At 43.0% G+C, this 288358-nt stretch overlaps 1 protein-coding gene across 1 annotated transcript; it reads right to left on the reverse strand.

Annotated features, from left to right (window-relative positions):
* Positions 1 to 14126: 14126 nt before the first annotated feature.
* Positions 14127 to 209369, reverse strand: NFX1 (nuclear transcription factor, X-box binding 1). Its single transcript, XM_050938134.1, has 24 exons — positions 209336 to 209369; positions 181475 to 182533; positions 174281 to 174442; positions 159798 to 159875; positions 158754 to 158859; positions 152487 to 152558; positions 145677 to 145816; positions 141582 to 141681; positions 141262 to 141479; positions 132004 to 132101; positions 101435 to 101465; positions 97436 to 97518; positions 94309 to 94417; positions 80385 to 80504; positions 79934 to 80013; positions 79227 to 79457; positions 72034 to 72107; positions 53589 to 53690; positions 48216 to 48257; positions 46882 to 46980; positions 41611 to 41677; positions 29646 to 29791; positions 19941 to 20042; positions 14127 to 17469 (listed from the first exon to the last, which is right to left on the reverse strand). The coding sequence occupies exons 1-24, from the start codon at positions 209358 to 209360 to the stop codon at positions 17394 to 17396; spliced, it is 3420 nt and encodes a 1139-aa protein (XP_050794091.1). The 5' UTR covers positions 209361 to 209369; the 3' UTR covers positions 14127 to 17393.
* Between the last annotated feature and the right edge of the window lie 78989 nt (positions 209370 to 288358).

Consider the following 288358-nt stretch of genomic DNA (forward strand, 5'->3'; position numbering starts at 1 on the left):
AGTACTCACAAAGGAGAGGCTAACGAGGATGGCCATGACCCTCTTACATCTCCCTTCAGCGAAGAGCGTCAGCGAGTCTCAGGGAGACGGCACCGCTCACTCTTGTTGCATCCAATGAGATGATCAAACTGTAAGTGGCTCACACAGAGAGGAAAAGGGGGATGGGAGATGGGTACACACACTCCTAGACCCAGGTAGCTTCCTTGCCGGATGATGCCAGGCTGAGTCAGCCACCGTGGGTCGGATCTTCTACAGATACTCTAGTTACTGGGCTTGCGTTAGAGCAGTTCTGGTCACTAGTCAAATGACTTCACAGAATACTCTGGGCGTCTTCCGGTAACTTTCATTCACACTGGTGTACACACACACCCCGACCCCAAGGACTCTATTTCTAAATACCATGGGGCATCTATACCTTATGGCTGGACTCAATACACATGAGGCAGTAACAACCCTCTTGAGGTGGTAAAAAACCTCTCAGCACCGGTGCGTACCTAATGCATTTCCCTTATGCATTAACCTTATTGGAGGTGGCCAAACTAACAGTTCCCTAACACCGCATACAAATACCTTATTGGGAGCGGTAAAACAGTTCCCCAGCACCGCTCTGCACCTGATCTTGCTGCACAGTCAATAAGTTCAGATGGTGAAAGCCCAACAGGGACAGACGGCCCCATTGACAGTCCTCCTCCGATACCCCAATAGAGATTTCAAAAGGTCTCATACCTCTCTTGTGGTGCCATGGGGTTCGAAGGGGCACGATCCATAGCAGCTGCCTATGTCTCAGTAGGTATTGCCATTCCGGACGAGCCCTCAAATTGTCGGAGAAAAACTTAGTTCTCACTTTTTCGGTTGGGTGCAGCAGAGTCAGATACTTTATTTTCTCTTTACAATTGTATAGAGGGAGGGAGTGCCCTAGGACACAGGGTTGCCCCAGTCCCAGGCAGGTCTCTCCACAGGTAAACAATTACAGCAAGCATTTACACTTTTTGTTACAGACAATAATAAGCAGCAGCTGCATTTTGTTTATACATAGGCCATCTTGATATTTTATTTTTCTCACTTCTATTTAGGCACCAATCTATATTCCTCATTATCGACACAAGGTCGCAACAACTTCTCACACAGTTCTTTCCCACTCACTTCACACAATCCTCGCTTCTACAAATCTCACGTTATTAGGGTTACAGCTAGCCTAACTCTTGCTAACAGAGACTGTCATGAATTAAGATCCCCTACAAATCCCTGTCAGTTCTTTCTCTACTTCCACATATATCTGCCCAATACTTGAGGGTTGTCTGTGATCTAAGGTCTGGAACCTGTCCTTGGGCAGGTATGCTCTTGTGACAGAATTCAAGGTGGTCGCGATGAAGTTCAGAGATTGTGTGTGGGTGAGAATGGCTTTTTCAGTGCTCATGCCAACTCGCAGTGAGAAGAGCAGGTGCAGCATCACAGAAGTTGATGCTTGGGCTTCCTGGCAGGACTTGATGACCAGGTGCCAGGGGCGGCTCTAGACATTTTGCCGCCCCAAGCACAGCGGCATGCGGGGGGTGCTTTGCCGGTCGCCGGCGTGTCTGCGGAAGGTCCACCGGAGCCGCGGGACCAGCGGACCCTCCGCAGGCATGCTGCCGAAGGCTGCGTTGTCTGCCGCCCTCCCGGTGACTGGCCCCCCGCGGCATACCGCCCCAAGCACGCGCTTGGCATACTGGGGCCTGGAGCCGTCCCTGCCAGATGCCAGTCGTTGAGGCAAGGGAAGACAATGAGACCGTGATGTCAAGAGCTGCTACTACCAAGAATACCTTGGTGAAGATTCTGAGGGTGGTCGGTATTCTAAAAGGGAGCACTCCGTGCAAAAAATGGTGAACCATCAATCTGAGGAAGTGTCTGTGAGCAGGCTGAATGTCTACACACAAGTAGGTCTACATGTAAATAGCATAAAAACATGTCCATTTTTAAAAGTAGGATTATAGATGCCAATATGACCATGTGAAATCTGAGTCTGAATGAAGTGGTTGAAATGACCAGTGGAGGTCGAGGATTGCTCTCCAACCACTCTTCTTTTTGGGTTACAGAAAGTAAGTTGAACACCACCCACTCCCTTAGCATTGAGGAGGAATGTGTTCTAGCGCTCTTCATTTCAATAGGGAGTTCTCCTCTTGGTTGAGAATACTCCTGTGAGTGTACCCTCTGAAAGGGGTTGGAGACAGGGTTTTTGGAGGAGGTAGGCATGCCCCAAGCAAGCCTCTCTTGCCATCTGTCTGCGCAGTTGTTTGGAGAGGGGTAAGTTAGGCTCTTATGATGGTAGCTGTAGGTTCTTGCAAGCTGGGGTAACTGTCTTTTTGGATAAGTGCTACGGAAGAATCTGGACCCATTCTCGCTCTGGGGGTCAACCTGGGATGAAATTAAAAAGGAAATGGGGACCCAGAGGGAAGGGGGCTGGCTGAGGAGCCCACTCTCCCCTCAGTAAACAGGTAGCGGAAGAAGGTCCCTTCTCTCACACTTTTGGCTTTCTGAAGTTTTAATGGCGGGTACTTGGTAGAAATTTGTTTGGATAAAGCATGACAGAAGTCTGCTGGATTCCATTGAAATTTTGGGACTAAAAGACCCATGGGCGATCATGGAGACAAATGTTTTAGCGCTTTCTAAAACAATCCCAATGTCAAAAGAGCACAGGGTTAGGCAGCTATGTTGCAGGGATTGTACTTGGTGGCTAAGTCATTACAGGCAAAATGCACCATCCTAAAGAACTAAATGCAGAAGTAAGTGATTTAAAGTGAGTGAAGAGTTACGAGTAGCTTTTGCAGAAATTAATACTATAGAGTCTGGAGGGAGTTTGGATTGAAGTAAACAGTTGGGAGTTGTGGAAATGTTAAAAGGTAACAGGTGTGAAGATGTTAAAGAGTAACAGTTATGGTGTTATAAGAAGGAAGTTTTGGTTTGATAACAAAACCCAGTTCTGTAAATGTAATTACATGTGCAATTTGGTACAGCTACACTGGGTAGAAGCTTAGTAGTTAAACAAATTATACAAGGAGAGCCAGTAGAATGACTACTTACGCCACTACATTTTTGTCCTCAAAAGCCTTTACAACTATTCTGAAGGAAAATTGCCCCTTTTCTCACAGGAATGATTTGTAAATGTGATTTAATCAAAATTACTAAAGGAATATAAAGGAATATAATTTCTATTGGAATTTAACTTGACTGTCTCCAATTATACAAGATGGGAATTATCTGGGTACAGTTGTGTAAAAATGAGGTGTTGGGCAAAAGAGAATTTTTGTGTGTGTGAATCTTTGTGTAATTATGTAAGGTTTTAAGGACCTAGAGCAACACTCATGGTGTGTAAAATCCTGTTTGTAGGTTTAACATAAATTGTTGTTGTTTTTTTTAAATAATTAAAAAAAATACCACTAAAACTCCATTTGAATCTGACAGATCCTTGTGCCACACACAGGCAACTAATGTGATGTGGCTTTGGATTTAGCATTTAACCCTCTGGATAGGTCCATGTTTTTATAAAGTTTAATATCTCTTTAAATAAGGACCAAAGAATGTGGCCCTGGCTGGTATAGCCAGAACCAAGAGAATGGGGTGAGATTCTGGATCCTCTTTTGTTAATAAATGGCAGCTAAAAACTGCAGGAGGGGAAGTTAAAAGAGAGTGCACCTCTGCAGCAAAGGCAGGGGTGAAATGTACAAAAGCAGCAATGCCAGAACCACTGAGCCTTAAAGTGCCTCAGAAAGCAGGACGATCAGCAAGTTATCTTTAGTGCCTATACACAAATGCAAGAAGCCTGGGAAACAAGCAAGGAACTGTGACGTGATTGGAACAACAGAGACTTGGGGTATGTCCAGACTACCCGCCAGATCAGGAGGTAGCGATTGCTCCCCGAACGCACTCCTGTCGACTCGAACTCGACCAGGGCGAGCGGCAGTAGCGCAGTTAATGGGGGAGCCGTGTCTGTTGATTCCGCGCTGTGAGGATGGGAGGCAAGTCGAAATAAGATACATCGACTTCAGCTATGCTATTCCTGTAGCTGAAGTTGCGTATCTTACATCGACACCTCTCCCTCCCCCACAGTGTAGACCAGGCCTTGGTGGGATAACTGTCATGGATGGATATAAACTGTTCAGGAAGGACAGATAGGGCAGAAAAGGTGGGGGAGTTCCACTGTATGTAAGAGAGAAGTATGACTGCTCAGAGCTCCGGTATGAAACTGCAGAAAAACCTGAGAGTCTCTGGATTAAGTTTAGACATGTGAGCAACAACAGTGATGTCATGGTTGGAGTCTGCTATAGACCACCTGACCAGAGGGATGAGGTGGACGAGGCTTTCTTCTAGCAACTAACAGAAGTTACTAGATCACAGGCCCTGGTTCTCATAGGAGACTTCAAATCACCCTGATATCTGCTGGGAAGTTTTTGGAAAGTGTAGGGGACAATTTCTTGGTGCAAGTGCTGGAGGAACCAACTGGGGCAGAGCTCTTTTTGACCTGCTGCTTACAAACCAGGAAGAATTAGTAGGAAATGCAAAAGTGGATGAGAACCTGGGAGGCAGTGACCATGAGATGGTTGAGTTCAGGATCCTGACACAAGGAAGAAAGGAGAGCAGCAGAATACGGATCCTGGACTTCAGAAAAAGTCTTTGACTCCCTCAGGGAAATGATGGGCAGGATCCCTTGGGAGAATAACATGAGGGGGAAAGGAGTAAAGGGGAGCTGGCTGTATTTTAAAGAATCCTTATTGAGGTTGCAGGAACAAACCATCCCGATGTGTAAAAAGAATAGTAAATATGGCAGGCGACTAGCTTGGCTTAACAGTGAAATCCTTGCTGATCTTAAACACAAATAAAGAAGCTTACAAGAAATGGAAGATTGGACAAATGACCAGGGAGGAGTACAAAAATATTGCTCAGGCATGCAGCAGTGAAATGAGGAAGGCCAAATCACACTTGGAGTTGCAGCTGGCAACGGATGTTAAGAGTAACAAGAAGGGTTACTTCAGGTATGTTAGCAACAAGAAGAAAGTCAATGAAAATGTGGGCCCCTTACTGAATGAGGGAGGCAATGGGTAGTGATCAATGGCTCCATGTCTAGTTGGCAGCCCCAAGGGTTGGTCCTGGGGCTGGTTTTGTTCAATATCTTCATTAATGATCTGGAGGATGGCATGGACTGCACCTTCAGCAAGTCTGCAGATGACACTAAACTGGGAAGAGTGGTAGATAGCCTGGAGGATAGGGATAGGATACAGAGGGACCTAGACAAATGAGAGGATTGAGCCAAAAGAAATCTGATGAGGTTCAAAAAGTGCAAAACCCTGCACTTAAGATGAAAGAATCCCATGCACTGCTACAGACTAGGAACCGAATGGCTAGGCAGTTCTGCAGAAAAGAACATAGGGGTTACAGTGGATGAGAAGCTGGATGAGTCGACAGTATGCCCTTGTTGCCAAGCAGGCTAACAGCATATTGGGCTGTATAAGTAGGGGCACTGCCAACAGATCGAGGGATGTGATCATTCCCCCCTATTTGGCACTGATGAGGCCTCATCTGCAGTACTGTGTCCAGTTTTGGGCCCCACACTACAAGAAGGATGTGGAAAAATTGAAAAGAGTCCAGCAGAGGGCAACAAAAATGATTAGGGGGCTGGAGCACATGATTTATGAGGAGAGGCTGAGAGTACTGGGATTGTTAAGTCTGCAGAAGAGAAGAACGAGGAGGGATTTGATAGCTGCTTTCAGCTACCTGAAAGAGGATGGACCTAGACTGTTCTCAGTGATACCAGATGACAGAACAAGGAGTAATGGTCTCAAGTTGCAGTGGGGGAGGTTTAGGTTGGATATTAGGAAAAACTTTTTCACTAGGAGAGTGGCAAAGCAGTGGAATGGGTTACCTAGGAAGGTGGTGGAATCTCCTTCCTTAGAGGTTTTTAAGGTCAGGCTTGACAATACCCTGGCTGGGATGATTTAGTTGGGGATTGGTCCTGCTGTGTGCAGGGGGTTGGATTAGATGACCTCCTGAGGTCCCTTCCAACCCTGATATTCTATGATTCTATAAATAATCAAACTGTCACAATGTTAAACCTTGGGATAAATGTGATTGAGTAATCCTGTAACAATGTATAATGTGTATGATTTTGGGAGAAATGTTTAAGAATGTTAAAAAGGATAACTGAAATAAAATCTCACGTTCAAAGGTCTCATAGTAATACTGTCTCTCAGCTACTACCTGTGAATAAACTTGGAGCTTGACACAGCAGAGAAACCATTACAAATCTTGTTTGTTGTACAAGAGGGGAAACTGAGGTACACCACCTCATGAATTTCATAAATGAACCATGGGATAATTCATTAGTCTGCCTACAGAACAAAACAAGGAAAGCATGAAGGTAATTGTTCTGTTTTTCCTGCAATCAGCAAAGAAATTAATAAAAGGAAGGGGTATTTTTCATCAATAATCTGTCTCCACCAGGGGTTGGGAAATGTTTTTTTTTGTTTTTCAGACACTATACAGGCAAGCTGGTGCCAGTGGAAGAACAACCTAGAACATCAGGGGTCTACTGTCATGATGAAGATTATGTTGTATTTTGTGTTGTTTGCTTTGTTCTTACTGTTTTTTTGGTGGATATTATATAAGGAAGGTTAACACATATACCAGCAAAGGTCAATACGTGGTATGACCTGCTTGGAGAGCATGATCTACCCAAGGGGGAGACATCAAGTGATGTACCACATTCCAGGGGAACACCATCTATTCCCAGCTACTAAATGGAGGGGCCTTACCTACTCCTTGACCAATTGGGGCCCAACCTGCTGCTATTGGAAATGGAGAATGAAGGATGGGAATGGGTTCGTTGCACGCAAATAAAAAGGCACAGAACGGGGATTAAGAGGAGGATGGATAAATTATGTTGCATGCATTTTACATGTGGACCCACAAAAGAAAAACAAGGACTTCCTGGCCTGGAATGGAACAATCGTTGCTGCTAATCACAGTTGTTGCTATTGTAAGCCCTACCCAGATCCTGCAATGTGAGATGGCAAAGGAAGGAAACACCTGGACTGTCGCACCCTCATGTTGTGGTAATAATGCAGATAAGGACTTTAAGGATCTACCCATAGAAAGGATCTGGAGCTGGAAATACCCCAATGGATGAACATGTGGAAGCCACTGTAGGAGAGAGTGCAACCAGTGCTTTTCAATGCGTCTTTCCAGGCCATTACATAGCTGGTACACTCCAAAGAATGGTGGGTGGGCCAGGTACACTCCAATTGCAGTACATACATAGAAGGGTTGAAGTAACATAAAATTGGTGGGTGAGTGGATACACATGGAATTATCACTGGAAAAGAGATTTGTGGGCAGCAGGAAACACAGGGTTGGGTATATGGAATCTGGGGAACAGTTCGGTAACCAAGCAACTGATAAGCCAAAATGTAAAACTTCAGCAGTAAATCAATGAGCTACTGGCACAGCAACTGTCTGTAATCGCAACAAGATGGTAGAGGGCAGCAGAGGTGAACCTGCAGCTAACTCAATGGACAGGAAACCTCATGACATGGGTGGAGGATGGCTTCAAAAGGCTAACTTGGGAGGGGAAGGTGTGTGTGGGAATACAAAATGCTCAACTAGGGGGCTAGCACCTGTGTAATAGTTACTCTGGTACCTTGGAAGGGGATGGCAACTATGGCCGTCCCATGAGTCCTATGGAAATAATGAGACAGGGAGGAGCTAGCTGGGAACCACTGGGGGATAGATGGGGAGGATGGAATAGTGTAAAATGGACAATAATTCAGTAAATTGTTTGTCCAGAGAAAATATTTTAAGGTGTCCCTCCCAATGGCCATGGGGGGGGGAGCAGAATTAATGGCCTGTTGCAAATGGGGGCCATTAGGAGTGTTTTACTGGGAATGCATACAATACTAGGAGGCAAAATGACACCAGCACATGACCAAGTTACACACATCTACACGTTGCCACTGGGACTTTGGTGCACAAATGGAACTGTGGAACTCATTGCTGTGAATAATCGAACCAGTGCAATATTACCTGATTCCATGCCAAGTGGTTAAGCTGGTTTGGACAATACACCATTTTTTTGTGTATATCCAGTGGACTTATGATATGGACAAGAGCATTTGAACACTGCAGAGGCAGCTCACTGCAACTGTCAACAACTGGACAAATTTAAAATATACACTCTAGAGTAGTGTTACAAGGTCTTAACTCTGTCAAAGGAGGAGCAGTAGTGTTTCTGGTGGTAGCCTGGATGTTGGACTATATTATAATGCTCAGGGCTCACAATATTACTGTGGATCATTATGCTTGTTGGCCTATTATTAAGTAAACGCTCTGCAGCATCAGAGCTGGGAATGAGACGCTGGGAAACAAGGCTCTGTGGCATCAGAGTTATGGTATACATGTTTGCTGGAAATTAACCCCAACAAACATTGCACTGCCTGCACTTTGGACTTCTGGTCTTCTGCTTTCTGTCTGTGTGACAAGAAAAAAGGGGAGAGGGTGAAAGGAAAGCCCTCTAACATTCTCCAGAAGGTATTTCTGGAGATGAAGTTCCTGGCCTTCTCTGGTATGGCTGGGGAATTATTGGCATCTGAGCCTTGCCATAATGTGGGCTTCCCCAAGACAGTGGAAGCAATGCTGGTGGTTGCTGCTGACTAAGAAGGATCATGGACAGGAAGTGCTGAGTTTGAAGCCCAGACTTCTGGGCATAGTCCAGTATCTGAGCGAGGAACAGGGGAGTGGTTTTCCCCCCCAGAAAGTAAATCTAAACACTAAAATCTAAACAAACACTACACTATAAACTACAAAGCCTGCAAACTGTTAACACTATTTACAGAGCTAAATCTAAAAAAATGGTTACTCAACTTTTGTAACTGTTGTTCTTTGAGATGTGTTGCTCATGTCCATTCCATTCTAGGTGTGTGCGTGCTCACGTGTACCATCCCTGGAGATTTTTACCTCAATGGTATCAGTAGGGTTTATCAGGTGCCACTGGCCCTACACCCTCTGGGTTTCTTCAACTCTGACAGGGATAGGAGGGCCGGTAATGGAATGGGTATGAGCAACACATCTGGAAGAACAACAGTTACAAAAGATGGGCATTTTTCTTCTTCGAGTGATTGCTCATGTTGATTCCATTCTAAGTGACTCACAAGCAACATCAGCGGAGGTGGGCTCAGAGTTCACAGTCTTGTGGCTTGCAGCACAGCTCTGCCAAAGCCAGCATTGTCCCAAGCTTGCTGGGTCATGCGTAACGCGATGCAAGCGTGTGGACGGATGACCAGGTAGTGGCCAGACAGAGCTCTTGGATTGACACCTGTTCCAGGAAGGCTGCCAATAATGCCTGTGCCCTCACTGAGTGCACCATCATGATTGCTGGTGGGGGCGCCTTTGCCAGCTCATAGCAGTAGCAGATGCAGGCCGTAATCCAGGCTGAGATTCTCTGGGCAGACACTGGATGACTTTTCATCCTGTCTGCTTCCACAAATGAACAACTCCTATTCGTTCTATCTACGTAGAATGCCAATGCCCTCCTGATGTCCAGGGTGTGAAGACTGAGTTCTTCGCCAGACGCATGGGGCTTCACACAGAAGACCGGTAAGTATATGTCCTGGCCAGTATGAAACTGAGAAATGACCTTGGGCAGAAATGCTGGATGTGGGCACAGGTGGACCTTCTCCTTGTAGAAGACCGTATAGGGTGGCTCTGAGGTGAGTGATCTTGGACACTCTGCCAGCTGACATTATGGCAACCAGGAACGAAACCTTCCAGGAGAGAAGCAGGAGGGAGCAGGAAGCCAGAGGCTCAACAGGAGGTCTCATGAGCCTTGACAGCATAAGATTCAGGTCCCAGGGGAACTGGGTCCTGCACGTGTGGACAGAGGCACTCTAGACTCTCCAAAAACCATACCATCATAGGAAGAGACCCCGGCCTTGGAACAGAGGAAGCAATGCCAAAATGGTGGCCAGGTGGACCTTGATTGAAGAGTGGGACAACCCTTGTAGTTTGAGGTGCAGCAGATAATCCAGTATGTCCTGCAGCTAGGTTTTCTGCTACCCAGCAAGACCTGTTGGACACAGGTCGAGCACGCCCGCTCATCTGCACTGAGCCATGCAATAGCCAAACTGTCAAGTGCAGCACTGCCATGTTTGGGTGCAACACAGTGCCGTGGCTCTGGGACAGCATATCCGGCCGAAGACACAGTGGAAGAGGGGCGGCTGCTGAAAGGCTCAGCAATGTGCTGAACCAGTGCTGACAGGGCCATGTGGGGGCTACTAGGATAAACATCACTCTATGCTGCTTGACCTTCATGAGGACCCTGTGAATTAATGGCACTGGCCCGACTACGGAATGAGGAAGGCATCTGATAGGGAACCTCTGTCCAGACTCCAAATCAAACAGAAGACATGACACTTTCTGTTCTGTCTGGACATGAACACGTCCACCTGGGGAGTTCCCCCATCGCCGGAGGATTATGCTGACCACCTCTGGATGGAGCGACTATTTGTGGCAAGACGAGAAGATACTGCTGAGGTGATCTGCCAAGATAAAAGTCCCAAAGGCTGAGCGCCTCTTGACAAAGGGCTGAGGACCTGGCATCGCCCTGCTTGTTGATGTAATACATTGAGGCGGTATTGTCTGTCAGGATCTGTACCACCTTGCCTTTCAGGTGGGGCAAGAAAGCCTGGTAAGCCAGGCAAACCACCCTGAGCTCCCTGATGTTGATATGGAGGGCGAGATCATCACGCAGTCAGACGTGGAGGGAGATGTGGCCAATTTCAGGCTATAGTCTTGATATATTATGTCCAGTACCCAGTGGTCCGAGGCGATCCGCGATCAGGCCGAACAGTAGGGGTGAAGGTGGTTGAGGAAAAGGAATGGTTGATCAAGGGAATTGGCTGGGGCATTGCTCTCGAGCGCACCATCAAAATGAGTGCTTCTGGTCTCCAGACTGTTTCACCAGGCCAAGCTGCACAGGTGAGCAGAAGGTAGAAGGGAGAAGATGACTAAACAGAGTGTCTTTGTCCCTTCTTCTTGCAGATCCCGGACGAGGCTGCTACAGCCTTGGCAGCAGAGGCATCTGGAACTACTTATGCGCTGACTGTGGCGTGTGCATGCCCAGCGAACGAAGGGTGGCTCTGGTGTCTTTCAGCCCATGCAGACTGTTCCCATCGAATGGGAGGTCTTGGATGACAGTCTGCATCTCCTGGGAGAGTTTGGTGGTTTGAAACCAGGAGTTGTGCCTCATTACCACCACAAACACTACTACTCTGGCTGCCAAGTCCGCCGCATCCCATGCCATCTGCAGGGAGCATCAGGCCGCCGTAGGGCCTTCCTGCACCAGAGTATCAAACTATAGGGCCATATCCTGCAGGAGGGACTCAATCTTTCGGCAGGAGTCTCATAAATTAAAGTTGTAATGGCCCAAGAATGCCTGATGGTTCGCCACCTGAAACTGCAAACTGGTGGTGGAATAAAGTATCCTCCCAAACAAATCCAATCATTTGGCCTCTTTATTTTTTGGGGTTGAGCTGGATTGTGTCTGCTTTTCTTTCTCACTGCCGCCAAGATCACTAGTGAGCTGGGGGAGGTGGGTATACAAATATTCAAAACTTTTGACTGGGACAAAGTATTTCTTTTCAGCCCATTTTGATGTGGGAGGAATAGAGGAAGGGGGTTGCTAGATGAATGTGGCAATTTTGAGGACCCCATCATGCACCGGTAGTGTGACACAGGCCAAGACAGAGGCTGAAAGGATGTTGAATAGGGTGTCCGTCGCTCAGCCATCTCCTCCACTTCCAGGCCCAAGTTCTCTGCCACCTGGTGAAGCACCGCCTGGTGGTCCTTAAAGTCATCTGCCAGACTGGCCCTGGAGGGGCCTATGACTGCCTCATCTGGGGATGAAGGGTAGGACTGTACCATAGGCAGGGGGCCCTGGTCCTACTCCTCCTCGGGGGAGGGCAGCTTAGGAGTGGCCACAACCTCCTCAGCCTTGGCCTCTGGGCGTGCTTCCCGCACTGAGCCTGGTGCCGGCAGCTGTTGTTCCGAGGTAGCAGCCAACGAGTGGAGCAATGGCTGCATAGCCATGACCAGAACTCCCCGTGTGTTCCAAAAAGGCCACTGCACGGACCACTGACCCGGCTGCCACTGTGTTGTTGCTGTTTTCTCAGTTGCCCAGTCATGCTGTCGGGTTCTAGACAAGGGTCTAAACTGTCCCTCAGTACTGGAAGAACCATCTTCTGGAGACCATGGAGGGGCTATGGATGCTTTGGTCTGCTTAGAGATTACAGATAACAGTGGAGACTAGTGTTGATGCTGGGGAGACTGGAGGCGGGACATAGAACACTCCCGCAGCATAGGTGACTTAGATTGGTGACGACATGTAACTGATGGAGAGGCGATCGGTACCAGTAGTAAGGGGATCTACGCCTCCCTCTTGATGATAGATGTTGAGATAACGAGGACCGTGATCATGGTGCTGATGATCTATGGCGAGCCCCAGATGATCTTGGTGGTGGCTCTGGTGACTGGCCCTGAGGAGGTGGAGAGCGCGTCATTGTCTAGGAGGATCAATGGCACTCAACTGATGCCTGAGAAGTATTATCGGCTGACGTGCCCTCTTGGGGGGCCTTTGCTGAAGCCTTCAGCCTCTGCTGCATTGGTGGCCTTTGCTCCCTTTATGCCAGGGGAGTACATGAAGGCATCAGTGCTGGCAGGGGAGTTGGTCCACTACTGCTCACAGGAGTCGGAGGAGGACCTTTCATGGGGCTAAGGTCCCCAACGGAAGAAGGGAAACTGCAGGGTTCTGGGCTATACTGATGCCCCGAGGCAGGTCTTTTGCCTGCTGCCACATGGGTCTTCCTTCCTGGCACTGGGGATCCTTGTTTCTTGGCCTTTTTTTTCAGTACCAGCAACAGGGAATGGCACTGAACACAGCTTGGTGCTGGGGGTGCACTTCACACCAATGCCGAGGTACTTGGCGAATCGTGCCGAGAGGGCTTGGAGGCCAGATGGACGGCAGACTATCAGAAGAGCCCAGTCAAATGTCCAGCTCTTTCAGCTTGCGCGGCTGAACGTTTTTGCAGATACTGCACTTGTCTTTTATGTGTGCCTCCCCCAAACACTTGAGACAGCTGCTTAGGCCTTTCACAGTCTGTGCAGGGCTTTAACCTTGGAGACTGAGGCATGCCCCTCAGGCAGAGTCCCCGCTGGGACTCTAATTACTAAACAAACACTAACTACTGAAGAATCAACTATATACAAAGCCTTAAGGCATGAAGTCCAAAGGAGAAAAAACCACTAGCCCTTGCTAAGCAAGGAAAGACGCTCTGACTAACTACCACAGACGGTAAGAAAGAACTGAGAGGGAGTAGGATCGACGGCACCTGATATACCAGCACTTGGGTGCAGCACTCAAGGGGGTACCACAGTCAGCCCTTCGGATGGCGCTAAGGCAAAAATCTCTGACGACTGTGCACATGGGTGTGCGCACACCTAGAATGGAATCAACATGAGCAAACACTCAAACAATTGTATTTTGTAGGATGAAGCTGAAGCTATGGACACTGGAGGTTCCAACCCAGACTATGCGGCGGTGAGAAGGAACTGGAGAGAGAGAGAGAGAGAGTTGGTTGGCCTTCTCATATCCCCTGGGTTGGAGGCATGAGATGAACCAGGGCGCATGTGAGGACCAATGTCTCTACATTCAAATCCTCCGACTCTGGGCACATGGTGTGCATGTGTAAACCCACAGTGGAATACAATAGGGGGTTATCCCTCAAAAAAGGATCATATATTGTGAGACTTGTGATAAAATCCTGAGTTAGCAAAAAATTATTCTTAAATTCCACATAGATAGCAGATAGTCCCCCCCCCCCCTTTCTCCTCCCCCTTTGGTATGGAGACACCCTCCCCCCCACAAAAAAATAAAGAAGATGTTTGTTTAAAAATGTTGAAATGCAGGAAAACTGTACCTGATATTTTAGAATTTGAGGTGAAGGATCCCCCCCGATATTCCATTCAAATATTTGCCTTCCTACAACATTTTAAGAACCTCTCAACACATGTACACCTACCTAAAAGCTCGCAAACAACTACAACACATAGCAATTTGAACTTAATTTTATTACAGCTTTATACAGCAAGTCACCTGTTACACCACTAAACTTGAAAGGAATCAAGTGAAATATAATCTTGTCACCAAATAACTTATGAAAAGAGTGTTCATGAAGTACATACTGTAAAATTGCCACAAAACAGTGGTCTCCATAGCTAACTTGTACAGCTAAGATTTTAGATTATGCACAGATTAATGTACATCAAGCACTGAATAATCAGAGCACTTCTTAACACATTAAACCACTGAACAGTTACACTGTCCCAATGCCAAAATTCAACCTGTATTTTATATACAATAGTTTAAAAGCACTTGGTAAAGTTATATGTTTTGTAACTAATTTGCCCTTCCTCAGTTTACTTCAAAGACAATCTTTTAATTGTAATATATTCAATACAGAACAATTTACAAAATACAGTATTGTTCTGAGACCTATGCAATGTAATTGACAGACCAAGGGTGGAATACTAGCTCCACTGAAGTCAATGCCACTGATTTCACTCTTTTTTCTTTTAGATAAATAGACTAAGAAGAAATACAAAATGGTATATCAGAAAAGCATTCCCATTAGGCACACATATGCAGTAAAATGATCCAAAGCAAACCAGAAGAGAAGGGAGAACACCACAATTAAACCTAGCTGAATTCATTTTTAAAGCTGGAAAATTATACTTTGGAAAAAACTTGTTTTGATATTGCTTTCCCAGGGAAGTGCATGAATGATCTTTTTAACGGAACTATTACAATAAGAAATTTTGAATAAACATTTCTGTGTCAAAGCTTTTAAAAAAGCTGACCTTCTTTGTATTAAAATAGGCATAGAGATATGTCAATATTCACAACAGAGCAAAACTGTTATTAGATATTTCATAAGGGGCATTTTGATTGATCAGCAGATATGAATTCAAAATATTTACTAGCCTTATTTTGCAAACTGAAAATTCTCTGGTTCTTCTGATCAAAAGCTGGAAGATTTATTCAGAACCTGAACATCTTCTAGATTGTTTCTCATCAGCCTCACATTTAAGTTGCAAAATCACAATTTGTTAAAAATACCAATTAAAGTGCATGAACTAGACATACTGCTATGAAAACCTCATACAAATTGCAAACAAATATGTAGGTGATGTTTTAGCTATTTTAAATGAAGTCCTGCGTTAAAATATATTAAATGTAGGGTCACAAACTATGGGCCCATCTTGCAAACCCTCATTCAGTCATGCAGTGACACTGAAATAAATGAGACTCTCTCTCACATGTTAGGTTTACTTAATTGTGTGTCTGCAAAATCACACTTCTAGAAAGGTGCTTAGCAACCTATTCACCCACTGAAGTCAACAGAAATTGAAAATGTTAAGCACCTTGCAAGAGCTCAACTTGCTTAAGGATTTTATGCACTGTCATGCCAAATCATAACAGCTAGTTTATTTAAGATTCATTCATAAAAAAAGTTCATTTCTGTTCACCAAATGAAAGGAAAAAGGTAAAAGAAAATTATTTTCATTGTATGTGAAACTCATTGTATGAAGACTCAAACACATGAAAAAGATCAACATTCCTTGACAGTGTTCTTTTAAGTGGAGAAAATGTATCTCAAACATTAAATTAGAAACATATTACATTGCGTTGTCATTTCCTAAATGAAAGTAAGTTTTATACACATGCATCAACAGAAAACCATAAAACCCATAACATCTTGACAATGTAGAATATTACAATTATCTTAAGTCAACATGTTATGATACATATCTACCCCAAAATGAACCTCTGTGGCTAATGACCCTCAAACATTCCATAAACTCTCTGGGACATCCAGAAAAAAGCTGCTCCTGAGCGCAAAGAGCAGCACAAAGGAATAACATCTAGGGCTGTGTGCAGTCAGGAGAGGCGAGACAGACAGCTTAGTGTAAAGAGTAAGGAGCTTATTAGCATAAGGAGCCAGACCCTCAACTTGGGTAAATTGTTGTAGCTCAAGTGAAGTCAATGGAGCTAAGACAATTTACACCAGCTAAAGATCTGGGTCTCTCCTTCCTCATGAGGACAACCATTAATGTGAAACAATTTGAAATCTAGGAGACTGGGTCGGCTACTCAATTGTGTAAAGTATAATATATTTAAAATGTCATGAGATCATTAAAGGGTTGTTTTAATTGAGTGGGATTTACCATACCAGACTTTCTTATGAAGTTTTCAAGAATTGCTGCAATCTCAACCCATATTCCAACATAAGCCAAGCACATACCTACTGCTCTAAGCTTGTACAGAGGAAAAGTTTAACTACTGAAGTCATCAGTTTGACAATCCTAGACATATAATTCAATCTCTACGGAACATCAAAGCCATACATGGAGTTCTTACAGTTCAAGCATTTGAATTAAATATTTTTTTTCATTTTTAATTTAATACTTCTATTTGGTTTAAATATACAAACTAAATAAGACACAAAGAAAACTAACCCATTATTCTTTTGCTTAATAAAAACCCACAAACAAACAAATGGCATTTTCCCTCCTCCACCTTAAGAACAAGAACTGGAAAGTACTCAAATCCTCAAATGCTAGTGAACATGAGATGTACTCCTCTTTAGCAGATGTCAGTGTGCCTAAGCACTGGGAATATGTAACATATTGTAGAGTTGAGCTAAATTTTTAGTTTTATTCCATGTGGGAATAACTCAGACACTTCACTCCCAAATTTGATATGTTTACAGTAGAAATGGAATGATTAAAATCACATGAAAATTCTTTGAAAATATATCCATTAGGATTATATTATAGCAACTTGTGATTTGTTAATTTTTAACAGTACAGCTGGATCCCTCAGTATAAATCTTTGGAATGTTTGCCACTAATATCACTACCCCAATAGAATTAGTTTAATTACCAGTTTTTTCAGCTACAAATTAATGGACAGGCAGTTTCACTTCATTAAAGATACTCTGATTCCAAACAGAGAAGAAAAATGTACCAGCCCGAGGTGAAAAATACCTGCACCTGCAACTTACGTAAAAATAGGCAGAGCAGCTGAAAATTTGCAGTCAAATTTAAAATATCAGTTTCATTTTTAGTTAATTTCTAGACAATGCTATGTTTCTCATGCAGTTTCTCATACACTTAACTCACACTAGTGCTTTTTTACTATTTGAAACTTTGAATATATCGAATAGTTAATCATTTAATTAGCCACAAAGCATCTTGCATGATAGATATGTATCTTCACCTCCATTTTTCTAAATAATAATTTAAGGTTAACCATTTCAGTCTTGGACATCAAAGTAGTCAATCACTGGCTCCACTTTTAATGTTTTCGGCAAGCCATTGTTTCCATTATTCCTGAAATTAAAACCATAAAATATTACAGAACACAATTCTCAGTTAAATGAAAGATGCAGTTACATAAGCAAGGATAGCACATTTTCCCAAACTACCAAACTGATATAAAAACACCATAACATCTGATGGCATACTATGCCACTGAATAGCAAGATCAATAAACACCAGGCACTAGAAAGCTGTTACAAAGTTTTACAAAAATCATATCTTAATTATTCACTCTAATGTACATTTCAGTGCCCACTGAACAAATAGCTACTTTTTATTAACTGGTTTTCATAAATATTATTAGCAATTCAGTCATTCAAATATTAAGGTAGAATACCACACGCAATTTATCTACAACACACTGATATTTAGGTAGTTTATTTTGCAAGTGAAAACTTTGTTACAGATGAGCCAATGTTCTGAATATTGTCCTTTTCAAAAATATATGCAAAAAAAGCAAAAGACTATCTCTGAAGTGAGGGATAGTTGCAGGTCAAGTTTCAGCTACATATTAAAACAAAGGATAAAAATGAATGAAACGATCGATCGTTAGTATATATAATTACTCATATATGCTATTTAACTGTCATCAGAAGACAGTCAAGGTGGGTGAGGAAATATCTTTTATTGGACCAAGTTCTGCTGGAGAGAGAGACAAGCTTTTGAGCTTGTCACCCACAGAAGATGGTCCAACAAAAGATATTTTCTCACCCACCTTGTCTTGCTAATATCCTGGGACCAATATCGCTACAACACCACTGCATACATCTGAAGACAGTGACATGAGGCCTTTCAAAAACGTCTGATTCCAAAAAATTTCAGTGTTTCAATATCAAATTAATGTTTTATTTACAAATCATTCTAATCCAGAGGCGAAGATTTTCAAACCTGGCCACCTAAAATTAAAAATAAGCGGGCTGGTTTTTCAAGAAGTGCTAATTTCCAATGAATTCCACTGAAGTAAATGGGAGATGCAGGAGCTAAGCATCAAGTTACATTTATATATGCTCCGAAGCATTGATTTAAGAGCCTTGTTTTAGGCATGCCTGCAGGTGGTTTAGGCTGGATTTTAATCTTGAATCTGTTAGTTTACACTCTGATAAACTGGATCTTCTCAAGGAATGAACAGCCTATTACTGTTATTCATTTGTATTCTGGTAGTCTCTGAAACCATCAACCAGAATTAGGCCCATATTCTGCTAGATACTGTCAAAGACATTTCCTGGATCAAAAGCCTGTGGTTTCCAATATCCTTTTAAGGGTCGGATCATCTTAAATCCAGATTCAGCAAAACATTTTGAGAGCCAAAACTGAACAAATAACTCCTGGTTGTGAAGTCCAGAATGTTAAAAGCCCGTGCACGCTCAAGGCCACCGTGCCTTACAAACACAGGACCTGATATGTTAGATAAGACCATACAGCCAAGGAGACTGGTATCTTGCCCCAGCAGCGGTCAGTACCCAAGGAATGTGAAGTCTCCATTTTTGTCCTCTTTGTACACTATAGAGGAAACAATACTTAGTGACCCCCCACAGACAACCATTATATGCCATGAACTAATTACCCATATCTTAGTTTGCAAAGAATAGTTAGAAATGGTTATAAAATTATTCAGTCTTTTAAAAGTCTAGCTACAGTATGCGTGTCTACCTCTTGCAATAATAAAATTACCCAGATTGACTATATAGCATAAGAGCAATATTTATTTTTGCCGGCACTAAATGTATTCCAATTTTATTTCAGTGAATGACCCCCTGTGCTCATTATGAGAAAGGCAGAGAGAAAGGTCTGTTCAGTTAAATGTTAATTCTGAATAACTCCTTTCCATGCTAAATAGTCTGCAATTTTGTGAACTGTAAATAGGTAAAGAGCTAAGATTTTTCACTGCTTTGATGCATTCCCCCCTCCCCCCAATTTACTCTATACGTTTCATTTGATGAGGTAACCAAATTTGGACAAGATTCATATAAATTGCATTTTTATATAAGAGATCTTCTATCCCTTTCTACTGCTCCCATAGGTTCTATTTGTCTATTTAAAAAAAAACTGCTGCAATGATGTGGGCAGACATGTTTAGTGAGTAAATCCCCTTGATTTCTAGCTTTTCTCCCCTCAGAGGCTCTTTGATGTTCAGAATGCACCAATGTATACAAAATCTTTCAAAAATTGTTTATTGCACCAAGGTAATAAATGATATGCCACATACTGTAAACACACACAACAAAAACATGAATGTAATGTTCACTACTGCTCTTGATTAAAAACCAGAGTGGCATAGGTAGTCTCTAATGAATGTCCTAGAATTATAACACATTTCATCATAAATTGTCACATTTAGCAATCTGTTTAAGAGATTAAAATAGCATGAATATGGCAATTCAAAACTGAGATGCCCTGACAAAGGTGTGAGGGCTCTGGCCCACACTGTCACTTTATTAAACATTAACTTAACAAAAACACTTAAATAACTAAATAGTTCTTACTTATCTGTTTGTCTGTAGTGAGGAATAGGTGGTGGAGGCCTTGTCTGCATTTCCCTCTCTAGGACAGATGTTAGGGTATTACTTGGACAAATGGATTTACCTCTAGAGGATGAGAATGGTAACAAATATTATTTGTGATGTTATTGTCTACACGTTTAAACAGAAAAATCATACACTATATTAAAAAAAATCAAGATAAAAAGGAAGTATTAAATGTGGTGTAAATGACAGTTTGAGACTTGAAGATCCAACGTGTTATCTCACAGCAAATCCAATATTGAGGTGTTAGAAGAACTTCTGACACATTGACTCAAAGGAGCCCAGCATTTCTTCTTTGCCTAAAACAATCTACTCTCCTCCCCATTTAAACTGAACAATGGAGACAGTAAATAGAGGAAATTGACTATTTTTCTTATTATAAATATGTTTTAACGTAAGAAGATATCCACTAGTCTGGAAGTTTTTGGGGTTGACTAGGGTAATAGAAGCACTTAGGCGGTTCCCTGCATAACTTTCTTGGTGCTTGAACTGCTCCCTTTGTGTGAGCCTGTAAAGTACATCAAAGTCCAAACTTACAACCCTGAAACTACGAAAATGTTATGACATTGCACTCCAGATGTTTTATGGAAACATGCTTATGAGTATGAATATGATGTAACTGGAAAATTCTTTAGGCAAAAGGTCTCTTGTAAGGTATCCTTACAAAGCTTATAATCTACTGAGTGTGTTCATCCTATTTGTATGCATGTATCATTCTTGTTTCTGAAGCTAGAAATATAAAGTACAACTCTGAGGTTCTACTGTCATTATACAAAGTGTGGGCCATTGATGGTGGTTTAGAATCTTGATGGCTCCCATTGACTAGGACAATTGGTTGTAAATGACTCTGTTTACTTGCAAGCCTTCCTATGTTTGAGAACACCAGCCCAGGAAGAATGGAGGCTGGGGTCTCACAGGACGTGAACATGTCACCTGATACTTGAATACATCTTAAACCTGGTGCTTTTCCATTTAGAACGGGGGGAGGAAGGGGGACCCATACAGACAAAAGATTCCCGCCTTGTGACAAAGCTATAAAAAGTGGGTGGAACAGAACAAAGGGGCTGCCAATCATGAGAAAACCTCTGCTTTCCACCTGAGATGTTTCATGGAACTAACAAGGACTGTACCGGAGAAAGGATTGGGCCCAGACTAGGAAGGAGTCTAGTCTGTGAAAGAAGCTTATTGGAACATCTCTGAGGGTGAGATTAATCAATTTCTCAACGTATTAGGTTTAGACTTGAGTGGTTTTACTTTATTTTGCTTGGTGACTTACTTTGTTCTGTGTTATTACTTGAAACCACTTAAATCCTACTTTTATTACTTAATAAAGTCACATTTGTTTATTAGTAAACCCAGAGCAAGTGATTAATACCTGGGGGAGCAAACAGCTGTGCATCTCTCTCTATCCATGTTATAGAGGGCAGATAATTTATGAGTTTATCCTGTATAAGCTTTATAAAAGAGTAAAACAGATTTATTTGGGGTTTGGATCCCATTGGGAACTGTGTGCTGGAGATAAACAAAAACTGCTCAGCAGGTCACCTAACTTCTGCAGCTTTGGGAGCATGGACCAGACCTGGGTCTGTGTTGCAGTAGGCTAGCATATCTGGCTCAACAAGGCAGGCTTCTGGAATCCCAAACTGGCAGGGAAAACGGGCTCAGATAATTCTAGCACGTCAGGTGACAGCTCCAAGTGGGTCTCTCTGACCGAACCCGTCACAGTAGCATAGTCAAGCAGGATCTGTGCACAGCTAACTGCTTTGAGACACTGGTAGTGATTTTAAATGAGTGTTGAGTGTGGTAGTTGTAGAACAAAGTGGTTATTCGTTTGTTATTTTCTGTTTATTTTGGGTGAGGGAAATAAGCACAAGAATGCAGGAAAATGACTTCCAGTGAGGCAGCTACAAAACTAGACTTCGTCAGACTGGAAGTGGAAGAGAAGGCAAAGGACCATGAGTTTCAAATGTGGCAGGAACAAATGAGGCTGAAAGAAGCAGCTGTGGCCAAGGAAATGAAGGAGGCAGAAGAAGCCAAAGGGCTGCACACGAGCAAGCCCTGGACTTAAAAGACAAAGAGCTTGAAGCTCAGAGGTTAGCAAGCAAGCTGTTCAGGAGGAGAAGGAAAGAGAGGCAGCTAGCCCTGGAGTTAAAAGACAAAGAAACTGAGGCCCAGATTGTGAACCAGAAGCATGAACTGGCTGTAACGGAGTGGAAGAGACAAAATCCTTCAGCAGCTGGCTCCACTTCCCCAAAAATCCACAAATGGGAACAGTTATGTCCACCATATGATGAATCCAGTGATATTGCCGAGTATTTCATCACCTTTGAAAGACTGTGCACTCTCCATGTGATTCCCGAGGATCAAAGAATGGTTGCAAAATTGATTGGGAGAGCTCTGGACATATTCAGTAAGATGCCTATTGCTGATGCTTCAAACTATGGTAAATTTATGGAACTGGTTTTGAAAGTTCCAGATTACAGCTGAAACCTATAGGGTTAAATTCAGGAGTCATAAGAGGGGCTCTGAATTAAGTAATGTGGCCTATGTAAATGAAATGAGAGATTTGTTAGACAAGTGGGTGAGGGGAAAACACATTACAAGCTTTGAAGAAATGTGCGATTTGGTTACTCACTGTGGCAAAGTACCTGTTTCTCCTCTGCTGGCTCAGTCTCCTTTTTTCTTGGAGACACAGGCTTGGGCAAAGTAAAGTCCTTCCCAGTTGCACAGGGTCTGGCTGATACTTTTCTCAGGCAGTCCCTTGCTCTGTTTTTCTCCCTTTCTGGGAAGAGTGCAAGTCTTCCTGGCTGGAAGAGTTCAGAGTCTTGCTGCACCTACTCGCTGGCAGCTTCTCTCACTCCCCCCCCGCTTCCCTGCCAGGGGGGTTTAAAAAGGTCTCCAGCAATTTGGGCCGGCTGAACCTAATTAGTTCCCTGGCAACCCCTGTTCCAGCTGAACCTTATTTCTCCATGGCTATCTCCCCTCAATGAATAGGGAGAGGCCTTTTAGCTCCTCTGGGACTAATTACTAGCCCTCCTTTGGTAGCTATTTGTCCTGGGTTTGCCACACTCATGAACAGTTCCTGAATATGTGCAGTGATGATGTAAAACAGTATTTGTGGGACAAAAAGGTGGATGCAGTGGGTGAATTAGTGGGTTCGCAGACTCTTATGAGCAATCAGAAGCTGCAATTAAACATAAACCACTGGCAGAGGAGTACGGGGTTGGTGGAAAGCAGAATCACCTTTTTACCTCTGGGAAAAAGGAGACTGGGCATTCACTTCCCCATTTCCCTGTTACTCATCCCAAGTCTCCTGTACAAACAGAGGAGCCCAGAAAGTGCTATCACTGGAAATCCACTGAGCATCTAAGGAATAAATGTCCTTGGCTGAGTGGGAACAGGCACCATGTAACACGAGGCTGCTGCATCTCAGAACACAGTGTATCCCAGGCTACTGTCTCTGACCACACAAGATTTGTAAAGGTTGTTTCTATACAATCAAGCAGGGAGCATATGCATGATATTAAGCTTAATGGCAAAGTGCTCCAAGGTTGGAGAGATACTGGTGCAGAAATTTCTGTAGTCAAGAAGAACCCTGATCCAGGAGAAGGATTTGTTACCAGGAAGAATGGCAGAATTAGAATTGGTGGGAGGTTATAAGGTCCTAGCATCTTTAGCCAAGGTACACATAGAAACTGGTGATTTGCAGGCTGAACTGACCGTTGCAGCAGTGGCACACAATTTTGCACCGTTTCTACTGGGGAATGACTTTTTTGATGTGGCAGAATCTGTCCCAGGGTTTGTTAGCAGCAAGAAGGAATCTTGTGCTGAAAGCCCCAGAAGGGAGGGTGAAGTCATATGTGCTGCTGGGGAAATAGGAGTGTGTCTCTTATTACTCTGTAGCAGTGGAAAACGAGCCGTTGGGGGCAGGGAGGGTCGAGGCCACTTCCTGTAACCTCGGGGCTCAAGGCAGGTCCCTGCAGGAAGGGCTGGATAAAGCCAGCTCCTGTCCTGTGCTCATCTCCCTGGGGGAGGGGATGTTCCACCTTGTAACAGAGAGGCCTTCCCAGATGCTGACTGCCAGGAAGATGTAGTTCAGCAGAGGACAGGCCTGGACCTAAGGTGCGCAGAGACATGTATCCTGGAGATAGAACTTGGGGTCCTGATGACCACTGCAGTGGGAACAGACCCCAAAGGCTCTGCAGCTGCAAGCAAGCCCAACCTGAGTGAAAAAGGAGGGATTCTGCTGGTCAGTGAAGGGTCTGTAATAGCTGCTAGCTGTGATCTCACAGCTGGATCAGGGTCACCTTCCCTTTTGGGGGACACAGGAGTGTCTGCCTCAGAGGGGAACCCAGAAAGGGAAGTCCAGATGGAAGGTGAGGCGGGACAGGCGGGTCTGCCCACCTTTTGTAGGAAGGCATTTCCTCAGGAGGAGGGTGAAGGATCTGCATCTGAAATGCCAGACCCCTCACCCGCAGATCAGATTTTAAGGGAAGACTGGGGATCAAATCTCCTGGAGGGGAAAGTCTACCCAACTGACCTTTTGGGAACAGAGAATGGGGGTGACTGAGAGGATCTTACCAATACGAAGCACTCTACTGAAAGATGCTGTTCCTGCTACGCTTGTAAGAGATAAAACTGTCTCTTCAAGGCAGGAGGAAGAAAAACTTTGCATTTGGGAAACTTCACAATCGGGTGAGGTCTAACACAAAGAGATTCCAGAGGGAGAGGCTGAGGGCAGGCATGGTTGCAGTTTACCTTTTCCTTGCCAAATCCTCAAACACATGACTGAATTGAAAGCCTTCTCCAAAGAGACAGGATCTCTGTCTAAACCCCTACCATGGTACACAAAGGGGTTGGGAAATGCAACAGATGCTAAACAAGCTGAACTGTGTGAACAGAGCCTGTCTGCCATAGATTTGCTGGTTATCTTGTGTCTTTGGCTACTTCATCTATGGGTCAGGACAAAGGAGTTGATGCTAATAACAAACCTTTGAAGATGTGTAACATACCTGGTCTGTGGAAAAAGCTTTTGTACATGCTAGAGATGGTGACAAGACAGCTTACACAGCTTTTATTTATTGTTGCTTTTCAGCTTATGCCTGTAAACAGGCTGGAAGCTTGGCACAGCAGCAAAAGCATAACAGGCCTACACTGCTGTATGGGAGGGAAAACTGAGGCACACCACCTCATGGCATTGGTGGCTAAATGCCAAGACACCTACACTTTAACAGATATTGCTATCTGCATTCTGTTAGCAATACTTCATTCCAATATGTTTTCAGGCAACCAGGAAACACGAACCCCAAACCTTGCTAGGACACCTATGAATGACATCATATGGTTTAAACGCACTGGAAGGGGGTGTGACAAGAGACGAACAGAGATTTTACATGTACTGCCTCTGCCAAGTACAGCGTCCAAGACTCCAGCAGTAAGTTCTAGAGAAGGGTGTGACGTTGCACTCCATAGGTGCATCTCTCTCTATCAGTGTTATAGCAGGTGGACAATTTAACAGTTGACCCTGTCTGGGTGCTGGAGATAGGTGACCTGCTGAGCAATTTTTGGTTAAAGTCTGCAGCTTTGGGGGTGTGGAGCAGACCTGGTCTATGTTGCAGCAGGCTTGCATGTCTGGCTCAACAAGGCAGGGTTCTGAAGTCTGAAGCTGGCAGGGAAACAGGCTCAGAGATAATTCCAGCACGTTAGGTGACAATCTCAAGGGGGTCTCTGTGACCGGTTCGGTCACATATGTTTATACAGGGGTGGGAAAAAAAACAGACTAGTGAATTTCCTGTTATGAGAAGCATGAGTAAGCTGTCTATTCTCATATATCCTACACTGGAGGACGATTGGAAAGCAGCAAGCAATATGACCAGAAAAAAGGGAGGGACAGCAGAGCTGAGACAGTAGAAAAGAAAAATAGTGGATGGTACCTATAGACCAAAAGCAGTAGCTGATAAAAATGCGACATCCACTTTGTAGTCATGTCTGGTAAAGGAACTGAGATTTCCAAGTGGTCCCTCTGCAGACTTCCTTATAAGAAACTTTCTTTTTGCCTAAAATGTGGATGCAGACTTCACTGAATGTGCCAAGGCTTTCAGGAGTTTTTTTGGCTTACTTATACGCTTCTGATATAGCTGCCAGGATCCACTGACAATTTTGTTTTTTAAAGAGTTCAGACCTGTGATTTTTTGCCATTATAAAGCAATAATTAATCATGTTTAATTAGGATTTGATTGATATGCAAATAGCCAGATGATGGCATCAAATATCATGAGGATGGGTAAATTTAATAAAAAACAAAATGTAAAAAGTGAGGTATTGATTGAGGTGGTAAGACAAAAGAAGTTCCTTAATTAGGAAGTCTGGGGTGGTGCAGAGTATCAGCTCTGGAGAAAAAAGGAATTTTTAATAGACAATGCCTTTAATTCACTAATCATCCTAATAGAAATGGTTGTGATTAGAAAGGCAACTACAAGAGAAAGGAAATACAAAGATGTAGAGGCCAGATTCAAAAGGTCTGCTCCGTCAATTATTCCAGAGCTAAGTTAGGCATCCTGCTAACAACAGAAAATTCAACAGAACAAAGAAACGTCCTTACTGTCTTGATGAATCATGAAACATGAGGTGCTGCTGAGTACCTGCGGGTACTCAAAAAGCTCTAACTGAATCTATGAAGTGGTATGGCTGAGCCCTTTATTTAAGTCATGAATCAAGAAGAACAAGCAGGCTTAGGCCGAAATTGACTTCACATTAAATTGAGAACGGTGGTGTCTGAAGATTTTCCAGTTGTTGCTATAAAAATGTAGATATAGAATCCTTCCTGGATTGAAATTTAACATCTACTAGTTGGTTTAAGTCATAGAATTTCATCCACTCAAATTCTAAAAGATAGTCTGAAGCCTGCCTGGATCCTGACTTTGTATCAGCAGAGCTTATTTGTGGGCAGTTGCCAGGGAGGACACACAGACATCTCCTAGAGCCGAGGTCTGCAAGGTCAATAAGGAACTATGAGAATGACCTTGTCTCTCTCTCTTATGTCTAATGTAGAAGCATTTTATCATCTTTTCCTGAAGCATGTGCAACTCTCTCTGATCTGCAGCTTCACTGTCAACTGTGTCCAAAAAGACCTGTCCCAAAAGCCCACTCAAATGTTGCTTGAAGTATGCCAAACCTGAAAATAATGTCTGCATCCCAGAGGAGTCTCCTAACTATGTTGGAGCAGAGGAGAGAAAACAGGCTGCAGCTAAATATATTTAGCTACTCAAACAGAGAAAGAGATATGGACAAGTAGTTCTAGACTGCCTTTTGTAAGATAAAGTGACTAGGGTTACAGAGGAGAAACTTGGATTGGGGTGACCATTATGGTAGGCATAGTTTGCACATCCAAAGGCACAGTAGATTCACAGTGGCAGCGTGGACCCTCTTTGGCCAGTGTTTGGCCAGATGCCCCACAGCCCCTAACGTAGCTCAGCTCCACTGACTGTTGATCCATAGTCTCAAGCAACCATTGTCAAGCTGCGAAACTCAACTCTGTTAGTATGTGAATACCCTCAAGGATTGAGCCTTTAATAGCCTGTTCACTTATGATTTAAGAACTGCCTCTTTCTCCACTGGTCGCTGTTGACTCCAGGTTGGGGTGAAGAATGGCTGTAGAGCAATGCTGTCAGAGGAAACAGTCACAGGCTTGCAGCAGTCAGCAATGCTGACTACAATCAACTTCTCCTCTCTGAGCTCTGGAGATTCTAGGGGAGGAGGTGAGGAAAAACTTCAACTGTCACAAAACCATAAAGGTCTGTGGCCTTCCTTTGGAGCTCACAGGAGAAACATACAGAGAACTGCTTCTGGAGAGACAGAGACAGGAAATTGAGCCTGAGACATACTTTCCCATGCTCATACAGAGAGAGCAGAATCAATCCTCCAGACATGTGGATTTGCTGTGCATGAAAAAATATCAAAATATTCTTATCAATCACATCATAGCTTTCTTTTAAATGTGACTTCAGATTCATTTCAAAATGGTACATCTGGCATAACAGAAAAATTGGAAATGGTTCAGAAATCTGTTGACAATAGGGATAAGGAAAATTTTTCTTACTCTTAAGTGTATTTGTGTGTGTGCGTGCACTGGTTATCAATCACAGGAGTTCTGAACTCAGAGTCACCTACTTCACATTCTCTTACTTTTGTTTTTGTTTTTGGAAATGCCTTGAGAATTCTAAAGTTCTGAAATTTCACACTGCCAAACAAGCAAGAAAATGCATCTTATCACTAAATCTCTGCTTTAATTTAAAAAATCAACATTCATATTTTCAATCAGTTCTCAAAATAAGATTGTGAATTCTTGTGAATTTTAGTTTTCTTTTTTTAAAATATAAATTTTCAGGCACTGCTAGAAGACCAAAAGCCTACTACAATATACAATCTCTACCCCATATATAGCATTATGATTTTGAATAAAAAAACCTGATGAATTGTTCAAATGTTGTAACAGTGCAAAAGCATATGAGCAGCAAAAATCCTTGTAAAGCCAGTGATGAGCAAACCCTAAAGGTTGAGCGTTTGATAAATATCCTAAAATACAGATGCTTCCCTAAACCTATGGAAGTAACTCATTCACAAAAAACCAAACCAAACTCCAAACCAACCAAACATCTCCCATGAACAGGGAACATTTCCCCTGCACTAGAAACTTCAATGACCTGGCTATTCACTTCCAGAGTGATTGGCAATGATCAGTTGGCCTGATCCCTTTTCTGGCATCTTTATGAGGCATCTCCCTTTTCTTTTTCATTCAATTTCTCTCCCTTTCTCTGATGCTAGTCCACGGTTAGGCAACCTATGGCATGTGTCCCAAAGGCAGCATGCGAGCTGATTTTCAGTGGCACTTACACAGCCTGGGTCCTGGCTACCGGTCCAGGGGGCTCTGCATTTTAATTTAATTTTAAATGAAGCTTCTTAACGTTTTAAAAACCTTATTTATTTTACATACAACAACAGACTTATAGAAAGAGACCTAAAAACAATAAAATGTATTACTGGCATGCAAAACCTTAAATCAGAATGAATAAATGAAGACTTGGCACACCACTTCTGAAAGGCTGCCGGCCCCTGTCCTAGTCCCTCATGGGTGTTACTTCCTCCTCACTTTTCACCTTAAGACTTTCCTTCTTTTTGCCTCCATTAAAAGTTCCTCCCATTCCTCCCTGCATCTAGCTGATGCCTCTTCCCCTTCTCTTGAAAAGGGAAAACAGACTGTGGGGAAGCTGGCAAGAGAGGAAGCGATCATCAGGTGCAGGAGTTCATGCTTGTGGGTTACTCAGCAGCAGTGAGAGCAGCAACCTCTTGTTACCAGAAAAAATACAGCTTGGAGTCAAAGGAACTATAATTGGACAGTCCTGTCATATTTAAAAATAGGAGACTGAGGTGAAATCAAAAGAAATACTCCCTAAACTGATGGAAATACAATTGTGTGAGATTATGCATCCCCTGCATCCAAGCCATTTAAAAGCTGCTTCTGTGGAACCTGAAAAGTATAAAGGATGTATTTTGCAAGTTGTAAATAAAGTAAACTCAGAACAAAATATAGAAAACAATATTCAAATCTACTGAATGGATGTTAATTACTTTGAAAACTAAAATAAAAAAAGATTAAACACAACATACTTCACTGCAGTGATAACAACATTACGCTTTGGTTCATTGTCATAGCTCACACTCTCAATGCCATAAATTTGAGCTAACTCATGGATGATTCTGCGGTGATCTCTGTTCATGGGTGGATAACAGTGACTCTTTTTTGAATGCTTGCCCTGAATTTAAGAGAAAAATAAATGGTATGTTTATGATTGTTTTCGTAGACAAGATTACAATATAAGATTTATCATCTAGACTTCCCTAACAGCGACAAAGTCAGTTTGCAAGTATACAGTGAGAACTAGATACTGTTGATGAAAACCATGTGCATACTAAATTCCTATTAATTCACATTACACACACTCACTCTACACTGGTTTGCACAGCTACAGTTTTTAGATTTTGAAAATGCATGAGGAGACCATGGTTTGACAAAATCTTTTTTTTTTTTAAACCATATTCCATATCCCTGCAGGGCTAGAACAACAAATTGGAAGGTAACTGTAGACTTGGCATTATATTTGACAATTTTTTTTAATTTTTATTTTGGCTTTTCAATTTATATGCTGTATATAAAGAGGATTTGCCATATCGCTGTTGGTTATATCCCTTTCATAAAATATAACAATGCTGGTATCTGCTAAAACAATATTGTGACAATGGGAAATAGGCAAATGAATTAGCTTTTAGTTTAAGGTACCAAAAAATTACCCAGTTGAACAGACATCTTCTGAAATGGATTATAGTAGCTGTAAATTTACAAGTGCAAGTGCCTAATTAGCATATAGATTACACATTGAAAAGTGGTGTGCTAAACAGTGATGTAAAAATTCTGGTCTAAATCATTAAATACTAGCAGAGATACCTGTTTTTCAAATAATGGGCAAAGTAATATGATAAATTTGAATACACAGCCAAAACACTATTGCAAATCCAGGCAAAAATAATTTAACTAAAAATTAACAAAATTAACACAGTATTGCACAACCTTCAATTCCTAATAATCTAGGAAGCATTCAAATCAAATTGTTCAATCCACAAATTTCCATTTCTATATAAGATGAGGTAGAGCAATTTCATAGCTAACGAGAATCAAATCCTTGGAAGAGATGTTTAGACAATTATGTTGTAAATATTAACAGGTAAGTTCTTAAATCTGTGCACTTTGGATTTTGCTTCTGATATTTAATTAATGGAAAAGATTTCTCAATAGGAATCTTATTTATCATAGTTTTGTCTTCTCCCATCCTACCCAGCAACAGATATGATGATCAGTAGATGTAGCAACTAGTGGAATCCAGAGATGAGGGAGCGCTTGGAGTACTACTCTGCCAAATTCAGAGTCTGCCACAGACAAATTCAGCTGACAGTAGCAGATAAGGTATGTGACACAGAAGTGACTATATGGCTGCTTTGTAAAAGGAGAGATACCTTGGCCCTCAAGCCCACAAGGTAAATAAGTTAGGAAGAATCTGATAAACTGTGGTCAAGGTCTTCCAGAAGCCAAGGTTTTCCAGCTTGATCATACTCTGTCAGGAAGCAGTCTTTTACTAAGCTTGCCTTAGTTACAGTCCTTGAAGAGAAAACCAGAAATGTCTGAATGACAGACCTATAGAACTTTTGTATCCATTTTACTTTAAGGGAATAAAAGGACAGTTACCAGTTCTGTAACTGGCATTCTTTGAGATGTGTTGCTCCTAGCTATTCCACAGTAGGTGTGTGTGCTCGCCACATGCACCGGTGTTGGAAGTTTTTCCCTTAGCAGTACCCGTACTGTGGGAGCACAGCAGCAACCCCTGGAGTAACGCCTGTATATCGCGCTATGAGGGGAGCCGCGGGCTTCCCCCACCCTCGATTCCTTCTTGCTGGACAACTCTGACAGAGGGGAAGGAGGGCGGGGTATGGAATAGACAGGAGCAACACATCTTGAAGAACGCCAGTTACGGAACAGATAACTATCCTTTCTTCTTCGAGTGACTGCTCCTGTATATTCCACAGTAGGTGATTCCAAGCGATATCTGTTTGAGGTGAGTAGGAGTTCACAGTGGTTCGGGACAAAGGACCGCCCTACGAAACCCAGCGTCATCGCTAGATTGGGTGACGATCGCATAATGCGAAGTAAATGTGTGAACTCAGGCTCACATAGCCGCCCTACAAATGTCCTGGACATGCCTGGGACATGGGCAGCGTAGGCAGCTGATGAGGCCTGAGCCCTCGTAGAGTGTGCCCTAATGATAGGTGGCGGCACAATCTCTGCCAAATCATAACACGTGCCTATGCAAGAGGTGATCCAGCAAAAAAGCCTCTGAGTGGAGATGGGTTGCCCCCTAGCCTGCTCGGCTGAGGCAAGGAAGAGTTGAGAGGATTTCTGAAATGGCTTAGTCTAGTAAAAAGCCAATGCCATAGAGGGTGTGGAGATGGTGTTCCTCAGTAGAGGAATGGGGCCTGGGACAGAGCATGGGAAGAAAGATGCTTTGCTCCATATGGAAGGGAGGAACGCAGGGTGTAGGCGGAGCTGGACTTTATCCTTATGGAAAACTGTATAGTGGGGTTCCGAGGTTAAGGCCCTGATCTCTGAGACACATCTGGCCAACGTGATCGCCACCAGGAAGGCCGCCTTTCAGGAGAGGTGTGACCAGGAACACGTGGCCAGGGATTTGAAGAGGGGGTCCCATGAGGTGGAATAAGACCAGGTTGAGGTCCCATTGTGGAATTGGGGGCCTGGCATATGGAACGAGTGGTCAAGGCCCTTCAGGAATCGGGAGGTCAAAGTGGGAGAAGACTGAGTGGCCCTGCACCGGCGGGTGAAAAGCCGATATGGCCGCCAGGTGCACTCTGACAGAGGCAGGTGCCAGCCCTTGGGCTCTAAGGGATAAGAGGTAATCCAGGATAAACTGTAGGGGCGCTGCACAGGGGGACATTCCCCACTCAGCCGCCCACCTGGCAAACCTGGACCATTTTGCCACGTACATCCGACGCATGGAAGGCTTCTTGCTTTCCAGGAGTACTTGCCTTACCCGCTCCGAACACCTACTCTCCTCCTCATTGAGTCACGGAACAGCCATGCTGTCAGGTGGAGAGTGGCTAGATTGAGATGGAGGAGGTGCCCCTGGGAGAGGAGATCTGGGCGGAGCGGTAATCGTCTTGGGGGGGGGCTGCCAAGAGGCGTATGAGGGCCCCGTACCAGTGCTGGCGGGCCCATGCAGGGGCTATGAGAATGACCCTCGCCTTGTCTGCTTTCACCTTTTGAAGGACCTTGGCGATGAGTGGGAGCAGGGGAAAGGCATAGAGGAGCGGGCCCAACCAGCTCAGGAGGAATGCATCAGAAACTGCACCTACCCCTTTCTGGCGCAGAACCCGGGACAGTGCCGGTTCTGACGGGTCACAAAGAGGTCGATTTGGGGAACTCCCCACTCTTGGAAGAGCTGATGAGCGACCTCCAAGTGGAGTACCCACTTGTACTGGGGGAAGAAGACCCTGCTGAGGCGGTTTGCTTGCGAATTGCAGATGCCCGAGAGGTGAGCCGCCCTCAGGGAGATATTGTGGGCTATGCAAAACTCCCACAGGATCAGGGCTTCCTGGCAGAGGGCTAGGAACGAGTCCTAGTACATTGCGGCGGTGTTGTCTGTGAGGACTCTGACCACCTTGCTACAGAGGTGCGTGAGGAACGCCACACATGCCAACTGAATGGCCCTGAGCTCCTTGATATTTATGTTAAGGTGCAAGTCTGGGGCCAGCCAGGTTCCCTGGGTTTGTACCTTCCCTATCTGGGCTCCCCAGCCCCAGTCCGAAGCATCGGACAGCAGGTTTACGGAAGGGATGCTCGGGTGGGACCACCATTGAAGGGAAGCCACAATCAGGGGTGGGACCGTGAGAAGCTTGCCCAGCCCGTCCAGTGCTTGGGAGAACTGGGAGGCCAGCCATAATTGGAGGGGCGTCATACAGAGCCTGGCATGGCAGACCACGTACGTGCATGCCGCCATGTGACCCAGAATCTGCAGACACATCCTCACCATGGTCACCGGGAAAGCCGTGACGGAGGCAATGAGATCCCTTAGGGTCTTGAATCTGTCCCGGGGAAGAGAGGCTGTGGCCTTGGAGGAGTCCAGCAGGGCCCCAACGAACTCTAGGGGCTGAACTGGTACTAACGTCGATTTGGTCTCGTTCACGACCAGACCCAGCTCTGCGCACGTCAAGAGGACTCCACCTCGCGGCTCCATGTGGGACTCCACCTCGCGGCGGGATTCCCCCTTGAGGAGCCAATCGTTCAGGTAGGGGAAGATTTGCATGCCCTCCCACCTGAGGTAGGCCGCTACCATGGACACGCACTTTGTGAAAACCCTGGGAGCCGTGGAAAGGCCAAAGGGAAGGACTATGAACTGGTAGAGGTCCGCTACCACCATGAATTGGAGGAAGCATCTGTACCCTTCGAAAATATGGACATGAAAGTACACGTCCTGGAGATCCAGGGCCGCGTACCAGTCCCCTGGGTCCAGGGAGGGGATAATAGAGGCTAGAAACCTGTTCAGGTAGCGTAGGTCCAGAACAGGCCTGAGACCCCCTTTTGCCTTCAGAATGAGGAGGTACCAGGAGAAGAACCCTTTGCCCCGGAACGACACCTGGACCCTTTCTATCGCTCCTAGGTGGAGCAACTGGTCCACCTCCTGACAAAGGAGACAGACGTGTTCTGGGTCCCCTGGAGCAATCATGGATGGTGGGTGGTTTGGCAGGGGTGAGGCATGTAACACGTAACCCTTGGAGATGGTACTGAGAACCCATTGGTCTGAAGTTATGCAGGACCATGCCCTGAGGAAGGCAGACAATCAGTTGTAAAACACAAACTTTATTAACTGGGGGGTCTCCCTGGTAACAGGCTGGGTGCCTCCCTGCCGACAGTCAAAACCGCCTCTTCTCCTGCCTCTTTCCATTAGAGTGCCTAGGCTATGGGTCAGAGAGGGACTAGTGCTGAGACCGATGCTTCTGGTCTCCGGGCCTTTTACACAGGGGCTCATATCTGCTCCTCGCAGGTTGAACCACCGAGAGCAATTTCGCCTTGTCCTTAGCTGGAGGGACATAGAGACCCAGAGTCTGCAGGGTGGTCCAGGAATCCTTCATCCCATGCAGTCGTCTGAGCTGCGAAAACTGCCTTGCCATCAAATGGGAGGTTCTGCATCAGCGATTGCGCCTCCACGGACAGACCAGATAGCAGGAACCACGACGCACTACGCATGGAGATGGCCGAAGCCACTGAGTGGGCCGCCGTGTCCACCGTATCGGACACTGCTTTGCCGCCACTGACCCCTCTTCTACCAAAGCCTTGAAGTCCTTCCTGTCCTGGTCCAGAAGGAGGGGCTCAAATCTAGGCAGGGACTCCCACAGATTGAAATTATACCTGTTGAGTAGGGTCTGGTGGTTGGCTACACGAAACCAGAAGCTGGCCAACGAATAAATTTTTCTACCAGAAGAATCCAGCCTCCTGGTGTCATTTTTTGGTGTGGGGGCGGGCTGACCCTGGTGCTCCCTGTGGTTTACCAATTCCACAATGAGCGAGCTGGGGGCCAGGTGTGAATACAAGTATTCACGGTCCTTCGTCAGCACAAAGTATTTCCTCTTGGCCTGTGTCTGATCAGGAGTTAGGAGGTTTGGGGGGAATCCGGGCCCGCCCTCTACTGTGGGTTCCAGCCCAGCCCTGTGGATTGCAGCTGTCTATAGTGCCTCTTGTAACAGCTGCATGACAGCTACAACTCCCTGGACTACTTCCCCATGGCCTCCTCCAAACATCTTCTTTATCCTCACCTTCATCCTGGTGTCTGATAACGCTTGTACTCCTTAGTCCTCCAGCAGCACACCCTCTCACTCTCAGCTCCTTGTGCCTCTTGCTCCCAGCTCCTCATACGCACTTCCTCTCCTCTGGCTCCCCCTCACCTGACTGGAGTGAGCTCCTTTTTAAATCCAGGTGCCCTGATTAGCCTGCTTTGATTGACTGCAGGTGATCTAATCAGCCTGTCTGCCTTAATTGGTTCTAACAGATTCCTGATTACTCTAGTGCAGCCCCTGCTCTGGTCACTCAGGGAACAGAAAACTACTCATCCAGTGACCTGTATATTTGCCCTCTACCAGACTCCTGTACCCCACTGGTCTGGGTCTGTCACATAAGGGAATCGGACGGTCCCCCCATCTCCTCGGCCACTATGGTGTCGTCTGGTGCAAGGGAGAATGCCCGCGTGGAGTCAGGTGCCTGTCGGTGTCGGTGCGTGGGTACCAAGGTCAGAGTTCAGGCGCAGATCCGCCGACCCATGACCCGCTGACTTGTCTCGTGGGAGGCTGGAGGAGACCGACAGAGCTCGGGCCTCCACCTGGACTGGCACCGATGGGTACAGTGCCCACTGGCACCAGTGTCCCTTGCCACTGGTTCGGCTGAACATGGGACAGCAATACGTGTCCCAGTGGAATGGCGCATGCCGAGGGTGGGTGGGCGTGCCTAGAGGCCGAGGTCTCTGAGGAATGCTCAGTGCTACGGGATCGGTAGGAGCGGCATCTGTGTTGTTGTCTCCCTTGGGATCGGGATCTTGATGATGAAGAATGGTACCCATGCGACGAACTGCTTCGGTATGTGTGGCGCTGACGCCCTGCTCGGCACCAAGACCACGAGGATCCTCTTGTGCGGCGCCCAGATGAGCGGGAGCTGGAATGGGAACAATGACACCTGTCACGTTGAGAACAACTCTGGTACCCATGTGTGGAAGGAGAGCGAACTTGGTGCCTCTCTCTACGCCTCCACTCGCTAAGCAGGTGGTGTGGAGGGTCCCCGCAACTCCCGTCCCGGCAACAGCCCGGACAGTCTGATGGGTGTTGACAGAGGCCAGAAGCTGACAGAAGAACGGCCGCTACACACCGAGTGGTGCAGGGAGGGGTCTTTGGAGTGGGAACTGTGGCTGTTTGCAGACATCTGGTGAGCACCCAGTGGGGGCTTACCCTGTGACCTAGGGCCCATGTCTGACTGAGTACTTGGGACGGCCAGGGACATAATGTCCGTTGCAGACTGCATCGCCTCTGGCGTCGATGGCAATCATACTGGTGGGGATGCCTGGGTCAATGGCACTGTGCTGCTCCGCTGCACATGAGTCAGAGCCTTAGAGTCTGGGGGGGATCGAGGGCTGCTCAGCGCGGGACCAGCCTCTCCCTTGTCCTTATCACGGCATCGTTGTGAGGACGCGCTCTTCCCTCGCTTTTTGGCAGGAGAGCGGCGCTGACTGGTCAACGGAGCCTTGCTATATACCAATGATGCGGCGGCTGGTGCTGAATCCAATCTGCGCACCGGCGTCGGGGTCAACGCCGACTCCATCAGGAGAGCTCGAAGCCTGAAGTCCCTCTCCTTCTTGGTCCTTGGCTTGAACGACCGACAGATCTTGCAATGGTCGCTAATATGAGACTCACCCAGGCAGTGAAGGCACTCTGCATGAGGATCGCTTTTGGGCATAGAACACCGACAACTGGTATCTGTAGGGTGTCACAAGGCACTCCCACGCCATCAGGTAGGAGTTGACAAATGCTTTTTCATTGGATCACATTCCTTCGACACAATGTTTAGCATAGTAGAGTGGAGAGGCAAAGATCCTTTGGTTTTAAAAGGAAGAGGGATTCTCAATCATTTCTAACAGCTGAGGCTTTGTAACTTTGCACCTGTCCTCTGGGTAGGTTCTCTTTGCTGTGAGAATGCTTAAGCATGTGTGTACCCTGGGCTGATTATTTTGATAAAGGAGCTCTAAATCCTCCTCCAACTGTAAATCTCAATGTTGGGCTCATCCTCCAATAAGGCACTGGCCCCAAAATGGGGGTGAGGAAGGTTGAATGCTAAACAGAGGGGGGGTCAACTGTTTTGCTGTCAGAAGGGCCAACTGTCACATTAGAATCCTTACTAATACCTGCTGGCTCTGATTTAGTGGTCATATATAACACATTCAACTTTGGTGGAAATATCTACAACTTTTTCCACTAAAAATGAAAGTATTCTTTTTAAACTTAAAAACTACACTTACTAATCCGGAAAATGAGATTCATATTCTTATAGAGCCCACCAAAGGCTGGCACTACCCCATAAAGAACAGTTACTCATACTTTTCATAACTGTTCATTGGAGGTGTGTTGCATATGTCCATTACACTAGGTGTACATGTGTCCTGTGCACTGATGCTGAAGAGTTTTCCCTAGTGGTGCTCATAGGGATGGCCATGCCAGCACCCCGTGCTCCTCCTGCTCCAAGCTGAGGATATAAAGGATATAAAGCTGCCTCGCCCACTCTTCTGTTCCTTCGCACTGGATCATTATATGAAAGACTCTGATGCCTTGGGTAAGAGGGTGGGGAGATTGTGTAATGAACAAACACAACACATCTCAAAGGAAATGGGTTACAAAAAGTTGAGTATCCACTTTTTCTTCACGTAACTGCATATGTACATTATACTTGGTGACTGTGAAGAGGATTCCAATGTATGAGGGACTAGAAGTCTCATCAGAATACAGAGTGAAGAGCTGCTTTCCCTACACTAGCATCTTCCTTTGATGTAACTGCATAACATCTAACAAAAGTGTGGGACTGTGAACCATGTTGCTACCCTGCAAATGTCCACAATTTGGACATTACTAACAAATGCTGTGATGCTGAGTGAGCTCTGGTTGAACACACAGACAACTGTTTCTGAGGGTTAATATCCTCAGCGTTGTAACACATGACGATGCAGCTGGTGATCCACTTATACAGTTGTGCCATTACAGGATTGTCCTTCATTCGTTCTGCATAGGAAACAAAATAGTTGGGAGGAGACCTGTAAGTGTTTTGTTCTATCTGCATAAAAGGCCAGGGCTCAAACATCCAGAGTGTATACCTTTTGTTTGTCCTTATCAATGTGCTTGTCCTTGAAGAAAACAGTGTGCATAACTAGAGCATGTAGCAGTCCTACTCTAGTCACAGACCCGATGGCTACTAAACAGGCCATCTTTGCTGAAGAGTGTAATCACAAGCAGGAAGCTAACAGTTTGACAGAGGATCGATAAGAGCTGATAACACTAAATTCAAATCCCATTATGGGACTGGGTCTCTCACAGGTGGGAACTGTCTAGCTAGGCCTTTTAAGAATCTGCCAATGAATGAATTAGAGAAAACAGAAACACAAGGGTAAGAACGCTAAGATTGTGGCCAGGTGCACCTTCACAGAGCTGACCACCAAACCAGACTAGATGTAAGAAATAGTCCAAGATATTTTGAATTGTGGCCTATGTACAGGGCACACCATAGCTAGTTCCCAGATAGAGAACTGCTTCCACTTGCTCAAGTAAGTAACCCTTGTGGAGATTTTCCGACTATTAAGTGGTACATCCTGGACTGCTTCCAACAGTGTGTCTTCTCTGGGTCAAGCATTGAGAAACCAGGACCTGAGGTTCAGGAGCAACACCCTGCCAGGATCTTGTGATATCAGATTCTTGAGCAGCAGCAGGAGAGGCTCATTTGCTGATCGCATATGTGAAGGTCCAAATACCATGACTCATTGGCCTAGTCTAGTGTAATAAATATCACTTCGCCTCTGTCTTACTTCAGCTTGGTGATGATCTGAAGGTCATAAAGCAGGTTCTTCTCCTAAGGAAAAAGTAACATTTAGGAGATGGACCCTGGGTTTGCAACCATATGACTTTCCATCAGGAGAAACTGAAAATGGGATGAGAGTCAACACTGCTTCCTTGTTGCCAACAAGGCTAACGGCATATTGGGCTGCATCAGTAGAAGCATTGCCAGCAGATCGAGATAAGTTATTATTCCCATCTGTTTGACACTGGTGATGCCATATCTGGAGTACTGTGTCCAGTTTTGGGCCCCCCACTACAGAAAGGATGTGGACAAATTGGAGAGAGTCCAGGGGAGGGCAACGAAAATGATTAGGGGACTGGAGCACATGACTTATGAGGAGAGGCTGAGGGAACTGGGCTTATTTAGTCTGCAGAAGAGAAGAGTGAGGGGGGATTTGATAGCAAATACTTCAAATACTTGAAGGAGGGTTCCAAAGAGGATGGAGCTAGGCTGTTTGCCGTGATGAAAAAACAAGCCGGAATGGTCTCAAGTTGCAAAGGGGGAGAACTAGATTGGATATTAGGAAAAAATATTTCACTAGGAGGGTGGTGAAGCATTAGAATGGGTTACCTAGGGAGGCTGTGGAATCTCCATCCTTAGAGGTTTTTAAGACCCAGTATGACAAAGCCCTGGCTGGGATGATTTAGTTGGGGTTCGTCCTGCTTTGAGCAGGAGGTCGGACTAGATGACCTCTTGAGGTCTCTTCCAACCGTAATCTTCTATGATTCCAAGGCCAGAAGGGACCATTGTAATCATCTAGTCTGATCTTCTTTATAACACAGGCCATAGAACCTCCCCAAAATGATCTCTAGCTTTTAGAAAATAATTCCTAGCTTTCAGAAACACATCCAGTCTTGATTTAAAAATTATCAGTGATGGGGAATCCATCACAAAGCTTGGTAAATTGTTTTAATGGTTACTCACTCTCACTGTTAAGAATTCAAGCCTTAGGGCATATCTACACTTACCTCTGCAGCAATCGATCCAGCAGGGGTCGATTTATCACATCTAATGAAGACATGATGAATTGGCCGCTGAGCGCTCTCCCGTCGACTCCGGTGCTCCACCGGAGTGAGAGGCGCAGGTGGAGTCGATGGGGGAGCATCAGCAGTCGACTTATCATAGTGAAGACACCATCGTAAGTAGATCTAAGTATGTCGACTTAGAAGTAGATCTAAGTTATGAAGTTGCATAACTTAGATCGAACCCCTTCCCCCTCCCCCTCAGTGTAGATCAGGCCATATTTTTAGTCTGAATTTGTCTAGCTCCAACCATTTTATCATGTTATATCTTTCTCTGATAGACTGAAGAGCCCATTATTAAATATTTGTTCCTCGGGCGCAATCGCTCAGAGAATTTCAGTAACAGCAGATAGGGCATTTTCAGAGAGACTGAACTAAAGATACTCATTTGTCTCCACTACACTATTCATCTTCTTTTGGCATACAAACAATAAACATTCTGTTAAATATTATTATTTTCCAAATGTCAAGTAAAGATGAGAAAAATATCACCAAAATGTTTCAGAATTCAGAAAAAAGGCTTTACATACTGAAACAAATAAACTATTAGATTACTTTCATTAAATTTAGCATTAGGAAATAACATACAGTTCAATATTGCAAATAAGCAACATGAAATATATTTGAATTTTGATAAAAAATTGCTGAAAGCAAAATTCAGTTGTAACCACGAAAAACAAAGTCAAAGAGTCTAATACTCATATTTATTGAAATGAAGATATACAATTATTACCTGATTATTTCTCTCTCTCCCTCTCAAAAATTATATTAAAAATCATGGATTTTTAAATCCAGAAGCAACCATTATGATAATGTAGTCCAGGGGTCCTCAACCCGGTGCTCGCAGGTGTCATGGCGCCCATGGGGGCATCTAAATGTGCCTGCATCCTGGCTGGTGATTGAGCATCTGCTGAAATGCTGCCAAAATTTGGGGGCATTTCGGCGGATACTTGACTGCTGCCACGGTCCTTCGTCTAGCACGTGCCAGACGAAAAGATTGGGGACCACTGATGTAGTCTGGCCTCCTGCATAACAAAAGCCAAAGAATCTCACCCAGTGATCCCTGCATCAAGCTCATAACTTCTAGCTGCACTACAGTATCTTTAAAAAACATATCCAATCTTTATTTAAAAGACTTCAAATGATTGAGAATCCACCACATACCTTGGTAATTTATTCCATAGGTTAATTACTCTCACTGTTAAAAATTTGCACTTTATTTCTAGCTTGAATGTGTCTAAAATTCAATGGTTGGAAGTTGAAGCAATGGTGTCATTAACATCGACTCCAATAAACGCACTATTTCTTTGAAATGAACATGCTGTATAAAGCAAATTCTTTGGCCACCAACCTTATTTACAGCTTCCACGAGTGTTCTCATTTCCTTCTCAATATCACTGACAAACTTTAAATCTTTCCTGAAATAATAAAGAATTATAATTCACCTAGTATACAAGGTAAGAGATAAATGCAGCATTTACCTACCACGTATGTACATTGACAAATGCAATACCACTAAATAAATTAGGAGGGAGAGGGTTAGAGTGAGCAGCCAATCAGCACAGGGCAGAGAATATTCAGCCAGAACTGTAGGAAGTTCTCTGTGTTCGGAGGTATCTGATTTGGTTGCTTCTGCTCTTACAGGCTGAAATGGATGGCTGGCTCTTCTCTTCAGAGGGGCACCACCTGAGTCCTATTCCGCCATAGAGGGAGGGAGGGAGGCCGGGAGGGAGGAAGGGAGAGAGAGAGAGAAGGAGAGTGTGGTGTGGTGTGGTTCCCTTGCACAGTTCTGGGTCCAGGTGACATAATACTGGATGTATTCTGGCTCTCTTTAGACACACTCCACACTGCCTGAGAAACCAGAGAGAGGCCCGCTGAAGGATGTCTCCTTATTTTAGGCTGTCGGTGTCTCTCCTTCCCTCTGACAGGAAGAGGAGCTAAAGTGAATACTGCTCCAGAGAGATCTATTATGGGGGACCCAGTTTTCTAGCACAAGATACAAAAATCTCTGAGTGTAGAGGAATCAGTGCAAACTTATGGCTTGTTCTTTTTGGATTTATCGTGCACTCTATGAGCATAAGTGGGGTAACAAGCAATTAAGTTTTTTTTTCCTGCTCTAATGCCACCTGGGACTCTTTGTGCTCAGGAAAGTAGAGGCTGAGGTAAACCCTGCCTACAACGAGGCTGCATCCTATCTTTGTCCATCAAGCTGAACTCTGTGAAACAGAGCAGGGACTGAAGCCACTGAGTTTTCAGCCAAAGAGAAAGGATGGATCTGCTTCTGTTAAAAAAGGACAACCTTTGGGCAGTACAGCAGTGACGAGGCATATGCACAAGTGGTCAAAATTAAGTTCTCACAACCATCCCTAATTTGGCACTTATTTTTTCAGTGTTTTACTTGAAATCTTAATTGTTTGAATATTATTTTAAAATCTTCATACACACACATTGACTATCCATCACATTTACCAAAATATTAAATTATATTCTTTCCCTTCTTGAAAAAAAAAATCTAAAATGGCATGGTTCAAATAATGTTACTTAAGTGAAATACAATATATGAATTTAAAAGTTATATTAGACCTCCACTCCTTGGGTCAAGCCTTACTTATGTGATTGAGTGTGGAATGTTTCAGAGCTCAAAATTCAAGCTACTAAACTACTTTAATAGCAGCTGATGTGTACTTGCATACTAATGAGGCATAAGAGGAGTTATCTGTCTCAGTCATCCCTTTGTTATGCAAAACAAGACAGACAAATTACATCCCCAAATCTGAAGGAAAGGTGAATAAGTGGATGGGAATCCTAGAACTGTATCCTGTGAAGTCTCAAGTGCTCTCCCAGTGGGAGTCAAGGGCATCTTGCAGGCTTGAGCTACTGTAACCAATATATCTTCTAAGAACAAGAATTGTAATAAGTCATTTTCTTTTTTCCAAGGAAACTCCAGGGTGTCTGTGGAATTATTATTTTAAGTAGGAAGACCAGCAATGGTGCTTACAAATCTCAAACAGTGTAACATCAAATAGCAAGTAATAGTCAGACACGAAACTACAAAAATGTTCTCTCCACCCAACATTATCTACATAAAAGGCTAGAGAATGGGAATATTCATAATATAAAAAGGGGTTTGGGACACTAAAATACCACTGATAGGCCAAACTTGGATTCTTGATATGACAAGCTATAGTTCCTTAAAAGCATAACAGAAAACAATGCAAGTTCCATGCTAATCTCACAAAAAGGAATTGATATGAGGGGTCCAGTTGGCAGAGTAAGTACTTCTTGATCTGCAAAAGGTATACCTAGTATTCAAGGGGAGATTCAATAAAGCAGATCAGTTATTTGGTATTTGGTTTGGGGGTTTAAAACTGGGAATACAAATGAAATGAATACAAAAGGAGATTATAGGAGACAGGAGGGAATTAGGGAGACAGTGGGGGATTGATTTTTTTTTAATGAAAATTTACAAGCAGATGTTTGTATCATATGCACATATACAGTTATGAAAACAATACACTCAATAATAGGACATTTGCCATAAAGGCTTTATACAATCAGATAACCTCTTCATAGAGAATCCTTGGGCATTAAAAGTTTGATCCAAAGCTCACTCAAGTGCATGGAAAGAGTTTCACTCATCTCAACAGGTCAGGGAAAAAAGTTAGTTGGTCTGATGATTTTAGTGATATCCCTTCCCCCCACATATTTACATTTTGGATATGTCAAATTACTACCAGTTTTTTATATCTTTGAATGTTAAAGGATTGAACTAATGTAATAAGAAAAAAAAGCGCTCTTGGAACTAAAAAACCCACACACATTATATCACTTCAAGAACTAATTTTCAGAAACGGCACATTGTGGGCATGCGAGGTAATTCACAAAATTAAAGACAAAATAAGCAAGGAAACAAGGGCAGCACTAACTTATCTATCCTAATAACTTAATAGTTAGGCTGCTGAAGAGAATTGCACCCAGAGGAGCAAGATTATACATTTTATTCACATGTACATCATTTATATTTAATGTCTACAAAAAAAAATCACCATTTAAAATCAGAGAAGGTTAAATTCAATAAATCAGGATCTCAACAAAAATGTGCATCTTTGCTTCTGAAAGTGATATTTTATCTTTTATTTAAAAAAAGTGGAAAAAGTCACAATAGGACTAACTGACTTGGCCTACCTCCAAGACCAACATATTTAAAGGTCTACATGTTATTGGCTACTGTCTTGGAACTATGGGACAAGACTGAAAATCATTTAAACAGTATTATGTTAGGGGGAACTTGATGAATGTTGGAAACTTGTTTGAATTTTGTTTAAGAACTGAACTTTTGCTATATTTCAGATTGTGTCAAAACTGCTCAAAGTTACTTTAATTTTGCGTTACGACTGTTTGGGGGAAAGAGCTACTGGAAAACTCAGAGGATGGCTGTTTTCTTTCTTTCTTACTTATACTTTAAGTGTAAGGAATCACAGGGAATGATGTTTTTGAGATTTTACCAATATACCATAACCAGTCCTAGATTTGACTTTGTCTGATCAGACACTGGCATCTGCCATGTGAGGGTGCACCTTGTCCAACAATGGTTCTGGACACCCAATCCAGCTTTTCCAAACTGACCTCAAATAGATCAAGAGATCCTGCCTATACAAAGAGAGGTCCACAGGTCCATCTGGGAACTCTCAACAATCATATTCACCTTCCTCTGAACCAAAAAGACAATTTAGTCTTTTTTCCTTTTCCCTTCTCCTATCTTCTGTCCGTTTGGTAGGGGGTATTGTCTTGAAAAACAGTTTTGTAAGTAAGATGAGGACGTTTTAGTTGCAACTTATTATTTCAAATGGAGATTAAGAAACAAAGCTGCTTTTGTAAACTTACATTTTTTTCTGCATGCTTAGGTTAATAAACTGCTGAAAAACTTCATTAATTCATCAGTGTTAACAATGAAAAGCTAAACAGATTTTCACACTTCGTTAATATGTAAGTTTTCTATACACACAGTCCAAAATTTTCAAAAAGAGGGGCCTAAATTTAGGCTCCTAATCCCATATTTGAGGTATCTAAGAGAGATTTTCAAAAGCATTTATGTGATTTATGAACGCAAGTCCAAATGATCTGAAAAGGTGCAAACCCTGATGAATGGCTGTAGCCTAGTTGAAGCATTCTTGACTTGTGAAAGTTCAATACATTGGAAGGAATATTGATTGGAAATATGGCAGGTGCTATTGCTTATCAGTTTTGTGCCTCTTTTGTATTGTTCTCACAATAAGGGTATTAATGAGGCCATGGACGTGTTTTTTTTAGCACAGATGAGCATTTTAACTATGAAAGTTTTTAGCAGAAAAAATTCTTATGTAACATCTGGAATTCTATGAACAATTAGAAAATTAAAGAAACATGTATAAAACAATTTAAGACTATGAAATGTGTAAAAAGAACTACTAATGTAAATGTTTGATTTTTTAAAAGTAAATTAAAATTTAAAAAAATCATTTAAAAATGTTTTTCGTATAATATCACTTGAATCCACATAGTCATTGAAATAGGGCAATGTTAAAGTTGTGTGTGGGTGTAGTGTAGGAGATATTACCTTAACTCTAATTCCTGGTTTTCAGAAGTTTAGCAACCCTTTACATGCTGGAAGGGTACAAGGAAGTGCTAGGTAACCTTAACACTGCATTCACAAAGTTTTTTGCAAGTGATTTCCCCATTTTTAAAAAAAATAGTGATAGTGAGAGACACAATCAAGGGCAGCTGCGGGGAAAGGAAGGGTGGCACAGAATGGGGCACCCTGGGAACACCTCTGCTCCACTCAGCTATTAGCTCTGCCCTCTTCCTGGCCCCTCCATGCTCCTACTAGGAATGGAACAGTAGAGAGGCTACGAGGAGTGAACTAGAGGCAAGAAGGGGAAGGAGATCTGGAGCTCCACAGTTCCTACTCAAATCTCGATCTAGAATCTGGGGCTCTTTTTGGAGGGAAGCAGCACATTCATCTCAGATGAATCAGAACACTCCATCTGGATTAATTCAGCTTGAAACAATAGCTCTAAGAGGTGAGAACTGCCCCATTTATCTTGATTTAGTTGAGATTGGTCCTGCTTTGAGCAGGGGGTTGGACTAGATGACCTCCTGAGGTCCCTTCTAACCCTAATCTTCTCTGCTTCTATGATTTCAGTGATTGATCTCATTCCTCCCCCACTCTCAGCACTGTGGCTGTGGCAGGTAGTGAGGGATGCCCAGTCTAAGTTCCCTGCCCCAGTCACAGCAAAGGCACTTGTGGCATGTATGGAGCATGTCCACTGTCAGCTCCCACCCCATAGCAGTGACCTCAAAGGGAGGCAAGCTAACTAATTCATGTGCTTTTGATAATTCTACTAGGTGCCTGTTTGCATATCTGAATCATGGATTTTAAAACACTTTCAAGCATTGTCTCTTAAGTTTGAGCAAAGCTCTCATGTTAACTGTGGTATGACAAGGGTCACCTCATAACAAATTACAAGGGTTAACTTAATAAATATACATAGTCATGTCAGATTATTTAATAAAACCTTAAGACACAGTGACAGCTATGGGGTGCAAAAGTAACAATGTTGTAACCATGTATTCCAACATATACCTTGCATCTTCTTTTAAATTATCACTGTACTTTGATCCTGAAGAACGGATATTAAAAGGGTCAGAATTATCACGGATATGGAGAGCTTCAGCAAAGCGCCTGCAATTTAGAAAACAAAATTTTTAATTTAAAGATGGCTTTTCAACGACAAACTGATCCACTACAGAGAGGGACCAGTGCTACAGATAAACAGCTTTTTGCAGAAAACTCCCTGGCTGATATACAGTAACTCTTCACTTAACGTTGTAGTTATGTTCCTGAAAAATGCGACTTTCAGCAAAACAATGTTAAGCTAATCCAATTTTCCCATAAGAATTAATGTAAATGAGGGGGTTAGGTTCCAGAGAAATTTTTTTCACCAGACAAAAGACTTTATTTTATATATCTATATATCTACACACACAGTATAAGTTTTAAACAAATAATTTAATACTGGTACACAGTGATGACGACTGTGAAGCTTGGTTGAGGTGGAGGAGTCAGGGGGTGGCATATTTCCCTTACTGCTAAATGATGAACTAGCAATTGGCTGAGCCCTCAAGGGTTAACACACTCAGTCTGCAAGGCAGCAGGAATGGAGGGAGATATGTGTATTTCCCATAAGTACACTTCCTTGTTAATTAGATCAGCTTGTTGAGACTGCAGCTACTGCAAGCTCCCTCTGTCCTGAGTCCTGCTCTATGGAAGATGGGATAAGCGGGGTGCAGGAACGGGGGGAGGGGGACACCCTGACATTAGCCCCCTCTTCCTTCCCTCCCTGTGGCAGAGCAAGCAGGAGTCTCTGGAAGCAGCTTCAAGGCAAGAGGGCAGGAGCAGCACATGGCAGTGCGGGGAGGGACACAGCTGAACTGCAGGCAGCTGCTGCATAGGGAACTTAGAGTAGTGGGGAGCTGATAGAGGGCTGCCCGTCCACCCCGGTTCCAAGCCCCCACCAGCTAGCTGCAACGGGCTGCTCTTCCTGCAAGCAGTAGACAAAGCAGGTGGCTGCCAAATAACATTAAAAGGGAGCATTACACAACTTTAAACAAGCATGTTCCCTAATTGATCAGCAACGTAACAATAAAACAATGTTAACCGGGACGACTAAGTGAGGAGTTACTGTATTTGGAGCTATTTCAGTACATTAGAAATAATCTGAGAAGACTTTTGATGGGAAAGGCATAAGATTTTGAACATGTTTCTAAAATTAATAGTTTATTGATCATCTAGTACAGAATGCTAAGGAGATGATCTTGACATTTTATCAGTTCTCTCCTTCACGTGGAAAAATGATCTTTTCCATACAGCTTAGATACATCAAGTTAATACTTTTGTGAAAAAGTACACCAACCCACCTGTTCCTTTCAAAGGCGAAACACTCTTCATTACACTGCAACCTGGATTATCAAAGAAAAAAAAACAACACTAAAACACCTCTGCATGCTTTTACGCAAACTTTCAAATATAATGACCCAATACAATCAATCATGTTTTTATGGCAAGATTATTTGGTTACATTCACACAATTACAAATTGTCAAAGGGTCTGAGTCAATATCCACTAAGAGCAACGGAAAAGTTTTCCTTGACTTCAGTGTATATTGAATCAGGTCCTAAACAATTAGCTCCTGGCTTCTAATCTAAACAAACTTTTACATTTAAACTCTCTCTCTCTCCCTCTGTGCTAAAAAGATTAAGGTTGCAAAGTTAGCGGGCTCAAAATCTAAGAAATGCTAGAATTAAAGTTGACTATGGAATCTTCATTCAGCCTCCTTGTGTGTATTTATTAAGGACATGCTTCTGCAAATCCTACGACAGAGTCCTATCCAATATCACATAGGAAGTCTGTGACCAAGCTAGGAATAGAGTGCAGCTATTGTGCATCTCAGCCTAAAGATTCAACCTAAAGATTCCCTTGGATTCAGTTCAGGGGTAACTGTGAAATTCTACGGTCTATGACATATAGGAGATCAGACTAAAGAATGGTATGTATCTCTCTGCAAAACTAAACTGGTCAATCTCATATGTAAGAGCAGACAAAGTGAGAATAGGACTAATATTGGTGAAAAGATGGCCCTGATGAGCTGCAGAGTCCAGATGTGAGGTGACGAAGTTTCTCAGTGCTCTGTTGAAGTTGTCAAGGTTTTGTGGCTTCAACATTCACAAAGAAAATGAGCTTCATGAATCAGCTCACGATTTGATAATCACCAATGGCCTCTGGCAGGTGGTTACTGGTTTAAATGGTTGTTGCCCTTAATCTAGTATTTGGGTTGGTACTATGGATAAGGAAATTAGCTATTCTATTCCTGTATCATTACCTCCGAAGGTTTAGGCCTGGTACTTTGTTTTGATGATCCATCCTCTGAAACTGATGGATCCAAACCACACTATCAATGGCTTCTTCCTCACAGGTCACATTGAAGGTTTACAGAAGATCTTTGACTGATGAAGCAGTAAGAGGAAGATAAATTCTGTTTGCAGATGTCTTGGCTTGTCTCTGAACCCTCTTCAATTTATCATCGTTCTTGAACTGTAGACATCAGAACTGGACACAGTACTCCAGCAGCAATCACACCAATGTCAAATATAGAGGTAAAATAACCTCTCTACTCCTACTCAAGATTCCCCAGTTTATTCATTCCAGGATTGCGTTAATTTTTTTGGCCATAGCATCACACTGGGAGCTCACATTCAGCTGATTATCCACCATAACCCCCAAATCTTTTTCAAGAGTCACTGCTTCCCAGGATAGAGTTCCCCATCCTGTAAGTATGCCATTCACTCTTCATATGAAAATCCATATTGTTTGCTTGTACTCAGTTTATCAAATAAATCCAGATTGCTCTGAATCAGTGACATTTCCTCTTCATTATTTATCACTCCCAACCAAACCAACCCTGATATATTGGGGTTTACAATAGTGGTCACTGCTCAGTGTGATCAATTTGTTGAGAGAGGTAATTGATTATTTAATTGACGATTATTACTTGTGCGGCCATGTAGTTCCAGAGTTCTTCAAGGTACTGACAATGTCACATCATGTCTTACTTGCACAAACCAATGGATGGCACCTTTCTTTGACATCCTCACTTTTTCTATCCATTTTGTTTTTGAGTCACATACACATTTGCAGTTCCATGTTTCAATACATTGCCTTTTCACAAACAGTTTACTTGGCAGTATCTGAGAGATACCAACTTTAGCAGCAGCTTCCTGATAATTACTCTTTTGATTACAAAAAAAAAAGAACAGGAGTTCCTGTGGCATCTCAGAGACTAACACATTTATTTGAGCATAAGCTTTTGTGGGCTACAGCTCACTTCATCGGATGCATGCAGTGGAAAATACAGTAGGAAGATATATATACACACAGAGAACATGAAACAATGAATGTTACCATACATACTATAAGGAGAGTGATCAGTTAACGTGAGCTATTATCAGTAGGAGAGAAAAAGAACTGTTTGTAGTGGTAATGAAAATGGCCCATTTCCAGCAACTGACAAGATGATGTGAGGAACTGGGGTGGAGGAGGGGGAGAAATAAGCATGGGGAAATAGTTTTACTTTGTGTAATGGCCCATCCATTCCCAGTCTTTATTCAAGCCTAATTTAGTGTCGCCCAATTTGCAAATTAATTCCAATTCAGCAGTATCTCATTGGAGCCTGTTTTTGAAGATTTGTTGTTGTAATATTGCGACTTTTAGGTCTGTAATCAAGTGGCCAGGGAGATAGAAGTGTTCTCCAACTGGTTTTTGAATGTTATAATTCTTAACGTCTGATTTGTGTCCATTTATTCTTTTACGTAGAGACTGTTCGGTTTGGTCAATGTACATGGCAGAGGGGCATTGCTGGCACATGATGGCATATATCAAAATATGCTCAAATAAATTTGTTAGTCTCTAAGGGGCCACAAGTACTCCTGTTCTTTTTGCGGATACAGACTAACACGGCTGCTACTCTGAAACCTGTCTTCTGATTACAGTATCCAACAATGCTGATAACAGCAACAGGAGAAAACAGCAGTGAACCAAAGCAGGCAATGGCTCTCTAACAGACAAGCAGCAGTGCTGCAAGCTTCCTCAGGAGCAGTGTCTGGCCCAAAGAAGGCACTGTCTCTATAATAAGCAGACTCCCTCAATCCTCTCAGCAGGAGAAAGAGGCTCAGTGGCTTATCATGCAAAAGACTTGTTACAATATCTAATGTTTCCTTTCTTCCACATAAAAGAAGAAAGAGATGGTTAACTTCTAGATTTTTTTCAGTAAACGCCATTATGCTTCAAAGATTTCTATGGTTAATTTCCAAAAAGTCAATTAGGGCATTCCCCAAAGCTCCTTCGTAGACCATCAATAGTCTGCAGATTACGGGTTGAGAATCACTGCTCCAATAAACTAGACAAAAGTTATCTATATGCAAATGTCGGAATAACCCAAACCAGAGGTTTCTTCAGTTCTGAGAGGACATATCTGCAGTAAGATCAAGTTGTTCGTTCTCATATACAGAAAAAATTCTATTTTGGAGACTGATGAGAATTAGCAAGCAGTCCCTCCAAGAAAAGCGGGAAAAAAAAGTTGGGAGGGAAAAGAAAGAAGAAAATGAGATTTCAAGGGAGAATAGCAGACTGGAGGACGCTGTGACCAAGTGCAGCATCTGAAGAAGCCATTACATATACTTTGTATTGATTTGCATGTAGAGATTACCAGCTAGTTTGTGTCCAAAAAGCAGAGAGATCTTGTAAAATATTCTTAGAATAAACACTTCCTACCTTTTGTATAAACAAGACTAATATGGAGAGGGTTTTCCCAGTACTTTGAGTGTGTTCTTTCCAGGAGAGAAGAAAAATAAAACATCTGATTTTCTAAAAGATTTAGTCCTGTCCAGGTACAATTTGATTGCTCTTTAAACATTAAAATAGTGCAATCTGATCTCTTGAAGATGAAAAAGTTTAGGATAAAACATGAGAGAATGTGGTCCTGATGAGGAGTTCTTCTTGGACTATAGATTACTTGATACCTTATGCTTCTGCTATTAGAGTCAGAATATCTTGAAACCATTTGAAATCTTCTAAGGGAGAAACTGGAGTACTCTACCATGATGTCCTTGGGAAAAGAGAAGGAATTCTAAGGATTCTGGCCTACAGGCACTGCCCCAGCATGTTATCCAAACAGGAAGATTCTGTGTCCTCTACCTGAGGTGCTGATGAAACCATGACTGATGTTATTCTTGATACCATAGGAGCTGAACCTACTATAGTTTATTTATGAACTGCAGGTGCTGGGGGTATAATTGCTCTAGGGTTCTTTCAGTGATTGTTGTTCAGAAATTTTGGGTCACAGAAGTGGCATTGGTTGAGGCTCCATAACAGGGTAGTTAGTCTGGGGGTTCCTCTGAAGGAAGCTCCATGCTGGCAAGGCACCCCATAGAGGCCCAACTCCATAAGGGTAAGGCAGGGAGAAAAGCTCTTAAAGTGAGTAAGGGTAAGGAGATGAAAATCATATCAAATACCTGGAATCAGAGGGAGGAACCAAGTTGAGATGTTTTGGAATAGGAGTCAGGGGTGTGTAGAACCTGCACATTCGGTGTTGTGTGTGAATTTTCAGAACGAATGAAACTATAGGCTTTGGTTTTGAAGTGATAGAAAGCCTTTGACTTGAGTGAACTGAAATTTCCTCCTGTGAAATGAAGGACTCATTTGGATCATTACTAATCAACTAAGACTGGTGGTTCCAGATAAGGAACTGATCTGAGAACCTATGCTGTGGAAGAGATTGAGGCAAACCCTGTAACACAAGAGAGTTCAATAAATGCACCAAAGTACACTTCCATACTGGGGAAGGCCTTTCGTTGCAAAACCAGAGGCAACAATGTGAGCACCAGCTTACGTCTTGGTGCCAGCAATAGCAACTTGCTCTATTGCACTGGGGCCCCTTGTGTTTCCAAGATATTTACAGTTCCAGCCTTCCTGGAATCATAACAAGGAGCCTTTACTATCTCTCTGACTTCCTCAGAAGAGGAGAGCCTCAGAAGTGAGACTGTCAAAATCCAGACAAAGCTGCAGTAAAAATCTGCTCACTGTGCACAGAAACAGCAGACAGGCTGCCTCCCTGCCACTCAGCAGGCACCACAGCTGAGAAACAATTTATGCATGCTGGCCAGATATGTGAGAATATAAATAAGCTGTGGTGAGGGGGCACGTGAGAAGTGTAAATTGCCTGACATTTAGTAGCCCTGAGCTGCAAAAAAATGCTCCCTCCCCCCTTAGGCTTGTTTTTGAATGACTGTTAGTGACAAACCCAATTTTGAGATGACCATGAAGTTATCTGACTGGGTTAAAAAAAAAACCCCACAGGACATGTTAAATATGGAATTTTCAGGAGCTCTCTGAAACCATGGCTGCAGAAGCACACATCCGTGTCCCATATCTGAAATACAATTCGGACAGCAGCATGCCTGCATTCAATACAGTAGGAAAATCGTTCTATATAATAATAAATAATAATAATAATAATAAAAAACCACCCCACAAACAAAGATTTAAAGATTCTTATGGAAACTGAATGAGAATGCTAAAATATCAGTATTGTTAAATACAGATAAGCTGTTAAAAGTTTTCCTGATTTTATTTTGGACTTAACCCACAATGCCACACATTTTTTCAGCAACATATACATTTCAGTTCAACATTTGTAGTTGCTAGAACCTCTCCCATGCTTGATTCTTCATGATTACCTTGTTTGCTTCATTTCTTTTTTGGTAATCAGCCTACTGATTTCCACTGAGTCACCAAGTTGCAGGTCTGTTAGTTTAGTGGCTATGGATATAGCAGCTATTCTGGAAGAAAAAAACCCATTAGATTTTACTTAATTCATATGCAAAAAGATCACTTGGCAAACAGCATGGAACTACAGACTAGTAGTCCACGTGAGACACCAGAGAAATAAATAAGTTCAAAGAGCTTGCCATTACATTCCATACCACTACTTTAAGGTTATGGAGCGTGGGAAAGGGAAGACTTCTTAAACTGTGTGGCCAGATGGGCTAGTAGGGGACATACAGTAGCATAAGAGTTAGAGGCATTTGTGGGAGCGGGAAGTATTGGCTGACATGCAAGACTCTACGCTACACAAGAACAGGACTCCACTCTTAACTACTCTTGGTGTTTTCTCTACAAAGGGAGACAGATGAAAGAAGGAATGCAAAGCTGCATGCAGAAAAGCTGAGGAATGAAAGATGTCAGGGAAATTATCATTTTTGTAGATTTTACACAACACACATTGATGTTGCATCTTGGTAAAAATGTAATGTGTCAATTCGCAAGATTGCATAATTACATTCTAAAGCTAAGCTGGATGAAGCCTGGCTTATGCTCTGAATGAAGATACCAAAGGAAACCCAGGTGTTCAGAAAATGGTGTGGGATGGTGCAGATGGCATGCTATTGAATACATGCTACTTGAGGTGTCAACTTCAAAATGTGATGTAAAACTAAGACTCTTACCAGAGTCACTAAATACCCCATGGCACTTTTCAGAAGAGTAAGGAAGTTAAGCCACTTTTCTGGGCAAATGTCAGTATCTGCCTAACTAATACCCCTACAGTTTCATTTGTGAAAAAAATTCTTTATCTCTCTGTTAAAAAAAAAAAAGGTAAAACAAATGTCATATTTCAACCCTCACATAACTGTATTTTAATTGTGGATAACGAACTCTGAAAATACTGTTTATAGCACACTTTGGAAACATTTTAGGAAGAAAAGCATTACACAAACTGTAATGAAACAGTAGCAACTCTATAGGTAAAAGTTTGAAGACATTCCAGTCCTGCTCTTGATGATCTCAACCACCCATATTTAACTTTCTGTGAAGAAAAAAACAACGCTGATTTTCTTCCAGAAATTTCTCATGTTTATACTGAATCATAAAAGGTGAATTAGTGAAGAAAATCTGAAGTTAATATGGCATGCCAATTTTGAAATAAATCTGAAAAGGAAGAATTCTGTCTTACTTGAGAATTTTCTCTCTTGCCCCTCTTCACATCAGACAGTCCCCACAGTGGAGAACCACTGTCAGACTATCTAAGATAGAGGGTCCTAGAAAGAAAATACTCAGGCAAGAGAATTTTCCCTTCTTCATTTCCTTCATATGTCAGTCTTCACAGAGGCATGCAGAAAGCAGTTGATCATCCTTAGGGAGGGAGAGGAGGATACAACTCAACTATGTAAACAATTAAGACACTGGGAGGCATCATGTTCCATAACAGACTTCTACTAAATACATCAGCAGAGGAAAGGATGCTGATTATACTATTTTGAGAAAGTGTGGATGGAAGACCATATAATGGCCCTTACAGATCTTCTCACCCATGAAATTGCTGCTCCTTTCACAGAGCAAGCAGTACTGAAAGGAGCTTTGAATGCCATGTGTATACACAAGCACCTTTATTCCACTGACAGCCTTTTCCCATCCAACTTATGCTCTTCCATTACCACAGAACAGATGTAGTCAATTATTTTTTGTCCATGTCCAAATTTTTTGGTCAAGGTCCAGACTCCACAGAAAATAATTACCTCCTCAACCCACTCCCCCGAACAATGATAAGTAATGAAAAGATTTTGGGGTCTGTTCAAAAGTGTCTGGTGGTCTGAATTTGGCCTGCAGTTCACCTATTGACTAACCTTGCCTTAGAATGTTTTAATTAAACCAGAGTGACAATACTTTCTATTATAGGAAGAAGACGATGGTGATCTTGGAAATGAAATCTTGGTCAGTTCAAAGAACAGTACGGGGAGATGTCAGCAAACCAGTTAAGTGCCTAAAACCAATATGGCTTATTGCTAAAAGCAGCCAAGTCAGCAGGCTGTAAATTGGCCATGCTGCAGCCTCAACTTGACCAAGGCAGCAGGGGAGGGGGTTTTGGGTGCCACAGAAAGGGCAGCTTAACCCCACATCCTTCCTGAAAAGAATTGTGTGGAAGTTGCTGATACATGCATTTTAGAAGAGCAGAACGTGTCCCCAGGAATGTCTATTAGGGCCTCAAGGCTCCAAATTCTGGAAAAACCCACACCTGGTTAATCAATAATCAGAAGGAACCCCTTGCTTGACCATTGAAACTGCTTGCTTGACAAGTTTTCTTTAAGGGACATGTCATTCTATTACTAATGTATAAATAAGGAGAAAGAGTCTGAGGTAGTTGTATCCAGAGGAAGAGTCCAAAACAGTCCATCTTGGAGTCCCCACCAGCAGATGGAAGTTTTGGCCACTGGAAGCCTGACGCTGTGCAACTCGAGAGCCACATTCAGCTTTGGTAATTATCAAGGGTTGGGGGTGTTTTACTAAACTGCTGTGGATGTGTGTAAGTGCTTGAGACTAAGCAAAGTTTAGCTTTATGTGAAAGCACTCTTGTGTTGTCCTGTTTGTGCCAGCCATCTATCGGTTGGATGGCCATGTCTCCCCTGATTTACTTCCTGACACCACCTCGCACAGAGTAAAAGTTATCAAGAACTTTGGGTTGAAAGAACCCCAGGTAACAGAACTATCATATTTGACAAAATATGTGTAACTCAGGTTCACTGAGAGCATGGCAAGCTTTAAAAATCCCCCTGGCCAAGGAAGGTGGTTCTTAAAGGTACCGCAAAATGTCTATACCATCAGGCTATCCTCTTGCCTGTAGGACTCTCCTTGAAGTCTTAAAACCTTTTACAAGATGTTCTTCCCTGAAAGATCTTCTAAAGAAAGGAAGAAACGTTTAAATGAGAAAGATACCTCAGGCTCTTAACTAAACTTCCTAGAATTTAGTGCACATGGGAATCTTAACTTTGTGGGTGTTGTAAAACACAAAACTTGCTAAGTTGCAGTAGAGCTGTCTAATTCTTTCTTCCTTGTCTGGTTTTATGAGGATGTGAGTAGTATTCAGAAATCCTGCTTGTACCCAAAGGACCAAAAGGACTTAATCACCCAGTCTAAGGTTGAGCCTAATATGCAACCTCCTTTGTAAAGGAACATAATCATACCATCCTGTTAAACTCACATAAAAAAGTATTAATCAGACAAAAGTTGGATACAGGGGCCTTACCCCTGGGAGTGTTGGTTGTGACTTCTTCTTTTGTAGAATGATTCTCAATTGAGCATACAGAAAAAAAAAAAAAAAGAAAGAGAGAATCTAAATAATACCTACATGAAACTGGATTTCTCTAGATGCTGCTTTTAGGATTTATGCTTCACCTGACTCTTAAGATTTACTGCATGTTCAAAATTCGAATGTAGTTGCCCGGGGGCTACTGCAGCTCCACCTGCAGAAACTGGACTTGCAGGCTGACATCCTTCCACATATTCTATGAGTAAAATCTTTGGGTAGTATATAAACAAAACAGTCACTGAGGGAATTTTTCCCTTGTTCACAATCTTTCTCCTTCCAGTCAGAGAATCTTCAGACAACCTTGCTTCAATAGGTTTTTCCTTCTGAAGCTGCTGCTGCTCCTCCAGAAGCTAGTGTAGCAATTACGCATTAGGAAGAGGTTCATGCAACCATTTCTGAAAGTTGGAAAATTAAGGCTGGGTTTCTCTGGAAAAACCATCCAACTCCCAAAGCTTCTCTTGACTTTGAGTTTTCATTTCCCAAATCAGAGGAGATTTTCCCCACCACCACTCTCTCTAATGAGTGTTTTAGAGTGGGCCCTCCCTTGATAATCAGCCACCTCAAGAAAATGGGTATTTGAGAAGATCAGAAAATGGATATTCTATAGAATTCACTCACTGAACCCAGAACAAGTTTATTTTAACTTTACGGAAAGAAAAAACTAAAACAAAGCACCAAAATTCTTTGACACATCAGAAGATGAAGGATGAAATAGTCTATCTCCTAAACATCACAACAAAAAAGCCAGTTCTATAGAGAGTGAGATTCTGAAAAGTGCATAAGATTCTTTCTGGAACAAAGAGAAAAGATCACATGCTGGCCATTCTAAAACTCATGCAGTATATAAAGGGATTAATATTCCGGATGGAAATAGTGAAATCCATCATTACAGCATTGCTCTCTCAGGACTTCAGAATGTGAAGATAAACCTCCTGGAGATCTACTGAAGATGTGATCAAGGAGAGTCTTCAGCTTCTGCTACAGTAGGAAACTTTTTCAATACAAAGACTCAGCTTCTTGTACAGGTATTTCACAAATATGTTATCCCTCCCTTTCACTTAAAGGAACACGTGATTACCCTTGTCTGGATGGCCTTCTTCTAAGGTCCTATTCATATGTCAGTACTATGCATGGTCTAGCAACTCTGCTAAATATTTCAGGAACATGACCTTGAGCAAACTAGAAAGAGCAAGCAAATGTACTGCCCTCACAAAGCTGCATTACCTACAGTATGCGCTGGTCATTGTCCAAGACAAAATCTTTAATTCAGAAGGGAGAGTAGTGAATATAGTTGTCACCTCTCCTACGGTAAATTTCTTTACTCCTGGGCTAGTTATGTCATGCATGGATACTTTGCATAAATCTTGCTTCACTTCCAGCCTGCAACTGCAGCAAATCAGTATATAAAGACTCCAGTCCAGAGTCAATGGTAGTATCCCTTGGCGAATTCCTGCTTATTATTATTCTGGAACCCACCATCAGGTAGCTCTGGAAAAGCTAGTCATTAGAATGGATACCAGATTTGAGAGACCTAGATATACAGTGTTAAGTTAAAGTAGTATAACAATATTCATTTAAGAGGTCATACATTTATTACGGTGAGCTGGTACTGACACCTATAGTTAAGGCTTACCTATCACTTATCATTATAAGACTTTGGATTCAATTGCTTATAAACTTTGTCAAACTTTAACTGTTTGGGCTGCAATTTTCCACATTGCATTTTTTTTTTTTTTTTAAATTTCAGCAAAAACTGTTAAATCATTTCTCAGAATCAGGTTAGGGAAAAATGTTTTGTCCAGGTTCAAGAATTCATACAACTGTTTAGCTGAGCAATTATAATGCCTCCATCTATTGGAGCATGGAATTGAAATTTGGCAGAGAGTTTTGCCTTGGTGCCCAAGATGTGCCTTTTGCTTTCACCATGAAAATCCACCCATATTTCACCAAGTTATAAGCATTTGAAAATGGCACTTTGCATATGCTCAGTAGAGACATCTTGTAAAAGGTTTTAAGACTTCAAGGAGAGTTTGACAGCTATATTTTCTAAAGATTACATCTATCATGAGCATGCTCCAGCCCAAGTCTACAAAGCTGAGCAGGACTTTCCATGAACTTGCTCCTCCCAGATGCCAGGTGTTGCTGTGCCTCTGGACATAGGAACTGAGAGCAGGGAGACTGTCACTCCTGTATTCTCAATACTCCAGGCAAATTAGAAGCAAAGCAGAAAAACAGTTACCTACCTTTCGTAAAAAATGGTCACCTACCTTTCGTAACTATTGTTCTTCGAGAGGTGTTGCTCATGTTCACTCCAATTAGGTGTGTGTGTGCCATGTGCACAGTAGCCAGAAGGTTTTTCCCCTAGTGGTACCCATTGGGTCAGTTCAGGTGCTTCCTGGAGTCGTGGGGTCCTTCAGTTCCTTCTTGCTGGCATTGCTCGGACAGAGGGGTAGGGGGGTGGGTCTTGGAACGGATATGAGCAATGCATCTCAAAGAACAATAGTTATGAAAGGTAAGTAACCATTTTTTCTTTTTTGAGTGCTTGCTCATGTTGATTCCAATCAGGAACCAAGCAGGAATTTGGAGGAGGGGTTGGAGCTCATGGATTCGCTAACTGAAGCACAGCTCTGCTGAAAGCTGCATCGTTCCTAGCCTGCTGGGTAGTGGCGTAGTGAGAGGTAAAAGTGTGGACTGATGACCATGTTGCAGCCCTGAAAATTTCTTGGGTCAGAACTTGTGCCAGGAACACTGCTGAAGATGCCTGCACCCTCGTGGAGTGCACTGTCAGCACTGGGGCAGGTACTTTAGCCAGATCGTAGCATGTCCAGATACAGGATGTGATCCATGATGAAATTCTTTGGAATGAGACTGGGAGCCCCTTCATTCTGTCTTCTACTGTGACAAGTAGTTGCTTAGATTTTCAAAACAGCTTCAACTGCTCGATATAGAAAGCTGATGCACACTGAACATCCAAAGAGTGGAGTTTTTGCTCCTGGCTATTTGCGTGTGGCTTAGGATAAAAACTGGAAGAAAAATGTCCTGATTAACATGAAACTGGGAGACGACCTTCAGGAGGAACGTTGGGTGCGGCCAAAGCTGACCCATGTCCTTATAGAAGACAGTGTAAGTAGGTTCAGATGTTAGGACCTTAAGCTCGGAAACCTTGCTGGCATAGGTTATTGCCAGCAGAATTGCTACCTTCCATGAGACAGAGAGAGAGAGAGCAATGAGCACATCGCTAGTGGTTCAAAGGGGAGCCCCATTAGTCTGGAAAGAACAAGGTTAAGGTCCCAGGCTGGGATTGGTTGTCGTACTTGAGGGTACAGCCTGTCAAGTCCTTTAAGAAAGTGTCCAACTATCAGGTTGGTGAAAGCCTATTTGCTAGACACGCCTGAGTGAAAGGCAGAAATGGCAGCCAAGTGGACTTTTATTTATGACATAGAGAGCTCCTATTGCTTCAGTGCAGAAGGTAATCCAAGATATGAGGTACTGACGAGGGCATAGGAGACGTGTGTCTCTGTGACGATCAAATTGTGAGTCTCTTCCATTTGGTTAGGTAGGTGGCCCTAGTAGACAGTTTCCTATTGCCAAGGAGGACTTCCCTAATTGGATCAGAGCAAGCAAGCTATGGAGCTTCCAAGCTGTAAGGTGGAGAGATTCGAGGTTGGGATGTCGAAGACGGCTGTGGTCCTGGGTTTTCAGGTCTGGGAGCAGCGGTAGAGTGATCAGACTTATAGCAGGAAGAGAGCCTAAGATGTAAGCCCTTGTATCAGAGGCCTGGTGTGAGGCAGGACCTGCTCACAGAATCTAGGAAGAACAGGGCTGATATTGCAGGAATACACATTCCTAAGAAGTGCTAGTCACAGAGAACTCATGCAAACACTTCCAGATATTAAGTGGTACCAGAACATCCTGATATCAAGGATGGTATAAAAACCCCCAAGGATAACAGGAACACACTGACCCCTCCTAAAAGATAAGGTCAAGGATGACCGTACATAATAGAGATGTTCTGATCAAACCAACACGTACAAGATGATGAGTGATAATTAGTCAGGAGGCAGTAACTACTGTAACTATGTCAGAGGGACAGTACTCTCATGTTTGTATTGCGGTATAAAGAGGCAGTATCTTTGTCTAGCCCAGGGAGGAACGGAAAGTCCCGCTGTCCACTGAGCTGGTCCATTGTTACAGGCATACATATATTAGTGATCCAGTACAGTCTTCAGGATACTAGTATTGTGCTTCATCAACAATAAACCTGGCTTGCTACCTTCGTCCCTTAACAGATCTTGTGGTCATTGGGTTGTTCACTTGAGGTCTGCTGTGCCAGCTTACTTTAAGGGCCCCACCACCACACATCCAGTGACAAAGATGACAATGGCACCACTATAGGGGGTTGGGGCACTCTCCCCCAGTATGGAGGGCTCCTATGGTGATTGCACCTCTTCCTCCATCCCTGCCCCCGAGTCTGTGCCATGTTCCGAGCGCAGTGCTGGTGGTGCAGAAGGGCGTTTTTCCAAGGTGGCCAGAGAGGATTGGTGCGAATAAGGCACCATCATCATTGGCAGATCTCACGGGTTCCAATAGGGCTACTGAGCTGGCCAGTGGCTCTGCTGCCACACAGACACCGCAGGTGCTCTGCTGGTCTCCTGAACCCAGGGAGATCACTACTTATGAGGCAAAGGGCTAAACTCAAGCTCCAACTCAGATGATGCTCCCCTTTGGGACCAAGGGTGGGCCGTGGAGGCTTGTGTTTGGCGGTTGACTCCAGAAGCAGGGGACCAATGCCTAATGGGCGATGATTGACACTTCTCTGGGGAACGGTGCTGAGATGATGGGGATCAGTGCTGCAAGGGTGGAGAGCAATGCACTAAAGGCTATCTGGGGACAGAGACCTGCACTGGGGCATCAGTTGCTGGGAGGGGTGGAACTGGGAATGCAGAACCTAGTGTCTCGATGCAGGCGAGCTACACTGCATCGATGGGGACTGTGAGTGCGGTGCTGGTGACCTGGGTCATTTGGCCGGGGACTGCGGTTGTGGACCTGGGGATTGTGGTCGCAGAGCCAGGGAACGACACCTCTGTTCCAGAGACCGGCAATGGTCCACTACCCTTTGAGGCAGACCCATGGCTGGCTTGCCCTTGGACTGCGGAGCCTTAGCAGTATCTACTGCTGGACATGGCATAGGCGGTGCCAGGAGGGCCATAAGGTTCCTAGACACCTAGAAGACCTTGGGCACCAAAGGCACTAATAAGTGCTGTGGTTCCCTACCACTTGGAGTCGGAGGTGGAATCCTGAGAGGGCTGAGAGGTCCAGATGGAGAGGTACCCCCTTGGAGCTCCAGGGTGGGCAGGTAGCCCAAACAGGTTCTTTGCTCAACACCCCATTTCCCTCTTTACTTGGTGCTGGGGAACCATGCTGCTTTTTCTGGTGCTTCTTAGGCACCTGTGAGGGGGAGCGGTGCCGAGAGGAACTCTGTGCCGGCGGGGCACTCTGCACTGACGCTGTACTACAGCAAGATGGCTCTGATGCTGGGCAAAGTGCAGCCTCCCTGAAGAGAGCTTTAAATCAAATATCTGATTCCTTTTAGGTCCCTGGCCCAAAATTTTTACAAATCCTGCACCTCTCCTTCACGTGCGACTCCCCAAGCACTTTAGGCAGCTGCTGTGGGGGTGCTAACTGGCATAGGCTTGTTGCAGACTGAGCACAGCTTGAAGCTCGGGAACCAGGGCATGCCCCGTTCCTGGGACGAGATCCCTAATGGGGACTGTAACCATAGAACGCTATACAAATGACTAACACTAATTAAATTATGAAAAAAAACACGATCACACTTGCAAATGCAATAGGAAGGCACTCCAATCAACCATCACAGCTGGTAAGAAGGAACTGAGACTGTGTAGGGCTGGTGGTACCTCATATATTGGGGCATGAGCGCAGGGTGCCAGAGCTGGCCCTATGGATACCGCTAAGACAAAAAATTCTGACAATGGTGCACATGGACATGCACACACCTGGAATGGAATCGATATGTGCAAGCACCCGAAGAAGCAGCCTTCTGGATTGCAGAGAGGTGAGGAGCTGGGCCTGGGGGGAGCAAGGGGATGATGGAAGACTCATACCAGAATGAGAAGCCAGGGGATTGGGAGAGACTGGGATGAGGAGCCAAGGGGAAACTGGGGTTCAGATGAGGACAGGCTGGAGTGACCAGGGGCAGAAGGATCTCAAAGCACTCGAGCACACTTCTCTCAAAACCTGGAATTCCTAGATTCCTGAGTCTCAACATCCTCTCCTGTCAGCAAATAGCTGTCAAATCTACTGACAAAGTATGTCTCACCCCTCTAGTTGTTGGTCCACACAGAGGAAGACAACCTACTACTACTATCAGTTATTTTTCTATCTCAAGAGGTAGAAGTCTGGTGTTGTGGAGCTAACACTTCTAACTTTACTGATGAACCATCTGGGAGTTAATACGGTTCTTCATAATGGAATTTACATTTCCCCTACATAATGGAATTTACATTTTTATACACTTTGGTTGTATAAAAACTTAGAAAATTACACACAAAAAACTATGTTAAATGTCTGTTGATGTTGCAAAGTTAAGAACTCAATAGCTGGGCAAGTCACTTAAACCAGACTGTTTACAGGTGGCCAATTGTGTGCTCCTCATGTTCTGGTGCTCCACTTAATATCCTAGGACCAGTTTAGCGGAAGTGCTGAGAGGGCTCATCGCTGAAAAATTAAGTCAATGAGAACTGTGCTCTGAACAAAAAGTGCTATAAATGCTTAGTTCTTAAAAATCAGGCCACAAGAATTTTAGACAGCCTGACAGAATATTTTTCATAGCATATGACGGGTTCTCTGAATATAACAAACAGACAAAAGAATGGTCCTTTCTCTTGAAGGAAAGGGAAACATAGCAAGGCAAAAGTGGCCTGGGTCTCAGGCAGTCTTTCTGGATCCATCTCTTTGGACTTGGTCTATCAGCGAGTCTATTGTCTTGTAGAGGGGTCTACCTCTAGCCCCTCCTCTTGGGGCATCTTGCTTTGTAGGTAGTCTGTGTAGCTTTGGGAGAGGTAAGGCCTGTCTCCTGCTTGGCTGACCTGTCTATGTTGTCAGCAGCATCTGAGGTGGAGTAGCCCTCCTATTCACTGCCTCTTCCTGTGGCAGATTTCTGTTTTTAAGCTTCCCTCCTTTCCAGGCAGAACAAGCCTTACAGGTGTCTCTCATTAATGCTGAACAGGCCCAGAACAGCTTGTTAGTCTCCTCTCTATTAGAGTGAGGGCATGTCCCTTCATACCCTGTCAGGATGCTAAAAAATGGCTTTCCAATTTATATAAATTGTTCTATAAATCTCTTTGGACCAATAAATTTTCTTTAATATTCTTTCCAGATGAGAAGAATGCATTATTATTACGTCTCCTTATCTGTTAAAGGCTTGTGTGGAATATTATCAAAGTATTCCTTCAACAGTTTCATAGAGTAGGAGTCACTCAGTAACAAACAATTAGATACTGCAACTATTTGACTATCTACTTGTCATAGAATATTAGGGTTGGAAGAGACCTCAGGAGGTCATCTAGTCCTATTCCCTGCTCAAAGCAGGACCAACACCAACTAAATCACCCCAGCCAAGGCTTTGTCAAGACTTAAAAACCTCTAAGGATGGAGATTCCACCACCTCACTAGGTAACCTTTCCAGTGCTTCACCACCCATCCAGTGAAATAGTGTTTCCTAATATCCAACTTAGATCTGCCCTACTACAACTTGAAACCATTGCTTCTTGTTCTGCCATCTGCCACCACTGAGAGAAAAACAGTTACTTACCTTTTTGTAACTGTTGTTCTTCGAGATGTGTTGGTCATGTCTATTCCAAGCAGGTGTGTGCATGCCGCATGCATGCCAGCCAGGAGATTTTCTCTTAGCAGCGTCTGTAGGGTCGGCCTTGGTGCCCCCTGGAGTGGTGCCTCCATGGCACCCTATATAGGGGCCCACCGACTCTCCATCCCCTCAGTTCCTTCTTGCCGGCACTCCGACAGAGGGGTAGGAGGGTGGGTAATGGAATGGACATGAACACCACATCTCAAGGAACAGTTACAAAAAGGCAAGTAACCGTTTTTTCTTCGAGTGATTGTTCATGTCCATTCCAAACAGGTGACTCACAAGCCTGAGTTTAGGCGGTGGGGTTGGAGTTCACCATAGATTGGAGCTCTGCACGGCCAAAGGCTGCATCGTCTCTGGGCTGGTGCGTGATGGCATAGGTGTGACGTAAATGTGTGGACTGAGGACCACGTGGCTGCTCTGCATATTTCCTGTGTCGGGACCTGAGCCAGGAAGGCCACGGAGGAGGCCTGTCCCCTTGTGGAGTGGGTCATGAAAGGTGGGCAGGCACCTTAGCCTGACAGTAGCATTCACAGATGCAGGCTGTGATCCATGAGGAGATACGCTGTGATGAGACAGGGAGTCCCTTCATCCTGTCGGCCACAGCAACAGCGAGTTGGGTTGACTTCCTGAACGGTTTGGTTCTTTCAATATAGAATGCCAGGGCCCTGCTAACGTCCAGGGAATGCAGTCTATGCTCCATGCCAGAGGAGTGTGGCTTAGGATAGAATACAGGGAGAAAAATGTCTTGACCCATGTGGAATTGGGAGACCACCTTCGGAAGGAACGCCGGCTGTGGCCTAAGTTGGACTTTGTTCTTGTGGAAGACAGTGTATGGAGGCTCGGATGTCAGTGCTCTCAGTTCTGACACCCTCCTGGCCGAGATAACAGCCACTAGGAATGTGACCTTATATGAGAGATATAACAGAGAGCACGGAGCCAGGGGCTCGAAGGGGGGCCACGTGAGGGCGGAAAGGACCAAATTGAGGTCCCAAGCCGGGGCTGGTTGTCGAGTATGCGAGAACAGTCTGTCTGGGTCCTTGAAGAAGCAACAAACCAATGGGTTCGCGAAAACTGAACCACCTTCCGCTCCTGGGTGGAACGCTGAGATGGCCGCAAAGTGGACCTGAACCGAAGAGATGGAAAGTCCTAGCTGTCTCAAATGCAACAGGTAATCCAGTATGAGAGGGATCGAGGTGAGCAATGGAGCCTGACCCTGCTGTTCAGCCCAGATGGAGAAGAGTTTCCACCTGACCCTAGTGGAGGGTTTTCTTCTGCCGAGGAGGACTTTCCTGACCGGCTGAGAGCATTGCATCTCCACGGGTTTTAGCCATGGAGCATCCAGCCTGTGAGGTGGAGTGACTCCAGGTTTGGGTGATGGAGATGGCCCCAATCCTGTGTGATCAAGTCTGGGAGCAGGGACAATGAGAGAGGCACCTGTGTGACGTGCAGCAGTGACGTGCATCAGTGTTGATGCGGTCACGTTGATGCTATCAGGATGACACGAGTGTGATCCCTGCGGATCTTGAGGAGTACCATGTGAACCATGGGAATCAAAGGGAAGGTGTAGAGCAGGCCGCTTACCCACAAGATGAGGAAGGTGTCAATCAGAGACCCTGGACTACGCCCCATGAGGGAGCAGAAGCATCGATACTTTCTGTTGTCCATCGAGGCAAACAGGTCTATCTAGGGATAGACCCAGAGATGGAAGATTGAGCGCGCTACATCTCGGCGAAGGGACCACTCGTGACCACGGATCGAGCGGCTGAGGGTGTCCACCAGTCCGTTTTGCACCCCTGGGAGGTAGGATGCCGTCAGGTAAACTGTGTTCTGTATGCAGAAATCACGTAATGCGAGGGCTTCCTGGCACAGGGGAGAGGAGCGTGCACCCCTGTCTGTTGATATAGAACATTGCCAAGGTATTGTCCATGAGGACTGCAACACACCTGCCCACCAGGTGAGATTTGAAGGTCAGACAGGCTAGATGCATCGCCCATAACTCCCTGACGTTGATGTGCTGGGAGAGGTCCATTGGGGACCAAAGGCCTTGAGTCCTGAGGTTTCCCAGATGCGCCCCCCACCCCAAATCCAATGCATCTCTTACCAAGGATAGGGATGGCTGGGGGCTGATAAAGGGTACTTCCACGCAGAGCTCCCGCGGGTCGAGCCACCACTGGAGGGAATCAAGCACCATTCTGGGAAGTGTCACCACCGAGTCCAGCGCGTTCCTGGCTGGGCGGTACACAGTCACTAACCAGGACTGGAGAGGGCACAGCCTGAGCCTGGCGTGGGTCACCACATAGGTGCACACAGCCATATGACCCATCAACTTGAGGCAGTTTCATGCTGTGGTGATTGGGCAACGTTGGAGACCAAGAATGATGTCGGACATGGCCCAGAACCTGGCCTCTGGTAGGTACGCTCTTGCTTGCATCAAGTCCAGAATTGCCCCTATAAATTCTATCCTCTGGATGGGAGACAGGGTGGACTTGGCCTCGTTCAGCAGGAGGCTAAGCTCGAGGAAGACCACCTGAGCCTCCACTTGTGCCTTGGCGTGACCCTTGTTGAGCCAATCATCCAGATATGGGAACACCTGAATCCCGTGCTTGCGCAGGTAGGCTGCCACGACTGCCATGCATTTTGTGAAGACCCTCGGAGCCGTTGACAGGCTGAAAGGCAGGTGTGAAATGGAGTTGGGCGTTGCCCACGATGAATCTGAGGTAATGCCTATGCTGGGGAACTATTGCGATATGAAAATATGAGTCCTTCAAGTTGAGAGCGGCATACCAGTCCCCTGCATCCATGGAGGGAAAGATGGAGGACAGGGAGACCATACGGAACTCGAGCTTCTTTACAAAAATTTATTCAGACGCCACAAATCCAGAATGGGTCTGAGGCCCCCTTTCGCCTTGGGTATTAGGAAATATCGGGAGTAGAAACCTCTGCCCCTGACTTCCTCCGGAACTTCCTCCACTGCCCCTACTACGAGGAGGAACTGAACTTCCTGAATTAGAAGTTGCTCATGAGAGGGGTCCTTGAAGAGGGACGGGGAGGGGGGCTGATGGAGTGGGAGGGAGGGAGAACTGGATAGAATATTCCCTCTCTACCGTGTGGAGCACTCAACTGTCCGATGTGATTCGGGACCAGGCGCGATAGAAGCGGGACAGACGTGACGAAAAGGTAGGGTTGGTAGGATCCAGAGTCCTGATTGGTAGGTCGTCCCCGACCGCACCATCAAATTTGGGGTCTAGGCCCTGACGGGGGCTGCTGCTGGCCGGAGGGCTGCTGTTGCCTCCTTCTGCTGTTTTTGCTCCTCCTCCGCGAGCAGTCTATGCGGTTTTGGGGCTGGTAAGGTTGCGGGGCCGGCTGCAGCCTGAATTGCCTGCGTTGGGTGGCTGGAGTGTGTAAGCCCAGTGAGTGTAGGTTACCCCTTGAGTCCTTTAGGCTATGGAGCCTCTTGTCCATCTTTTTGGAGAAGAGCATGGGTCCCTCGAAAGGGAGGTCCTGGATGGTCTGCTGGACCTCATGTGGAAGGCCTGAGACCTGAAGCCAGGCTCCCCGTCACATAACCAGCCCAGTTGCCAGTGTGCGGGAGGCTGCGTCCACCGCATCCAGGGCTGCTTGGAGAGATGCTCGGGAAATTAACTTCCTCTCCTCCACTATAGCCGAAAACTCTGTTCGCGATTCCTGGGGAAGGAGTTCAGTGAACTTGGACAATGCTGAGCATGTGTTGTGTCCAAACTGGCTCACTATAGCCTGTTGGTTGGCTATAGTGATTGCAGACCCCCTGAGTACACCTTTCTGCCAAATAGGTCCAACTTTTTGGCCTTCCTTTTTTTCGGTGTAGACCCCTGGAACCCCTGACGCTCCCTTTGGTTGGCTACATCCACCACCAGAGAGTCCGGGGGAAGATGGGCATACAGGTGCACATGGCCCTTGGAGGGCACACAGTAGCGCCTCTCTGCCTTTTTGGCCATGGGGGCCAATGAAGCTGGCGTCTGCACAAGGTGTAGGACATATCAGCTATCATTTTTATCAACGGTAGGGCAACCCTAGATGGGCCCGAGGGGACCAGGATGTCCACTACCAGATCCACATCACCTTGATCTCCTCCGCTTGAATCGCCAGGCTCTGAGCTGCACGCTTAAGGAGCTGCTGAAGCACCCGGTTGTCCTCTAAGGTCGGTGCCGCTGAAATTCCCGCAACCGCCTCATCCGGAAAGGAAGAGGAGGAGATCACCTGCAAAGGGCCTTCCTCTGTACCCTCAGTCTCTGCAGGGGCCTGTGGCACATGGTGCTTCGGTTGCGTGGCCGGTGTGGATGCGAGATGCAGCACTGTGGCCGGTACCAGGGTCAACACCGAACGATGAGGTGCACTGTGCAGGGCCTGCGGTGTCGGGACCATGGTTCCAGTCGGTGCCGGTTTCTGGCTAGGGGGTACCGGGCTTTGAAGTGGCACACTCTTGTCTGACGGCGGTGCTGGTGGTTGAGGCATTTGCCTCACCGGGGCTACCAACTTCGAGACCGACGCGGCCGTGCACCTGCCCCGTTGTCTGATGGTAAGTCCAGGGAGTCTAGAATGGCCACTGGGAGGGCTGTTGCCACTGCTGTGGTTGTTGCCACTGCTGCTGCCACTGTACCGGGTAAGGTTGTTGGCTCACCTGCGAAGCCGACTTCCTGCTTCTCGATCTACTGGATTGGTAGGATTCTGCCTCCGAGTCCGAGGTCTCTGAATAGGAGGATCGAGGGGGAGCAATACCCACTGCCACAGGAGGGCGGTGCCGTGGGATGCTCTCTCTGCGCCGGTGTCGCAGGGTGGGGACCAGGGCAACATCATGGCTGGTTTGCCCCTTGATTGGGCCGGGGGGTCGGGCCATGTTCTGCAGCTCCTTCCACCGGTGCGGGGAGGCCGGCACCAGGGGGCTTAATAAGTCAGAGGCTGCCTTGAACGCCTCCAGTGTCGATGAAAGACATACATCCTCGTTGAGGTCCGGGGATCTCGACTGGTCCGGACTTGACCGCACCCCCAGTGGGGCGGGAGTCGACAGAACCGTAGAAAGATGCGGTTGTGGCACAGCTTGTCCCATCACACTCATGGATGCTGCCAGCCTTTTAAGACCCTGGTGGGGTGATTGGTCCCTCACCGGCCTCTTTTTCTTTGTGGGCACTGGAAATGATGATCAGCGCTGCAAGGAGGCAGATTTTCTATGTCCCAATTCTCCCCGGTGCCAGGACTTAGAAGTCTTAGACTGGGCCTCCTGACTTATTAGCGGTGCCGGGGGTGCTGCACACCGAGGAAGAAGTGCTGTGCACCGGGTCAGGGCAGCTCGGGGTCTGAGTGTTGCCGTAAGGCTGCCTCCATCAGGAGCACTTTGAGTCTCTGCTCTCTGTCCTTAAGAGTCCTGGGACAGAATCCCCTGCAGATACTGCACTGATCTCTTTGGTGGCTCTCTCCAAGGCACCTTAAGCAGGAAGAGTGCAGGTCACTCTTCGGCATAAACTTCCTGCAGTACTTGTGGAGTTTAAACCCTGGGGACCTGGGCATGCCCCAGCAGGGAGACGAGTAAGTTGGAGGAAAAAACCCCAAACTATCTAACACTAACTCTAAAGTATGAGAGAGGAAACAACTATATACACTGAAACGGGACACTGCTATGCTTGCTGTAAGAGCGAGCAAAAGTTCCAGCTAGCTGTCACCGGCGGTAAGAAGGAACTGAGGGGGTGTAGGGCTGGCGGGCCCCTACATAGGGTGCCATGGAGACACCCCTCCAGGGGGCGCCAAGGCCGACCCTATGGACACTGCTAAGGGAAAATCTTCCGGCTAGCGTGTACGCAGCGCGCACACATCTGCTTGGAATAGACATAAACAATCACTCAAAGTACAGCCTAGCTCCATCCTCCATGGAACCCCCCTTCAGGTAGTTGAAGGCTATCAAATCCCCCCCTCACTCTTCTGTTCTGCAGACTAAATAACCCCAGTTCTCTCAGTCTCTCCTCGTTGCTCCTAATAATCAGTTAATGTCAAAGTGATGCATGCTATGATGTCACAGTTCTGGCTTTGGTATGGGTTATTTTGTCTGATAAAGTATTGGTGACAAAGGTAACAGTTGCTGACAGTTTTTGCAGTGTGAAAAGGGAATGTGTAATCTATTCCTTGTATATTATATTCTCTCCAACTACCATTCCAATGCCACCACTAAAAATGTGTGGGAGATGATCCTTCAAGGAAGCAACTGCGATCACTAGCACAGATGACCCTGGCATATGTGACACCATTCTGGACAGTGATCCATTATAAAAAACTGGGGCCCTGATTCAACACATAATTGTTAACATATAAGTAGTTTCACTGAAGTTAAATGGGACTAAACAATGTTCGGCACACATTTGCACCATTCTAGTGCTCTGTGTGACACCTACTGTATTATGAAATATAGGGAAGGGCCCTGCAGCCTGTTCCAACAGCTTGATAATTGACCTACATGATGACTGGGAACTACATGCTCCTCTTTCTGAAGACTGCACAGGCATCTAGCTTTTCCACACACTTTAGGGATCTCTTGCCCATGCATTTCAGGTATTTTGTACTCTGAGACCTGGCAGTGAGGGAAGAAGCCACACAGACAGCATTTGCACCCCTTTACTTTTCAGGCCTTTGTCATGGTCTTGAAAGGAAGAGACAAAAGTGCTGCCAAGCAGTAACGGTATTTTAGGATTTAAGAAGTCCCCAATCTCCTCCTGGTGTTTCCAATATAATCCAAATGTAAATAAACAGAATGAAGAAATTTAGAAGTAGTTTAGAGCCATTGTTATAGTCTGCATCTAAATAGCTCTGGATGGCTAGAACTCTGCAGCGTTCCAGGGACGGGAGATCCTAGCCTTGATGTGCAACCAAAGTTGTGCTTTACCTCCAATCAGCAATGAGAGAAGGAATATCTTTCAGTGCATATTGGTGAGAAAATAAGTTCAGAAGAATAGGGAGGGGAAAAAAGAACTATAGGGTAGCTCATTTAATTTGGGAAAAGTGTATATAACAGGGCAGGTGAACCCAATAGGTTACCATATAGAAGTCAAATGCAGAAACCCTAACTTTGAGAAACTGTAGAAGAAAGAAAGTCGAGAAAAGGACAAGGAATAAAATAACCAGTACAAACCTCTGATATGTACTAGATGCTTCTGAACAAATCATACTCTCCTTTCTTCTTCCACATTCACACTGAAGATCAACCTGTTATGCCATGAAAGCAGTAAATCATTTTTTTCCTCTTTATTTGTAACAAATATATCAGAAACCTAGTCTTCCAAAACATTATACTGACTAAAAAAAACACTGCTCTTGAAAAATCTTTTTTTTTTTTTTTACTAAAAATTCAATTGATTTTTCTATATAGTTTCTACGGTAGACATGAGCTAAAGAAAGAAAAGGAAGATTACTTACCTTCTGTAACTTGAGTTTTTCTTCAAGATGTTTGGTCCCTATGTGTATTTCACTGTCAGTACACGTGCTCCATGTGACCAAGACTGAAAATTCTTGCTAGTGGCATATGTTGGCCTGTGCCTGCGCTCTTGCTTGCCTCATGCTCTGACCCGAGGGCATAAGAGGTGGTACAGACCAACTTCCTCTCCACTTCCTTCTCTACTACATATAGCCTTGAAGAAGAGGGGAAGGAGGACAGGTAATGGAATACAGAGAGGGAACACATATCACAAAGAACTCTGGTTATAGACGATAGGTAACCATTCCTCCTTCTTTGAATGCCGGTCGCTATGTGTATTTCCCTGGGGGTGACTGACAAATAGTATTCAAGGAGTGTGAGAGATGGTACTGAGGATTGAAGGACCATGGTCCCAGAGGATGCATCAGCTGAAGAGGTGTGCACCAGGGAGCAGACTCCTTTGATGGTATGAACAGAATTCCACGTGGCTGCTTTACATAAGTCAACAGTGAAGCTACTGAAGCAGCATTTGCTCTGGTGGAGAGGGCCCTCACTCTGTGCAGTGGAGGAGTTTTCAACAACTGGTAACAGAGAAGGTAAACCTCAATAGCCACTTCATCTTTACAATGAGATTGCTTGCCTTCTCATGTGTTCTGCAATGCTAACAGAGCCTGGGTGACCTCCAAAAGGATTTTGTTCTTTGAAGATAGAATACCAATGCCTGAGACACATTCAGGGAATAGAGTCTCTGTTCCGCATTGGTGGTATGAGGCTTAGGGTAAGTGTATGGACTGATGCATGTAAAAATTGGAGACTACTCTGGGGACAAATTTATGGAAACCTGATCTTTATGGTATATGGTCTAAGGTGGATTGGCTATTAGGGCCCCCAATTCGCTTACCTTTCTAGCTGAAGTGATGGCCACCAGAAAGGTTTGAGTAAATCTTTAAAAAAGCAACCAGTAACTGGATGCATGAAGATTGAACAGTTGTTGATCAGAGGATGGCAGGCACTGATCACTGCCAAATAAATCCACAGAAAGCTAATGGAAAGCTGGAGGATTTCAAGGTTGGTAGACAGTCCAAAATAGTAGGAATATTAACTTCCCCTCAGACATATGGTGGTGTAGGACCCAACCATAGAATCTTTTCCACTCAGCGAAGAAACACTTGCTGGTGGACTCTTTCCAACAGTTGCTAAGAATGACTAACAGCTGCCAAACATTTCTACTCTAGGTTTGATGCCTATCCAAATACTGCGCTGTGAGGTGAAGCCAGTCCTGGATTTGGATGTCGGAGTCTGTTCTTGTCCTGTATCAGGATATCTTGGAAGGGTTGAATGCTGACTGGCGGATGGGATGACAGCCGAAGAATGGGAAACCAAAATTGTTTTGGCCACCTGGTAGTGATGGGGATGACTGCCACATCCTCCCAGATCTTCCTGAGAATTTGAAGTAGGAGTGGGATGGGGGGAAATGCGTACAGCAGACAGCCTGACCATGGGATTAAAAGGGCATGATCTCTGGAATTCTGTTCCTCTGCCCCCTTGCGCAGCACTTTGTTTGTTGTCCTGCAACACAAATAGGTCTAGAAACAGGGATCCCCATTGTTGGAATATGTCTCCTACCACTGAGTCATGAATCTCCCAATTGCATTCTGTCGAAAAGTGACAGCTAAGGTTTTCTATTAGAGTACTGTGTAATACAAAGAAGTATACTGCTGATAGCATAATTTGATGATGAATACACCAATTATTGGTGGACCATCTCTATACAAAAGGGGTGCAGATCTTGCTTCCCCCACCCTTTGCTTATTCATACAGAATACAGTTATGTTGCCCAACATTACCTGAACATGTTGGGAGTGGATAAATGGTAAGAACCATATGCAGGTCTCCTGAACTGCTTTTAGTTCCAGAAGATTTATATCAGAGAAGCTATGCTAGCCCTGGTCTACACTGGGGGGGAGGTGGGGAAGATTGATCTAAGTTATGCAACTTCAGCTACATAGCTGAAGTCGACATACTTAGATCAACTTACCGTGGTGAACTACTGCAGCTCCCCCATCGACTTTGCCTGCACCTCTTGCGGAATGGGAGAGGGCTCGGGGGTCCATTTATCGTGTTGAGACTAGACACGATAAATCGATCCCCGCTGGATCGCTCGCTGGCCACCAATCCGGCGGGTAGTGTAGATGTACCCTTAGTCTGTATCCACAAAAACAAGGAGTCCGTGACACATTAAAGATTAAACAGATTTATATGCATCCTCGACTCAGGATGGGTCAATGTTCCTTTTACTGTGTGTTTGTTCAGATGAGTACCCCAGCCTTTGAAATAGGCATCTGCCACCAGTGTCTTCAGAGGAGTAGAGAGTGAGGGAACACAGCTGTTCTTTGTCCTGCCACCAAGCTACAGAGGTCGTGTACACTGTGAGGGATCATAACAAAACTTGTCCAGGCAGTGCTTACTTGACACGTAAACTATCTGAAGCCAGGCTTGCAGGCGGCAGAGTTGTAATCTTACAAATGGGGTCCTAAGTGCAAGATGCCATGTGAACCAGGAGGATAAGGCACATCTGAACCGATGTCAGTGGATTCTTTCTGAGCTGATTAATCAGAATGTTCATTAACCTGTCCATGGGGAGATAAATTCTGACTCTGCGTGAGTCTAGAGTTCCTCTGATGAAATCTATGGTCTGTGTCGGAGTTAACGTGGACTCTTCTACATTTATGCAGATTCTTAGAGATGTTCAGAGAGTAAGGATGAAGTTGATGAGGGTGCCTTCCGACAAGACTTTCCCATAAGAAAGATATGGATATGGGCTATTGAGTTCTGCTACTACTGAACATGGATATGGACGGAAGTGTGCTGCTACTTCTGGAAGCACTTTTATGAATACACAGGGTGTCGCTGCTAATTCAAAGGGAAGCATCTTGTATTGAGAGTGGTTTGTACCTACCACTCAGGAACCTCCTGTAGGACAGAAAGATATCTATATGGAAATAGGCACCTTGATGTCAAGAGTTGTGAATCATTTCTTTCTGTTCAGACAGGATTATTGATGCCAGAGTGACCATTCTGAATCTTAATTTTCAGACAAAGAAATTGAGGTGATGGAGGTTTAACGTGGATCTCCATCCTCCTGTTTTCTTGGGGATCATTAAATATTTGGAATAAAAACTGTTTCCCTGGTGCTGAGCTGGCACCTGTTCTATGGACCTTTGATGAAGTAAAGAGTGTACTTCCTGTAAGAGTGCTCCTTCATGAGAGTGGTCCCTGAAAAGGGCGAGGAACGGGATTTTGGAGGGGGAGGGGAAAGGAACCATTGTGCAATCAAAGCAGATGACATAGAAGACCCTTCCATCTGCTATGATTGGTATATATGGAAAAACTGGACCAGCTAGCCACCAAATCGAATTTCAGGGGTGGGAGAACATGGCCTCTGGGTGAGCTGGCTGCTCTTGGAGGTCCTGTCAAAAGTATTTCTTGCCTGATAGTTGAGGATGGAAAGAGTATGGAAGGAGCAGCATCTGCTTGGGTCTTCGCACACTCTGCCTCTTTTGTGGCAGTTTGTACCCTTTCCAGTGTAGAAGGGCTGAGACAGTGGTCTAGGTTTGTAGGATTATTTGCTATATTTCCTTCTAAGAACTGGTCTATATAAACCCAGGGAGCAGAGGGTCACCTTCAAGTCTTTTAATGAGGGTAATGACTCATCAGTCTTTTGGCTGAATACGCTGTCTCCTTCAACTGTAAGTACTCCACAGTGACCAGGACTTCTCTGGGGAATCCTGAGGTGTGAAACCAGTTTTTTCCTCACACCACAATGTTGGTAGCCATTGATACAGAAGCTGTATCAGCCGTGTCTGTCTACCGCTGCCAGGAGGGATGATAGAGCCATCAATCTACCTTATTCAATAAAGGGCCTGGAATTCCCTCCCCAAGGAAGGCAGAGCACTTGTCTCTAAACTACTAAAACTTGGAATAGTCGGCAAAAAGACACTTTTCCAGAAGCACTTGGATACTGGCTTTGTGGAACTGCAGGCTTGTTGATATAAATTCCCTCCTTCCCAGAAGGTCCAGATATTTCACCTCCTTTTCTGAAGGGCAGATCTGCTTTACTGTTGTCTACTCCTTTGTGTGGCAGCTTGCACCACAAGTAGTTTGAGGCATGATGGAGTAGGGAAAAAAAAAAAAAAAACTCTGCTCCCTTAGATGGGACAAATATCTTTTCTCTGACCTCTTACATGTAGGTGCACGTATAGTTGGAGTATGCCTCACCACCCTGGCTGTCTCTAGGATAGACTTGTTCACTGAGTGCACCATCTTACTCCATCCAACACTTTGGAGAATATCCAGCAGTTTGTGGGATAACTCCTGGACCTCTTCCTGAGGGAATCATCTCAGCCACCCTTAATAGACGTCTGTGGTCATCTGATGGAGACGACAATGACACAGCAACACTTTGTTAGGGGGGAAAGATGATATACCCGATGAGATGGGTGGTACCACAAGATCCAGTTCTTCTCCTCCTTCTTCCATGAGTTCCAGAAGGAGCTCGGGATGGTATCTTGTGAAAGGGGGAGGATGCGATTCTCTGTGTGACTGCACTCGCTCTGGATAATGGGTATATGGGTTCCATGGTCCCGACTATGGACAGTGATATGGGTCCACCATGGGTTGTCAACATCTCCCTGTTGAGAACCAGTGCTGAAATGATGGGAGAATGTGGACTGGACTAGATAGTGATATCCTCGGTATCTTCTCTCCAGATGGAGGATGATGGTATTTGTCTTCTCATACTTGAGCTCGTGTAGGAAGTCTTTTGGAAGTCTTAGATTCCAAATGCAAACATGACAGTACCATCAGTGCATGTGGCTCTTAGACTTATTTGGTAGTGGAGGTCGAGACTCATGGCATTTATCTTTGCTCAGCTCTGATGGCAAAGTGGTAGTGGCTGGAGAAGTGTTAGTCTTCTGAGCCTCAGAATAAGTACCGTGGGTCTTTGGGGATTTGGAACCAGAGTGTGATGATTCAAATGACAGTTGAGGAGGGGACTTAGAAGAGTTTTCTCTCGAGCACAGAGATTGCTTCCCTTGAGTGGAGGAGTCCTTAACTGTATTCCTATTCATCCAGGTATCAAAAATGATGGTAACTGGGGACATGCGTCTCAATCCTTTGACCAATATATGGGAGGGCTGCCTGGCCTGCATCAGACTGAGGTTTCATTGCCTGCTCCATAAAATGTATTCTAAGACTAAAGTCCTGCACCTGGCAGGTCCAGCTAGGAAAGGAGCAGCAGATACTGCATCTGATAAAGAGATGTACTTCTCCCAGGCAGCACAGACACTTCTGATGATTGTTACTGAGTGGGAAGGCTCATGGGCAGGAGAGACAGTTTCTGAATCCCAGTACTCCTGACATAGCTCAGTGTTCATGCTGGGAAGATGGTGGAGAGACGGGGGGGGGAAAAGCCTCGAAAAGGGAAAAAACCCTCCCCAGTCCCTAGCTAATTATACTAATATAATACACTAAGAAAAAATATTTTAAAACTATTTACAGATAAAGCTGAAGGAAGAACATTGAGGACACTATAGTGTTCCATCTCAGACCACGCAGTTGTAAGAAGGCGGTGGTTGGCTGTATTGTCTCTTACAACCCACAGTACAAGAAGAATGTGGAAAAATTAGAGAGTCCAGAGGAGGGCAATAAAAATGATTAGGGGGCTGGAGCACATGACTTATGAGGAAAGGCTGAGGGAACTGGGATTACTTAGTCTGCAGAAGAGAAGAACGATGGGGGATTTGATAGCTGCTTTCAACTACCTGAAAGGGTGTTCCAGAGAGGATTGATCTAGACTGTTCTCAGTGGTAGCAAATGACAGAACAAGGAGTAATGGTCTCAAGTTGCAGTGGGGGAGGTTTGGGTTGGATATTAGGAAAAACTTTTTCACTAGGAGGATGGTGAATCACTGGAATGGGTTACCTAGGGAGGTGGTGGAATCTCCTTCCTTAGAAGGTTTTTGAGATCAGGCTTGACAAAGCCCTGGCTGGGATGATTTAGCTGGGGATTGGTCCTGCTTTGAGCAGGGGATTGAACTAGATGACCTCCTGAGGTCCCTTCCAACCTTGATATTCTATGATTCTAATCTAGGTTCAGAGCATGAGGAGAACAAGAGTGCAGCTATGGACCAATGGACACTAGTGGCAAGATCTTCCAATCTCAGGCTCATCAAACACATGTACTCACAGTGGAATACACATAAAGAATAGCACTCGAAGAACCATCATTTTCATTTGGAGATTTGGGTGGTTATTTTGTTCACATCTATTATAGTGAAATAGATATATTTTGATTTTCCCTGCTTCTGAGCAAAGATCAGGGGTGTGTGTGTGTGTGTGTGTGTGTGTGTGTGTGTGTGTGTGTGTGTGTGTGTGTGTGTGTGTAGTCTATTCTATGTGGTTGCCCCCAGCAGGTCGCTCTATGTTATGTCATTAGTGTAAGTTCACTATGATTTTGTATGAATCGAGGACAAATTCAACTCTCCTCTGCCACATCTCCTTACCCATGCCAAATCCCCACAAGCAATAGAGAGCTAGCTTATGCAGGAGCAAAAAGTGAATGGATCACATCTGAGGATCTGGGACAAATATTTTAACAGACAGAAATCTGGTAGGCACTTTTGCTCAAACTACTAGCCATTCTACTAGATGAAATTTTGAAAAACAAAACCATTAAATACATAATGCTTTATCACATATTAATATATCAAAACTTGTATACTGATAGTATGCATTATCTTGAAAGTTTCTATGTCAGTATTTTAATTTTTTTTATAATCGTTCATTGACTGAAACCTCTTAATTCACAGACAGACAAATTGTACACTATGTTCTGTGTTCCAGAGCCATCACCTTTGTGTTGCAAGAAGTTGTAGGACAGGGTAAAGATGGATGGCATGGAGCCATACAGGGATGATTACAGTATAGTCTCAGACGAGTACATGGCTGTTTGCATTCTTCATCTATCAGACACACCCCTTTGTGACAAATTCTTTTACATTTGTGCATTCCACATTTTAACATTTGATTGCAGCGAAGACCACAAGAGATGTCAGTGAGATGACAGGGAATATTGTTCCGCAGCTGAAAAGGAAAAAGACGTTATAACTAACAGTGAATGTGTTATTGTAAACTGTGTACTTTCAGATACTTTTAATCATGTTTATATTTTAATATAGCATAGATTTTTAGAAGAAAATTATCTGTGGTTTTGCACTAAGCACTTTGCAATCTATTTTAAGCCCAAACCTGAGTATATATGTCATGTCACACTTGAAAATACTGCATCAAGTCTGTACACATGTTGTCTAAAGAAAGCAAAACTGCATCTGATAATTTTAAACTGCATGAAACAGTGTACTTACAAACACTATCAGCATAGTCTCTGTGGGTATCAATTTTGTGGCTACTTGGGGAGTAGCCTTAGAAAAGCAAATATTAAGTGCTTACTCTAAGTTACAAAGTAACGTGTAGTTTAGCAAGAACACCTCACATAAAGCTCTCTCTCATTTGTAATTAAAAATGTCATTTGTAATTTGCTCAAAAGCAGCCACACTTACTTCATGCTTGCCCATACACCATTTTTGAGTGAGGTATGTACAGGGTGGGCACTTCTCTTCACTATGGCAGGTATGGTACACTGCAGGCATAGGAATACAAAAATCAGGAAACAATTCTTAAATACTTTTGTTCACTCAGACATTTTAGGTATATTACAGAGTCTTTTATATTCTAATTTGTCAGTGATTTGATCAATTTGTTCTGTACTATGCATTGTATCAATAACATTTTCTACAGATATGGCTAAAAAATTCTTCAAAAACTTTGGATGGTGTATGAAACCTCAACAATTTTCCTGGAAAAAAGGTACCATTATATTCATGGAAAGGAAAGATTTAAATGTACCTAATCTGGTTTATCTTTTGAACAGCAAACAATAAATCTTAGAACACAGAAAAATTTAGACCCTAGACAATTTAAAAAAGTTATGGGGGCATACCTATGACTTACCTGGATGATCACATTCATGTGGTCTGGTACATGAGTTTTTACATTCTGGTGGCTGAGTACCACAAGGAACAGGAGGATAAATTACCGACTCACCACAGTAACAAGTTAGTTCATCAAAACCTGACAAAGCAAAACAAACCAAACAACTAATAAATAGAGTTGAAAAAATATTACCTTGGTTAAAAAAAATCCAGCTTAAGAAAGTTAAAGGAGCAATAAAATTATTTAACAAATGGGAAAAAAAGAGAGAAAAATAGTAATTAATACAAATCACTTAAAAATATAGGCAACCGATATTAGAAGTTAAAAGGTATGTACGGCCAATATGATTAAAATCAGTAAGAAAGGTTTTCAAAAAAAATCAGGAACAAAACACATTTCAGCAAGGATATAGATTCATTACTAGATGAAGATAAAACTGAATAAGGAGGTACACAATACAAACGTGTTCAATAAATATTTCTGTTCTGTATTTGGAGTCAAACTGGATAATGTATTTATATTATATAATGATGAAATCCTTTTTAATCCAATAGTAACTAAAGAGCATGTTATACAGCAGCTACTAAAGTTAAAAGATTTTTAAAATGGCAGGTCCTTTAAATTAGCGGAACTTTAAGTACCGTACTCATGTTAAGACCTAAGGCAAACAGGAGAGGCTAAGGGGAGTTTGACTAGCAGTTGCAGAACCTCCAATTTGATTTGACTTAGTGAGCTGCATGTTTGATCTGTTTGTCTCTCTCAGTGCCATGTAACTGGGGATCTGGGTCTTTTGTTCAGGCTAGGTTATTGAAGTCTGAGCTGTTAATCTTTCCCTGTTAACAAGGAGCCACACTGACTTGCTACACTAGGTATATAAACTAGTTGCAAAACAAACTCCTGAGTGAGGAAACAACACATGCTAATGGGAGTCTGAGTGAGTGTAAGAGCTTTTTCTCCAAGTACAGTTCTACATAAGCAACGATGCTGACCAATGATGGAATAGTTATTATGACACATCCCTTACAGGCCACATTCTGTTTCCTGCCTGTCGACAGAAGAGGCTCTCTGTGCATAAAGTTCAAGTTGATGGCTGCATTACAGAAAAAGATTTGTCATCTTGGTGTGCAGCTAATAACCCGGTGTACTATGAGAGTTGCCTTACCAAGTGTGGGGTCAGTCTAATGAGACAATTTAATTAACAGTAGAATACCACGGGAGGAAAAAAATCACTGTTATAGTGGTAATGAGAGTGGTCCATTTCGAACAGTTGACAAGAATATGTGAGTAACAGTAGGGGGAAATTAGGTTTTGTAATGACCCATCCACTCCCAGTCTTTATTCACAGGGCTTTGTAGCAGAGCCCCGAGCTGGAGCATGGAGCAGTAGGTTTTTACCCAGAGCTGGAGTGGAGCAATTAAAAAATCTGATTGCTCCAAATCCCTGTTTATTCAGGCCTAATTTGATGGTGTCCAGTTTCCAAATTAATTCCAGTTCTGCACTTTCATATTAGAGTCTGTTTTTGAAGTTTTTTGGTTGAAGAATGGCCACTTTTACATCTGTTATTGAATGACCAGGGACACTGAAGTGCTCTCCTACTGGTTTTTGAATGTTATAATTCCTGATGTCAGATTTGTGTCCATTTATTCTTGTGTGTAGAGACAATCCAGGTGGCCAATGTACATGGCATGCTAGCACATGATGGCATATATCACATTGGTAGATGTGCAGGTAAATGAGCCCCAGATGGTGTGGCTGACGTAGTTAGGTCCTATGATGGTGTCCCTTGAATAGATACGCTGACAGAGTTGAAGAAGTAGAAGTCACCTACTACAAGACAGGCCCAACAAAGAAAGTAACAGAATGCCACTAGCCATCACCTACAACCCTCAACTAAAACCTCTCCAGCGCATCATCAAGGATCTACAACTATCCTGAAGGACGATCCCTCACTCTCTCAGACCTTGGGAGACACACCAGTCTCCGCTTACAGACAGCCCACCAATCTGAAGCAAATACTCACCAGCAACTACACACCACACAAGAAAAAATACTAACCCAGGAACCAAACCCTGAAACAAACCCCTGCAACAACTCTGTCCGCATATCTATTCAAGGGACACCATCATAGGACCTAACCACATCAACCACACCATCAGCAAGATGTTAAGCAAAGAAAGAAGCAAGAAAGATTCTATACAGACAGAAGCTAAAAGACATTCTCTCCTCCTTCTGACTCTGTAGAAAGTCTCTTGCTGTTTTTCCTCTTGCTTAGAAAACTGATATCAAATTACTTTGACAAGATCTTAAACAAGACTACAATTCTGGTTGATGCAAGGTCATCAAGTACATTCAATATATGGATTGTGGCTGTGACCAAAAGGGAATGAAGGGGATGCAGGAGAGAGACTGAGCGGAATCCAGAGAAATGCACAAAGGGAAGTTACTTACCTTTATAACTGGAGTTCTTTGAGATGCATGGTCCCTATCTGTATTCCACTGTAGGTATACATGTGCTCCATGTGCCTGGGACCAGAGAATTCTTGCAAGCAGTCTCTGTTGGTCCATGCCCAAACCCCTGCTATCCTTGTGCTCTGTACTGAGGGTATAAAGAATGAGGCAGGCCAAACCAACTGACTCTTCCGTTCCATTGTCTATGGCAAAGCCAGTTATGATTTGAAGCAGAGAAGGAGAGTGGGTAGTGGAGTACAGATAGGGACCACATACCTTGAATAACTCCAATTACTTCCCTTTCTTCTTCGAGTGCATATTCTACTGTAGGTGACTGATAAAATAGTACCTAGAGAGGTGGAGGGTGCAAGGATGTATGTAGAACCACTGCCACAAAGCATGGGTCAGTGGAGCAGTCTTGGACCAAGGCATAATGCCCCTTATGCACCCTTGTAGAATAAGCCCATATGGTGGAGAGAGTTGTGTCAACTATAGAGTACGATACAGTCAGAGACCCACTTAGAGATTCTCTGGGAGGATGTATTTTGACCTTGAACTCGTTCCACTATGGCAACCAACAGTCTAGGAGCAGGGTCTACATTGCAATTAAACACTGACAGCTGGCCCCGTCAACCGACTTCGGCTCACTGGGCTCAGGCCATGGGACTGTCTAATTGCAGTGTATATGTTTGGGCTTGAGCTTGAGCCCTGGAACTCTCCTGCTTCACAGGGTCCCAGAGCCAGGGCTCCAGCCCAAGCCCAAACATCTACACCACAAATTAAACAACCGTATAGCCGAGTCAGTTGACAATGGCCAACCACAAGTGTTTAATTGCAGCATAGACATACCCTAGGAGGCTTTCTGATTGGTTCTGTTTTCAACAGGTAAAAATTGCACATCAAGGAAATGAAGAATCCTCTCCTTGCCAGAGGCATAGGGCTTCAGGAAAACAAAAAAAACAAATAAACCACGCCCCTACCCCCCAAAACACATAGGTAGGTGAACAAGCCAATTTAGGTGAAATTCTAAAACTGAATTTTGAGTGTAGTCATAGCAAACCTTTGTCCTTATGAAACATTGCATACGGAGGATCAGTTGTCAGTGCCATGAGTTCACTTACCCTTCTGGCCAAGGTGTAGCAATGAGGAATGCTACCTTCATCAAGAGCTAAAACATGGAACACATAGCTAGTTGTTCAAAGGGTGACTTAGTGAGTGCTAAAAGTACTAAGTTAAGGTCACACTGAAGGTTTTGTTTGTTTATTGGTGGAAAGGTTCTCGTCAGGCCTTTCAAGAATTTGGTTACTGGCTGGGTAAAGATCAAGTGACTTTCTGATGACAGATGACACATGCTGATTGCCAGTGAATTAAGGGAAACTTGCAGTGAGTTAAGGGAAAGAACTGATGCCTTCACAGTAAGTCTAAAACAGCGAGACTATCTGCTGTCTCTGAAGATATATGCTTTTGCTGGGTCCAAATAGGGACGTGTTTCCACTTAGCTAGGTAGCATTTTCTGGTGGAGTCCTTTCTGCTATTATTAAGAATGGCTGCATGGTTTCACAGCAGGTACTTTCTAGGCTTGACAGCCATCCAAATGCTAAGCCATGAGATGAAGTGCTTTGGGGTTGGGATGGTTTGGAAGATTTGGAAAGGATTGCACGCTGATTGCTAGATGGGATGACATCTGTAGGAGGCTCAGAAACCAGAACAGTCTGGGCTGTTTGGGAGCAATGACTTACGCTTTGTCTTGATAAATCTTCTATAGAACTTGAGTTGGTATCTTGATGGGAGGGGTAGGCATAGCTCAAGTAATCTGACCAGGTCAGAAGGAGAATATTGCCTCTGGAGTGCATTTCTTGAGCTCCCCTGGAGAAGCACATGTTGCATTTCCTGTTTGCCTGCCCCAAATGGGAGTTCCCCACTGAGAGAAAAATGCTATTCACTACTGACTAAGGCTGTCTGCCAAATAATTCTGCATTTCTGGAGAGTACACTGCCAATAGGGTAATATGATTTTTGATCTACCAGTTCCATAAGGTAACAGCTTCTACACACAGGGGGATGGATCTCACTCACCCCTGTTCATGTAGAATACAGTTATGCTGTTCAACATTATGAGTACCTGGTGAAACTGGCTAAATGGTAGAAAGGCTTCAAAAACTTCCTGGACTGCCCAGAAGTCCACAAGACTGATGAGCATTCTGGGCTCTCGAGGCATCCAAGTCCCTGCACCATCTGACTGTACACATGAGCTCCCCAGCTTATCATGGAGGCATCTGTAATGACATCTTGTCAGGTGAGCGCTAGGAAAGGAATAAGTACACACACTTGTTCAGGATTTTTCCACCAAGTTAGTGAAGTCCTCACCCTGGTAGAAAGTGTCACTATGGTGTTCATGCTATGACTGATTGGTTTATATACTGTTTGGAACTAAGTCTGCAGGAAATGGAAGTGGAGTCTGGTAAACAGCGTGACATAAGTCCATGATGCATCCTGGGAGAGAAAGGAAAGTCTGAAATTATGTTCAAGAGGTGCACATTACCTGGTCTTAATTGGAAAAAGGGTAGATTTTCCATGTTCACACAGATTCCTAGGGATGAGAGAAGGTGAAGCAGAGATGATGTTGATGTGAGGGCTTTCTCATGTGTCCTTTCAATAAGATGCCAATAGTCTAAATATAGGAAAATGGTGAAGCTGCTGTATCTGAACTATGCTGCTACTACTAGAAACAGTTCGATGAAGATGCTGGGTGTGGCTGCTAGGCCAAATGGGCTTATCCTGTATTGGTACTGGTCAGGATCAATTACAAACCTGACAGAAACCTTGTGTGGAAGGGGTCAATGTTCACATGAAATTATGCACCTTTCATATTGAAAACTGTGTTCCTTTTGAGGGATGCCAGTGTAACCATATGGAATTTTAATTTGCAAATAAAAAAGAGACCCTGAGTTGGTGCAGATGGAGAGTGAGTCTCCACCCTCCCTTCTTCTTGGGAACTAGGAAATATTTCTAAGGAGGGATTCTACTTCTGGGCAAAGGATCTCCTCATGAGAATGGTTTCAAAGAAGGATGGGAAGGGAGTTTTGGAGGGGGCAGGAAGAAAAAAACATATTGGTGTAGCCGGAATGTATGATATTCAGCACCAAGCTTGTCCATTGTTATTGCACTCCAGTTGTGAAAAACAAGCCACCAAGGCATATGTGAGGATTGAGTGGAGATGGTATCAACAGTATCTTATGTCTGGGGAATAAGGTTGGATTGATGTGAAGGATGTGTAGGATGTAGGTATCGTGGATTTTGCACACTCTGCCTTTCACAAAGAGGTTCACAGAATCACTGATGGTAAAATGGTTGAGGCACAGTTCTTGTTTTGCCAGGATGTTTGTGGATCTTTAGAGCAGGTGTATATATACACAGAAGATGAAGGGTTGCCTTGAAGTCCTATAGTGTGTGCAAAGACTCCTCAGTCTTTTTGTTGAAAAGGTTAGTCTTGAAGGGCAAGTGCTTGACTGTGATATAGTCTCTCCGCAAATGCAGTTCTGGGCACCAACTTGCCTTCATCAATAAGGGCCTGAAATTGACCATGTCTTGATGGGGAAATTTGTCCTTAAAATCCAAGAACTTTCAGTAATTCAGAAAATCATACTTAGCCTCCAATTCAGAATATTGAACTAGATGATGTAAAAACCTTCCTTCCCAGGAGGTCCAGTCACTTGGCCTCCTAATTTCAGAGTGAGTGTCTAATCTTTCTGTGACAATCTGAACAAGTAGGGAGTTTGGTGCAAGGTGGGCAGATGGAATCTCTGCTCCCTTAGCTGGGACAAAGTAGTGCTTCTTAGGCCTCTTGGGGGTAGAGGTGCACATTGCAAATATATGCTGGACATATCTGGCTTCATTCACCAGTACTATTTGGCTGGACCCTGTGTGACGCAGGATGTCCGGAGCTTGAGTTGTGTGTCCCTCTCCAGGAACATCTGGAGCTCCTCTGACACCCTACCATAGCAGCTCTCAAAATTGCTTACTGTAACCCAGAGGGACTGGTGAAGCTGGGGTGACTGCCTCATTGGGAGATGAGGAGGATAACGCTGCCAGTACTGGTAGAACTAGTGGATCCAGCTCATGGGGATCAAGTCAAAGCTCTAATTACTCTCTTGTGGTAAGAGAGTGACTCCATTAGATTTCTCTGATCTGTGGAATCATGCTTCTGGGTCCCATGGGCTGCACTAGAGCCAGTAAGAGGGACTGAAGGTGGGCTGAGGATGTCCCCATACTTGCATGAATCATGCAAGCTGCTATGTACACTGATCCCTTAGAGATGGCAGACCTGGTATTTCTGGGAACGTTCAGTGGATAAGGGGTAACTGGAGTGCATCTATTGTTAACCTGCAAAGCAAAGTAATGGCTAACATTGCTCAGAGAAGAGAGTTTGGGTTGCTAACAAGCTGGTGATATCAGAGAGGTAGCATCCAGACAAGCATGCTGGAAAGAGGGGATTAACAAGGTGACTTACAGGCCTGGGTATCCTAATAACCTTCATAATGATGTAGTTGCCAGGATTTAAGCACAGTTTACTGGTTAGCTAAGTATCAAGCCCCAAGCACTTGTAAATTAGATTCTAAGAGGTTCACAAACGAGATGGTTGGGGAACAAATAAAAGTCTGAAGTTCGTTATTTTCCATTTTTTTATTTCAGGTAAAGGAAAGAGAACTAAAAGTATAAAATGAGCCAACAGATAAATGGTTAAAAGATCAGACTGATCTAATAAAATGGCCTGAGTGCAATGGCTTAGAAATTCAGCTTAAGGCAGCCCTCAGTGAAACAGCCATGAAGTTACAGTTGGCCAGGTCAGAGATGGCAAAGGAACGAGAATTCCAGAGGTAAGCATCCAAAGAGAAATAGCCAGCACAAAAGGAAACTCACCAGAGAACCCTGGAGGCAGAAAAGCAAAAGTGGAAGTCAGAGAAAGCAGCACACCAAAGAGTCCTGGAAGCTGAGAAGCAGAAACAGGCAGCAGAAACAGCTGCACATTAGTGAGCCACAGAACTAGAGGAGTGGAAGTGGGAGAAGAAATCATGAACACGGGATGCTGGAGGCATGGATACAAAACCCTCAGGCAGCAATTACTCCTCTCCAAGGATCAAATGACTGGGACAAATTCTGCCCTAGTTATAAAGAAACTGTTTGCACTAAGGAATATTTGACCATCTTTGAAAGGATCACTAGGCTACAGAACATCACTGAGGGCCAGAGAATAGCTGTCCTGCTCTCTAAGTTAACAGGGAAAGCATTACAGGTGTTTAATTATGTACATATAATTGAACCTATAACAGGAAACAAAGGGTAGGAATGAATGGTCATTTCAGAATGGAGAGAGGTAAATAACAGGGTATCCCAGGGATCTGTACTGGGACCAGTGATATTCTACATATTCACATGTTCTGGAAAAAGGAGTAAACAGTGAGGCTCAAAGTTTGCAGATGACACAAGACTACTCAAGATAGTTAAGTCCAAGGCAGACTGCAAAGAGTTAAAAAAGGGGTCTCACAAAACTGGGTGACTGGGCAACAAAACGGCAGATGAAATTCAATGTTGGTAAATGCAAAGTAATGCACATTGGAAAACATAATCCCAATTATACACACAAAATGACAGGTTCTAAATTAGCTGTTACCACTCAAGAATGAATGAATGACCACTCAAGAATGACCATGAATCTGAGGAAATTTCTTTGCTGTGATGAATTGCCCCATGAAAGTAAGTGTCCCTTAAGTCAAGAGATCATAGAATATCAAGGTTGGAAGGAACCTCAAGAGGTCATCTAGTCCAACCCCCTGCTCAAAGCAGGACCAATCCCTAGACAGATTTTTGCCCTGGATCCCTAAATGGCCCCCTCAAGGACTGAACTCACAACCCTGGGTTTAGCAGGCCAATGCTCAAACCACTGAGCTATCCCTCCCCCTATGTCAAGAGCAGCGAACCAGTCCCCAGTCTGTAAGGAAAGGATTTCAGAAGTAAGAGTAATCATCAAGAATTTTTTCTTCAGAAACTTGTTTAGTTGCTTTAGATCAGTGGTTCTCAAACTTAATTGATTGGGCCCCCCTTCTTTGTGTCTGTAGTTGTTAACATCTCTCCCTTCCCCCAAGTACATATACCGCACCACTCAGTTCTGAAGGCAGCACTGGCCAGCAGCAGTACAGAAGGGTAGCAATGTGAAAAAGGATATGCGCCAATATCGCTTTTCACAGCAGACTTAGAAGTAAAGGAGAGAATGTGAAAAGTGATATTTGTCATCACTTTTCATAGCAGACTTAGTGCCCCATTGTCACCCTTACTTCTGCGCTGCTGCTGCCAGCTTGGGGCTGATGTCAGGGGAAGAAAGAGAGAAAGAAAAGGGAAAAAAAAAGCACACAGGTCATGCATGCCCTGACACATTCCTGCGCCTCCCCTGGGAGTCCACTCCATAGTTTGAAAACAGCTATTTTAGATCTAAAATAAGCCTGAAACCCTCCTTTGCTGTCAGGATTTGGAAGCATCAGGAATACAATCTTCTTCCTTGGAAAGGTAGGGGAACTTCCTCTATGACCCCAACAAGGAGGAAAGACTGAATATCACACTCTTGTGAGTGTGATTCTGAAGAGAAACAGGGAAGAGGAGTGTGAAGTGGAGACAGATGTAAAGGGTGTATCCCTGTATCACTGTGCTTAGGACCCACTGGTGACATGGGACCAAACACTTAGGAAGTGGGATAGGTGGTTGGCTGGTTTGTGAGTCTCAGTTGTAACTCTCCTGTGAAATAAATCTTCCAACCAAAGAGGTCCAGCTTTCTTGCTTCTTTCCCTGTTTGCAGCAGACACTATCAGGGAACCAGGTGGTTGTAAAAATATTCATATCTCTAAGAAGGGACATATCTCCTTTCTGCCCTTTTAACAATGAGAGGAAGGGAAGATGGGGTATGCCATAAGATTTTGATGGGCTCTATGAGAGCTTCATTTATAGGGAGAACTACCTTAGAGGGCCCCACAAAGGTCAAAATGTCCACTAAACTGTGCAACTTTTCTTGCACCTCCTCTGGTTGGATATGCAGAGCCACAACCACCCTTTTTATTAAGTCCTGGTCAGCCCGGAAATCATCTGAAGGGGGTAAGGTAGACTCCTCAAGTACTGCCTCATCTGGTGATGAAGAGAAAGAGACCAATGGATGTTGAAGGAGATCCTTATCTAAAAAGAACTGGATAGGAGAATCCTAAGTAAGCAATTCCCCTTGCATGGTACAGGTCCCAGCAAAGGGGAAATGGGGACCATGCTGTAGATGCTTCTGGTGCCTACTCAATGTGGCAGGACAGAAAGGGAGTAGGGATGCTGTAGAGCATGTGGGGAAGCCTTATGGACTCCAGAAGAGACAGTTAGCATGGTGGTGGCACCCTTATATACACTGACCGTTGGTCCTTGGGCTGAGATCTGGAGCAAGGTGGGTAGAAACTCCACTGGGTTTGGAGGCATGTTGCTGAGAGTCACAGTCCTGCATAGCACTTGCATGACAATGTCCCCTATGTGTATTTTCCAACCCCAAAATGATTTACCACTGGCCACTAGCGATCTAATGTTATAAGCTGCCCCTCATTAGCTTCCTCACTGTCAAGGCAGTTCTCATTCCTGTGTCCCTATGGTGGACGGTTGGGGCAAGATTGATATACGGATCCAGGAATTTGGCCTTTCGCATCCAAAAGCTCTGCAGCTACTGCTAGTCATTGTGAATCTGCATTATGATGCGACCCTACCAGTCAGTACTTGTTTCTCGGGCCCAGAAGCAGCACTTCACCACGTGCAGCTGCTCCATGAATGGCAACCATCAATTTGAAATGTTTTTTGCTACGTCCCTTAAACTGTCCTCAAACAAATCGTCATATACCCCATTGCTGTGGTACTTCCTGCGGGTCTTCAAATACAGAAATGTGTGTCTTGTATTTGCAATGTTCATAAGAATATTGTTCATAAGAATACTGCAGAGCTGTGTGTCAGAGGGTGAACACTGAAAAGTGTCACGTAGGTTTGTGGATTTTAATAAAAAGGCATGAAAATTATGGGCCATGGATGGCATTATGGGATGGAGAAAGCTACATTTTGGGAACCTGACCCCTAAGTCCCAGACATCCTGGCACGACTCATTTCTACTCCACAACACATTGCGAAAATTTTGCAAAAGGCATTAGGCAAGAAGACAATGCATACCTACCTGTGCTGCACTGCACTTTGCATCGACACAAGCACTCCTGGTAAGTACATCCAGTGACAATGCAAGCAACCAAGTATGCATGTGCCCAAGGGATATGCAAAACTTCTGCTGCTGTATGCCAACATGACTTGGGTCAACCAAAGTTTTTAGTGTAGACATAGCCTCAGAAACAGAGGTCTATCCTGTGGTCTATAGGGTCTGATTCAACTGATAACCCATGTTGTATGGCTCCACATCAAATAAACTCTTTTTTAAAAATCAAGGAAGTTACACACAAAAAAGCCCTACACTAAAAGAACATTATAAAGGTTGCAAAGTCAAGCACTCAGAAGTTAGGATATGCCAGAATTAACGCTGCCTGTGTAACATTAATTTGTCCCACTGATGTGCATGTATTATGATACAGTTTTTAATTACATGATCAGGTGCTATTTTTTCCCCAGGATCCCTACTCATAGTGCACAGGATTTACAGTGCTCAAGGAATGAATCAGGGTTATTCAGTGAATAAAGCTGTTGACCTGCATCATTTGTTGCAGAAGTTGAAAGGTGTGTATGAACAAGGGAGGGAACTGCTGGAAGAGAAATAATGGTCTTGTGTTTTAGACAAATGATAATGCTGCCCTGGAGATTTGGATTCTATCCCCGTCTCATTATTTAAATGACAATTTATTTTTTCCACATGAATGAGTAATATAAAAAGAAATACTGAGTAAGTACCCATTCAGTGAGCACTATTCATTCTGTAAAGTGAATGAGGCAGGGATCCTGTGGACTAAATAGTAGGTTATCAGGTAATGACCAAACATATATCATAATGGATATGTATAAAGAGACCAAATTAAGGTTGCATGGGCAACCTTTACTGAGGAATTTCCTAGCCTTTGAGTGCCTTACTTTGCAACCTTAATATTCTTTAAATGTAGTTTTTTTTATATACGTAATGTTATATATAAACAGGCAAAGTTAAAATTAATTCCTTTGTGCACAATACTTTGGAAGCTTCATCAAAGAGGACACCACATAAATCTGTCATATAAAGGACACTCAGTGGCAAATGTGGGAAGGTATCATGCATCAGGAAAGATTACAGTTTAAGGAAATAAGAGGAGGACTATTATAAGTAAGGATACGATTCTGTCATGGATTTCATGTTTCTGGGACCTCCATGACTTCTTCTAGGACAGGGCTGGAGCAGGGGTGAGCCTCGGGGTCTAGTGGAGCAGCAGCCCCAGGGCTGAAGCAGTGGCTGGGTCAGCACCCTGGGACCACCAAAGCAGTGGCCGGGGTTAGGTCAGCCCCTGCCACAGGAGCAACAGAGGGGCTGGAGCAGCTGCAAGCTCCCAGCAGTGCTCTGACTATTTGTCTTTTTCCTCCCACTCCTGCTTCCCCTCACCAGGGTATTTTTAGTAAAAGTCAGGCACAGGTTGTGGTCTTCCATCAATTTTTGTTTATTGCCTGTGACCAGTCCTGACTTATTAAAAATACCTGTGACAGACTCTTAACCTTAACAAAAAGAAAAGGAAGGATTGTGCTAAACAAATATTTGCGAGGAAACTATTAGCAAAGGAAAAACATATTCACACTTTACAAAGAAGCAATGCGCGTATCTCAAATTTGTCCTTTGTTTTTAGATTTAAGGATAAACTTAAATGAAGTGAGAAAGAAAATAGCTGCCAGTAGGTAGTTAAAGCACCATCAATGAAGACATAGGATTAAAAGAGATTACATTATACTCAGATGAACAGTTAAGAGGATACATGGCCAAATTGAAGGATGTGACCCGCATGATCTTTCCCCTCCCACCCTAACTTCTATAATTTCAATTTGTAAGCAATAATGATAAGTTAAAGATCTTTTGGTCCAGAACAATTTCACACAATGCAGCCAAGAGAAGATGAGCACCATCATTACCAGGAGGCGTTGGAGATGAATTGGTCATGTGCTTCGGATGGAAACTGATTCCATCACCAGAATAGCAATAAGATGGACACTTGAAGGCAAACGAAAACGTGGTCCCCCAAAAACAACATGACGAAGAAATGTGGACGCAGAGCTGAAAAACCTGGGGCACGGCTGGGAACCATTGAAAGACTTGCCAGAAATAGACAAGCTTCATCCTTGCCCTAAATGCCAGAAGCGTAATGGGTATTAACTAACTAACCAAAGATTCATTTCTGTAGCAAAATGCATTTAAACACAGAAAGATGGAGACTGGGTTAATCGGGGACAAGGAATAAAATGAAAACTCTGTGTATGGCTACACTATGGAGATTACAGCAGGATAGCTATGTTGGCATAGCTATTCATACATTACTTTGTAACAGAGACAGCCTACAATGACAGAAAAGGTTCTTCTGTCTATGTGGAACATCACCTCCTTGGATGTCAGTAGCTACATGGATGGAAGAAGCTGCATCTACACTGGGGGTTAGGTCAGCATAACTATGTCAGTCATGGGTGTGGGGTTTTTTCACACCCCCAACTGACACTTATTTATGTTGATCTAATCATCAAACCACAACACATACAAAACATGTCTGAATCTGTATATTTTAGTAATCACCAAAAATTGTTACTATTTGATGGCTGTGTGTTGGTCTCAGTGCAGTATCAGTGGACAGGTGTTGACTCCACAGACGTTTCCATAATTCAACATCTGAGCAGAGAGCCCAAGAATCTCCAAGGCATGGAGATGACATAAATTCCATTCCTATAGGTGGTCCCACTAGGCTGGAGTTAAAGTACACAATTGGGCCAGTATGGAAAAATTTATATAGAGTCTGGTTCCGTGGCTAAACGAAGCCAGTCTGCAACATTTTCAATTTGAGACCTTTTAAAATAAATTTAGTGCTTGTGAAAAAAAACTGATGAAACACAACTGGGACCTTAATTCTTATGAAGAACTGCTTGTGTCTGTGAAGTTAATCTTGTTCCTAAGTGACTGCAGGATCAAGGCCTTAAACTGTATGTAAATTTTACTGAAATTATTTTTTTTTAAATATAAATCCTGTAGTGAAATTATTAAATCTAACAAATAAAGTAAGTCCATCTAATTCAATTATACAATTTCGTTACTCATGGCAAAATATGGCAATCACGATCATCTTCAGAATTGAGCATCTGAATTTTTATTATAGAAGAATAATGCACTTTCAATAACACACCTAATCAGAGAATAAACCTATTAAAGGATCAGCATTTAAAATGTCTACAGTGCACTAATCTTCTAAAGATGAATATATGTACTGTAGTATACTCACTTGTCTGCCAGCATGTTTGACAGTTGCCACGGTGACAAGGTTCTTCACATCTATGAAGGCTACAATTGAGTTTGCGTCCACAAACCAAGGGACACTTATGTTCTTTGTCCTGGAAAAAATATTTATGAAAAATTACTACATTATCAATGCTTTTCCCCCTCTAAAATGCCCCCAAAAATGGCAAAACATGATTAAAATCCACCGCTGGCCATGGCCCAAGGATAGAACAAATTAACAGTCGTTAAGATTCATTTCATATCACATGCTGAGATTCTGTGATAAAGTTGGCATTTTCTGCAATATTTTTATGAAGACTATGTATACCTCAGTCTCCTCACATACTGTAGCGTTACCTAGTTTGGGTAGTGGTGGGGATGGGAAGGTCTGTATACTCTCAGGGCAGGCTAAAGACAAAGGTGTGAGAAGCACCTTTGGCTTTAGGCTGCTGGTCAACAGCATAGCTGTCTGGGACTAATTGGGCCTTAATCCCCCCCATGTCAGTGGAGAAACCATGAAGCAAATCACTGGGATATTGAAACCTGGCAACCAATGACCACAGATTGTCCCTCTTCTCTGCAGGAAGACAAGAAGCATTTCCCCAGTTCAGGAACAAAGGATGGTGGCAGTGTGAGATGGAAGTTAAGGGCTAGAGGGTGAAGACCTCTCCGCAAGTGCAGCCGTGCAGGGGAAGAGCAAGTCCAGTCCCTCCCTAGCGTGGCTGGGACACTCCCAGCAGCACAGGGGAGATCAGACCCACACCCACCTCCACCTCCGGGAACCTCCTGCAGCTGTAGGAAGATCCATGGGTGCTGCCTTCAGAGCCTAGCTCAGTGCAGAAATGAGGGTGGCAATTCTGTGACCCCTCAAAACAGCTTTGCAATCTCCCTAGAGCCCTCTTTTGGGTCTGGACCCTCATGGTTACAACACCGTGAAATTTCAGATATAAAAATGTGAAAACGTGAAACTGACCAGAATGGACCATGAATTTGGTAGGGCCCTATTCATTTTTCTGTGCTAACCAAGGTCTTCCTATGCTGCATTCTAGTCGACAAATAAACCCCTACAGTTTGACAACACTTGCTGAGTGTCACTGCAGATGCTGGTGCAGGTGCATTGCTCTCTAAGATTGTACAAGTCTCCCTCAGGGGTCTGTCTCAGTGGGACTCACTGAATGGAGCTCTTGGTGTGAAAGCCCAGAGGTCCAGTCTAAGCAGGCAGAAAACCACATGGCTTACCCTGGAGGAAGAGTGAGACCCCAAGGGGGTCTGGCACACTGAAAGGATCCTTCCTGAGACTACTCCAAAGCTGGGGGTCACAGCACCAATCCTGTAGATCTATGACAGTATCTCATTCTTCAACTGGAATTTTATCAGCTTAGGACTAGTATACACAAAGTTGTGTGCTGGTATAGGATTTGTATTTGGTAAGGGGTGTGATTTTTTTTTTTAAACCAAAGTTGTTATTTTATACAACCCCTAGCATTGTCACAGTTAAATTGATATACAGATGCGTTATACTACTATAGTTTACTCCGCTATACTGGTATAAAGCGCATTTATACTGGTATAATTGCATCCATACTAAATGGTTGTACTGCTTTAAGTATACTAGTATAGTTAAAGTGGTACAGCTTGTGTGTTGACAGCTCTTAGTTCAGTGGTTCTCAACCTATTTTCATATATGCGGTCCACAATGTGTTACCTGGGCTGCAGGTTGAGAACCACAGCGCACCTCCTCAAACTCCCTCACAGACCCTTATGCCCAGCAACCCCACTCAGAGACCCTCCAGAAAGCAGGGCCAGACAGCCGAGCCCCCGGAGCCGGCCCCGCGGTGGTCAGGCAGCAGTGCAGCCAGGCCTGCAGGGGCCGGGCAGCAAGGCAGCTAGGACCCCAGCCCTAGGGCCTTTAGCACACAGCTGGGCCACAGCTGTGTGCTAATTGGGCTGCATGTGACCTGCGTGCCACGGGTTGAAAACAACTGTCTTAGTTACACAATCACACTTGGGTGCACAGCATTAATCCTAAAGACTTTTTGAACAAAGTGTAAGGATGAATATTTTACATTACAAAACAGGGAATCTACATCTTAGGAGCATTTTCACATACTATTTTTTAAAAAAAAAATAAGTACAGATGTAGCATTTTACACTGAACCATTTCTTAGCCCTGGTCTACACTACGGTGTTAGGTCGAATTTAGCCGCAATTTAAAAATGACCGCATCCACACAACCAACCCCATTTCGTTGACTTAAAGGGCTCTTAAAATTGACTTCCGTAACTCCTGCCCGGCAAGGGGAGTAGTGCTAAAATCGACCTTGCTGGGTAAGATCTGGGGTAGTGCTGATGCAAATTGACAGTATTGGCCTCTGGGAGCTATCCCAGAGTGCTCCATTGTGGCCGCTCTGGACAGCGCTTTGAACTCTGATGCACTAGCCAGGTACACAGGAAAAGCCTTGGGAACTTTTGAATTTCATTTCCTGTTTGGTCAGTGTGGCGAGCTCAGCTGTACTCAGCAGCACAGGTGACCATGCAATCCCAGAATCGCAAACGAGCTCCAGCATGGACCGAAAGGGACACACTGGATCTGATTGCTGTATGGGGAGAAGAATCTGTGCAGGCAGAACTCTGATCCAAAAGAAGAAATGCAAATATATTTGCCAAAATCTCACAGGGCATGTTGGACAGAGGCTACACCAGGGACACACAGCAGCGCCGCGTTAAAGTTAAGGAGCTCAGGCATGCCTACCAAAAGACAAAGGAGGCAAACGGTCGCTCCAGGTCAGAGCCCCACACATGCAACTTCTATGAATAGCTGAATGGCATTCTAGGTGGGGGCCCACCACTATCGAACCTGTGACAATGTTTTTGCCCCATCAGGTATTAGGAGCTTAACTCAGAATTCCAATGGGCAGCGGAGACTGCGGGAACTGTGGGATAGCTACCCACAGTGCACTGCTCTGTAGGTCGATGCTAGCCAAGGTAGTGAGGATGAACTTCGGTGACTTAATGCACTTAGTGTGGACATATGCAATCGACTGTATAAAATTGATTTCGAAAAATCGACTTCTATACTATCGACCTAATTTCATAGTGCAGACATACCTTACACTGTATAAATGAACTTACCACACAGCAAATTTCATTACACTTGTGTCGTCCACATGACCGTTTCTTGTTACATCGCTTGTCACACATAAATGTAATATCAGCTGTTCAAGTAGAAAAAATGTGTTTATTATTTAAATATTCAGCTTTTGACTACATATTATATGATTGCGATAAGTAAATGTGTGTAGCAAGACCACATTAAAATTAATATGAAATGAAGAAAATAGGGTACATTCTTACAGGTGCAGCACAAATCACTGTATAGAGAGGCTATTATAATGAGGATTTATAATGTGACACCGGACCAAACTGTCTTTTATAATTCGTTTGAAGCATAAGCCTGGTGGTTGTATTTTGGCTTCTTGCTTAATAGCCTCAATATTAAAATGACCACCACTAGTCTTTAATTAAGGGGAATGATCCTGGTAAGAAAATACCACCAACATTTGATTTTTAGACCATTCAAATTGGTGACAGATTGTAAACTGACAATATACTGATTAAATGCTCTGAGCAAAAAGTCCCTGTAAATGGCAGGTTACAAGAGAAGTGGAGTCACTTGTGAGGTACTTCCAATGTGGGCTGACGCTATTGCATTTCAGTTTACATTCAAATACCTACAGCAGTACCTAAGCATGCCTGCAGAATAGTGACAAGTACTGATAAAAGCATAATTTGGAAGTTTATAACAACATACTTAGAACTACTTAAACACATTAAGAAAGTGGTTCATGAAACAGCTAATGGATTTTAAAAATCTGAAAATTTGACCATCTTTATGTTGCTACATAAAGTAGGGAATATTAGTTACCGGTGACACTGCTGTAGTCTCCTCAACTCCCATCCTACAACACTGAATTCAAAGACAGTGTTATGGTGACACCTACTGGAAGCAGGGAGGCAAAGAATTCTAAAACCCTGCCCCTGATTCCGTAAGTCTCAGTTACAACTGCATCCCATCAGGAAGAGAACTTCCAGATCTACAGAGAAGGAAAAAGTATGAAAGACAGAAAGAAATAAAACAAGCAGCAAAACAACACCCAAAGGGGAGGTGGATGAGATATAGTACAGAAGAGGAAAAGACAGAATTAATGGTAATTTCCCCCTTTGTTGTATGTCTTTCTCTTCCATCCTACAACACTGGATTAAGGCACGAAAAGAAGATGTAGCAAGCAGTAACCAAGGAGGTGGGACTACCTTAACATGCCACTATCAGGTCCTTGCAGCCAAAGGAGGTATCCTGAGAAGTGGAGATACCTAACTGATGACAATTTATAAAGGAGTGAGGAGATGACCATGCTGCTGTCTTACCTTGTTCACGAAAGCTTCAGCATGTTCACTGCTCATGAAGATTTCTCTAGCTACATGGAATCTGACAAGTTTATCTGACAGTCTGGTCATATGCTTTAAGAATATAGCATAAGACCCACCTACCAAAAGCTATGGTAGATACAGCATTACCTTTGTAACCCTGCTTTGACTTTCTAAACTTAGAATAGGATTAAAGTCGACAACATGCTTAACATCCAATAAATGCAGCTTCTAGTCGTGGGTGGGGAATACTAGATTAGGACTGAGAGGAGAAGAACAATAGATAGAACGTGATATTCATCATGTGAACAAATTCTGAATGAAACCAAAAAAATATCTTTCTGGAAAACAAGGGAAGTAAGGACGAGAAAAGATGAGAGTTCAACTCATTCACTCACCTGAAATCACTCTGGAAAGAAAAAACATCTTAAAGGAAAGAAGTTTGTCCTAAGGCCTTTCATGAGAGTTGGTTGCATCAAAATCTACATGGATGAGGATTAAGTTCCATTGAGGGATCACAGGATGAATTACTGGTCTTTGAGACCATTTCTTGAATACCAACAGAGGGAAATCCAAAATATCTTGGTACCACATCAGGCCACAAAGAATTTCTAGCTCTGACAGCAAGAGAGCATACATTCTGCTGCTCTCCAGACAGTGGAGAAGCCTCTCTGAGAAATGGCTTCCTTCAAGCTGAATGAAGCCAAACTGAAATGAAGGCAATTGTAAAACAGGACCTGGAAAAAATAGATACTGGGAAGCACTAATCACTAATAGGATCATCAAATCAAAACCAGCAATAGAAGAGTGGTTGTGAAACAGAATCACAAATCCAGTTCATCAGCCTGAGCAGCAAGGAAAGCAGCACAACAGTTCCCTACTCTACCTCTCAATTGAGGGACACAAAGACATGCAGGGCACAGGCACAGCCCCAAAAGATAGTGCAGGTGAAAAGATTTCAGTCTTGTGTGCATGCGAAGAACAGTGGTACTGCTGTTCTTTTTTCTTCTTATGGTCCCTTGGTACTAAGTAAGAACATTGCAGAACTCTGGCCTACAGGACAATCCAGACCCCCTGAAAACCAAGAATTTTTCAGCACTGGACTTTGTGGTCACGTAAGGTTGAAAGTGTACAGAAGGGGCTGGAATCAGTTCTTATTCTGAACCTGTCCTCAAAACTCTCGTGGCTTCTTCTATCACATGGATCCTAGTTGGCACATGCAATGCTTCTGACCAGCGAATATCCAGAAAAAGCCACACTAAATTGGCAAATGCCAAGCATATCAAGCATTGACTACAAGTGCCTGAAATGTGAAATGTTGAGCCACAAGATGAACAGCCTTCACTATTCCTAATGGTTAAACACCAGTGACTAAAACCTCCCTCAACACAGGAAATTTCCTCTAATAAAACAAAAAGAAGAAGATTAAAAAGTTAAAGATTGCTATATTTGTCTAAAATCGACTATTCAGTAGAAATAAAAGGGTAGACCCACTACCAATGAGCAACTGGCTAGATGTATTCTGTGGGTTTTTTGTTTATTTTTGCTTTCCTCTGAAGCATTAGGGATGAGGTGGACCAGTGGGCTGAGGTGGTACATAGAATCTATTCTAGAAACTTGACTAGTATGTTTTGCTCATAATGCTCCGTGTTATACTTATCATGAGATTTGGAGCTGGGAAGGAAATTTTTCTCCAGGTCAGATTGGTTTATATTTTTCCACCTTCCCCTGCAGCATGGGGTTCACCTGCTGGGATCATCTCACCTAATCGATCCCCTGCCATTGCAGGGCCTCTGCCGTTGCTCTCCAGTTCTATGCCTATGGCACACAGTATAGGCTGCTGAGGGACTGAAATGTTTTGGACTGTATAAAGTCTTTGGGCTTAATACGGATTGGAATTACAATCCAATTAGAAATTTTTGCTTATGAAAACTTGAAACATTGAGTTTTTATCCTCCTGAAATTCTTAGATACATTTTATGCAGCACACTTTCTGGTTAACTTTTTTAAACAACTATTCTGATATAAAACACTAAACTTAGGGTTAAGATTGCACAAGTGTATTTGACACAACAGTGAAAATACTAGAAAAAAGGGAAAAAAAACTTTAGAAAATAAGGTTAAATAATTGGTGGAGACTTTTTGTCTGAAAAGTTCTAAAGGTCTTCCTCTCCATGAGGTTACAAGTATAGATTTAATAAAAGATCTAGTTAGAAGGAGAATAAACCAACTATTTGCATTGGAAATTTCTAACACTGAAAGCACATAGAATGGTATACTGATGTATTTACTATTATTTGAATCCTGCTACAGATTTGAAGAAGCATATAAATATATGCACATCCATGCTTTGATTCCAAAGAATTCAAAGGTTTAGACCATATTTAAGTGAACAAGAGTGTTAAACATCTAAAATAAACCTTTAAAAAAAGCAATCAAAGCAAATAATATAGTACACAAAAGTAGCAAAAATACATAAAATCCAAGACCACCAACTTTGCACATGAAATCAGAGTATTGTGTACTGGATGAAATTGACACTATACTTCATACAACCTCCACTGGTATCTGATCTTTTCATCCACATACTTTCATTCAATATATGCAGTAACAAACACAAAAAATACATCAGTTTGAGTAGAAAGTTTTTAAAGCTTCTATTTCATAAAGGTGCTAATACACTGTTAGTATATTACAACTATTTACCTTTATTTTTGAGGAGGGCACATGGGACTTCCTAAGAAACAGATAGGAAAAGATTAAATCACAGCAAATTATATGTAGCAATTGCTTAATGTTCTAGAAAGCTAACAACTACATACAGTATATCAAATGAAAAAAAAAAGGCAAGCAATTGGTTTTTAGCTACTACAAATATTTGCATACATAGTAAGTGGGGGAAAAAGATCTGATCTTAAACGGAGGGGAAGAAATGGAGGTTACTGACCTATATCAGAATGTTCTGGTCTCTATCCGTATTCCACACAAGTGTAGGTGTGCATTCCATGTGCTTGTGCTCAGAGATTTCTAGCAAGTAGCGTCCATTGGTCCCGGAAAGTTTTTCTCCTTATCCTCCAAACTGATAGTATAAGGGGCAGTGTAAACCAATGCCTCTGTCCAGTTCCTCTTTTACCACTAAAGCAGAAGGATCTGAACCAGAAAGGAAGGAGGCTGCGTAGTGGAATACAGATAAGGACTAGATATTTTGAAGAACCTTCAGTAACTTGCATCTCTTCTTGGAACATGAGACCCTATGTGTATTCTACCTGTGGGTGATCGATAAGCAATATTTAACAGGAGGAGGTGTGAGGATGCAGTTGGTATAGATACTTGTAATACCACAGTCTGAACAGTTGCATCTGTACAGCTTAATGTTCTAGAAAGCTACATCTGTAGCTGCATCCATAGAGGAGGCTTGAACTAAGGCCTAATATTTTGTGAATGTATGGACAGAGCTCCAGGTAGCCGCTCCACAGATGTCCAGTATAGGTACCTCTCGAAGAGATGCTGTTGAGATTGCTTGCGCTCTAGTGGAATGGGCTCTTACTCCATTCAGAGGAGAAGTGTGTGTCAACTGGACACACAGAATGATGTAGCCAGAGATCCAGTTAGAGATTCTTTGAGCAGATACCTGTCCTCACAACCGTTCCACTATAGTGCCAAACAGTCTTAGTGATTTATTAATTGATTTTGTCCTTTGCAGGTAGAACATTACAACTTGTCTGATGTTCAAAGAGTGAAGTCTCTTTGGAAGTATGAGATTTTGGGAAGACTGCCATTAAGCAGGTAGGTCAATTGATGCAAAGCTCAGAAATTTCTTTACGGATGGATTTCAGGCAAAGAGAAATAATCTTCTGACGAAAAATAGCATAATCACAAGTGCTCCCAATTGGCTCTGGCTTCTGGCCAATGTGACAGCAATTAAAAAGGTGACCTTTGTGGGAATGTGGGACATAAAACATGTTGCCAGTGACGCAAATGATGATTTGATAAGTATTGATTGTACAAGGCTGAGGTCCCACTGTGGTGCAGTCTTCACCACTAATGAGAAGGCTGTACCTAGACCTTTCACGAATCTAATTGTTGTTGGGTCAGTAAGAATGGACTATCCTCCTACTGGAGGGCAGAAGGCATGATTGCTGCTTGCTGGACCCACAGGGAACGAATAGAAAGCCCTGAGATGGATTGTCCAGAATAATGGAATAGTATATCTCCCCTGGAACCATGGCCCAGGGGTGTCCTGGAGCAGCAAAGAGTGAACTTTTTGATTGTTTGGGATGATTGTTTGGGATGCGAAAAGATCCCAGGATGGTGTTCCCCACTATGCAAAGATCTTGTTCAGGACGGAATTGGGTATCTCCCCCTCATGGTCTGTGAGCAAAGTGCTTGCTGAGACTGACTGCTAGAAAATTCTGTGTGCCTGGTAGGTACATAGCAGAAAGAATTATGTAATTTTTGGTGCACATAGAGAGGAAGCAGCAAAGCGTCCTGTGGCACCTTATAGACTAACAGACTTACTGGAGCATGAGCTTCCATGGGTGAATACTCAATTCGTCGGATGCATGTATGCGACGAAGTGGGCATTCACCCACGAAAGCTCATGCTCCAATATGTCTGTTAGTCTATAAGGTGCCACAGGACTCTTTGCTGCTTCTACAGATCCAGACTAACATGGCTATCCCTCTGATACTTGACAGAAAGGAAGGGATTTTTGCTCCATCTGGTTGTTTATGTAAGACAGTCATTATGATGTCTGACAGTATTTGGACATGGTGAGACTGAGTAAGTGGGAAGAACACATTGCAGGCGAGATAGACTGCTCTCTGCTCTAGTAGACTGATATGGATACTGGCTCCTGAGTAGACCAAGTGCTTTATGCGGCGTGGTTGTCCAGGTGGGCTCCCCATCCAATCAGGGTAGCAGCTTTGACAATGGTTGCATCAGGTGTGGATGTAATTAAAGAAACTAACACAAATACTTGTTCTGGGTTTATGCACCAAGCAAGAAAAGCTGTAACCTTGGTGGAAATTGTTACTCTGATGTTTGTGTGGTCTCTGCCTGGTGAGTAAATAGAATGGAGCCAGGCTTGTAGGCAATGCAGGTGAAGCCTGACAAATGGTGTTACATAGGTACATGATGCCATGTGCCTAATTAGGAAAGGCAGACCTTAAGAGTAGTTTATGGTCTGAAAGTGTTGTTCATCTTGTCTTATCAAATTGTTCATGGTCTGGAATCTTTCCAAAGGGAGATAGGCTCTTGCTGAGATCAAATCTAGGGTTGCTCCTATAAAGTCTATTGTCCTTATTGGAATCAAAGTGGACTTTTCTTAGTTAACACAGATTCTCAAGTCTGCTAGATGTTGGAGCAAGAACAGAGCTATTGACTGGATCTCCTGACTGAAGCGACCCATTAGGAGCCAGTCATTCAGATATGGATGACTGTGTAAACTGTGATGTCTCATTTGGGCTACACCACTCAGAAAACCTTTGTGAAAGTGTTGTTGCTAGCCCAAATAGGAGTACTCTGAACTGGTAGGGAGATACTAAGATATACTAAGATTAAAAACCTCAAACAATAAAATATTAAAAAAAAAAACTATGTACAATACATTTACAGGTTTGAAGACAAAAGAAGCACTGAGAAATCTGTGGACACAGCAGATTCTGACTCAAGCCATGCGGCAGTAAGAAGGACCTAGAGAGGCGTCAGTCTGCCCCACCCTTTATGCACTTGGTTCAGAGCATGGGGAGAACAATTGCACAGGTGTGAGCCAGTGGACACTACTTGCTAGAAACCTCCAATTTCAGGCATGCAGAGTGCATGTATACCCATGTGTGGAATACACATAGAACATAGCAGTCAAAGAAGAACCTCAAAATACCCATTTTATATTTACATATCACACCAATTTTTAACTGTTCTTTTTCTTAGAGGTTCTTCAACATGAACAGTAGGGCAGTTTTTTGTTTTTTTTTTACCTCCTCACCTCATTCCCAAAGAAATGTTAGCCATATAAATGGTGACAACTTCTCTGAAGGGAACAGACACACTGCAAATCAAGCACTAGCAGAGCATCCCTTTTACTGATCCAGAAGAATATTTATTTTCCTGCTTCTAAAAAAAAGCCACAGCACATCTGACTGGTTTTGCCTTCTATTATTTTCGAAGATTCATGTGATAAATCCAAATCCATTTTTTTAAAATTAATGGTGCAGAAAATTGAGGATTTTTTATATTATTCTTTTAACTGGCCACTAGCTATTCTGCACTTTCACTTGAGATCTATTAATAATAATAATGCACAAATTTTTAAAAACTCTACTGTAATCTCTTGGGGTTATTTTGCTTCAGTACCATTTTGCTGCACTGTTGGAAATCCTATTACGTATCCCAGAACAAAAGTTTCCATTAATAGTCAATTTAAAATCTTACCAGAAATATGCCTTCTCGTAACAAGAAATCCTCAAGTCTGAAATTCATGACTGAAGGGTTAACCACACCCATATGCCCACAGTGGCTATAAATACTGTCATAGTTTTGGTGCTTGAACTACCCCCAATAGGTACCCAGCAAAAGCATCATAGTCCAGTCAAGAAATGTTCAAAGAAGTTGTGATAACCTTTAAATTGTCTATTCTCATACACATAAAAATACTTTAAGTCAGAAAGCCATGCCAGATGCAATACCAAGCAGTCTACCAAGAAAAGAATAGAGGGGAAGCAGAGGCAATGAGTGGGGAGGAGGCATGCTGGGTCACATACCCCTCCCCCAAGATGGTGCAGCAGGGACCCTTACTGCAGAGAAGCTGAGCTGGTGAGCTTCACCAGGCAGGTTGAGGCAGAGGCAGGAACAGAGGAACAACTGGGAGCTGCCTGGAGGGGCTGCTGCTTTCCTGGAGGGGGGAGGGTGGCCAAGAGGGTGGGGAGCGGGTGACAAACTGTTCCAGGATAGTGTCCCCACTCTGTCAGCAGGCATGGGTTGTCTATGAGGGAGGGAATCTCTTCTCAGAAGATGCTCTAATTCTTGCTATCCCAAGAAACAGATGTTTGGAATGAGAGAAAATAGAGACTTAAATGGGAGAAAAGTAGCAACTTGATCAGCATCCTTGCTACTGAAGGGATAAAACCATTTGGTCCTAAGATATTACAGGCCTGCCCTGAGGAAAAACAAATCTTCAACCCACTACAGTTAGAGAACAGTGACTGAAGTAGAGGATTGCATACTGCGTTGTTTATGCAAGCTAAACTGGCAGGTGTTGGGGGGTGAAGGAGGGGAGGCGGTTGGGAACACAGTCTCTATCCCTGAACTTGTAGTAATTTTACAGGATACTACCACTAAACCTATATATGTTATCATTAAATTGTCTAAGCTGATCCTCCTCTTCTCTTTGTTGCTTTATCAGATTCATATGAACAATTTTCTCACGACAATGACTATTTGCCGCTGTAAGCAGGGGAACCTGAGCAGTTACATCAGAGGTAACTAAGCCAGTTGCTCACTCCCTCTCCAGCAACCCTAATCCTGTTACCTGGCTTCCTATTGACAGTGACTGTTTGGTGCTGCAGGTGGTGGGATCTCTCTGCCCACAGCACCAAATGGGTACTGTTTAGTTGAAGTATTGACTAGGCAAGGTCAGTGATCTCGTCTGAGTCAATCATAGTGTGGAGGAAGCCACACTGCAAATCTCCAGCCTCACCCCTACTCAGCAAACATAGCTCCCCATGTGAAGCAGTCCCTGCCATTCCAGACTTCAATCCTCCTCTCCCGCAAAAACAGTCAAAGCACTTCAGTCTTGACCTGCAACTCCATTTCCATTCAGTTTCATTTCCATTCATTTCAAACAAGGGAACTGAACGATGCAAGTGAACTGGAGGGAGGGACTGAATTAGCATTGATGTCAAAATACTCCTGTACCTAAAGCACCAAATGCGCACCCTATGGAAATGAGGCTTTTCTGATGTTCTAATTGTCACCAAGAATCCATAGACTTCTTCCCATAGATGTCTAGAATGCTTCCTGAAATTCAGAATTGATCGAATGCAGGAGAAATGCCACTAAGGAGATTGTTGGGTCTCACTTTGCTCAGCCAGTAACAGCTGGGTTGGTTTCAAAGTCAAGGCACTGGGAGTGGAACCCAGGACTTCTGGGCCCAACTCCCAGCTCCAAGCACAGATTTTCTGTGAGATCTCTGGCAAGCTCCAGATCTCCATCTGCAAAATAGATACATATCATAAAACTACCTCCAGGGGTGCCATAAGAACAAATTCTTCAATACATGTATGGTATCCATACTTGCAGGTAATGAGGGCAAACAGGTACCTAGTTAGAAAAGTCCTGAATTGTATGAATTTGCCTACACAGACCAGGAGGAAAAAAGCATAAAACTTTCAAACTTCCCCAAGGACAGCAAAAGAGACTAGTGCCTGGGATAGTCCCTCAGTTCCCCCAGTGACTGCCTCAAACTTAAAAAGGTACACTAGCCCAAGCAACCTTTAGTGGTCACTAGAAGTTAGGGAAACAAAGCTCATCTTCCTTTGCAACTCCAGGGAGGCTGAAAGAAATGATTTGTTGCATGCAAAAACAAAGGTAATAAAAAGGTACTGTTTACCCAAGTAACTAAAGCTCTTGCTCCTACTGTACATTTACTCTCTCTATTAGGGTATGTCTACACTTGCGAGCAGACACAGATACATATGCACACACTGCTAGTGTGTGGGCACCCCGTACTTGCCTATCCACATATGCCATTACTGGCATGGGTATATGGTGTTCACAGGTATGTACCCGTGTCCACACTGGTCCTTTATGGCATGCAACATTGCATTGCTAATTCAGGCATAGTATCCCAAAGTCCTTTGCATCAGAGGTAACACTGGGAAAAAATGGTTACTTACCTTTGTGTAACTGTTGTTCTTTGAGATGTGTTAGAATATAGAATATCAGGGTTGAAAGGGACCTCAGGAGGTTATCTAGTCCAACACCCTGCTCAAAGCAGGACCAATCCCCAGATAGATTTTTGCCCCAGGTCCCTAAATGGCCCCCTCAAAGATTGAACTCACAACCTGGGGTTTAGCAGACCAACGCTCAAACCACTGAGCTATCCCTCCCCTTGCTCATGTCCATTCCAAGTAGGTGTATGTGTGCCACATGCACAGTTGTCAGAAGGTTTTTCCCCTACCAGCACCTGTTGGGTCAGCTGTGAAGCCCCCTGGAGTCGTACCTTCATGGCGGTGAATATAGGTCCCTCCGACCCATCGCCTATTCAGTTCCTTCTTGATGGATACTCTGACAGAGGGGAAGGCGAGTGGGTCTTGGAATGGACATGAGCAACCTATCTTGAACAATAGTTACGAGAAGGTAAGTAACTGTTTTTTCTTCTTTGAATACTCATGTCAATTCCAAGTGGGTGACTCTCAAGCCTTACCTACAACATGGGGTTAGAGTTCACGGAATTGCAGATTGAAGGACTGCTTTGCCAAATACCACATTGTCCCTGGAGTGCTGGGTATTGACACAGTGAGAAGTGAAAGCTTGGACTGAAGACCACGTCGCTGCCCTGCAGATCTCCTGGATCAGGACCTGGGCCAAGAATGCTGCCAAGGAGATCTGCACTCTTGTGGAATGTGCCGTTAGCTTCGGGGCAGGTATTTTCACCAGATCATAGCATGCCCGGATACAGGACGTGATCCATGATGAAATTTTCTGTGATGACACCTGGAGGCCCTTCATCCTGTCCACAATTGCAACGAACTGATTCGACTTCTGGAACAGCTTTGTGCGTTCAGTATAAAAAGCCAGTGCTTGTCGAATGTCCAACGAGTGTAGCCTTTGTTGTTTGAGCCTTGTTCCATGGATCATCCCTGATCAACCTCAGTCAGCCTTGTGATCACCCTCCCCCTGTGTGATTAACAAGTGGGTACAGGTGGCCTAGGAGAGAAGGCCTTAAAAATCACAGGCTAAGCGACCAAGGGGAGCTAGAGAACAGGGACTGCAAACTGGGGAATTTGAGAGGGAGTCTGTGGGAGGGATATGTAATATAACCACTACGATTAGGAATGGCCACATTGCCAATGCCAGCGCTGCTGTCTCCTCCACCTATGCCTGTATCCAGACAGACAACCTAACCACGGATGCCTCTACCCAGATCCTGGTGTGGATTTTCAGAGACTGTGGCCTGCATTTCCCATTCACAGAAAGCCAGACTGGGGGACCAACCAGTATGAAAGGTGCCTGCTGGTCAAATCTCTCAGGAAGCAGGCGAGAGAGCTACAGGAGGAGGTGGCTAGGCTGAGGAGCATCCGTGCCCATGAGGAATTCCTCGAGAATATTCATATGGAGACATCCAATGCTGAGGAAGGTATCCAGCTATAGAGAACTGCTGTCACACCGCCAGGGCAGGAGGATATGGCTCTGTCACAGAGAGGACACTGGCTGCTGGTTACTTCTGGCAGCAGGAAATGCTCCACTCCTACTCCCAAACCCACCATGGTGATGGAAAACTGGTATGCTGCCCTGGCAATGAGCCACCGCTAACAGGAGAAAACAAAGGGTAGTGGTGGTCAGTGACTCTCTTCTGAGGGGGACAGAGCCCAAGTGTTTAAACCATGCAGAATCTGCCACAAGCTCATGTCAATGGGCAACCCCCACAACTCCTGCCTGAAGTGGCTGGGGGAGGCACATCAAACAGATTGCTGCAAGATCGGCAAAGGGTTCCACCCGAGGAGAAAAAAGGAAAAGGACTTCAGGCTGAAGCAACTCCTTATGAAGTGGCCCTCCACCCCCAGCTGGCTCCGTGTGGAGTGCTCCAGCCTCTGTTCGAGAAACGGCACGCAGGAAGGACTCTGGGCACAGAGACCCTGACGCTCCCAGATGCTGAAGCCCATGCAGACAACATGGGACCACTCGCACTCTCCGGTGCAGCGTAAGCAGCACAAGAAGGCAGACAGAGTGCGCTTGCCCACAGCTAGAACGGCCAAATTTGACAGTGGCACCGGGAGTCTACACAAGAACACCTGGTGCTGGTCTCGCGGGAGCCTGCACTGTTGACTTCAGGCCCACAAAGGGATCCAGCGAGTCTGGTGCCGTTGGATTCTCCTGCTACAGAGTGCCAGGTGGAGGAACTTGAGCTTCCTTTCACCCCAGACACATTCAAGTGGCCAGAGACTTGATGCCATAACAGCTCTGCAGTGCCCCACCTCGAGACAGAACTCTGGCACCGTGAGGTGTGGCACCGTCGAAGGGCAAGCCCACGATGATAAGGCATTGTTCGCCCTCTCCATGGCACCGCTCTCCGGCACTGACTCGCTCATCACCGCTGTGATCAACGTGCTCTAGGTTTCAGTCATCAGACTCAGAAGCAGAGTACTACTATTCTAGGTGCCGTCGGCACAATTGGAGCAGCGCTGATATAGGCAGGAGGCAGTGGCCATTCAGGACTCTGTGGGCGTATCACCAAGCTCAGGGCACACACTCTAGGCTACCAGTCCATGGTATCAGAAGGTGGTATCCCACCACCACCCAGGGGCTGTCTCACGCCTCGGGGATGGCTTTGGTCCACAGCACTGAGCTATGTTCAGGTCCCAGATCCATCACTGACTGATGCTGCTGTGGGCAGTGAGCAGCACAGCACTGAGCACGACATGTCCAGTGATCTGGAGGAACAGGAGGGTCCAGTGCAGCCTATGGCTTCATTGTCATCCTTGCTGGACGAAGCGGTGACAGGGTTTTCATCCTTTGGGGCTACCCCCCATCCACAGCAGAGTGCACCAGGAGCTGTTGCGCAGGGTGGCCAGTAACGTGGGGCTTCAGACTGAGGAGGTAGTGGAGTCTGAGGACCACGTTACACTGTTGACTCATATTTAGCTTGTGGTCCACTATGACCCCAGATCCCTTTCCGCAGTACTCCTTCTTAGGCAGTCATTTCCCATTTTGTATGTGTGCAACTGATTGTTCCTTCCTAAGTGGAGTACTTTGCATTTGTTCTTATTGAATTTCATCCTATCTACTTCAAACCATTATCCAGTTTGTCCAGATCATTTTGAATTTTAATCCTATCCTCCAAAGCACTTGCACTCCCTCCCAGCTTGGTATCATCTGCAAACTTTATAAGTGTACTCTCTATGCCATTATCTAAATCATTGATGAAGATATTGAATAGAACCCGACCCCAAACTGATCCCTGCGGGACCCCACTCATTATGCCCTTCCAACATGACTGTGAACCACTGATGATTACTCTCTGTAAACAGTTTTCCAACCAGTAACTTCATCTCGTTGCATTTCCCCAGTTTGTTTATGAGATGGTCATGTGAGACGGTATCAAAAGCTTTACTAAAGTCAAGATATATCATGTCTACTGCTTCGCCCACCCCCATCCACAAGCTTTGTTACCCTGTCAAAAGCTATCAGGTTGGTATAACATGATTTGTTCTTGAAAAATCCATGCTGTTACTTATCACCTTATTATCTTCTAGACGTTTGCAAATTGGTTGCTTAATTATTTGCTCCATTATCTTTCTGAGTACAGAACTTAAGCTGACTGGTCTGTAATTCCCCGGGGTTGTCCTTATTTCCCTTTTTATAGATTGACACTATATTTGTCCTTTTCCAGTCTTCTGGAATTTCTCGTCTTCTATGACTTTTCAAAGGTAATCGTTAATGGCTCAGATATCTCCTCAGTCAACTCCTTGAGTATTATAGGATGCATTTCATCAGACCCTGGTGACCTGAAGACATCTAATTTGTGTAAGTAATTTTTAACTTGTTCTTTCCCTATTTTAGCCTCTGATCCTATCTCATTTTCACTGGTATTCACAATGTTAAACGTCCAATCACCACCAACCTTCTTAGCGAAAATTGAAACAAAAAAGTCATTTAGCACCTCTGCTATTTCCACATTTTCTGTTATTGTTCCCCACTACCCCACCACTGCCCATCCTGTTCTTGGTCTTCCTCTTGTTTCCAATGTATTTGTAGAATGTTTTCTTGTTACCCTTTATGTCTCTAGCAAGTTTGATCTTGTTTTGTGCCTTGGCCTTTCTAATTTTATCTCTACATACTTGTGCTATTTGTTTATATTCAACCTTTGTAATCTGACCTAATTTCCACTTTTTGTAGGATTCTTTTGATTTTTAGATCACTGAAGATCTCCTGGTTAAGTCAGGGTGGTCTCTTGCCATACTTCCTATCTTTCCTACGCAGTGGGATAGTTTGCTCTTGTGCCCTTAATAATGTCTCCTTAAAAAACTGTCAACAGTCTTCAATTGTTTTTTCCTTTTAGACTTGCTTCCCATGCGATCTTACCTACCAACTCCCTGAGTTTGCTAAAGTCTGTCTTCTTGAAACTCATTACCTTTATTTTGCTCTTCTCCCTCCTACCATTTGTCAGAATCATGAGTGCTATTATTTCATGATCACTTTCACCCAAGTTGCCTTCCACTTTCAAATTCTCAACCAGTTCCTCCCTATTTGTCAAAATCAAATCTAGGACAGCCTCTCCCCTAGTAACTTTCTTCACCTTCTGAAATAAAAAAAGGTCTCCAATACATTCCAAGAGCTTGTTGGATAGTCTGTGCCCTGCTGCGTTATTTTCCTAACAGATGTCTGAGTAGCTGAAATTCCCCATCACCGCCAAGTCTTGTGCTTTGCGTGCTTTTTTTTAGTTATTTTAAAAAAGCCTCATCCAGCTCTTCTTCCTGGTTAAGTGGTCTGTAGTAGACCCTTCCCATGACATTACCCTTGTTATTTACCCCTTTTATCCTTATCCAGAGACTTTCAACAAGTTTGTCTCCTATTTCCATCTCAACCTCAGTCCAAGTATATATACATTTTTAATATATAAGGCAACACCAACTCCCTTTTTTCCCTGCCTGTCCTTCCTGAGCAAGCTGTACCCTTCTATATCAATATTACAGTAAAGCATATTATTCCACCAAGTCTCTGTGATGCCAACTATGTCACAGTTCTGTTTATTTACTAGCATTTTGAATTCTTCCTGCTTATTCCCCATACTTCTCGCATTAGTAGACAGACATCTAAGATACCGATTTGCTCCCTGCCCTGCTCCCTCGGTCTGTCTTATCTCTCCTTTATTCCTGCTGTAACAGCCCATGCTTCCACCCCCAAAAATTATGACCCTTCTCTAGTTGAAAGCCCTCCTTACTAGGTTAGCCAGTCTGTGTCCAAATATACTCTTCCCCTTCCTTGATACGTGGACCCCATCTCCGCTTAGCAGTCCTTCTTCCTGGAACAGCATCCCATGGTCAAGGAAGCTGAAGCCCTCCTAGCAACACCATCTTCGCAGCCAGGCATTCACCTCCAGGATGCATCTGTCTCTGCCTGGGCCCCTACTCTTGACCAGAAAGATTAAAGAGAATACTACCTGTACTCCCAACTTCTTCACCCTTACTCCCAGAGCCTTATAACACTTTTGATCTGCTGAGGATCATACCTTGCAGTATCATTAGTGCCCACATGGCACGAGGAGCATGGGGTAGAAGTCAGAGCGCTGGATGATCCTCAACAATCCCTCCGTAACACCTCAGATATGGACCCCTGGCAGGTAGCATACCTTCTGGGATCTGTCAGGGCGACAAATTGGAGTGGTGGGGGGGGGGCGGGGGGGAGACCTCCAACTTCTAGCCAACTAGCTAACTACTAGTAAAAAAATAAAACTATTTACAGAAACGCTCAAAGTTCAGTTACTAGGGGAATCACTTGATGAGGCAAGCAAGACACTCAGCTCCAACGACTGTCACTGGTGGTAAGAAAGAACTGAATAGGCGGTGGGTTGGCAGGGACCTATATTCACCACTGTCACATAGTCACCTAGTTAATTTTCTGGAACTACTCTGTATGAAGCCAGTCAGGACTCTAGGGGAGCAAGCCTCCTCTCTCTGAGCATATTGTCTCCACGGCAAGAAGCTTACAGAGCTTCAACTTTCCTGGGTCGGACCTTGGAGTACTCAGCATCCCCTTCCACACCGTGCGCTTCCTGTAGCAAGTCCGCCTTGGTGGGGCTCCTGGGGAAGCCAGAGAGCCCTGCAACCCAACTCCACAGTCAGAAGTGACTCTCAGCCAGCCGGTAAAACAGAAGGTTTATTAGTAAACAGGAATACAACGTAGAACAGAGCTTGCTATCACAGAAATCAGTGACTTTCAGGCAAGTCCATCTTGGGAGTGTTGGGCCAGATGCCCTGGACTCCCCCTCTTCCAGTCCCTCCACGCAAACTGCCTGCTTAGAGCGACCTAACCTCTGACAGCCCTCCCGTTGCTCCTCCTCCATCTCTGTCTCACTTCCCAGGCAAAAGGTGTTACCTGGTCACACCTTCATCCTGGGTCTCAGGTAACATAGGTGCAGACAGCTGGGCAGCCTCTCCTGCCCCAAGAGCCTCAGCAAAAATCACACACTCAATTCCCACCATCGAAGTATTGGTGCAGTACACTGGGAAACTGAGGTACACATAGTATTAGTATAGGACAGTAAGACTCATATGAAACATAACAAGATGAATAAACCCCCACTTTGTCACAACCTCCATGAGGGGGTGACTCTGGGGGCTCCACAGTTGACCCAACAGGTGCTGCTAGGGGAAAAACCTTCCAACGACTGTGCCTGTGGCATGCACACTATTACTTGGAATCTACATGAGCAAGCACTTAAGAAGAACCACCTTTCTAGTTGTTGCTGGCACTGTAAGCTGCTTTCACACATTTTGGCAATGACAGGTCCCGCTCATCTCACCTTTCTTCCAAACTACTTTGGAGACATGGAGCAAGTCCATGAGGATTTGCTTCTGCTCCTGCTCATAGGACAAATGTTCATGAGGTCCAGTACTAGACTTTCACTCCAGAGAATTCTGAGCTGTCATAGATGGCCAACCTGGAGAGAGAATGAAAGTCCATGGAACAGATGTCTTGAATGCTGAGAATGCAATGGTATGGCCATGGGTGGATTGCCACTTCTGGTCCCAGGAAACCAGCTTTGAGGGGTGGGACCACATCATCTTGGAAATCTCAAACCAGTAGCTGAAGTACCTCAGGATGAAAAAGCATACCCTCTGAGAGTTACACTGAATTCGCATCAATGATTCAGTGCCAGACCACTTGATTTTGAAAACCGATACTCGTACAAATATGGGAGGTCATCATTGTTTGGAAGTTGGCAACCCCTGACAATAACCAGGCAGCTGCAAACTAGTTGAGGGTGGGAAAGTCAACTGTTGGGGCAGTGATGGCTCAAGTGTGCAAGGCTATCACTATTGTGATCTACCAACTGGTGGTTGGCACTACCAAGGACCCTGAAATTATAGTGGGATTTCAGAGAATGGGGTTTCTGAACTGTATGAGGCCACTGATGGAACACATATTCCTATTTTTTGTCCATGAAAAAGGGCCCGTGAATACGTTAATTGAAAAGGTTACTATTCACGGGTTCACCACGGCTTAGTGGACCATAGGATTGGTTCATGAACACAGTCAGCCACACAAGAAAGATTCATGACACAAGGGTGCTAAGTATGTTGGGACTGTACAGTTTGGGCAAGGGAGATCTTTAGTCTCCAGAAATGTTGTTATATATAGTGTTTCTATGTCAACATTTATTTTCGTCAGCCTCGCATATTCGTTACTACCATGGCTAATGAAGGCATACTTCACCCAAGGAAAAGGGAATTCAACTGCCAACTGAGTAGATGCAGAATGGTGGTGAACTGTGCCTTTGGGTGTCTGAAAGCACATTGGTGATGTCTCCAGTATCAGCTGGATGCCAATGTGGCCAGTGTGGTTTGGATTGTAGCAGCTGTGACAGGGTTGGGCCAGATGGCTACAGGAGAGTGATCGAAGGGAAAGCTATTAGCCTCAGGTTAAGTAGGTCCCTTTTCCCTGGGTAAGATAACAGGGGCAGTTCCAGAACAATCAGGAACTTGCTGGAACCAATTAAGGCAGACAGGCTAATTAGGACACTTGGAGCCAATTAAGAAGCTGCTAAAATCAATTAAGATAGACAGGCTAATCACTGCACCTGGTTTAAAAAGGACCTCACTTCAGTCACTGAGGGGCGTGCAAAGAGCTGAGAGTGAGAGGGCGTGCTGCTGGAGGACTGAGGAGTACAAATGCTATCTGGCATCAGGAAGAAGGTCCTGTGGTGAGGATACAGAAGCTGTTGGGAGGAGGCCATGGGGAAGTAGTCCAGTGAGTTGTAGCTGTCACACAGGTGTTACACGAAACACTGTAAACAGCTGTGATCCACAGGGCCCTGGGCTGGAACCTGGAGCAGAGGGCAGGCCCAGGTTCCCCCCATTCCCCAACTCCCTATTGGATACAGGAGGAGCTGACCTGGACTGTGGGTCCCACCAGAGAGGAAGGTCCCTGGCCTGCCCTCGATCCACTAGGTGGACCAGCAGAGACTGAGGGTATTGTTCTTCTTCCTTTTCCCCATGCTGGCCAGTCATGAGGTTAGCTGAGCAAATGGCAGGTTTGAGCCACTAGCAACAGTGGTCAAACTAAGGGCTGCCGTGAATCTCTGAGACGAGCAAATCCGCCAATAAGCGCAGGACCCACCAAGGCAGAGGAGGAACTTTGTCACACAGAGTGCTGTGCTTTGCATGATGTCTGTGAATGTTGTAGTAGAAAGAGAGAGTTTGAGACATGAGGCCTGATATAAAAGGCCTAGCGTAATGTCTAATGCCCAAACAGAGTCAAGCCCTGCTAATATAAAGCAGAATTAGTTGCCTTGTTACAAAGCAGATGCCTGCTTTCAGGTTCACTGTCTGATACATGAACTTGACAAGAGCAGGGCTGACGCTCCAAAAACACAAGCACTCCTAGGCACTAAGTATTCATGTAAACACATTCCAGAAGGGTAGTACCAGAATACCCCAATACAAAGTTATGGTATAAACACCCCACCCCAAAGATGATACAAGGACCCCTCCTAAAGATAACATCAGGATGACACGGTAATGGATAGAGACGTTATGGTCAAACCAATAGGTATAAGGTAAAGGGGGGGGATAACTAACCATGTCAGAGGGCAATAGGTAACTTGTTTGTATCAATGTGTAAGAAAGGTCACAGAGGCAATGTCTTTGTCTGGCCGAGGGGAGAATGGAAAGTCCTGCTGTTAACTTAGCTAGTCCATTGTCATGGCCGTATATGTGCTAGTCTAACTGTAGACATAGATTTAGGGAGCTAGTATCTTACTTTGTTGGCAATAAACCTGGCAGAGCACCTTCGCTACTGAACCAATCTGTGATCTTCTTGGGCAGTTCAGTCGAGGTCCGCTGGGTCTGCTCTTTGCGCAGAACTGGTGCTACACACAGAGAACACAACATCCAACAACTGACAACAATGGTGACCCCGACCGCTGATCTAGTAAGTAGGCGAGCTGTCCTGTGTAGGAATCACAATCTAACATGGCAGAACACTCTGAGCGAGGGAATCTCCTTATCTTCTCCCTGAAAATCCCCCCAGAATTTGATGAGGTATGGACATGCTGGATTGCCAGTAAAGGCGGTGCATATAAATTTAAAAGAGATGGGGGAAGAAACAAGGAATGGAATCTGTAAGGTTCAGCAGAGACGGTAGTCCTAGAAAACAGTAAGAGTGAGAAATGTACACAACAGGCCACAAAATTGGTAGGGCAGCTAACTGAAACAAAGAAAAAGTTAAAAGCAGCAAGAGAAGCAACAAAGCTCTGAAATGCTTCTGCTTTCCTAGCAGGGTGGCAAGCAGTTCAGAGACATTAGACGTTACAGAAAGCACAGGAACAGAATAAAATGTTGGAAATAGCTGTAAAGAATCTGTCAAAAATGGAAGTGCCATACCCTAGTATAAATATTGGTCAGCAACAGGCTTCGGGTACCTATATAGTGCTTGAAGAATGGAAACAGAAACGGAAAAAGATGGTCTGAGAAAAATTAGACGATGTAACATGAAATGATTGAAATGGGTGCTGCAATGGGGACACTGGGAATGAGCCAAACTGGCCACCTAACAAACCAGGGACAGGGGCCACTGCATTGCAACTATCTGTATGATAAAGGTTCCACTAAAACCTAAACTGAGACCTAGACTGGTGCCTGTCAGAACAAGAAGAGTAAATGCACAGGAGGGAGAAGTAGCAAACAATACTTCCACTGGATTGGTAAATGAGACAAAGGAAAAAAATGGAACAGTTCACAGGGCATGCTAGGAGACAAGCGCGGCGATTTGATCACAAGGGAGTGGATAAAAAAGAATTTCAAAGTGAAATACTGAGACTGAGCAGTTTTAATACCTAAAATTGATGCATTAATACATGGAGTTGCCCAAAAACAGTTAAATGTAGCAGGCAAGGGCACTCTTGCAATCTATTTGGCATGCAGACAAAAACAACAGACACTAGGGGAACAAATTCAGATTTTGCAAGAGCAGTTAATGACCCCTACTCTTATCTCGGAGCTAGGATAAAAAACAAGGGTGCAGGTTCCCAACTACTTTAATTCACAGAGCCAATAATAAAACCTTCTTTCTCAAATATTTTTACATGTAGTTAAATTTTCCCTTATATCCTCTGTTTGCTAAACTGACGGCTGCTGCCTGTACTTTAAGATAATTTGATTGAGTTAATCTTTCTTGGCTCAGGTATCCCTCCTTTCCTAGGTGGTGCTTCCCTCTTCCCTTCCCCTGCACTCCCTGCCTCTCCTCAATTCTGCTCTCTCTCTTTGCTTTAAAGTTATAGTTATTCCAGAAACCACCATGGCTAAAAAAGACAAAGCAACTGAAAATAGAACAAAATAAAGAGAAAATAAGATAAAAGTTTTACTTTAAATAAATCCAGTAAATTATTATTTTTACTCTTCAGGAATCAACAGCTGTAATTTTACCTAAACTTTCTTGAAGATATGGTTGCCAGGCAACAGAAATGCAGACTCTGCTTCTAATTCTAACCACTGACTAATATTTGAAACATTTCCATATAGCAGAGTTTTTAAAGTAATATAAAGAAATTAAAAATGCCTTAACATATTAACCTAATACAACAAAGAGGGAAAATAACAATATGATTTTTTTTATCAATTCTTATTAAAAGTTTAAAATAAAAAGGTAATAACTTGCTTATTTAGATCTTTAACTTTCGTTTACCTGTTTATTTTCTATAACGTGTTGCTTTAATACCTAAGGTTCTTAATACCTTATCTTGTATAGTTATAAATATAATTCTGGTGCCATTCATTTTTAATTGTAATTTTGTCCTGTATGTCGTCCTGTCTTGTGTGTGTCACGGGACCACTTTTTTATTTTGTTGCAACAAAAGTCAATTTTATACTTTTTTAAAATACAAATAGTACCACACCATTTTAATATTATGGTTGGAGTATAACCATCATAACATTATTAACCAATTAATTTTTTTTGCAAAAGCTCAAAAAGGCCTCAGTTATAAATATGTACATATATTTCTGCCTCAACAAATAATGCAATTGCAAACACAAATAATTATATTTTATTAATCACAGTGGGTTTTTTTTATTCAAAGGAAAAAATGCAAAGGGAAACAAGACCAGTAATTCAATTAACAAACTGTCAATTTCCTGTTCGGATTTTTATAAACTTTTTTGCACCTTTATTAAGTATTAAATTATAGCTATAAGAATCTTATAGCAACAAATAGTAAAAAATATATCAATATAAACTGTCTGGTTATGTTCCAAAATGTTAAAGCTAACCAAATAATTTCAACACGTTAACACCTTTTTCTCCCAAATACAACTAAGGATATGTCTACACTATGAAATTAGGTCAAATTTATAGACTTTTTTTAGAAATCGTTTTTATATAGTCGATTGTGTGTGTCCCACACAAAATGCTCTAAGTGCATTAAGTTGGCGGACTGCGTCCACAGTACCAAGGCTAGTGTCAACTTCCGGAGCATTGCACTGTGGGTAGCTGTGAGTAGCTATCCCACAGTTCCCACAGTCTCCGCTGCCCATTGGGATTCTGGGTTGAGATCCCAGTGCCTGATAGAGCAAAAACAGAGTCACGAGTGGTTCTGGGTACATGTCATCAGGCCTCCCTCTCCCTCCCTCCGTGAAAGCAACGGCAGACAATTGTTTCGGGCCTTTTTTCCTGAGTTACCTGAGCAGACGCCATACCATAGCAAGCATGGAGCCCGCTCAGCTCACCATCACTGTACGTCTCCTGGGTGCTGGCAGACATGGGATTGCATTGCTACCCAGCAGCAGCTCATTGCCTTTTGGCAGCAGACAATGCATTACGATTGGTAGCCATCGCCATACTCCTGGGTGCTCTTTTAGCTGACCTTGGTGAGATCAGTCAGGGGTGCCTGGGCACACATGGGAGTGACTCAGCCAGGTCATGCCCATCTTCTGCTGAGCACCCAGGAGATAACGATGGCTTGCAGTCGTGCTGCACCATCTGCTGCCAGCCTAAGATGTAAAACATAGATGGATCAAAACAAGAAATTGACTCGATTTGTTTTGTGAAATCAACAGTCTGCTAAACCCAGGGTTTTGAGTTCAGTCCTTGAGGGGGCCATCCTGTGTGACAGCTGTTCGTGTTTCTCCTTGATGAAAAGCCATCCCTTTTGTTGATTTTAATTCCCTGTAAGCCATGTCGTCAGTTGCCCCTCCCTCCATCAGAGAAACGGCAGACAATTGTTTCACCCAAAACCAGGCAAGGAGGCAACAGCAGTGCGGTGACGAGAGGAACACGGTCATAGACTTTTCACAAAGCACGGGCCAGGCAATGTGCCTCGGCAATGTGCACATCATGCTGCATGAGCTCTGCAAACACGCTGGCCAAACAGGAAATGAAATTCAAAAGTTCACGGGCCTTTTCCTGTCTACCTGGCCAGTGCATCTAAGTTGAGAGCGCTGTCCAGAGCGGTCACAATGGAGCACTCTGGGATAGCTCCAGGAGGTCAATACAGTCGAATTGTGTCCACACTATCCCAAATTCAACCCGGCAAGGCCGATTTCAGCGCTAGTCCCCTCGTCAGAGGTGGAGTAAAGAAATTGATTTAAGAGCCCTTTAAGTTGCAAGAAAAGGCTTCGTCGTGTGGATGGGTCCAGGCTTAAATTGAGGTAATGCTGCTAAATTCAACCTAAAGTCGTAGTGTAGACCAGGCTTAAGTGTTATAAACATTTAATACCCTCAAAGTGTTTTCATAGGCCAGCATTTAAAATTCAGTTTGGTTTAATGTTTATACTCTTTTTCTTTAAAGTTATGTTAAAGGGAAGTAGTGGTGGTTAAAGTCTGTGCTTCTAAACAATTAGCAGAAGTGGAATTGATATCAAGCAAATTAACTCCAGAAAATTTGGTAACAATTCTGTTACTAAACACTTTTGCTAAAACAGAGTGCTCAACAGGGGAGAGCAGTACCCCTTCTCACAGAACATCGTGAACATCTATTTCAGCAGTTAAGCACTATATTTAGTATATTACAAGTTAATAATGCACACTAAATTAATCTGTGTACTAAATTTGGGTTACTGAAAACAAGGGAAATGTAAAACTTTATTCAATTAATCAACTTAAGCTGTTTATGGCTGCATCCCACAGACTGAAGACACCAGAAGGTATCAGGACATAGTGAAGAAACCCCCAGGCATCAAGAAAAGAAAAATGAAGTGCTTTATAAACAACAGACTTGCCAACTACACCTCAGTCTACCATATACGGACAACTAGGTAGGCAATCAGCTAAATACCACTAGCTGGACCACGTCTATCTGTCATTTAATCTGTATATTATTAAGTAAAGTGAGTTCGTGTGCCGCTGGTTTTAAATCTTTACCAACAAAATATGAATGAATTTAGCTACTGTGTAAAAGCAACTGTATTATTATTCTATTGCTGTAAACCCTTTAGAATAACATTGCTAAACTGTTTAACCAACACATAGGTAAAAATTAACTAATTAATGACAGCAAACAAACAACAAACCAGTAAAGAAGTTATTTTTACTGTTTATGGAAGTTACATAGTAACTACCATAACCAACTCATTAGGAAACATTTTCTTTTTTTAATCACCTAATCTTATCAGTAATTAACAGCTAGCTGGCACTGGCATTGTTGGTGTACAACAAAAACAGTGATGAGTTGGCAATATGTCAAATTGTGTAAACAATTCCCTGTTAGTACCAGTCATACTGGAGGAGAGGGATAGCTCAGTGGTTTGAGCACTGGCCTGCTAAACCCAGGGTTGTGAGTTCAATACTTGAGGGGGCCATTTGGGGAACTGGGGTAAAAATCTGGGGATTGGTCCTGCTTTGAGCAGGGGGTTGGACTAGATGACCTCCTGAGGTCCCTGCCAACCCTAATAGTCTATGATAATTTGGAGTCAATAACACTGCATCCTAATTGAAGCAGGTTATTCAAAACAATCTTGTTTGGTGTCTGGTTAACAATATTAAATCATAAAGCAATGTTTGGTAAATTGGTTACTGTCCATTCAGTAGGTTATGTGGAACACAGCATCTGTAAGAAATAACTGGATCTACGTCAACTACTGGTGTATCAGAGGTATGCAATCAATGGCACACAGAAGCTAGCTGATCCTGTTTCCTGCCCAATGAAGCTCATCAGAGGATTACTCCTGGGGGAATTCTATGCCACTGCAAACATGCAGAATTCATGTCTACTACAGTATTGCCCCCCACCCCACACCCCAAAAATACATTCTGCTGAAGAAATACTGCAGTTCCACCTTTCATGCACCAGAGGCCACTGTGGCACCAGAACAGCCAGCTGACTGGCAGTAACAGCTTGTCACTGAGCTCATCACAGCAGTGTGCCTGTGGAGCCAAGTAGGAAGCAGAGTAGGGCCCACGGGGCTGCTGGGGGATCACAGACTGGGATTCAGAAGGGCTAGTGGGGTGACAGCGCTGAAGCAGGGGCTGAACGGAGGGCCACATGGGAACAGGGGGTGCAAGGACACATGGGGACAGGGACAGATGTGCCTGACTGAATGGGAGGGGCTTGGGGTCAGCTAGGGTCTGCATAAGGGAGGCTTCCCAACTACCTAGCAATCCCTACTCCCCCACCCAAAAAGAAACCATTCCATACCCAACAACTCTCCAAGTTCACTGCCAGGCTCCTTCCTTCTCCCTCAGTTCCTCCATTACCTCATACTTTCCCAAGCCTTTGTACTGCTTCTGAGGGGTGCAGGAAATATGTTTCTATATTGTAGTTTAAATGAATTACTCAAAGTTCTATATTAACATGCTGTAGCAGGGTGGACCCCCGTTCCTGCCTTAAAGGGGTAAAAACTGCCCTGGGAGGGGGCTGTGGCTGGAGAAAGCAGCTTTTAGGCTGGGCTAATTGGGGGAAGTGGCTGCAGCTGTGGCCACGCCCCAAACAGACTCAGCTGGCCCTATAAAGCCAGAGAAGCCTGGGGGACAGGAGTCTCTCTCTGCCTGTAGAAGGAGAAGGGCCTGGCTGCAGGCAGCAAGAGACAAAGTACCTGAGTAAAGCAGGGCTGGGGAAAGGCTGAGGGGCTGGGGAGCTCCAGCCTGGAAAGCCCCAGGCTAAGGCCTAGCATTGGGCTAAAAGGTACTGGGGGTTGCAGAGGGCAGCCCAAGGCAGCAGGCCTAAACCCTCCTTGCCAGTGATGAGTAGGCTGATACTGCTGTCTGCCCCAGGGCGCAGGGGCTAGACAATGACTGGCCGTAGCCTGATATTGAGGCAAGGTGGGAATAGTGGGTGGGGGTTCTCCTGCAGAGGGGAGACCCTAAGACGAGGGGTTACTGCCGGGGGACAGCATCCCAGGTAAAAGGGCACCGGATCCAGGGAGGGGCACGGGGGTCAGAGGACAGGCAGATCATGGGCCTGCAGAGGGCGCTCCACAGCTGGAACCGAGCTAATTCCCAGAAGTCACCAGCAGGAGGCGCCACGGGGTGAGTCCACACCTCTACACATGCCTAGTAAGGAATCTATTTGTCAAACACACATTTCCTGAATCTTTTGTCTGTATTGTTACAGACATACTTGCTGACAAGTATTTTGAAATAAATTACCAAAATATTGAAACTGGTGTGACAATATCGTGTTATTTTGACAAATAAAATATGCAGAATTTTAAAATATTGTTGACAGAATTTGTTAACTTTTTGGGGCAGAATTCCCTCAGGAGTAGAGAGTGACAACTAGCAATAAGGGTAACTTATATCTGTCTGGGGATTGGTCCTGCTTTGAGCAGCGGGTTGGACTAGATGACCTCCTGAGGTCCCTTCTAATCCTCATATTCTATAACAACATGGGAGGACAGTACTGTGTAGTAACTAATTACAAAAAATTATATACAAGGCCTCATTTGTGATGTGTCTACTCCAAACTTCTGTTTTACTACTTATATACATAGCAAAACACTCATCCTACTACTAATACAGTAGTAACTGTAATTGCCCTAATATGAGTGTGTTGCGATCTGCAGTACCAAAGTAAAAGGGCCAGACTACAACAACAGATTAGAAAAGGATTGTGATGCTCAAATATGAGGCAGTGTCATATTATATATTATATGGGAGTGTGCACAAAGCTCAAACATAAAATTCCATTCCTCAAAGTCCCTGAGTTAACATTCCCACCAAAAGGGACTAAGACATAATTGGAACATAAAATCTGTTCACCAGTCATACGAGGGAAGGTGCAGACCAAGGAACAGATGGGGCATGAATATGTAGAAGGTAAAATAAGGTGGCCATAAAACAGCGTTTAGCCTGCTGGAACATCTTCAGTCCATGCATTATGCTTTTCCGGGACGATGGTTAAAACATCCTCCGCATAAAAAGACAAAAAGTGGGGGAATGTAGTAGAAAGAGAGAGCCTGAGGCCTGGTCCACACTACGCTGTTAAACCGATTTTAACAGCGTTAAATCGATTTAACACTGCACCCGTCCACACTACACTGCTCTTTATATCGATTTAAAGGGCTCTTTAAATCGATTTCTGTAATCCTATAAAACGAGAGGAGTAATGCTAAAATCGATATTACTATATCGATTTAGGGTTAGTGTGGACGCAAATCGACGTGGCCTCATTGGCCTCATTCTTTTACAGTAGCTACCCACAGTGCACCACTCCAGAAATCGACGCTAGCCTCGGACCACGGACGCACACCACCGAATTAATGTGCCTAGTGTGGACGCACACAATCGACTTTATAATATCTGTTTTATAAAATCAGTTTAAGCTAATTCGAATTTATCCTGTAGTGTAGATGTACCCTGAGACATGAGGCCTGATATAAGGGCCTAGTGTAAGACCTAAGGCCCAAACTAAAGTCAAGCCCTGCCCTCTTACAAAGCAGATGCCTGCTTGCAGGTTCACCGTCCAATACATGAATTTGGCAAGAACAGGGCTGGTGTTGCAAAAACACAAATATGCTTAGGCACTAAGTCATGTAAGCACAGTCTAGAAGAGTAGTGCCAGAAAACCCAACTACAAGGTTATGGTGTAAACACACTCCCTGAAGATGATACTGGGACACACTGAGCCCTCTTAAAGAGAAGGTCAGGATCATAGGATGATGGATAGAGATGTTTTGATTAAACCAAGAAGTACAATGTAAAGGGTGGTAACTAACCACATCAGAGGGGCAATAGGGAATTTGTTTGTATCAATGTATAAAAGAGGGGTCACAGAGAGGGTGTTGTTTAGCTAAGAGGAGAATGGAAAGTCCCGCCGTTCACTGAGCTGAGTCCATTGTGATGGGCAGACATGTGTTAGGGTACCTGTAACCATTGAGCCAGGACATTAGGACGGTGCTTCATGGACAATAAACCTAGCCAAGTTCCTTTGCTACTGAACGGAGCCTGTGGTCTTCTTGGACAAGTCGACTGGAGCCTGCTGGACAGGCTATCTGGCCAGAGCAAGAGCAGCACACAGAGAACACACACACAGCCAATAACTGATGACACACATAAGGAGAGGTTACTCACCCTGTGCAGTAAAAACTGTTTTTCTGAGATGTGCCCCGCTATAGGGACTCCACTTCAGGTGTGTGTGCCCCATGCAACTTCAATTGGACGTTTTCATTAGTCTCCACTCGGTTTGTGCATCCATCCCATATATTCCTGTGCCCGACACAGAGGATACAGAGGTCTGTGCAGGCAAACCACCTCAACTCCTTCTCTACCGCAATGTTCTATACAGGAAACTCTGAAGCAGAGGGGAAGGAGGGTGGGTAATAATCACCAACAGGGGGACACAGCTCGAAGAACCACAATTACTGCAAAGGGTGAGTAAATCAATCACAGAATATCAGGGTTGGAAGGGACCTCAGGAGGTCATCTAGTCCAACCCCCTGCTCAAAGCAGGACCAATTCCCAACTAAATCATCCCAGCCAGGGCTTCCTCAAGCCTGACCTTAAAAACCTCTAAGGAAGGAGATTCCACCACCTCCCTAGGTAACCCATTCAACTGCTTCACCACCCTCCTAGTGAAAAAGTTTTTCCTAATATCCAACCTCCCCCACTGCAACTTGAGACCATTATTCCTTATTCTGTCATCTGGTACCACTGAGAACAGTCTAGATCAGGGGCTGGCAACCTATGGCACGCGTGCCAAACACTTCACGCAAGCCGATCTTTAGCGGCACACAGCTGCCTGCCGTGGTCCCGGCCCCCAGCCTAACTCAGCCCCCCAGCCCACCGCTCTCCCCTGCAGGGGCAGGAAGCAGAAACTTGGTTCTGCGGCAGCCAAGCTTCCCCCGCCCCCTCTCCTTCCCCTAGCATGGTGCTTTCCTGCCCCGCCCCCCTCCTTCCCTGCGCTAGTTGACGGCCCTTGCGAGTGGGAGGGGGAAAAGCAGCAGCATGCACACAGCTCCGTAGAGGATGCAGAGAGAGATAGAGACAGAGCCTTAGGGAAGGGGGTGGAACAAGGCATATCCCTTCCAGCCCCCTGCCGTGAGCCGCTCAGGGCAGGGGACTGGGAGCACCCCCATGAGCCATTCGGGGCAGGGGGCTGGGAGCACCCCCACGAGCCGCTCAGAGCAGGGGGCTGGGAGCACCCCCACGAGCCGAGCACCCCAGCCCTCTGCCCTGACCCCCCCCACACACAGCCTTCTGCCCTACACCCCCACGCACCCATCCCTCTGCTCCGACCCTTGAATCCCCCACACACCCAGCCTTCTGCCCTGTACCCCCACAGCCCCATCTCTCTACCCTGCACCCTCCATGCCCTCCAGCCCTCTGCCCTGACCCCCCCCAGACTCAGCATTCTGCTCTGCACCCCCATACTCTCCAGCCCTCTGCCCTGACCCTTGAACCCTCCTCACACACCCAGCCTTCTACCCTGCACCCCCCACACTCAGCCCTCTGCCCTGCCCCCCCGCACACTCAGCCCTCTGCCCTGTACCCCCCAACCCCAACACACACCCAGCCCTCTGCCCTGCACCCCCACAGCCCCATCTCTCTGCTCTGACACCCCCCACAGCCTTCTGCCCTGCACCCCCCACACACACCCAGCCCTCTGCCCTGACCCTTGAACTCCCCCTCCCACACAGCCTTCTGCCTTACACCTCCCCACACCCCCAGCCCTCTGCCTTGATCCCCCTCACACCCAGATTTCTGCCCTACACCCCCACTGCCCTCTACCTGGATCCCTGATCCCCCCTACCCCAGCCTTCTCCCCTGAAACCCCTCCCCCAGCCCTCTGCCCTGATGGATGGAGGGCAAGTAGGGGAATAGAGATAGGGAACACACTTCCTTAAGAACCTCCAGTTACAATAAGTACCCTCTATTTCTTTTCTGAGTGATTATCCCTGTGTGTATTCTACATGTGGTTGACAGGCAAGCAATGTTCAGACTCGAGGAGAGTGCAAGGAAGCAGCTGGTATACAGTTGCAGCTTGAGTTAGAGCATAGGTGTGTCATGAACATGTGGACAGACCTCCAAGTTGCTGCTCTGCAGCAGAATGTCCAATAAGGATGCCATGGAAGCAACTTGTCCTCACATGGAGTGAGCTGTAATACCCCCAGGAGGGGGAAGTTTTGCTGTAGGTTCAAAAGAGAATGTTGACAGGACAAGGTTAAAGTCCCATTGAAAGGGAGGTTTAATGACCAGTGGGAAGGTTCTGATCAAGCCCTTCATAAATCACACAGTAGCCAGGTGCATGAAGACAGAACGTCCCTTTTCCAGAAGGAGAAAGGCACTAATCAATGCTAGGTGTACTCGCAGCAAACTAGAGCCAGACCTAAAGTCTTTAAGCAGAGGATAACTGGAATGCATATGGTGGTGGTGACATACCCAGGCTGAAAAGTACAGCCATTTAGCCAGGTAGCAGGTTCTCGCAGAATCCTTTCTAGTTTGGGTAGGGATTTCTTGAACAAGGACGGAGCATGAATGTTTTATTTCTGACACCCATCCAAGTACCAGGCCATAAGATGGAGTGAGCCCAAGTTAGGGTGCTTGATCTCCCCACTACCCCTGTTCTGAACTAGGTGATCCTAAAATAGTAAAATCCTGATAGGTGGGTGTGCTGACATGATTAGGAGTTCTGTGAACCAGAACTGTCTGGGCCAGTACGGTGCTAGGAAGATAATGGTGGCTCTGTTGTGACAGATCTTCTGTACATCTTGAGGTAGTAGGGGGAAGGAAGGAAAGGGGTATCTGAGGTCATCCATCCAGGAAAGCAGGAGAGCATTGCCCTGGGAATCACAGCTTATGGCTCCCCTGGAGCAATACATGGGAAGCTTTTTGTTCATCTGGGATACAAAGTGGTCTCAGCGGAGTACCCCATTGTGCAAATATGTTGGTTAGAAATGTGTTGTGGATCTCCCATTTCTGGTCTGCAGATAAGCAGCTGCTTAACCTGTCTGTCAGGGAGTTGTGAACCAATGTAACTGTCCACCTATCTCTAGAAATGCACAATACTGAAGATTTAGAGCACCCTGAGGTAGGCGCCGATGGAGGTTTAGCCTTATACCATAGCAAGGAACCCATCAGGGGAGGTACCAGAGGTAGAGCTATGTCCAACTGTATCAGTCTGGAAGAACAACCCTCTTTGCTATCTCTACCATGTCCAGATGAAACCAAAGCTTGCTCGGAACAGTGTTTGCTCTTAGAAGAGCTTCAGGGTTTTCCAGTCCCACTGGAACTGGAGGAGCCCTTTGTCTCTACAGTACCAGTTCAAGGGGTTGAATTTTCTGAGATGGTTGACCTACTGGGAGACCAAAGTCTTTTCAGAGCAGACTTTTTACAAGGAGAGTCAGAGCTCTTCTTCCAGAGACCTTCTGAGGAGCACTATGGAGTCTTTCCCTTTCTGGAGGAGTGCTGAGCCAAGTTTGAAGGGACACTGGATCTGCCTGGAGATTGCTGACCTGGCTCTGAAGCAGGACAAAGGGAATGCTTCATCATAAGTAGCCTCAACTTGATCTCCAGGTTCTTCTTCACCCTGGAATTAAGGACCAGACAAAAGCCTCATTTATGTGGGATGTGTGACTCTTCTAGGCAGCGAGCACATTTGTAGTGCTGCTGCTAACCAGGTTGGGCTCTCCTGGAAAGCAAGGCAACATTTAAACCAGGGGTGGGCAAACTTTTTGGCCTAAGGGCCGCATCAGGTTCCGTAAATTGTATGGAGGGCAGGTTAGGGGATGGGGTCATGGCCTGGCCCCGACCTCCTATCTCCCCTTGGGACCCCTGTCCCATCCAACCCCCCCGCTTCTTGCCCCCTGACACCCTCCCCCCGGGGACCCCTACCCCATCCAACCCTCCTGCTGCTTGTCCCCTGACCACCCCTGGACCCCCGCCATCCGATCCAACCCCTCCTCTCATTCCTGATGACCCCTGCCTCATCCAACCACCCTTTCTCCCTTTCCCCTGACTGTCCCCAGAACCCCTGCCCCTGATGGACTCTTCTGGACCCCATTCAACTCCCCTCCTTCCTGACTGCACCCCTTGGAACTTCTGCCCCCTTTTAACCCATTCCCCCACCCGACCACCCTGACCCCTATCCACACTCCCGCCCCCTGACCACCACCTCAACCTCCCCCTGCCCCCTTTACTCTATCCCTTGCCCTCTATCCAACCTCCCCCTGCTCCCTGCCCCCTTTACTGTGCTGCCTGGAGCACCAGTGTCTGGTGGCGCTGGAGCTAGGCAATGCTGCCACTACGCAGCACAGAGCATCGGGTCAGGCAAGGCTCTGTAGCTGCACTACCCCAGGATCTCACAGCCCCACTGCCCAGAGCATTGCAACGGCGGTTGAGTGAGCGAGCTGAGGCTGCGGGAGAGGGAGGACAGCAGGGGAGGGACTGGGGGCTAGCCTTCTGGGCCAGAAGCTCAGGGGCCGGGCTGTAGTTTGCCCACTTGTGGTTTAAGCCCTGGCAAGCCAGGGATGCCCTCCTGAGGAAGACAAGCCTCCCCAGGAGGGGAGAAGAAAAAATAATCCTCCCAACTACTAAACTAATCTAACAAACTAGACTGAACTAAACTAGCAGCTAGGAAAAAATTCTTTTCACCAAGGCACACTTGAGGTGGACCTGCTAAAACTCCATCTCAAGCCGAGGTGGTTGAGAAGCAACTGAGGGTGGTCTGCCCAAGCAGACCTATTTAGCCTCACAGCATGGCATGAGGATGTATAGAACATGTGGACCAGACACTGTTAATGAAGATCTTCAACTGAAGACTCATGGGCACATGTACACCTGAAGAGGAACACCCATAGGGACTCTACTCACAGAAGAGCAAGTTCCTGTGACAAAGAGGCAGCAAGACTGGACCTGTAATGCGTTTTTTAAATTCATATAGGGGAAGCAGTCCAGATGCCAAGATGTTTGACCAATCAGCTGCCGCTATGGCCAAGGTTAACGCCATGACTGGGACGTTCTTGAGAAATGCCATTTTCAGGACACGTGGTATTTCCTGATGGACTTCACTCTTACTTTTCAAAGACAGGATCTCGAGTTCTCAGAGAAACTGCAAAAGCTAAAAAATGCTATAGTGGAACTCACAGCAATAAGAGATAATCCTAGGCCTTTTGCCCAAACTTTTATCAGGAAAGCAAGTTTGCAGGGACCATATTGGACCTTGTTGGCAAAGTCACAGAAACATCAGATATACATGTGTGAAGATACTGTTGAACACATGAATGTCACATTCATTAAGGCTCCAACAACTATCATATTGCTTCAAAGATCTGGTTCCGCACAATAATAAGAAAACAATTGGCCTGTTACTGACAATGTACAAACTGATAATCTGCTGGATCACTGTACAAATGTATAGAGTGAGGAAGAAAAGGAGACTGGTAAACAAATGACTCCCCCGTAAGCCTTGTGGGAGCCTTAGGCATAACTAACAGTGTGAATCAACGACTGTGAACCACCATTCACCAGGCCTTGGCAGAATGACAACACATTAGGTATTAGAAAGCACATTCCTGACATGAGAGGATGGTATAGAAATGCCCAGAGTTCTCAAGTAACTGCATAAAAAAATTTCTAGGAAATGCTACACTCATGGACCCACAGATCCCTCATAAGATAAAGAGGGAAGGATAGGATAATGGATGAAGATATTTTGTTCAAACTAGTCCGTACAAGATACAGTATTATAAAAAAAAGCATATGGAATGTAATATGTAACTTGTTTGTATCAATATATGAAAAGAAAATCATGCAGGGCATCTTTCTAATAGTTTAGGGGATAACATCCTGGTCTGTTGATTGAACTGGTACCTAGTCAAGGGTATACATGTTAGTGTAGCTGAGCTCCCATGGGGCACTAAGACAGTGCTTTGACGACAGTAAACCTGGCTGAGTGCCTTTGCCACCAAACTGAGCATGCGGTCTTTCTTTAGGAATAAGACTGAGGTCTAATGAATCAATACGTTGCATTTTCTTCTAGTGCAGCTAACACCAAAGCTCCAAGAATAGCAGCCCTAGCAGCATTAATACGGCAGCACTAGCAACATTCCACAGCATGAACACCACTCTCCAAAACTCCACATAAAATCACTATGCACTTGACATCCTTCTAACAATGCTTTTGGTGGAAATAACATTCACTGAATTTTAGTAGTTTTGTGGTAGAAGATGGGTTTTCCACAGCTAAATTAATGAATAAAATCATGTACATATAAACTGAAAAGCACACTCCTGAACTTGATGAAACATATAAGTAAATGGCCCACACGTTGAGCTAGCTATTTTTCTACTGGTTTTACAACCTGGCAGTACTACTTGCTATTACAGTGTATAGTGCCCCCTTCCCCCGGATAATTTTTAAGAGTGCTCAAGAGCTCGTTACTAGAGATTAGTGTTTAAACTTTTACCTTTGTTTTGAAGGCACACCTACAGTAAATATTTGATGTACGAGAGCACGGTCCACATTCTCCTTCATGGCAAAGATTTTCACATGTATGAATGAAATCTACCAAAAATTAAAATGCAAGAATGATTTGTAAATTAAAAGGTTTAATTTAACATTGGTACTTCATATCTATGTCATATGAACATCCGTGGTCACATTGAGGCTTCTGCATGAGTTGGGAGCTGCAGGCACAAGACACCGCCTTCAAATCCCTTAGTATTTCTCATGTATATGTTACAGATTTTATGTCAAAAAAAGTGTAAGAATTTGGTGCATTATAAGATTTGCAACTTAAAGTTGTGTATTGCTTTGAAATATTTTTTAAAAAGCTCAAAATTGTACTTGTTCATTTTAGTAAGTCTATGGCCTCTAGAGTTTCAGTTCCACAATTTTTATACTAGTAATATTAAAAATAGACACTTTGCTAAACACTTTTCATATAAATATATAGCATCAATAAACTTGTGATTTAATGTGGTGCTGTATAACCAGATGAACAGAGGAGCACTATGTTAAAAACCATTCTGAACACAAAATTTCCCTATATGTATAATCTGATTTTTTTTTTTAAAAATGTTGAAAAATTAAACATTCATTTTTCACTATCTATACTGACCTTCTGTAGCTTGGAAAAGGAAAATAAAAATTAGCCACTTCCTATATCATCTATGGTTCTTCAAAATGATTGCCTTCATGGATCCAAACTGTGTGAGAGGAATAGTGACTTGTCAAGTATCCGACGAAGTGTGTATTCACCCACGAAAGCTCATGCTCCAATACGTCTGTTAGTCTATAAAGGCGCCACAGGACTCTTTGCTGCTTTTATAGTGCCTTGTGTGCGTGAACTTGGCATTCTTTAGATAGAAACAGCAATTGGAGAAAAAGTTTGCCCAGCTCTAAAGAGCAAAAATGTATCTGAGTTTATCTGAAAATTTCTTCTCTCCAAATAATAAGGTCCACAGATCCATTACAGTGGGACTCCAGCCTAATTTTCAGTTTGAAGACCAAACCAGACCTGTCAGTTCCTGGAAGGAAATGATCCCACCCCTAAATAGCATGCCAGTTTGAGATAAGATCTACTGACTAATACAGAATTCATTTCAAGAATAACTATTTATGCACCTTATGCAGCTTAAGCAAAAACTTCAAAATTTCTCATCTCAATCAAAAGATATAGTTTTCAGAGTAGCAGTTGTGCAAGTCTGTATCCGCAAAAAGAATAGGAGTACTTGTAGCACCTTAGAGACTAACAAATTTATTTGAGCATAAGCTTTCGTGGGCTACAGCCCACTTCATCGGATGCATAGACTGGAACATACAGCAAGAAGATATTTATACATACAGAGAACATGAAAAAGTGGAAGTAGCTATACCAACTGTAAGAGACCAATCAATTGAGATGAGCTGTTATCAGCAGGAGAAAAACAACTTTTGAAGTGATAATCGAGACAACCCATAGAAGGCGAGAGGATACTTAACATGGGGAAATAGATTCAATTAGTGTAATGGCCCAACCATTCCCAGCCTCTGTTCAAACCTAAGTTAATTGTATCTAATTTGCATATTAATTCAAGTTCAGCAGTCTCTCTCTGGAGTCTGTTTTTGAAGTTTTTTGTAGTAAAATTGCCACCTTCAAGTCTGTTGCTGAGTGGCTAGAGAGGCTGAAGTGTTCTCTCACTGGTTTTTGAATGTTATGATTCCTGATGTCAGATTTGTGTCCCTTTTTTTTTTTCTTTTTTTTTTCTTGCATAGAGACTGTCTGGTTTGGCCAATGTATATGGCAGAGGGGCATTGCTGGCACATGATGGCATATATCACGTTGTTAGATATGCAGGTGAACGAGCCCCTGATGGCGTGACTGATGTGATTAGGTCCTGTGATGGTGTCACTTGAATAAATATGTGGACAGAGTTGGCATCGGGCTTTGTTGCAAGGATAGGTTCCTGGGTTAGTGTTTATGTTGTATGGTACGCGGTTGTTGGTGAGTATTTGCTTCAGGTCAGGGTCTGTAAGTGAGGACTGGTCTGTCTCCCAAGATCTGTGAGAGTGAGGGATCATCTTTCAGGATAGGTTGTAGATCTTTGATGATGCGCTGGAGAGGTTTTAGTTGGGGGCTGAAGGTGACGGCTAGTGGCGTACTCTTATTTTCTTTGTTGGACCTGTCCCGTAGTAGGTGACTCCTGGGTACTCTTCTGCCTCTGTCAATCTGTTTTTTCACTTCAGAAGGTGGTGTCAAACAGATAGCTAAGGGTTAATGTCTCTTACACCTGGAAAGAGGTAACCTGAAGCACTTGACCAGAGGACCAATCAGGAAACCAGACTTTTTCAGGTCTGGGTGGAGGGAAGTTTGTGTCTGAGTTCTTTGTCTTCTGCCTGTCTCTCTCTCAGCTATGGGAGGATTTCTGTTTCCCAGTTGTAAGTACAAAAGATCAGATAGTGATTTATATGTTTTTTTGTATTTTACATGTGTGTAGTTGCTGGAGCGTTTTGAATTGTATTCTTTTTGAATAAGGCTGTTTATTCATATTTCTTTTAAGCAATTGACCCTGTATTTGTCACCTTAATACAGAGAGACCATTTTTATGTATTTTTTTTTCCTTTTTACATAAAGCTTTCTCTTTAAGACCTGTTGGAGTTTTTCTTTAGTGGGGAACTCCAGGGAATTGAGTCTGTGCTCACCAGGGAATTGGTGGGAGGAAGAAGTCAGGGGGAAATCTGTGTGTGTTAGATTTACTAGCCTGACTTTGCATACACTCTAGGTGAAGAGGGAAGTAATTCTGTTTTCCAGGACTGGGAACGGGGAAGGTGGAGTCCCTCTGTTTAGATTCACGGAGCTTGCTTCTGTGTATCTCTCCAGGAACACCTGGAGGGGGGAAGGGAAAAGGTTTATTTCCCTTTGTTATAAGACTCAAGGAATTTGGGTCTTGGGGTCCCCAGGGAAGGTTGTTGGGGGGACCAGAGTGCCCCAAAACACTCTAATTTTTTGGGTGGTGGCACCTTTACCAGGTCCAAGCTGGTAACTAAGCTTGGAGGTTTTCATGCTAACCCCCATATTTTGGACGCTAAGGTCCAAATCTGGGACTAGGTTATGACAGGTGGGTATTGTAGTTTTAAGAATGCTTGATAGAGTTCTTGTAGGTGTTTGTCTCTGTCTGAGGGATTGGAGCAAATGCGGTTGTATCTTAGAGCTTGGTTGTAGACAATGGATCATGTGGTGTTTCCTGGATGGAAGCTGGAGCCATGTAGGTAAGTATAGCGGTCAGTAGGTTTCCGGTATAGAGTGGTTTTTGTGACCTTCGCTTATTAGCACAGTAGTGTCTAGGAAATGGACGGCTTGTGTGGACTGGTCATCTCGATTATCACTTCAAAAGTTGTTTTTCTCCTGCCGATAACAGCTCATCTCAATTGATTGGTCTCTTACACTTGGTATGGCTACTTCCACCTTTTCATGTTCTCTGTATGTATAAATATCTTCTTGCTGCATGTTCTAGTCTATGCATCCGATGAAGTGGCTGTAGCCCACGAAAGCTTATGCTCAAATAAATTTGTTAGTCTCTAAGGTGCCACAACTACTCCTGTTCTTTTTAAAAGATACAGTGAATCCCAGTCTGCAACAGAACATCAGCACCGAGTAGTTCACAGATGGAATTTAAGTCTTTGACATAGCTGAGGCTCAATCCATTAATTACTTTGAATATTAGGGCCAATGCCTTAAATTGGCATTGAAAGCTGACCGGGAGCCAGGGGATGGACTTAGTTCCTCATGACAGCCTCGGCCATGGAATAGGCAGGTAGACCCTTCTGTCCCAGCTGGAACCTATGCATCATCTTCACATTCACCTTCACACACAGTTAACTACAGTGCTCTGCACCCTCAGCAAGTCTGTGGATGACATTAAGCCTGGGGAAGAGGTAGATATGCTGGAAGGTAGGAATAGGGTCCAGAATGACCTAGAAAAATTGGAGGATTGGGCCAAAAAAAATCTGATGAGGTTCAACAAGGACAAGTGCAGAGTCCTGCACTTAGGACAGAAGAATCCCATGCACTGCTACACAACGAGGACTAACTGGCTAAGCGGCAGTTCTTCAGAAAACAACTTGGGGATTACAGTGGACGAGAAGCTGGATGAGAGTTAACCTTGTGCCTTTGTTGCCAAGAAGGCTAACAGCATATTGGGCTGCATTAGTAGGAGCGTTGCCAGCAGATAGAGGGAAGTGATTATTCCCCTCTATTTGGCACTGATGAGGCCACATCTGGAGTACTGCGTCCAATTTTGGGCCCCCAGCTACAGAAAGGATGTGGACAAATTGGAGAGAGTCCAGCGGAGGACAACAAAAATGATTAGGGGGGTGGGGCACATGATTTATGAGGAGAAGCTGAGGGAATTGGGCTTATGTAGTCTGCAGAAGAGTGAGAGGGGAGTTGAAGGAGAGTTGACAGATGACAGAACAAGGAGCAATGGTCTCAAGTTGCAGTGCGGGAGGTCTAGGTTGGATATTAGGAAAAACTATTTCACTAGTAGGGCGGTGAAGCACTGGAATGGGTTACGTAAGAAGGTGATAGAATCTCCATCCTTAGAGGATTTTATGGCCCAGCTTGACATAAGAATGGCCGTACTGGGTCAGACCAAAGGTCCATCCAGCCCAGTATCCTGTTTACCAACAGTGGCCAATGCCAGGTGCCCCAGAGGGAGAGAACCTAACAGGTAATGATCAAGCGATCTCTCTCCTGCCATCCATCACCACCCTCTGACAAACAGAGGCTGGCTAGACACATTCCTTAGCCATCCTGGCTAACAGCCATTAATGAACTTAACCTCCATGAATTTATCCAGTTCTCTTTTAAACCCTGTTATAGTCCTAGCCTTCACAACCTCCTCAGGCAAGGAGTTCCACAAGCTGACTGTGCACTGTGTGAAGAACTTCCTTTTATTTGTTTTAAACCTGCTGCCCATTAATTTCATTTGGTGGCCCCTAGTTCTTATATTATGGGAACAAGTAAATAACTTTTCTTTATTCACTTTCTCCACACCACTCATGAGTTTATATCCCCGCTTAGTCTCCTCTTTTCCAAGCTGAAAAGTCCTAGCCTCTTTAATCTCTCCTCATATGGGACCCGTTCCAAACACCTAAGCATTTTAGTTGCCCTTCTCTGAACCTTTTCTAATGCCAGTATATCTTTTCTGAGATGAGGAGACCACATCTGTACGCAGTATTCAAGATATGGGCGTTCCACGGATTTATATAAGGGCAATAATACATTCTCCATCTTATTCTCTATCCCCTTTTTAATGATTCCAAACACACTGTTTGCTTTTTTGACTGCCGCTGCACACTGCATGGACGTCTTCAGAGAACTATCCACGATGACTCCAAAATCTTTTTCCTGGTTAGTTGTAGCTAAATTAGCCCCAATTATATTGTATGTATAGTTGGAATTTTTTCTCCCAATGTGCATTACTTTACATTTATCCACATGAAATTTCATTTGCCATTTTGTTGCCCAATCACTTAGTTTTGTGAGATCTTTTTGAAGTTCTTCACAGTCTGCTTTGGTCTTAACTCCCTTGAGCAGTTTACTATCATTTGCAAACATTGCCACCTCACTGTTTACCCCTTTCTCCAGATCATTTATGAATAAACTGGTAGGATTGGTCCTAGGACTGACTCTTGGGGAACACCACTAGTTTACCCCTGTCCATTCTGAAAATTTACCATTTATTCCTACCCTCTGTTCCCTGTCTTTTAACCAGTTCTCAATCCATGGAAGGATCCTCCCTCTTATACCATGACAACTTAATTTAGGTAACAGCCTTTGGTGAGGGACCTTGTCAAAGGTTTTCTGGAAATCTAAGTACAAGCGAGTCTCATCTTACGCTGGGGTTACATTCCGCTGTCAGCATGTAAAGTGAAAATTGCATATAGTCAAATTATACTGAGTGCAATGGCGGGCGAAATTGCCCGCACTACAGGTAGAGTATTTAAATTGTTATTTTTCCTCCTTTTTTCGTTTTGTTTTTGCCGACCGCGCAAAGTTGAATTTGAGCATGTTAAATGCGCGTAAGATGAGACTCGCCCGTGCACTATGTCCACAGGATCCCCCTTGTCCACATGTCTGTTGACCCCTTCAAAGAACTAGAATAGATTAGTAAGACATGATTTCTCTCTTTTTTTTATTTTAAAAAAAAAAATTCTCTTTACAGAAACCATGCTGACTTTTGCCCAACAATTTATGTTCTTCTATGTGTCTGACAATTTTATTCTTTATGATTATTTCAACTAATTTGCCCGGTACTGATGTTAGACTTACTGGTCTCTAATTGCCAGGATCAGCTCTAGAGCCGTTTTTAAAGATTAGCGTTACATCAGCTATGTTCCAGTCATTGAGTACAGAAGCGGATTTAAAGGACAGGTTACAAACCATAGTTAGTAGCTCTGCAATTTCACATTTGAGTTCTTTCAGAACGCTTGGGTGAATGCCATCCGGTTCTGGTGACTTGTTACTGTTAAGTTTATCAATTAATTCCAAAACCTCTTCTAGTGACACCTCAATCAGTGACAATTCCTCAGATTTGTCACCTACAAAAGCCAGCTCAGGTTTGGGAATCTCCCTAACAGCCTCAGCCGCGAACACTGAAGCAAAGAATTAATTTAGTTTCTCTGCAATGACTTTATCGTCTTTAAGTGCTGCTTTTGTATCTCGACAAAACCTTGGCTGGGAAGATTTAGTTGGGGTTGGTCCTGCTTTGAGCAGGGGGTTGGACTAGAAGACCTCCTAAGGTCTCTTCCAACCCTAATCTTTAATTATTCTACCTTGGAGGTGACAAATGCAGGGATCACTGTGACCACTCATCCCAGAGGAAAGGACATAGCTTCCTAAGAAGTTGGAGGTGTAAAGTCATTTTTGGAAACTGATGCTACCTGGTCATCCAAGCTTAGCGAGGAGTCCGATGCCTCCTATTAACCTATTACAGACTGAAGCACCTCTTCCACCCCAAGGGTCAGCTAAGGACTAGACATTCAATTTGAACTTTAAATAGGTAAGAGAATGACCTGATGACCACTCCTACAATGCATGCTATCACCACTCCTACGATGCATGCTACCTCTCTTCTCCCAAGCCAATACTGCACAAAGCTGAAATTGCTCTGGCTCTTCTTAGGTAGTTTTAGGCCTTTTGCCCCATCCATGTGGCAAGATAGAGAGGATTAAAGGAGGAGACTGTACTGTACTGTACAATGTACCAAGGAGCGGGTCTAAGGCAACATGCCCCAGAGGGACTTGTGCCTTCAAAAGAAAAAGAAATCTCCGTCAATCCACTGAAGGATACAGAGAAACTGATGCAGCTCATAGTTCAATCTTCTTTGTGTTACCCACCATGAGGATGAGCAGGAATACCAGACACTGCAGTTTATCTACCATGCTTTTTGCCCGTGTAAGGACATCCGAGACTGTTTGTGTGGTAAGGGGGCCAAAGCGCCTCCTGCTCAGACTGGCTGCTTGCAAAGGGTTTGTAATGTATATTCTGTCTTCTTCCTGGGTTTGTCCATCAGATACTGTTCCATAAAGATAAGCAGGGGGTCAAGCTGCTGACGTCTCAGGCAAACACAAAGGAGGGCTTTCCCTCTGTCAGAGGGCAAACCGACAGTACAGTTCTAATGATTCTGCAGCTGAAGTTTAAAGATTTTTTTTCCTTTCATTTTCTCCTCAGCAGCAGTGTGTGTCTGGAACTGCCTGTAGAGGTACAGGAAGAATGAAAAAAAATTGGTTGGATACTCATGGGCTGGGCCAGGCCATACACCTTCCTGACAGAGACTGGCAGGAGTGGTTCTGCCTTCAAAATGACAAATAGGCTGATGACTTAGTATAACAGATCTGTGGAGAGTATGTCATTTTAAGTTGGCCTTCAAAAGTTCAAGGTTTATTGGGAGACTAATGGAGACACTCTTAAAAACCCTTGAACAGAACAGGGAGGAAGAGCGTGCCAACGCTGACAACTGTTTGGCAAAAAAGTAAGTACTGTTGTCAGTAGCATCTTCATCTTCCCATTACACTGATGATAAAGAGGGCTGGAGGAGAGAATTGCTGGTAAGAAGGCTCTTAGGCAAAGGAGATCCTGCTGATATAAGCCTTTTTTTCCACTCTCCTCTTCTACACAATCGTCCTTCGGTCTTCTGCGATATGGGCACCTGCACCCATGTAGCTCAACAGGTTTAAGATACCTTTATTCCATATGGATATGGTGGACTTTTCTCTGCAGGGACCCATCAGCAAGGAGCAGCGGGGGCTCCAGGCACCCAGCGCTCAAAGCGCGTGCCTGAGGCAGCAAGCCACGAGGGGCGCCCTGCCGGTCCCTGCAAGGGCGGCAGTTAGGTAGCCTTCGGCGGCTTGCCTGCAGGAGGTCCGCCAGTGGCAATTCAGCTGCGGGCATGCTGAATCTGCAGGACCGGTGACCTCTCGTAGGCAAGCCGCCGAAGGCTGGTTGCCTGACTGCCGTGCTTGGGGCGGCAAAAAAGCCAGAGCCCCCCCGGGCAAGGAGTCATTCAAGTAGTAGATGCTGCCTCACTTGTTCCATGGTGAACAGAAGGAGTCTCAGTAAGTGATCTCAGAGTGGACCTTGGATCCTATCCCTGGGAGCAGTGAAGCAAAAAGTGCAAGGCCCTCATGGGCAGGCCCACAAGAGCACCAGAGCAAATGCCATTTAAAAGTTTCATTTGCTCTGGTGCCCTTACAGAAATTAACTTTTCTGTAAGGGATAAAGGGAACTGACAGGGAAATGACATGCTGTAGAACTCAGCTGGCTGGCCAGAAAGATCTGGAGGAACTAAAGACATGGAGACACAGGCAGGGTTCATATGCAGTCCCATTGGACACTTGTTTTCTAGAAATTTCTGCACTTGCCTCCCACAACATGTGTACCACCTACAGTGGGGATCCATACAGGCAATGCTAAAAAAGCTGGTCAGTTTCATTTGTTTCTAGACAGCTGCACTTTCTGATTCTCAAGTCCAATAACAATTATTCAAGATTTGGGTTGCAAATTCTACGGAGGCTTTTATAAATTCAACTTGACTACAACCACCCAATCATGAACACTTTCTACGAATACTGGATTTTTGTTCTTTCTGAATCTATTTAAAAAAAAATATGAATCTGGACTACCTGCCTCTTTAGTAATGAAATGTGTTTGTAAGCATTTAAAGTACAAAGTTCTAGTTACCACGGCTACCACAAGGTAGAGGTTTGCCACATGTTTTTCCACACGATGGGATGGGATCCGTGCACAGTTTACGCTCAATACATCCTAGTTTTAGTAATCTGCTAAGAAGAGTCTGCCCACAAGGACAGCAGTGCACTACTTGGGGAAGTCGTGGACAAAGTTGGCAGGGCTCAGGATGACATATCTGCATACAGCTGTGCCTTCCACAATTTAATTTTCTAAAAAAGAAATATGTAAGGAATTACAAGGGTATCAGTCACTGAGTGTTGAATAAAATGTAATTTTTGCTTTAGGTTTTTTGGGGAGAAAGAGGCCCTTACTTGTCACATGTCTTCTGGCAGGAGAACTTTCCAAATCCATCAGAAAACTCTTCATTTGTTCCACACAATACATCTCGAAAGGTACTCCCACAGTAGCAGACTAAGGGAGAACAAACAGCAAGAAAAAAACAGTATTACCACAAACAAGGAACACTAAACACTGTATATGCAGGACAATACTAAATTTGAAAAATTGAACACAAAAATTTAAAATGTATTAAAAACAACCTTTAAAAAAAGTGTACCTTAGTTGCTCTATTTAGACTTGACTTAGCTGTATACAGACTGAGTTTCTATACTACTTTTATTAGCAAAAGATACTAATAAAAGAGAGGAACAATAAAAAGGACAAACTACTTGCAAAAGAGGGTTTAATCAGCACACAGCAATACTTGACATTCAAAAAATAATGCAAATTAATCTTGAATAGGAACTTTTATCTTAAACTAAACTTCAAAAAATTTACATAAAAAATAAATGCAAGCATTTTCTTTGTAAATATCACAAAGAAATGTACCAATATTATTATATTGTACTAGACATCTGGACGTCATAGGAGCCACATGGATTATCAGACCAGAGGTAAAATAGTTTTAGCCATTTGAAAAGTGCGGGTGTTGACGTATACTTCTTCAAATGTACTTTTATACAGCTTTTCTGTTACTTTTCAAAACTACTGATTTAAAAAGTCATAGGGGTCACACATAAGTAAGATTTTTAAAGTCAAGAGTAAATTAGTATTTAAAATATCCTGTAACAATGGTATATCACCTGTTTTGATTTATAGAACCCTTGCAGATGCATTTTTAAAAAGTAAAAAAATTAAAATTAAGTGCCTGTCTAAAGCAAGACTTCTCTCAATTTTGAAGTAAACTCACTGATAAAAGATAAGCATGTATTCAGCCTTTAGATGGAAAGGTGTTAGCCGTACTCATCATACATAAAATTTATAGAATTATTAATTTATATAACTTGCCATGATAGCAAATCCATTGCAATATTAATTAAAAGAAGCAAAGCACCAACCCCTATAATTAAAAATCTTCTGCCTTTTTTGTAACCACTCAATCTCCTATAGGGCATTAAAATTTGGCAAGGGGATAGTCTTTAGGCAGGCTGTGCCTGACTTTTATTAAAGTCTTTTAGGTTCCAATGTAATAAAGTAAGGACACTTGAGCAACTACAGTAAAGAAAACTTGAGTGACAAAGCTAATCAGGTAACAACAAAATGGGTTAGAGAACAGTTGACTGGAGCTGAGATTTATAAAAAGAAAACTCCTGTCTCATGAGTTAAAATGCTTGTCAGTGGAGGATTAGTATACTCTTGGGAAAAAGAAGATCTCACTTTTAAGCAAATAGATAATTTTCCCTAAAAAGTTGGATGCATGTTTTATTATACAGTACCATTTAAAAACCTTTTTATCGGATGACTGGAAAAAGGCTAATGTAGCGCTCCTCTTTAAAAAAGGGAAGGAGGAGGATCCGGGAAACTACAGGCCAGTCAGCCTCACCTCAGTCCCTGGAAAAATCATGGAGCAGGTCCTCAAGGAATCAATTCTGATGCACTTAGGGGAGAAGAAAGTGATCAGGAACCGTCAGCATGGATTCACCAAGGGCAAGTCATGTCTTACTAACTTAATTGCCTTCTATGATGAGATAACTGGCTCTGTGGATGAGGGGAAGGCAGTGGACATATTATTCCTTGACTTCAGTAAAGCTTTAGATATGGTCTCCCACAGTATTCTTGCTGGCAAGTTAAACAAGTAAGGGCTGGGAATGGACTATAAGGTGGATAGAAAGCTGGCTAGATCGTCAGGCTCAATGGGTAGTGATCAATGGCTCCATGTCTAGTTGGCAGCTGGTATCAAGGAGAGTGCCCCAAAGGTCAGTCCTGGGGACGGTTTTGTTCAATATCTTCATTAATGATCTGGAGGATGGCATGAATTGCACCCTCAGCATCTTTGCAGATTACACTAAACTGGGAGGTGTAGTAGATACCCTGGAGGGTAGGAATAGCATACAGAGGGACCGAGACAAATTAGAGGATTGGACCAAAAGCAATCTGATGAGGTTTGACAAGTACAGAGTCCTACACTTAGGACGGAAGAATCCCATGCACTGCTACAGACTAGGGACCGAATGGCTAGGAAGCAGTTCTGGAGAAAAGAACCTAGGGGTTACAGTGGATGAGAAGCTGGATATGAGATGACAGTGTGCCCTTGTTGCCAAGAAGGCTAACGGCAATTTGGGCTGTATAAGTTCGGGCACTGCCAACAGATCAAGGTACAAGATCATTCCCCTCTATTCAGCATTGGTGAGACCTCATCTGGAGTACTGTGTCCAGTTTTGGGCCCCACACTACAAGAAGGATGTGGAAAAATTGGAAAGAGTCCAGCAGAGGGCAACAAAAATGATTAGGGGACTGGAGCACATAATTTATGAGGAGAGGATGAAGGAACTGGGATTGTTTAGTCTGCAGAAGAGAAGAATGAGGGAGGATTTGATAGCTGCTTTCAACTACCTGAAAGGGGGTTCCAAAAGAGGATGGATCTAGACTGTTCTTAGTGATACCAGATGACAGAACAAGGAGTAATGGTCTCAAGTTGCAGTTGGGGAGGTTTAGGTTGGATATTGGGAAAAACTTTTTCACTAGGAGGGTGGTGAAGCAGTGGAATGGGTTACCTAGGGAGGTGGTGGAATCTCTTTACTTAGAGGTTTTTAAGATCAGGCTTGACAAAGCCGTGGCTGGGATGATTTAGTTGAGGATTCTGCTTTGAGCAGGGGGTTGGACTAGATGACCTCCTGAGGTCTTTTCCAACCCTGAAATTCTATACCTTCCACATCTTCAGGGGAAGCTGCCTTCTTTTGTCTCCTTCCCCTTGTTTATTTGTGCTCATCCCTAAATTTTGGGCCAGCAAGAAAAACTGGCCAAACTCATCATCACACCTTCGTCTTCACTCAATATTAAGAAGGAACAGGAGTTGCCATGATGTAAGCAGGAGCTGAATGGAGACTGGCTGTTGGCCACTCACTGGCTGCTCTACCTGCTCCACTCTTGTCCATATACTTTTGGAGATCCACGACAGGAGAAGGCAGGCTGGCTGAACTTCCCCAGCTGTAGAGTTCTGAAGATGCACTGAAGCAAAGTTCTCTACTGCCAGTATTAAAGAGGATGAAAACAGCTGTTGTTTCCACCTTTTGACACCATCAATACACTTTTCGCTGTACAGAAAACTAGTCTGTGCATGTGCTAATTGCTTTCCTTAGCTATGCATTTTTTACAAATTTAGTGGAAAACCAGTCTTTAAAATGTACTGCATATCTTCAAGATTGATTTTTAAAAGGCTTGTAACTTAATTAACACAAAACCAAATTTCAGTGTAACAACCGCGTTTCTCTTTAATGTGAGCTATTTCCATACTACAATTCAACTTCCTATCATTTTTACTGTTGAAAGTAATCAAAATATTATTCCAGTGTTTTTGTTTTGTTTTTCCACTCTCAAATTGGCTGAATCATTTTTTGCTTAAACTTTCCATAAAATATTTACCTTCAGGCAAAGATTGAGCTTGAAAAATGTAATCCCAAAAGGTGAAATTCAAGATGTTAAAAGCAACTGAAAGCAGTTACAAAGCTATGGCAGTCACCACTCCCATTATACTGGAAGAGATTTTATGCATTATTTAAATTTTAGATTAAAACCCTGCAGGTGAAGTTCCTAATTCTGGGTTTTATTGGCACAAATAAGTTCCTTATATAGCTGCATCAGCAAAAGGACAAACCTGAGACATGTTCCTGGAAAATATTAGAATGAATTTTAAGTTGTTTCAGTGTTCAGGAAATAATCACTAAATAAAAACGATGCATGTATATATACTTGCATATATTAAGAATAAGGGCTAGTGACCCATTGTAAATTAAATGCAATTTCAGCAGTCATTTTTTTTAAAATCTTGGCATTAAAGATTACCTATTATTTTGTTCACTATTGTACTCTAATGTATTTGTTTACTAGCAGCTAGCTAACATAGAAATTGAAAAACAGCTCTACTGAACATACAAATCTAAGTACATTTCCACATGTCTGATACCTACCTTGCTGTACTGTAAGCTGGCAAGGATGACATTTTCCCACATGGCACACCTGAGCACAGTTATGCCTACCACAATTTAAAGTATTCCCACATACATTAGAACAATGAATTGTGGTGGATTGGCCGCAGCGAACTGAATGACTGTAGATAAATATGATACTGTAGTTAGCATAATATCTTTTAGCTGTATTTAAGTATTTCAAATATTTACATATACAAATAACCCCTTTCCAATATATGCTGCAACATTCAAAGTAAACAAGTTCTATTTGTTAATGACAGATACATAATTCTGTTCAGAAATATTGCTGTGGCTTTAGACTCTTCTTACATCGCAACATAAAGAAAAGTGTTTGACGTCATACTAACTGGGTGTAGTGTAGTATTTAAAATGCAGAATATGATTTTGCACTTGATTTGATATTCTGGGAGGAAACAGTGCCTTAAGATATTTGAATTTCTTTTTAAGTGTGGTCTTACTCTGAATTTGCTGAGTTTATAATGCTTGGTTTTGGGATAGGCTACACAGGGATGTTGTAACTAAATATTTGTTAGGTAAAGAACAGGCATAAGTTAAGGCAGTAAAACAATGAGCCTTCATGTCTACATCCTGTAAGATATTAGCTTGAGCAGTTAGTATAAGGCTTTGAGGCATGGCCTAGGCAAGAGCAAGTTACCAGACAGTTACTCTGAGTTTTGAGGGAACTGGGAAAGGTGTGTAATTTTAATACTAGGCCTGATTTTGGGATAAGAACCTATCAAACTTCAGAGCATTAACTAGAAATTCTTAAGTAATCAATATAATACAAAATCTATCAGGCAACATCTGTAATTTTATTTTACTCTTAAATTAGATATACTCTCTAAGCTTTAACTTTTTGTCTGGGATATATACAAAGGTTAGTAATGCTAATATTATAGTGTCCTAGTTGTAAAATCCACTGATTACAGAATTCTAGATGCACTGCTTTTGCACAATTTGGTAACTGGCTTTCCTCTTTCACTCATCTTGAATCCATATCCTATGTCCAGATGAATGGTCATGTGTATAATTTTTTTTTTTTAAATGGCTAGGTATAGTACCACAGGAACAAGTTGCAGGCTGGACAACTTGAAAACCAAAATGGATCTGGAATTCTGAGTGAAATTAATGTCACTATAGGAAATGTGAGTGAATTACACATCCTCTTCCAGGTCAGCCTGCTAACAAGCTGGTTTCAAACCATGACTATAACTGTATCCATGGAATGGCAGCTGTTTTTAATCTTTTTTTTACATCTCAAAAATAACCACTTTTAAATCATGTTAGCATATGCACCCCCTGTTCTGGATGCTGAGATGATAGTCTGAGAATGCTTAACTTTACGTGACTATATATGCTGACACAAACAGTGCAAAAAACAGTGATCTGGTATCATGAAATCCAGGACTGAGCATATCCTTCCTAACCTTTAGTACCAAACTGGAATAAAATTCCTTCCATATTTCACCCTGTGGAATAGGTTCAATAGCATTTTGTGAGAAGGAAGTGGATTTCCTGCAGTTCCCCCTGACCTCCAAATTCTACAGTATTCAAGAGCTGTCTCAAGCGGGACAACTTGACCAGACAATTTGATAAGACTTTCAAAATGAATTTTGTAGCTTTGGACACAGTAATGTAGGACTAGTCCAGTACCCCACGATCAGAGGTAACCCCTTCATGTAAATTTATGAATGGGATTATCAAGCTCCTCCTTAAAACTAATTAAGTGCTTTGCCCCCCACTACTCCTTTTGAAAGGCTGTTCCAGAATCACACTCCTCTGATGGTTAGAAACCTCCTAATTTCAGCCTAAATTTATTCATGACCAGCATATACCCATTATTTCTTGTATCAAATTGGCCACTGGCTTAAACAGCTCTTCTCCCACCTTGGTGTTTATGGTCTATAAATACATCAGGGTGTAATTATGCGCTTCCCCCCACCACACACATATTTTGCTAGGCTAAACAAGCCAAGCTCTTTTAGCCTCCTCTAATAAGATAGGCTCTCCATTCCCCTTCTTTGTACCTGTTGCAGTTTGAACTCATCTTTCTTGAACTTGGGGAGCCAGAATTACACATAGATTCCAGATGAGGTAATAATTCTTTAGAAATACCTCATCTGATACACCCTAGGATTGCATTTTTTTATTTTTATGGCTGCATCATGCTGATGGCTCAGCCATTCTGCAATCAAACTAATATACCCAGGTCTTTCTCTTAATCTGTTGTTTCCAACTGATGAGCCCCCCAACTTATAACAGGAATTCTTATTTGCTCAACAATGTCGAACCAAGATTATTATAGGCCAATGGGGAGATACTGAGCACTCATAAACTTATGTCTATAAATACTAGCTGGTTTGTTGCCTGTTGTCTTCGTCTTCCCTCTATGAGAGAAAAAGGTAAAGGAACGATTGAAATGTGACATTGTTTTCCTTAATAAAATCAGGTACCATCTCCCCCAAAAGCTTCCCATCTTTATATATTAGGTTCTCATGCTTTTTCCAAAGATCAGGCACTGTCAGCCATCTTATCTGCAGCATCTACCATGGAGGCAATTGTGTTTGCTGGAGCATCACATTCTTTAAAAAGTGTATTTGCACTTAGTGCTGAACTAGCTCCAAACTTTTACAGATGGGTTTTTCAAAAATCTGCATGTTTCTTCTAGGATGGGAAAGGTTTTTTTGTTTTATATAAAGCACATGAACAGGTATTTTATTACACAGAACTCATTCATTTCTATTACAGGTAGTTTGCTTCAAGGACTTATGTATCTACCTACCCACCCAGCACTTGGAAGAACAGTCTACGGATGGTGCCCTTTGACATGGCACCACCACTACCAGACAAAGAAAAACGTGGGGACTTCAACCTGGAGTTTCTACAAATCATAGATAATTCAAGAAAAAAATATTCTTCTCAACAGGGGGTAATTCAATACCAGACCTCATTCTGACGGAGAGAAATGGTCACTGAACTAAAATTTGGTGGCTGCCTAGGGCAAGTTGTGATGCTTTCAGGCCAGATAACAGCTCTTGCCCAGGCTGCACACATTAGCTAAGAACTGACAACCTCATAGCTGGAGAGCAGACCAGGTCACCTTATATGTTAATTTTGTTCAAAATAGGTATTAGTCTTCTAAGAATGTATTTAGTGTTTAGACTCTATGAAATGCTTGTATGTTGCTACATATAGAAATCTTATAATATCTATATCCCATGTTATACGGTAATATTGAAATGTTTGCTCTGTAACTGTAAACTCCACCTCCTCCCCCCACCAGTCAGGTGAGAAACATTATCAAGTGTGAAATACTAGTTTGCCACAAGAGGTGTTATCTACTGCCCCACAAAAGAGGCCCATAGACCCTAGACAAACCATTGTGGAACATGAGAGGACAAATACTTTTTTGATTACTCTCCCTACACCCATAAAGAGGAGACATGCATGTGAACTGGTCGCATCATCTTGAACTCTGGGTGAAGGGAATAAAAATCCCTGACAAGAAGAAACTGCATCTTTTTGTCTATTTGAACTCGGGGGGAGGGGGGGACGGAGAAAGAGGACGACGGACTCTCAACTGAAGCCAGAGATCCCCAAGAGCCTCCTGGGTCTGCTCTGAAAGACACTTTGAATTAACAGATCACTACAACTCTGTCACTCTGAGGAGCTGGATGATAATTCATTTGTCTGTGTGTATGTTGGCTTGCTTTAACTTGTAAATAATTCTTAATTTCTTTTTTCCTAGTTAATAAACCTTTAGATAGTTTATTACTGGATTGGCTACAGGTGTTGTCTTTGGTGCAAGATTTAGGGTACCAGTTGATCTGGAATAAGTCTCTTGGGATGGGAAGCAACCTGAATGTGGTGTGATTTTTGTTGTAAGTGACCATTTATCACTAAGTCCAGTTTGTCTGAGTGGCAAGATAGACTGGAGAATTTAAGAGGACTATCTGTGACTCCATGTTAAGACTGTTATAATGATCCAGTTTACATATGTTACTGGTTTGGTGAAATCTAATTCTAGATCACCATCAGTTTGGCCCTTTTTTAACAGTCTGCATTGAGGCAGGCACTCACAGTCATGAGCCCCTCCAGGCAGGGTGACACAAGTGATCAGGACCTTATTACATCTGTTTTGTGAAAACACAATGCAGTCCCACAGAGTAATAATGATATTATACCTACAAACAAGGAGAGTGCTTCAAAGGGTTTGAAAGCTAAAAGCTAAATAATAATTATGAACAAAATTAATTGGTAACACAAAAATATTAACAGACATATGAATAAAAGTTTGGAATTCTTTCAGAACACCTTATTAAATGTCCCAAAGCCATAAATCTGCCATGGAAAAATGCTAATACAAAGGGGGAGGCTCATGGCAATAACATGTTTGAATTTAAGAAATTTAGGCAATTAATAAGGGGATTTTAAATGCTACCAGTGAAGTACCTATGGCCATTTCAGTTAGAGTTTCGTGGTTAACAATAAGGAAGCATAGGAAGCATTTTTAAATGCTTCAGGAAGTAAATGGTCATAGTGATCCTTTCTGTCTCTGACATCTACTAAACGTCCATGTGGAAGATGTGAGGAGATGTTTCTTTGGGTATAAGTTACTTTAGGTACTGTCAGGATAGTAATGAGGATGTTTTTACACATCCTTCATCCAGTTGATGGTGTGGTGGAATGAGATGAATACTATCACCCCAGCCACGAAAAGATAGGTCAAGATATTCCATAATTTTTACCTTGAGTCCTTAGTGGCTTCAAATGTAAATAGGATTATCCTAGCGTACCTAGTCCATTCACAATGGGAAAAAAAATCATGTTCATAGATTCCAAGGCCAAAAGGGACCACTGTGATAATCAGGCTATAGATTCTCCAAAATAACTCCCAGGGCATATCTTTTAGAAAAGCAACTGAAACAGATTTTAAAATGGTCAGTGATTTAGAATCCACCACAACCCTTGCTAAATTGCTCCAGTGATTACCTATCTTCACTGTTAAAAACGTATGCCCCATTTTCAGTCCGAATTTGTCTAACTTCAATTGGATCACGTTATACCCTTCCCTGTTAGACTGAAAGGTCCATTATTACATATTTGTTCCCCAAGTAGGTACTTACAGATTGTATTATCAAGTCAACACTTAACGTTCTCTTTGTTGCGCAACCTCACTGAGGACAGGGCTTTGTTCTCTTTAGTCTGTATGGAGGTATGAGTTGTGTCACAATAATCCTCCAGCTGATCTGGGTCATCAAATTAACTAAACACCCTGTTGAAACATCTGTATAATTTCATGTAGTAGATTAAATTGAGACTGATAGCAGATGTGTGACAGAATTTGAATAGATGTCCATTTGGTTGCACTGAAATTGTCAGCACCAGCTCCTGACAGCTTTGGAGCATGAGGTGCCACACATATTTGAAGCATAGGCTTTGTGCCAGGACAGTGATTTGACCAACTAGAGATGGAGTGTCTGTGTCACCAATACAGACAAAGTTGTGAGGTGATAGTCACCAGATTGCATGAGATGAAGCTGAGGCTGACATTCAGAGGTCTATATTAGTAAACACTGTCAGAACTAGAGTCTTTGAAAAGTCAACAGTAAAAATCAAGGTTAGAAGAGGTATGGCTGAACCAACAGATCCACTTTTCCACGGTGGCAGCAGCTGTGAAAGGGCATTCACATAACATTAGTGGTGAAAAATGTTACACACAATAGAAGGTTGTTGTACTTGCTCTGAAGATATATAGTGCCCACTGGAATTTTAAAGCTACAGGACTTTCAGTCATGAACTAACTACAGAACCAAGATTTGGGCTTCATTATGATTTTTAAACTACTACTGAAATGCCAGAGTATATATTAACATCTGTCTAATTATTATTTCGCAAACACAAACTTTCAAAAAAATCCTAAAAACCTGTATAAATTTTGTTTCTCACCCAGAGACAAGATCTTAGTAATGAAATTTTGTTAAAATACGGCACTAATTGAATTTTTTAAAATTAGCAACATATTTTTTGCTTCTACTGGAATTTTAAAGACTTGTTTACAGGGTTTAGAGCAGTGGTTCTCAAACTGAGAGTCAGAACCCCAAAGTGGGTTGCAACCCCGTTTGAATGGGGTTGCCTGGGCTGGCTTAGGGCCAGGGACCAGGACAGAAGCCCAAGTTCAAACCCCACCACCTGGGGCCAAAGCCTGAGGGTAGTGGGGCTCAGGCTTTGGCTCCCCGCCCAACCCACTCGGGGCAGCAGGACTCAGGTGGGCTCAGGCTTCAGTCCCCCCTCCTAGGGGTCATGTAGTAATTTTTGTTGTCAGAAGGGAGTCGCGCTGCAATGAAGTTTGAGAACGCCTGATATAGAGCAACATGTTTACATCAACTAAAAGTTATCTCAATAATTTACCTATTACAAACAACATTTAAGAGTACTATAACAATTAGAATTTTATCAGTTTCAGTTTCCATTCTGTTTCTGTGGATCTCATACACAGAAAAAGCAAAGAGAATTTAAAAATATATAAAAATGTAATTGTAAAAATGACAAGTTACCAGGATGACACTATTTCAGATACTACATCTGTCCCTATTTAGATTTTTTTAAGAACAGAGTAGATTTCAAAGACATTGTGTTTAGTTTTCAGCAAAGTTGGCAGAAATAGCTTTGGACATTCCCAATACACAGACTGGAAGTATACCTCAAAAGAATGGAAATTTATTACAACCTATATTTATAAAATTTCCTATTTTTGTTTGTAAAAAAAAAAAATCAAAATAATCTCACCTTGTTCGCCCACATTCACATGTTTTTGTCATAAAGGCAGGGCACGACGGGCAAGGACCTGGATGGCAGAGGCTTAAAAATGAAAACATTTTAATAAGTCACAAAAAAAAATATGGTATCTTTATTTTTAAACTTGTTTCACAAGTCAGAGTGAAAGTTTCTATAGTCTGAAGCAATATAAAAGGCTTGTAAATTTAAAATACAACGGTTCATTATCACAACATTTGTATATTAATATTATTTTTTCCTGAAGTGTTTTACAAAGTTATATTTACACGAACAAAAACTTAGTGACAATTCAGGATCTACACCACTCACGCAAATCTTTGACAGCATGGAAATAAGTTAAGGGCAAGGTTTCCAGTATTCTTTGCCACCTTCACATCAATTAGAACATTGATGATGATACACTCCTGGACTCTAGCAAAAGATGTGCCTACCTTTCAAATCTGCTCTTCTGTGACAGTAACCCTCTAAACTTCTTAGGCATTTGGCATACATATTAATAACATTTTCTTTCAAACGCCACTGTTTTTAACTTTCACTAACATTTAGCTTTGGGTATGTGTATAATGCCAACAGACCGTCGGCAGGAAGGATTGAACCTGGAATCTCTGAAGCTTAGTGTATGAGTCTCTACTGCATGAGCTAAAAGCCAGATGGCTATTAGCTAAGGCTGCAGCTGACTCAACAACCTCTAGCTGGGCTAGGTGCCACTAGAAGAGACAGAGTGCCACACCCAAGCAGGCATGGATAACGCGTACACTGGAATTAAAGGGGAGAGGTGATGTCAGACTGTGTAAAATACCTAGTCTAGCTTTAATCTAACTCACTCATAGCATGGATAAAAATAGCAGTGAAACCATGGCAGCACAAGCTTCAGCACAGGCTGTACAAACCCACCTGGGACCCTGGGTATATTCTCACGTTCCTAGCATGCAATTAAGCTCTTGCCATCATGGCATCATTTCTAGTTTTAGCAGTGCTAGCTAGATTAAAGCTTGTGTGGGTATGCCTACACAAGCTGCAATCACATCCTTGACTGGAGTGTAGGCATACACTTTGCGAAATCTGTCTTTAATTTAAAGGCTCTATCATTTAGCTCAAAGAGTAGTAGCTGATTCTTTTAAATCCAGAAGTCCAGGATTCTTTTTGTACAGATGTCCTGACTAGGGGCATCATTACACAATACCAAGTTACCAGAGGAGGAGAAGACATTCGCTTTGACAGGAAACCTCTCTCATTCTGAACTCCAGATGTCCATAGAACTTTAAATCCTATAAGCAGGCTTGAAAGAATTAGATTTTTATCTGTAAATTTCAGTAAATATTGACTTCACTGAACTCACACAAAGTGATGAAAAAATATTTCCATTATAATAATTGAAATTTACTGACGTTTACAGTAAAAAATGCTGCTTGAGAACTTTGGTTTAATATTTATTGTATATATGTTGACATGTGATTGTGACCATTTGTGTTTGAATTTCAACACCTACTGTCATTAAATAATTATTGCTGATCCACCCCCCCCCATTGTCTGACCCTCCCATAATTTCCTGCAATGGTGAAAATTTAAATAAATTAAAAATACAAAATAGAATTCTTCAAAACTCATAATTCTGCACAACCATAACAATTTAAAGTCAATAAAAATAAAACATGCGTAAAAACAAAAAATCAAATTCAGCCAAGCCTACCTGTATCTGTAGGGACTGAAGCAGGGATCTCTGAATCTAAAAGCATGACTCTAGTGCTTGAGTTACAGAACCACGTGCAGACTCAAGCTACTAATTGTGGTCTAATCCCTAAAAGTCACTAAAAACTACACTCTGTTAGGGTGGGTTACCACATGGTCTTCTAAAGTTCTCTAGTATATCTGGTGCACCATGTCCTCCTAATCCCTCTGCCATCGTAGAGATAATGCTAATGCTATAATTACAGCTTGTCCCCTCAGCAACACTGTGTCAACATTAACTCCCATGCTAACCATTGTATGTCATCAGTAACAACGACAACCTTAAATAGTAACACTATGTCAATATCAACATTCAAAATAACTTTAAATATAAAAGTTTAAAAACACGTTGCAATCTTTAGCAGGCATTTTTCTAATGGATTCAGAGAAAAGCGTAACAACTTAAAACAGTAGATAGTAGGAAAAATTCAGTCACACAGTATATTTTAAAAACAGTCATAACTAACCTTTTTGTTTGTTTTATAACATTGCAATGTTAGAACTAGAAATTAAAATCACAAAGGTAAGGAAATGCAAAAGCTCGACATCTCAGTGACATTAACTGATCTCCAATGCACATATATGTTTTTGATTAGCAATTAGATTCAAACACTCACCCTTAACTGGAACCCACTTAGACTGACCTCATGCACCAAGGTCACTGCCAGAGGAAGAGAAACTCTTGGGAGACTAAGAAAGGCCACGGTAATAGGGGATATAGGAATATATTGGGTATAAGGTGACCGAGAAAACAGTCTGAAAACTTGCCTGTCTGCGAGATGGCTGTGGACATCACAAGAAACCTACATAGACTTCTCCACAGCAATCATCAGAAGTCTATGGTCATGTTACACACTAGTTTCAACCATGCAGGAAAGAGATCCTGGAAGTTAAATTTAGACTACTAGGAAGAAGGTTTACATCCAAAGCCTCTGTAGAAACCTTCTCTGAAATACTTTCAAGTCCATGCCTGGTTCTAACTAGGCACAGAGAACTTTAGTGTCTTAATACATGGTTGACAAGACAGTGTAAAGAGGACAAGTTTAAGTTTACTAGGAACTTGAGAATATTTTGTGGAAGGGGAAGCCTGTACAGAAGGGATGGGGCCTCCACTTTAATTAAAATGAAACCAGACTGCAAGCACATAAAATAAGATATTGGAGGACTGTTTAAATTAAGAGGTGGGGGAAAGCTGACGGGAGTTAAGGAGCACATCGATTGACAACTGCATCTGTATAACCAGTAAAGAATAGGAAGCAAAATTACAATTGAACTAAAGGATAAGAACAAGACCAGAACCCATAAAATTCCAGGAAAAAAAAAAAATCAAGCTGTCAGATTAGGCAGTTAAAACAGGTGCTTGGTTAAATAAAACAACGACAGACAAATTTCTGTTCATAAACATGAGACTCTAAAGCAAAAATTAAAAGAACAAGACTATCTTACTGGCAAATGATAGCTGGCATTGTGGAAATACACTGGAATGAACAAATCAGTGGGATACCGTAATACCTGGTTGCAACACAGTAAGAGACAGAGTAGGCCAAGTAGATGAGGGAGCAATATCTAAAGGATTCCCTAGACAGTATCCAGCATGTCTGACTCATTGAAGACACCCCCACCCCGCCTCTGCTTGAATCAAATCTGCATCAGAAGAAAGACTTACAAAAAGCAATGAAAAGACAGTGGAAGATGCACCTAACTCCCTGGGATAAGGATGACAGGATTAAGGAAACTCTCAGAACCTCATTTGCATCAAAGATAGGACAAGGAGGCATCTCCATTAGCACACAGAATAGAGAACAGAGATTCCAAGGCAAGAACCGCATGGAACTCTGGGACCAGAAAAGCAGGGAAGCACTTCATGATGGGGAATCTCCGCTCCAGATGTTAATCAATCCATGCCGACACACACACAGCTCAGTAGTTATCAGACCAAATCTAGTAATAAATCCTTCATTGGTATCCAAAACAGTGAAGCTCCCTAAACACATTGTGAGCTCCCTCCAAGGAACACTGCTCAAAATCAGGAAGGATCAGCTCCCATGGTATAGCCTGAACAAAACAACTTATCTACTTTCAGGTTAGGAACAAGGTAACAACATTTTAACAACAAGGATAATTAACTACTGAAACAATTTACCTAGGGACTTGGTGGATTCTCCACCACTTGAAATCTTTAAATTAAGACCATCTTCCCAAAAAACATGTTCTAGCTCAACTACAAGATATGAGCTTGATGCAGAATTCCACCCAGTAATTCATAGGACCTGTACTATGCAGGAAGTCAGGCTAGGTGATCATAATTGTCCCTTCTGATCTTACAAATGTATGAATTTGTACAAAACTATGTATACACTGCTAAAAAGGTGGGGAAGATATTTGATTTAATAATGGAAAACTAAACAAAGCTACTTAGTTTGCATTTCTATATATTAATTTTCCTTGTTTTTATTATTATTCTTTATTACTTCTACTTTAAATGCCTGAATAAGGATTAGGGATCCATTATGTCAGGTGCCATACAAATACGTAGAAAGAAAAATCCTTGACCCAGGAATTTACAATCTAAAAAGGCAAGATAAACAAACAATAATAGACAGACAACCACTAACAAGTTTCAAATATTTGAGGTGACACTGGGTGAACATTTGGTTTTATTTTCTTCTTCCCCATTATGTGTGAAAGTTTTTTAAACTAATGTGTTCAGGCTGGATCAGTTCTCATTATACAGAAATACCACAATGCTTTTAACAGGTTTCCTTCCCATCTTCTGAGAAAAAAAACTCATATTACACCTGTATTGACATATATGGATATTGGAGGGTGGGGAGGAGTTTTAGCCATGTGTTCTCAAATAAATACAAGCAAACTATGAACATAACAATGTTATATATAACAGAAATATTTAATGTATTTTTAGTTCTTGATGTTATTTGAGATTTATTTTAGTTTTACTTGCAAGGTCACTTAAAGGGATATCATGCATTTGGAAAATCACATTTCCATATGATGTTTTGCACTAACTATTGTTATAAGTAACCTTAAGATTACCACACCCGAGACAGACTAAAGAAAAATTTATTTAATCGACGTATTAAGGTGCTGCTAAATGGAACATCAATATAACTGTTTTGATCATGGCCCATGCCTTTCCTTGGGCTCAGCCAGAGCAGCAGCAAAGTAGCAGCTACTACTCAGCTAGTAGCAGCAGCAGCAGCAGCAAAGCTGAAACTAAAAAAGCAGCAGGTATTCTGCGCCTGCCCAAATGATCCTTTTAAATATCCTCACCTTTTAAAAAAAGTTTTAGGAAATACTATTTAAAGGTTGTTCTAGGAGGACATTTTGAAGTCAGTCAATATAAAAAAAGATTCAATTCAACTTGACAATATCCCTATAGCACACTAACTTGCAAGAGACAGATACTTTCATACGTTTTAAGGCCAGAACGAAGCATTATGATCTAGTTTGACCTCCTGAACAAAAGGCCATAGAACTCCACCCAGTAAATTCTGCATGAAGCCCAAAACTTCTGTTTGAGAAGCCACACAGCAAATCAGTGGCCAAGGTGAGACTAGAACCTAGGTCTCTGGATGTCCAGTCCAGCACCTGACCCATTGAGCATCGTTCCTCTCTTTAAGGGGAAACAAACCTGCAGCTACTACTAATCATTGTATTACTAAGCTAGAAAATGCCTTTTTCGAAGCAGATTTAGAAAGTGGGGAAATTATAGATTCACCTACTACATTTATCTTTACAACAGTAAAGGGGTACATAATGGTCAACATTTTTAAGTGGTTTTTTTTTTAAATAAAACAGGGTGCACAATCTGATCTTGGTGGCAATACCCAAATTTAAAAGATATTATTTCAGCAGACTGGCCCAAAAACTAACCAATCCTAAAAAATTGATTTTTTTTTCATTCCCAATTAAAAAAACATATCAGTTCTAAGAAAGATGGGCTGTTATACTTAAAATCCAAAATTTTCAGCCATAAGCACAAGCCTTTAAACAAAGATTAAAATTCCTAAAAAATTCTACATTTGTTCTATCTGGTTACACTGTAATTTTATTCCTTTTACAATGAGATCAAAACTGAAAATGCATTTATTATTTCCCCTCTCTATAAAACAGAGTGAAGAGGAAGAAGTGCCATTGTACTAATTTCCACGCTTCTGCTGAAAAATATACTTGATCCAGTGAAGTAATAATATATTTTATGCTCAGAATTAAAGACATTGAATAAAAGTTTAGATTTTTACACTTTCCTAAAGGAACCTGAAAAATGTCTAACAAATAGTACTTGGTATTAGTCACTGAAAGCCTGAAACTTTTTCATACTGGTAAAGAAAACCACATTCCATAATAATCAATTTCATACAAGTCTTCTGTTCATCCATGAAACAGCCATCAAAACAGGGGTTTTAAGAATTAAGTAACCAACAAATTGAAAGAAAAATACTAATATCTGTTTCCACAGCTTTCACAAATGCTTGTAGATCACTACAAAACAGTCTGAAACATACTTACATATTACAAGAGTGGGGACAGTCCTGACCTGGTCTTCTTTTTCTACAAAGCTCTCCACAGCTATGTGGAATTTCATTTCTATTCCATTCAGGGTTGTTTACCTTACCTAAAAAGCAAAACAAAAACAAAAAATTAGATGCAGGAACAGCTTCAATACAATAATGAACTTTAAAGTAAACATACTGGGAGTGATGAGGGAGGGACCATCTTGGATTCTGAGGTGTCACTTTCAGTGAGGTGATATTCCAAGTTTTTTAGAAAATAGGAGGCAACTTTTCCAAGACAGGCTGATTTTAAGAAGTGGAAGCTGACTGAAGCTGCTCAGAAGTTTGGAAATTTAGTGCAAGTTTCAAAAATATGAATCAGTGGTCAGAATACTGGTGAGATATCTAAAGGTATGCAGTTAATTCATTTATCTCGTGATTCTGCAATGTTTTGTGCATCAACTACATATGGTAAAGTAGAGATCTAGGCTCTGGATCTACACAGGAAAGTTGCACCTGTTAAACTTGAATCTTTTCTTAAACTGATTTAATTAAAACTAGTGCAAGTTCCTGTGTGAACAGTTATTTTAGTTTAATTTAATCCCATTTCCAATCAACTTAATCTAAGACAATAAAGCCACTCTTATACCAAATAAGTGTGTCCAAACAGGAGTCTGTATTAGTTTAACTACATTGGTTAAATTCACATTAGAAAAGTGCACTAACATAACATATGTAGGGAAAGGCCTATAATAGTTGTAATTACCTGTACCTTAGAACAAGGTATTTCTAGATTATTTTTTTCCTACTAAATGCATTCATATCAATACTGATTTCAAAACATTCCTAATAAAGGTTTTATTTTAACATTTATCTAAATATTTGTTATATATAATCTTTATATAGGAACCAAACATCACACAAGTCAGGCGGTTATCTTTCAATATCATTAACAAAGTAGCCACAAAAGAGAGCTTTTGGGGATGTAAGGAAAGATTCTTCAACAGTATTAGAACTTATTAATTAAGGAATACCAACTGTAAATATGAAATACACTCACCACAAAAACAGGTGTAAGTAGTAGGAACTTGTGTTGAAGCATTTTGACAAGCAGGACATCTCCAGCCACTATTGCCATCTGTAAAGAAATTAATATACAAGAACTTAAAATATGTTTAAGACAGATGAAAAACAAATTTAGAATAGCGGCACAAGACAGCAAACTTCTTTCAGATTTTACTAATTTCACCATTTCAAATAATATTATACTATACCACCTTATAGAAATCTGATTTTGTAATGTGTCACATTCAGTTTAATAATTAGTGCTATAGAAAAATCAGTGACTCATTTTAAATAAAATAAAATAAAAATGAACAGAATCGCTAATTGAAGATCATGAATCAGTGGTAGTGTTCTTATGGGGGTCCCAAAGAGATTGGTCCTCAGCCCAATGTTACTCTATTTTTATCAATTACCCTGGAAGAAAATATAAACTCATTGCCAGTAAAGCTTGCAGATAAAACAAAGATTGGTGGGTTGGAAAATACCAATGGGGACAACATACTACCAAGTGATTTGGATCACCATTATGAGGGATGCAATCAAACTATATTTTAAATACAATCAAAGTCATACATTTAGGGACACAGATTACAGGCCATGCTTACAGGATGAGAGCCTGTATTCTGGAAAGCAGTACTGAAGACGACTTGAGGTCAGAGTAATCAATTGAACATGAATTCCTAATATAGCAATGTGTCAAAATAAGCTAACATGATCACTGGACACATAAATAGAATAGTATATAAGGAAGGTAGTAATCCCAGTACCTGGTACTGGTGAGACCATTATGGAAAAAACTGCATCCAGTTCTGGTGTCCACACTTCAAAAAAAGATGTTGAAAAACTGGAGAGGCTTCAGAGAAGAGCCGTAAGTATGGATATGTGGCGTGAAAAAATACATTATAATTACCAATGGAGTTCAATACATCAGTTTATTGAAGTAAAGGTTAGCAGATTACTTGGAAACATTTTATAAGCACCTACAGAGACAAACCGCTTAATTGTAAAGGGCTCTTTAGCAGCTAAAGCGTAACTAGATTCAGCTGGTCTGAGAAAGATGCATGGACAATGATACTTTTGTGGGGAAACAAGCAGCAATATGGTCTTCTGAACTCAGTCATCTCCAATAGCTCGGTGTATGTCTGACTGTCATGTGACTGTGATATGGGCAACACCTTGAGTGGTAAGCAATATCACAGAACATAGGGCCCAATTGTAGTAGGTCACAGAGCAGAAGAAATACCCCAAGGATTCAGTCCCTGTATGAGACTGAGTGCTTCCATGATAACATGAAGGGTGTGAATAAAGGAAAACCAAGAGAAAGACTTCAAAACCTTTCACCCAAAAGCCACATTGGACAAACACCACATCTGTTTTATAGTGCTTGATAAAGATGAGCACTGAAAGGCAGAAAGACACACAGAAAATTCCTTGAATTAAGTTCTGTGCTGTTCTAGCCAGCAACTAGCCAAAGGTTTGTCTGAGTGAGACCTCACAGAAGGAGGATCTTTTATGAACACTTTCTAGTCCTGTAAAGGTTCTTGACTATATCTGCCTAGAAATAGTGGATATGGGTGCTTAGTGCCCTTTCTTATATTCCCCATATAATCCTAAACTCTATGACTCAGTTGTGCAAGCAGCACACAAGGAGGATTGCTCAACTCTGTGACTCAGCAAGGCCCACCAGTACATGTCTGAGCCAGTATTTTTCCAGGTACATGGACTGAGCGTATAAAATAAGAGATAGTGGCATCATGAAACCACCTCTCTCCATTTACGCTGAAGACAACAAGAACACTGTGAAGACAAAGACTGTGAACTGAGAAGACCGGTCCCAGACTGAGAAGGAAATTCAGACTGTGTATAAACATATAACCTACCTGCTACATTCAGTGGGATGAGGAAAACTGTTTGATTCAACTCTCGCTTAGCCTAAAAGTTTAGGATTTAGAATGCATGTTTACTTTTTCTTTTCTAAAAGGTAACCATCTCTAACCTTTATGCCTACCACTTTATAATCACTTGAAATCTATCTTTCTGTAGTTAATAAACTTATTTTAATATTTTATCCTTACCAGTGAGTTTGTATAAAGTGCTTGGGGAATCTGCTCAGTTTACAAAGGCTAGTGAACATCCACTTTCCTTTGACGAAGTGGCGAACTAATCAATGAGCTTGCACTGTTAAAGAAAAGGTATTGAGCAGCGTAAGATGGTAAATTTCTGGGGTGCAAGCATAGGTGCTGGAACTAGGTGTGCTGGCTGAATCCCCTGACTTGAAGTGGTTTCCATCATATATAGGGTTTCAGGGCTGGCTTTAGGAAGTGCGGGGCCTGATTCGATAACCCGGCGGCCGTCCGGGTCTTCAACGGAACTTCGGCGGTGGGTCCTTCATTTGCTCCAGGTCTTCCGTGGCACCGAAGGACCCGCCGCTGAAGACCTGAAACGAGTGAAGGACCCGCCACTGAAGTGCCACCAAAGACCCAGACCGCCACCAGGTGAGTAAAAATTAAAAAGGCGCCTAAGTTAGGCACTCTTCTTTAGGGCACGGGGCCTTCTTAGGCACGAGCGCAGGGCCCGATTCAGAGGGAATCGGCCTAACGCTGGACACCACAGGGTTTACAGTTTAGTTCAATGGATCTCAGTAACCCCACTATGCAAATTGTTCCAGCACCTCTGGGTGCAAGGTTAGTGGCTGGGGAGATTTGCTGATGCTTCCCTGTGCATCGTTTATGAGTGGCTTGGAGAACATTCATGCAACTTAGCTGTGTGTGCCTCTGCATGGTGATGGCTGAGTAATAACAGCATCTGGAGGGGTTTGCTGCTTGTCACTAGCAAAGCACTGTGAGAAAACTCAGGCTGGAGAGTTATGGATGCATAGCAGTCCCACAGTTCCAGGTTGTACTCAGGGGTCCCATCACATACACCTTCTGCGTAAAGTGAATGCATCAATACTACCTGAGACGACTTCCTGGAATCCGGTATTGTAAAGAACCCTTTTCCTGTACTATATCACATGACTTATGAGGAGAGGATGAGGGAACTGGGATTGTTTAGTCTGCAGAAGAGAAGAATGAGGGGGGATTTGATAGTTGCTTTCAACAACCTGGAAGGGAGTTCCAAAGAAGATGGACCTAGAATGTTCTCAGTGGCACCTGATGACAGAACAAGGAGTAATGGTCTCAAGTGGCAGTGGGGGAGGTTTAGCTTGGATATTAGGAAAAACTTTTTCACTAGGAGGGTGGTGAAGCAGTGGAATAGGTTACCTAGGGAGGTGGTGGAATCTCCTTCCTTAGAGGTTTTTAAGTTCAGACTTGACAAAGCCCTGGCTGGGATGATTTAGTTGGGAATTGGTCCTGTTTTGAGCAGGGGTTGGACTAGATGACCTCCCAAGGTCCCTTCCAACCCTGATATTCTATGATTATTGGCTTATACCAGTAAACCTGACTAACATTGGTTATTTCATCTCTCAAATACATTTCATAAGGAACCAAAATGTGGTTAAGCAGTTTACTATACAATTTACCAATAAGCTACACCTGACATCGACCACACTCACTTTACCTGGAATATATGCAGATAATAAATGCATAGATAACTGTCAGTAGCAAGCTGGATATGAAAGCACTCTTTCTATTAAAACATCTGTGCCCTGCTAATTACATAATATACACAACTATACATTAAATTGATGAACAGTAGATCCTGAAGACTCACATGCAGCTCTTCCCCTTGCTCACACACAGAAGTTGCAACACATATAACCACAAATCAGTCACACAACTCAAAGTTAACCACAGGTCCTCATATCACCAACACAACTTTACCAAGCAGAGCCTACTACTACTGCCTCCACCATTGCAGATAGGTACACCTGACATACTGACTACACCTGGAATGTACATAAATGAATTACTACTGGCTGTTGCCACCTCCAGGGGAACAGAAAATGGCAAAAACAATCTTTACATAGAATCATAAGAATAATCAGGGTTGGAAGGGACCTTAGGTGGTCACCAAGTCCAAGCCCCTGCTTAAAGTAGGACCAATTCCCATACAGATTTTTGCCCCAGATCCCTAAATGGCCCCCTCAAGAACTGAACTCACAACTCTGGGTTTAGCAGGCCAATGCTCAAACCACTGAGCTATCCCTTCCCTCTTTTTCTCATTTAACAGAGGAAATCCTGTGGGTGAGTGTGAAAGGGCTGTAAAAGGATGTAAACTGTGGGACTGGCAAAGTAAAGATGTGGGATGTTTGATGATTTGAATGTTGTCACCTCAGTTATACAAAGAAGAGTCTGATTTTCCACTTGTGCATCAAGTAGCTGCATCTTCTATGGTTTGTTCAGATGTAGGTCAATGTAGCAAAAAGTCTGTGTGGCATGTTAAAACCAAGAGGGCAGCTTGTTGGGTCAGTAAGAATGTGCTTGTTTGGAAGGTAGACGAAGTCCAAAACTTTGCCATTCCCTGGCCGGATCCAAAGCCATGAGGTGGTCACATATGGTCATTAAATTTTGCAATTTCAGGTATCATTGGGGTATGTTATTCATAAGCTACTGGATGGGAAGTTCTGGCTACTCTTTGGCACATTTAAGTTCTTGTCCTGTGGCTATATATCAGCAGATAGCAAACATCAAACCTCAAGCTAATACAGAAAGTCATGGTAAAGACGTCGATTTTAAAAGTTCCCATGATGATTCGCATGTTCTGATACAGCTGCCCAGCCACAAGTTGGGTACTCTGCAAATAGTACACTAGGGCCAAGACTGATGTTTGCAAATAGTACACTAGGGCCAAGACTGATGTTTGTAACACCGAGTCAGCTGATCCACAGCTTGGTCCCACTAACTTTTGAATAATGTTGAAGCGAGTCTTCGTGTTAGAGGCTACTTTCTTGAGGTGATCATGAAAGGTCAGTTTACGGTCAAAGATGACACCAAGATATGTTAGCTTTGGGTCATAACGCACAGTTTTGCCACACAATTCCACAGTTAGAACATTTGTGCAATTCCATTCTCAAGGTGGAAAGTAGCGACTACTGATTTGCTCAGATTTGGTCTCTGCTTCCATTTCTGGAAGTACTTCTCCATGATCTTACGGTCAGATGTAAGGTTCACTTCAAGTTTTTTAAAGCTATGGGCCTGAATTGCAAGTGCCAAATCATCAGCATACACAAACTTCTGCGTTATCACTTCAAGCGTATTACTGTTGTATTCGTTGAAGAGTGTCAGAGCAAATACAGAGCCTTGTGGTAGCCCATTATTTAAAGTGCGTGGCCTGATGGTTTGACTTCCAAGTATATGCACAAACTTTGGCTGCTAGGCATGGCATTCTGCAGCCTGAGACCATCCTTCCAAACTTATCAATCTGTCAGCAGCATAAGACGCAAAGCAGTACTGGTCTTGAGTTTTCATCGGAATCCAGCCTCAATGTTTGTAGCAAGAGCCAGGACTTGATCATAGCAACTTCTTATTGGTCAAAAACCAACTTGCTCCTTGAGTAGGCTGGCATCCACAGTGGGCCCAATTCAGTTAAAAAAAATCATACTGGTCTATAAATATGCGGGGCTGAACCATAAGTGATCAGCAATTGAATCAGCTGATTGTATACAATATATTATAAAAGTGTACAGAGTGAGATCTTTTCTGAAAGCTAATGACACACTGGTGATTTATGTCCTTCTGAAACTTATATATTAGCACTATCTGAGGAGATACAGAAACTTAATGATATTAGGCTTTAAAGTCTGTGGCCAAACAGGGAGAAACAGGCTGCCGCCAAAACAGGAAAGAAGGCACCTATTTACTTGGCTCCAGTGCTATTAAGCAAAGCGTGAACAAAAACAATAGAAGCCCCATTTACACAGATATCAGCAAGGGGACTGGGAGTCCACGGGAAGGGAAAAACAAGCAGCGGCTATCTTGCCTCTTGAAACAAACTCATTAAAAACTTTGGAAGACTGAAGCAAGGAAAGAAGCCATTTTTCGCATCCCTAACTAGACAGAAAGGAATCAGAGGGATAGCTGTGTTAGTCTGGATCTGTAAAAGCAGTAAAGAGTCCTGTAGCACCTTATAGACTAACAGAAGTATTGGAGCATGAGCTTTCGTGAGTGAATACCCACCTTGTCGGATGCATCCGACGAAGTGGGTATTCACTCACAAAAGCTCATGCTCCAATACTTCTGTTAGTCTATAAGATGCCACAGGACTCTTTACTGCTTAGATGGAAAGGAACAACTGCAAAAGATGGGCCTTTCAGTTAAAGGGGGGATTGAAGTATCTAGAAATTGAGTAAGGATGAGAAACCATCTTAGACTAAGATCTTTCACCCAAGACAAGGGAAGCTAACCCCTGTGCTTCTGGGGAAGGTCCTTGTACTAGAAAGAGAGAGCGTGAAACATGAGGCCTGAATTAAAGTAGCAGTTTGGCCCTGCTCTTATGAAGCAAAGTTATCAAAAGTCAGGTTGTAAGCAGAAGTCAGGCCCTGTTATAAAACATGCCTGCTTTCAAGTTCACAGAACGTGGCAAAAACAGAGCTGGTATTGCAAAAACACACACAGTCCTGAGAAGCGATAGGCGCAGGACACTCACGCAAACACATTCCATAAGGGTGGTAACAGATCATCCCGATACCAGGTGTGGTACAAACTCACTTCCCAAAGATAACAGGAGCACACTGTCCCCCTCCCAAAGATAACGTTGTGATGACAGTGTGATGAATAGAGATGTTTTGATCGACTCAACATGTATAACGTAACAGATGGTAACTAACTATGTCAGACGGGCAGACTGAAGCACTGTTATGGTTGGGCATAAACTGTTCAGGAAGGACAGGTGGGGGAGAAAGGTGGAGGAGTCGCACTGTATATAAGAGAACAGTATGATTGCAGAGCTCCAGAGAAAAGCCTGTTGACAGTCTTTGTATTAATCTTAGAGGTGAGAGCAACAAGCGTTGCGTCATGGTGGGTGTCTGCTATAGATCACCAAACCAGGAGAATGAGGTAGATGAGGCTTTCTTTGGACAATTAACAGAAGTTTCCAGGTCACAGGCCCTGGTTCTCATGGGGAACTTCAAATCACCCTGATATCTGCTGGGAGAGCAATACAGCAGTGCCCAGACAATCCAGGAAGTTTTTGGAAAGTGCTGGCGACAACTTCCTGGTGCAAATGCTGGAGGAACCAATTAGGGATCGTGTGATGTTATTGACATGAACTGTGACCATATAAATCATTGTTGCAACCAAGGTCCTACAGTTGCACCAAATCTTGTACCAAGGAGGTCAAGTAAGGTGTCTATGAAAAGGTTGTAATTTGCTGGTTAGGATTATGCTATCTGTAAGTGTGTATCATTTTTGTATGTGAAGTTATGAATATGGCCTATGTACCTGTATCTCAACGTGTTTGATTCTAAGTAGCATTAATGAAGCATTTGGTCAGCTTCTTGAGAAATAATTCTTCAGATTAAGTGCCCAATCAAGAAACACTTAACTGACAATGGACCTTGGGAGACCCCAATCCACATCTCAGGAGCCTTCCTGGAGACATTCACAGTAGCATGTGAGCAATGGCTGCCACTTGCAAACTGAGTCATGCATGGACATGTGACTTGCCCATGTGATTCCAAACTCTATCCTGCTGCTGTGATTTTCCACAGTAAGAACAAAGGGGTGTCCTTCCACAGGGCAGAGAATATAAAAGGCTGTGGAAACCCCCCCATTTTCTCTTCAATCCTGCTTTGCACCTCTGGAGGAACTGTGCTTGAAACTGAAGCTCTGAACAAAGGACTGAATGACACATACACCGGGAAGTTTGTACTCTAGAGACTTGATTGGTTTAAATTAGCAGTAATCCCATCAAGCCTGAAAGAAGCCTGAACTAAGAACTTTGCAATTGTTGTATGTATTTGATTCATTTAACAGTTTTAACTCATCTATATTTCTTTCTTTTTATGAATAAACCTTTAGATTTTAGATTCTAAAGAACTGGCAACAGCGTGATTTGTGGGTAAGATCTGACTGGTTTATTGACATGGGTCTGGGGCTTGGTCCTTTGGGATTGGGAGAACCTTCTCTTTTGCTGGGGTATTGGTTTTCATAACCGTTCATCCCAATAAGGAGTGGCGCTGGTGGTGATACTGGGAAACTGGAGTGTCTGAGGGAATTGCTTGTATGACTTCTAGTTAGCCAGTGGGGTAAAACCGAAGTCCTCTCTGCTTGGCTGGTTTGGTGTGCCTTGGAAGTGAAGAATCCCCAGCTTTGGGTTGTGACTGCCCTGCTCTAAGCAATTTGTTCTGAACTGATACGTTCAGTAATGTCCTGCCAAAGGCTGCTTTGTTAGAGGCCGTGCTCCTCTTGACCTGCTGCTCACAAACAGGGCAGAATTCGTAGGGGAAATACAAGTGGGTGGCAACCTGGGTAGCAGTGACCATAAGATGGTCGAATTCAGGATCCTGACAAAAGGAAGAAAGGAGAGAAGCAGAATACAGACCCTGGACTTCTGAAAAACAGACTCTGACTCCCTCAGGGAACTGATGGGCAAGATCCCCTGGGAGGCTAATATGAGGGGGAAAGGAGTCCAGGACAGCTGGCTGTGTTTTAAAGAAGTCTTATTGAGGGCACAGGAAGAAACCATCCCGATATGCAGAAAGAATAGCAAATATTGCAGGAGATCAGCTTGGCTTAACAGATAAATCTTCGGTGAGCTTAAACACAGAAAGGAGGCTTATCAGAAGTGAGAAACTGGACAGATGACTAGGGAGGAGTATAAAAACATTGCTCAAGCATGCAGGGGTGTAATTAGGAAGGCCAAAGCACAACTGGAGTTCCAGCTAGCAAGGCATATGAAGGGTAACAAGAAGGGTTTCTATAGGTATGTTAGCAACAAGAAGGTGGTCAGGGAAGGTGTGGGACCCTTACTGAATGGGGGAGGCAACCCAATGACAGATGATGTGAAAAAAGCTGAAATATTCAATGCTTTTTTCTGCCTCAGTCTTGACAGACGAACTTAGCACCTAGACTGCTGCACTGGGACATACAGTATGGAGAGGAGGTGAGCCCTCAGTGGTGAAAGAACAGATGAAGGACTATTGAGAAAAGCTGGACATCCACAAGTCCATGGGGTCAGATGCAATGCATCCGAGGATGCTCAGGGAATTGGCTGATGTGATTGCAGAGCCATTGGCCATTATCTCTGAAAACTTGGAGACTGGGAGGGGTCCCAGACGATTGGAAAAAGGCAAACATAGTGCCCTTTTTTAAAAAAAAGGGAAGAAGGAGAATCCAGGGAACTACAGCCTCATCTCAGTTCCTGGAAAAATCATAGAGCAGATCTTCAAGGAATCCACTTTGAAGCACTTAGAGGAGAGGAAGGTGATCAGGAACAGTCGATATGGATTCTCCAAGGGCAAGTCATGCCTGACCAACATGATTGCCTTCTATGATGAGATAACTGGCTCTGTGGATATGGGGAAAGCTGTGCACGTGATATACCTTGACTTTAGCAAAGCTTTTGATACAGTCTCCCACGGTATTCTTGCCAGCAAGTTAAAGAAGTATGGCTTGGATGAATGGACTATAAGGTGGATAGAAAGCTGGCTACATCGCCAGGCTCAATGGGTAGTGATCAACGGCTCGATGTCTATTTGGCAACCAGTATGAAGAAGTAGCATCTGGATGACAGGATGATTGTACCCTCAGCAAGTTCGCAGATGACACTAAGCTAGAGGGAGAGGTAGATACACTGGAGAATAGAGACAGGGTCCAAAGTAACCTACACAAATTGAAGGATTGGGCCAAAAGAAATCTGATGAGGTTCAACAAGGACACTTAGGACAGAAGAATCCCATACACTGCTACATGCTGGAGATCAACTGGCTAAGCAGCAATTGCGCAGGACCTGGACTACAGTGGACTAGAAGCTGGATAGGAGTCAACAGTGTGTCCTTGTTGCCAGGAAGGCAAACGGCATACTGGGCTTCATTAGCAGGAGCCTTGCCAGCAGATTGAGGGAAGTGATTATTCGGCACTGGTGAGGCCACATCTGGAGTATTACATCCACTTTTGGGCCTCGCACTACAGAAAGGATGTGGACAAATTAGAGAGAGTCCAACGGAGGGCAACAAAAATTATCAGGGGTCTGGGGCACATGACTTATGAGAGGATGAGAGAACTGAGCTTATTTAGTTTAAAGAAGAGAAGAGTGAGAAGGGATTTGATAGCAGTCTTCAAGTACCTGAAGGGGGGGGGTCCAAAGAGAATGAAGCTAGGCTGTTCTCAGTAGTGGCAGATGACAGAACTGGGAGCAATGGTCTCAAGTTGCAATGGGGGAGGTTTAGCTTGGATATTAGGAAAAGCTATTTCACTAGGATGGTGGTGAAGCACTGGAATGGGTTACCTGAATCTCCATCCTTAGAGGTTTTTAAGGCCTGGCTGGGATGATTTAGTTGGGGTTGGTCCTGCTTTGAGCGGGAGACTGGACTAGATCATCTCCTGAGGTCTCTTCCAACCCCAATTGTCTATGATACATAACTTGTTTGTATCAGTGTATAAAGAGGGGTTTCAGAGGGAGTGTCTTTGGCTAACCAAGGTGGGGAATGGAAAGTTCCGCCATTCACTTCAGCTGAGACCATTGCAATGGGCATACATATGTTAGTGTACCGGTAACCACTGAGCCAGGGCATTAGGACTGTGCTTTGTTGACAAACCTGGCCAAGTGCTTCCTCTCCTGAAATAGGTCTATGGTCTTTTGGGCAATTTTATCAAAGTCTGCTGTGTTGAGACAGCACACAGAAAGATCACACGCACACACACACACACACAGTCAATGATTGATTACAGTTCTAACTGAGGGAAAGTCTGTCATGGTAGAAGAATGAGGATTGGTGAAAGAAATCGTCTTGAACAAACCCTGAACCCTGCTAAATTAAGTTTTAGACTCAGATGTGTATTTTCACTTTTATTTGCTTGTTACCCTTTCTAACTTTCTCTCTTATACCTGAACTCATTTAAAATCCTATCTTTTGTTAATAAATTTGTTTTACTTTTAATCTAAACCACCAGTACAGTATTTGAACCAAAGTGAATGTGGAAAGCTGCCAGGTTGTGTGCCTTTAAACAAACCCTATTATTTCTCTGAACTGTCCAAGAGAGGGATGGACATTACAAAGCACGAGGTTTTTGGAAAAATTCATGATTGGGAGTGTGTTGGGGTCACCCTGCAAGTAGTACCCAAGACTGGTGGAGACCAGGGAGAGCATATTTGGTGTGCTGCTGGTGCAAGAGCTGCTAAACCAAAGCTGTTCAGCCCACAGACACTTAGGGCTTGTCTACATCAGAAAGTTGCAGCGCTGGTGAGGGAGTTACAGCGCTGCAACTTTGAAGGTGTACACATCTGCAGGGCACCACCAGCGCTGCAACTCCCTGTTTGCAGCGCTGGCCGTACTCCCGTTTTGTCTCGGGTGTAGAGGATCCAGCGCTGGTGATCCAGCGCTGGTAATCCAATGTAGACACTTACCAGCGCTTTTCTTGACCTCCGTGGAAGGAGGAAGCCTCTGGTAATCAAGCTGGTCTCCTTTCCCGGTTTGCTCTCTCGTTCCCGGAGCCCAGAGCAAGCAGGTCTCCTTCCCTGCGGTTTGCTGGGTGGCTCCGGGAACGCGAGAGCAAACCGCGGCGAAGCGGGTCTCCTTTCCCGGTTTGCTCTCTCGTTCCCGGAGCCCCGAGCAAGCAGGTCTCCTTCCCTGCGGTTTGCTGGGTGGCTCCGGGAACGCGAGAGCAAACCGCGGCGAAGCGGGTCTCCTTTCCCGGTTTGCTCTCTCGTTCCCGGAGCCCCGAGCAAGCAGGTCTCCTTCCCTGCGGTTTGCTGGGTGGCTCCGGGAACGCGAGAGCAAACCGCGGCGAAGCGGGTCTCCTTTCCCGGTTTGCTCTCTCGTTCCCGGAGCCCCGAGCAAGCAGGTCTCCTTCCCTGCGGTTTGCTGGGTGGCTCCGGGAACGCGAGAGCAAACCGCGGCGAAGCGGGTCTCCTTTCCCGGTTTGCTCTCTCGTTCCCGGAGCCCCGAGCAAGCAGGTCTCCTTCCCTGCGGTTTGCTGGGTGGCTCCGGGAACGCGAGAGCAAACCGCGGCGAAGCGGGTCTCCTTTCCCGGTTTGCTCTCTCGTTCCCGGAGCCCAGAGCAAGCAGATCTCCTTCCCTGCGGTTTGCTGGGTGGCTCCGGGAACGCGAGAGCAAACCGCGGCGAAGCGGGTCTCCTTTCCCGGTTTGCTCTCTCGTTCCCGGAGCCCAGAGCAAGCAGGTCTCCTTCCCTGCGGTTTGCTGGGTGGCTCCGGGAACAAGAGAGCAAACCGCGGCGAAGCGGGTCTCCTTTCCCGGTTTGCTCTCTCGTTCCCAGAGCCCAGAGCAAGCAGGTCTCCTTCCCTGCGGTTTGCTGGGTGGCTCCGGGAACGCGAGAGCAAACCGCGGCGAAGCGGGTCTCCTTTCCCGGTTTGCTCTCTTGTTCCCGGAGCCCAGAGCAAGCAGGTCTCCTTCCCTGCGGTTTGCTGGGTGGCTCCGGGAACGCGAGAGCAAACCGCGGCGAAGCGGGTCTCCTTTCCCGGTTTGCTCTCGCGTTCCCGGAACCCCCCTTGAAGCCGCCCAACAGCGCTGCAGTGTGGCCACATCTAACACCACTTGCAGCGCTGGTTGCTGTAAGTGTGGCCACTCTGCAGCGCTGGCCCTATACAGCTGTACTAATACAGCTGTAACAACCAGCGCTGCAAAACTTTAGATGTAGACATGGCCTTAGGCTGTTACCTGGATGCTAACAGGTTGGTTGTGAGCATCCCAGGCTGGGAAATACAGCAGCAAAGCAATGAGAGGCACCCCAGGTTACAGTCACTGGTGTGGATTGCACCCCAAACCCCATAACACCTCCCTCTTCAAGAAAGAATTCACATGTCTAATTTCTTCCCTCCAAAGACTTCTGTGGATGCAGGGTGGTTGGGGTCCACGGGCAGGGCTGGAAGATGCAGGGGGGTGGGATTAGAGTGCATGATGTTTGGCACAACTGGGGTAGTGGGGGTGCACTGGCAGAGTTGGGGTGCACAATTGTTCAGGTGCACTGGCAGAGTTGAGGGATGCAGGGAGTTGGGGTACATGGTAGCTGGCACAGCTGTGCGTGCAGGATGTTTGCAGTCCACTGGCATACCTGGGAGATACAGGGGGGTTGAAGTGCACTGGCAGAGTTGGGGCGTGCGATGCCTCCCTCACCTAAGTTCCAAACATCTCTCACCTCCCCCTAACATCCATTCACATTTATCCTCCTCCCTAAACTCTCCTACCATTCCCTCACTCCTCCACCCCCTAGTACTCCTTCCCTCCCAGGAAGCATTCACGTGTCTAATTCGCCCCCAACCCCCCAATAAAATAGTATGATTATATTCCCCCAAATAAAACTGCCACCCATGACTCACAAATCATAGTAATGTGCAGCCACTCAGTTCAAAACTCCTTTTGTCTTAGGTGAGGGCTTGTGATTAATTTTATCTTAGTTTAGTTAATTGAATTCAAAGCCATCAATGGTGATTTCAATCGTCAAATTCAACAAGGCATGTGATTTTATCAGTGATTAGTACTTCTTCATTTAACAGCACAAGGAAGCAAAAGGAAGGTGGGAAGTGGGGTTTGGGGGGAAGCTCCATAACTCAGGAATCCCAGAGTCAAATGACCTCAAATTTGGATCACTAACAAAAACACTACCCTGCATCCCGTGAGGCACCTCAAATATTAAAGCAATCCAATTAAACATTCAGATTTTAGACAGCTTATAAGCTTGGAGCTTTAAACCATATAAAATGATAAAAATAGAAACCGTCTGGCTATTTTTCTGTACTGGTGTGTGTGCAGTGCAGAAAATGCACATTTTAATTTTTCTCAGGCTGCCATCACTATGTTGGGTAAATCTTGGCAAATTATTAGTGGATGAAAATGGAGTCAAATAACAGTTTGATCTCAACTGCTAAGCAGAAAAAAATCCCATCCATAAGTTTCTTTAAAAATGGCTATATTTTTCAGGGCTCATATTGCCAGACCAGTACATACACATGACTCCAATATGGGTGACTAACTCTACCCTGCATCCGCCTGGCACACATTAAATTTCAAATAAATCCAACTAAGCACATCAATTCTAGAGAACTTATAATAAGGCAACCGTCAAACAGATGTCTTAATGCAACTGTAACTATAGCAGTACTGGCATGCCACTATCATTCACACACACACTCTTCCCCTCTATCTCCTGGAAGTTCATTCAGCCAAAAGTATAGAAAATAACATGAGAGTTGTAATGTGAAAAACCATAACAATTGCCCATTTCTGATTTACAGCTTGCTTTACTCAGAGGCAGCTGTACTTAACTTAAATGAATAGGTAATTTAGGACTAGAATTTCTCTTCTTCCACATACCATGAAAAATTTGAACTTCTCTGTACATCTGATAAGAAAATACTTACCTTCGGCTTGTGATGCTGGTGATCTTGCCCACTTCTTAATGCAGTTCAGATGAAACACATGATAACAATTCTGACAGCTCCATACCGGGGCTATTGTTCGGATCACCTCACAGCACACCATACACTCATATTTCTCTGTGGTCAGCTGCTCTATCAGAGAACCTGAAAAGAAAATTCAATATGTACACACCTAAATTAATCAAGACAATATACACACTAAAAAATGCTACACTTTAAATGCAATTTTAGAATGTATTTCTTCATATAAATGTAATGCAAAGCTTTTTCTTCTGTTAGAAAAGCTGAAAGATTCCAATCCAAAAATTTGGTACAAATGTTCTGCTTTCTTGTGTGTCAGCCTCTTAAATTTGGGCAAAAGCAATAATAAATTGTTCAGGTGTTTCCTTTAAACCTATTAGTGATTCTTATCTGACAGAAGAGAAAATTTTACTAGTCTTTTGTTCCAGCTACCTTAAGCGGGAGAATTTAGCTTTTTTCTACTTTTTACAAAGAATACCGCAAAATGTACATCACTATACAAATCTCAAACAAAACAAAGTTAAAATCCTGTACCTGTGCATTATTTACAGACTAGTTAAATAATAAAGTACTGGGAACATGCAGAAGACTTCACACTCCATCCATAAGAGGAAGCACTTTCTAACTGGCTGTTTTAGGAGCAGAGTTGTGGGCTCCAGACAGAACCACACTCAACTACTCTAGGCCAAAGGGATGGTTGCCATAATATAGGACCCTTTTAGTATGCAAAGTAGCATCAAAGAGTACTCTGAAAACAAAGAGGGAAGTGCACCTTAAACACAAGGCGGAAGAAACTAAAAACAGATGGTGGAAAAAGTCTGAAAATACATTAAGGTGTGCAAATATAGTTAGGGCAGCCAAACAACCTTAACTCTGCCCTACAGCTATACCATCAGAGTAGGGGAGGAGAGGAGAAGAAAAAAAAAATCAAGTGCATCTTTAGAAGTCAGTTTAATCTAATCCAAGTCCACAAAACCTAAAATACCTTAATCATGGTTGACTGGTTTTGCACTGTGTCGCTACCGGGTGCATTTAAGGTTTCTCCTGAACGAAAATTTAATATTTTTAAGTTATGAAAAAATGACCATTAAGCCTAAAAGAAATATTACAATACTGCCAATGCACAGAATTTTAATATGGAAAGTTTGAAAAGTTGGTGACAGGGCAATCGTCAGTGTAATTTGGGTTCTCTAGCACATACATGCTACTTTCACGTTCCCTTCTGGCCTCATGACGGGATCCAGTGCAAAGCTGGTTTCTGAAGACATTTAGGATTAATGGTCATTTTTTACTTTTATTTGTCAAGTTACCTGGCACAAAAAAATTTTCCCTTCCAAACTGACCATCTCCCACAGTCTTCAAAGGGACTGATGCCACATAGAATCACAGAATATCAGGGTTGGAAGGAACCTCAGGAGGTCATCTAGTCCAACCCCCTGCTCAAAGTAGAATCAATCCCCAGACAGATTTTTGCCCCAGATCCCTAAATGGCTCCCCAAGGATTGAACTCATAACCCTGGGTTTAGCAGGCCAATGCTCAAACCACTGAGCTATCCATTCCCTTCCCTTGGGCATGATGGTGGAATCAAGATGCTCAGTTGCACTGGGAACAGTGAAAGAGATATCCCTTTCAAAAGGGCCACCAAACACCACAATGGCTTCAATCTTATTAAGATTTCCTTCCTTCTTAATTATTTTTATGTGGTTGTGTAGAACACTAGCTCGTGTATGTTGGGGTACCGTCTAATAGTTGGTCTGCTTTAGAGGAGGACAGCCTGCTGCTGCAAGGCCACATTTACACTACAAACTTTGGTCAACTTAAGTTATGTCAGCATAAAGCCGCTGCAGTTAGAGTATGGCTGCTTGGGTTGGTTCTACACATCCTCACCAGCAGTGCCTGTCCAAACACAAACCTCAGTGTACTGCATCACCCTCCAGTGAAATACCTTTTGATAAATTGTTGCAACATGTTGTGGGGTACACACAAGCTGCACAGAGGTTGGGGTGGCTGATGGCAAGAGTCAAGTTGACATCATGTAACTTTCTCCATTCCATAATACCATCCCTATTCCATTGTTTGTAAGCTTTTTAAAAATACCACAAACCCACTGTGACAGGATCCCTGGGGCACAACCAGGAACTGGGGTACCACTGTGCCCCTTAACTCTCCAGCCTGGGCTGTCTCTCACAATGCTTTGCTAGTGACAAGCAGCCAACCCCTCCAGGTGCTGCTATCACTCAGCACAACAGCATGTCAAGCATCACATTCAGTTAGACTTCGTGAACGCTCCCAAAGCCACTCACGAATCACACGGAAAGAGGCACCAGCCAATTTCCCCCATCACCCTAGCCTTGCACCCCAGAGCTGTACCGTCTTGCCCTGGTCAGCGTAAGTTTATTACCCAGTCTGCCCTTCCCTCAGTGGGGAGGACATACACCAGCCTTTGTAACCTGAGCTGAGATTTCCCCAAGCACCTCAACCAAAATACAGTTTTAGGTAAAATATAAAACAGATTTATTAACTACAGAAAGATTGTAAGTGATAATAAGTGGTAGGTATAACTGGTCAGAAAAAGTTACCAAAAAAAATAAAAGGTAAGCACACAATCTAAATCTCAAACCTTATTACACAAGGCGGTATTTAGATCAAGCATTTTTCTCACCCCACTGGATGTTACAGTTCTTAACACACAGACTTCTGGCTCTCAAACCTGGGACCAGTCTCCTCAGTTGAAGTCTTTGTCTTCTCAGCATTCTTGTTTCCAGCATAGGTCGGGGAGGAGAAAGGCAAAGGCATGATGCTGCTGTCCCTTATTTTATACCCTCAGTCCACCTGCTTGGAAAATACTAGCTTCCCCTGGTGTGGTCTTGTGCAACTGTCATTAATTGGAAAAACTATCACAACTCCCCTGCTAATTAATGGTCATTGAACACCTTCCTGGGCAGGGATCACATCCTTTGTATGCCAATAGCAAATTTACAGCACATTTCAGAAACAACGATACAGCAAGGTCTTATAACTTGATGCACACTAACAATATACATATTTTGACAGAATGGGTTTCAGCAGATCATGACCTTTCATAAGGTATCTTACATGACATGCTTTGTATGAAATAGATCATAATTATACAATGTGTGAACATGGGGGTTCCAGGGTGCTGCTTGGAGGTAAAGTGTGCCACAGCCACACAGCACTTTTTTCTGGTCCTCTCCCTCCAGTGGATGAACACAAGAATAAGAGCTGCATTGACAGTTAAGAAGTAAGTGGCAATCATGCAGTGGAACCTTGCAAAGCTGGATTTATACCGGTCAATGGGAAATCTTTTGGAGTTGGAAAATCCACAGCAGAGGCTGTTATCACGCCAGTGTATACCATGATTTAGCATATCCTGTTACACAGGACAGCAATTCTACACAATATGCAGGGCATCATGGATGGATTTGCAGCAATGGAGTTCCAAAACTGTGTTGGGGGGATAGATTGTGTACACATCCCTAATTTGGCACCAGTCCACCTTGACAGAGTACATCAACAGAAATGGCTCCTTTTCTGTGGTTCTGCAAATGTTGGTGGATCATGGGGAATACTTCACGGCTATCAACATGGGCTGGTCAAGGAAGGTATGGGATGCGCACAACAACAGGACTGTTCACAGGAAGCTGCCAGGCAGGGTCATGCTTTTCCAACCAGCATATTTCATTGGTGATGCTTCCAGCCCTCAAGCAAGGCAGGGCAATGAGCAGTGTGTGATCTCTGGCACTTAGGCAGGGGCAGAGCCGCAATTAGTCTCAGGACGGGGTACCAAAACAGTCTCGGGCCTCAGGAGGAGTTTCTCTGACCTCTGAGATAGGGCAGAGCAGTAAGCAGTCTACTGCCTGACATCTTGGCTCAGGTAGATGGCAAACCAATGCAGGCCTCGTGGCCTAAGGTGGGGAGGCTGCCACCCCGTGATAGGGGGGCAGGAGGATCCGGGCTCAGCCATCTCCACCGGGTCCCAGCCCAGGGCCCTACAGAGTTTTCCATAAGTGGGTAAGCGGGGAATCCAGCCACAACACGCTGACCAAGTTTCTGGCAGCAATGCAGACAGACTGGGTCAGCTGTTCTTGGGCAACTTCCTCCCCTTGGGGTGTATCTGGATTCATGGGGGTACTCCATTTCTTCAGGGTAGATGCTGGGATTGCCACTAGCTGACTCCTCAGTGCCTCGGTCAGCTAGCAGCTCTGGCCAGTCCTCAGCTCAGTGAGGCTCCTGTATGATTCCCAGCATCAGGAAAGGGTGGGGTAGGAGGTGTCCATATCCTCCGGTAGCTGCAGCACAACTGAGCTCCAGGACCTGCCCTTTATACTTCCTGTCTTGCCTCCTGACTTGCGGTGGGAGGGTTGGGCACAGCTTGGCTCCACCCACCTGGGCTCAGAGAGTGGTCCTGCCCCCTCTGGCTCAGTGGGAGGCCACTCCGCCTCACTACAGGGAGGTGCTAAAATGGAGTTCTCCACTGACTGCAAAGGGAAGTGAGATCACGATTGTTGGACCTATAGGTCAACAAGAATCTGCAGCATTTGTGTTTCCTGACTAAGAAGACATATCCCAGTGCATCTCGATCTCTTTTTTCCCCACTGGGACCTCTGGGCTTTTCTGCCACATTCACATAGCAGGCTCCCCATTCACAGGCCAATGCAGCACTAGCTTGGAGGATCTCAATGAACATATCCTCCACAGTCCTCTTGTTTCTCGTTCTCATCTGGGTCAGGCATTCCATGGGTGCCCCACAGGGCCTCAACAGCAGTAACTACAGATAAAACAGACAATGTATCATTGGATTTACAGTCACAATGGAAAGTGAAAGATAAATTTCAGAACTCCATTCTCTTAATCCCATAAATATTTTTAATAAAATCATGCTTGTTGACACGTCAGCTTTGACGTGCCTCTGCACAGTCTAGCTCTCCAGTCCCAGGCATCAGGAATATAGCTCACCAAGGGCACAGAAGCTGGGGGAAAGGGGTGGGGAGAAACGAGGAAGGAATTTTTCCATTATATGAAATATCAGCCTTTATTTCCATGGGTACGAACATAGGGCAATAATACCGTGGCACTAATTTTCCACAGGCAGTAGTTATTTTAGTTGATGTCTCACTCCTGAGGGTAAGAAAGGCACAGAAAGCATAGCTGCTACTGATGTCCCAAAGCTGTCCAGATCCATATGCCACTAGCCTGTGAACTGCAATGGTGCCAGGCGAAGACATCACAGAGTGGCATGGGAAAGTGACCTACCATTGAGGAGTAAATAAGGCAGCCACGCCTAGAAACCTTCAGGAGAGGATTGCAGAGCACATCTATGAAGATTTCTTTGTATCTTCCTAAGAACACTCCTATGAACTGCTCTGCATGCTCCGCCCCCCCGCCCATCTAACCATACAGGGAATTAAGAAGCAGATATCTATCTGGTTGTTATATTGCTACCTTGTCTCATACAAGTAAAACAATTAAAGGCAATACCTGTGTCTGGCTAACTTCATCAGGTTCCTCTGTGCTCAGCTGGCAGAACTTGCTAGTCCACAGTGAAGTATTGAAAGTATATGGCTCGCAGCATAGCTGGATTTCCATATAACATCTCCCACCTCCACCTCACTGTTGATCACATGGGTCTCTGTCTCAGGCTCCTCCAAGATATCCACAGTGGTCTGCAGATGCTGGTGGGTTCTCTGCCAAGTATTGCATGCAAAGCGTGGTAAAAGCGACAGGTGTGCAGCTTGGCATCAGCTCAATTGTCGGCCTCCATGGCCTTGTAGAATACCTGCTGCAGCATCTTTGCTTTCATGCAGCACTGCTGCTGATACCTGCATCCCCTATGCAATATTTTCATTCATGTTTCTATGACTAGTCCATAGTTCTGCCTACATAGCCTCTTCTCCCCATACATCTAGAAGATTCAATACCTCATGTCTACTACAAGCAGACACACATGGAGCCGGCATAGTTGGTTAAGCAGCTGTACACAATGAGGGAGAGCTGCCAAGTGGGAAATCAGGAAAAAAAGGCATTGTAAAAAACTGATTAGGGTTTAAAAGGTGGGGAGACATGGCTTCTGGTCTCTGTGACCCCTGGGCAATGGAGTTCACAGTTGTGACCAGAGTGATCATTGTGGGACCGCTACTGAAGGACTGTTAGGGTCGAGATAGGTCACACAGCATATACACTCGCTCTGCATCAACCACAGTATGTCAAACATGGCTCAATGCCATTTGGGCAGGGGTGTTACCATGTCGCCCTAACAGGCATTTGATTGCTGCCTCTGCTTACAGAGGCAGCAATCAAATATGAGTGTAGACATACACACATGTAAGTCGATGCAAGGTGACACCCAACCTATCTTTGTAGTGTAGGCCAGGCCTGAGTGAAGGAGCTATTTCTTTAGATGAAAAATAGAAATCAGTGCTGTGGTTTTGGAGAGTGGTTTGTCCCCTCCACATCTGATTGAGTTCTAAAGCCTGGAACCGAAGACTTTTCACAAGCTCCACTACAGAGCCTGAACACTGCTGGTGATCTTCTCACTGATGGTCAGTGCCACACCTTTCCACTCCACTGTTCCAAAACTAAGGCCTAACAGCCTTTTTTGTATTTCCAATATTACATATTTTTGCTACCATATGCTTGATCTCAGAAAGGGGAGTCCAGCAATAGGATTTCATTTTACCCATCCCTTAATTAGCTCCTCTCTGTGTGCAACAAAACATTAGAAAACTTTTGCAACTTTGACAACAATTTCATTTAAGGATACTCCAGCTTTAGACTACATGTTCAAATCACTTTACATTTTCCTCACAATTCTACTCTTGTCCCTGATATGACTTCCATTTTGATTTACAAAAGATGCAAAATTCAGCTTTAAACAACACATATGGAAAGGCTGCCATCTTTCTATAATGAAGTGGGAATTATGGAAAATCACCAGACACAGCAAACAGATGCATTTAACTATAATCCAAGTATGCTAAGTATCCTTTGCATCCTTTGAAACAGACCCTGTGAGGTGTTGAGCAACTCCTGTGAAATGCCAACCATCTTCAACTAACTTAAACAGCAGTTGAAATTGTTCATCTCACAGGACCAGACCTTTAATTTGGAGGTCTAAACCAGTCCAGGAAACTTACCTGTATGAGTTTCCTTGTTCCTTGGTACATCACTCTGCTTTTTCCAATACTGAGTCCAATTGAAGTGAAGGGAGGTTGTGTGTCCCACCTGTAGGTGAAGCTGTCTTCCCCCATATTTGACTGATTCCCTTAATTGGTGAGCTTGTGTTATGCTGGTCAAGTTTTGATCATTGTTGTGAATGCCTGATTCTTTACTCCTCTCTCTAATTTTATCTTTTGGAGCGTAAATAAGAGGAGGCTTTTTAACTTCTTTTGTATTTTTACTGCGGTGAGTATCTTGTTTTTTCTGGATTTCTTTACCAAATTGAGGTTTACTCCACATGGACTTCCTGGGGTATTTTTTGTTCGCAAATGAATGTCTTTTTTGTTCATCACTATTGCCAGCATATCCATCAAACAATGCTTTGGCAACAGATGCTTCTGAAGAGTCAGATTGAGTCAGATCCAGAGATTGTATGTTTTTAAACATATCATCCTTCTGTTTAGATGTCACTCTCTTATCCCGCTCACGTAACTGCTTCCCCTTCTCTTTGAGGCCTCTTCCAGGTGCAGGCATCAAGTGTGTTTTCTTTGGCTTTGCCCCTCTATTATCTGCACTAGATACCTCCTTGTCACTCTCTGAAGAGCAAAAGTCATTGTATTCTTTAGGATTGACTCTCCACCTTGGTACTAATGTGGTATCTAAAATTGTCATGTCTTTTGTACCATCAGCAGATGATTGCCTTATCCGGTTTCGAGTATATGTCCTATCACTTCTAGATCTCTGCCATCGCTGACTTTGAAAACTATGATTCTTATGAGGTTTACTGGTACCACCAAGCTGGAGAAAATCTTGCTGGCTACAGTACTGGCTTTCTGGACTATAAAAGCTGTGTTGCTTTGTGGAAGAGTTTTCATAGTCTGTGCCTTTATCAGACGACTGACTAGGAAGTGGTAGAGTATCATTTCTGTTCTGATTCCTATTGGATTCAAATCTACCCAGACTTCTCCAATTTACATCAGGAGTCTCTCTCTCTCTGGGAATGAAATCAGCTGCATCCGGATTGAAGTTTAATACACCTAAAAAGTAAAACAAAAAAGAGTTGCTGAAGTTCAGAACTGCATAAGTTTTAAAATTCCTCTAATGATGTACCACAGCAAAATCTACTGCATACACAATGGGCCGAATAGTGCAGCTGCTCCAAACATTAAATTGCAGAATAAGGACCAACATCCAGGAGTTCAATTTTTTCAGGGAATATGAAAATAGTTATTTTTTATTTGCCTTATATCAGGCATGATAAATTTGTTCTGTACCTTCTTGGTTATGTACTGTGAGTAAAAATTTCACTAGGAAGAAAATTCTGCAGTCTTTTGAGTGTAGTGTCCTTTAGCTAGCTAAGTAAAATATCACATTTAAAGACTTATCACAAGAAAGCCTTTGCATTCCTGAAATCTCTTTCCTTCACCTCCATAACCTCCATTCTTTATGTTACTATCCCCTCTTTTCTCTATCCATTGTCCATTTTGGACACTCACAACACCTCCTCACACATACCCTCTCCACTCCCACCCAATCTCACTTTGGCATTTCCCCCCCTCGCCCCCACATCCTCCTCTTCTCATCAACTTCCTTCCCCCCATACCCCCTTTTTCCTACCCTCTCTTGTTCCTCCTCTCTACCCCATTTGCTGATTCTTCTCCCTACTCTTCCTGCCTGCCAGGTCCTGGTTCCTGGACTAAGGTGGGAGTGTAATAATAAAAAATGTCCTTTTCCTTAGTAGTATGAGGCACAACAGCAGTGGTAATGAGGGAGAAGTCTGGAAAGAAAGTTCTTCTGATCCCAGTGCTGGGAGACTGGTGGCGGCAGGAATGGAGTGGGGTGAGGAAAGAGACAAAGGGTGACTCATGTGGGCGGGGAGCACTGGGAAGGACCTTCTCCTAAGCCAAAGCTGAGGGGCGTTTGTGGCACTATTGCTAAAGGAGGTAGGGTAGGGGCTAAGACATTATCTCCCTGTCAGAAACAGATAGTTAAGGGTTAATGCCTCTTTTACCTGTAAAGGGTTAACAAGCTCAGTGAACCTGGCTGACACCTGACCAAAGGACCAATCGGGGGACAAGATACTTTCAAATCTTGGTGGAGGGAAGCCTTTGTTTTGTGCTTTTTGGGTTGTTCGTTGTTCTCTCTTTGGGCTAAGAGAGATCAGACATGCAACCAGGTTCCTCCAATCTTTCTGAAACAGTCTTCCATGTTCAAAATAGTAAGTATTAGCTAGAAAAGGTGGATTAGATTTATGTTTGTTTTCTTTATTTGCAAATGTGTATTTTGCTGGAAGGATATTTTACCTCTGTTTGCTGTAACTTATACTTAGGCTAGGAGGGAGGGAGTCTCTCTGGTCTATGTAAAGCTGATACCCTGTAAACATTTTTCCATCTTGATTTTACAGGAGATAATTTTTACTTTTTCTTTCTTTCATTAAAAACTTTTCTTTTTAACAACCCGATTGATTTTGTCATTGTGTAAGACCCAAGGGGACTGGGTCTGAACTCACTAGGGATTGGTGGGGGGAAAAGAGAAGGGGGGGAAGGTGAATTTCTCTCTGTTTTAAGATTCAAGGAGTTTGAATCACAGTATCTCTCAGGGTAACCCAGGGAGGGGAAAGTCTGAGAGGGGAAAGGTAGGGGAATGGTTTATTTCCCCTTGTTTTAAGACCCAAGGGGTTTGAGTCTTGGTCTCCCCAGGGAAGGTTTTGGAGGGACAAGGAGGGCACCAGACACTGAAATCTCTGGTTGGTGGCAGCATTATCAGATCTAAGCTAGGAATTAAGTTTAGAGGAGTACATGCAGGTCCCCACTTTCTGGATGCTAAAGTTCAAAGTGGGAAAGAGACCCTGACACTCCCTCTTCCACTCCACCCACTTTTACTTTAGCTACCTCCCAACCCTTTTATACTGTGGCAGAGCTATAGGCAGATTCCTTTGTTAATTTCCGCAGGAGCTGTGGGTCCTTTGGGCAGGCAATATGTTTGCCACTCCTGTCTTATATGATGAAGAGATAGTAGCTTCTCTACAGTTAAAGTTGCATCCATTTTCTATCAGAGATAGGGCTGCCAAGTGATTAAAAAATTGCAATACAAAAATTAATCATGATTAATCGTGCAGTGAAACAATAATAGAATACCATTTATATAAAACATTTTCGGATGTTTTTAACATTTTCAAATATATTGATTTCAGTTACAACACAGAATACCAAGTGCATACCACTCACTTTCTATTATTTTCATTAAAAATATTTGCACTGTAAAAATGATAAAAAAATAGTATTTTTCAATTCACCTCAAACAAATACCGAAGTACAATCTCTTTACCGTGAAAGCGCAACTTCCAAATGTAATTGTTTTCGTTATATAAATGCACTCAAACAAAATAATGTAAAACTTTAGCGCCTACAAGTGCACTCAGTCCTACTTCTTGGTTAGCCAATCGCTCAAACAAGTTTGTTTACATTTGCAGGAAATAATGCTGTCCGCTTCTTGTTTACAATGTCACCTGAAAGTGAGAACAGGCATTCGCATGGCACTGTTGTAGCCAGCGCTGGAAAATATTTACGTGCCAGATGTGCTAAAGATTCGTATGTCCCTTCACGCTTCACCCACCATCCCAGAGGACATGTCCATGCTGATGACGGGTTCTGCTCGATAATGATCCAAAGCAGTGCAGACTAATGCATGTTCATTTTCATCATTTCAGTCTGATGCCACCAGCAGAAGGTTGATTTTCTTTTTTGGTGTTTGGGTTCTGTATTTTCTGCATTGGAGTGCTGCTCTTTTAAGACTTCTGAAAGCATGCTTCATACCCCATCCTGATCAGCTTTTGGAAAGCACTTCAGATTCTTAAATCTTGGGTTGAGTGCTGTAGCTATCTTTAGAAAGCTCACATTGGTACTTTCTTTGTGTTTTGTCCAACCTGCGGTGAAAGTGTTCTTAAAACAAACAAAATGCTGGGTCATCATCAAAGACTGTTAGACCATGAAATATATGGCAGATGTAAAATAGAGCAGGAGACATACAATTCTCCCCCAAGGATTTCGGTCACAAATTTAATTAACGAGCGTCATCAGCATGGAAGCACGTCTTCTGGAATGGTGGCCAAAGAATGAAGGGGCACATGAATGTTCAACATATCTGGGACATAAATACCTTGCAAAGCTGGCTACAAAAGTGCCATGCAAACCTCTGTTCTCACTTTCAGGTGACACTATAAACAAGAAGCGAGCTGCATTATCTCCTGTAAATGTAAACAAACTTGTTTCTCTTACTGATTGGCTGAACAAGAAGTAGGACTAAGTGAACTTGTAGGCTCTGAAGTTTTACATGGTTTTGTTTTTGAGTGCAGTTATGTAACAAAAAAAAATCCACATTTGTAAATTGCGCTTTCGTGATAAAGAGATTGCATTACGGTACTTGTATGAGGTGAACTGAAAAATACTATTTCTTTTGTTTATCATTTTTACAGTGCAAATATCTGTAATAAAAATAATATAAAGTGAGTACTATACACTTTGTATTCTGCGCTATAATTGAAATCAATATATTTGAAAATGTAGAAAACATCCAAAATATTAAATAGAGTACCAATTGAAATTTAACAGTGCAATTAATTTTTCTGAGTTAATTGCGTGAGTTGACTGCGACTAACTGACTGCCCTAATCAGAGACATATTTCAGTCACACTAACTCTTGCTTAGAAGACTAGTTTAGTCAGAAAATTGCTAAATTTATTCTGAAGGCAAAAGGGAATGTTTTTAAGAAGTACAAAGAAAACTCAAATTGTTTGATAATGTTACAGGTCATTAAGAACTTAGCCTAAAGTTAAAAAATTCAAATCTGGGTGTCATTTGACTTTTTTACCCCTCCAGATTTACATATATGTATCTCCTTGAAAACACATGCAGCTGCTTTATTCATTGAAGAAATTGGGTTGTGATTAAATAAGGTTATTAAATATTTTTGTTGTGGGTGGTTTGGGGTGTAATAGGCAAAATACTGATTTCCAATCCATGGAATTTTTTGTCATTGAATTCACTGGAGCAAGAGTGTGTAAAATATCTGCACAAGCACATTGCAGATTAGAACGTTAAAACAGTCCTTCCATTGCTAAACAGATAAGTAGTAAAGACAAGTGGCAGAAAAAGGGTGTATTCTAAAGCTGTGGGTCCTGTCTTCTAATTCCATGTCTGCAGGTGTGTGCACTTTGTTATGGAAAGATAACCTCTACACAGTTGAGGTTGAAGCAAGGGTCATGTAAGGATGATTTTTAAATTTCCTTTAACCCACCCTCCAGCGCGCAAAAAAAAAAAAAAAAAAAATACATACTATGACACAGAGGCATGTGATCAAAAAGGCCAGTGTCCCAGAAATTTACAGTTTAAACATTTCAGATACACAAACTCTGCCTAATCTACTTTATTTTATGAAAGACCTGAAAGAAAAGAGGGCACAAAAGTTCCTTACTATAGTTTTCAGCTAATGAAGTACACTAACTTACTCCTGCACCTGCCTTGTGAAAGAGGTAAATCTACCGGTTTGTTTTTAAACGCACAAGTTTAAGAATATTTAACATTAGGTAACATTTGTAGGAGTTGTTAGAGTTGCTAAGTCATGCTTTACTCAAAAATGAAAACATCAGCTTCTTATGATTTAGGATGAAATAAGCTTGTATATTTTTAAACTAAGCAAACTGCAAGCCTTTCATTTTTAAAAAGCATTCCTTACTTTCATTCCTTTTAGCCAGAGGCTTGGAATGAGCGACAGGGAATAGATCACTTGACTATTGCCTATTCTGTTCATTCCCTCTAGTGCACCTGGCATTGGCCACTGTCGGAGGACAGGCTGCTGGGCTGGACAGACCTTAGGTCTGACCTAGTATGGCCATTCTTATATCCTTAATATGTTTATGTCAACGATAATACACTTTGTATGCATAAATAGAAAGATAATTTTTAAACATGCTCATTTTTTAAGCAGTAATCAGCTATTCCAACCAATATCAGAGAGGTAGCCATGTTAGTCTGGATCTGTAAAAGCAGCAAAGAGTCCTGTGGCACCTTATAGACTAACAGACATATGGGAGCATGAGCTTTCGTGGGTGAATACCCACTTCGAAGGATGTATCCGACGAAGTGGGTATTAACCCATGAAAACTCATGCTCCTGTATGTGTTAGTCTGTAAGATGCCACAGGACTCCTTGGTGCTTATTCAAACCAGATATATTACATAAATGGCATGCTCAGAAAAACAAAAAGATCATTAAAAAGTCATACTTTTTACAGTGACCTAGAACAGGGGTTCTCAACCTTTTTCTTTCTGAGGCCACTGCAACATGCTATAAAAATTCCACAGCCCACCTGTGCCACAACTGTTTTTCTGCATATCCAGTAGATTAAAAGCCAGGGCTGGTGGTAAGGGGCAGCAAGCAGGGCAGTTGCCCAGGTCCCCAAGAAGTTGCTTGGGCTTTGGCTTCAGCCCCAGCCCCGGGGCAACAGGGCTTGGGCTTCAGCTTCAGCTCTCTGCCCTGGGTCCCAGCGAGTCTAGTGCCAGCCTTGCTCTCTGGTTTATTTTGGGGGAGACCCTAATATCTGCTCATGGCCTCCCAGGGAGCTCCCAGCCATTGATTGAGAACTGCTGATGTACACACATCCTTGTAAGCAGCAAGGGTCGAGCCACGAAATCCAACAAAATTCATGATTCTACTGCATGAACTGGTTATATATACACATTAGCTAAAAGCACTAAAACCATCCCATTGACCCAATATATGAATTCAGCTAAATTTCTACAAAGTGTACACTTAAAATCAAACTCTCTAAGATTGGAGTAAAACCCTTTAAAGCTTAAATTAAAAAAAAAAATAAAAAAAAAAAACATCAACCAATGGTAGCAGGGGTGGTCCATGCTTAAGATTTGTTATTTGGGCAAATCCTATAACCGTCAAATTAGTCAAAGGGAGAGAAGCTTCTTTGAAAGCTGCAGCAATCCAAAGTGAAAACTTCAACTGCAGCAGATTGTAACTTTGGCAACTATTACAAAAGACATCTCACAACAACAGAACAAAACCTCAGCCCAGCACTATTCCTGCAAACTTAAGCTGATGAGATAAAGCCCTGCATAAGCACTCACAACAGTCAGATTGCGAAAAAGTTAACCTTTCTGTAGGCTGCCCCTCCTGAGACCCTTTTCCAGTCCCCCATGTAACACCCCTCAAAGTGACAAGCCTGTGCCTTCACTTCTGAGGCAGGACAATGTGATCCAACCACTCTCTGACTTGATCTCTGGTTGCCAACCATGACATTTAGCAAGTCCAACAGGTTTGGCACCTGCAAGAGTTTTCTTTTAGGAGCCTGCCAACAGTAACAGCATGCAGTTCCTTAAGCCAGGACGGATTTAAAAAAATAATAAAATTTGTTATTTAAATTAGATGTTTTCCTTTTCTTTAAATCTGAAATTATGACAATTTAAATTAAAGCTTAAATCTATTAAAATAATGCACATAAACGAAATATGTGCTGCACCAACGAGTCCTCCTCACAATTTAAAGGAAATACAGGGTGCTGCTGTTTAATTATATTCAGAATCAGGAGAAAACATCAAACTTTAAGGACAACCCAATTTCATAAATGTCAGTATTCTGTACCACATTAACTATATTATTTTCACTCTTTACAGTGAAGCAAGTGCTGGTATTTACATTTTCCAAATATAACTACTTTCAATTTTGTTGTGCAGAAAAGCTTTTACCTTAAATTATTTTTGATTTCATATTAGCTAGCGGGTGCAGAGAATGAATCAACCAGTCCAAAAAGAAAACAAAGTTAAGAAAGCAGTTTGGAACTGAAAAACCAAGAAAGCTTGTTTTCCCCTTCCAATCTATGAACAAAACCCAGGTACTAGAGGTTGGGATCTATTAATTCTAAAAATGTGAAGCACATAGGGCAAGTTAACCTGCTTTTAGGCACTTCTGAAAATCCCACATGGCATCTAATCTGCATATTTAGGTGCCTAAACACCTTTGTTTTTGGTCATCACGGGCCAGATTTTTCAATCTGTTAATTCACTAATTAGAGTTCCTATCAGTTTAAAATATAAAACATATTTTGTGTTTGCTTTTTTTAAACGTACTCAGCATGTGACAGATAGGGCTATTTCCTGCAATATCCTTAAAGGACTTTATTGTATTAAGTTTATGCATTTTTATGAGACGGGATTGTACATAACCACGTGAGGTGGTGGGGGTGGTGATGTGAGACCCAAGAGTTCAAAAAACTATACTGAAAATCTGCCAAACAACTATGGACTTTTGGGACAATACCTGTTAAGTGGATTTCCTGGGAAATCCCTGGGGACAGCTTAATGCAAATTCTCTAACTCTGCTTATCCAAAAACCCAGCATTTAGATGCTACCCCAGGGTCATTCATTGTCTGATCTTGGCCTTTCTTTAACAGGTAATCAGCAAAGGCCTGAGCTCTACAAGGAGAAACAGCTCACGTGCCCAGCCTGGGTTCTGCTTCTGCATCTATAATCGAGATGAACTCATAACCATGGAGAAAACCTATGATGGGTTTTGAAGGACTTAAATCTACCAGAGCCCTAGGTTGGAGTTGGGATTATCTCTGGTAAGATTTTTGGCATGCATGTAGGTTCTTTTATTCTTTAATATGTTTTCAATGTAATTCTTGTACTTTAAGAATAAGCTGTAGTGCTACAGTGTAGACTTATGTGATGGAAAGGGTTGTGTTCCCCCCACATCGCTGTAGTAAATACACTTCTTTGAGAGGTGGTAGCAGTGTACACTGTGGGGGTTAGGTTGACCTCAATACATTGCACAGGGCATGAATTTTTTCCAGAGCCTTGAGCAATGTAGCTTGGTTGACCTAAGTTTTAAGGTGTAGACTCAGTTTGAATGTGTTTGCTTAGAAGAAGCTGTATGATAACTCATAACTATGGGCAATACATTGAAAAGAAAGCAAAGCATGGGAGCTGGCCTGTTTAGGCAGTCTGGCTTGCTATGGATATCACAGGATACAACAGAAAGCTGTGCAGTCTTAAAGTCCCTGGTCAAGAAGGAGTGAGATGTGGGTCTTCACCCAGGAGAGTTGACACCTGGGAGCTAGCATCCTAAACTGGGTACCCTTGTTGGACCACAGACTGGGACTATAGGTGCAGCTGCCTGAAACCATGACAACACATTTCAGGTACTTTTATTTAACTAATAATCTATTTTAAAATGCTTGTTTTGTACATGTAATTGAATTCCAATTTTGATCCAAATGCAGCATGACACAAATTCCAGGTAAGAAGTTATCTAAATAAATAAAAGTTGTGTCACGCTATTTTCCAACAACTGTAAAAATTAAGAAGCTGCATAAAAACGTTATGCTATTCAATTGCTTAAACAAACATGTATAAATACAATGTCTCATCTCCTCCTGGTTAGTAAGTACTACCAAATTTAGTGTCAAGGTTATTGCAATGATTTGGGGAATCTGTCTATGTACAGCTTATGAATTCAGTGTGATTTTATGGATTGTCTGTATCCTTTTATCTTAGAACTGTTTTTTATTGTGGCTATGTACACACTGCAGCATCTTCTTGGGCTGCCACCCTGACATGGTGAAGAAGCTTGAGCATACTTAAGACCCTAGGAACAATGCCATCAGGAGTCCTGCACTCCTGGTAGGGTCACCCAAGGCGATAAGGTCAAAGGCAAGGTACCAGACAAAGCACAGCCCAACACAACCGAGTATAAGACCTCAATGGCAGGATTACCTCTCAATGGCTGCAAAGGCAGATGAAGGCTGCAATGGAGAAGAAACCCATGGTTGTTGTGGACCTCCTTGCCACCAGACACAGGTATCTCTTCTGCCAAGATTTGTGTGGCTGCTGATGTGGAACAGCTCCCTCACATTACAGTACTCACACACAAGCTTCTTTCACAGGAAGAACTTTCTCCCTATCCCACGCATAGAAGTCCTGCAGCAATGGGTGAGTGGCGATGGGGACAGATGAAGTGATCACAAGGAGTCCCTAGTCACAGACCCACATGCAGGCAGTGACAGCAAGATGGTCATTGTGTGCCTCCGGACTAGGCACAGCAGTCACGACTGAGCAGGCCTTTTTAGGAAACCCTCTGCTCATGTAATATGGGGAAGGGGCTAGAAAAGGTCCCCCAAACAAACTATCCTACCATACCCGACTGGATAACCGCATTCAGAAAGATCACTCCCAATGCGGTCGAAAAACAAAAATGTTTCTTGCAACTTGAAACGTCTGTATCCTAACTAGATGACTCAAAAAGTGAAAGACAAAAACAGCAATCTTCGCCCAGGAACTCTCAAGGTACAACATCGACACTGCTGCTCTCAGTGAGACAAGATGTGCAGATGAAGGCCACTTGAGGGAAGAGGTTAGCGGTTACGCTTTCTTCTGGAAAGGAAAACCAGCAAGCAACAGGCAAATACAGTGTCGGCTTTGCAATCAAGAACCTTCTAGTCAACTGCCTGATTGAGTTCCCCTTTGGCATCAACGAGCACCTTAGGACCCTCTGTATCCGACTGGTCAATAAGTCATTTGCCACCATCATCAGTGCATATGCACCAACATTTGACACTGAAGAACGGAAAGAATCCTTCTACGCTGACCTTGATAAATTTCTGTCATCTATTCCAAAAACAGATAAGATAATCCTCTTAGGGGACTTTAACACAAGAGTTGGCTGAGATTCTAATGGATGGAATAGCTCTATGAGAAAGGAGTGGGCAAGACCAATTCCAATGACATCCTTCTACTCAGCAAATGCACAGAGCACAACCTTGTGATCACAATCTTCAGACAAAGCAACAAGTACAAAACAACTTGGCAACACCCCCGCTCAAAAAATGGCACCTTTTAGACTATGTCATTGTAAGAACACAGGATCTAACAGATGTCCAAATCACCCACACTATGAGAGGAGCCAACAACTGCTGGACTGACCACCACCTGGTGAGGTCAGTCTTGTTCAATAAGACTGCATCAAAACATAGAAAGCAATCCAAACCACACAGACGGCAATACAACATCCAAACACTTCAATCCACAGTGCACCAAGAGAACTTCCAAGCACTCCTCGATGAAAAACGGATCATATGCACCCCTGGAAATGACAACACAAGTGTCAAAGAAGATTGGGAAGCCCTAAAACAGACCATCCATGAGGCTTATGAGGAATCCATCAGCCTTGTTACCTGTCTTCAAAGTAGTCCTGATGGAGGCAACAACATTGAGATCACAGCCCTTTTGGGCAGGAAGAGAAAAGTTTCTGGGTCTGGCAAAACCATCCATCATCCAGTCAGAAGCAAAGCTCTTTCGATCAGCTCAAAGATGAAGTTCAAAGGAGGATCTGAGAAATCAAAAACGACTGCTGGAAGGACAAAGCAAAAGAAATCCAAGCATTCGTTGATAGACATGATATGCAGAGCTTTTTTTGTGAGACAAAGACCTTTACAGACCAAGCTCATATGCCCTCGCACCACCAAGATCCGAAGGTGGCAGTATCCTTCTTAAAGTAATGAACTCATCAAAAAGCACTGGAAGGAACACTATCAAAAGCCTCTAAAATCGAGAATAGACTGTGACTGATAACACCATCAACTCCATCATTCAGCACCCAATCTGGGAAACTCTTGCCAATCCACCAACACCTGAGGAGGTCTGCAAAGCAATTAAGCAAATGAAGAACAATAAAACATCAGGTCCTGATGGCATACCAGCTGAAGTACTGAAAGTGAGGGGAGAAACACTGACTAACAAACTTAATTTGCTGCTGCTCAAAATCTGGTGCACCGAAGAAATCTCCACTGACTTATGTAACGCTAACGTAGTAATCATTTTCAAAATGAGAGATAGGGCTGTCTGCGGCTACTATTGAGGCATTGCTCTCCTCTCCACTGCTGGGAAGATTCTTGTTAGAATCTTATTGAATCACCTGCACCCTCTTGCAGAGGAAGTACTCCCAGAGTCCCAGTGTGGCTTCAGACCATCACAAGGAACCACCAATATGATTTTAGCAGCAAGGGCAGATCCAGGAAAAATGTCAACACCACAAGAAGCTGTATTATGGCCTTTAATCGATCTGACCAAAGGCTTCAGCTCTGTCAACCATGAGGCTCTGTAGAAAATCATATCCAAGTTTAAAAAAGACATCCCCTTCAATAATCCTGTTGTGGGTAAAAGGTGGAGAGGAAAAGGGTAGTCACTGTAACTGGACTAACGGTCACTTACTATACACAGATAGGAGGACACAAACTTCTTTGTGAAGGGCAAAGCACAGCAAGAAAAAAAGGCAATTTGAAAGTGAGGGCAAAGACTGATAAATCAGCACTAGAGTTATTCACATGGATATGAGGACCAGTTCCATGAACGGCGAGGCAGTGTGAACCCCTATGTATCTGTGGAGGGAAATCATGTATTGCCCCCATAATGTGATTGCAAGGTTTGAAACAATGCTTTCTGAAACGTTTCAGACATACCAACTGAGGACTGGGGAAAGTATGTCTTAAAATTGGTATCTCTGCTAGATTTCCAAAACGTTACTTTGGGTTTGGCAATTATCAGGATAGGCAACGTAGTTACCTCTCCCTTACTTTCATGTGTCATTCCTTTATTACCATTATATGCCTAGAACTGTTTTTCAGGCATTAAACTGGAAGAATGTAAATTGTGGTTACTGTATTATTACAATGACCTTCCCTGTTTATCCAACATTTTGAGTCTGTGCATGACATATGGCTCAGCCAAATAACATGTAGACTGACCCAGGAACTTGCATCTTACCTAGGAACAGCAGCTCATGCATCAAAAGGGAGAAAAGAGTAAAGGGAAGAGTCAAGATTTGGAAGCCACGATGGATTTAAAAAAAGATATGCTTTAGGAATTATTTTGGGGAACTTCTATGGCCTGCCTCATACAGGAGGTCAGATTAGATGATCACAGTGGTCCCTCCCCGTCTTAGAAACTATGGAAGTTTGGAAATTACAGAGGAACCAGATTAGAAGTGCTGAGCATGGCAGCTGTTGATAATGTCAGGGAGGTAGGGAAAACTCTGAAGGCAGAGCAGGGTGGGAAATGGCAAAGCAAGGACAAAAGACGATACTTCCACTCCGCTCATTTACCAAAACACTAAATGGCAATATTCGTAACAACTCAGAAAACTCTCTCTAGCCTCAAATCTTGAAAAAACAGCTCCAATTGTACATAGTATAACCAAAACTGTATATCTAGTATAGAAAGTTCTTTGCCAGTATTCTTCTTCTTCCTGATAAAGTCTCAGCTGCCATCTCCACTGCCATGTCTGGATGCTGGGATCCCATGAAGATCTCAACACCACTGACACACTGCAGTGCAGCTCTTCATCCCTCTGATCCACCAATTTAACAGAGCAGTTATGTTTCTATTTCATCAGACCGCATAAGTTGTCTCTGTCTTATCTATTAGCATTTAGGGCAGTTTGGAAGAGCAAGACCTAAGGATTCCGTACAGATCACCACAGAATAGATACATTTTCAGCCTCAAGCCAGAGCTGCCATTGTCATAGACCTTAAGTCCCTTAAGCGTTTCTCTGCACTGCTCAAAGTTATACCCCTCTCAGCTAATCATATTTTTATATACTAAAGTCTTGTGAGTGACAATTCATCTGGTCCTGATCCTCCCTATCTCTTCAGATGGCCACCAACAACCTCACATTGACTTTGGGCTAGCTGGCCGTACATTAGTATGATGGTTTCCTCTGAGTAGTACTACTGATAGTAGGAGAATAAAGTTGAAGAGAAAGGTACATGTCTTCTGGCCTACTAAATCCTTGTGCAGAGGAGTTCAGAAAGCAGTGGTATAACACCTAGGCACTGTTGGAAGCAAAATGTGTTATAGATGTACTGGGAGTCCAAATTCTAGTTACATCATCAAGTATGTCTAGTGTAGACAAAACCTCTAGCATAGCTGTAAGAGGAAACTGTAATACAGAATTATTTGGGGGAGGGGGGAATGGAGGAAGGGAGGAAAAACAATACGTTTCAGTTCAAGGACAAATTCTAGTTACCTATGTGAAAAGGAAATGTACTGCCACATCACATGGCCCAACACTCTGTGGCAAATTGCCGGTACTGTTCTGCTGGGTCTCGCGCTCTCTCTTCTTTAGGGAAGGTTCAGGGCGCCATTGCTTGCCTCTGAACCGGTATTTTAATTACCCCACTAGTGTACTTGAGGAGGGGAGTGGAGAGGGAGGGACCTGGGCCCACCTTCTTCTCCAGGTCCCAATCCAGAGGCCCTGAGGTTTGTGGTGAACCACTTGAACTAGCGGTTCCTTCCCCTGGGCTACTTCCCTCTCCTGCCCTTCAGCTTGGGAAGAGGCTTCTTGCCCTCCTTTTACACAAGCCAGGTGCCACTTACCTAGGGTTTCTTTTGGATTTCTCAGCCCACCGCAGCACTCCTCCAAACTTTCCTTTTGTCTCTCTTCAATACTGTTCTCTTCTCCAACTCCTTTAAACTGCTCTCTGCTCCAACCAAACCTTCCTGCTCCAACTCCCACACTGTCTGACTGAAGCAGGGGTTTTTATCACATGACTGACTGCTGGTGCTCTAACTGTCTTCAGGTGCTCTAATTAATCTATAACAAACCTTCCTCCCCTTGCAGGGAATAAGGCTCCCTGCTAACACTCTCCTGCTGCCCTCTGGCCATGCTGTATCACAACTCCAAGCAAAACAGCTGTGCATGTTTGAGTACCACAGTTAAATAGAATATTGTCAAAAAACTTTATATATTTTATTTATTTTTAAATGTAACTTACTACATCTTTTCTGCTTCTTTTACAACTTCTCTTCCTGGCTTCACTCCACTTTTTCCTATTTTAGATCATGATTTTTCTTTTCCTGAGCAGTTTCCACTATCATTTTTCTTCTCTTCCCACCCTCATCTTTCCCTACATTGTGTTCTCTACCTCCTCCCTTATATATCCTGCCATTCTTCCTTCCTTTCCAGAATCTCTTTCCATCATTCTTATGAACATCTCATCCTGCAAATCACTCATTTTCCCACTTCATGAACATCCATTCCTAGACTGGTGAGATTTTCAAGCCCTGTCACCTAGATCTACGTGTGCACTAGCAATATTCAGACTTAATTCACCAACAGTGAATGCCAAAGTTCTGTAACGATTCCACAGTGACAAGTTTAGATACTAATATAGATGCATCATTAAACCTACTACCCAACATATGACACAAAAGATGGAAGGAAAGATTTACAGGCAATGCACAGGAGATAAGCCAGACACCCTACTCCCAAGCTGCTGGGAAAAAATTAAACTACTGGGACTTCTGCCAGGGTAATGTCCCTGGACCCTCACCAGGCTCCATCTTTCCATCAGACTCTGGCTAGAAGATGACTAAATCTGAAGCCTCCCTTCGCCTCTCGTCACAAGTTTTGGCTTCTAGAAAGTAAAACGAATATTCTCTCCCATCCCAGAGCCTACTGGCTGCTACATAGTTGGACTGGGAGTGCTCTGCTGTTTCACCTCTCAGATTTCCAGTACTGCAAAAGAATGCATTCAGCCCAGCCTCCGTTTTCAAGTCCTACTCTCCAGTGAATAGCTTAAGTGCTTGTGCTGTTCAAAGTTTACCTCAGCAGCAGCAGGGGAGAAGCTATCCGAATTCTGTCAGTTTCACTGATAGGCACAGGCAGTGAGATCAGACAACACACCGGTCAGTTACCACCAGTGTGGAAACTTCAGAAAACTAAGCAAAGCACCAAAGGGTCTGGAGCTGTTTGCATGCAAATTTAGGAATATAGCACCAGATTAGTTCACACTTGAATTACATTTGTAATGTTATCTTTCCAACTTTAAGGGATGGAAATTCAATTTATTTTAAAATGAATACTTTTTACATAGCTTACTATTTGCAATGGACAATAGAACTTTCAAGCTCTGCAGAAGAAACAGACAGTAACTTTTTTTGAGATGTGAAACAACTCCCAATTTTTATAATCAACATGACCAAACTTAATACACCAACAACCATGTTTTAATGTTCAATAGCTCATGACTTCACAGGTTTAGAAACTAGTACAAAAAGCTTCCAAACCAGTATGCTTTTTACTGATTTTTCAGATTAGATAATGATAATAGTCCCTTTTGACCTTGAATCTATTATTATAGGACATAAAAATAAAAGTTTTCAGCAGCTGGCTTTTTCATAAGGTAATCAGAAACAAACATTTTTTAATGCGAGCTGCAGTTTCTCCCCATCAAACCGTAAAAAATTAAGGGACAAAGGTGAGAATTAACCTTCAACTACAATTCATAAAACAAGAAAAATCTCATTTTGTATCTTTACAAAAAAAAAAATCACACCCCATCCCCAATTACAAACTACAAATTGAAAATTTTGAATTAACTTCAAGGTTTAATTTAAAATTTTAATATGTAATGTTTACAACATATCATACTCTATTCTTAATTGCTTATATTATTAAAAGTTAAAGAACCTTTTATAATAAAAAAGTTACATATAATTAAAAGGAAAATAAAAAGTGCCATTTTTAATTTAATTGTGATACTAATCAAAGTAATTGAGACAAAGTCATCAGGTCAGGTATGAAAATGAAGAGCTCCTTCCCCACAGCACAGCGTTATGCTTTATCTTAGTTGTTCATTATGCAAAATTCCTAATGGGAAATTGTTTTCAGCTTGTAGATTTTAAATGATTGGATAAATATTTTTGTATATAAGCGTCCCTAGAAAAGGTTTATCTTCCCTGATTTCATGGATGTCTGTTCTGCCTGCAAAGTATCCCAAGTATGAAGAAACATTCAGTTATGTGTTATACTTTCTCTATTTGCATCAACTTCCCTGCAGAAAGTACATTCTCCCCATAGAATTATGTTGTTCTGGGATTTTTATTTTTTGCTGATACTTCTTTTGATACTGTTTGGAGAGAAGACTACTACTTCATTTTGTAAGTTAAAACACAAGCGTAGTAAGGAATTGTTCAATATATACATATTATACAGAAGACAAAAGTTATTCCATATTTTGGTTGACATTAAGGTTATGGTGTGATCTTTGTGACAATATAATACAAGAAAAAAATTGTAGTTGAAGTTCAATCCCTAATTTTGTGTTTCCTGAATCTTAAAGTTTGATGGTGATAAACCACAACTCAAACAACGTTTTGTTTCTGAATTTTCTTAATTTTTAAGTAGGAAAAAAAAAGTGTTATTCAAATAGAACACACACACATATTCCTTTATCTGCAAAGTATATTTTATTATTAGAATCATTTTGTAGGTCACTGCATTGCAGTACCTACAGTTCACAAAAGAGAGCGTTACTCACCGTGTGTAGTAACTGTGGTTCTTCTACATGTGTGTGTCTTAGAGTGCGCCACTCTAGGTATATTCATGCCCTACACCTCTGATCAAAGATTTTAGGTAGCAATGTTTGTTCGACCTGCAGATGCACTCTCCCAGTCTTGTACTCTGCAACAGGGCTATGTAACACCATATAGGTTAACCATCCTCAGTTCCTTCTTTACTGCAGAGCTCATTGGTAAGAACTACAAAGCAGAGGGGAGGAGGGCGGGTAGTGGAGCACACATAGGGGCACATATCTAAGAACCAGAGTTACTGACAAGGTAAGTAACCCTCTCTTCAAGTAAAGTCCCTATGGTCGCTCCACTGTAGGTGACTCTGTGGTGGAGCTTCAGTCGAGTCTAATATTGAGGATAAGAAAGTGAAGCCAAATATGACATTGGATGCTGAGTCATGGGTGATTGCATAATGTTCAGCAAATGTATGAGCAGATGTCCAAGTCACCGCTCTGCATATTTCTGTGACCAGAATGTTCTTGACGAAGGCTATGGAAGTGAAGAGATCTTGTGGAGTGAATCTGAACTCCAGAAGGAGAATGAAGGTTGTGAGCGAGGTAGCAATAGGTAATGCAATCTGATATCCACCTAGAGAGTCTTTGTTTAGAGATTGAGGATCCCTTAGGTCTGTCTGGAATGGAGAGAAATAGTCTAAGCCCTTCAGGAAAAAACTCTTAGTTCTATCCAAATAGAAAGCTGTGACTCTCCTAACATCCAGTGTCACTTCCCTTTTGTTCTGGTGCAGTGTTGGAAAGAAAGCTGGGAGGTGGATAGACTGGTTTATATGGAAGTCTAAAGATATTTTCAGTAGGAACTTGGGGCGTGGCTGTAATGTAACCTTATATTTGAAAAAAATTGCAAACAGGGGTACGCCACTAGAGCTCCTCTCTCTCCTGCTCTCCAAGCAGACGTAATGGTCACTCGGAATGCAGTTTTCATAGAGAGATGTACAAGAAAGCCTGCAGCCATGGGTTCAAAGGGAGGCCTTGTAAGGTACCTAAGCACAAGTCTGAGATCCTATGCCGCTGTAGGACATCTGATTTGTGGAAAGAGGTTACTCATACCCTTCAGAAATCTTATTGTCGGATAAGCAAATACAGAATAACCATCTATCTTATGATGAAAGGCAGTGATGGTTGCGAGATACACTTTTAAGGAGCTTAGAGATAATTCTGACATTTTTAGTTGTAGAATGTAATGTAGCACAAGTGGTAGTAGAGAGGATATAGGAGTAATGTGCCTCAAGTCACACCAGAGCTGGAATCTCTCTCTCTTTGGAATCTATGTGTTATGAGTAGTTTCCCGCTATGTAACAGCACAATCCTCAGAGCAGGTCATTTCCAAGATTTGAAACCACTGGAGCCATGCCTTGCATCAAAGAACCTGTATATTGGATGGATCTGGCCAGCATCCTGAAACAGGAGATGAGGAACAGGCTGGAAAGTGATTGGTGGACAAATCACCAGTTGAGTAAGGTATGAAATCATGTTTGTCTTGCCCAGATGAGAGCTATAAATATAACTCAAGTGCTCTCTCTTCTTATCTTGAGCAGGACCTTGGATATTAGAGGAACTGGCGGAAAGTCATAGAAGAGACTTGTGTTCCAATGTAGGAGAAAGGCATCTCTGAGAGAGTGATGACCCAGGCTGGCCCTGGAGCAGAACAGGAAGCACTCCTTTTTCTCGGGTGCGGTGAATCAACTTATCTTTGGGACTCCTCAATGTAGAAATATGCTGTGGAGAATGGAGGGTCTATTTCCCATTTGTAAGCCTGAGAAAAATTCCCTCGGAGAGTGTCCACTGCAGTGTTTTATATGCCTGGGAGGTAAGCTGCTGAGATGTTGATGTGGTGGCAAATGCACCAGTTCCAGAGTTTCACTGCCCCACCACACAGGGAAGGTGACCTTGCTCCTCCCTCCTGGTTTATGTAAAACATGCATGAGATTTTTGTCTGTTGATCTCTATATGCTTGCCCCTGATGAGTGGCAAGAAATATGAGCAGACATTTCTAACTGCTCAGAGTTCTAGAAAGTTGACATGTAGTGTGAATTTGAGAGGGGAGCATTTGCATTGAATAGTGCGGATGTCCATGTTGGCCTCCCATCCAAATAGGGATGCATTTGTTGTCAGTATTAATGTTGGGGGTGGTTGAATGAAGGGAACCTCTAAACAGATATTGTGAGGGTCTTTCCACCAGTCAAGGGAGTTTTTAACAGCTGAGGGCATCAACAGAAATTTGTTTCGGCTGTATTTGCTCGGTACATTTACCATTCTGAACCATCCTTGAAAGCACCTCATGTGAAGTCTTGCATGATTTATTACAAAGGTTCCTGCTGCCACATGTCCCAGGAGATGAAGACAGTTTCTGGCAGAGGTCTTAGGGCTGGCCCGAATTATTGAGATTAAGATGGTTAAGATGTTGAACCTTTGTGACGAAAGGCATGCTTTGGCCGCTACCACTTCCAGGTAGGCTCCTATGAATTCCAGATGTTCTACTGGCACTACTGCGGGCTTGTGGATATTTACCTATAGTCCCAGCTGAAGGAATAAGTCCATCGTCTTTTGTGTGGCCCTCAAATCATTGAAGGAGTGTGCTTTGAGAAGCCAATTGTTTACATATGGGAATATCATAATTCCTTTTGTGTGAAGGTGCGCCACTGCCACAGAAAGGACCTTTGAGAACACTCTTGGTGCGGATGATAGACCAAATGGGAGCATCCGTATTGAAAGTGGTCCTGCACCAGATCAAACTGTAGTAACCTTCTATGGGTTGGACGGATCGCAATATGCATAAGTATCTTGTATGTCGAGGGCCAAGAACCAGTTCCCTTGGTCCAGAGATGGGATTATTGCTGCAAGAGTAACCATCTTGAAGATTTGTGTCATTACAGATCTCTTGAGTGATCTTAGATCCACAATGGATCTCCAAACTCTGTTCTTTTTGGTATCAGGAAGTACTTGGCATGGAAGTCCTTCCCTGTGTGCGCGTGGGAACTGGTTCTACAGACTAATGTGACACATGGCTGGAAAGGGTTAAACATCCTGCAAAATAAATAACCCTCAGAAGACATGTGGGGAGATAAATACACAAAAACACAAACATTCACCAGGGTGTATGGATAAAGATCAATGGTAAAAAAAGGGGGGGGCGGTAATTTAAATCGGATTTCTGAGGAAAAACTCTATCTAAAGATAGTCTTAATTAGGATACATTATAGCTCAAAGATCTCTCAATATGGAATAGGGATTATAAATTCTAATTCTATAATATGAAACAATATATTCATGTAATGTTTAAGAAAAGTTTTGTAAATGAGTTCCAATGGTTTATGGATTAGGGACTCAATCTTATGGGGTTCCAGGGCTTCTATATAGATTATTTAGGTTAATCTTTCTATCTACCCAAAGGACTCAGTGTTCAAAGATACTATCAGAGATGCTTAGTTTTGCAGTTCTCAAACTGTGGATTTGTGTCTCCAGAGATAACATGCTTGTTAACAGCAAAAATGTTTTTAAATAAATAAATAATATATAGAGGAGAGAAACCATAGAATATCAAGGTCGGAAGGGACTTCAGAAAGTCATCTAGTCCAACCCCCTGCTCAAACCAGGACCAATCCCCAGACAGATTTTTATCCCAGTTCCCTAAATGGCCCCTCAAGGATTGAAGTCACAACCCTGGGTTTAGCATGCTCAAACCACTGAGCTCTACAGACCTCAACCCTATTGTCCCTCTGCAAATTTGTGTACACAGAGTCAATCCCTTACCTCTCTCTAAAAGTGCAAAGTTTAAAAAAAGTTCAATGAATAGAAGATTGTTGGGGTGGAATAGATCTGAACAAGGAGAAGAAGTCTGGAGATAAATGTGAGAAGGGAGGGACAGGCAGTAGAAACAAAAGTGAAACTGTTTGAACAGCATATTCCAGAAGTCTTGAGGTCTTTCTGAGTGGAGCTTTCATTGATTTGAGATCTACCATACCATTCTCTCACTAGAAGGGAAAAGCTATAATGGCAGCAGGCCATAAAGAGACCCAGTTTGGGAATATTTTAATGAAGTTCCTCTACCTGTAGGAAAGATAGGCATGCATGCAAAATGCAAACAGTGCAACAAAGAAATGCAAGGCCTGGTTGTCCAAATGAAACAACATCATGAGAAGTGTTCCTTCTCAGGAGGAAGCTGTGTTGAAGATGATGAAAGGAACATGTCCGAACATGCAGAATCTTCAGATTGGTAAACTTTTTTATTTCATACTTCTTTCTTAAGGACTGCCTGTCTTCCTTCTGGACTATTCTTGAATTCTCATGTTTGAGCAAAAAAATATACTTGTTACTCTATGGTACTATCATTTTAGATGGTGGGGGGAGCTCTGTGTTGTCATCTACAACTGACTTTTTCATGGGTCAGTGGGCCCTAACAGAAAAAGGGTTCTCCAATCCTGCTTCTTGGCTACCAGAAGGATATTACAGAAGCTGTTTTGTGCTGGCTTAGTAAAATCTAAGTATTGGAATACCCACAGGCTATGAGAATTGTCTGCCCCATTCTTTGCAGTTTACCCTAACTCAGTAACTTCATTGCGGCTCCCCAGGACCCTGGTCACAACACTGAATATGTGAACACATTCAAGCGGGCCAGCTCAAGAACACTCCAACCTAGCATATGATAAAATCATTTGATAAAACTGATGAATTGTGATATTTTATCTGAAACATCAGGAGTAAAAATACAAAGACAGGTGGTGAATAGGGATGTTTTGTCTGAAACATCAGGAGAAAAAGTACAAGGGGGGTAACAAACATGTCATGAAACACGTAAGGTGATACACAAGTTGTTTATCCCAGACTGATTGCCTCAGTCTACAAGTGCTGGGATACCTCACTTTAACCCTTCATCTGGCCTAGAGTGCAGTGGAAAGTCCCATCAGTGACTGAGGCTTTGGCTACACTGGCGCTTTACAGCGCTGCAACTTTCTCACTCAGGGGTGTGAAAAAACACCCACTGAGGCAGCAAGTTACAGCGCTGTAAAGCACCAGTGTAAATAGTGCCCCAGTAAATAGTGCCCCGACTGTAAACTAATCCCCATGGGGAGGCGGAGTACCTGCAGCGCTGGGAGAGCTCTCTCCCCCAGCGCTGGCACCGTGACCACACTCGCACTTCAAAGCACTGCCATGGGAGCACTCCCGCAGCAGCGCTGTACAGCTGCAAGTGTAGCCATACCCTCAGCCGGTCCATTGTCATGGGCATACATGTGTTAGTGTACCTGGTCGGGTGTCTTCACTAATAAACTAAGTCTTGTGGTCTTATTGGGCAGTTCGATCGGAGCCTGCTATATGGTCTATCTGGTCAGAAAGAACCCCCATGCACAGCTGAACAGCTGACCACAGCATGCAAAGCAGTGATGGGCAATTGCTCCTCTTCTACCAGGGCACTCTTCTGTGGATGCCACTATTGCTCATTCCATTTGACAACTATATGGAGCCACTTAGAAAAATCACAACGCATGGTCTACAATGTCAATAGCATACAGGTAATGAACAACATGTTCCTCACTTCTGATGCTAATAATGCTATCCTTCAGTTACCTCAATATCTGACAGATTAGCATGGGGACAAAAACTGAAGGTAGGAAGACCTAGCTGCCACCATCACATCTCTGAGGGAGTCTACACTCAATAGTGAAGTCAGGCCATAAACTGGGGCTTCTTCTGAACATCTTATTAATTCTGGCCACTCACATCCACAACTTCCAAAATCACCTTCTTTCACCTGCAGTTAGCAAGAAGATGGTGCACCTACTGTTGTATGATGACCTCATGACAGTGATACAGTGAGTTCCAAACTGTAAATGTCCGACCTTAAAGAAAACTCTATCCAGTCTAAAACTCAGCAGCCCATCTCCGGAGCAGCACCAGCCGCCAGCAGCACATCACCCCCTGCTCATTCACTAGCACATAACAGAACCAGCCTCTTCACTTTTAAAGTCCTCCAAGGAACTGGATCAAGTAAAGAAAGTATCTTTCCCCAAGACCTTCTTCAACACAGGAACAATAAATCTGCCAACATTAAGGCTAAGACTCATGAAAGCAGGGGCTAGAGTTTTCTCAGCAACTGATCCAAGACCAAGAAACCATATTCTGAAAGTGAGAATGATCACAAGACCCCTCCACCTTCAGAATAAAATATAAGACTCACTACTTTAGCCTAGCCATCCCATAACAGCAGCAGCAACTGGGAAAAAATAGAAAGAAGAAAGAAAGATCATATTCCCCATACGTACGTTGAAAAAAAGTTTGTTTTTTCACTAGCAACTCCTAGGGAGAATGGGGGAAATGCAGTCCACTTGTTGGACCTTGTCTTACATTAGATGTCTCTGGGAAGTCTACTAAGAGCAACATTACAGTAGAATCATAGAAGATTAGGGTTGGAACAGACCTCAAGAGGTCAACTAGTCCAACCCCCTGCTCAAAGCAGGACCAACCCCAAATAAATCATCCCAACCAGGGCTTTGTCAAGCCAGGCCTTAAAAACCTCTAAGGATGGAGACAGCTGACACAGCAGACCTTGATAAAATTGCCCAAAAGACCACAGAACCATTTCAGGAAAGAAAGCACTTGGCCAGGTTTGTCAATGAAGCACAGTCCTAATGCCCTGGCTCAGTGGTTACCGGTACACTAACATATGTATGCCCATTGCAATGGGCTCAGCTGCAGTGAATGGCGGAACTTTCCATTCCCCACCTTGGCTAGCCAAAGACACTCCCTCTGAAACCCCTCTTTATATACCGATACAAACAAATAATGTATCATAGAATCATAGACAATTAGGGTTGGAAGAGACCTCAGGAGGTCATCTAGTCCAACCCCCTGCTCGTATCAGGACCAACCCCAACTAAATCATCCCAACCAGGGCTTTGTCAAGCCAGGCCTTAAAAACCTCTAGGGATGGAGATTCCACCACCTCTCTAGGTAATCCATTGCAGTGCTTCACCACGCTCCTAATGAAATAAATCCAACCTAGATCTCCCCCACTGCAGCTAAATATCATTGCTCCTTGTTCTGTCATCTGCCACCACTTAGAACAGCCTAGCTTCATTCTCTTTGGAACCCCCCTTCAGGTACTTGAAGGCTGCTATCAAATCCCCCCCCACTCTTCTCTTCTGCAAACTAAACATGCCCAGTTCCCTCATCCTCTCATAAGTCATGTGCTCCAGCCCCCTAATCATTTTTGTTGCCCTCCGCTGGACTCTCTCCAATTTGTCCACATCCTCTCTGTAGTGCGAGGCCCAAACATGGACGTAATACTCCAGATGTGGGCTCATCAGTGCCGAACGGGGGGGGGGGGGGAGGAATAATCACGTCCCTCAATCTGTTGGCAATGTTCCTACTAATGCAACAAGGGCACATTGTTGACTCATACCCAGCTGCTTGTCCACTGTAATCCCCAGGTCCTTTTCTGCAGAACTACCGCTTAGCCAGTCAGTCCCCATCCTGTGATTGGCACTTGTTAAAAATTAGATTAAGAATAAAACATTATCTAGAAAGATTTCAGAATAAATGAATACGAATCACTTTCTACTTTTATTAATTAGAAAGTGTCTGGCTTCAATAAAGCATTAAATTGGTATCCAGATTAATATAAGAAGGCTGGAAACTTTAAATTTGATTTTGCATTCTAGGTTCACAGCGAGTACTCAGTTATAAAGTCTACATTTTCATAAAGCAGGTACACAGTTTTTTGGAAAGCTAAATTCTGGAGTCTGTATTACTGCAGTTTACATTATTGTTGATTTAGTTCAGCCAATTGTTAAAGAAATTAGAATAAGAACAATTTTGACTTCAGACACAGTTGAACGGATTTGCTTGGTTTTTCTCCTCCAAAGACTGCTAACTATCAGAACATGGATAATGTGTTAGGCTTCTTCAGATAAACACCCAGTATACAAACTTTTGAATGTTAGCTTAAAGATCTTAAAATTTTGAGCTTTACTTCCATCACCAGAGTCTTTCATTATATGACCAAACAACACCAACCTAACTACTTATTCGCAACATAATATTAAATGTAAGGAGAGAGAAATAATAACTAACATTTTCAGAATCTAAAATATAACTCTTCCATACAAAGCTTAAAAATAAGGCCTAACATGAAATAAATAAACTCACCCCACAAATTCATAGGTTCCAAGACCAAAGGGACCACTGTGATCATCTAGTCTAACCTCTTGTATAACATAGGCAACCCCATGTCAATAAAATTCCTAGAGCATATCTTTTAGAAAAGCATCCAATCTTATTTAAAAGTTGTCAGTGAAGGAGAATCGACACTAATCATTGTAACAATTACTCGCCCTGTTAAAAATATACATCTTATTTCCATTCTGAAGTTGTCTAGCTTCAACTTCATTGTGCCATTCGACTATGTTATACCCATCTGTACAAGACTGAAAAGCCCAAGTTGCAAATCAGTACTCCTGAGGGAATTCTGCACCAAAAAAATAAAAATTATGCACACAATATTTTAAAATTCTGCAAATTTTGTCACTAAATGTGGCTCCAACATGGCAGAAGGGAGCATAGGCCACTGGCTGTATTGAGGTGCAAGATCACTCTGAGCCCCAGGGTAGAGGGACTTGGCAGTGAGGCTGCACCTGACCCAGGTCTGGGCCTGCCCCAGAAACATCCTGAGGCCCTGCACCTCTGGCCAGGTATGGTTGGGCTGGCTCTGCTTAGCTAGATCCAAGTGTGATGGGGCTTAGTGGAGAGGTTTCTGTGTGGGGCGATCTGGGTGCAGGCAGCTCAGTGGGAGATCTGGATGTATAGGGATTCATTGTGGGGTCTGGGTGCAGGGGCAGTGGGAATCTGCGACTCTGCATGGGATCCAGGTGAAGGTGGCTGGGGGGGGAGGAGCTGGGTGTGGGCAGACGGGGCTCCGTGGGGAGCCTGGGTGCTGGGGAAGTAGGGCTTGATGAGGTGGGGGTCTTGGTGCAGCGGCTTAGGGCTCAGTGGAGGGGCCCAAGTGTAGGGCTTGTCAGGGTGAGGGTTCAATGCTTAACAAGGGAGCCCCAGCTGTTGTAGAGGAGATGCCACATGCTGGGCTCCTGCTTCCGCCAGCCATTGCCCTATCCCCTTTTCTTCTTCATTCCCCTCCCCCACTCTATTCCACCCTCCTTCTTTCCCCACCCTCTCTCCCACCCAGCCCCACCACTGGCACTCACTGTTGCACAGAAAACAGGAAGGCTCCCAGCATATAGAAGGGGAACACCCGTGGCACTAAGACCTAAGAGGGAGCATCCAGCTGCAGAGTCAGTGGCAGCCTCCTTCAGCTTAGCAGCTCTGGGCTTTCAGAAATGAAGGGGGGACAGTGGCATGTAATCCCATGCCTCACCTCTGTTGAGGGGGCAACCCCACCCCCAAAAAACCCTGCACCTGTGGTCATTCCCTTTGCTTCCCTGTTGTTTTCTGCAGGGAAGCACAGGAATTCCAGGGTGCGGGTTGTTTTCTGCAGGCAGGCAAAATCCCACCTGGAGTAAAAGCAGAGAGCTAGGCCCAGTCCCATGGGTCAGGATCTCCTGCTATGTGGTGAGGATGAATCAGTATCCCCCTGCAATACACCCCCGTCCCCAACCTCTGGCCAACCCCCAAGGCCTACTCCTCCCACCCACCACCACACACACACACACACACACACACACTCCCTCATATAGACATAATTCCCTGATAATAAAATATTTTAAAATGAATTTTAGTGGCCTCTACTAATACCTTACTACTTACTAGATCTAGAAACAAATGTTTATCCCATCAGGAAGAGGGACTGCCCTATGCAGGAAGCTTGCTGTAAGAATAAAGACATCTGAAGATTCCTCACTTTGAAATACTCAGTTTTATAATTGTGTTCCTGGACTTTTTGCATTTGTTTGTCTCTGCTTATATTATTACATGGTGAAATCATACTTTGTACCCACCGATAGGCTACTACAGCAAAATTACAGTTAGTTTATCTTAGGGAAAAACCTCACTTTTTCCCTAAATTGACTACAATATTTATTAGGAAAAAAATTGCTGACAGCAGCTGTGAAGCGAGCTCAGGGCCGTAGAAATTGCTCTAGGAGACCAGATCACTGCCCCCCTATAGCTTTCCCAGAAACATTTCTTTCTCCCCCGGCAGCGGAGGGGCGCAAGGCCCGGGGTGGAGGGGGGAAGGGCCCTGTCCGGAGCAGGCTGCTGCTTGCACAGATATAGGAAAGCAGCTTCGCTGGCGCCCGCCCGGACAAACCACCCCTGCCATGAGCTCGCGCCGCGCACGGGGCTGCGTCCCAGCCGAACTGGGTTCCCGCGGGGGGGCGGGGGGGGGCGATTCAGGTCCCTGAGCCGCAGTCCCCTCCCCGGGCAGCTCTCCCACACCCAAGAGCCGCATGAGCCCTACCTGAGCCTGGCTGCGCCTCCGCCATACCGGCCCCGCGCACGCGCCTAAGCAAGCGCCCTCCCACCCCGGACAAGGGAACCCTCGGCACCGCGTAGGCCACACCCACAATCCGGGGAGGGGGGAGGGCCACGAGCGCGCGGCAGGGAGGCGGGGCTTGGCCTGCGGCCGCAAAGAGAAGGGCGCCTGCTATCTGATCTTACAAATCCCTGCAGACAGCAGTTTGTCCCCTGCACTCATGGCAGGACAAAGTATTATCTAGACCAGGGGTTCTCTCACGGGGGGATGGGACCTGTCGGGGGGTCACAAGGTCATTACATGAGGTGTCCTGAGTTGTCAGCCTCCACCCCAAACCCCGCTTGCCCCCAGCATTTATAATGGCGTTAAATATATTTAAAAGTGTGTTTAATTTATTGGGAGGTCACAGTCAGAGGCTTGTGATGTGAAAGGGGTCACCAGTAAAAAAGTTTGAGACCTACTGATCTAGACTATTCCTGACGTGTTTGTCCAACCCACTCTTTAAAATCTTCACTGATGGAGATTCCCTTCCTGAAGCAATTTAGTCCAGTGCTTAATGACACTGACAGGACATTTTTCCTAATGTCCAACCTAAACCTCCCTTGCTGCAATTTAAGCCCATTGCTTCTGGTCCTATTCTCCCTCCTACTTCTAACAACCATTTATGTACTTGAAAACACTTATGTTTCAGTCTTTCCTTATAGGTCATGTTTTCTAGACCTTTAATCATTTTTGTTTCTCTTCTTTGGACTTTCTCCAATTTGTCCACATCTTTCCTGAAATGTGGCACCCAGAACTGAACACAATGCTCCAGTTAAGGTCTAGTTAGCACAGAGTACCGTGGAAGAATTACTTCTCATGTCTTGCTTACGACACTCCTGAAAATACATCCCAGAATGATGTTCCTTTTTTTTGCAGCAGTGTTACACTGTTGACTCATATTTAGCTTGTGGTCCCCTATGACCCCAGATCCCTTTCCGCAGTACTGCTTCCTAGGAAGTCATTTCCTATTTTGTATGCATACAACTGATTGTTTAGGAAGCTAAATGGAGTATTCTGCATTTGTCCTTATTGAATTTCATCCTATTCATTTCAGACCATTTCTCCAGTTTGTCCAGATCATTTTGAACAGTAAGACCTGTTGTAGTCTCCGCCTTAACAAGTTCCTTATCAACCTTTCAATTTTCATATTGATCCCCATCTTTTCCAATTTAGCTAGTAATTCCCCACGTGGAACCGTATCAAATGCCTTACTGAAATTGAGGTAAATTAGATTCACTCCATTTCCTTTGTCTAAAAAAGCTGTTACCTTCTCAAAGAAGGAGATCAGGTTGGTTTGGCACGATCTACCTTTTTGTAGTAAATTATACCTATAGGTCACGCGCAGTTCGTGTCTAGGCTGAGGCCCATGAACAAATTCCAAGACTGCAGAGTATCCAAAAGTAATAGTTTTATTACGCTCAAGCGTGGTACCCTCCTGCTAGTCAGAGAGGGGACCCAAAACGCAGTTTACACAAAGATTATATACCTCTAAACAGAGCATGCTGCCCTTGTGCACCACGCTCAAGCGTGGTACCCTCCTGCTAGTCAGAGAGGGGACCCAAAACGCAGTTTACACAAAGATTATATACCTCTAAACAGAGCATGCTGCCCTTGTGGACCACAAGCTTAATATGAGTCAACAGTGTGATACTGTTGCAAAAAAAGCAAACGTGATTCTGGGATGCATTAACAGGTGTGTTGTAAACAAGACACGAGAAGTCATTCTTCCGCTTTACTCTGCGCTGGTTAGGCCTCAACTGGAGTATTGTGTCCAGTTCTGGGCACCGCATTTCAAGAAAGATGTGGAGAAATTGGAGAGGGTCCAGAGAAGAGCAACAAGAATGATTAAAGGTCTTGAGAACATGACCTATGAAGGAAGGCTGAAGGAATTGGGTTTGTTTAGTTTGGAAAAGAGAAGACTGAGAGGGGACATGATAGCAGTTTTCAGGTATCTAAAAGGGTGTCATCAGGAGGAGGGAGAAAACTTGTTCACCTTAGCCTCCAATGATAGAACAAGAAGCAATGGGCTTAAACTGCAGCAAGGGAGATTTAGGTTGGACATTAGGAGAAAGTTCCTAACTGTCAGGGTAGTTAAACACTGGAATAGATTGCCTAGGGAAGTTGTGGAATCTCCATCTCTGGAGATATTTAAGAGTAGGTTAGATAAATGTCTATCAGGGATGGTCTAGACAGTATTTGGTCCTGCCATGAGGGCAGGGGACTGGACTCGATGACCTCTCGAGGTCCCTTCCAGTCCTAGAGTCTATGAGTCTATGAGTCTATAAGTCTGAAGGAACGTCTAACATAGTGAATGCTAATGGGAAGGGGGTAGGTTTAGAAGATAAAATAAAAAAAGAGCAAGTCAAAAATCACTTAGAAAAGTTAGATGTATGCAAGTCACCAGGGCCTGATGAAATGCATCCTAGAATACTCAAGGAGTTAATAGAGGAGGTATCTGAGCCTCTAGCTATTATCTTTGGAAAGTCATGGGAGACGGGAGAGATTCCAGAAGACTGGAAAAGGGCAAATATAGTGGCCATCTATAAAAAGGGAAATAAAAACAACCCAGGAAACTACAGACCAGTTAGTTTAACTTCTGTGCCAGGGAAGATAATGGAGCAAGTAATTAAAGAAATCATCTGCAAACACTTGGAAGGTGGTAAGGTGATAGGGAATAGCCAGCATGGATTTGTAAAGAACAAATCGTGTCAAACCAATCTGATAGCTTTCTTTGATAGGATAACAAGTCTTGTGGATAAGGGAGAAGCGGTGGATGTGGTATACCTAGACTTTAGTAAGGCATTTGATATGGTCTCGCATGATATCCTTATCGATAAACTAGGCAAATACAATTTAGATGGGGCTACTATAAGGTGGGTGCATAACTGGCTGGATAACCGTACTCAGAGAGTAGTTATTAATGGCTCCCAATCCTGCTGGAAAGGTATAACAAGTGGGGTTCCGCAGGGCTCTGTTTTGGGACCAGCTCGGTTCAATGTCTTCATCAATGATTTAGATGTTGGCATAGAAAGTACGCTTATTAAGTTTGCAGACGATACCAAACTGGGAGGGATTGCAACTGCTTTGGAGGACAGGGTCAAAATTCAAAATGATCTGGACAAATTGGAGAAATGGTCTGAGGTAAACTGGATGAAGTTCAATAAAGATAAATGCAAAGTGCCCCACTTAGGAAGGAACAATCAGTTTCACACATACAGAATGGGAAGAGACTGTCTAGGAAGGAGTATGGCAGAAAGAGATCTAGGGGTCATAGTGGACCACAAGCTTAATATGAGTCAACAGTGTGATACTGTTGCAAAAAAAGCAAACGTGATTCTGGGATGCATTAACAAGTGTGTTGTAAACAAGACACTAGAAGTCATTCTACCACTCTACTCTGCGCTGGTTAGGCCTCAGCTGGAGTATTGTGTCCAGTTCTGGGCACCGCATTTCAAGAAAGATGTGGAGAAATTGGAGAGAGTCCAGAGAAGAGCAACAAGAATGATTAAAGGTCTTGAGAACATGACCTATGAAGGAAGGCTGAAGGAATTGGGTTTGTTTAGTTTGGAAAAGAGAAGACTGAGAGGGGACATGATAGCAGTTTTCAGGTATCTAAAAGGGTGTCATCAGGAGGAGGGAGAAAACTTGTTCACCTTAGCCTCCAATGATAGAACAAGAAGCAATGGGCTTAAACTGCAGCAAGGGAGATTTAGGTTGGACATTAGGAAAAAGTTCCTAACTGTCAGGGTGGTTAAACACTGGAATAGGTTGCCTAGGGAGGTTGTGGAATCTCCATCTCTGGAGATATTTAAGAGTAGGTTAGATAAATGTCTATCAGGGATGGTCTAGACAGTATCTGGTCCTGCCATGAGGGCAGGGGACTGGACTCGATGACCTCTCGAGGTCCCTTCCAGTCCTAGAGTCTATGAGTCTATAAGCTTTAGCCAATACACAAGCCTTTTTCTTATCTACCACCTATCCCCTCTAGGCACATTCTCCTGCTGCCTAGTGTTGCAACTACCCAGGCATGCAGTTAGGTTTTTTCTCTAACTGTTGCCCTTATCTCTTTTTCTCCAGATGCCCCCCCTTTCCTGGTATGTGATGTGCTCACTTCTAGCTAAAGGCGGGCCCAGAATACAAAATGGAGTTCTTATGCTAACTCACATATGCTAACTCTCCTTAACACTTTCGTAAAACCATGTTGTGTTTTCTCTCAATTACCTCAATGTCCTTAACTACTTTCCCCTTCAAATTTTTTTCCAAGACCTTGCATACTACAGATGTCAAACTAACAGGCCTGTAGTTACCTGGATCACGTTTCTTCTTTCTTAAAAATAGGAACTATGTTAGCAATTCTCCAGTCATACTGTACAACCCCTGAGTATACAGAGACATTAAAAATCCTTGCTAAAGGGCCTGCAATTTCATGTGCCAGTTCCTTTAATATTCCAGGATGAAAATTATCTGGGCCCCCCAATTTAGTCCCATTAAGCTGTTCGAGTTTGGCTTCTACCTCGGATGTGGTAATATCTACCTCCATACCCTCATTCACGTTTGTCATCCTATCATTATCCCTAAGCTCCTCATTAAAGACTGAGGCAAAGTATTTGTTTAGATATTGGACCATGCCTAAATTATCCTTAACCTTCACTTCACCCTCAATGTTTAGCGGTCCCACTTCTTCTTTCTTTGTTTTCTTTTTATTTATATGGCTATAGGACCTTTTACTAGTGGTTTTAATTCCCTTTGCAAGGTCCAACTCTACATGGCTTCTGGCCTTTTTCTCTTTATCCCTACATGTTCTGACCTCAATAAGGTAGCTTTCCTTGCTAATCCCTCCCATCTTCCACTCCTTGTAGGCTTTTTGCTTTTTCTTAATCACCTCTCTGAGATGCCTGCTCATCCAACTCCGTCTACAACTCCTGCCTATGAGTTTTTTTCCCTTTCTTGGGATGCAGGCTTCTGATAGTTTCTACAACTTTGACTTGAAGTAAATTTAGGCCTCCTCTGCCTTTAGATCACAAGTTCTTCAGTCCAATCCACTTCCCTAACTAATTTCCTTAATTTTTTAAAGTTAGACCTTTTGAAATCAAAACCCCTAGTCACAGATCTATTTTTGTTCATCCTTCCATTTAGTTTCAACTGAATTAGCTCATGATTGCTCGAACAAGGTTGTCCCCACAACCATTTCTTCTAAGAGGTCCTCACTACTCACCAAAACCAAATCTAAAATGGCATCCCCTCTTGTTGGTTCAGCAACTACTTGGTGAAGGAATCTATCAGCTATCGCATCCAGGAAAATCTGAGCACTTGTCCTCCAGTTTGGGAAGTTAAAGTCTCCCATGATCACACAATTCCCATTAGTATTTACTTCATTAAAAACATTAAAGAGGTCTCTATCCATATCCAAATCGGATCCTGGCGGTCTATAGCACACCTCGAACACTATCCCAGGGGAGGCTCTAGTAGCTTTCTTCCCCAATGTGTTTTTTGCCCAGACAGACTTTGTTTTATCCATTCCATCATGTCTTATGTCTTTACAGTCTACTTTATCATTGATATACAATGCTGCTCCACCACCTTTGCCTTTATTTCTGTCTTTCCTAAACAGCACATACCCTTCAATACCTGTACTCCAGTCATGACTACTATTCCACCATGTTTCTGTTATCCCTATAATAGCTGGTTTCACTTCCTGCACCAGTAACTCTAGTTCCTTCATTTTGTTACCTAGGCTCTTCGCATTGGTGTACAAACATCTTAATTTTTGCTGTTTGGCTTTGCTCACATTCTTTACCCGACTAGGCACAGACATTCTACCGCCAGTGTCACCTATTAGACTTGTATCTACACTACCCTTCCTCCTTATGTCCAGTCTCCTACCCACGGCTGTATCCTTTCTTACTTCGTTTTTTTCCCTCTCAGTGTTAAATTCCAGCATAGAGATTACTTGGACATCTCCCAACCATCTCCCCCAAATTCCTAGTGTAAAGATCTCTTAATCATTTGTGCCAGCCTCCATCCTAGAAGATTATTTCCCTCCCTACTCAGGTGAAATCCATCCTGAGAACAGTCTTCTGTCCATGAATGCTTCCGAGGGGCTATACATCCCAAAGCCCTCTTTATAGCACCACAGCCTGAGCCATCTGTTGATCATCATAATCTTGTCACACCTTTGTTGCCTTTCTCTAGGAACAGGCAGAATCCCACTGAAGATCACCTGAGCCTTGATTTCCTTAAGTGTCTTCCCGTGTCTGGCATAGTCTCCTTTGATATGTTCCAGCGAGAATCTAGCCATATCATTTGTTCCCACATGAAGGACAATCAGCGGATTCTTTCCCGCTTCCATTAGGATCCTCTTCAGCCTCAGGTCCACATCCTGTATCTTAGCACCCAGCAGACAGCACACCCTTCTGTTCTCTGGATCAGCTCTAGTTACAGACCTGTCTATTCTTCTCAGTAAGGAGTCCTCAATCACGTAGACCTGCCTTTTCCTGGAGATGGTGTGATTCTCCAGTCTATCCTCTTGTCCCTTTGGCTGCAAGTCCTCTTGATTCCTATTATCCCTTGCAATCCTCCACGACCCATCCCGTATCCTCCTGGGGCTCATATTTGGTGTCATCTCCATTGACTCTTCCCCTCTTCCTATAAGACTAGTTGCTCTTCTCTTCTTCCTTGCCCTTTCACCTTCAGCAACCACCTGCTATGCCCCTTCTTCATTTTCCAACTCCATAAACCTGTTCCTGAGCTCTATTTCTCCTTCACTAGCCCATCTTTTCCTCTGCCCAGTTCTCTTAGCCACACACTTTCACTGTCCACTTTCCTCGCCCAACAGTCTCCCCTCAGAGTTCTTTGGTCCTGCTTCCATCTGCAAGTCTGAGCTTTTCCCTTCAGCCTCCTATGCCTTTGCTCCATCATCCACTCAAACCCCCTTCTAAACTCAACCAGAGTTTCCACCTGCATCTCCAATTCTCAGATCTTTTCTTCCATCAGCTCTATCAGGCGGCACTTCAGGCAGACAAAACTCTTTTCAGGTACCCCATTTGGGATCATGTACATGCCACAACTTCCACATCCCGCCATCTTCATTTTGTCTTCCACAGCTTGGGTCACTACCACTGCTGCCTTTGTATCTGTCGTAGCCTTCTCATCTAAGTCCTGTTAGTCTGGGAAACACAAACCAAACCAAAACACCACCACCCACAGCAACACAAACCCCCAATGAGCACCAAAACACTGCCAGACCACCACACACTCCCTTCACTAGCCTGTCTGTTCCTCTGCCTGGCTCTCTTAGTCTTCCCCCCAAACTCTCCTCGCAAACTCCCACTCAGACTCCCCTGTTTACAGCTCTGTTTGCTGGCTCCTGTGCTACTGCAGCTGTCTATGCCATTGCCTGACTGGTTGGCTACCTTTTTAGGACCCCTAGTCAGAGAAGCCCTGCCTCCTAATCAGGGCTCAGCTTCTCTCCCAGCACACAGCCCCTACCAGCCTCTTCTCCTCCAACAGAACTCCCACTCAAACTCCACTTTTTAGAGCTCTGTTTGCTGGCTCCTGTGCCGCTGCAGCTGTCTAGCAGAAGAGAACTGTGTAATAAGATCTAATAGCTGTAAATTGAAGCTAGACCAATCCAGACTGGAAACATGTTGCAATTCCTTAACAGTGTAGTTAACCATTGGAACAATTTACCAAAAGTTAGAATTCTCCATTACAAGACATTTAAAATCAAAACTAGATAATTCCCTAAGAGCTATGTGGCCCCTACAAAACTGCAGAAACTTCTATAACTCCTGCAAAGAAAGCTCAGAGTACTACAATTCCTGTACCCAAATAGCGCTGCTCACACTTCTGCCACTGCTGCAGAGGAATTTTGCAGTGCTCCAGAGAGATGCTGGGCATTTCTGCCATTGTTATCAGCAAACGTTCTCATTGCCTGAGCAGCCCTAGATTCAAAGTTTTTAAGGCCAGAAGGGACTTTGTGATCTTCTAGTCTGACCTCTTGTATAACAGACCATAGAGCATCCTGAAAATAATTCCCAGAGCATATCTCCTAGAAAAACATCCAATCTTGATTTAAAAATTCTCGGTGATGGAGGAATCCACCGTAACCCTTGGTAAATTATTCCAATAGTTAATTATTCTCACAGTTAATAAATTGTGCCTTATTTCTGGTCTGAATTTGTCTAGCTTTAGCATCCAACCATTCAATCATGTTATAGCTTTTTCTGCTAGATTGAAAAGTCCATTATCAAATATTTGTTCCCCATTGTCACTCTAAGAGTATTACTATACCAAGCAAGGGGATCCCTGATTTCTAGAAGTGAGTTTTAGCTGACTTGACCAGCTCAGTGTACCTCAACTCAATATGTTATTATCTGTAGCTAACAGTGTCATGTAATACGTAATGGGAAAATTAATAACACTCTGGTCATTAATATTCTGTTGTGATTTATTTATGGTCAACTCACAAAGGATTATATTAAAATTATGACTAAAATGTGCTTAAGCCAGACCTGTCAGGGGAGTTGATGAACAGTCTTTTTTTCCACCCGAAAATGGTTCTGTCTGCATGAATGTTCCTCCAATGTAAATTGAGCAAGGTGTGACAAAAGACAAAGAAAAGCATATTTGCATGCCAGGCACAAAAAGCCATCAGGAAAGCAAGGGGAATAAAAATGATCACTTAACAATCTCAACAGGGAATGGAGTCTGCACCTAGGAATTTTTCCTTTCTCTTGAAACAACATCAGTGAACCTTGAGAAATATACTTTTCAAAGGTTTACTGGACTATAAAGAGCAGGGCAGAGAATGCCTATGTTACTCTTCATGTGAGAAATCAAGGAAAACCAGCACTTTGGACTCTGTGGGGATCCTGACTAAGAGTTACTCAGCCATTGCTGGAGAAAAGAATATTGGCGAGGAAATAACTCTGAACAAAGACTGTATCTTGTTAAATTAGGCCCTAGCCATTATAAATGGTATTTTTACTTTTATTTGTAACCCTTTCTATCTTTATCCCTTATGGTTTAACTTATTTAAAACCTGTCTCTTTTTGATCAAATAAACTTTTTACTTTTTTTCTAAACCAGTGTGGTGCTTTGTTTGAACTGAAGTGATTATTAACGCTAGTCAAGCTAACAAGCTGCTGTTTCAGTCCCTTGAACTTGCAGGGGAAGTTGGTGTCACTCTGCAAACAGTAAATGGGTGGTGGAAGACAGGGCATGACCTGCATGCATGTATGCTAGCTGTTGGTGTCTAGGCAGTGAGTCACTTCAGCATAGCATTTAAAGCAGAACAGGCAGTGACAGAACCCCTTACTGATCTTGACTGAACTGCAAAACATTACACCCATGTAGATATTTATAGACTGTAATCAAGTCCCCCTTTAACTTTCTCTTTATTAAAGTAAACAGATTGAGCTCTTTGAGTATGGCTACACTGTATTGTAAGCCCAGGGTTAGCAGAACTCGAGTTAGCAGACCCTGGGTTTGTTAACCTAGGTCTTGAGCATTTACACTCATCTGCAATCCCAGGTTAGGAATTGTTGAACCCTGGGTCACAACCTGGGGCTCCAGCATCTATGCTGCATTGTGCAGACCCAAGTCCAACCAACTATACCTCAGATGTCCTAGTGCCCTCCCAAAATGTGGCCACTCTAGCCCTTAGTTCATGGTGCAGTGTGGGAAAACTTGACTATCCACCAAACTTGACTGTCCAGAGTACAAAGAAAGTCAGCCTGTGGGATTGTGGCATGCTTCTGGCAGACTCCCAGAGCATGCGTTCAGTGCAGTTATGCCTACGTTCCAAAGCAGTAGAACCTGAACCGTAGGTCCAGGCCTAACTACATCCCCCGTGGGATCCTTGATTCAAATCCTGGGTTAGTGCAATTTGTGTGTAGAAGGAAAGGGAGATAGGTTTAAGCTCAAGTTCAAACACTGAACTTACCTTACAGTGTAGTCATACCTTTTGAGTCTATCACTATAAGGCATGTTTTCTAATCCTTTAGTCATTCTCATGGCTTTTATCTGAACCTTCTTCTATTTATTAACATCTTTCTTGAATTGTGGATATCAGACCTGGATACAGTATTTCAGCAGCGGTCACACCAGTGCTAAATACAGAGATAAAATAGCCTACTTGAGATTCTCCCAAGGATCTCATTGGGAGTTCATGTTCAGCTGATTATCCACTACAACCTCCCATGAAGTTCACCACTTAATGCTTCCTCATGGCTGGGCATGGCATAGCAGCTCTCTCTTCCCTGGGGTCTGCAGCCAGTGCACCTCTGCAGTGGCCTGCCTCTTCCTGTGACTTGGCCCACCTGCCACATCTCTCTTTTTTCAAGGCAGTCCATTAACAAAAAGCAAGGGGAATTAACATTAACTAAGTTAGTATGAGACAGAGGCACACCTCCCTCTCAGAGTCAAACCCTCAGTTCCCTCAGGGAAGTTGTTGTTGGGAAAGATCCTGTCTTCCCTTTGCTCTTTCCTCAGGAACTAAGGGCTGAAGATCTGCTTTCTTCCCTGGTCTGCCCACAAGTGAGCTGTTCTGGTTTCCTTTTAATTCCTCCTTCCACCTGTGCAGGTTTGGTAGGGTAGGACTGACTGAGCCTAGAGCAGCTCCTTAACATCTTGTTCTCCAGTGTGGGGTCTGTATACCCCATCACACACCCAAATCTTTTTCAGAATCACTGCTTTCCAGGACACTGCTTCCCATCCTGCAAGTATAACCTAAATTCTTTGTTCCTATATACCTTTACATTTTGTCATATTAAAACCATATTATTTGTGCCCAGTTACTCAATCCAGATCACTCTAAATCAGTGATCTGTCCTTTTTCATTATTTATCATTCCCCCAATTCTTGTCTCATCTCCAAACTTTATCAGTGATGATTTTATGTTGTCTTTCTGGTCACTGATAAAAAATGTTAAATAGCATAGGGTCAAGAGCCTATCTCTGTGGTAACCCATTGGAAACACACCCCTTCCATGATAATTCTCCATTTACAATTACATTTTGAGACCTTTCAACCAGCTTTTAATCAATTTAATGTATATCATATTAATTTTATACCATTCTAGCTTTTTTAATCAAAATATCATGTGGTACCAAATCAAATGCCTTACAGAAATCTAAGGCCATGCCCACACCACAAAATTATGTTGACCTAAGTTATGTTGACATACAGCTGCTACAATTATTACATCACTTGCATGTGTCCACACTACACTCCTTATGTGCATCCTCACCAAGAGCTCTTGTGTCAATGTAGAGCGCAGTGCACTGTGAGTAGCTATCCTACTGTGCAACTTGATATCACCCAGCACAGGATGTTTTGGGAAGTTTTTACAATGTTTCATGGGAGCATGGGATCACTTCCCATAATGTAGTGTTCTCCATCCTATAATTACATCTGCAACCCATAATATTTCATGCCTCTTTTCAAAATCCCACAATCCTGCACATCCCTCCTCGCTGTCCACTGTCTCCGACAAAAGCATGGAGCCTGCAAGCTCTGCACTGTTTTGATGAGTAATGTGAGCACATGCCAGCTGATCTAGTAGTATTTGCAGAGCTGCCAGAGGAGCTACGGGAAACATGATGATTCCTTGGAGGCTAGGTTACTCTAGGACAGGGGTAGGCAACCTATGGCACGTGTGCCGAAGGCGGCACACAAGCTGATTTGCAGCGGCACTCACACTGCCCAGGTCCTGGCCACTGGTCCGCGGGGCTCTGCATTTTAATTTAATTTTAAATGAAGCTTCTTAAACATTTTAAAAACCTTATTTACTTGACATACAATAGTTTTTATGTATTATAGACTTATAGAAAGAGACCTTCTAAAAACGTTAAAATGTATGACTGGCACGCGAAACCTTAAATTACAGTGAATAAATGAAGACTCGGCATACCACTTCTGAAAGGTTGCCAACCCCTGCTCTAGGATATAGAAAGAAACAATTAAAGGTAGTTGGCGATGTTCAGACAGTGGAGTGCCGGTTCTAGGCCTGAGAAACTAGTACTGACTGGTGGGATCAGATTGCCATGTAGGTTTGGGATGATGAGCAGTGGCTGCAGAACTTTTGGATGCACAAGGCCACATTCCTGGATCTGTGTGCCAAACTTGCCCAAGCCTTCCTGAGCAGTGACACCACAATGAAAGGCACACTAACAGTGGAGAATTGAGTGGTAATCGCACTGGGGAAACTTGCAATGCTATATTTCTACTGATCAGTCGGGAATCAGTTTGGAGTTGGAAAATCCAACACAGGGACTGTTAGGCAAGTGTGCAGGGCCATTAATTGTTTCCTGTTACAAAGGACTGTGACTCTTGGCAATGTGCAAGACATAATGGATCATTTTGCAGCAATCGGGTTCCCAAACTGCAGTGGGGTGACAGATAGCATATGTATCCCCAGTTTGGCATCAGACCACCTTGCCACAGAGTACATCAACAGAAAGGGCTACTTTTCTGTGGTATGAAACTGCTGGTGGATCACTGGGGATGCTATACTGACATCTGTGTGGGCTGATCAGAGAAGGTGCATGATGCACGCATCTTTAAGAACATAGGACTGTTCAGAAAACTGCAAGCAGGGACTTCCTTTCCCAGTAGGCGGACTACCACTGGCAATGTTGAAATGCTAATAGTGATCCTGGGAGACTCAGCCTTCCTCTTGCTCCCATGGCTCATGAAGCTGTGCACGAGGTACCTTGACAGCACCAAGGAGTGCTTCAGCTACAGGCTGACCAGGTGCAAAATGACAGTTGAATGTGCATTTGGTCATTTGAATGGTGGCTGGCACTGTCTACTCATGAGATTGGACCTCAGTGAAAAAAAATATTCCAATGGTTATAGCTATCTGCTGTGTCCTTCATAATAACTGTTAAGCAAAGGGGGAAAAGTTTATGCTGTGGGGAGGGCAGAGGTGGAGCAGCTGTCTGCTGATTTTGAGCAGCTAGATACCAGAGCTATAGGAAGAGCTCAACACAGAGCTATTCGGCTCAGAGAGGCTTTGAAAAACCATTTTGATAGTGAAGCAGAGTAGTGTGTGTTGCTGTAGTGTGCCCTACTTGTCCTTGCTCTTTTGCAGCCCTGTATGAACCTCTTGGTGAGTGCTGCAGATATAATAATATAACATTGCTAATGCATCTATTAATACTCTCTGAGAATGATGTCATCACCACCTAGCATATGTTGGGATCTGATAAAGATGAATTATGTTTCCAAAACCAGACTTTTATTCCTTGACAATGCAAATAGAGAAACATTTATAACTTAATAAAACAAAATAAATTAAGGGAAAAGAACTTATGAAGGGGAAAGAACAGTCATTTCCATTTCAGATATACAAACACTGTGTCTTTCATAGGTTGGTGTATGTGCAGCTGTGAATATCTTTAATAGCTGCAGTGATGTAGTGGCAGGCATAGTGCAGCAGCCTCTGATGCCATGCAGAACATTGAGGAGTGTATAGGAAGGCCCGATATGCAGTTCTTGAGCTGCAGAGGGAGGCAAGCATGGGATTATTGAACCTGCCAGTCCATCAGAGTCTGCAGCATGTCTGTTTGCTGCCTGAGAAGTGCAAGCATCTTCTGTTGTACATCCCTCTCCTTTTCCTGTGCCTTTCTCCTCTCCGCTTTATCCCTGTCCATGCTGTCTGCAAGGGTCATCCTCCAAGCCCTGTGCTCATTATCTGAAGCATTGGAGGCTTGGAGGGTCTCTTGGAACATATTATCCTGAGTCCACTTCCATCTTCTCCTTATCTGGCTCAGGTGTTCCAATGGTGTGGCTGGAGAGACCCTCAAGGCCATATTTGCAGCTGCTTTGGGGATTCCATCCCTGTAATGTCAAAGCAAAAAGCAAATTACCAGAGATTTCTTCCCCTGTATCAGGCTCATCCATGCTGGGCTATAGGAACTGGATAGACTGTGCTGGAGTCAAAAACATGTCTTAGGTTGCTTTGAAGCTGGATCCCACGGTTGCCTGACTCGTAGACTTTAAGGTCAGAAGGAACCATCTTGATCATCTAGTCTGACCTCCTGCACATTGCAGGCCACAGAATCCCACCCACTGCTGAAATAGACCCCTAACTTCTGGCTGTTACTGAAGTCCTCAAATTATGGTATAAAGACCTCAAGTTACAGAGAATTCATCATTTACACTAGTTTAAACCTGCACATGACCTGTGCTCCATGCAGCAGGGGAAGGTGAAAACCCCCCGGGTCTCTGCCAGTCCAACCCAAGGGATCCCAAATTTAGTGATCAGTTAGACCCTGAGCATGTGTGCAAGACTCACCAGGCAGATACCTGGGAAAGAATTCTCTGTAGTAACTCAAAGCTGTCTCCATCAGTTTGGGATTTTTGCTACTGGCAGTTGCCAAAGGGCCACATGCCGTTGCAGGCAATCTCATCATACCGTCCCCTCCCAGGGCCTCCCGGGGGGGGGCAAGTGGGGCAATTTGTCCCAGGCCCTGGGCTCCGCAGGGGCCCCCAAGAGAATGGATGAGGCCCCCACCCTGCCTCCAGCCCCGGCCCGACCCCGCCTCCGCCCTTCTCCCAGAGCCTCAGCGCATCCAGGAGCATCCCTGAACAGCAGTGCAGTATGGCTCTGGTGGGGCCTGAGCTCCGCCCCACTCAGAGCCGCTGGAGCTCGCAGTCCCGCCCCCCTTACCACACGGCTCTGAGCAGGGTGAAGCTCAGGCCCCGCTGGAACCATGCTGCACCATTGTTCAGGGATGCTCCTAGATACGACGTCCTGAGGCTTCGGGTGAGGGGGGAGCTGGAGGTAAGGAGTAAGAGGCCGGGGCCCAGGGTGGGGATTTGGATAAGGGCAGGGAGTCCCGGGGACAGGGAGGGGGCAGAGGTTGGGGGGGTCAAGGGACAGGGAATGGGGCGGGGTTGGATCATGGGCATTCTGGGGGTCTGTCAGGACTCAGTGGGGAGTGGATTGGGGTTGGGGCAAGCAGGGGACAGGGAGCAGAGGTGGGGTCCTGGGGTGGTGGGGGTGGGGTCTCTGGGGGATGGTGAGGGGGCAAGGAGCAGGATGGATTGGAGATTCTGAGGGGGCGGGCAGTTGGGGGGCAGGAAGTAGGTGGGGTCAGATAGGGGGCAGGGCCAGGCTGTTTGGTAGGCACAGCCTTCCCTACCCTAAAGCTCATTCAGCAGTTTGAGGCTTGCAGAAGAGCCAAGCTGTTAGCTTTCGATTAGGGCTACCATCCCTTTCACTTCTCAAATGCCAAATTATAGTCTATATTTAATTTCAGTGCCATAGGGAGATTCATGTCAGGGGAGGGTAGCTTCATTTAAAATTAGCCATTAGGGGAGGGATCACATGAGAAAAGCAATATCCCACACCACCTACCTCCTTCCCAACCCTACCAAGGGAGACCCCCCCACCCTTCCCCGCATTCCCTGAGGCTACAGAGGGGTTAATTCAGTGGTTCTCAAACTTTTGTCCTGGTGACCCATTTCACATAGAAAACCTGTGAGTGCAACCCTCCCCTTATAAATTGAAAACACTTTTTTATATGTTTAACATTATTATAAATGCTGGAGGCAAAGCAGGGTTTGAGGTGGAGGCTGATAGCTCATGACCCCCAGTAATAACCTTGTGACCCCTTGAGGGGTCCTGACCTACAGTTTGAGAACCCCTGGGTTAATTTAATTTTAGCACCCTGTGTCCATTCATGTGCATGTGATATTTTGAGCTTGTCAGTTTTCACAACATAGGCTCATCCCAGATTCTGGAACAAGTTCAAATGCTCAGTTTGTGGAGTATGTACATAAGCTATATGAAAGACAAATCCACAGTGACCGTCTCCAGTTTGTGAGAGACCCCATGGAGCCAGTCTCTAGGAAACAGATAAATGCATGGAGGTTAAGTTCATTAATGGCTATTAGCCAGGATGGGTAAGGAATGGTGTCCCTAGTCTCTGTTTGTCAGATGGTGGAGATGGATGGCAAGAGAGAGATCACTTAATCATTACCTGTTAGGTTCACTCTCTCTGGAGCACTTGGCATTGGCCATTGTCGGCAGACAGGATAGTGGGCTGGATGGGCCTTTGGTTTGACCCACTATGGCTTGTTGTCAGATGCTACCGGTGTGGTGCTCTGCTCTGTTCAATGTTGATATCACTCGGCTGCGTGCGTGTGTTCCCTTTGTGTGCTGTCCCAGCTCTTCGAAGATAGCTGACACAGCAGACCCGAAGAGAACGCCCAATGACCACAGAGTCTAGTAAAGTATGAAGGCACGTCGGCCAGGTTTATTGCCGTATTGGACACAATGATAGTTCCCCCTAGATTGTTACTCTACAGGGCATACTACTAATATGTGCCCTCGGTCAATGGACTCTGCTCAGTCAGTGGCGGGACTTTCCACTGCCCCCTCAGCCGGACAAAGACACCGCCCCAGGGATGCATTCTTATACACAGGTACAAACAAGTTACACATCACTCCTGACTTATTGAAGTGCAACCCTTCTACGCAGCAAGGTACAACCCCTCTACGCAGTAAGGTGATGCCTCTCACCTTGTACACGTTGGTTCGAACAAAACAATTCTATCCATCATATTACCCTTTTGCCCCTGTCATTGGGATGGGTCAGCCTGTTCCTGGTTATCTGTGTGGAGTGTGCAAGTATGTGAATGTTCTGATATCTGGTGTTCAGTACCTTTTAGGTATGTCTCTTTTTGCAGCATCAGCCCTTTCCTTGCCAGCTTCTGTGAGCAGGGCCTGCCTCTGGCTCACAGCTTAACTTTGCTTTATGTTAGCAAAGTCTTGACCATTACTTTAGTTCAGGCCTCAGGCCTCATACCGGGCCTCTGATACCAAGGTTTATATCTCAGGGCCTCTACTTACTACATGGCTATTCTTATGTTCTAACCTAATTGAACCCAAAGTTATGGAGACAGGTATGAGTCAAGGAAGCCAGCAGAGTATCAGAAACCTGGAAAAATCTCTGACTGGATGGGCTCAGGTGTTTGGTCACAAGCTGAGGTGGTTCAAAAGTTTTGGATTTTTTTTAAGCAGAATTTTTTATTATTTCTTTAAACAATCAAACACAGCAAACAGCAAATATTTGGCCACACACTTCTGAAACCCCAACCATATTCAGGTTTTGGCAGACTAATTTCAGCTTTTCAATTAAAAAAAAACACAACAAATTTTGAAGGAAAGCAGACATTGTCCGTGATTTTTTCCTGCTTTTTAAAAACCCCTAGTTTTCGATCCAAAAAAAGTTTTGATGGAAAATATTTGTCCAACCCTTTTAATGAGCTTTAGTGCCTTTTAGCACTAGCTGATTCTGAGAACCAGTGGTACCTTGTAAAGAAGTTTTCTCAAAACTGGGTTTGTGCCAAGATGCGGAAAGTTTATTTTTCCCAGGGCTGCCCATGGGGGGGAGCAAGTGAGGCAATTTGCCTGGGCTTCGCAGGGGCCCCCACGAGAATATAGTATTGCAATTTTTTTTAGGGAAGGGGCCCCCAAAATTGCTTTGCCCTGAATCCTCTGGGAGGCCCTGTACCCTCCATAAACTTATCAAGTTCAGTCTTGAAGCCAGTTAAGTATTTTCCTTACTGTTCCCCTTGGAAGGCTGTTCCAGAACTTCACTCCTCTGATGGTTAGAAACTTCCACCTAATTTCAAGCCTAAACTTGTTGATGGCCAGTTTATATCGATTTGTTCTTGTGTCCACATTGGCGCTTAACTTAAAAAACTCCTCTCCCTCCCTTGTATTTATCTCTCTGATGTATTTTTAGAAAGCAATCACATCTCCCCTCCACCTTCTAGACAAGCCAAGCTAAGGTAGGATTTCCATACTCCTCCTCCTTCTCTTCCTTGTCCAACACCTCCTCCTTACTGTTCACAAAGGGGGCCTCCAACTCGGGCTCCTCCAAAGTATCCACAAAGCTTTTGGGAGTGGTGATGTCATTTTGTCTGAGGATGGTATGCAGCTTTTTGTAAAAGTGGCAAGTCTGCTGCTCCACACCAGAGCAATTGCTATCTTCCCTTGCCTTCTGATATGCCTGTTGTAGCTCATTGGCTTTCATGTAGCACTGCTGCTGGTCCCTTTTCTAGCCCTTCTCCTCCATGCCCCAAATGATCTGCTTGTAGATGTTGAAATTTCTAGGCTGGATTGGAGCTGTGCCAGTACAGCCTCTGCTCCCCACAGCCCCTGAATGGGGAGACTTTGGCAAACCAGTAAAGTGCCTGAAACCAATATTGCTTATTGCTAAAAGTAGCCAAGTCAGCAGACCATAAATTGGTCATGCAGTGGCCTTAGTTTAACCAAGGCAGGAGGGGAGGAGTTTTTGGTTGCCACAGAAAGGGCAGCTTGACCCCGCATCCTTCCTGCTAAGAATGTTGAAATTGCTGATACATATATTTTAGAAAAACAGGAAGCTTGCCTATGTGTGCCTTCAGGAATGTGTCTATCAGGCCCTGCCTCAAGGTATGCACACTCTGAAAAAAACACATCTGTTTAATAGATGATCAGAAGGAAACTTCTTGCGTGACCTTTAAAAACTGCTTGTTTAGCAAGTTTTCTTTAAGTGATACGTCATTGTATTACTAATTTATAAATAAGGGGAAAAAAATTGAGGTAGTTGAACTCTCTCTCTGGATGCATCTTGTGGTCCCTACCAGCAGACAGAAGTTTGGCCAACAGAAGACTGTTGCTGTGCCACTCAAAAGCCACACTCAGCTTCAGTAATTACTGAAGGTTGGAGGTGTTTTACTAACCTGTTGCAGACGTGTGTAAGTGCTTGAGGCTAAGTAAAGTTTAGCTTTAAGAGAAAGCACTCTTGTGTAGTCCTGTTTGTGCCAGCCATCTATCGGTCAGATGGCCATGTCTCCCTTGATTTATTTCCTGACACCACCTCTCACAGAGTAAAAGTTACCAAGAGCTTTGGATTGAAAGAACCCCAGATAACAACCCAGGAGATCCAACATTTCCTATGGAGTTCAAGCAGGAGTGTGTCTGCATCATGTAGCCAGCATGGTCAGCTGAGCAGTTGCTAGGCATGCTCTAGGGTTGCTAGGTGTGCTCTCTGTGATGGGATCCCTGGGGTACAACCTCAAACTGGGGTACTGCTGTGCCCCCTTAACTCTCCAGCCTGGGCTGTCTCTCACAATGCTTTGCTAGTGACAAGCAGCAGACTCATCCAGGTGCTGTTATCACTCAGCACAACAGCATGTCAAGCCCCACAGTCAGCTAGATTGCATGAATGCTCCCCAAACCACTCATGAATCACACAGAGAAAGGCATCAGCCAATTCTCCCCCTCTCCCTAGCCTTGCACCCCAGAGCTGTACCATCTTGCCTTGGTCAGTGTAAGTTTATTTCCCAGTCTGCCCCTCCCTCAATGTGGAGAAGTCATGCACTAGCCTTTGTAACCTGAACTGAGATTTCCCAAGCACTTCTAGTAAAATAAACTGTTTTAGGTAAAGTATAAAACAGATTTATTAACTAGAGAAAGATAGATTTTAAATGCTTATAAGTGGTAGGCATAAAAGGTCAGAGATAGTTCCCAAGAAAATAAAAGATAAATGTACAATCTAAATCTTATTACACCAGGCAGCATTTAAATCAAGCAATTTTTCTCCGCACTGGATATTATAGTTCTTGATATACAGGCTCCTCCTTTGAAATCTGGGACCAATCTCCTCTGTTGAAATCTTTGTCTATTCAGCATTCTTGTTGCTTCCAGAGTAGGTGGGAGAGGAGAGAGGAAAAATCATGATGCCACTATTTTATATCTTTAGTCCATGTGCCTAAAAGACACTTGCCCAGGCATGTCCTGGTGTGCTTTGCTGAGTCACAGGATTGAGCAATTCTTCTGGTGTGGTCTTGTGCAAATGAGTCATAGAGTTGAGCAGTCCCCATTGTGAAGTGCTTGTGTAGCCCTCACTGAATTGTAAATCCCTTGATTACAACTCCTCTGCTGATTAATGGTCATTGAACACCCTCCTGGGCGTGGTTTGTCTTCTTTGTAGGTCACTAGCAAACTTACAACATATTTCAGTAACAACCATACAGCAAAATCTCATAACTTGATACACACTAACAATATATGTATTTTTACAGAAGAATGGATTTAATCAGATCATGACCTTTCATATGATATCTTACAAGACATGCTTTGTATAAAACATATAATAATTTTATACATAATCATACAACAGGGGTGGATATGTGGGTTCCACAGTGCTGCTTTGATGTACAGGGTGTCACACTGTCCAATCCAGGAATTTCAAAAATTTGCAAGACTTTAAAGGGGAGGGGTGGTTCCCTGTTCACTGGCCACTGCACAGAGGAGTTCACAATGATGACCAGAGCCGTCAGTGTGGGGCCTTGTGGGACACCTCCTTGAGGCCACTAACAATCAATGTAAGTAATGCAGTGTTTTCACTGACACTGTGTCAACCTAACCACATCAACCTTGATTCTATGCTGCTCATGGAGGTGGAGTTATTAAGTCAGCATAGCGGGGCAGTTACATCAATAGGAGTGAAATTTAAGTGTGGACGCCTCCACAGTTAGGTTGATGTAAGCTGCCTTGCGTTGATCTAACTCTATATTGTAGATCAGACCTAAGTATTTTCCATCACAACTACTACCCTTTCAACCAAACTTGTAATCTCATCAAAAAGATATTAAGATATTTTGAATGGATCTATTTTCCACAAACCTATGTTGATTTGCCTTAATAATATAACCCTACTTAATTTCTTTAGTAACTGAGTCCCATATCAGCTGCTCCATTATCTTGTCCAAGATCTATGTCAAGCTGACAGGCCTATAATTACCTGGATTATCCTATTAATCATTTAAAAATTGGCAGATTAGCTTTCTTCCAGTATTCTGTAGCTTCCCCCTGTGGAGATAAAGGAAGAGAGAGGCACGTGTCAGGACCCTAACTGGGACCTGGGTGATCACTACTTCCCACCACCCAACACAGATGTAATGAGGTTAAGTAGTGCCTGTATAAGAAAAATTAAAACTACTGATTATTCCTCAAAAAATGTTTTTAATGACTTTTGACTTTAAAGGCAACACAAACAAAATAAGAAAAGCAAGATTAAACACCAGCACTGAATAAGGATTAATATAAATGGCAAGTTATACTGAAGACAAGCAGAAGTACATGTAAAGTTACTATTCATTAACTATTTACTACTATCTTAACACTATAGTATCAATACAACTTGAGATCAGTTCTGCCCGAGCAACCAGACTTCTTTACTCCATAACCTTACCCTGCATTCACCCGAAAATACGTTACCCTTCAGTTGGCCATTTTCCGCACTGGCCAGGCACAGACGGTCATAAAGTGCACGTCCCTTTGGTTCAGGGAGTGTGGGTCAGGTTTCCCTTATTACCGGAACACACACATACACAGTCCCGTGCCTTCGTACTTTTTATCTGATCTGTCGGCTGTGTTTTAAAACAGACTGACCAATTAGGGTCAGCCAAATCTTTATTGTGGTTAGCATTATTGCTTTGACCATATAATTTATACTTACTTATTTTCTTGCAGCCAATTGTTTTAACTGTGGGTTAGACAAGCTGTGTCTGGGGGCACAATTTATCTCGCTTTATAGGAGTTAGAATGTGTTATCTGATTGCAGCACGTTTTGACCACAAATATTAGCTTACTTCTGCAAAGCATGCCTTTTTCACCTCTGCAAAGCATGCCCTTTTTACCTTTGCAAAGCGGAAGTTTGAGGCCTACCACTGACAATACCTTTGTTCATTTTAAGCTTGGCAATAATTTTGCTCAGAGATTAATCACACTGCCATGCTCCAAGACTTACTGAAAATCAACATTAAAGGTCCAGCAAGCTCCTCAGCCAGCTGTTTTAAAACTCCTGGATGCAAGTTATCTGGACCTACTGATTTAAAAATGTCTAATTTCAGTAACTTCTGTTTATCATCTTTTCTCCCCAAAAAAAGAATAGGAATATTTATTGAACACTTCTGTATTTTCTGCATGATTATTGAGAATTCGACCATTTCCATCTAGTAATGAATCAATACTATTGTCAGGATTATTTTTGTTCCTAACATATTTCATAAACTCCTCCCATTGTCCTTAATTCTGCTGGTCAAAGAGTTCTCCTTGTTTCTCTTGGCTTCCCTAATCAGTTTTCTACAATTCCTAATTACAGATTTATAGTTATTACTACCTACTTCTCCTTTATTCCATTTGATATATACTGATAGCTGCCTTCATGTCTTCTGTAAACCAGAGTTTTTCCTTAACCAGTGTGGCCATCTTCCTGGATTGTGGCTTTTGGGGCAATTAGTAAGATGTTCTTAAATGATTCCCCATCATCATTCACACTTTTCTGATTAAAGTCTTCCTCCTTCTGATTTGGCTCATAATAGTTCTCAGTTTTGTGAAATTGCCCATTTTAAAACACCAAATATATATGTTACTTGTTTGGATTTGCACATTATAAACGTGATCAAGTCATGACCACTTGCACCTAAGCTACCATTAATTTTTAGTTCTCTGATTAGTTCCTCTATATTTGTTAAGATGAGTTCTAATAAAGAATTCCCCTGTGTTGGCTGCAACACGTTCTGAGTTAGGAAACTGTCATCTATAAAGCTTACAAATTCCAGTGATGTTTTAGTACTGGCAGCATGAGATCTCCAGCATATGTCACTCAAGCTGAGTTCCCATGATCAGGTAGCCCCAATAAGGCTGCTGAATATTTCTGCCACTGCTACAGAGGAAGCTGACAGAGTTGCAGTTCTGGATATCCTACAGAGCTGCTGCACTCTTCTGCTACTTATGCAGAGGAAGTTTGCAGATTCACAACTTTAATAATTTATTTAACAATTGTGTGATTCTCCACACCTACAGAGGCTTGCAGCAACATGGCCACAGCACCCCTACAGAACTGCCGTATGTTTCTGCCACTACTGAAGAGGAAGCTTACAGTGCCACAGGACTAGTGCTTGTATAGTGCTATTGAGCATCTCTGCCTTGCTGTAGAGGAAATTCACAGTCCTGCAGCTCTGGTGCTAACAATCCTTTCTGCCATTGTTGTGGCTTTGTCACCTCCATATTGATGCTGCCTGGTTCTTCAGCTGCTGTGGAGGAAACTCACGGCTCCAGCATTGCTATAAGCCACTATGGACTTTTGCAGAGGAAGTTCACAGGACAATGGAAGTGCACCTTAATAGAGTACTTGAGTGCTTCTTCCACAGCAGCACAGGAAGTTCACCACACTGCAGCAACAGTAGCCATATAGAGCCACTGCATGATTCTGCCACTGTGGCCTAGGAAGGTTATAGCACAACAGCTCCTGTGATCTTATAGGGCCAAAGCTTACTTCTGCCACTGCTGCAGAGGAAGTTCACAGTGCCAGGGCTGCATTGCCCCATGGAGATGCTGCATGCTTAGCATCTGATCCATAGAAAGCTTGAAGTGGCGTGGCATTAGGGATCCTCTGGAACAGTGTTTCTCAATCTGGGGGCGTTGTCGCAGGATGGGTTTAGGGGGTTGCAAGTGAAAGTAAGAAAAAACATTAGTGTGCCGGATCAAAGTTTATTTTTACACAGAAACAAACTATAAGTTCACTTTTTACAAATTATGAGTCTTACAGAGTCCTTCAATGAGACAAAAAGAACAGGAGTACTTGTGGCACCTTAGAGACTAACAAATTTATTTGAACACAAGTTTTCGTGGGCTACAGCCCACTTCATCAGATGCATAGAATGGAACATATAGTGAAGATATATATATACATACAGAGAACATGAAAAGATGGGAGTTGCTCAACCAACTATAAGAGGCTAATTAATTAAGAAGAACTGTTGTCAGCAGAAGAAAAAAAACTTATAGTGGTAATCAAGATAGCCCATTTAAGACAATTTGACAAGAAGCTATGAGGATACTTAACATGGGGAAATAGATTCAATGTTTGTAATGGCTCAGCCATTCCCAGTCTCTATTTAAGCCTAAGCTGATTGTATTTAGTTTGCATATCAATTCAAGCATTCTTAAAACTACAATACCCACCTGCTGAAGTGAAAAAACAGATTGATAGAGCCAGAAGAGTACCCAGAAGTCACCTACTACAAGACAGGCCCAACAAAGAAAATAAAAGAACATCACTAGCTGTCACCTTCAGCCCCCAAGGTTTGCATAGGTGTGAAATATTAGTTTATTATTGCTGGTGGGCCAGCATTATTCATAATTTACTTAATGGATATTTAAGGTAGGGCATCACAATTTTTTCAAGTCTTAGTACAGGGGGGTTATATTTTTTTTAAGTCCACAGGGGGTTGCCAGCACAAAAAAAGGTTGAGAAACACTGATCTACACCACATTTTTTAAATTTTCTTATAAGAATGTCACATGGGACTATGTCAAAAGCCTAACTAAAATGAAGATCTATCACATCCACAGCTCCCTGCCCCTCCCAACCACTAGGCCAGTAACCCCATTGTAGCCTTATCAGTAATTATTACATTTTCTTTGATGGTTTGATCTTCTGAGGTTAAATATAAAGTGGCATGCAGTGGTCTACAAGTGTTTATCCTTCACATCAGCTGCAGTAGAGCAGTTGCCATTAGTTTGAGGATCAGGCGATTGGTAAATTATTCCAATGATTAATTACCCTCACTGTTAAAAATTTGAGACTTATTTCCAGTCTGAATTTCAATGTCCAGCCATTGGATTCTGTTATACCTGGGGTTCTCAAACTTCATTGCACCACGTGGCCCCCTTCTAACAACAAAAAATACTACATGACCCCAAGAGGGGGGAACTGAAGCCTGAGCCTACTCAAGCCCTGTGCCCTGGGTGGGGAGGCCAATTCCAAAGCCTGGTGGGGCCAAAATTGAAGCCCAAGGGCTTCTGCCCTAGGCGCGGGGCTTGTAACCTGAACCCCACCACCCAGGGCTGAAGCCCTCAGGCTTTGGCTTTGATCTCAGGTGGTGGGGCTTGGGGTTTGGCTTTGGCCTCAGACCCTATTTTTGGGGTCCCAACCCACAGTTTGAGAACCGCTTTGTTATACCTTTCTCCGCTATATTGAAGAGCCCATTGTCAAATATTTGTTCCCCATGTAGGTATTTGTGGATGGTAATCAAATCACCCCTTAACCATCTCTCTGTTAAACTAAATGGATTGAGCTCCTTGAGTCTGTCACTATAACATATGGTATCTACTCCTTTAATCATTCTCATGGCTCTTTTCTGAACCCGTCCCAAATTATCAACATCTTTCTTGAACTGTGAACAGAAGAACTGGACACAATATTCCAGCAGGGGTCATACCAGTGCCAAATACAGAGGGTAAAATAACTCCTTACTTCTACTTGAGATTCCCCTGTTTATGATCAAAGGTTGCGATAACCCTTTTGGCCACAGCATCACATCAGGAGCTCAGATGAACATGATCTCCTAAGCTGTTTCACAGTCACTGCTTCCCAGGATAGGGTCCAGGGCTGGTGTAACCTCTAGGTGAACTAGGTGGCCGCCTAGGGCACCAAGATTTGGGGGTGCCAAAAAGCGGTGTCTGGCATCACGGGAGTCAGCTGAGCGGGGTGGGGGGGGGGAGCGAGGCCTCCATAACAAACCCGCCCCTGCAGCAAGGGGCACTGCGCAGGATGGTCAGTGGGAGCCTGCAGTGGAGCAAGGAGGAGAGAGCCTGGAGGGAGTGGTGACCAGTGTGGCCAAGGGACGGAGACGTTGGGGGAGGCAGGACATGGTCCTGAGCTCAGGTATGCTTTGCCCTCCAATGCGCCATGCCTGGGGCTGGGCGCAGTCGCCTCCTGGGGCAAGGGAAAGTGAAACTAAACCCCGCAGTGCAATGGAGGGGAAAGGGCTGGCGGAGGCGCTGTTTCCAAACACTGACCCTCCCCTGGTGGCACTATGCCAATTCGGGGAGCCGGTCCTGATCCCAGGGAGATCCTCACCTGCTCCCTGGAATAGCCCGGCTCTGTCCTCCTTGCCCCTGGGTCCCCCCTCGCGGAAGGTGAAGTACTCAGAGCCTGGGAACGTTTAGAGACCCTGCGAGCTGGGGGCATTCTCAGCCTCCTCCTTGCTCACGGGTTCCCCCAAGCCAGAAGGGACCATTGTGATCATCACCTCTGACCCCCTTGTATTAATTCCAATGAACAATGCCACATTATGCAATATTCATTTTTGAAAGTTCATAATAAGCGATGCTCTTGGGGGAGAGGGAGAGGGGAGGGGTGGGCGCAAGGTGAAAGTTTTGCCTAGGGCGGAACCTGACGGGGTCCCCACCCTGTAAGCATGGCCTACATCCTTTGTTCCCAGATGTATACATTTATATTTAGTTGTATTAAAACATGTACTGTTTGCTTGCTCTCACTTTACCAAGCAATCAGGTTGTTCTGTATCAGTGACCCATCCTCTTTATTATTTAACGCTCCCTCTCTTTTTGTGTCACTGTGATGGGGTAACCAGCCATGAAGGGGTTAAGGTAGCCCACAAGAGGCCAGTTAACCTTCACAGTTGGACCTGAAGGATTTATAAATACTAATTGCTGGTGAAGCTCAGCTGGGGGAAAAGCTTGGTAAGGAATACAAAGAGAGAAAGTTTGTAGTAGCAAGGGGGCTTCAGGGAGGGAGTCTACAGTCACTCTCTTGGAGCAAAGATGTGGGGAGGAAGAAACCAGGGTGGAGGATAAGCCCTTGGATCCTAGCCCTGGAAGAAAGGTTAACCCAGAGGAGCTGTCAAACAAGAGAGCCTGAGAAAGCAGGGTACGAAGAAGTCCAGCGAAACAGCAGCACGGAATGGGATTGTGTAGACTTTGGTTGCTGTTATAGGATCCCTGGGCTGGAACCCATTGTAGAGGGAGGGCCTGGGAAGTGACACAGAATTATGGGAGGCACTATATAGACAGCTGGTCCAGTGAGACTTTGCTATCTGGGAATGGGTGGGTACCACATAGCCCTCTGGCTAGGTCACTGAATCATGAAGAAGGAGCACCACAGTGGTGGAGTGACCACTGGTGAGGTGCACGCTTGATTGTTGGAAAAGTGTGGATTGGGAGTGCTTTATTCCAGGTGGGCCTTGAGTGGGCCTGACTGTTATAAAAAGGCAGCCAGCTACAAACCAGCTGGGCAGCTAACAGAGGGAGTTTGCCTGGGAGTTTGCCTGGCACGCTGAGGCTCTCATCTTGTAGGCTTCTCTGAGTAGTTACTACAAGAGCTGAGGAAGCTCTTCGAAGGAAGGTAATATGGATGGTGAGCGATCAGCTGTTGTGACCTGCCCATGATGTGCCATGTTTGTCTTTCTTCCACAGGACAGAGCAACTTTGTCTGTACAATGTGCAAGCTAGTCTCCATATTGGAAGAGAAGGTTCAAGGTCTGGAGAAACAAGTATCAACCCTGTGTTGCATAAGAGAAAATGAGTATTTCCTGGACAGAAGTCAGGATATACTTCTATGGGCACAACAACATTCTAAAGAATCAGAGCAGGCTGCGCAGCAGGAACAGAAGGATGGTGAAGAAAATTGGCAGTATGTGACCTCCAGAAGAAGAAAGAGGAGCATCCATGTACCAGCAATGCAGATACAGGTGAGCAACCTTTTTCATGTTCTCTTCACAGGTACTGAAGTGGAGAGTGGAGTAGATGATACATCTGAGGGAAGGGAGCAGAAGGAAACTCCACCGATTGGAAGGCATGAGATGCATTGTCCTAGGGATGGGGGTTCCACAACCACTGCTCCCAAGAGAAGAAGGCGGGAAGTGGTGGTCAGGGCTCCCCCCTAAAGGGGACTGAGTCATCTATCTGCCGTCCCAACTGGAAAACCTAGAAGTGTGCTGTTTGCCAGGAGCTAGGATTCACGATGTAATAAAGAGACTGCTGAGACTCATCAAGCCCTCGGATTGCTATCTCTTCCTGCTTCTCCACGTGGGCACCAATGATACTGCCAAGAATGACCGTGAATGAATCACTGCAGACTACACAGCTCTGGGAAGAAGGATAAAGGAGTTTGAGGTGCAAGTGGTGTTCTCATCCATCCTCCCTGTAGAAGGAAGAGACCCAAGTAGAGACTGTCGAATCGTGAAAGTCAACGAACGGCTACGTAGGTGGTGTCGGAGAGGCTTTGGATTCTTTGACCATGGAATGGTGTTCCAAGAAGGATATCTCCACCTAATGAAGAGAGAGAAGAGCATCTTCTCAAGCAGGCTGGCTAACCTAGTGAGAAGGGCTTTAAACTAGGCTTACCGGGGGAAGGAGACCAAAGCCCTGAGGTAAGTGTGGAAGTGGGATACCAGGAGGAAGCACGATCAGGAGAGTGTAAGAGGGGAGTACTCCTGCCTTATACTAAGAAAGCAGGACAATCAGCGAGTTATCTTAAGAACCTGTACACAAATGAAAGAAGCCTGGGAAACAAGCAGGGAGAACTGGAAGTCCTAGCACAGTCAAAGAATTATGGTTTGATTAGAATAACATTGACTGGTGGGATAACACATATGACTGGAGTACTTTCATGGATGGATATAAACTGTTCAGGAAGGACAGGCAGGGCAGAAAATGTGGGGGAGTTGCATTGTATGTAAGAGAGCAGTATGACTGCTCAGAGCTCCAGTATGAAACTTCAGAAAAACCTGAGAGTCTGGATTAAGTTTAGAAGTGTGATCAACAAGGGTGATGTTGTGGTGGGAGTCTGCCAGACCAGGGGGATGAGGTGGCTAGGGTTTCTTCTGGCAACTAACAGAAGTTACTAGATCACAGGCTCTAGTTCTCATAGGAAACTTCAATCACCCTGATATCTGCTGGGAGAGCAATACAGCAGTGCACAGACAATTTTGGAAAGTGTAGGGGACAATTTTCTGGTGCAAGTGCTGGAGGAACCAACTAGCAGCAGAGCTGCTGCTCACAAACAGGGAAGAATTAGCAGGGGAAGCAAAAGTGATGAGATAGTCAAGTTCAGGAACCTGACACAAGGAAGAAAGGAGAGCAGCAGAATATGGACCCTGGACTTCAGAAAAGCAGACTGACTCCCTCAGGGAGGTGATGGGCAGGATCCCCTGGAAGAATAACATGATGGGGAAAGGAGTCCAGGGGAGCTGGCTGTATTTTAAAGAATCCTTATTGAGCTTGCAGGAACAAACCATCCTGATGTAAATACGGCAGGCAACCAACTTGGCTTACCAGTGAAATCCTTGCTGATCTTAAACACAAAAAAGAAGCTTACAAGAAGTGGAAGATTGGACAAATGACCAGGGAGGAGTATAAAAATATTGCTCAGGCATGCAGGAGTGAAATGAGGAAGGCCAAATCACATTTGGAGTTGCAGCTAGAAAGGGATGTTAAGAGTAACAAGAATGATTTCTTCAGGTATGCAACAAGGTCAAGAAAAGTGTGGGCCCCTTGCTGAATGAGGGAATAGAAGATGACAGAGGATGTGGAAAAATGTGACAGAGGATGTGGGAAAAGCTAATGTATTCAATGCTTTTTTTGCCTCTGTCTTCAAAAACAAGGTCAGCTCCCAGACTACTGCACTGGGCAGCACAGTATGGGGCGGAGGTGACCAACCCTCTGTGGAGAAAGAAGTGGTTCAGGACTATTTAGCAAAGCTGGACGAGCACAAGTCCATGGGGCCGCATGCACTGCATCCAAAGGTGCTAAAGGCAGATGTGATTGAAGAGCCATTGGCCATTATCTTTGAAAACTCATGGCAATTGTGGGAGGTCCCAGATGACTGGAAAAAGGCTAATGTAGTGTCCATCTTTAAAAAAGGGAAGAAGGAGGATCTGGGAAACTACAGGCCAGTCACCTTCACCTCAGTCCCTGGAAAAATCATGGAGCAGGTCCTCAAGGAATGAATTCTGAAGCACTTAGAGGAGAGGAAAGTGATCAGGAACAGTCAGCATGGATTCACCAAGGGCAAGTCATGCCTGACTAACCTAATAGCCTTCTATGATGCGATAAATGGCTCTGTGGATGAGGGGAAAGCAGTGCATGTGTTATTCCTTGACTTTAGCAAAACTTTTGATATGGTCTCCCACAGTATTCTTGCTGGCAAGTTAAAGAAGTATGGGCTGGATGAATGGACTATAAGGTGGCTAGGAAGCTGATTAGATTGTCGGGCTCAGTGGGTAGTGATGAATGGCTCCATGTCTAGTTGGCAGCTGTTATCAAGGGGAGTGCCCCAAGGGTTGGTCCTGAGGCCAGTTTTGTTCAATATCTTCATTAATGATCTGGAGGATGGCGTGGATTGCACTCTCAGGAAGTTAGCAGATGACACTAAACTGGGAGGTGTGGTAGATATGCTGGAGGGTAGGGATAGGATACAGAGGGACCTAGACAAATTAGAGGATTGAGCCAAAAGAAATCTGATGAGGTTCAACAAGGACAAGTGCAGAGTCCTGCACTTAGGATGGAAGAATCCCATGCATCTGCTGCAAACTAGGGAGTGAGTGGCTAGGCAGCAGTTCTGCAGAAAAGGACCTAGGGGTTACAGTGGACGAGAAGCTGGATATGGATCGACAGTGTGCCCTTGTTGCCAAGCAGGCTAACAGCATTTTGGGCTTTATAAGTAGGAGCATTGCCAGCAGATCGAGGGACGTGATCATTCCCATCTATTCGGCATTGGTGAGGCGTCATCTGGAGTACTGTGTCCAGTTTTGGGCCCCACACTACAAGAAGGATGTGGAAAAATTGAAAAGAGTCCAATGGAGGGCAACAAAAATGATTAAAGGGCTGGAGCAATGACCTATGAGGAGAGGCTGAGGGAACTGGCATTATTTAGTCTGCAGAAGAGTAATGTGAGGGGGGATTTAATAGCTGCTTTCAACTACTTGAAAGGGGATTCCAAAGAGGATGGATCTAGACTGTTCTCAGTGGTACCAGGTGACAGAACAAGGAGTAATGGTCTCAAGTTGCAGTGGGGGAGGTTTAGGTTGGATATTAGGAAAAACTTTTTCACTAGGAGGATAGTGAAGCACTAGAATGGGTTACCTAGGGAAGTGGTGGAATCTCCTTCCTTAGAGGTTTTTAAAGTCAAGCTTGACGACACCCTGGCTGGGATGATTTAGTTGGGGATTGGTCCTGCTTTGAGCAGGGGGTTGGACTAGATGACCTCCTGAGGTTCCTTCCATTCCTGATATTCTATGATTCTATGACATGGGAAAAAAGCTGCTATGCCACGCCTGACCAGGAGGCGGTGCTCTTGTGGTGATGAAACCCCATTACACTCACCTGCAAACTTTATCATTGATTGTGATGCTGGCGGACCAGGTTCCAGCTCAGGCGAAGGCCCTAGGCCTCACTGAACACTCACAAATGCATAGCTGGAAATCAGTCTGGCTTACATGTGTATTAGCATTGTTAAAATAAATATTAGAGTTTTAAGAAAGTGTTTGGTGTTTAGACATTATAAATAGCTGGTAGGATATTGCATGTATTGATCTCACTTATAACCTTTGTAGCCTATGGTACAAAATTATATGGAGTGTTTGCAGAAGTAGTATACACCCGGAGCCCTACCTATTGGGAAAGGGTGTGGGTACTTAAATTGACCAGGTTAGTTACACCCTGAGCAGTATGAATTGGGTACAGATGGCCCCAAGCCCTACAGATTGGGTAAGGGTAGGTGGTTTTCGCCTGAAGCCCTATGAATTGGGAAAAGGTGGGGGTGCCTAAATTAAACAGGTTATGCCTGGATCCCTACGGATTGGGAAAAGGTGGGATGCCCTAATGTGTGCAGGTAACACTGGAATGCTTCTCCCAAAGCCTGGGTTACCTCTTCTAATTCACTGTTTTTTTCCATTACTTGCCTGGCCAGTATTGTGGCATGTTGTTTAACCCACCTTATTGCCATGGCCATTAATTGCAAGATTCTACATTTTTTACTTTTGTTATTGTTTTTCAAAGCTTCAGTTTCTGCCATTGCTTTACATATCCCAGTCTACGTTTCCCCACTTTCTTTTTTAAATTCATATGGGCCGCCCTTGCTGGCAATCCAGCTAGTCCAAATTTCATCAAACTCTGTGGGGATTTGCAGGGTGGGTATCAGAGGATTCCCTAACTCACAGTTTTCTACCATATTAGATTGCAATTCCTGCAGAGGGCAGCTCGCTTACTTACCAGATCAGTGGTTGTGGGTCACCAGTGTTGTCATATGTTTGGCTGTGTGTGTGAGTTCTCTCTGTGTGATGTACTGACTATGGCCAGATAGATTCCATACAGGAGGCTCTGGTCGAACTGACCAATAAATCCACAGACACAGTTTTCAGTGAAGGCACTTGGTCAAGGTTTACAGTCTTAAGAATGTGTGTTTCTGAAATATCAGCCCCGTTCTTGCCAGATTCTGTGAGCAGGTCCTGCCTAGCTCACATCCTGACTTTGCTTTATATCAGCAAAGCTTTTCATCACTACTTTAGCCCAGGCCTCATACCAGGCCTCTGACACAAGGGCTTATGTTTCAGGCCCTCTTTCTACTACAGGCTGCTTGTCAATCTTTGCGCTTCACTCACTTGTCGCTCATTGGTTCTTTGTCACTCACTTGTCGCTCACTCACTTGTCAATCATCATCCGCACCTCCTTCTTTGCTTGCTCCTCATTTCTCATCATTCATCACTCGCTTATCACTTGCTCATCAGTTACTAACTCACTCACAACTTACTCACCTCTTGTTGCTGCTCGTTCACCAGTCTCTTGTCCACTACTCACTCATCACTCATCACTTGTTCATCACTTTATCGCTCATTGCTTGCTTGCTCATCACTTGTCAACTGCTCATTGCTCGCTCACTTCTCACTTGCTTGTTAGGCACTCATCACTCACTCACTCATTGCTCTCTTGTCATTTGCTTATCACTCATCAGTCTCGCATTGCTCGTTGGCCACCCCCTTTCCTGTTGACCATTCCTTGTTTGTCTCTCACTTATCAGCTGTTCATCACTGGTGGTCCATCACTTGCTCCTCGCCCACTCTCGCATCAAGAAAGACAAGGCACCTTGCTCTTCGCTCACTCCTTGCTTCTTGTCTGCTCATCACTCACTTGTCAGCAGTTCATTATTTTCTCATAGCTCACTCACTTGTTCATAGCTCACTCATCAGAAGCTCCCTCACCAGCTACTCGTTGATCACTTGTTACTCATTGATCATTGCTCACCTCTTGGTCATTCGTCACTCACTTGTCACCCACTCACTCCTCGAGTGTTCACTCACTGTTCACACGCTCCTTGTTTGTCATCCCCAGATCGCTTGTCGCTCGCTTGCTTGTTGCTTGCTAGGTCATCGTCTGTTGGCTGCTTGCTTGGATCTTGCTCACTCATTTGTTGCTCAGTCATTGGGCTCTTGCTCACTTGCTGGCCACTCATTGCTTATCGCTCACTCACTCATAGCCCGTCACTCAGTTGTTGCTCACTTGCTGTCTCTTTGCTTACTTATTTGTTGATTGCTTGCTCATCACTCATCAGCCATTGATTGCTCATGGGTTAGTCACTTGCTTGTCGCTCACTCACTCATTGCTCGTTGTCCACTCATTGCTTGCTTGTCACTTACCTCCTCATTGCTTGCTCATTAGCTGCTTGCTCACTCACTCATAATTCACTGGCCACTTATCGTTCCTCACTTGCTTGCTCATTGCTTGTTGGCCACTCATTGCTTGTTGGCCCTAGTAGCTAGCTGGCCTTCATGGATTGCTCAGTCATTGAGCATCGGACCTTGTGGCTTGCTCAGTCATTGGTCAATCATTGCTTGTTTGTCACACATAATTTGCTCCTCAGCTGCTCATTGCTAGCTAGTTGCTACATAGTCACTTGCTTGTCACTATATATTTACTTGCTTCTTACTGCTTGGTCATTTGTTGGCCACACATCACTTGTCAGCCACTTGCTTATTCATCACTTGGTGGTCATTCATGGCTTGCTTGACACCAGTTCGCTCGTTGCTTGTCGCTCATTGATTGCTCATTGCTTGTCACTCACTTGTCACTTGTCACTTGCTCCTTGATTGTCACTCGCTTGTCAGCTGCTTGTCACTCACTCACTTGCCACTCATCAGCCACTCATAGCTCCCTTGCTTGTCACTCGCTCATCACTCAATGGGTGCTTGTCACTCGCTCATTTTCCGAATGTTGTTTGCTTGTTGCTTGCTTGTCTATCGTCGCTCATTGGCTGATCATTGCTTGCTTGTTGCTTGCTTGAAGGCTGCTTGCTTGCCACATGCTTTGTTCTCATGCTCATTTCTCTTTAACCTCTTGTCATCCATCGATCTTTGACTGCTCGTTGCTCACTTACCGTTTGTTGCTCACGTGTCCTTTAAAAAAATACGAGGCGTCCTTGTGGCACCTTAGAGACTAACAAATTTATTTGGGCATAAGCTTTTGGACTCCTAGTTTTTTTTCCTTTTGCTGATACAGACTAACACAGCTACCACTGAAACTTGTCATTTGTTCGCTCATCACTTGCCAGTTGCTCTTCGCTCACTCGCTCATCACTTGCTCATTGGCTGCTTGTCACTCATTGGCCACATGTCGCTCATTGGCCGCTCCTTTACTTATCTATAGGCCATTCATCTCTCGCTTGTCATCCACTTATCACTGGTTGGCTGTCAGTCACTTGCAGCTCGTTGGTCATTTGTCACTCACTTGTCGTCCACTCTCTCATCGATCATCATCTGTACCTCACTCTTCACTTGCTCTTCAGTCATCATCCACACCTCACTTTTTGCTCACACCTCACCTGTTTATTGCTTGCTTGTAGCTTGCTCACTCACTCGTTGCTTGCTCTTCGGATGCTCACTGACTCACCAGACACTTGTTGCTTGCTCACTCATCATGCATTGGCCACTCATTCCTCATCACTCATTGCTTGCTTGTTGTTTGTTCATCACTGGCTCACTCATCTTTTGTCAGCCATATGTCACTTGCTTGTCTTTTGCTCACTCATTGCTTGCTCACTCTTTGTTCGTTACTTGTCAGCTGCTCATTGCATGCTTGCTTGTTATCAGCTCATCACGCGCTCATTTCTCTCTTGTTCTCTTGTCACTCAGCTTCTGCACATCACTTGTCGGCAACTTGCTTATCAATCCTTGGTTATTCATCTCTCACTTGTCATCTGCTCATCGCTGGATGGCCACTTTTTGCTTGTTTGTTGCTCATTGGTCATTCATCACTTACTTATCGCCCACTCACTTGTGATCATTGTCCACACATCTTTAGCTGGCACAGGCTGTGTGGACAGCATGGTGCCTGCCACACACTGAGTGATCCAGCCCTGCAGCAGCTTGGAAGAGAGGGAACAGCGCACTCACTGCATGGAACATAACAGTGGCATCTTATCTAGCCCTCCCATTTTCAAAAGGGGCTCCTGTTCTGGCACTCCTTAACTGAGTTGCTCCAGAGTTCAGCATCAGCACAATGGGAGGAGGAGTCCCAGCTAAAGTCCCAGTCTCCTGTGATCCAGGAGTGCACACAGTACTGGATGAATGAAGCACAAGGTTCTGGAATTGTATAAACACTTTGTACTTCTAAAGAACTTTTCATCTGATGACCTCAAAGCACTTAACAAAAAAAAAAAAGATACCCCAGGCAGGTAAGTATTATTATCCCTGTTTCTTAGATGGAGAAACTGAGGCACAGACTGATTAATTTCTCTCTCCACTGACTTTTTAAATCAATGGAAAGACTCCCATTGAGATCAACCCTTAAATGACAGGTCCAATGTCACACAGGAGGTCAGTGAAAGGGCCATTAATAAAAACCCATATCTTCACATTTCGAGTTCTGCTTTCAACACCAAACCATGCTTCTTTCCTTAAATTTTACTTTCCATTTCCCTTATATGGAAAACAAGTGATTACTGAGCAGGGTAGTTAATTCAATTGTATTTGTGGTACAGTTCATACAGACGAATCCAACAACTATGATTTCAATGATTCATTGTTTCTCACATCAACCAACTAGCCATCAAAAGAGTAGAAGCATGCAAATGCCATAGGAGATTAAGTGATACAAAGTCCAAAGAAAGAGAACTAGGGACGCTAGAATAAGCAAAGCTGTGTCTCGGTCTTCCTCATTAAAGTTTACTTCCTACTTACACTCAGGTAGTTGACGCTACATTTTAGCAATCACTGAAGCTGCAAGTGACAAGTCTCTATTCGGAAATAAATCTATTATTTATAGATTCTTTTTACATGTGTTTATTCTCCTAACCCGCCCCCAGCCTTCCCACACACATTTTCTCTTTCTCTGATGGTCCATTTTCCCAAGAAACACACAGATGCTGTTGAAAATATGCATTCAAATAATTGAAAGAGGTAGAAAAGACAACCCTCCCAGCACTGAGGAACAGACCAGTGAAAGCATGAGATTTCTAATGTCATTTCCCCCCATTTTCTCCCTGGAGTTCTATCCTGTTACAGTCACTCATCATCTGTCTTACAGAAGCACCAGTTGACTGAAAAGGTGTGAATGTATGCAAAATGAGTTGTTTGACCAACATGATTCCACAAAATGCTGTTACCCACACATGCCCTGACTCTAAAATAAAAGGAAGAACAACAATTGGCTTAACAATAATTGATAAGTGAAGATTCAGAAGATGGTGGTGATGGTGCAAGGGAGAAGGAAATCACTGAAAATCATGGGTTAGGGAGAGCAACAGCAGCAGCAGCACTGTGATATGTATCAAGGATGGAGGAAGATATCCACACAACAACACACCCACTACTACTCAGTTTCTAGTGAGGCTGTAAATCATGGACAAAAACAAATGCTGTAAACTGGATTCATTCCCTGCATCTTTTTAAGAACTGTATTGTATAATAATTTATAGTACAAAAGGCCCTAAAATCACTCAATGAGACTTCACGTTTAACTCGGTTAGGCAATATGAAGTAACAGCACTATTAACGTGTAAGCCTACTCTGAAACACCACAGTAGGGTTAAAATATCTGTTAACCTTTCCAACAGTACACCACATTTCTCCACAAGCTTACACCAACCAGTTTACACTGATTTAAAATAATTGTCTGTGTTGCTGCATATGTAAACCTTCAGATGCATATATAACCTGTCCTTTAAATCGGCTTCTGTGCCCAACAACTGGAAGATAGCTAATGTAACGCCAATATTTAAAAAGGGCTCAAGATGTAATCTCAGCAATTACAGACCGGTAAGTCTAATGTGGGTACCGGGCAAATTAGTCGAAACAATAGTAAAGAATAAAATTGTCAGACACATAGAAGAACATAAATTGTTGGGCAAAAGTCAACATGGTTTCTCTAAAGGGAAATCGTGTTTTACTAATCTATTAGAGTTCTTTGAAGGGGTCAACAAACATGTGGACAAGGGGGATCCAGTGGACAAAGTGTACTTAGATTTCCAGAAAGCCTTTGACAAGGTCCCTCACCAAAGGCTCTTAAGTAAATTAAGTTGTCATGGGATAAAAGGGAAGGTCCTTTCATGGATTGAGAACTGGTTAAAAGACAGGGAACAAAGGGTAGGAATTAATGGTAAATTCTCAGAATGGAGAGGGATAACTAGTGGTGTTCCCCAAGGGTCAGTCCTAGGACCAATCCTATTCAATTTATTTATAAATGATCTGGAGAAAGGGGTAAACAATGAGGTGGCAAAGTTTGCAGATGATACTAAACTGCTCAAGATAGTGAAGTTCCAGGCAGACTGTGAAGAACTTCAAAAAGATCTCACAAAACTAAGTGATTGGGCAACAAAATGGCAAATGAAATTTAATGTGGATAAATGTAAAGTAATGCACACTGGAAAAAATAACCCCAACTATACATACAATACGATGGGGGCTAATTTAGCTACAACAAATCAGGAAAAAGATCTTGGAGTCATTGTGGATACTTCTCTGAAGATGTCCACGCAGTGCGCAGAAGCGGTCAAAAAACCAAACAGGATGTTAGTGTCAAAGTTAGAATCAGGACTCACAATTTGTCAGACCACTCTGTTTTATTAGCACAGCGCTCTGCCAATAACATTCAGAATATGTGAGGGCCCATGCAAGGCTCAAACAGTCTTATTTATACAGATAAAAGAGCGGGAATTAGACAAAGGGACAAAGATACCAAAACAGTAAAATTCACCTGGGGCACAGCATGCATATCCTATTTCCTTACTAACTGTTATCGATCTAAGGCTAATGCTTCACCAATTGCCCTTAAACGGTGCAATTGTTCTATGTTAATGTCTGTATTCCTGACACCTGGTTGCAACATTCCAACATCTTTGCTTAAAGATATAGACAACATTTCTTTAATCCTTTCTATTTTCACAATATAATTCATTCTACTTTCACAATCCCTCCTTTCGGTCAAGCGCACGCCATGACCAACAATTACTGGGTTCCACAAATTAACCGTTCCTTATCTCTTTGTTCATCAGTGATATTCAAAATCATCATATTAGCACTCTGTTTTGGGGCAGCCATCTGGGTGACACAATTCTGGATACAACAGGAGATTAACTGAAAGCATACAAAAATCACTAAGATTCCAAACAGGATAGTTAGCGCTCCCTGAAACAACCAGTTTCCTATGCCAGAGAAATTGAACAGGTTACTTAGCCACTTCCATAAAGAACTCAGCTCTTCATGAGGAAGATATGCGATTTGTTCTAAGTGGCTATAGCGATCTATTACCTCATTGGTATTGTATAAACATACAATATTGTTTTCCAGTGAGAGCACAGGTCCCTCCTTTGGCCGCCAGCACTATGTCCAATGCCTGATGGTTCTGGAGGGCCACCTGTCCGATCGCCCCTGTTTCTTTGGCCAGGGCTCTTAAACTTTCTCTGGTTTTATTTGCCATTATTTAACTACTTAGGAGCCTTTTTTTGCCTGGTGTATTGCTCCCCCAAGTGGGATAAAGGAACTGCCAATAGCCTCTTCCAGGTGTCATGACTGTTCCATATTGTGTTAAACGGACAAGGTCCTCCAGTGAGGTCTGGGGAATTGAGTGGGATAGCCAGGACAGGAACACCAGTTTGAGAGTGGGCTGGGATGTGGCTGCAGACCCACCATTTAGAAATAATAAGGGTCTGAGCTATCCACACTTGCTGCTGGATAAAAGAATTGTCATTGTGGACTCCCCAGACCTTAAGATACCAGCAGCCGAAGAACAGGCACCACCAGAAGTGCATGTTGGAGGCAGGGCCCTTCTGGTTCTGACAACCTCAACTGAGGGAACTGCAGTCACAGTTTTATGTCCACCAGACAGCAGGCACTAAGCTCACTACTGCTTCTTCTTGGGCCTTGCTTTATGTAGTCATCTGCTTCTGGCAACCCTTACAAGAGCGTAGATTGTAAGTTATTGCAGGCTGTTCCTCTACGTCTTCTTCTGGAGTCAAAAAAATTGACTCTGCGTGGTCCTGAGGTGGTGGTTGGTTCACTGGGGGTGGTGCATTCTTACACTGCGAAGCATGTATCCACTCTGAGATGCCAGACAGTTTAACAGCTGTCCCTTGACTCTGGCTGTAACAATGGCCTTCACATCTTGTCTTTTCCTGATGCATACATTCCTCATTCACACAAACAGATTGAGAATACAAACAGTAGTATTTTATATAGAACAAAAAAAAGCATTGCAAATTAAACCTTGCTAAGTTTTACAATTGATAACTAAGACAATTTACATTGAGACCCAGGCCTTCAATGTTTCTCTAATTTACTTAACACAGACACAATAGAGAATCCTGTCTCTTACTACCTAAATCTTAAAACAAAGAGTTAGAGAGGGCCCAATTTGTAATGCATATGGGAAAACAGAATCTTATAGTCCCAGGGGGTCAGTTCTTTCTGCTATTTAAAAAAAAAATGGCTAGCAGGATGAAATCAAATTATACTTTAGTTCTTATGGGACATTATAAAATCCTGCTCCTACATATCCCCCTTTTGACACTAAGATTATTAATCGCCAGTGTCACTTCTTATTTAGTCCACGTAATAGAAAATACTGGGAGGTGATTTGGGCCTGTGGCTTTAGCTTTACATACATTTGTTTTATCCACCAGCACATTTTAAACATTTCAATTAAACACATACAATTTAAAACCAAAAACAATTAGGGGTAGTAACATTAGTATGCCAGTAGTTGTGGGAGACCATCCAGAAAATATGTTATACCAATGGTAAGCTGTTATGCTTTTCTGCAGTGGCAATTCTTAACATGTCCCCATTTGCGTGTATAATATGAATAGTCCAGTTTTCAACATTTTTGTTTTTATTTTATTTTATTTTTATTTTTTTAGGAACTATGTTACCTTTTAACCTTTTAACAGATGATTGGTAACTGTTTGCCATTCAATGCCAAGATTGATAGAGAACTCAGCTAAATCAGTGCTTACAGTAAGCTGAGACTCTTTTGTTGTTGTTGTTGTGGCAAATAGTAAATGTGATTATTGGTAAACACAGTATTTGCATTACATTTACATTTGTCTTCTGGTGGGTTGCTAACACTTTTTAAACACTTTTCCCCAAGAATTAACACATACACATAGTCCATTATACAGTACTTTGGATTATCTGAAAGACAAAAAGAACAGTTTTCTACCCCTTTTGGGGTTGCATTGATTATTGCTTAAAGATTCCATTCTTTTACAAATACTCTTCCTGACTGCAGGCAAAACAGAGGAATTACCCCATATTTTCCTGTGTTTTTATTTATTTATTTATTTATTTTTATAGGCAGGCCAGGTTTTAATGGCTTCTACATTTTAAGGGTTATGCAAAAATTATTCCACTGTTTAGTTATTAAATTCATGAGGTGGTGTACCTCAAGTTTTGCCTCTTATATAGCAGACCAAGTTTGTAATGTTTTTCCTGCTGTGTTAAGCTTTAAGTTTATTCACAGGTAATAGCTGAGAAGCATCATTACCATATTACTTTAAAGGATTTTTCCAAAAATCATACACACTACAAGTTGTTACAGGGGTACTCACTAACATTAAAGTTATTTTAATGTTTAATATTAACAGTAACATTAGCATCAAATCTATTAAAGGTATCTTGTTATACCATGCCTTTTATGTAGGCAGTTTGTTTGCTGACCAGGTATGTTCTTTATTTGCAGCTTCGTTTGTGCTGGCAGTTCTCACCTTTCTTTATCAGTTAGGTAATTTGCATCAACACAGGCTAGGCTTTTGGATTCAAAGCCATCAGCAGAGCTCAGAGACTCTGTCTTAACACACAGGGATCTGAAAAAGAAAACACAGCCTATTGCGGCTCTTTTTGGAGCCCTAATAGGATTTTAATTCAGCAGCATGTTTCATTTGCATTTTTTTTTTTTACATCCCTTTCTACAATATACGCTGCACATGTCCTACGGAAAATGCACATTCTTTCTATACTATAACTTTTCAAAAACATTAGCCATATTAATTTTTACATAAGGTATAACTGTTTGTTTTGTTTTGTTTTTTTACAGAGTTTTCATGTTCTTTTATTAAAGTGACAGTCTGATTACACAGAGTCATTTTAAGGTTCAGTGTTTTTAACATTGCTTCTTTTTGTTTTGTGCACCTCACCTCTGCTGTTGCTTCAGAGGGTCACTGTTAATTTCTTATTCTGTCATTACAGCTCTTATCTGCTATTGTTACAAAAAAAACAAGCCAAACAAACAAAAAGACTCCAGAATCTCTACCTATTCTCCTGATTCTGACTGCCCTATTGCAGCCATGACTTGGTCTTTATTTAAAAACATTTTAATTTTTGTAAAGAATCAAGTTACCCCTTAAGGGTTAAATGCTAAATCCCAAAGCCAAACAACACTAATTACCTGTGTCTTGCAAAAAGGTCTGTCAGTTTTGCAACTTTGAATTAAAGAGTCAAATGAATTTTTAGTGGCCTTAAAAACAAAAACAAAATCAATTTATCTTACACCTACAAAACAGTAGTTTTACAAACCAGATGTGTTGGTTTAGTTTCTTAGAACTTTATATATTTTCACAGACAAATAGATACATACACATTTTCTTTTCCTTAACATTTTTTTTTTACACTGCTTTGTTTTTGCATAGCTGTATATATATATGGATTATTTACAGGCACTCTTCTGGAAAAGGGCCCATTTTCCCTTCAGAATGGCTGCAAAGAAACCAAGAATTCTCTCTCTTTAACATGGTCCTTTTTAACATTTTCCACAAAATTTAATGCTTAATTCTCTCCAGCCTCTATAGAGTCAATTTTTACTCTCTTTCCTTAAATCACTTGTTTATGTCCCAAAATGACACCTTTATCACCTCAGATTTCACCATTTTAAGTATTGTTCCAGGGGTTCATGCCTGCACTTACTACTTTTCTTACTCCTGACACTATTCCCTTAGGGCTTTCAACCTGTTTCTTTATCTGTTGCTTGCCTGCTTGTCTGGGCCCGATCCTGCTTTTTTTTTTTTTAACCATTTGTGAGTGATATTGTGGTCATTTCACAATTTTGAAAGAAATGTTCAAGGAAAGGGACCAGGAAGGGTGGGGGCTAGTTGAGGAGCTCCCCCCGCCCCCAGCCATGCTGAATTGGTAGTGGGACACTATAAAGAATCAGTTTCTGAGGCAGACAACAAAGGGGAACAGAACAAGGGACTTTTTGTCCTTTTTACAATGAGATGGGAGTATAAAGGGGTTTGGATCGATCCGGGGTTTGGAGAACGGGGTAAAGGGAAGCGCTCGGTCTAGTGGTGGGAGAGGAGGCTTTTAATAAAGCTTTTAACTTATTATTTGAATAAGTGAGAGAGGCCAGTTTTGATTTTGTCCACCTATGATTTGTCTCTTCCCACCACTGCATGAAACAATTAACCTCTCCTTTAGCCAATTTAGTTTTAGGTTGGCCGAGTTTGTCTTTTAAGACGTCCACTCAATCTTTGTTCCAAGATTTTAACAGTGGCCACTGAGTTTTGGGATCCCTCTGAGTTAGCCTAGACCATTTTCCCAGAAATTTATAGGAGTCTGGACCCTTTTTACAGGAGTCTGGACCCATCCTAAATACATAAAATGAGCCGGCGTTCATTTAGGGAACTGTCCCGACTTAGATGTCTGGTTACCAGTACAGGAGGACTTTCACACACCAGTCACACAAGAAGGAAATTCAGGTTCGTCAGAGCGATGCCTGCTGCAACACACAAAAGGAGCCCACAGGCTACTGCCTCAATTGCCCTTGCTTTCACACTAAGGGTTTTACCCAAGGTGTGGTGCGGCTGCAATTGTGCAGATTTCACTCACTCAGACCGCGGGGACAGGAACCCCTTGGTCGGCCGATCCCCAGACAGAGACGGCACCCAGACTCAAACACTCCACAAGAGGACAGATAGACACAGAGACAGGGCAGTCCTCAGTCCAGACAAAACACAGAAATAATTACCTGACCAGATTCCTGATGTCAGATCCCGGGATCCCTACCAGAACAGAGTGGGAACCAACAGGTTCGATGGCGCAGACCTCACTGTGGCTGTGCACCTTTCCGCTCTAGTGGGGGACCGCTTGGGCCAAACGCCCAGGTGCCGGCTGCCACGGTCATCCTACAAAAACAGTCAGGAATCACACAGCCCCAGTGAAGACGGTTGCCATCTCGGTGGAACCTCCAAATTGTCAAAGTTAGAATCAGGACTCACAATTTGTCAGACCACTCTGTTTTATTAGCACAGCGCTCTGCCAATAACATTCAGAATATGTGAGCGCCCATGCAAGGCTCAAACAGTCTTATTTATACAGATAAAAGAGCGGGAATTAGACAAAGGGACAAAGATACCAAAACAGTAAAATTCACCTGGGGCACAGCATGCATATCCTATTTCCTTACTAACTGTTATCGATCTAAGGCTAATGCTTCACCAATTGCCCTTAAACGGTGCAATTGTTCTATGTTAATGTCTGTATTCCTGACACCTGGTTGCAACATTCCAACATCTTTGCTTAAAGATACAGACAACATTTCTTTAATCCTTTCTATTTTCACAATATAATTCATTCTACTTTCACAATAGGAATCGTTAAAAAGGGGATAGAGAATAAGATGGAGAATATATTATTGCCTTTATATAAATCGATGGTACACCCACATTTTGAATACTGCGTACAGATGTGGTCTCCTCATCTCAAAAAAGATATACTGACACTAGAAAATGTTCAGAGAAGGGCAACTAAAATGATTAGGGGTTTGGAATGGGTTCCATATGAGGAGAGATTAAAGAGGCTAAGACTTTTCATCTTGGAAAAGAAGAGACTAAGGGGGGATATGATAGAGGTATATAAAATTATGAGTGAGAAAGTAGATAAGGCAAAGTTATTTACTTATTCCCATAATACAAGAACTTGGGGTCACCAAATGAAATTAATAGGCAGCAGGTTTAAAACAAATAAAAGGAAGTTCTTCACACAGCACAGTCAACTTGTGGAACTCCTTACCTGAGGAGGTTGTGAAGGCTAGGACTATAACAGCATTTAAAAGAGAACTGGATAAATTCGTGGTGGTGAAGTCCATTAATGGCTATTAGCCAGGATGGGTAAGGAATGGTGTCCCTAGCCTCTGTTTGTTTGTCAGAGGGTGGAGCTGGATGGCAGGAGAGAGATCACTTGATCATTACCTGTTAGGTTCACTCCCTCTGGGGCACCTGGCATTGGCCACTGTTGGTAGATAGGATAGTGGGCTAGATGGACCTTTGGTCTAACCCAGTACGGCCGTTCTTATATTATATACATGGTGACATTATATTTGTACAATAAGCAGCATTCATTGTATATAGTAAGATAGCCAGGTACAAATAATATATAACTACCAACAATAATGAAAGTAAAGCTCACTGCAGTCTTACCTTAAACATCAGGGAAGTAAAATCTGGCCACTGGACTTGGCACCGTAGGCGTCAATGGTCTGCTCAGGGTTAATGTCTCAGTAAAGTCACTTTCAGTATGCAGTAAACACAAAGTTGACAATCTCTCTTGGCCCATTGTGGTCCAGTTTCGTATCTGGTGCATGGCAGAAAATGACAGGTAATGGCCAAATTCAACAGTTTTGTAAAATTGGATAAAATGCCTTCAGCCTCTCCAGAATAACCTCTGGCAAATCCATTTGAATCAAATGCGTCTCTGCATGACATGCACTTGCATATTGACTGAGCACATTGTAGCACTGCATCGACACTTAGCAATTTCTATTGACTAAGATGAAAACCTGCGATTACATTCACCTAACAATGTGTCCAACACAGGAAAATATAGTTGTGTGCCCCATTTTTCTTTAGGGCTCTCATTTTTATCTGGCTAACATTCTTGTTGTCCAAGTGTGCTTGTAACAACTGAATAGCCAAGGAAGACTGGTTTTTTCATAGGTCATTTGTGATTATACTGTTCATCTGTGCCATGGTAACAGAGACATCATGCGCCTACAGAACTTCTGGGCTTCCTCCCAATCATCCCCCCACTTGGTACTGGTTTGCATACTCTCTAATGTTTTGACAGTTCTCTGCAGTACAATACAAGCCTGAGAAAGTGTTGTGTCTTGTGTCTGCAGAGCTTTGTGTGCTACATGAATCATACTAAGAACATGGTAAAAATGATCAAACACACACAAACATCTATTTTCTGAACATTCTTTAACAAACCTGACGCTTCAATAAATCTTCAGTAGGAAGGCTCTGACAGTCCCAGCAAACTGCTAAGAAGTGCTCTTATGGAGTAGTTTTTACAGCAAATACATTTTTCCATCTGCACGCCCATCTCATGTCACTTAAACTGCACAATTCCAGTTTCACTCCAAGTGTCTGGACTGCTAAGTAAGCATGGTGAGTTCCAGACTGTGAGAAAAAGGTAAAGTGTAAAAGAATCCTGTTGCTGTCTGGTTTACTTTGCAGGCCTCAACTTAATTTATGAGCCATGCAGTGGGGTAATCTTGCAGCATTTTTTGCTGTACTCTATTTACATGACCTGCCATGACAACATCCCCATCATAACACTGTGCTTCAACAGGCAAGTTTGCAATCCATGATGCTTATAAGAACTGCTTAATGTTGTGATAGATGGCATCAGCATCTCCTCACTCAGAGCAATCAACAAATCCTAGAAATCATCCCTTTATTTCCAGATTTTGTGTGTATCTCACAGACTGTCATTTCTTCTTGTTTAAAACTGCGTGCTTAGTCACCAAGAACAGTAAAAAATCCATTCTCCTGAGCTTTCTGAATGATTATGTTTTTCACAATATCAGCAGCAACTTGTAAAAGCTTGTTTTGAACTGCATGGCTTGTGAGATTGAAAGAACCCCTCATTTTTTTGGCAAATGCTTCATCACACTTTGAAAACAAACTGCATAATTCTGGAAAGTTTCCACAGTTTGCTGATTCTTCTCTTTCATTGTGCCCCTGCAATGCAATTCCTTGTTTAGCAAGGTAAAGCAGTAAATTGGTGTTTTTTGCAGTAGACTCTCTGTTTTCATGTAACAACATCTTGTGAGAATTTGACAACTGTGCGTCTCTCTGCCCCCCGCAACCCAACCACTGCTCTGCTCCTTGCCATCCATTGGCCCGCCTGCTTCCTCACCCCACTCCCACCTGCTACTCACATCCCTGTTCGCCTCCTCACCCTGCTCGCCCACCTGCCTCCTCACCTGAATATCGGGACAAATGGCATCCCAATCCTACATTCATCGAGATGAGAGACAAAGGGCTAAATATTGGGACAGTCTCCAAAGCGCAGCCTCCAAAAGGAGGAAAATTGGACCTTTAGAACTAAAGTAAGAGGTCTGGATAGCTGAGAAAGTGGATGAGTTTACAATTAGCCTGGATTTCATTATAGCTGATCACTATGTGAAATGCCAGGTGAGTTGTCTTACAAAATCAGTTTGTGAAAAATTCCTTTAAAGATGGTTGAAACAATAATAATAGCTACGTACTGCAAAAGCTTTCCAGCAAAGAAAGAGGGGGAAATTGAGACCTACTTTGAAACACCAGAGCAAGGCAAAATTTAGCTGCTAAAATTGTTGTGGACCTGAAGATTGATAAATACTTTGGTTAAACAAAAAAAAAGTGTTTAAAAAACAACCATACATACATGCCCACAGTGGCAAAATGTGCACCAGTGGATTTAACACCTGGTGTACAGGCAATTTTTGAGATGAAGGAGTAAAGATTCATAGATTTTTAAGGCCAAACGGGACCATTAAATCGTCTGGTTTGACTGCATGTATATCATATTAGAATTAAAATTTCCCCATCTTTAAGATGGGGATAATATTGAGCTTCTTTGCTTTGAGATCCACTGATGGAAAGCATTATATAAGAGCCAGGTATTATAAATTCAATCCAGTTGCTCCTGTACTGAGCCTTATAATGTGTTTGACTAAAGCAACTCTTCCATTCAGTCTTCATTTGAAGACATCCAGAGATGGAGAATTCACCATTGCCTGTGATGGGAGGGAGGGAGTACCCTACTGGTTGGAGCACTAGCTCACTATATCTCCTTGCGGCTCAACTCTGTGGCTTGGTGGTAGCATCTAGTGCCTCAAGTATGGATGTTCATGGTAGGGGAACCTGGACGCTCCCACTCCACCAGTTTCCAATCTAGAGCCCTGGGGCTGGCAATTCAGGTATGCATTTTGGGTAAGGGTATTACCAAGCCTGTTCATGGTCACTGCCTACCAAGTACTTACTTCAGGGGTCGGCAACCTACGGCACGCATGCCTAACCCGGCACGTAAGCCGATTTTGAGCAGCATGCAGCTGCCTGCCGTGTTCCCGGCCCCCAGCCCCACTCAACGCCTCAGCCCACCAGTCTCTCATGAGAGGGCAGGAGGCAGAAGCTTGGTTCTGCAGCAGCTAAGCTTCCCCCTCCCACGCTTCTTCCCTCAGCATGGTGCTTTCCTGCCTGCCCCCTCTCCTTCCCTGCGCCAATCAGCTGATGGCCCGTGCGAGGGGGAGGGGGAAGACTGGCAGCGTGCACACAGCTCCGTGGAGGACGCAGAGAGAGATAGAGACGGAGCCTTGGGGAAGGGGGTGGAAAAGGGTATATCCCTTCCAGCCCCCTGCCATGAGCCGCTCAGGGAAGGGGGCTGGGAGCATCACCATGAACCGAGCACCCCAGCCCTCTGTCCTGACCCCCCCACACACACTCAGCCTTCTGCCCTACACCCCTCACAGCCCCATCCCTCTGCCCTGACCCCCCCACACACACACACTCAGCATTCTGCCCTGCATCCCCAACACCCCCAGGCCCTCTGCCCTGAACCCCCCCCACCCCAACACACACCCAGCCTTCTGCCCTGCATCCCCACAGCCCCATCCCTCTGCCCTGACCCCCCCACACTCAGCCTTCTGTTCTGCAACCACTATACCCCCTGCTCTCTGCCCTGACCCTTGAACCGCCCCCACCCAGCCTTCTGCCCTGCACCCCCCACAGCCCCATATCCCCAGCCCTCTGCCCTGAACCCCCCCACCCCAACAAATGCCCAGCCTTCTGCCCTGCATCCCCACAGTCCCATCTCTCTGCCCTGAACCCCCCCACCCCTCTGCCCTGCACCCCCACAGCCCCATCCCTCTGCCCTGACTCTCCCCACACACTCAGCCTTCTGCTCTACACCCCCCACAGTTCCACAACCCCAGCCCTCTGCCCTGAACCCCCCCACCCCAACAAACACCCAGCCTTCTGCCCTACACCCCCCAAACCCCCAGCCCTCTGCCTTGACCCTTGAACCCCCCCACACCCATCCTTCTGCCCTGCACTCCCCCACAGCTCCAGTCCTCTGTCCTGACCCTTGACCCCCCACACACCCAGCCTTCTGCCCTACACCCCCTCCCCCTTCCCTCTGCTCTGATCCCTGAACCCCCTCCCCCAGCCCTCTGCCCTGAACCCCCCCACCCCAAAACACACCCAGCCTTCTGCCCTGCATCCCCACAGCCCCATTCCTCTGCCCTGACCCCCTCACACTCAGCCTTGTTCTGCACCCCCATACCCCCAGCCCTCTGCTCTGACCCTTGAACCCCCCCACACACCCAGCCTTCTGCCCTGAACCCCCCTCAGCCCTCTGCCCTGAACCCCCCCACCCCAACACACACCCAGCCTTCTGCCCTGCATCCCCACAGTGCCATCCCTCTGCCCTGAACCCCCTCCACAGCCCTCTGCACTGCACTCCCACAGCCCCATCCTTCTGCTCAACCCTCCCCACACAGTCAGCCTTCTGCCTTACACCCCCCGCACTCCAAGCCCTCTGCCCTGATCCTTGAACCCACCCACACCCAGCCTTCTGCCCTGCACCCCCCCAACACCTCCCAGCCCTCTGCCCTGACCCTTGACCCCCCCACACACCCAGCCTTCTGCCCTCCACCCCCTCCACCCCAGCCCTCTGGCCTGATCCCTGAACCCCTCCTCCAGCTTTCTGCCCTGAACCCCCTTCCCCAGCCCTCTGCCCTGACCCCTGGAAAAACCCCCCACACCAGGTCTGGGGTCCCGGGGTCCCGGCCGCAGGCCCTGCTCAGCCCACTGCCGGCCTAGGTGAACAGAACCCCAGGCTGGCAGTGAGCTTAACAGGCTGGCAGTGTAAGATCAGCATTTTAATTTAATTTTAAATGATGCTTCTTAAACATTTTGAAAACCTTGTTTACTTTACATACAATAGTTTAGTTATATAATACAGAGTTATAGAAAGAGACCTTCTAAAAACATTAAAATCTATTACCGGCACACAAAACCTTAAATTAGAGTGAATAAATGAAGACTTGGCACATAGCTTCTGAAAGGTTGCTGACCCCTGACTTACTTCTTCAGAGGCCCAGTGGGGGCCTGGCTATTGATTTGCAACATGTACTCAACTAAAAGGAATCCAGAGGTTCTTTACCTCCACTCACAGGCAGGCATCACCCTGTCTTTCAGGTGGCAGCCTGCAGCTCTATCTTGAGATCTGCTCTGGGCATTCTATGACTCCTGCTGTATCCCTATAGGGCTTAGCAGTGCAGGTCTGCTCTCTTGCACTGACCACCTTGACTGAGCTGTGTTGCACCCTTTTTAAGCTCCACCTCCATTGTGAGCCCATAGACACGACTGGATGGAGCCTCCTGGGCCCAGAGCTGCTTGTTAACCATCTGTTCCCCAGTGTGGGGTTTGTACACCCCATCACAGTGCCTTATTTCTAATTACAAATTAATAGGGAGGAGGTGAGCAGCCCTCAGTGGTGAAAGAACAGGTTAAGGACTATTTAGAAAAGATGGACATGCACAAGTCCATGGGTCCAGATCTAATGCAGCCGAGGGTGCTGAGGAGTTGGCTGATGTGATTGCAGAGCCATTGCCATTATCTTTGAAAACTAGTGGCAATCGGGAGAGGTCCCAGATGACTGGAAAAAGGCAAATAGTGTTCATCTTTAAAAAAGGGAAGAAGGAGAGCCTGGGGAACTACAGCCTCACCTCAGTCCCTGGAAAAATCATGGAGCAGGTCCTCAAGGAAACCATTTTGAAGCACTTGGAGGAGAGGAAAGTGATCGGAAACAGTCAACATGGATTCACCAAGGGCACGTCATGCCTGACCAACCTGATTGCCTTCTATGATGAGATAACTGGCTCTGTGGATATGGGGAAAGCAGTGGATTCCATGATTTCAACCAAATATATTATTACCAAAACAAGCAGTGAGTCCTTGTGATGGTCCCCTCAGGAAACTCAGAACCTCGAAATATCTCTGTCCATCATGCTGTCATCCTGACCTTATCCTTAAGATGGGTCAGCATGTTCCTGTTATCTTTGGGGGATGTTTTTGGTATCAAGGTGTTCTGGTACGACCTTTCTGGAATGTGTTTACATCTATATTCTTGTACCTAGCACTACTGAGCAATGTGTGTTTCTGCAATATCAGCCCTGTTCTTGCCAGATTCTGTGAGCAGGACCTGCTTCTTGCTCACAACTTAACTTTGCTTTATATCAGCAAAGTTTTGACTACTTTAGCCCAGGCCTCATGCCTCATACCAGGCCTCTTATACATGGGCTTATGTTTCAGGCCCTCTTCTTACTACCTCCCTCTACTACATCCCTTAACAAGCCTCTACAAAACATCCCTGATATGTTTTTCATCTCAGTCAAAAATTACCTCTTATTTTTTCATGTTAAAATTTTAAAAGTTTATTTTTTAAGACATTACTTGGTTCAGCCCTGTTCTTGCCAGATTCTGTGAGCAGGACCTGCTTCTTGCTCACAACTTAACTTTGCTTTATATCAGCAAAGTTTTGACTACTTTAGCCCAGGCCTCATGCCTCATACCAGGCCTCTTATACGTGGGCTTATGTTTCAGGCCCTCTTCTTACTACATCCCTGACTGAAAAATAATGCCACAGAATATAGATCACCCTTCAGTTTGCAAGTAAATCTGTTATTCTGTGATGTCATTGGAGAGAGATGTTTTGATCAAACCAACATGTACAAGGTAATGAGTGGCACACTGATACATCAGGGGCAATATGTAATTTGTTTGTATTAGTGTATAAAGATGTATCTCAGAGAGAGTGTTTGGCCAGCCCAGGGAGCAGTGGAAAGTCCCGCCACTGACTGAGCTGCGTCCATTGTCATGAACATACATGTCTTAATATCCTCGTAGAGTCTGCCAGGTGCTATTACCATGCTTTGTTGACAATAAACCTGGTTAGGTGCCTCCACTACTAAACCAAGTCTTGTAGTCTTACCGGGCAGTTTGATCAGAGCCTGCTGTATGGGCTCTCTAGTCAGAGCCAGTGCAGCACATAGAGAGAACACATGCATGCAGCCGAACATCTGATGATGGGATTTTTGAATCAGGCACTATCCTTAAAAATTCTCATTACCAAAAAACTGAGATGGCTCAATATTAGGGATGGGTCTTACAGCTTTCTCTTATGTCACCTCATAGCTTCAAAAACTGGGTCACGATTTGGTCGAAGTTTGCTCCAGCTAAATTTTGGAAGCAAAGTCATTAATCCAAATCCCATAAAACATAAGAAAAACTGATCATCTGTGTATAGTTAGAGTAGCACCCTATCATGGCCATAATTGCTTGTTGTGAACTAAAATGGTTGTAGATTTGAAAAAATTAAAAAATGCCAATACTGGGTGTGGCAAACAGATTCTTTACATGCTTCTGTGATTCATCTCAGATCCACATAGTTTATTATAAGCCATTCATAAAGAGCTTGGTTAGGCATAAAGAGTACAAGTCAGATATGAATTTGATCCAAAATGATGTTGTTCTCATGAGCCACATCTGTTTTGATGTATTTTAAAGTGGTGGCACTTGCACTACTACTTTGGCATTTTCTAGATCTATCCTCTACCCTGTTTCTCCACTCCCTTGCACACTCTCTTTTGTATATATTTATATATAATTAAACACAATTCCAAAATCATAGAGAGAAGAAAAAATGTATTTGAGTTGTTGGACCCATCTTACATTAGTTCATTTTTACACTCAGCTGTCTAGGTTCTTATTTGGTGGCCAATCCCGCAACAACTAAATCAGATATGACTGATAAAACAATCCAACTATAGTTCTTAGATTTAACATTTTTCTCTATTAATTTTAGTTCAGGAACCTTCATTGCCATTATGAGACGTTCTCTGACTTCTCAAACTAAAATGTAAATTTCCATTTCCTCCAGGCCTTGTAGAATCTATTTTTTTCCTATGGAAGATTATGGTTTTGTGTAATATTTCTATTCCCCAGGAACTTATTTCTTTAGAATTTACATTTCTGAAAACCATTGTACAGGATTTTTTTTTACTATGCAAGTCATGTAGACAAATAAGTATTAAAATCTTGGTTTAAGTTGTCACAGGAATTATATTATTTAAGTAAATTTAGTAATTTCCTATTGCCTGGAAACCAAAGCATTTGTTGCTTTCTTAGTGTCATGTTTAAAACCATAGCTTTATTTTATTACAAAATTCTTGCAAAAATGAAGTTTTTAAAAAAGCAGGAGGGACCATTTGGAAACATATGTCTTCAAATATGTCCCATATGCATCTCTCCCCTTAACTAGTTATTCAATCCTTCATGCTGACAAAGCTTTTGGATTTTTAAACTTCTTTAAAAAATTGAAACACATGTACATTTAGTTTATCTTTAATGATATTTTCTCCTGTGCTTTAATAAAATTCTATTGTAAGCTCCCTGAATTGAGGACTTTTACATTATACTCAGACATCTAAAGCTTTGTTTACAAGTAGAACAGTTTTTGTTTGGTTAAGGGTTTTTTGTAGGCATTACTTTAATGATAATTTAACACTATTTTTAAAGGATAGGGTAGTGTATCCTAAACATTTTTTATTAACAAGACTTTACAAAACATCCCTGATATGTTTTTCATCTCAGTCAAAAATTACCTCTTATTTTTTCATGTTAAAATTTTAAAAGTTTATTTTTTAAGACTTTACTTGGTTTAGCAGAAATTTAAAAAAGCAAACAGCCTGTAAACTGGTGTTACAGGATTTTTTAACTTTAATATGGTGATTAAAAATTGGTTTGTTGCAAAAGCTTTTTAAAAAGGGAGAGGGAATGGGGAAACATATTTAAAGAAGCATGCCATATGCTTATCTTTGTCCTTTCTAGCATTACTCAATCCTTCATACTGACACATGGCTTCTGTCTTTGTAAAACTTTAATTGTTATTGAAACATATGTAAATAGGGGTTACCCATAGTAACATTTTCTCCCATGCTTCAAAGATTTAGAAAATCTTAAATTAAAGTATTCTTTCCCGAACAATAGCTGTTTTAGCAGAAAGGATGATGGAAATATATTTCTTCTGATTACAAGAGTGAGAAAGTCCAATATTTATCTTCCTCCTTCAATGCAGTTACAAATGTATAGTCTCTTTTGAAATGTTTTTTTATTGTAAATTTTGTGGGGGAGATTATATTGCCCCCCAAAATCTTCATGATTTAAAAAGGATGTCCTGTAATTGATATTACAGGACTTTTTAAATTTTAATCCTGTGTTTAAAAAATTGTGATGCAAAAGGTTGTTTTTTTTTTAATAAAAGGTGGGGAACTGGTGTCGGAGACAAGTTTATTCAGATAACACCAGCGAAAAGGGCTAATTTATAGCTCCTACCTTCATGCAGTTATAAAATTATAGCTTTCCTTTTTTAAAAAAAATTATTGTAAACCTGCTCTGTAATATATAAAATCATTTAAGTCCTTAAGCAATTAAAATTTTTATTTTTATTGTATATTGACATAATCTTATTGTTCTCTCTGTCCTTGAAGCCTTTAGAAAACTGTGATTTGTGTCTTTTAAAATTATAACAGATTTGTAAATAGCAATATTATATTCTCCAGGAACTTATTTCTTCACAATTTACATTCCTGAAAACTATTTTTACAAGTTTTTTTTCTTACTATATCTTTTGCTTAAACAAAAAATTATGGACATCTTTCTAATGGTTTATGACAAAGGGGTGTCTGTTGTAAAATGCTGCTTTTAGTGTCATGTTTGAATCCAATATAAAAGCACGCTAATATATCTTTATTTCTAATAAAAAAATTGTTGCAACAGTTAGCTTCAGATAACAAGGGTGAAAGGGAGCAGTCTTTATCTTACTCCTTCATGAAGTTACCAAAGCATATAATCTTTTTTAAGACTTTCATTGTAAATGATGGGTATATTATATTCACCCCAAATATCTTCAGTTTACAAAGGATATCCTATAAACAGGTGTTAAAAAGGTTAAATTAAAAGGCCTACTTCTATATAAAGTCAATTGGTGCTAAATTCAAATAAAAGGTAAAAGTAAAAGGTTATAAAAATATGGGTAGGATCTGATGAGAAACAGTCAAATGAAAGAGTCCCATTCAAATACATCCTGTAATGGCAGACAGCTAAAAAGTGACAAGTTTTTAAAGTGCATATATACAAATGCTACAAATCTTAATAATAAGATGAGTGAACTAGAGTGCCTTGTATTAAATGATGATGTTGATATAATAGGCATCACAGAAACTTGGTGGAATGAGATAGTCAATGGAACACGGTAATACCAGGGTACAAAATATATCAGAAGGACAGAACAGGTAATGCTGGTGGGGGAGTGGCACTATATGTGAAAGACAGCATATAATCAAAATTAGAAAAAATCTTAAATGAACCAAACCTTACAATAGAATCTCCATGGATAGTAATTCCATGCTCTAATAAGAATATAGCAGTAGGGATCTATTACCAATCATCTGACCAGGATGGTGATAGTGACTGAAATGCTCAGGGAGATTAGAGAGGCTATCAATATAAAAAACTCAATAATAATGGGAGATTTGAACTATCCCCATATTGACTGGGTACATATCACCTCAGGATGAAATGCAGAGACAACATTTCTCGATACCTTAAATGACAGCTTCTTGGAGCAGCTAGTCCTGGAACTCACAAGAGGAAGGGCAATTTTTGATTTAGTCCTAAGTGGAGCACAGAATCTAGTCCAAGAGGTGAATATAGCTGGACAGCTTGGTAATAATGACATAATATAATTAAATTTAGCATTTCTATGGTGGGGAAAACACCACAGAAGCCCAACATTGTAGCATTTAATTTCAGAAAGGGGGACAACACAAAAATGAGGAAGTTAGTGAAACAAATTTAGAGGTATTGTGCCAAAAGTGAAATCCCTGCAAGCTGCATGGAAACTTTTTAAAGACAACATAATAAAGACTAAACTTAAATTTATACCCCAAATTAAAAAACTTAGAGAACCAAAAAAGTGCAACTGTGGCTAAACAAAGTAAAAAAAGCAGTGAGAGGCAAAAAGGCATCCTTTAAAAAGTGGAAGTTAAATGCTAGTGAGGAAAATAGAAAGGAGCATAAACTCTAGAAAATGGAGTGTAAAAATATAATTAGGAAGGCCAAAAAAGAATTTGAAGAACAGCTAGTCAAAGACTCAAAGTAATAGCAAAAAATTTTTTAAGTACATCAGAAGCAGGAAGCCTGCTAAACAGCCTGTGGGGCCACTGGCTGATCGAGATGCTAAAGGAGCACTCAAGAATGATAAGGCCATTGTGGAGAAACTAAATGAATTCTTTGCATTGGCCTTCATGGTTGAGAATGTGAGGGAAATTCCCAAATCTGAGCCATTCTTTTTAGGTGACAAATCTGAGGAACTGTCCCAGATTGAGGTGTCATTAGAGGAAGTTTTGGAACAAATTAATAAACTAAACAGTAACAAGTCACCAGGACCAGATGGTATTCACCCAAGAGTTCTGAAGTATCTCAAATGTAAAATTGAGTAACTACTAACTGTAGTCTGTAACCTATTATTTAAATCAGCTTCTGTTCCAAATGACTGGAGGATAGCTAATGTGACACCAATTTTTTAAAAGGGCTCCAGAGGTGATCCTGGCAATTACAGGCCAGTAAGCCTGACTTGAGTACTGGACAATCTGTTGAAACTATAGTGAAGAACAAAATTGTCAGACACATAGATGAATATAATTTGTTGGGAAAAGGTCAACATGGTTTTTGTAAACGGAAATCATGCCTCATCAATCTACTAGAATTTGAAAGGGGTCAACAAGCATGTGGACAAATGGGATTTGTACTTAGATTTTCAGAAAGCCTTGACAAGGTCCCTCACCAAAGCAAGGTAAGAGGTCATGGGATAAGAGGGAAGGTCCTCTCATGGATTGGTAACTGGTTAAAAAAGTGAAAACAAAGGGTAAGAATAAATGGTCATCTTTCAGAACAGAGAGCGGTAAATAGTGGTGTCCTACAGGGGTCTGTCCTGGGACCAGTCCTATTCAACATATTCATAGATGATCTGCAAAAAAAGGATAAACAGTGAGGTGGCAAAATTTGCAGATGATACAAAACTACTCAAGATAGTTAAGTCCCAAGCAGACTGCAAAGAACTAAAAAGGATTTAACAAAACTGGGTGACTGGGCAACAAAATGGCAGGTGAAAGTCAGTGTTTATAAATGCAAAGTAATGCACATTGGAAAACATACTCTCCTATACATATAAAATGATGGGATCTAAACTATCTGTTACCACTCAAGAAAGATCTTGGAATCACTGTGGATAGTTCTCTGAAAACATCCACTCAGTGTGCAGTGGCACTCAAAAAAGTGAGCAGAATGTTGGGAATCATTAAGAAAGGGATATATAGTAAGACAGAAAATATATTGCCTTTATATAAATCCATGGTACACCAACATCTTGAATATTGCATGCAGATGTGGTCACCCCATCTTAAAAAAGATATTGGAATTGGAAAAGGTTCAAAAAAGGGCAACAAAAATGAAGAGGGGTATGGAACAGCTTCCATATGAGGAGAGATTAATAAGACTGGGACTCTTCAGCTTGGAAAAGAGATGACTAAGCGGGTGAATAAGGTAGAGGTCTATAAAATCACGACTGGTGTGGAAAAGAGTAAGTAAGTGTTATTTACTCTCTCATAATACAAGAACTAGGGGTCACCAAATAAAATTAATAGGCAGCAGATTTAAAACAAACAAAAGGATGTATTTTTTCCACAATGCACAATCAACCTATGGAACTCATTGCCAGAGGATGTTGTGAAGGCCAAGACTATAACAGGGTTCAAAAAATAACTAGATAAGTTCCTGAAGGATAGGTCCATCAATGGCTGTTAGGCAGGTTGGGCAGGGATGGTGTCCCTAGCCTCTGTTTGTCAGAAGCTGGGAATGGGCGACAGGGGATAGATCACTTGATGATTCCCTGTTCTGTTCATTTCCTCTGGGGCACCTGGCATTGGTCACTGTCAGAAGACAGGATACTGGGCTAGATTGACCTTTGGTCTGACCTACCATTCTTCTGTCGGTTTGACATGCAGCATGCTATAATATAGAAGTTTCCACAGACACGTTCTATCCCTCATTCTTTTCCAATATCCTCCTCACATGGAATAATACCTTGCTCCACAGATGGCTCCTCTGAAAAATTCATGGAGTTAGATACTACTGAATATGAGTAGGAAGTATTTAAATCTGGCCCTTAATAAGAAATATAAAGACAGCTCTATGACTCAGACTTTGTCTTGCTCTTAACTTGTATTGCCTAACTCAGTGTCTACTAAAATGGTGTGTGCAAACATTTTTTATTTGTACTAATCATTACAGTAGCACTCCTGAAAATTTGTTTCGTTTGTAGAAATACTTTTGGTTAGTTTGAAGCTGTCTAATACTTGAACAGTTTCTTTAAGGCCTATGCTTTTGGCTAAGTTTGGAGCAGTTTGAGCTCTTTTATGATGGTGCATTTTTCTGTTTTACTAGATGAGTATACCTCCAACCTTCCCCAGTGTGTGAGCATTTTAGCGGGGGATTTTTGGTTTGTTTGCTTTTGCTCTGGCTTGGGGTTGGAGCAGGTTCTGTGGTCTTAAATGTAAGATACTAGAAATGAAACTGTAGCAGCTCCTTGCAACACTTCTCAACCATCCCTCAACTACAACTTTTATTTTTAATGTCTTAGTTAAGATAATTGGGGAAAACCAGGTTAGGATTCCCCTAATAAATGCAATCCAAAATAGCAAAAAAACAAAACAAAAAACCCAACCCCAAAACATTGTTATAGTGCTTTCCAAGGGAGCAAACTTATTCTACTTAGAATGCTGATCTCTGAGGTAGGGAAGAGAACTGCTGTCCAGTTTACAAGTACCTCTGCTTAATGCATCCCAAAATAATCCTTACCATGATCTGCCTGACAATTGTCATGATTCTATAGATTATTCTACCCTAATAAATCATTGCATAAATATCCCATGAAGTCATTGGAATCCAGGCTAAGATATTCGAAAACAAGGCCTCAATTTAAGCTCCTAAATAAATAACTTGTGTATCAAAATGGGCTGTAGGTGTAGCAACCTGACTTTATTCTCTTGATTTTTGAAAATATTAGCCCCAACCAATAGCATTATTCATAGACATAACATGGCATAAACATGACCCCCCCCCCCCGCCACATCTGGGCATCTGCATGTATAGTAAAAGCATCTGTTTTAATCCATATAATTCCTTAACTGGTAATAGGATACTTTGATTGTCTGCTGGCTGTGCATCATGCAGCCAAATTCCCAATCAAAAAACACTCACAGATTTCTGATAGAGATGTTAATAGGAGCTGTATTAAGTGTTATACCACAGGTAGCACAAGAAAGTTCAAGCGACAACTGACTCCACTCTTGAAGCCCTCAGCCAGTCCCATTCCCCGCTTTAAGTCTTATGTAATCATCTTTTGACCCCATCCAGTACCCTGTCCAGTTATTTTTCTTGAAAATTAAATCTTAGGCCAAAATCAAGTTACTTTTTCAGTTTAATATGTTCATTTTATTAGTCATGTTATTTATTTATTACTGTTTTTATGTCAGGTGAACTGTCATGCTGGAGGGAGGATACTAGTGGAGTTCTTCAGGGATTAGTCTTGGGACCCATCGTATTTAACATTCACATCCTTTGGTTACCTACAATCACGCTTAAATAGAAGAGCCTTATTTTTAAGCCTTATTTTAATTTTGAATTTATCTGGCTTCAATTTCCAGGCATTTCATTTTTTCAGACCTTTGTCTGCTAGATTAAAGAGCTCCCTACTGGAAATCTTAATTGGGTACTTCAGATTCTGATGAAATTACCTCTCCAAGGATCTAAACAGACAGTTCTAGGGATACAGCTACACCTCAAATAAAATACCCCCTCCCCCTCCAGTGAGTCTTGGAGCCCAGATAAACTGACTCAGATTCACAGAGCTTGCACTATGGGGCTAAAAATAGCAGTGTAGATGTTTGGGCTTGGGCTGGAGCCTCAGCTTTGAAACCTGGTGAGGGGGAGTGTCTCAGAATCCAGCCTCCGGCCCAAGCCTGAAAGTGTACACTGCTATTTTCATGCCATTGCATGAGCCCCGGGAGTTTGAGTCAGTTGACCTGGGCGGTGAGATACTCTCTCACACCAACCTCATCTTCTTTGAGAAGGTAGCAGATTTTTTTTTAGATAAAGGAAACGCAGTGGATCTAATTTACCTCGACATCAGTACGGCATTTGATATGGTTCCACATGGGGAATTATTAGCTAAATTGGAAAAGATGGGGATCAATATGAAAATTGAAAGGTGGATAAGGAACTGGTTAAAGGGGAGACTACAGTGGGTAGTACTGAAAGGTGAACTGTCAGGCTGGAGGGAGGTTGCTAGTGGAGTTCCTCAGGGATCGGTTTTGGGACCAATCTTTAGTAATCTTTTTATTACTGACCTTGGAATAAAAAGTGGGCATGTGCTAACAAAGTTTGCAGATGACACAAAGCTGGGAGAAATTGCCAATACAGAGAAGGACCAGGATGTCATACAGGAAGATCTGAATGACCTTGTAAACTGGAGCAGCAGTACTAGGATGAAATTTAATAGTGCAAAGTGCAAGGTTATGCATTTAGAGATTAATAACAAGAATTGTTGTTCTAAGCTGGGGACGCATCAGTTGGAAGTAAGAGGAGGAGAAGGACCTCGGAGTATTGGTTGATCACAGGATAACTATGAACTGCCAATGCATATACACATGGGGAATATATATTGAATATTGTATTCAATATTGAGTCCCATATTTTTGATATGCCCATATCAAGGCATCATCAGGATCTCCAGACTTCTTGGCACATGCAGTTTCCAGTGACTCTGATCTCTCTTGGGTGTCTGCAGGCACTTGGGCATCTGCCTGGGTCTCAGTTCCTATGGCTTCTGCAGTCAGGGTCCTATTGATCTTGTCCTCTGGGCTAGAGGACCTAATGGTAAGGGATGCCCTGTCCCTCAGGGCTGTACAGCCCAATGGTCAGAGTCAATAGGACTCTGCATGAATATATGCTAATGTGGTCTTGGGATGCATCAGGCGAGGTATTTCCAGTAGAGATAAGGAGGTGTTAGTACCATTATACAAGGCACCGTTGAGACCTCATCTGGAATACTGTGCGCAGTTCTGGTCTCCCATGTTTAAGAAGGATGAATTCAAACTGGAACAGGTACAGAGAAGGGCTACTAGGATGATCCGAGGAATGGAAAATCTGTCTTATGAAAGGAGACTCAAAGAGCTTGACTTGTTAGCCTAACCAAAAGAAGGCTGAGGGGAGATATGATTGCTCTCTATTATAAATATATCAGAGGAATAAATACCAGGGCGGGAGAGGAATTATTTAAGCTCAGTACCAATGTGGATACAAGAACAAATGGATAGAAACTGGGCCGTCAGGAAGTTTAGACTTGAAATTAGAAAAAGGTTTCCAACCATCAGAGGAGTGAAGTTCTGGAACAGCCTTCCAAGGGGAGCAATGGGGCAAAAGACATATCTGGCTTCAAGACTAAGCTTGATAAGTTTATGGAAGGGATGGTATGATGGGATAGCCTAATTTTGGCAATTAATTGATCTTTGACTATTAGCAGTAAATATGCCCAATGCCCTGTGATGGGATGTTAGATGGGGTGGGATCTGAGTTACTACAGAGAATTCTTTCCTGAGTGTCTGGCTGGTGAGTCTTGCCCACCTGCTCAGGGTTTAGCTGATCACCATAGTTGGGGGCAGGAAGGAATTTTCCTCCAGGGCAGATTGGCAGAGGCCCTGGGGGTTTTTCACCTTCCTCTGCAGCATGGGGCATGGGCACTTGCTGGAGGATTGTCTGCAGCTTGAGGTCTTCAAACCACAACTGGAAGACTTCAATAACTCAGACATAGGTTAGGGGGTTGATATAGGAGTGTGGCCTGCATTGTGCAGGAGGTCAGACTAGACAATCATAAAGGTCCCTTCTGACCTTAAAGTCTATGATTCTATGATCTCTTTTTGCAACATAGACAAACTCTTAGACAAACTCTAAGGCCTGGTATACAGTTTTTGTACTAGTATAACTGTCTGGGTTGTGTTTTTTACTAGATAAATGTTTAATAAAAGTCCAAATATATTATGTCACATTACCTTTTTATTTAACTTCATCAAAAAGGATTTTAAAATCCTTTTTGAAGTTACAAGACTTTTTTTTTACATAAACACATGCTGATTGGCATTAATTATATTCTTGTCCTTTAGTTTGTTTTATGTCAGCTTGTGATGGGGTGAGTCAACCCTGTCCAGGGCAGAGTGATTGCATCTATCCTCCAAGCCACCTTCTACCTCAGAGTGGTGAGACCAAATGGCTAGAGTTGATATAATTGCTTTTGCCTCCAAGATAGTATGGCTTACTGGTCAGAATCACTTCAGGTGATCTTGTCCTCTGGGCTAGAGGACCTAATGGTAAGGGATGCCCTGTCCCTCAGGGCTGTATAGCCCAATGGTCAGAGTCAATAGGACTGCCCCATGTCTCAGGGCAGTGTGGCCCAATAGCTAGATTCAGTAGAGTTGCCCTTATATACAGGGCAGTAAGGCCTTGCAGCCAGAGCCAATAGGCCACTTCCTCAGGGGAGCAGGACAAGGGGCAGCCAAGGTAGGAGGTCCCAGACCCCCTCTGCTCCACCAAGTACCAGCCCAGGGCCCTAACAGTGGCAGAGTGCTCTGCCACTAAGACAATGGGGCTCCAACCAAAACACATCAACTTCCCACAGTACTATAGCTAGTCCCCTGGGCCACTTCCTACCATGTCTCTTGGAGCTGGCATTGAGGCATCATCAGGATCTCCAGACTTCTTGGCACATGCCAAGTTTCCAGTGACTCTGATCTCTCTTGGGTGTCTGCAGGCACTTGGGCATCTGCCTGGGTCTCGGTTCCTCTGGCTTCTGCAGTCAGAGGTTCCAGCTGCTCCCAGGTTGGAGCTGGCAAGGCACATCCTTTCTCCCTAGCAGTCAGCCCAGACTGAACTTGGCTGCTTCCTTTTATACTACTGCTGCAACTGAAGCATGCCCAGTAGGCACGTGTGGGCATGGCTTTCTCAGCCCACAGGGAGAGGTTAACCCTTTCCCATCCAGTGCAGGGTGAGTGCACCCTGTCACACAGCCTTTCCATGGTATTTTTTGGGATCAGTGTTAGGTTAACAGGTCACATATATAATTATAGGCTCATATAATTATCCAGTAATCTCATTTGCCTTTTTTAAAATATAACCATAAGTTTAACTTTCTTCCAATGCCCTGGAATTTCACCAGTATTCTAATGTTTATTAAATATTAATATTAATTGATTCTGACAGCTTCTCTGCCAATTCCTTTAAAACTCTAGGGTGCAAGATATACAGACCTCTTGAGCTTAAAGTTTTTAATTTTAGTGGAAGTTGTTTAGCAACCTTAATTACTCTTGGAATAGAAAGTATATCAAATATTTATAAATAAATATATCAAATATTTATGTTCTGCATTTGGAAATAAATGGAATGATGTATTCATATCTTACAATGCCTTGTCCTTAGCACTGACATTTTTACTATCTCCACCTAGTAACAGATCTATACTACTTCTAGGAGTCTTTTTACTTTTATTTTAAAAAATCTTTATTTTGTATTACTGGCCATGGATTATTTTAATTGATACAGTCACCTTCTTTTAGTAATTGTTTACATTTTTAATCTTAAAATTTGCACTCAAAAGTGAAAGAATCCAATCTTCTAAAAAAGTTGTCACTAAAAACATTACCATAATGCTTTAACTGAAGACAAGTCAATGAGGCGAACAAAAAAGCGTGTCTCAGGAATTCATGCTTTTCTAACAATTATACAAATACTAGCACTTTAGCAACATGTCCACACATTCCAAAGGAATGATTAGTTCATTGTCCCATAGTGGAAAAATTCCAACTGTGCCTCACAGCAAACTACAAATTGTTGTGTTATTCTTCTCTATTGCAATTTACGTCTTTCTATGTATGATTATGATTGTTAAACTGAGGAAGTTTTATCAACATATCTTGGAAAGCTATTTCCTTGGCACAGAGAAAACATTTTTTGGTTTTGACCTTCCCCCGTTCATTATTCATCATAAATGAGGATTTTAGGATGAAATATTTTTCTTATGTTGCAGATTGATATATTGAGTTATAATAATCATTATATTGATGTAGTCTAGAAAGATAGATGAACTATACTGAGGATTCTACATTTGTTTCAGTGAAAAGTTAAACACTGTACTACATGAAGTTCTGTATTCATATAGTCTGAGAATATATTTAAGTGGAAACCATGGTATAAAATGGAGTTATGATCACTCATATGTACCTACTGCTTTGCTCTTCTGTGATGCAAAGCAGTTATAAGGCCAACTTAACTTGGCAGATATCCAGGTTTTATGGGTACTTTGTGTTGCACGAGTGGTACAAAGCAGCCAAAATGTACTAGAAAATCTGGCCCTTGTTTTTTGGGTTAGTGAATCTGAATGCTCATTCAATCAATAGTACTTTATATGAGAAGCTTTTCATGATGCTGTATGCTAATTGGAATGGTTTATTAAGATGATATTGCCTTCTGATAATGAGATATCCTGATCTTTCATAAAAGAGAATTCTGGTCTACGGTTCTCTCAAACTCCATAGAAGCCAGCATTCTATTTTGCTAATGAATCTAACTTTTTCTTATTATTATTTAGCAAGAGGAGGTGGGTGATAAAGAATATAGAAAGTCAGCAGAACCCTTATAATTGGAATGCCCATGTGGATAGCCCATCATCCTTGTCATTCATTATCATTAGGCTAAATTGGTTTCCTGGGAGATGTCCCAGTTAAGAGGATTTCCTAATTATAAGTGCATCCTGATTAGATGAGTAGACTGCACGAAGAATTCACAAGTATTCCATGTCTTTACCCATTATAGTCTTTCATTTATTAACTAATGTTCGTTCCAGGTATGGAGTTAAAAACAAAGTGTTGCTTTCATTTAACAAAATTGTCTGTGGTTTGATTAATTCTACAGAGATCACAGTTGCTTCTCATTGACTTCTGCAGGCAGGGAGAAAACCAATCAAACTAGGAGTTTTATTCTCTCTACCTTCCAGTTTAATTCTTTTTGATTAGAAAGAAAGCTTTTTAGCCTACTCTGCCTTCAAAATGAAGTTTTTTATGGCTTTCTGGAACAACTTTTTTTCTAGGGGTGGGTGTCCTTGCTATGTTGACCAAACTAAAGAAAACTTATTTTTTTGGACCAATTCCTGTTGGTGAGAGAGACAAACTTTCTAGCCACACAGAGGTATGGGAAAGGTCTGGGAAAGGTACTCCAAGTGTCACAGCTAAATGCATCATCATACAGATAGTTTAACGTATTCTTAGGCAGACCTGGATAGGAATGGATTTAGAGTCTATTTCCTGAACCACCAGGGTAGAAATAGTGATGTAGATAATGTAAGTATGACAGGTGCTTCTACATGAAAATTAAACCTGAAGTCATGATTTTACATAGACTTTATTTTACTCTAAGTTATTCTTTAGAAGTTTAACTTTTCACCCAGACTGTCTCTGTGAAAAATCCTGTTCAAAGTTGGACTGCTTATAGCTGCTACATACCAAATTTATAAAAAGGGAAACTTAGAACAGAAGAACAGTTACTTAAGAATAAGGGAGGTTTGCTTTGTGCGTTTAGTTGGATGTCTGAGTATTTTCATTATTTTGGTTCAGACTTCTTGTTAGCTTGGTATTTTTTGGAGGTGGAGGGTTAGTTGGAACTTTTGTGGGATGGTTTTGAATGTCTGTGGACACAACTATAATTGAACTCCTGGACTGGCTATTTTGGGATCTGCAGACAGATTGACTGGCTGTACGTTTTTAGATGGAAATTCACTAATGTCAGTCTAAACCACCATTTACTAGTGGGGGTGGATTTGTTTGTATAAAGATGACATAATCAAACTAAGAAATGCCAGTGACTTCAGAAGGGACATGCCCCACTCTGATTCACCAAAATGATGCTGAAGTGAAGTTCAGTGGTTGAGGAACCAGCCCAGCCATCATCTAAAGGGGGAAAATATTTCTTCTGGACATACAATGTCACCTTGCTTGACAAAGAGGCATGTGCTTCCTCCACATTCCTGTGTGGACACCAAAGGCTAGGACAGGGGTAGGCAACCTATGGTATGGGTGCCAAAGGTGGCACGCGAGCTGATTTTCAGTGGCACTCACACTGCCCGGGTCCTGGCCACCGGTCCGGGGGGTTCTGCATTTTAATTTAATTTTAAATTAAGCCCCTTAAACCTTTAAAAAAACTTATTTACTTTATATACAAGAATAGTTTAGTTATATATTATAGACTTATAGAAAGAGACCTTCTAAAAATGTTAAAATGTATTACTGGCACACAAAACCTTAAATTACAGTGAATAAATGAAGACTCGGCATACCACTTCTGAAAGGTTGCCGACCCCTGGGCTAGGAGTTCAGCAGTATCTAAGATTTACATGTACAAATTAGTAACATCTAGCCAGCCAGCAAGTTCAGTGTTAGCCTACTAAATTGAGAACTACTAGCTAATCTTTTCCACCACATACCAGGTTTCTGAAGCTGAATGAAACCACAAGAATAGTGACAATTATCCAATGTAATTATCACCTTTGCTGTGTTTATTCCCCCTTTACTAGTTGAAGAATGCTTCTACCTTAGCATTTTTGTACTTTTTAAAACTTCAGATGGTAACTGGTAGCAAGCATGACTGTATGTACACAAGAATATGGTACATGTGGATGGAACCCACAGCATTTCTTAGAGTGCCTAAAGATTAGTTTCTCAAGCACCTAAGAGAGTCCTAGGTTAAATAATCTAATTGATAGAAAGATCATTTATACAAATATTTTATGTGTTGGGAAGTATGAGTTAATTCTAAATTATTTTCACTTATATTTATTTGATTTTTTTTCTGTAACAAGATACATTATTCTGAATCATATTGGAATAGCTCACATAACACTATGTTGGGAGGAGTGGGGAGGGAGAGAGATTGGTTATCATCTAACCACATATAATTTGGGTAGATTTGATATTACAGATTTGCGGTAAAATTTTCAAAAGTGCCTACATGGTTTAAGCATAGAGCTGTGCACACAACTGATGTTTCACTTTGCTAGCTGAACTGGAGAAAAAAATGGATTTTCATTTCAGGTCTACCAGAAACAAATTTTAAAACATTTTCAGCAAACCAAAAGTAGAAAAAAATTAGTTTAGTTTGAATAGCATTTAATATAATTGGAAATGAAAAGTCATTTTGAATACAAATATTTACAAAATGTTAAATGCTTTTATTTTCAAAATTGTTTTTTCAACCAAAACCATTTGAATTAAACACAAATTAGTGAAATGTTTTACTCAACCCAAAACTGCATTTTTTTGGTTAAAAATTATTTTCAGCTGAAAATTTTTGCCCAGTTCTACTTAGGTTTCTATGTCCCACTGACTGTCAGAGAGACTTGGCTTTTAAATTATTTAGGCACTTTTGAAAAATTTACCTGTAATCAAAATATTTCAACTTGTATCAAACGTTTTCCTGGAATGTATATATATCAACTGGCATACAGCTCGATAATGCCCTTTACTGTCAGGGCTGATAACGGGAATGCAGCAGACTTTATTTAGTTATTAAAGCTAATGAGTTTAAATGATTCCCAATAAAGCCAACTGATAATTTGATCGTAAATAAAACAAGTTAATATGTCTTATATGTTTGGATTGAGTGTTTAGTTATTTACTTTGGTTAAGAACATAAAAACAACCATATTGGGTTAGACCAACAGTCTATCAGTTTTGTGAGAGCACTTTGTAACACTTTGCAGTCTGCTTTGGATTTAACTATCTTGAGTAATTATTTTGGGAAAGTTCTATGGCCTCAGTTAGACAAGAGGTCAGACTAGATGTTCACAGTGGTCCTTTCTGGCCTTGTAATCTATGAATCTGGTGACTGGGGATTAGAACACAAGAATGGCTATACTAGGTCAGATCAGATTAGTGTTCCATCCAGCCCAGTATCCTCTCCACTGAAAGTGGCCAATGCCAGCTGCTTCAAAGAGAATGAACAGAACAAAGCAATCATCAAGTGATTCATCCCCTGTCATCTAGTCCCAGCATCTGGCAGTCAGAGGCTTGGGGACATCCAGAGCATGGTCACGCATCCTTGACCACCTTCACTAAAAGCCATTGATGGACCTATCCTTCATGAATTTATCTAATTCTTTTTTTAATCCAGTTATACTTTTGGCCTTCACAACATCCCTTGGCAACAAGTTCCACAGATTGACTGTGCATTGGGTAAAGAAGAACTTTCTTTTGTTTGTTTTTAAACCTGCAATTTATTAATTTCATTGTGTGACCTCTGGTTCTTGTGTTATGAGAAGGGGTAAATAACACTTCCTTATTTACTTTTTCCACAATATTCATGATTTTATAGACCTCTATCATATCCCCGGTTAGTTATCTCTTTTCCAGGCTGAGCAGTCCTAGTCTTTTTAATCTCTCCTCCATATGGAAGCTGTTCCATACCCTTACTCATTTTTCTTGCCCTTCTCTTTACCTTTTCACTTTCTAATATCTTTTTAGAGATGAGGTGACCAGAACTACAGTCAGTATTCAAGGTGTAGGTGTTCTGTGGGTTTATACAGTGGCATTATGATGTTTACTGTCTTATTATCCATCCTTTTACTTTTGGTTCCTAACATTTTGTTAGCTATTTTGACTGCCACTGCACAGTGAGCGGATGTTTTCAGAGAACTATCCACAATGACTCCAATATCTCTCTCCCCTTCTTTCTTGTTTTTTTTTTAAAGTGGTAACAGCTAACTTAGATCCCATCATATTGTATGTGTAGTTTGGATTATGTTTCCCAATGTGCATTATTTTGGGTTTATCAACACTGAATTTCATCTGCCATTTGGTTACCCAGTCACCTAGTTTTGTGAGATCCCCTTGTAATTCTTGTCAGTATGCTTTGGACTTAACTATCTTGAGTAATTATGTATCATTTGCAAACTTTGCCACTTCACAATTTATCCTTTTTCTCCAGATCATTTATGAATATGTTGAACAGTACAGATTCCTGGAGGACACCACTATTTTCCTCTCTCCAGTCTGAAAACTGACCATTTATTCCTACCCTCTGTTTCCTGTCTTTTAATCGGATACTGATCAATGAGAGGACCTTCCCTCTTATCACATGAGGGCTTACTTTGCTTATGAGCTTTTGTTCGGGGATCTTTTCAAAGGCTTTCTGAAATTCCAATTACACTATATCCACTGGATCATCCTTGTTCACATGTCTGATTCCCCTCAAAAAGTTGTAATAGATTGGTGAGTCATGACTTCCATTTACAAAATCTGTGTCTCACTCTTCCCCAGAAAATTGTGTCCATCTATGTGTCTGATCATTCTGTTTTTAATTATAGTTTCAACCACTTTGCCTGGTACTGAAGTTCAGCTGTCATTACCAGGATCTCCTCTGGAGCCTTTTAAAAAAATTGATGTCACATGATAGTTTTAGGAAAATTGGTGTTATCAGTCAGTTACCAGTACAGAAGCAGATTTAAGTAATAGGTTACATGTCACAGATAGTATTTCTGCAATTTCATATGAGTTCCTTCAGAACTCTTGGGTGAATACTATCTGGTCCTGGTGACTTATTACTGTCTAATTTATCAATTTATTTAAAAAAATCTCCTCTATTGACACTTCCATATGGGACAGTTGCTCAGATTTATCACCTAAAAATAATGGATCAGATGTGGAAATCTCCCTCACATCCTCTGCAGTGAAGAATTCAGTGAAGAATGCAAAGAATTCATTTAGCTTCTCTGCAAATGAATGTCTTCCTTAAGTGCTCCTTTAGCACTTTGATCATCTGGTGGCCCCACGATTGTTTGGCAGGCTTCCTGATTCTCATGTACTTACATTTTCCCCCCCTGTAATTTTTTGAACCTTTTGTTAGTTTCTCTCCAAATTCCTTTCTGGTCTGCCTAATTATACTTTTACATTTGACTTGCCAGAATTTATGCTCTTTTCTATTTTCCTCAGTAGGATTTAACTTCCAATTTTGCTTCTAACCTCTCCTTTTACTGGGTTTAGCCATGGTGGCATTTTTCAGGTCCTCTTACTAATTTTTGTAAAGTTGGGGTATGCATTTAATTCGAGCCCCTATTATGGTGTTTTTAAAAAAGTTTCCTTGCAATTTGCAGGCATTTCACTCTTGTGACTGTTCCTTTTAATTTCTGTTTAACTAGCTTCTTCATTTTTGTGTCATTCTCCTTTCTGATATTAAATGCTACAGTGGTGGCCTTCTTTCATATTCTGCCCCTCAAGATGTTAAATTTAATTATTTGATGATCACTATTAATGAGTGGTTCAGCTGTATTCACCTCTTGGACTAGATCCTGTGCTCCTCTTAAGACTAAATCAAGAATGGCCTCTCCCCTTTGTGGGTTCTAGGAATAGCTGCTCCAAGAAGTAGTAATTAATGATGTCTAGGATCTTTATTTCTGTATCCTGTCCTGAGGTGACATGTACATAGTCAATATGGGCATAGTTGAAATCCTCCATTATTATTAAGAGTTTCTAGTTTTATGACCTGTCTCATCTCCCTGAGCATTTCACAATCACCCTCACCATCCTGGTCTGGTGGTCAGTATATTTTTACTGCTAGATTCTTATTATTCAAGCATGACCTTTTTATCCATAGAGATTTTATGGTACAGATTGATTCATTTAAGATTTTCACGGTATTTGACTCTGTGATTTCTTGCACATATAGTGCCATTCTTTCATTCCTGTATATTTAGTACCTTCATATTACAGTGTCCCATTGATTGTCATCATTCCACCAAGTTTCTGTAGTGCCTATTATATCAATATCCTGATTTAATACCAGGCACTTAAGTTCACCCATCTTAGTGTTTAAACTTCTAGCATTTGTTTATAAGCCCTTGTAAAATTTGTCACCTTTTAGTTGTCTGCCTTCATGAGATGTAACTGAATGGGACTCTTTCATTTGACTGTTTCTCTTCAGTTCCCTACCTGCACTTTTATCAACTTCTATCCTCTCCTCTTTACTAGGATATAGAGACTCTCTGTTAATAGAGCCTCCCTTATGGGATGTCTCTGTCTGAACTGTGTGTTGTCTTTTACCCAGCCCTTAGTTTAAAAACTCCTCTACAACCTTTTAAATTTTACATGCCAGCAATCTGGTTCCATTATAGTTTAGGAGGAGCCCATCCTTCCTGTATAAGCTCCTCCTTTCCCAAAAGGCTCCCCAGTTCCTAATAAACCTAAACCCTCCTCCCTAGACTATCCTCTCATCCACATATTGAGATGAGTTCTGCCTATCTAATTGTCCCTGAGCCTGGAATTGGAAGCATTTCAGAGAATGCTACCATGGAGGTCTTGGACTTTCATCTCTTGTCTAGCCACCTAAATTTTGCCTCCAGTACCTCTCTCCTACCTTTTCCTATGTCATTGGTACCTATATGTACCATGACCATCAGCTCCTCCCCAGTACTGCACATACATTTGTCTTGATGTCTTAAGAGATCCACAACTTTCACACCTGGCAGGCATTTCAGCATGTGGGTCTCCTGTTCCTCACAAACCCAATTATCTTAATTTTTTAATGATTGAATCCCTCATTACTATTTCCTTTCTCTTCCTAACAGCTGGAATTCCCTCCTTCAGAGAGGTATCCTCAGTGCGAGAGGATACCTTGACATCATCTGCAAGGCATGTCTCAACTATTGGATCGTTTCCCTTTGTTTCAATTTGATGTTCTCCTTCCCTGAGACTTTAATCCTCCTCAACAGCACAGAGGCTGTCAGACTAGGGATGGGACCCCTCTACTGTGTCTTGGAAAGTCTCTTTATCTCTCTCCGCTCCACCAGTTCAGCCACTTTGATCCCAAGAGCCCATACTTGGTCTCTGAGGGCCAAGAACTTCTTGCACTGAACATACACAGGTAATCATACATGCTGCATTCAGTGCAATAAACTAGATCAGGGGTAGGCAACCTATGGCATGGGTGCCAAAGGTGGCATGTGAGCTGATTTTCAGCGGCACTCACACTGCCCGGGTCCTGGCCACCAGTCTGGGGGGGGCTCTGCATTTTAATTTAATTTTAAATTAAGCCCCTTAAACATTAAAAAAAACGTATTTACTTTACATACAAGAATAGTTTAGTTATATATTATAGACTTATAGAAAGAGACCTTCTAAAAATGTTAAAATGTATTACTGGCACGCAAAACCTTAAATTACAGTGAATAAATGAAGACTCGGTACACCGCTTCTGAAAGGTTGCTGACCCCTAAACTAGACAGTCCCCATTCTGTTGCTAGACTTTTGCCTGAATTATTTTTACTCGTGCAGCTTTTTTGTTTGTTTGGTGGGTGGGTGTTTTTTTTTTTTTAGTTGGGGGAGGGAGAGGGGTATCTGGCTGTTATGTTCCCTCTCTAAATTCCCTTGCAAAACTCCCTATTTCCTGCTTCTGTTTGCTAGCTTCTTTGGTCAGTTAGGAGCTGGCTTTTTAAAGCTCTCTTATGCCTGCCACCTGGTTAATGGTCAAGAGATCCAAAACGATTAGGGATCAAGCCTCTTTAAGAAGCTCTCAGCCTTGCCTAAAAGGCTGCTAGGCTCAGCACATAGTCCCCCAAACAGACCACAAGATATATTAGAGTCAAACAAAAAGCACACAACAAACAAATGGAACAAGCTCACCCCAAGGGTTGTGCAGTCACTCTTCCTTCACCTGGAGAACTCCTTCTCAAAATGCCTATTTTCTTCCAGCCCAGGCTTCAGGGCTGGAAGAAGACCTAGACCTAGAATATTGTGGTGGGAGAAGATTGGAACCATGAGAGTAGAAACTGGGACGGGAGGCTGGCAGTTTTGGGAGACAGTGGGTGGGGAATTACTAAAATCAGATGAAGAGCCATAGGGAAGGGATGGGAGATAGCACTGACAAAGAGCTGGAGTGTGGGGGAGAACTGGGACTGGCTGGGCAAAGAGACTGGGATAAGGAGCAGAGAGAAGTGAGGATATGGAGATTGGATGAGAAACCTGGGAAGGGAGACTGCAACAAGGAGATGGGGGTGGCGCCCAAATGGAAGCCACAGGGTGGAATGTGGGGAAGAGAGTTGGGATAGTGATGGAGGGAACTGGACTGGATGGACAAGGAGATTAGAGGCAAGGATCTTCTGGAGTAGGTGGGGGACAAGTGGGAATGCCTGGTCAAGGAGACTGGTAACCAAGAGGGAGAATGGAGGGGTAAAACTAAGACTGACTGAACAAAGAGATTGAGACTGGAATCAGAAGCCTGTGACTGGAGACTGAGGCTGACTACAGGAGGAGCCAAGCATGTGATAGAGACAGGAATAAGACAGGTTGCAGGGGATGGGGTAGAAGCCTCACATAGTTGCTCTGGGCACAGTGGTGTACCTGAGAATTTTGCCCTTAAATTACTGCACCAGATTTTCGAAAATGGATGATTACATATGTTTCAACTGCAGTCAAAAGAGTATTGACATACAGAGTACTGCATAAATGGCTACCTGAAGACACAGGATTTGTGCACAAAGCAATGCACATGCAAATTAGGCATGCAAACTTCATTTTTGAAAATCAGGACTTGTCTCCTCATCGGTTTATTTCATTTTCTCTTCTGTGTAATTTCCCTTAATTTGTTTCTTTTTGCTCCCTTTTTCCCCTCAGTTCCAGAATTTTTTCAGTCTTCTCCCTCCTTTTTCTTCCACATCGTTTCTCTCATTTTCTCCACACACCCACTTCATTCTCCTTGCCTGCATTCAGCACACTTTTCCTCCTTTCTTCCCTTTCATTCATCAGTCTCACCTCTTAACCCTTCTCACACACACAACTGTCCCTCTTCCCCAGTAACCATACTGGCTTCCATCTCAAATATGCTAACCTGCTCAGGGCTGATCTCCACTTGCATGTGCATAAACTCTCTCACTCTTACATTTCAGGTCCGTTAATGCATGGTGTGTGGTAGTTTGTTAAATCAAAAAACAAAGGTGGCCAGGATTGGGATTACTCTGTGGCAGCCTCATTTTACTGATGCTTCCTCCAGCTGTGAGTCCTCCACAAGGCACTCTTGATTCAGGATTGTTGATCTCTTGTCCCCTCCCAGCTCAGGATCTCTGGATCCATGACTCTGCGGTGACAACATGAGTTTACTGATGGCAAAGTATGAATGAATATGACTACCTTGTTTCACCACTGCTTGTCTCAGCCAAAATGTATTTCAAGTACACAGTATGATGGTGCAGTGATAGCTGCATTATAATTAAACTGAATTCTGTAATGCAACCTTAACATGACCTTCAAACTTTACTTTGTAAAAAGTCACTGAAATGGCCAAAAAAAAATAGATTAACGCTGAGCAGAACTTTGGTTTGCAAAATGAACAGTTCAATAGTCAACCTTTTAGCATTTTTTCATTGGATTATCTCACTTTTAGGTTTCTTGCAAACAGGGCACAAAGAAAATACTCTGGGACCTGTCCTTTGTTCACACTTCCTCTTCATGTGTGGATTTGTACAATATCAGTTGTAAATTATTAGTGTTTGTATATAGAGAAATTTATAACTTTTTAGCCATACTTGAAAGTTTTTGTCAAGTTGAACCTATTGACAAAAGGGGAAGGGAGGGCAAGGTAGAGCCTCACCAAATACTTCTGTAGCCTATAGGAAAGATTTTCATAGAGTCCAAAGCTAGATCCTCATAGCAGTCCCTTCTGGTCTGACCTCTTGTTTAATATAGGCCATAGAACTTCCCCAAAATAATTCCTTTTGATGTAGAGCATAGCTTTTTTAAAAAAATCTAATCTTGATTTAAAAATTGCCAGTGATGGAGATTCCATCATGATCCTTGGTATATTGTTTCAGTGTTTATTTTGTTTCTTTGCAAAACAAAAGAGACCTTTAACAAATATTTGTTCCCCATGTGGGTACTTACAGACTAATCAAGTCACCCCTTAGCCTTCTCTTTGTTAAGCTACACAGACTGAGCTCTTTGAGTCTATCACTATAAAGCATGTTTTCAATCCATTAATGATTCTCATGGCTCTTCTCTGAATCCTTTCTAGTTTTCAGCTTTGTGAAATTGACTCTATTAAAGCACCAAGTATGTACATTACTGGTCTGGACTTTATTCTTATTGCACATTATAAATGTGTTCAAGTCATGATAATTTGTATCCAAGCCACCATTAACTTTTTAGTTCTGTGATCAGTTTCTCTTCATCTGTTGGCTGCAACATTTTTTGGGTTAGGAAACTGTCATCTATAATATTTAGAAATTCCAAAGATGTTTTAGTAGCACGAGACCTGCAGCAAATGTCATTCTAATGGAAGTCCCCTATGATCAGTTCCCCCCCCACCTACACATTGTAAAGTGCATGAGGACTTATTCTGTTCCCTAGTGTGAGCAAGGGATCTGTAACAGACACCAACTAATACCCTAACTTGTGCTTTATCTGTTAGGACATTGATCCACAAGCATTCAAGATCATTTTCTTCTGAGTGACTTGGAAAGAGGTAATGCCATTTTTGACATAGAGTGCCACTGCCCCTCTCCTTTTTCCCATTCATTTTTCTAAATAAGTTATCATTGATTTTTAACATTCCAATCACATGAATCGCCACACCAGGTTTCAGTAACATCAAATAGATCCTATTTATTCTTGTAACTGAAAAATTCCAATTCCTCTTGCTTGTTACTATGTTTGTAACATTAGTGTATAGACAATTCTAGAATTTCTTCTCATGTTTGTTGATTCCTTGACTTATTTGTGCTCATCTTGAGAGCTCATTTTCCCCTTCTTTAACCTTTAACCTGACTACTCTAGCCAGCCTGGCCCTGAGGAGACTTGTTCCACTATTACTGGGATGGCCATCCAATCTGCAAAGCCCTCTCTCCCCACAGAAGGTGAATCTGTGTTCCACAAAACCCTACACTGCTTAGCAGCAGTTCACTTCCAGAAAACGTCTACCTTCTGTCTTCCTTCATTAGTGAGACAGGAAAGATCTCCAAGAAGATCACTTGGGTATTTTTCTTTTTCAGCACCCTTCTAAGTTCCCTGAAGTCATCTATTATCAGTGAGATATCCCATAACACAGTGTCATTAGTGCCAATATGAACCATCACTGATGTTGCCTATCAACTTCAGAAGCCTATCCAGTCTTAGAGTCATGTCTCGTGTCTTGGCTCCAGGAAAACAGTACACCATCCTGTTGTCTGCCTGTCCCTTCCAGGATGTTCTTTCCATCCTTCTTAACAAGGCCACCTCCAGCTTATCAAGCAGGTGCTTGGGGCGGCAACTCCGGAGCGGGGTGGCACTTTCAGGTATTCGGCGGCAATTCAGCGGAGGGTCCCTCACTCCCGCTCGGAGCGAAGGACCTCCAGCTGAATTGCCGCAGATCATGATCGCAGCTATATTTTTTTTTTTTTTGGTTGCTTGGGGCAGCAAAACCCCTGGAGCCGGCCCTGCTTCTTAATAGAGAATTGCCAACAAGGATTATTTGTCTTCCTTGGCCAATTGGTGATCTCTTTGTGGGCAACCTTGATTTTCTTACAGGTGTGTCCCATACGTTTCTCCATTCTCTTGGACCAGCTGCATCTTCAGAGATCTCTTCCACAGTTTCCACAATGAGGATATGGTATTGATTGGAAACTTCTAGCTCTGTGGCATTCCTCTTGATCCTCTTCTCTTTAGTGACCACAGCTAGGGTAACCAGATAGTAAGTATGATAAATTGGAATGTGGTGGGATGTGGGGTGTAATAAGTGCTTTTGTAAGACAAAGCCCCAAGTATCAGGACTAGCCCTATACAATTGGGACATCTGATCACCCTAACCACAGCCTGTCCATACTTGTCTGCCTACAGATGTTTCCTCTTGTGTCTATGAAATGCCATGCCTCTTGTGAGTTCCTCTCTCTCCAACTCCTTGGTGCCCAGCTACTTTCTTTCTTGAATCTGGGGTACTGATATTTCCCAAACCTGGTTGTCTAGAAACTCCTTAGTTTCTCAGATTATCTGTAGCATCTCTAGTTGCCCTTTCAATCCAAGAATCTTTTATTCCAGCACAGCTACTAACTGCACTTCATACGAAGGAAGTCCCTTCTGACTTCAGGCAAGAAAGAAAACATGGCACATCCATTGCAGGTCACAAACATTGCTCCATTCCTGATTATTATGGAATCAAACATAGAGCTCGACGTAGGAGGAAAGCCTCTCACACTCCCTGAGCTAAGAAAGAGGATTCCAGGAATTCAACTCTTCTCTAAAAACTGTTTAAATTCCCATGACATTTACTATCCTTGTTATTGACTAAGGCCATGAACCCCAAACTAGAAGACAGGGGAGAGCTGCTGAACATTTCCAATCCCCCCCATTTTTTAATGTTAGCTTATGTAAGGCCTCTGTAGAACCACTACCCAGTTATCTAACTTGATAAACCTCAGGCTTACCCACTGCACCACGCTGTCTTCAATAGTTATTAAAACATTTTTGGTTATCCTATCTGTAGTTACTATGAATCACACTCCTCTCCTAAAGGAGGAACAGAATCTAGTATATCTGATCCCCAATATTATACTGCTGATTATTAAATAATTTTGTAACCAACAGTGAAGAAAATGAGTATTGTCCTACTGCAGTGGCTGGTCTAGAAAGGGGCTAGCAATTACTCCTGTAGCTCAGATAGTAAGGATCTAAGTTCAGGACTGATACATTTGAGTGGGCTGAGGTTTCAGGATGTGAGATGACCAGGACTTGGAAGAGAACAAAGGGCAAATCTTGTAATGTGATAAAGGAAGCAGAAGCAAGATTTAGACAGATCCTATCTGTAAGGGCCATAGGAGAGGGATAACTCAAAAATGAAGCCAGGATTATAAATACAAGTTATATGGAGACAATAATGCTCTCTATTGTGACAGAGAAACAAGGTAGGGGGAGCCACTGAACAAAACACCAAGGGAGAAATTCAAACTGTAGGAGGAGAACTTGGAGATGTTACAAAACCCTAGGCATGACAAGATTAAGTAGTAGTGCATAATCAACAGTGTCAAACCCATAGGTAAAGGAGGAAGATAAGTACCACCTCTGAAACTAGGCCAGGAAAAAGGTTATTAGAGAACGTTGAGAGCTGTTTCAGTGGAACATGGGGAACAGAAGCCAGGTTGGAGGGGTTTAGAATAGACCTAGAGGATAGAAATTTAAGATAGCAATTGTAAATGGTGCATTCAATTAGTTTGGAGATATTAATACCTAGTTCAGAATGTCACAGTTTATATATAGAAAAAATTTCAGATCTCTAGCCTAAGTGTTGTAATAAAGTGATGTAAGTATGGAACTCATAATATTTTATTTAAAGTCAATATTTGTCTACACTGTTCTTCTATGTTCACTTTGGCTGACTTTTAAAAAAGTTCTCAGTGTATTACTAGACTCTTTCCTCACTGTACCTCACATTCCTACACCAGCTTTAATCACATGAAAGTCCATAGTTTGATGGAATGTTTCTTAACCTTTGTTCCTCCCTCCCCACACATTTTCTTCAAACTGAAAAAATTAATTCAAGTAGCAATAAAGACTATGGGGGTCTTTGTGATAAGACCACACCCATTACACATTAGCTCTTACCTCCATTCATGTCCATAAAAAGATGGTTTGATTCTCCATTGCCTTTTACTTCATACTTATTTATACTAATACAAAGTAGGTGTAAAAAGCTGCAAAATTGGAATGATAATGTTTTATTTCTTGCACAGGTATAAGTGAAAACAGAATACTAGATAGTAAAAGAATTGGCCACTTTGTGCCACTCCATACTAATAATGGTTTAGATTTGTGAATAAATCTGCAGAAACTTCATTCATATGAATGGCAGACTAAAATAGTGTTCACTTCCTGCACATTATAAATCATTTGAATCAGGATAAGAGCTTTCATAGTTCACTTGCAAACTGAAATTTATTGAAACATACACAGAGACAAAAAGAAAGATCCCATTTTAGATTTTCCTATGATGAAGTCAGTATTCACCAATAATCAGGATATACTTAGCTTTAGAGCTTCCTGTAAAAGGATATGATGCAGAGTGTTAACTGCCGTTATCAGTCACTTGACCTATCCGGTTCTTGTAAAAATATTGC

Source organism: Gopherus flavomarginatus, chromosome 2 (assembly GCF_025201925.1).
Source record: "Gopherus flavomarginatus isolate rGopFla2 chromosome 2, rGopFla2.mat.asm, whole genome shotgun sequence".
In the NCBI taxonomy this organism is placed as follows: domain Eukaryota; kingdom Metazoa; phylum Chordata; order Testudines; family Testudinidae; genus Gopherus; species Gopherus flavomarginatus.

Coding starts and splice junctions, on each gene's coding strand:
- NFX1 (XM_050938134.1), bottom strand. CDS start 209,360: ATGGCGGAGGCGCAGCCAGGCTCAG. Junction 145,817..152,486: donor TGTGAATGTGGGCGAACAAG/GTGAGATTATTT, acceptor ATTTATCTACAG/TCATTCAGTTCGCTGCGGCC. Junction 132,102..141,261: donor TCTACCTTGTGGTAGCCGTG/GTAACTAGAACT, acceptor AATTTTTGGTAG/ATTTCATTCATACATGTGAA.